Below are 288358 nucleotides of genomic sequence, written 5' to 3'. Positions count from 1 at the left end.
CACAGAGTGGGACAGAAATGACAGTGGGCCAGACTGAATTACCCTTGAGGTGAATGGCAGTTCCCATCTTTGCCCTTTGGAACTGCCACATGAGAAGTCTAATAACTCTGCTGGAGAGATCCACAAGAAGGGACCGTAAAAATATAGGTCCAGGGAGAGAAGCACAGCTGAGCACAGCCTCCGAGTGATCTCTACCAAGTCAGCATAGATGGGAGTGAGGCTGTTTGGCTCCTTGTCCACATCCTGTCTGTCCAGCTGCCAACTGAATACCAGGCGATCTTACTTAACATCACCTGTACTAGAAGAATCACTCATACAAGCCCTGTCTGTATTCCTCACTCACAAAATTGTGAGATATAATGGAATGGCTATTGTTTTTAGTCACTCAATTTTGAGGTGCTTTACTATAGAGTGATAACTAACCAGAAAATGTAAGCTCACAGAATTAAGACTATAGGCAATGATGGCAAGAGTATTCTAATATTGGTACTTATCCATCCTTTTGACAGTGCAATTTGCACATACATTTTAAAAAAGAGATTTGGCAAATTGTGAAGTTTTCTAAAGCCATGAAATTTCTCCTATGCTATGTCTAAAAACAAAACAATACAAAACAAAAAATATCATCTGAAGGATGTTACTTAAATAAATCATCCAAAATAAGCAAAAAATATATATAATTATAAAAAAATTTTATATAAAATTATGTTACATATAAAAATCACCTATGATATATGTGTCTAATTAAGTGAGAACTGGCAACTCTAATGTAAAAATGAGGTTATAATAAAAGAATTAGAGTATATTGATGAAGATAATATTATGTATTAAGTAAAATAGTAATTTTGAAGGCTAGAGATATGAAAAGTATTTATGCATATATTAGACAGTGGAAAGAGCAGACTATTTACTCGTATCTATTCTATTATTAACAGATATACAAGTTTCATATACTACTCTAGAAAAGAGCATGGACAAATCAAAACAATATACTTATAAAGAAATTCTGGAGAATTTTAAACTTAAATATTTTGTTATATTAGTTGTACTGTAAAGTAGATTTTAAAACATCATTGTGGAGTACCTAAATATATAAAGCAAGTATTAACAGACATAAGGAGAGAAATTGACAGTAACACAATAATAGTAGGGGACTTTAATATCCCTCTCACATCAATGAATAGGTCATCCAGACAGAAAATCAGTAAGGAAACAGTGGCTTTGAATGACACATTAGACCAGATGGACTTGACAGGTAAATATATATATAAAACATTCCATCCAAAACCAGCAGAATACACATTCTTTCCAGGTGCACATGGAATTTCTTTAAGATAGATTACATGTTAGGCCACAAAACAAGTCTCAATAAATTTAAGAATATTAAAATCATATCAAGTATCTTTTCTGACCATAATGGTATGAAACTAAAAATCAATACAAGATAAAAATTAGAAAATATACAAACACATGAAGCCAAACAACATGCTACTCAACAAGCAATGAGCCAACAAAGTAAAGTAGACATTTAAAAAAAAAAAAAAAAAAAAAACACCTGGAAACAAATGATAATGGAATTTCAACACTTCAAGGTCTTTGGGATGCAGCAAAAGCAGTTCTAAGAGGGAAGTTTATAAAATACAGGCCTATTTGAAGAAACAAGAAAACTCTCAAATAAACAATCTGACTGTATACCTAAAGAAACTAAAATAAAGAAGAATACACCAAACCCAAAGTTAGCTGAAGGAAGGAAATAATAAAGATCAAAATGAAAATAAATAAAATAAACACTAAAAAACAATAGAAAAGATCTATGAAACTAAGAGCTGGTTCTTGGAAAACATAAACAAATCTAATAATTAGCCAGACTTATCAAGGAAAAAATGAGCAGACCCAAATAAATAAAATCAGAAAGGAAACAGAAGTTACAACCAACAGCATAGTAATACAAAAGATTACAAGACTATTATGAAAAATTATATGCCAATAAATTGGACAACCTAAAAGAAATGGATAAATTCCTGGAAACATACAATCTTCCAGGACTAAATCAAGAAAAAAGTAGAAAATATGAACAGATCGATTACTAGTATTGAAAGTGAATTGGTAGCAAAAACAAACAAACAAACAACACCCAACAAAAAAAAGTCCAGGACCAGATGGTTTCACAGGTGAATTTCACAAAACATTTAAAGAGAAGCTAGTACCTATCCTTCTTAAACTGTTCCAAAAGTCGAAGAAGGAATACTTCCAAACTATAAGGCCCACATTAATCTGATCCCAAAAGCAAACAAAGACAAAAGAAAGAGAAGGAGAAGAAGAAAAAAAAGAAAAAAGAAAAAGAAATTACAGGCCAATATCCCTGATGAACACAGATGCTAAAGTCCTCTATAAAATATTAGCAAACTGAATTCAACAATACATTAAAATGATCATTTTCCATAATCAAGTGGGATTTATTCCACGTATGCAAGGATGGTTCAATATCTGTAAATCAACCAAGGTGACAGATCACATTAACAAAATAAAGGATAAGGGCACCTGGCTGGCTCAGCAGGTAAGGCATATGACTTGATTTCAGGGTCATGAGTCTGAGCCCCATGTGGGGTATGGAATTTACTTAATTAAAAACATATTTTTAAAAATGAAGGATAAAAATATGAACATCTCAATAGATGCAGAAAAGGCATTTAACAAATTCAGCATTGATTAATGATAAAAACACTCAACAAAGTGGGCTTAAAGGGAATATGTTTCAACATAATAAGGCTATAGGTGACAACATGACAATCAGACAAGAAAAAGAAATGACATCCAAATTGGTAAGGAAGAAGTAAGACTGTGATTATTGTGGTTGGTACTGTGATACCATATACAGAAAACCCTAAAAGTGAGCAAAAAACTTTTCGAATAAGTGAATTCAGTAAAGCTGAAGAATATAAAATAAATATACAGAAGTCCATCGTGTTTTTATACAGTAATAGTGAAGTAACAGAAAATTAATTAAGAAAACAATCCCATTTACAATTCCATCAAAAAGAATAAAATATGTAGGAATAATTTAACCAAGTAGGTGAAAAACCTATACCCTGATATATAAGACCCTGATGAAAAAAATTAAAGATGGCATAAATAAAAATGAAAAGGTATACCACATTCATGCATTGGAAGAATTAATATTGTTAATATGTCCATTTGCCCAAAACAAATTCAATGCTATCCCCAACAAATACCAATGGAATTTTTCACAGAACTAGAACAAATAATCCTGAAACTTATATGGAATCACAAATGATCCCAAATCACCAAGGCAATCTTGAGAAAAAAGAACAAAGCTAGAAGTATCACAGTCCCAGATTTCAAGATATACTACTACTACAAAGCTAGAGTAATCAAAACAGAATGATACTGGCACAAAAATGGACATGGATCAATGGAACAGAATAGAAAGCCCCAAAATAAACCCATGCTCATATGAACAATTAATCTATGATGAAGAAGGTAAGAATATACAATGGGGAAAAGACAGCCTCTTCAAAATAAATGGTGTTGGGAAAACTGGGCAGTTACATGCAAAATATGCAAAAAACTTCATAAATAGTACACAAAAATAAACTCAAAATGGGTTAAAGACCTAAATGTAAGACCCTGAAACCATAAAATTTCTAAAAGAAAACACAGGCAGTAATCTCTTGGATATCAGCCTTACCAATATTTTTCTGGATATGTCTCCTCAGACCGAGGAAAGAAGAGCAAAAATGAACTATTGGGGCTACATTAAACTAAAAAGTTTTGCACAGTGAAAGAAACCATAAACAAAATGAAAAGGCAACCTACTGAATGGGAGAAGGTATTTGCAAATGATATATGTAAAATATCCTACATTGATAGGAATGTAAACTGGTGCAGCCACTATGAAAAACAGTATGTAGTTCCCTCCACCCCCCACCCCCGCTAAAAATAGAAATAGAAATAGCTTATGATCCAGCAATTCCACTGCTGGCTATTTACCCAAAGAAAATGAAAACACTAATTTGAAAAGATATGTGCCTCTTTAGGGGGCGCCTGGGTAGCGCAGTCGTTAAAGCGTCTGCCTTCGGCTCAGGGCGTGATCCCGGCGTTCCGGGATCGAGTCCCACATCGGGCTCCTCTGCTGGGAGCCTGCTTCTTCCTCTCTCACTCGCCTGCTGTGTTCCCTCTCTCACTGGCTGTCTCTCTGTCACATAAATAAATAAAATCTTTAAAAAAAAAAAAAAAAAAAAAAAAAAAAAAAAAAAAAGATATGTGCCTCTTTATGGTTATTATAGCATTCTTATAATAGCCAAGATATGGAAGCAATCTAAGTGTCCACAGATAAATGAATGGATAAAGGAGATATGATATATGTGTGTGTGTGTGGGTATATACCCACACGCGCACACATAGACACACGCCCAGGAATATTACTCAGCCATAAAAAATGAAACCTCACATTTCACAACATGGATAAACCTAGAGTGTATGCTAGGTGAAATAAGTTAGAGAAGGACAAATACCATACGATTTCACATATATGTGGAATCTAAGCAAAGAACAAACAAATGAAAAAAAAACAGAAATAGGTATAAATATGGAGACATGGTGACTGTCAGAGGGAAGGGGGTAGAGGGATGGACAAAATAAGAGAAGGGGATTAAGAGATATAAACTCCCAGTTATAAAATTAATAAGTCACGGGAATGAAAAGTACAACATAGGGAATAAGGTCAATAATATTATAATGACTCTATGTGGTGACAGATGGTAGTACTGCATAATGTGCATAATTGTTTAATCACTATGCTATACACCTAAAACTAACATAATATTTTATATAAACTATAATTCAATTAAAATAAAATAAAATAAAATAAGAAAAAAAAGTCATTGCTTGAGGATATGGACTGACATATCCAATGGTCTATATGCATGGCTTTTAAACAGGTTGGTAATTTCAAATAGTTTGGTAGAATTACCAGACAATGAAGCAGCTTTGAAAAGAAAATAAAGATCCCCGTGAAACCACATAAGGAATACATAACTCTTCGAATGAAAGTTCTCTTCCATATAACTTTAGGAAATCTGACATACGCTTGGAGTTCAACTGAGTTTTTCAACAGGATTTATACTCTAATCATCCTGTATTTCTCGTATCTTCCAGTTAGCAGTCAAAGTTTTATGAATAAATGAATGAGTGAATGAATAAATGAAAATCTGCGGCATATCATGTTACCACTGAAATAGTTATCAATGTTAGAATTTGCATATATGGCATATGGTTTACATAGATGCACTATTCCTATACTTCAGAAATGATTTATGATTCATGTAATTTTTTTAAAGATATAGAATATTCTTTAAGTAATGTTATTTGACTTACATGTTATTTATTGTTAATCACAGAACCATTCTGAATGCTCCTTACATGTTGGCTTTTTTTTTCTATTGTCTATCTCCTGCCAAAATTGTTGCAATAATGTTCAGTAAAATAAATCATTTACTGAAGTGACAGGACTCCCTTTCCCTTTTAAAAAAAAAAAAAAAACTGTTAGTTAAAAGAGAGAGGAAAATAAATAATTTTTAAAATTCATTTCTTTCTCTGGTGAGCGATTTCCACGTGGCATGGCTTGAAGCCAACTTTAGATTGTAACTTTATTCCTGCATAGCTTAAGGAAGGATTTACTAACCAAAGCAAAACAAGACAAAACAAACAAAAAAGGAGTGAATAATCTTAAGGCCATATTTAATAATTGTTCTTATCAAATAAATCCTGAAATAATTGAGCTGATGTCTGTTTGAAAACACTTGTAATAGTGTCTTTTTAACAACAGTTTTACTCACAGATAATTCAGAAACCATACAAGTCACCTTTCTGAACCCTACAATTCAATGGCTTTTATTATAATATAGAGTGGTGCAACCACGGAATCATACAATATGTGGTCTTTTTGTGACTGGTTTCTTCCACTTCAGATGTTTTCAAGGTTCCTCCACGTTGCAGCATATGTCAGTCTTTCATTCTTTTCATTGTTCTTGCAAAATGTTGTATGGATATATAATATTTTACTTATCCCTTCATCAGTTGACGGACATTTGATTTTCCCCCCATTGTAACTACTATGAATAATGTTTTTATAAACATCTATGCACAAGTTTTTGTGGGCATGTATGCTTTCATTTCTCTTGCAATATACGTGGGAGTGGAATTTCTGAGTCATATGGCAACTCCATGTTTAACCTTTGAAGGAACTGCCAAAATGTTTTCCAAAGTGGACGAATTACTTTATATTTTCATCAGCACTGTATGACGGTTTCCATTTCTCCGTATCCTCCGTAATACTTGTTATTATCGGCATTTTTGATTACAGCCATCCTACTGAGTGTGAAATGGTATCTCATTTTAGTTTTGATTTGTAAATTCCTAGTGACTGACAATGTTACACATCTTTTCATGTGCTTATTGGCTGGTGTATTCTTCAGAGAAAAGTCTATACAGATCCTTTGCCCTTCTTAAACTGAGTTGTCTTTTATTACAGAGTTTTAAGCGTTCTTTACATTTTCTGCATACAAGTCTCTTATCAGTTATATGATTTGTAAATGTTTTCTCCCATAATGTATGTTGCCTTTTTACTTCGATAGTGTCCTTTGAAACAGAAAAATACATAGTTCTGATAAATTCCACTTAATCTATTTTTTCTTTTCTCACTTGTATGCTATGGCTTTTTGAAGAAAGAATTAGGATCAATACTTTGGGTGAACATTTTCACAGCAAGAGGCCATGATTTCTGTCTATAGAGCACAGTTGCCCTGTGTATGACTCTAATTCTCCAGCAACTTCTCTGGCCGTAATCACATACCAGAGTCTCTGGGCAGCTGTAGGTTTATGGTACCTCTATGGGATTAGAAAGCAAAGAAGAAACAAAGGCCCTAATCCTTAAAGAATGTGACATGTTTCTTGTAGCCCAGAAAGGAGAATCCTAAGGGCACTCCTGCTTAAACTTGAATTGCATTTTTAACAATATATACATGGAATACCTGTTGCATATGTTAACTTGCTGGACCAAGTAGTTTCCTTTCCTGTTCTACAACATAAAATTTTTGAATAAATAGTAGTATTTCATTCACTTTCTACGAAAAAACTGTAAGTTCTCATTAGCTATTCATATATGTAACAGTGATGATCATTATAAATAAATCAAAGAGTAATACTTATTAATATTCCATTTTAACAATGGGTCTCTTGGAATGCCAGATAGAGCTCTAAACTATCAGCATTCAGACTTATAAAATAAGATCCTTTCAAATGGGGCACCTGGGTGGCTCAGTTGGTTAAGTGTCTGCCTTCGCCTCAGGTCATGATGGCAGAGTCCTGGGATCTAGTCCTGAATGGGGCTCCCTGCTTAGCGGGGAGCCTGCTTCTCCCTCTCCCTCTGCCTGCAGCTCCCCTTGCTGGTGCTCTCTCTGTCAAATAAGTAAATAAAATCTTAAAAAAAAAATAGTAACAAATTGTTACTTCCATGTTGTTCTGCTTCAAACTTTAAAGTTGGTAACTTCTTGAATTCTTAAATAATATACTATTTTAATATCAAGTTAAGTATTTACTGGCATTGCCAGATACTGTACACTTATTTAGTCATTTGGGATTCACTTTCATCAATTCTTATGAAGTATTTTCATTTTTTATCAACAGTTTTCAAAGATGATAGTTCACCAGTTCCACTGTGATCCTGATTTTATACCGTTTCTAAAATATTTTTAAGTGATTCTGCTCAATGCAACCAGGAGGGTCTTTTGTTAAACAAATTTACATGACCAAATTCTCCAAAGTCATAAGAAAATATTTTTTTTTCATATGTCTAAATCTTATATGAGAAAAGAGTTAAAGTCCTGGATTATTTCTTGATGGAAGTCCCATTATTTATCATGCAAAAGTTATCTTTTTACTCTCCTATTAATTTTTGCTTAGGAAAATTACCAGCTTCTAAGAATCAGCCACAACAATGATAGTTAGGCTTCTCTTTCATTTTTCATCTGGTCATTTTTAAACAATCTTAACTCTAGGTAGCTTATACATGTGATAATGAATTGGTATTAGCATTGTCAATCTGCTTTGAAAGAAACCAGATCTGTGTCTAAATTTAAAAGGCTGAGATCCACCTCAAATCCTCTCCCTAAATTGCTATTTCTTTCTTTCTCTCTGACAAAAGACTGCCTTTGCTGCTGAAGGCAATGAACGTATATTTAACGAAGCCTCCCTCTACTCTTAAAAAACACACACTTTTACAATATAGATTTTCAAGGAATTCATACTGTAACTACTGACATTTAAAATAATCTATGGGGACGCCTGGGTGGCTCAGTTGGTTAAGCATCTGCTTTTGGCTCAGGTCATGATGGGGGCGGGGGGTGTGCTGGGATTGAGTCCTACGTCAGGCTCCCTGCTCAGTGGGGAGTCTGCTTTTCCCTCTGCCTGCTGCTCGCCCTACTTGTGCTCTCTCTCTCTTTGTCTCTGACAAATGAATAAAATCTTTAAAAATAAATAATAAAAAATAAATAAAATAATCTATAGCTTCTTTTAAAGAAAAAAGTTTTCAATGTGATTATACAAATACTCATATGCATCTTAGTTCAAAAACTAATATATCACTTCTATTTGCACGGGATTATCCTTTTCTCTTGTATTTCAGCTATAATTCTTCTTAAAAGACAAATAGCACTGACTCAAGCCTAATAAGAATGTCCCTTTAAATTCTAATGACAAAGAGATCAATATAGCTCATTTCACAAGTTTAATGGGCTAGCTTTATTTACAGAGCACAATGAAGCTCAATCTTTATTCTTCAAAAGGATTTCTATTAGATAATATATTAAATCTGTAGGCAAGAAGCCTGATGTTACCACACAATTAGTCGATTCAAGTGGATCTTCATGTGTCTTTTTTAATAGAGTAGGTATTAGAGTCATGAAGCATCTCAGACACCAGGCACTTAGGGGAAGCTGGTGGCGTGAAGGCCTTTATGGTATCTCTTAATGTTTGCCAGAAAAATGTGAATTCCCTCAGCAGTTTACTGATTAACTCAGATGAATAAATTATTACTATTTAAATTATTTTGGTATCAATATCTACCTTCAGAAAAGGGCATTAGAAATAGTGTATCTTCAGGAGTCAGACTATCTCAGGGTTGAGAATATATTCAGAGAAAGGTATTCAGAATGACTAAGAGGCTGAAAACTATGACATAATAAAAGGTTTAAAAGGATGGTATTCACTTCACCTTTAAGAAAAATGAATGGCTAATAAAAACAGTCAAATATTTTATTTGCTTGGCTCTTGGACAAAGCACATGGCCCTACTGGGACAAATGGGATAATTACTTGAAGAGGAATATTCATGTTTTGTGAAGAAGTTAGAGCTGCTCAGAAATGGGACGGACATCTTGGCAATAGCAGTCTCTGGAAGTATGCAACTAGATCCTAGGGAAGGGGTATTTGTAATGGATATTGACTTGAGACTCTCTATGAAACTATGATTCTAAGCCTTCATCTTTACTTTGGCACCATTGCAATCAACCAAAGGATTAGTTTTTAAATTTATTTGTTTATTTTAGAGAGAAAGAGAGAGGAGGGGCAGAGGAAGAGGGAGTAGGAGAGAAGCAGACTTCCCACGGAGCACCAAGCCCAATGCTGGGCTCTACCTCAGACCTCAGGACCCTGAGATCATGAACTGAGCTGAAATCAAGAGTCAGATGCTCAACTGACTGAACCACCCAGGCACCCCACAATCAACTAAAGGATTTACTGAATTCCTATCATTTACCTCCCACTGTGCTAAGTATTTTGGGGAGCAAAATCTGGACTCTATTTCTAGAAGTTTAAAACATTAAGAAGACAAGCCTAGAACTCATAAAACAAGTACATAATCAAAGAATTTGTTATACACTATGTACAATTGTTACATAGTAACACTTAAGTGGGATATTAAAAGTTTCATGAAAATAAGAACTCTACTGATTTTACTCACTGTTGTAGCCCCAGCACTGACAGTACCTGATGCTGAACAGGTTCTTTATATAACAAATATTTATATTGTGTCAGACTCTATTCTGAGCCTATTAGAAATCATAACTGCTCATTTGATCCTTTGCAATCTTATGAGGAATGTACTATAATTATCCATATTTCATACTTGAGGATATTAAGACACAAAGAGGTTAAGTGACTTTTCCAAATCCTATGACACAATGGGATTTGAACAGTCAGTTCAGAGACCATGCTTTCAACAACTATTTACTCGGCTTTTAAATTCATAAAAATTAAATATGTTAATTATAGAGGTAAATCATATGTAATTAAATTTAGGTGACAAGCTTGATAAAGGAAACAGAGCTTGAAATGGGGGAGAATTTAAACAAGCAAAGTCAAGCCAAAACATAAAGAGTATGAGGGGAAAAGAGCATTCCTTCATTTATTTATTGAAACCTAAAATAACCAAATACTGTATGAAGCACTGGGGAAATATGAGAAAGATTAGCAGGAGTTCTTGCCTGCAAGGAGGAGGTATGGTATAGGAAGAACCTGGAATGGGATTTGAACAGACCTTGATTAAACACATCTCAGTCTCAATGACTACGCCTAGGGAAGCTCTTGAACTTCCCCAATTTCAGACTGGGCCATTCTGAAGATTAAAGAAGATAATTTAACAAAGATCATCTAAAGTATAGGACTACAATAAATGTTAATTATCTTGACCTTTTCCTCTGCTTCATAGGAGTGCTGTGAACACCAAATGAGACTGTGCATGTAAATTTCATTAAAAGGTAACTGGCACTTGCCAAGTACTTAAAATCTACTTTAAAGCCTGCTTAAGGGACAAAATGGTAAGGCAAAAATCACTCAGTGCTAGCAGATGGGCCAAATTGGAGATCAATTTTGTTAACAGCAGAGGATTGGGGCTGGGAAACCATGGGGCATATGCTTAGGTAAGAGAAAAAGGAGAGTTCACAGAGAATTTAAAGAGTAAGTATGTAAGTTATCAAAGAATATTAATGGAAATTATAGAATAGGAAAATAAGTGGCAGAAAAAGTCAGAGTAATTTGGAAGCAGCACACAGAATAAACTGAATTTTATTGAATTTATTATTACAGAATAGTAAGAAGTAATTGGGATTTACTGCAGAAAACCAAGAGTGAATTGATTAAGTAAAAGGACAGAATGGTGGTGGGGCTACAGGAAAGAACAAAACAACCAAATAAAACCCAAACAAAACTCAAGAGGACAAATTGCTGTGGGTTTTCTTTAACTGCTGAATGACATCAGACACTTGATTTACAAAAATGAAGAAGAAAGGGGCACCTGGGTGGCTCAGTCCGTTGAGAGTTGAACTCTTCATTTCAGTTCAGGTCATGATCTCAGGGTCCTGAGATTGAGCCCCGTGTCAGGCTCCGAGCTGAGTGTGGAGTCCGCTTGTCCCTCTCCCTCTGCTCCTCCCCCCACTCTCTCTCGCTCTGTCTCTCTCTCAAATAAGTAATAAATAAATAAATAAATAAATAAATAAATAAATAAATAAAATCTTTTAAAAAATGAAGAAGAAAGGTAGATACAGCATACATGTACATTATAGGTTTAGAGTGAAAAGCTAAATTCAAATCTGGTTTGAATCTCAACTGTGCACACAATTGTGCTTGCCGGGCAGCATTCGTGATGGCTCTAAGTTTACTTTTCTTATTTATTAAATGAAGAAAATAATTTAGCAAAATTGTTATAAGAAGTAAATGACTAAAATGATATACACCCAACACCATTTAAGATAGTTAGCATTTAGTAAATGGTTTTTCTCTGGCAATTTTGATAGCTCTGTTGTTATAATGTTCTTAAGTTTATTTTCTGTACTGTTCTCTACAGATTTGGGAACTTTTCTGTTCCCTCTTCTGAGAGGCCATCCAGAAGTTAGGGTTGGGACAGTGCCTAATGCTTCCTCTGTGTGTGTGTGTGTGTGTGTGTGTGTGTGTGTGTGTTTTAAAAGATTTTATTTATTTATTTATTTGGCAGAGAGAGAGAGAGGGAGCGCTTGCGTCCACAAGCAGGGGGAGTGGGAGAGGGAGAAGCAGGCTTCCCACTGAGCAGGGAGCCCGACGCGGGACTTGATCCCAGAACCCTGGGATCATGACCTGAGCCAAAGGCAGACGCTTAACCAACTGAGCCACCCAGGTGCCCATCATATGGTTTTAAAAACTGTTCCTTTAAAATAAAGTGGCATGTAGCCCTTGTATATTCTCTTATGATGAGATGTCTATATATAATTTTTATTCAGAGGTGATTTTACAAATAAAACATACTGAATTGCTGTAGCTTAAAAAAAATGGGTCATTTGTACCAGCACTTCCTATATATACTGTATAGGATTGAATATACTGTGGGTGTGTGTCCAACCACATAACACACATCTTTTTGTGGCTCTGAGCAAGTTACTATATAAAGAAAGAAAAAATTCACTTATCTATATCTACATATTTCCTTTTATTGATCATTTAAAATTTGGTTATTTGGAATAGGACATCCAGAGAAAGTATCCAGAATGGGGAGCGATATGGCAACAATGAACTATGAGAAAGAGTTAAAAGATTTTTAAGATATTTATCAGGGAAAATACAAATTTGCTGAGGATAGCTGTCTTCAAGAACTTAATGGACAATTATAATAAAGAGGTATTAATTTACTCAGTATATAACTGGAGAATGTTCAGGACACTGGGTAGAAATGCTACAGAGATAACTTACATTTCTTTACTAATAAGATTATTAAATATCTTTCCATGTTTTCGTGTGTTGGTTATTCACACTTTTCATCCACATATCTGTGTCAGTCTTCATTTATTTAAAAATTATATAACATTGATTAGAAATCTAGTGTTAGTGTTTATAAGACACTAGTATTTATATTTGAACACATATTAATTTATATAAAATCAAGATATATAATGAATTATTAAACCAACAAGGATATTATAGATTTTTCACAAATTATGTTACTGTATTATCATATAGGGTTATATTGCTGGTGATGTGTTCATGGGGAAATGGGACATTTGTTGAATTCAGTCAATGACTGTTTAAAATGCTCTGCTGCTAGAAAAACTTACTTGAAAAAAATCATTTTTTTAAAATTAAGATTTTCTGAATTTAGACACCATTTGAGTCTTTTTTTATCATAGTTAAAAATTTCTTTAGAAAGAAACACTGAGAGGAAAGCTTGTTCCCAAATGAATACATGGAGATTGTTCTATAAAGAGAACACCCACTAACCAGAAATTACTTGATTAATAAATAGTTCCTCCCTCTAACCTCATAGGCAGTTTCCCCAAATCCTGAGCAATGTGACACTTTCTAGTTTTGAGGAAACGTGGAAATCCTGAAGGGTCTGAGAAGTGGACAATTTTAGAACAACCCAGAAGTCTGACATCTCTCTAGGTCCATTCAAAGATCTAAGTATAATCCTTGAGCTTATCCAATGATAAACGTAACATTTGGCTTATGTTAAGTGTGAATTATTTTTCTAACTGGAAATCACCTACTTAATACTGGGACATATAAATAGACATATTGTAAGTAGTAATCAAACCAGAATGAACGGCCTTATGTATTGGTGAGAGGAGTCTAATTTTTTTTTTTTTTTTAAGATTTATTTATTTGAGAGAGAGCAAGTGAGGGTAGAGGAGGGGCACGGGGAGAGGGAAAGAGAGTCCCAAGCAGCCTCCTCCCTCGCAGAGCGCAGACCCGACCCGGTGCTCTATCTCATGACCCTGGGATCACGACCTGGGATCACGACCTGAGCCGAAACCAAGAGTCCGAAGCTTAACCAACTGCGCCACTCAGGTGCCCTGAGAGGAATCTAATTTTTAAGACCTTTCAAACTATAGGAGTTAATGAGGTCCTTAACCCAAAGGAGGAGAGGAAAACTAAAATACAACCTTGTTATTCTCACTCCCAAACTCTAATTTTCAGTAAACTTGAAAAACAAATTAGTTGACTTTAATTAAATTACTCTTTACACAGTAATTAATTAAATTACTATTTGTCCTTGGCTTTTAATTACCACAAGAACTATAGATGTAAGATGTTTCCTGCTCAGTTTACAGTCTATCTCAGAAGATACCATTAAACAAGGAAATATAATGATCAGGATTAGTGGTGGAGGGTCACTTCGTCCACCTAGTCCAGGGGTTAGAGAAGGCCTCTTCGAAAAAGTAGCTTTTAAACTGAGATCTACAGGAAAAGTAGGAATTAGCAAGATTCCAGGAAGGTGTTGGGGAGTGGGCAGTGTTCAAGGTGCCGATAGTGTTTAAACTTTTATACTTCTCTGACATTGGACAAGACCTTTCACTTTGATATCCCTCCGTTCCCTCATTTCTCAAATGAAAATAGTATTAGTATCAATCTCAGATGGTCAGGTGGGGATAAAATGAAAACATAAACTCAAAGTTCTTAACGGCTTACACAGAAAGTGCTCAATTAATGTTCGTTTTGTCTAGTAAACTCTCTCCAAAGATAATGCCTTACTTTGAAGAGCAGCACATGAAGTTTTTCAACTGTTATGTTTGTTTTACGCTTGATAATAAACTACATTTACAAAATGTTTCTTGGAAAACAAAACAATCTGTGATGCAAATAAGTTTGTGGAAGGCTAACCACCTGTGGATTTAGATCACATAATAATGCTGAAAGACTCCCTAAATCCTATAGCAAAGGACTTGGCTTAACCTAGCATCTTCCGCATTGAACCACAAAACTCTTTTCCCATAAAAGATGTATTAGCATCTGGAGTGAAGACAAAGCACTAATCTAGGAAATCAGAAGACTGGATTGTTGTGCAGTTCTGCTCTTGAATCACTCGGTGATTTTGGACAAGTTCTCACCATAGGGGAAAATTGGGGAGTAATGATAACTGCAGATGTGTTGGCAAGGGTGGGGTAGAGCAGAGCTGATGCCCAAAGTGGATTATTTTTGACTCTTCGCTTCTCTACACAACAAAATTATTGTCAGGAACAATCATGAAATGAATAAATACTCCAAGGGAATGACAGAATTGAAGTGACTCAAATTCTTTTTCCATCTTTACCCCCACTAAGCGGCAGTTGTTTATATCAAATCATCTTGTAAATGCAGGAATGTTTAGGATCACAAGGGTCCGAATCATGAACTGTGCCCAAAGTGAACTTGGACATTTCTTGACTATTGACTATTAGATTCTTTATCTTGAAGTGAACACACGTAGCCTAATCTGCATGCAGCTGTGTTCTGGGGTTCTGACTCTGTCACTGGAGTTATTTTGTATTAATTTCCACGTTCAGTATGTTTATTAAAGGATAACATGAAAAAAGGATAACATAAAAATGTGCTGGTTTTTTACCTCTCACATATATTACATACCTCTCACATATATTATTTTTATCTCTCACATATATTTAATAATATTTGAAATTCAAATAACTGTAATGAAGGAAATTCCTGTTATTCACTAAACAACAGACAATAATAGAAGCAACTATAATCACCCAAGTTGATTAGAACTTTGCACAAAAAACAATTTTGAAAGGAGAGTATTTTAGAAGAATTTATTACTGTATTGTTTTAAATTGTCAAGCTATGATGATAATAGAATATAGGCCTTTTAGTAGGTTTTATTATTGCTTTTAAATTCTCTACAGAAAATGTCCTTCTTTATTGAATGTACCAGATGCTCATCGTTCCTGTGGCCCTTTCCACGAGTCTCACCAAAACATTTTAAGAACAAAGACACACAGTGTACATGAATAGTTGTTGTAAACTCTCAAGTACAACATAGCAGGAAGGCTGTTAAGGGTTTAAAAACCCCACAATTAGAGTTTACTAGAGGTCATGCTCCCTTAATAGAGGGTTCTTATATGTCTTTTGAACAAACAATCTCTTTGGCAGATTAGTGAAGCCTACAGATCCTCTTCTCAGATTATATTTATTGCATAAAATAAAAAATATAGGATTAAAGTGGTATTGAAATTTGCTAATGAAAATATTTTTTAAGAATCTGTGATATGGTAATTAACGTGCTTCTTTACATTATATAATATGATCTAGTGAGAGAAGATCAAGTTACCATAATTTTGAAGTAATTAGGAGTATAAATGATATTTTGAAACATCTAAAGCAATTATAATGGATGAAAAATAGCAAGTGATTTTTATTGGTGGCAAAGTCACTGGTATCACTAATATTACTGTGACTTCTTGTTATATTCAAAATTGTAAAAACACAGTATTTCAATAAATGTAAGTAGAAAAAAGAGACGTCTCATGTTTCCTATTCAAATTCACAAATTCCCTGAATTCAGTGACTTCTTGGGGATCTGCAATACCAGGTAACACTCTTTGAGTAGCTTACAATGAGCTTCAAAGCTTCTAACTGCTCAACTCAACCTGTGAATGTACTTTTTTATTTGGGAAGTTCTCACCAACAAACAAGCTTGTAAATCCCTCATTTTTGAAACAGTAAACTTAGGTACAATGAGGATTTATGAATGATAAGCAGTAAGTCCTGGAACATTATGTTTTCTTCTTAATTAGATGCAGGTAAGACACGCCTTATGATATGCAAGAGCATGATTTTAAAAAACATTTCCCCTAGAGAACTGGAAACAAAATAAAACCAAAACTCAATAAAGGGGAAAGCTTACAAGGATGAATATATTCTAGTTTACCAAGTTGGTATGGGAGAAGATAGGCTGTTTTAAGCAGATTTCAATACATGACTTGGTTATTTTCATTTTGAATTTGAAGTTTTATAGGTAAATGAAATATAGAATATTTTGATCTAAGTAAGAAGGTAGCTTTAAACAGGCATTCCTTAAACGATCCAGTGTAGGGGCATTGCATCCTTGCTATGCTCTATGAGACATAACTGTACATTTACGAGTTTAAGATCCTTGGATTGTTTCCTTACTGATTTAGAATTATCTGGCATTTTCTTGTCCAAAGGCCTATACACCATTTTAATATTAACTAATTAACTGATAAGTTCAATAATCAATCTATATTAATATATCAAAGCTACATGCAAATCTATCTTAACCTAATTAAATCTACATTGTTAAAACATTAATGAGTGTTTCTCTTCCTTCATTTTGTATATATTATAACCTTACTTCTTCTGTTATAGAGAATACATGTAATAAGTATGCTATAATCCAGTATACTGTGATCAGAAAATAAAAGCAAATGAAAGCACCAAATACAGCTCCAAGAGCCCTAGGATCCGTAAAAGAAAACAACTAAAGACTTGAAGCTAGAATCTCGATTAAGAAAGGTACAGTGCTGCATAATCAAGTCGGAGTATTAGGGACATGTCTTGTTGTTCCTGTGGGCACCAGCTCTGGTAAAGGTGCACTTGATTCTAGATGGAAAGTATTCTTCAATAACTGAGGGCCAAGCGAATATAGCTTAGCCAACTTGGAGCTGAGTCTGTAGAGACCAAAGAGAAACCAGACATATATATTAAGCTTGTCAACATAAGACAGTTACTGAACAACGTGCCTGTGCTATTTCAGCAGATGTGGTTTGAACTGCCTTCGCCCCCAGTTCCTCACACATCAATTGTGAGCAAACTACCTCTTCAATCCCACATGTTACTCAATTCCCAGAAACCCTCAGCTCCTCAGCAGGGTTATTTAACTTTCTCAGAATGTAATGCACACTTCAAGTTTCTATTCTTTTGTTTTACTATTTTTAATTCATTCTATCTCCATCTCGCCTTCCAACCATTTCAAATACTACGTGTCTTTGTGAAGCTTCCTCATTTTCCTCATTGCTCTCTCCTTCTTGCCAGGCAGAGCTTATCACTCCCCCTTCGAGCTCCCGGGAAGCTTTGCTTGGTGTTTTATTACAGCCTTCCCCTGATCCCTGCATCCATGCATAACTGTTTTCCCATCACAAATACTTGAGATTTTTAAGCACTTGGTATGCAATAGAGAAATCAATACAACTTGTTCCTTATTACTAATGCAACTAAAACATAGGAGGAGCTACAAAGAAATAACAACAAAAACAAAAGAGCATAATATTGGGTACTAAGGCGGAGAAAATATAGAATGTTCTAGAGGAATATCAGAAAGAATCTTAGACAATCATACCATGTTTAATCACATAATCCATTTTATTTCCTTTCTAACCTTGCCTAGAAGTGGAACTTAGTCAACAATTATTATACAAATCAAGAAATACATAATGATAGAAAATAAATCGCACTCATTAGTATCTATGATCTAGAGCAGGAAAAATACAAAGGGAAATGGGCCAAAGCTGGTGTCTGGAAGTCACTCTTGTAGAATTTACATATCCATCAAGTCCTTGGATAGTTACCTCACCACAATGGGTAATGAATATACGAAATCTACAGTATCAAAATAACCTTCATATTTTAATGGAACTCCAAATGACTCACTGATTAGTTCCCATTAAGTCAGTTAAATGGAATTGTTGTTCCTTGAAAATTAATCAAATACATTATTATATCAATTGAACTGATGGTTGGTCCTCTGGAATGAAATCTTTCATCAGGCACCTTAGGGTTATTTTAGACCCTAAGCATAAGTAGTATAAGACACTTTATAATGTTATCGTGCTTTATTCAGTTCAATGTGCCTTTACCTACTCAGGCCACCTAAACACTGAGGTTTGCATTTCCTAGTTTTTCTATTAAAAGCCCAATAGAAAATTTGCATTTATATTAGGCATTTTGACTCCTTTGACATTGAAATCTAAGCAAACTATGATGATAAAGGAAAAATGAATATAAAGACATTCACAATATCAAGTACCCAAAAGGCTTTTTGTGCACAAATTCCAATTTGTTTCCATAATCAGCAAAGTCTAATTTTAGCTGAAATTGTTTTTTGAAAACAATTTGAAAGCTGATTTTATTGTTGGGCTGCCAAACAGTCATTTATTAAGAAACAAAACAATTATTTAGAAGACAGTCATCCTTTCCAAAGCATTATGGCACTTTTGTAATTGGCATACTTTACATACACGTCTTGATTCTTTGATGCAGTAAACTGAGTCTTACGGAATAGGTTCGAATATATTATTCAAATGAATTCTAGCCCTTGCCTTAACCTTTACATTACAATTCCTCAAGTGTATCTATAGGGCCTTCAGTGAAATCAATATGGCCCTAAAGATCTTTTCTTTTTAGGTGGGCACAATTCATATGCAATTTTTCCCCTTGATTATAGTGAAGCTCTGGGGGTGGGCTAGGTAAATTTTTTCAGCTCACTTAATGCATTTTATTGTACACACTGGGATTATTATTTGTTCAATATTGCTGATATTCATTTCAGTAACTGGAGATTTCCAGGAAATATACAATGCAGTGTTTGGGTACATGTGCATGCGTGTGTTATTTGTTAAACAAATGTAAGTTATTAAGATTCTCAACATCATTTTTAAAACTTAAAACTTCAAAATCTTCCAGTGGAAATTGATGCACATTTAAAAAAATTGGTGCTTGGTTTAGTATGGCGGGGGAAGGATATTATCAGCTTTACTTTAACAAAAGAACCATTTACCTTCATGGGACCATGGGTTTTTTGTTCTTAGATCATTCTAAATCACTGCATTACATATGATTTTATTTTATTTCTAATAGACTATATACATGCATTTCCAGAACTATGCGTAATATAGCAATTTCTCTCCAGCACAGAGAGGACATATGAGATCAATTTTTTTTTCTCCATACATTTCCTATTTTAACACACAGTAACTAATTTTACTTGCCAGGTTTTATGGCCTTTTATTGGTTATGCAGTTTTATTTATATTCTTGCTTCCTACTAATTATCACATCCTGCATAATTTATAATGTATTCTACTGATGGTGAAGTCTGAATAATGAAATCCGTCTATAGAAGAAATCGACTGCCTCCCAACGAAAATGCCAAGGAGAGTACAAACTGAAACTGTGAAAGACTTAGGAATTCATACTTAAAGTGAACTCACTTCCTTTGTTCCACAAGAGAAAAAGAGAAACATTGGTAGAAGGAGCTCTGTTCCATTTTATCCAACACAATTTTACCTACTTTCTGTAAACAATGTGAGTTCTGTATTGATAGTCCTGGGTCTTTAACTCTTATACACAGCTACCTAGAAAAAAGATTTTTAAATAAAAAGTAAAAACCAGGTATAAGTGAACATTTTATCAGTTGAGTAGCCTAGGTGCACATTCATATGGCCATTATTTACATTATTGAAACACAGGCCCATTTCAAAAAGGAAGAAATAGCCTATTACTGCATTTCTTTCCTTTTCTTTTTTTGTTTTTGTTTTTTTGAGAGAGAGCGTACGGGTGTGCGCAGGGGTGGTGGGAGGGGCAGAGGGAGAGGGAGAGACTCTCAATCAGACTTCACACTAAGCCCGGAGTCTGATGAGAGGCTCAAACGCATCACCCTGAGATCATGACCTGAGCTGAAAAATCAAAAGTCAGAGGCTTAACTGACTAAGCCACCCTAGGCACCCTTTCTTTTCTTTTCTTTTTTCTTTTTTTTTTTTTTTAAGATTTTATTTTATTTATTTGAGAGGGAAAGAGAGAAAGCAAGCATGAGCAGGGGATGGGTAGAGGGAGAGGGACAAGCAGAGTCCCTGCTCAATGGGGAGCCCAGTGGGGGACAGGGGACAGAGATGGGGGGCAGCTGATGGGGGAGGACTTGATCCCAGGACCCTGAGATCATGGCCTGAGCCAAAGTTAGATGCTTAACCACTGGAGCCACCCAGGCACCTCCCTCCTTTTCTTTCCTATCAACTAGCTCAAGCCACTAACATAGGAATCTTTATTACAATGCTTCCCGTAAGCTCGGACGAAACATGACTGAGCCAGCTCATATCAGTATCCTTCGGTCAATAACATCATTCCAGGGATGATGGAGCAGTGGAAAGAAATCACATGGTTTCTAGAGAGTTCTTGTAGAATGGAGCAACCCTCCCACACTGCTCTGCCCACAGAACAGGGTTGCATCACGTGGAATACATGGGCTTTTCTCTTGTTGCAACCAATATTTTGTTTTGTGTTGTGTTTTTGCTGTTTGTTGTTTTTTGCCATAGTGTAGTTTTTGTTCTATTTAACCTAACTACCGGTGTGAATGATAAAGACCCCATTCAGAGGTGCGGCAACAAAGGACGGATGGCTGGGATGAAATGAAAAATGGAAGATGGATAGTTCACACACGATAAAGAGCAAGAAAAAGGAGGAGTGAAACACAAGCGTTAGAGATTAATAATCCCAGGTCCACTGAGCTGGTAAAAGAGGAGATTCAGAGAGGCTGGCTTTGGAAAAACAAAAGCTAAAAAGTTCAGTTTTTGATATGTTACCTCTGAAGCAATGAATCTACATTCAGATGAAAATACAAAATGAGCAATGATGGATCAGAGTTGAATGTCAAAGGGAAAAGCAGGTTGGGAATTTCAGACGTGGGACCTGTTCAGTCAGAAGCAATCGTGGTAACCAGAAGGACTGTTTTCTCAGCCAGATACATGGCTATCAAAAAGATATCTCAGAAAGAGAAGGTGGTCCTGGCTAAAGATCAAGCTTTGAGGGACGAGGTGCCTAGGTGTCAGGAGACTAATATACAGATTTCAAAGACATAACCAATAATCAATAACCTCCCAAATGCTATAGGAGGTCACTGCATGAAAGAATGGAGCTCTCTGACGGTAGAAACATTACTGACTTTGGTCAGCTGACCGGGGCTGAATGTTTGCTTTGCCTCAGAGAAGCATGGTGACTAAGTCACAAGTCTTTTTGTATCTCACAGTCCTTATTTGTAAAGTGATATACATTAAAGTGGCGATGAAATGCTGGGCTATTCCTTTCTGTCTTCTCTGACTGATAAAATTCTAGTCACAGTTCAAGAAAATTTTCAGATCAGCACCTCTGTGAAGCCTGAACCCTGAAGAAAAATTCACAGCTTTGATTCTACTGTATTTACAACTTAGTGTCTTTGGAGAGAAGATTTCATTTATTCTTGTGGATTTTAAGTTGTCCTGCTGGTTATGTGTTCACTATAATGAAGTTTAATTTTTCAATAGATGGCACATGTAAGAATTTTAGACATATACATGATAATATAATAAAACTATAATAGGCTGGGACTTAGAAAGAATGCTTTTATAGTTTAGAGGCAATAATTTGGTGCTGTCTAGTGAGAATTCAAAAACCTGAAACTGCATGTAATATTTCACATGCTCTACTATATTTGAAGACCATCTGATGGATTGGTCTTTATGTATACCATGACAAATCACATGAGCTGCATGTTACGCTCACTGCACTGACCATCCTTGCTCATATACTTGATTCTGAACTCTTGGTAAGGAGACATCGTCTTATCAGCACTGTACACAGTGTTGAGTTGGGTTAGTAGACACCAAATCAGTGTTTGTTGAAAAAAAGGCTGTTTGAGTGGGTGCTTTGGATAAAATCAGACAATAGAGTAATCCTTTTGTCAGTAAAGTTGGTATTAAAAGTATACTTTAATTCAAAAGAGCTGCATGACTTAAAAATAATATATATAATTTCATCCAGTTTCCTTCTGATTTAAGTTAGTGATATTTATTATAATTTTAAATTAATAAACATGACCACATATAATGAAAAATATTAGAATAATTAATAACACCATTACAGAAGATTAAACAGGAAAACCATAACTACTTCCTATACTAATAAAGGTTAAAATATTTCAATTCAAGTTAGAAAGTAGCCTTACTGAATATACAACTTAGTATTTACTTCTGGTCTACTCCAACACAGTTGAAGGTTTATATATGCAATTTATTTGTTTAAGCAGCACAAATAATAGATGCTATGAATCAGATGCTATTTTTAGCATTTAGCCTCATAACAATCTCATCCCCATTTTACAGATGCAGAAAATGTGGTACAGAGAGGTCTTATATTTTATCCAGTGTCAAACTGCTAAAAATGTAAACTGCAGATGCACGTTGGTAATAAACAAGCCCCAAATGTAGTGCATTCCCTTCTCTCTAATGCTTAGCCCGACTACTCTTTATTCTATCTCAGGCAAGGTGCTGCCTGAAACTCAGCCTTTGAAGACAGGAGCTTGGAAGTCAACCTCAAAACCTTTTTCTCATACACCACACCCACATTGTCGCCAGATTTCAGTGGTTTCCTATTATCTACAGAATAGAAGGAAAACATCTTAGCAAAGTTCTTTCCCACTTTGATTTCCCCACCTCCACAACGTCATGTAGAGGATAGCCTCTGGAACCACACAGCCTGGGATTGAATTCCGGAGTTGATGTTCGATAGCCACATGTTCTTAAAAAACCATTATTCTCGGGGCATCTGGGTGGCTCAGATGGTTAAAAGTCTGACTCAGGTCGTGGTCTCAGGGGCCTGGGATCAGATGGAGTCCTTTGTTGGAGTCTATGCTCAGCGGGGAGTCTACTCAAGGATTCTCTCTGCACCCCCCCCCCACTCTCTTTCTCACTCTTTCTCTCAAATAAATAAATAAATCTTTAAAAAATTATTATTCCTGCAATGTCTCAATCTCCTCATTTATAAAACAGTACCCAACATAAAAGATCCGGATGTGGTGAAGATTTAAAGGTCTCAGAAGAGTAACTAGCATTTAGTTAAGAGTTCACAAAACATTAGATATTCTTGGAGGAGGGAAGATGGCAGAAGAGTAGGGGACCCTCGTTTCATCTGGTCCCTTGAATTCAGCTAGATATCTATCTTATCATTCTGAATGCCTGCGAATTCAACCTGAGATATAAGAAAAGAATTACTGCAATTCTACAAATAGAAAATCGACCACTTTTTGCAAGGTAGGAGGTTCAGAGAAGTGAATCTGAGGGGATATATTAGAAGATAAACCAAGGTGGGGGGGAGCCTCTGGAAGCTGGCTACAGAAAAGTGATATAGCAGTGGAGTGCAAATGGGAACTATTAGAAGTCTGCTCCACGGAGGAATGTCCCTGCCTGAAAGGCACGTGGGCGGCGAAGCAGGGCAGAATCCTAGGTGGGACAGCAAACACTGGAGCAGGGAAGCTGGCTGCAATTGGCAAGCCCTGGAGTGGCCTCTCAGCTTGGTGTTACCATAAACCATGAACCACAATCGGGGGACTGCTCTCCAAGCAGGGACCCAGGAAGCAGTAAAACCTCTTCAAGACCCTGCTCCTTCCCCCGGGAGGAGTGGTGTGGGTGTGTGCCCTATCAGTCAACCACTCCTAGAGCAGGGGCCTAGAAAGCAGCAAGGCCATGGTGAGAACCGCCCCCTCCTCTGGGACCAGAAAGGAACAGAGACAATACACAGAAACAGTAATTTTACAGGTAATACAATGGCACTAAATTCCTATCTTTCAATAGTTACTAAATGCTCCAATCCAAAGACACAGTGTATCAGATTGGATAAAAAAGCAAGACCCATTGATATGCTGTCTACAAAAGACTCATTTTAAACCCAAAGACACCTCCAGACTGAAAGTGAGGGGGTGGAGAACCATTTATCATGCTAATGGACCTCAAAAGAAAGCTGGGGTAGCAATCCTCATATCAGACAAATTAGATTTTGAACCAAAGACTGTAGTAAGGGATGAAGAGGGACACTATATAAAAAGGCCTATATAACAAGAAGATCTAACAATTATAAATATTTATGCTCCTAACTTGGGAGCAGCCAATTATATAAACCAATTAATAACAAAATTAAAGAAACACATTGATAAGAATACAATAATAGTAGGGGAATTTAACACCCCCCCCCACACACACACAGCAATAGACAGATCATCTAAGCAGAATATCCACAAGGAAACAAAGGCTTTGAATGACACACTGGACCAGATGGACTTCATAGATATATGCAGAGCATTCCATCCTAAAGCAACAGAATACACATTCTTCCTGAGTGCACATGGGACATTCTCCAGAATAGATCATATATTGGGTCACAAATCAGGTCTCAACTGGTACCAAAAGACTGGGATTATTCCCTATATATTTTCAGACCACAGTGCTTTGAAACTTGAACTCAGTCACAAGAGGAAATTTGGAAGAATGCAAATATTTGGAGGTTAAAGAGCATCCTACTAAAGAATGAATGGGTCAACTAGGAAATGAAAGAGGAAATAAAAATATTCAGGGAAATAAATGAAAAGGAAAACACAACTGTTCAAAACCTTTGGTGGTCCTGAGAGGGAAGTACAGACCAATATAAGCCTTTCTCAAGAAACTAGAAAAGTCTCAAATACATAAGCTAACCTTACACCCAAAAGAGCTAGAGAAAGACCATCAAATAAAGCTTAAACCCAGCAGAAGAGAATAAAGATTTGAGCAGAAATCAATGAAATAGAAGCCAAAGGAACAGAACAGATCAACAAAACTAGAAGCTGGTTCTTTGAAAGAATTATTAAGATTGATAAACCCTTAGCCAGATGTATCAAAAAGAAAAGAGAAAGGACCCAAATTGATAAAATCATGAATGAAAATGAAGAGATCACAACCAACACCCAAGGAAATACAAACAATTTTAAGAACATATTATGAGGGGGCACCTGGGTGGCTCAGTCAGTTAAGTATATGCCTTCAGCCCAGGTCATGATCCTGGGGTCCTGGGATCGAGTCCCGCATTGGGCTTCCTGCTTAGTGGGGAGTCTGCTTCTCCCTCTCCCTGTGATACTTTCTCTCTGCCCTCTCTCTGTCTCTCTGTCAAATAAATATTTTTTTTAAAAAAGGAACATATTATTAGCAACTACATGCCAACAAATCAGGCAATCTGGAAGAAATAGATGCATTCCTAGAGATGTATAAACTACCAAAACTGAAACAGGAAGAAATAGAAAACCTGAACAGACCCATAACCAGCAAGAAAATTGAAGCAGTAATAAAAAATCTCCCAACAAACAAGAGTCGAGGATTCCCAGGGGAATTCTACCAAATATTTAAAGAAGAATTAATACCTATTCTTCTGAAGTGGTTTCAAAAAATAGAAAATGGAAGGAAAACTTCCAAACCCTTTCTATGAGGCCTACATAGAAAGATCTCAAAACCAGACAAAGACCCCAACAAAAAGGAGAATTATGGACTAATATCCCTGAGGAAAATGGATGCAAAAATTCTCACCAAGACACTAACCAATAGGAACCAAGAGTACATTGAAAGGATTATTCACCATGACCAAGTGGGATTCATTCCTGGGCTGCAAGGTTTTTCGATATCCACAAATCAATCAGTGTGATACATCACATTAATAAAAGAAAGGACAAAAACCATATGATCCTCTCAATCGTTGCAGACAAAATACAGCATCCTTTCTTGATTTAAACTATTCACAGTGTAGGGAAAGAGGGAACATAACTCAATATCATAAAAGCCATACACAAAAAGCCCACAGCGAATATTATTCTTAATGGGGAAAAACAGAGCTTTTCCCCTGAGGTCAGAAACACGACAGGGATGCCCACTCTCACCACTGTTGTCCAACATAGTACTAGAAGTCCTAGCCTCAATAATCAGACGACAAAAAGAAATAAAAGGCATTCAAATGGGAAAAGAAAAAAAGTTAAACTCTCACTCTTCACAGATGACATGATACTTTATGTGAAAAACCCAAAAAACTCCACCCCAAAATTGCTAGAACTCAAACAAGAATTCAGCAACGTGGCAGGATATAAAATCAATGCACAGAAATCAGTTGCATTCCTACACACTAACAATGAAACAGAAGAAACAGAAATTAAGGAATCGATCCCATTTACAACTGCACCAAAAACCGTAAGATACCTAAGAATAATCCTACCAAAAGAGGTAAAGGATCCGTAATCTAAAAATTACAGAACACTTATCAAAGAAATTGAGGAAGACACAAAGAAATGGAAAAACATTCCATGTTCACGGATTGGAAGAATAAATATTGCTAAAATGTCTATCCTGCCCAGAACAATCTATACATTCAATGCAATCCCTATAAAAATACCATAGACATTTTTCACAGAGCTGGAACAAATAAGATTTGTTGGAATGAGAAAAGACCTCAAATACACAGAGAAATGTTGAAAAAGAGTACCAAAGTTGGTGGCATCACAATTGTGGGTTTCAAACTCTATTACAAAGCTGTAGTCATTAACACAGTATGGTACTGGCACAAAAACAGACACATAGATCAATGGAACAGAATAGAGAACCCAGAAATGGACCCTCAATTTTATGGTCAACTAATCTTTGACAAAGCAGGAAAGAATATCCAATGGAAAAAAGACAATCTCTTCAACAAACGGTATTCAGAAAATTGGACAGCCACATGTAGAAGAATGAAACTGGACCATTTTCTTATGCTCTACACAAAGATAAACTCAAAATGGATGAAAGACCTAAATGTGAGACGGGAATCCATCTAAATCCTAGAGGAGAGCAAAGGCAGCAACCTCTTTGACTTCGGCCACAGCAACTTCTTGCTAGATATTTCTCCAAGGGCAAGGGACACAAAATTAAAGATGAACTATTGGGACTTCATAAAGATAACAAGCTTCTGCAGAGCAAAGGAAACAGTCAACAAAACTAAAAGGCAAACTACAGAATGGAAGAAAATATTTGCAAATGACGCATCAGATAAAGGGTTAGCATCCAAGATCTATAAAGAACTTATCAAACTTAACACCCAAAAACAAATAATCCAGTCAAGAAATGGGCAGAAGACATGAACAGACATTTCTCCAAAGAAGATATACAAATGGCCAACAGGACATGAAAAATGCTCCACATCATTTAGCATCAGGGAAATACAAATCAAAACCACAATGAGATGCCACCTCACACCAGTCAGAAGGGCTAACATTAACAAGACAGGAAACAACAAATGTTGGCGAGGATGTGGAGAAAGGGGTATCCTCTTACACTACTGGTGGGAATGCAAGCTGGTACAGCCACTCTGGAAAAGAGTACGGAGGTTCCTCAAGAAGTTGAAAATAGAGCTACTCTATGACCCAGCAATTGCACTCCTAGGTATTTACCCCAAAGATACAAATGTAGGGATCTAAAGGGGCACCTGCACCTCAATGTTTACAGCAGCAATGTCCGCAGTAGCCAAACTACGGAAAGAGCCCAGATGTCCATCGACAGATGAATGGATAAAGAAGATGTGGTTCATATATACAATGGAATATCATTCAGCCATCAGAAAGGATGAATGCTTACCATTTACATTGATGTGGACGGAACTGGAGGGTATTACGCTGAGCAAAATAAGTCAATCAGAGAAAGACAATTATCATATAGTTTCACTCATATGTGGAATATAAGAAACAGTGCAGAGGATCATAGGGAAAGGGAAGGAAAACTGAAGGGGTAGTCATCAGAGAGGGAGACAAACCATGAGAGACTCTTAACTGTAGCAAACTGAGGGTTGTTGGAAGGAAGGTGGATGGGGGGATGGGGTAATTGGGTGATGGGCATTAAGGAGGGCACATGATGTGATAAGCACTGGATGTTATATACAACTGATGAATTACTGAACTCTACATCTGAAACTAAAGATGTACTATACGTTGGCTAATTGAATTTAAATTAAAAAAATTAGATATTCTTGTAATTTTATTGTTACATTATTATAGCTCTTTGTGCATCGGGCTCTCATATGCAAACAGTTCTGAATTCCCTGTGGTTCACTAAGTGTATATCTCCTTTAATGTACAAAAGTAAATATAAGGAAATGCCTTTATATGCAGCGTTTCCTTTGCCTGGTAAACTCTTATTCTTCCCACAGTACCTTTCCTGGCCACCCCAGATAGTGTTAGGCTTGTGTCTTCTGCTTTCCCAGAACAAGTGCCTTTATTGTAGTATCTATCATAATGTATTGCAATTACTTCTTTTTTACTGTCTGACTGTGCTTTCATTTCATCTTTCTATCTCCAGGAAAATGCCTAATTTTCCAATAGTGCTCGATGGGACAAAGGTTAAATGAGCAAATGGACAGTGGACTACCCTTTATTTTTCATAAAGCGATTTCACGAGTAAGTACTAACTTTTGGGTTGCACAGCAAACATTTTAGGTAGGGTGTCAGGGGCACACCTATATTAACGACAGTTCCCAAATATGTTTTTACCAGTATGTACAAACACTTGGCGTTGAATGGATAATAGAGATGACAATCTCAGTCTGACTTTCTGTTCCCTAGAGCCCCTTTGTTCTATTTCCCCCCACCAGTAAAGGGTACAGACCGAGAGTATAGCTGAGGTTTGAGCTGACACCTTAATCTTCTGCATTTCCCTAATACCAGGTTTCGAAGTCTATGTTATTAAGAGAGCTTTAACTCTCAGCCTTCACCTCAGCCTTCTGGTGTTACCTGGCCTAAGGGCTTAATAGCTTTCCTAAGCCCTTAAGTAAATAATTTTAGGAATTTACCATTACTCTATTGAATGAACTTTGGAGGCCCATGTATAGGGGATCTCACTGTAACATACATGATTCATTTCTCAAGATTAAGCATTGACAAATTTATTGATGTGAAATGAGCATTATATATATTTTCCTTAGGTGAAAAAAAAAAAGGAAAAGCAGAACAACAACTCCCCAGTTGTTTTAAGGATAGTACTAGTTAAAATTGCAGAAAAATTATGAAGATATTAAAAAGTTAGCCAATAAAAACACAAGGTGGTTAAGGGGTTAAAATGAGTCATCTAATAGGCATTATTACCTTCTATGGGACAGAAAGATTTATATTTAGAATATGTTAGCCCTTACTGACTACAAAATAATTGATCTTCTGTTTTTTTAACCAAAGAAAAATATAAATAACAGCATATTAAGATAAAGCTAAAGAAAATTTAAAAACTTGAGAATTATCTAAATCTGAATAATAAAACCAAAATGAATCTTTGAGTGCCAAATTAAAATAATCTCAATTTTGCGATAATCTTAATACAATTAGCATGGAAGAAATAAATTTATGTCCAATATTCTTTGTTTCCCATGGCCTCACAAATAGAGAGGGATTTTGTTTTCCCTTAAAATATCATCATATTGCTAGAATATTTGTAGAGCACTTTAACAGGTTATAAAAAACTGGACTGGCTTGTTGCTCATGCTACATTTGACCCATCCTGCATAAGAGAAAATGTACATACAAAGATAGAGACCTTAAATGACGTTGAGAACAAATGTCTTCTTAAGGTTTCCATTGTTTCATAAAACAACCATATTCTCCAAGATAAAAACCAAAGAAATCATAACAACCAAACAAAATAACATTTTCCATGAAATTACTTTTTTTAAATATGCATTGCTCTCTCAAAATTACACCATACAATATTTTGCATTTATTATTGGAGAAATAAAAATCTTTGTTTGGAAACGCTGTGCTGAATTACTATCGTTGAATTGTTTTATAGATGTCTAACTAACTACCAAAGGCAATAAATTCTATTCTATGAATCTAATGTACATACACTGCAAATTAAGAAAAAACAAACATGCACTTCAGACAAAATATATTTCTTAGTTTAGACCAAGATCTATATACACATGTAAAGTGACAAGCAAATCAGACCTGATTTGTTATAGGTCAACTTCTACCTTTGGATGCTTTATGCGTAACTTTCGTTGAAGTCAGTAAGAGTTACCCCTGATCCCCAAGATCCTAATTGGATCTTCCTCTCCCTCTTTCCACAATAAACAATAATAAAGAACAAATGACAATAGCCCTAAACATTTAGGCTTAATATTCAATATAGATAGGTAAGTTTAAGTGATTTTACATACAGAATTAGTAAATAAAAATTAAATCTGATAATATCCACACACAAGCAAGTGCTAACATACATCTCTATGGGTGAAACTACAGTCAAAAAATTTTTGTAAAAGGACTTCAGACTTATGATTCAAGAGAAATAACCGGCAATTCCAATTGTGAAGTTCAAAAATGATGGATTTAGCTCTTCCTTAACATGAGTTTGCATATATAGTATAAACATTTAAAAAACAGAATGGCATTAAGGACAGGTCGAGAATATAAAAAATTATAACTATCAGAAATAGAGTTGTCTAATGTCAAGAAAATAGATAATAAATACTTCTTCGTTGTTATTTTGTTTTAAAGATAAAGTTCTACTCTACAAACAGCTTATCAAGATATTGATACCAAATGGACTTTGTGTCATCATAGATTTCTTCTGGTTACATAGAGGTTGTCTTCCCCCCCACCTTTGCCCCGTCCCCATGTGAGCAGCACATTTTCCTCACCCACTGCTTTCCCCAAGTTAGCATTCCTAGTGCATGGCGTTGCAATACAGTACTCATAAGTATATTTCTATAGATGGAGATTCTACACAGTATGTATTTCAAAGGAAGCATTCACATGCTAAGGAAGAATGTGGCAAGTCTTATAACAACTCATTTTTGATCTTTGAAATGATCTCCCTTAGGGATAGATCCAAATAATCAATTTTGCATTGGTACAAAGGAACTTTGAACCCTACTTAAAAACTGAGATGCCTCATTATTTGTTTTCATATTAATTACTAGTTCATGCACTAGCCTGGACTTGGACATTTTCTTAAAATGTAAGTGTGATTATATTATTCACTATTAAAAGTTTTCAACACTTTCCTATGTTTACCGGGGAAACAACTGAAATTTTAGTATGGAAAATGTGCTCCTTCATATTTTGGCTTCCTCAAGGTATCTTTTGCCTGTCCTTTCCTAACAGTGTGTGCTCTGGTCAAACCTAAGTCATTATAGTCCCCCCACTGGATCAACGCCTTTGTATACGCTATTCCTGGAATACACTCCTTTCCCTCACCTTGGGTGGGGGGGTTCCCCCTCATCTAATAAACTCACTTCACCTTTTGACCCTAAATCTTCTCTGAATGATTTCAGTTGTTTTGACCACTATCCTTAGGTACATATATGTTTAAAAAAGAAAAACCAGGGGTGCCTCGTTGGTTTAGTTAGAGGAGTATGCGACTCTTTATCTCGGAAATGTGGGTTTGAACCCCGTGTTGGGTGTAGAGATTACTTAAAAACAAAACAAAACCTAAAAAGAAGAAGAACAACAACCACCACCACCACCACCACCACCACCAAAACCATATACCTGTGAAATGAAAAGGGAGGAGATGGAAAGACTAGAGTAAAGGATGGAGTGAGGAGTCCTGTTACTAGTGAAAAACCTATCTAGGATTATTCAGTCCTGAACTGAATTGCAATTAAAAAGGCTATGACAAGATGTCTTTACCTGGCAGCCTGCAAAGGGGAAAGCTGCCTTCCTTACACCAGACTTAGCACACAGCTAATGCACAGCATTGCCTATGGTCAAGTGTTCAGACCCTCTGGGTGGCTTTGTGCTCCTGCATATTTGCATTCCTAGGCCAGGCTCCTTCATTCAGAGACCTCTTTATGTGGGGTCTTCAGCTGAGGCCTTCTTCAGTGTCTCTCCCACAGCCTCCTAACTGGGAAGCCTGGAGTCTGGAGAGAAGAGGGAGAATTCTTGAAGATACTTCCCCCTCTTAGTACCCAATAATTTTCCACTCCCTATCACTCTCTACTCAGCCCCTCTGCTTCTCTCTGGACCCCAGGTCATAGAACTACCTGAGCCTTTTGTTCAGTGCTCCCTTAATGGTAAGATGACCCCCAAGTCTATGCTGATCCATACCATTCAATGGGGGGAAATGAAAGAGGAGGAGAGGGAGAGACACTTTCTCTGGTTTCGGCCTCTTGCTTATACTACCTCAGTAAGTGATCAAAGACTTGACTGTGAACTTCCACTTTTGGCTTGTTGCTTAAATTCACTACTCCGACACCTAGCAGTTCACCTAGCTCCCTCCAGCTCAGCTGAGCTCTTGACAGTAGGATGGTAAGATGGTAATGGATTCCAGCGAGCTTCTGTACAATTTGAAGAGGCTAATAGATGGCGGAGCAGAAGTAGAACTATCTATGAAATTTTACACTGGCTCTCAATGTCATGGATCGCTGTTGCCAATAACCAGTTTGTTAAATTCATGACACCCTACAGTCTTTAGCATATACATAAAAACTGAAGAGCAAATTTGAGGAATGGCAAAAAATTGATGGAAATTGTTTATTTTTTTACTTTAACCAGTTAAAGAGGTAACCCCTACATTTACTTTGACCATCTTTAGAGAAATGAATCAGTTTAGAGTTCTGATGGTATCTTTCTTCTACAGGGGAAGTGAGGGTGAGATGGGGAAAAATACAATGGCAAATTTTCTTGGAAAATAATTAAATCTTATAGATTTAATATTTTATAACTATATATAATATTGTATATATGCATTGTATATTTTGAAAGCCTGAGAAGAGAAGTAACCAGATTCCTGGTAAAATAAAGAAGGAGATATAGTGATCCAAACCCTGAGTGGACAGTTAAGCCTGCACTGGCCTAGTGTTTCAATGATGGTTTGTACCTTGACAATGGCTATTCATGTGAACAGGGGAATGGGCACTTGCTATAAGACAACTGCCAATACCTACAGCAGTAGTCAGAATAGAGACCATTAAATTCTAGCCCAAATACTCTAGGCCAGCTGTTATTTTTCATCTGTCACTCATATTTGAGGTTTCTCCAAGATATAGGGTATACCAGATATCCTACATGTCAAAAAGACTACAGCTCGGAGACCTCTGAAGTTGAACTGGGATATGTTTTGCCCCACAAAAGAGGCAGTAGGGTGCAATCTAGAGTTACAAACTTAAACTTCTATTAACCATTTATGAGTTATTTTTTCCACAAAGTTGGCAAAGATATTTATCTTAGCATTGCATGAATTAGCATGAGACCCACAATTTAGAATCTCCTTCATTCTACCTGGAATTAAAGTATATATTTGTGAAACTGACATAATATAATGGTTCCAAAATAATGTCTTAATGAAAAGGCACATGACTAAATCCTCAAGATGATGATGATGATGATGATTAAAATTCCGGTTACAGGTCCTTGACAGTCGTTTCAAATCAGAAATTTAGTGCTCAAGTCAATATTAATTTGAGTAACTGGATACAATCTAATTTCAGATTTTAAAGTACAAAAGGAAACCAATGTACTAATAATTAATAAGCAGATGCAAAAATTTTGGAAGACGACAGATGTCAGGTATTATTTAAATCAGAGCTTTAGTAAACAGATCTGGAACTGAATGACTGAAAAGGAAGAGAATTATTAAAGAGAGGAAGAAAATGTAGCATATTATGACAACAATTCAAAAGAACAGGCTTCTTGGCTTTAAAAGCCATTCATGCTTCCTCTTTTATTTCTTAAATTTCAAAAATATATCTCCTACAAAAACATGAAACATCATTTTGGATTTAGAATTTTATGTCCAAACAGAAAAACAGTACTTATGGTTACACTGCATAATTTGCAATATGTATTGAATCTCTACACTGAACATATTTAAAATGAATGTTGATAGATATTAATAAACTAAAATTTTAAAAATTGCTATGCTAGGACCTGATGATATCTATATCTATAGACATAGATATATATAAAATGTAAATTTTTGAAAGGATCAAATTAACTGGTGCTTTCTGGTTACTTGGTGTTTTCTTTTTAATTTAAAAATATCTGAAAATTTGTTGAAAAAAGGTTTTTTTCCCCCTCAATTCAATAGAGGATTCAAAATCAAAACCACAATGAATTTCACACCAAACATTGGTTTGAAGATCATGGCAGAAATTACGAAATTCTTAGTCTTGTGTACATGTGGTTTTTTGGGTTCATCACTCTAAAAGCCGTGCAAGAGCTACACTTTGATTTTAAAACCCATGAAAAATAGTGGCCAAATACTATGAAACATAAACTTTGGACTGCTCCAGAAAATCCTTCCCAAGCTTTTTTCCCCTCTACTCCTCACACTTTTTTTTTTCAACAGACAGACACATCAAAGGTGAGTTTTAAATATAAAGAAGTCAGCATGAGACTTACATAAAGACCTACAGAAACAATAATAATAAAATAGTGAAAAAAAGAAAAAGCCACATGAAGACTGTAAATCATCTAAAAATCACTAAAATCAGTCCTTTAGAGAAATAATTCTCTTCAGCTTCAATACAGTATTACAATTAAAAAAGAAAAGAAAAAGGGCCTTTAAGAAAAGATATATTTCAAAAGAAAGAAAGAAAGAAAGAAAGAAAGAAAGAAAGAAAGAAAGAAAGAAAGACAAATTTCAAGACAAAATAAAAGGATGAGAAGTGAGGCGACACAGTTGAAAGAAAAAATGGCTATATTCGAAGGGAAGAGAAGTTAACAGGAGAGAAATCAGGAGAAGATATACAACTTCACACCGAGTCAGCATCCTCAGGTGCAAGGACTTCACACAAAGCAAAATGAAAAGAACAAAATGTACAGTTATACAGAACAGTATAGAAGAGAACACACTTTCAACATTCACATGATTGGTTTTCATAAAGAATTGTACAAAATTATAAAGGACCAGAAAATAATTTAAAAATATAACAGGCAAGATATAAACTTTCATTAAATGAGGACCTGAATCTACAAATCAAAAGGAAACCGTTATTCCAGGAAAATTTTACATGAAATGACCACCCTCTGGGTCTTTGACCTGGAACCCCAGATACCCTCATGGCTAATTCATTCACATGACCCCAATAAGGCTTCACTAATGACCCTGCATCAAATTGCATCACCACCTACAACTGATCCATGATTCCAGTACCTTTTTACATTTTTCCCCCAAAGTACTGATCACTATCTGACATTAGATGATAGATAGATAGATAGATAGATAGACAGACAGACTTAAAGGCAGAGAAATAGATATTTGCTTATCATCTTTCTCCTCAATTAAAAAGCATGCTCTAAGAAGCTAGCCTTTTTTTCCCCTTACACTATTGTATTACCAGCAACTATGCTTGTACATCAAAGGTATTTAATAAGTATTTGTTGAACAAATAAAGTAAATTTAATACTTTTAGTAAATAAAGAACCATATAGTAATCTGGGCAGAAAAAGACGTATCACATTCAACAGGGAAATTTGTATTGATCTGAAATGTCCAGAGTAACATTTGATTAAAGACAGAGAAGCAAGGAAATACTCAAAGTGCATCCTAACAACTGGCTTCCAAGTGCATAGACAACAGACAGAAATTACAAGAATGCTTGGGGAATACACGAAGAAACTAAACATTTCAAAAATGAAATCCTGGTAAAAAAAAATTGGGGTAATCCATTTAAATACAAATCTAAGGTTAAGTAACAGTGTAAATTATGGTTACAGAATAAAATGGGAATGGTATAAAACTTGACACTATGAACATATTAATAAAATTAATGATAACTAAGATATTGGGGAGGAAAGGTTATGTGCAAAGGTCCTGACTTCTGTCATCCATTGGTGGGAACTGATACTATCTAAATTTGAAATATGAGGTTAAAATGATTGAATTTTTTGATGGGCAGTAAGGAGGGCACTTGATGTAATAAACATGTTTTGTATGTGACTGATAAATCACTAAACTCCACCTCTGAAACTAATAATACACTATATGTTAATTAATTGATTTTAAATAAAAAAGATTGAATTTTTAAAAGTTTTTCATAATCTCGTTTTCTTAATTTTAGAGGTATCATTGGGAACTAATATCATTTCTTTATTTCTGTATGTTTATGTATCGCAGTATATACATCTCTCTATTCTTTCAATTGTCTACATTGCAGACATAATGTCTCAGTTTTCTCAGCTATGAAATGGTGATAACAATATGCTTAATAATAAAAACATAATTATTATAACAATATAATTACTAATATAATAATAGCACTTATAGCATAGGGGAGTAGGGAGATTAAAGAATTGATACGTGTAAAGACTTAAAACTTGGTCCAGCTATCATCTATTTGTATAATATGCATGTTAAAGATGACAGTTTATTAAGGGGATGATTTTCTTGCTTAATTTTTTATATAATGAGTGTCTATTGTTTTGTGAATATGAAAATAGTCTGTAAAAGATGTTATTAACTAAACAATAAGGAGAAAAATTTCACTGTTTTACTGGAATAGGTGATAATTATATCTATTCCTGTATAATATCTGTTATAGAGAAAATACACTAACGTGTGTGTATGTTTTTTTATTTGTTTCTTTCTAAATGTAATTCTATTAACACCCATATAATGATTTCCACAGCTGGTCGTGTACCTCCTCCCCCACTTCCAATTTTTCTTTGCTCTCTCTTACAGAATATTTATTTGGAAACAAAAGCATTATACTCCCTATAATGCCAGTGTCTTAGGGACCACCACCTATTTTTAAAATATTTTTCTTTGGTCAATATTAATGGGTAAGTGGAGAGGTAGAAGACTGAAGAGGACAAGCTGTAAACAAAGCAGTGTTTGGGAAGACTTCTAAAACATGCTGACGGTGCCCCCTTTAAGCAGACCCCCTTTCTCAGCAAGGATAAAGCAATTCTAAGCTGACACACACCATTCAACCGGTCTTCCTACTCATGATTAAAATAATCCCCTAGGATGTATAACGAGCAAATTCTTTTATTGCTTCAAAATTGAATTTCAAATTCACTACCAAAATCTCCAATGGTTTTTATTTTATTTTTCTTTAACCTAGAACTACTTATACATATTTACAATGTAAAACATACATGACATTAAATACCTCACCACATGAACTTATCACTTACAAAAGAATGCTTTTTTTTTAACTTGCTGTTTATTCTGGTAATTATGGTAACTGAAGAGTGTTGATTAACTAATTAAAATCAGGAGTAACACCCATACTACTATCTTTTATAAATGAGATAGTATTCACTCAGACCACATGTGCATCATAAAGATAACAATTAATACTGAATGATGTTAAATATTAAATCAATGACATTTATTCATGATAGAGAATGAAACTGGCTATTTTTCCCCTGAAACTGCAAATGAACAAAAACCTTGGTATATGTTGCCCTCTAGTGGAGTTTTTCAAACAGACAGTTGAGTTGTATTTCAGGGCCCTTCCAATAAACTGCAATACAAAGTTTACCTAATACAAATGTTTTAAAAGCAAATTAACTTCATTCTTTTAAAACAACAAATACTATAAAATATTGTTAGTAATTTTTGTACTTCATGGGTTTTATTCTAAAAAATCAAGAATTGTAAAAGAAAAAAGTCTCTCCTAGCCATTTTAAACCAAAAAGGTGTGATTCATGTAAAATGTAAAGTAGAAATAGAAAACTCAGGTATATAATTTTATTTTCTTAGGAGTTTTGCCCAGAAAGTTATCCAAGCTGACTCTGTAAAACTATCATCAGAAACCCATCTCTCTACAACTAGGATGACTGAAAGTGTATTTTAGTTTCTTGGTGGAAAACCATAATTTGAAAAGCCTATAGTATCAACAAATAAAAAACAGTGTTCATAGAAACATGAAAGGAATAATTTTTCAGAAGCATTTTGTGTCACCTTTTGATTTGTTTTCAAAGAAAGTATTTTATTGTGCTCTATTTCCACCACATTATTTTTTCAGCTTATAACTTCAATACATATTGAGAGAGATACATTTTTCTAATTTACACTCTAGGATAGAAGAGGTGAATGCATGATGGCATACAAAATATATCCTATTTATGATGGGCATTTAAAAATGTTATCATTAGTTCACTACTTCCACGTCATTTTTTGATCCCTACCTCAACTTTACTGTTGCTTATCTCTTCTAATACCTAATTGAAGCATATATGTGGTTAGAATAGGAATAATCTTTATGAATTTATGCAGATTCCCTTCCCTAAAAAAATAGTTTTAAATACAGTAGCACAATTAATTATGCATTAAACGTTTGTGATTTCACTTACCCTATGAAAAATTATACAACAAATATTTAGTCAACTATATTTCTTACTCATAAACAAATGTTCCCATTCCAAAATCAAACTTTAAAAGCAATTTAAGCTAGTGAAAATATCAGACTATCAAGAAGTTATAAATTAACTGAACTGAGCCCTGAGCTATTTAATAATGACAAATATATCTATAATGCACATTGAAGTTAAAAGTGACCTAAAGTTGTACATAAGACAATCTATCCAATCATTTAATTCTTTAGTTTATTTCTTTCTTTCTTATAGTCATTTTCATTTCATATTCTAACATTATGGTATACTTACTATGGATTAAGTATTCACAACATTTCTCTTTATTCAACTTATATTTAAGAACAGTGACCACAAGCAAATAATTAAACATAAGTATGTTTAGTCATCTCTCTTAAAAGTAAAACATCAATAAAATAAGGAAATAAATATTGTGTTGTGGTAATGTGAGTTTTGCCACGGGACATGTCAAATACTTCCACTAGGTACTAAAGTACAAAGCTTTCGGAGGACCTGGCAAGTTTTATTTTATTTTTTTAAAGATTTTATTTATTTATTTGACAGAGAGAGACTGTGAGTACAGCAGAGAGAGAGGGAGAAGCAGACTCCCCGCTGAGCAGGCAGCCCAATATAGGACTTGATCCCAGGACCCTGGGAACATGACCTGAACCAAAGGTGGGTGCTTAACTGATTGAGCCACTTAGGCGCCCAGACTGGCAAGTTTTAATTTGCCTTCAGTGAGTAGCTGAACTTCATTTTGTTAGTACCTTTCTCATTTTCCACTTCCTTTGCTCCGATGACAGTCTGGCAAGACCTTTATAAACACTTTCCCCACCTCCTTGGTTGCTCCTGGCTCCATATCATCCTTTCCAGTGAAACCTGACATGATTTCCAAATTCTATTAAGATTTTTAAGTGGGAAGGGCAGAAAGGGATGTTAGTAAGGTCTATATTCAAATAAGCTTGAGAACCTCCAAGTGTTTGACCATAGCTTTCTACTTAGAACACTTCTAGGAAAGTCAAATATTAAAGGAGGATAATGGGCTAATATTTCATCGATTTCAAGGTCCTGTACATTACCAATGCATTTTGGTAAGGGGATTCTAGCAACACAACAGGCCTCTGAAGTGAAATTTCAAGGGACCATGTCCAACTAGCCATGCTCTACTGTTTACTTAGAATATAATCTGAGTGTCTCATCTCTGTCTCTCTCTCCTTCCTCATCTCTCACCACTCATCCACACGCCCCAAAACATGACATACGGTCGGCCGACTAATTTTTGGAGACAACATGCCTCCAGAGCAAGGTCTGGCAAGCCATGGCCTAGCCCTTCACCTCTTTCGGTAAATACGTTTTTACTGGCCCTGTCACGCTCTTGTTTATGATCGCCCGTGGCTGCGTTCCTGTTACAATGGCGGAGTGGAGAGGTTGTGACAGAGCCTACAAGATTTACAGAAAACACTTGCCCAACGCTGCTCTAAAGTAGTTTTGTTTTCTCAACCAGTACACGGGTTCTCCATCAACGACTTTTTCACTGACCCGACACACTTCTAGAAATCCTGGCTTTCAGGTGTCAGAACAGAGCAGAGAAGGCTAATTCCTGGCACTGATGTCCTCTGGGGAGATACAGTATGAAGTGCAAATCAGATACCATGACTCCTCCAGCTAATAATGCTGATGACCCTTAGAATGCAGTGTCTCCATGCCAATTGTCCGTTCTGTCAGTAGACAGAGCAGACATGCAGATCAAATGAGGTGAAAGAGAAGCAGTGAGCTGTGTTCTCTCCGTTCCTACCTGAACTTTTACAATCAAGTAGGACAAAATTTTCACACGCCAGTCAAACTCAGTCAAAGGGCTAGCTTTTTAGCTTATAGTCATTAAATTCTTTTTCATATTGTGTGCAGATTACTCAGGCAAGAAGTATTGTTAATGCCACCATGGCAGACATACATATATATGTATATACATATATCTATGTAATTTTTTTGTAAACCCATCCCTATTTTTCTTAAGTTTCTCAACATAAATGTTTACAAAGACCATGCAACTACCACTTACTAAGAATGATTATTACCAGTTTCAACTATATGCAACGATGTTCCTTTTTCCTTCAGTTGAGTCTAGGAAATATGTACAGTTGTTTTAGGTAACATGACACTATAGGAGTTGAAAAAGTAAGTCTGGACATACCTACTTGAGGCAGCTCGCTCTAACTGTAACACACATCTGTGTAGACACACATAGTCCTTTGCTTACCTTATACGGAATGAAGCTAGTAAAACTCAGGGGAATAGGGGCGCCTGGGTGGCACAGCGGTTAAGCGTCTGCCTTCGGCTCAGGGCGTGATCCCGGCGTTCTGGGATCGAGCCCCACATCAGGCTCCTCTGCTATGAGCCTGCTTCTTCCTCTCCCACTCCCCCTGCTTGTGTTCCCTCTCTCGCTGGCTGTCTCTATCTCTGTCGAATAAATAAATAAAATCTTTAAAAAAAAAACAAAACTTAAGTACTGAGAGCTCATGATTTCCTTTTAAAAAAAAAAAAAACTCAGGGGAATAAAGCATGCTGTTGTCCAGCGATAGAGAAGCTCTCAGAAAACACAGGTAAGCTGATGTTGCACACCCTCAACCAAGTGACTTCAACACATCTTCATTTATCCCTTCTCGATAAAGAACAGAATCATAAACCCCCCTGTGGTAAAGGATATGTGTGTAGAGGGAGTGACATGATACAGTAAGATGAAGAAATAAGTGAAAAAGCAGCAACCACCAAAGCATGTTTATAACTTCATAATTGTCTCAGGGAAATCTGTTTTCACTCTACTGTGTAAAATCATGATAAATGGAAGCATGTTTTTCACATCGTATTTGAAGACAATGGCCATTGTCTGGATTTGCCTATAAAAACTGAGAAATTGTAATCTATTCAACAAAGACTCCTTTCAACTGTGATAAACTTTAAGAGAATGTCCATCTTATGGTTGGTGAAGGAAGTTTTATGCTTTTTTTTAATCAAAATTTACCAGCTTTACTTTTACAAGGCACAAAAGGAATTTACTGGGTGACAGAACTTCCAAAGCCTGGGATCCTTGATATCTTGTAAAACTGTGTCATTACATAAGCCAACATGTGATGTTGCTCTAAAAATTCTGAACCCAAGTCACGTGTTTTTTTTTTTTTCAGATTTATTTATTTATTTGAGAGAGCAAGAGCATGCATGTGAGTGCGGGGAGGGGCAGAGGGAGAGAATTCAAGCAGATTTCCTGCTGCTGAGCATAGAGCCCGAGGTGGGGTTTGATCCCAGGACACATGAGATCATGACCTGAGCCAAAACCAAGAGTAGAATCCTTAACTGACTGAACCACCCAGGCACCCCCAGGTCATATTTTTAATATCAAATATGAAATAAAAACTATAATAATGACATGTAAAAATTTACAAGTTAAATTTGGACATAATATTATAATGGTATTGAATCGATTATATTAATTCTACTGAACATTATATATGAAAATAACTATCTATATATGTCTTTTTTTATCTATCCCTTGATTTTATGTGGTAAATTTTATTACCCTCAGGGCATACATTTTTGTGAAAATATTTTTGGCTTACTATCTGTTAATGAAATGAGAAAGTATTAGCAAATGTCCAGATTGTAATATAAATGTACAAACATATACTCATACTTTTGTTAAAAACAAAATTTAGATTGTAAAATGCTAAAGAAAGACCTATTTTCTGATAATTTTTCCTGTGAAAAATGCATTAAATATAGGACCTAAAGCCAAAGAAATCATAGACAAAAAAATTTCAAGATATCTTTTTCTAAACTTGAGAATTTGAAAGAAAACTGCCTGTAGAATAGTTGCATTCTCCCAATGAAAAGTTTGAGTGAATTAATTTAATGACTATTACTGATTGATTATTCCATGTTGTTTCAGGTAAAAATCAAAGGAATCCTTATATGAACTGATATTTATCTGTTAATTGTCTTACGCATACTGGAATGGATAATACAAATTCCACATTTCATGCTCTCTTTCCAGATTTCTGTTCAAAATTTTGGTCTTATTTCCTACTTCCCCAGACAGTCATTCACAACTGCAACAATTTTCCCAATGATACACAATCTTAAATGAGAACAGTAGCAGTTGTGTGTATTTGTATGCATCTCTCTCCCTCCACGTGTGTGTGTGTGTGTGTGTGTGTGTGTGTGTGTGTGTGTGTGCGCGCGCGCGCGCAGGCATGCGAATGTGTGCTCGAGATGCTTGACAAGGCATCTGAAATTCTGGTGTAACTTTCTATATTCAGTGACACAAATTGTTACATAATTGTAATAGAAGGCACTTCCTATTTTATAGCTCTTAAAATACTTTACAGGTGCTAACAGTATTTCCCTATAATAACTTTTTGAATATTCAGTCCCTGAAAATTATGTTCTTACTTATTTTGAAATGAACTCCTGTATAATCCATTATCGAGATGGAGTTAGTGTGAATTTGCTACATAAAAGGTCATCATTAACTGAAGAATTCACCTCTACATGAAGACATTCTGATTTATTAAACATCTTTCTATATATTTTCTTTTTCTTTTAATTGACTTTCTTGTTCTGTTCAGATTCTTTTCAGTCTTCTAGCAAAGAACAAGGAGAAACAGTGAAGGATGAGAAGGATAAGAATGAGAGAAGACAGAGCAGGTAGAAGAGAAGGAAGAAGAAAAAGAAAGGGAGAAAGAAAAGAGGCAGGGTTTTTATCTTAGTATCCAAATATTGGTTTGGAGAAAAAAAATGAAATGACTGCCTAATAACAAGGGGGCTCTTTTAATTCAGAATAGGGAGCAATATCATAGTCACCAACCTAACAGTCTCTCTAGTAGAGAACAAGCATGAAGAGGGAAATAGAGATGAAAAGGAGACACAGACTTTTGCCTTCTGTTTTTTTCTGCATAAACAAATGACAATAACACAAGAGGAAATGATGTAAGTAATGTACACAGTGGTGGGTTTACAGAACCATGCGATTGTTTGTAGTTATGATTTTAAGATACAGTTCAGGCAAGAGTTACCTTTGGTGGTGTGCCCTGAAGCATGGGTACCACAGGTGGGTATGGATAAAAGAAGGAATTCCAGGCCCTAAGAACAGTGTGCGTGTGCACAGACAGATGTTCATACCAGGGGCATCTGGGGAACAGTGACTGACTCAAGTAGAACAGTATTAAGACTGGAAATATATTTAGGGACGAGACTGAATGTCTGAGTAAATAGCCTGCATTTTGTTAAGAGAAAAACAAGGGTTACAGAGGTTGTGTTTTTATTAATAACATTATTATCATTCTGACTCTTTTTAACATGGCAAGTGTGTCAAGATTTCAAGATTAGAAATATAATTTACCAAACAAGTCTCATGGCAGTGAGGAAGAAATGAAATGAAGAAATGAGGCAGTGGTATTAATTAGAAGATTAAATACATGGATGAAAAATATTAAGACCCCTAACCATCATGGTAGCATGAGAAAAGAGGGTGAAACAGAGGTAAAAGTTACTAAAAAGTCCGAATACTTAGAATTTATCAATAGATTGAAAGTAGAAACTAGCAAAATGGGTTGAATGTAGCCCATGGGATATCAACACTAAGTTTCAAAGAAAAGTTTGAGAAAAATTATGAGATGAAGCAATTTTTATTTTACATATTTATTTTTATTTATTTATCTCTTTAAAACTAGGCTCTACACCCAGCGTGGAGCCCAGTGTGAGGGTTGAACTCACGACCCTGAGATTAAGACCTGTGCTAAAATCAAGAGCCAGACACTTAACCGACTGAGCTACGCAGGCACCCTGAGATAAAGCAATTTTGAAAAAGAAGTTGTGGAGATGCCTGGGTGGCTAAGTTGGTTGAGCATCTGCCTCTGGCTCAGGTCATGATCCCGGGATCCAGGGATCGAGTCCAGCATCGGGCTCCCTCCTCGGCAGGGAGTCAGCTTCTCCCTCTGCCCCTCACCCAGCTCGTGCTCTCTCTCTCTCAAATAAGTAAATAAAATCTTTTTTAAAAATTTAAAAAATACAAAGCAGCTGTGAGTTTGGTTTTGAATATGTTAAGTTTCAAGGGTAATGGACTCCTGTACTTCAGCGAAGAAAACATGAACCTGATGAATAAGAAAGAGCTTGAATTTGCTATCTATTATCCAAATATCTGAGCCCCACCCCTGAAAAGTTACAGAGCTCATAGAAGGCTGCTACAAGACAATTAGGTGTCAGGTGAATACACACTGCCAATACTTTCTGGGGGTGTCAGTCATCCAGTCAATCAACTGATCCTTGAAGAGCTTCTCTTGAGACCTGGTACTGTTTTTACATAATGGGCTAAAAGCACATGAGAGATCATGCCTCCAAATTATGCTCAGAGAGCATTAAGCAGTTTGTTAAAAATAAGTGAGGAATATGATGGTGTATAAAACGAGGACTATGTCACTTGTGATCTAATATGACAGCTTGGAAGGGGGCTCCTTGACAAAGATGTAGCTCAGAAGCAGCTGTCTCCTAAGGTCTGGATAGACCCTGGGCATGACCGTGCAGGAACTTCCGATGCATGTAAGTCAACTTGAGATGGTGAAGATAGTCGGTCGGGAGAAAACTTAGAAAAATTTTATCTGATCATTTTTCTTCTTTTTTTTCTTTTTTTCTTTTTTTAAAATTATGTTATGTTAATCACCATACAATACATCATTAGCTCTTGATGTACTGTGCCATGATTCATTGTTTGCGTATAACACCCAGTGCTCCATGCAACACATGCCCTACCGGACGTACCCAACCCATCACTGGACTAACACATCCCCCCACCCCCCTCCCCTCTGAAACCCTCAGTTTGTTTCCCGGAGTCCATGGTCTCTCATGGTTCGTCTCCCTGTCTGTTTTCCCCACCTTCATTTTTCCCTTCCTTCTCCTAATGATCTCCTTGCTATTCCTTATGTTCCACAAATCAGTGAGACCATATGATAATTGTCTTCTTAAATCTACCAACAGATTTTGAGTTAACCATTGCATAGTGAAACTTAAGTTATATTTTGAGGAATACTAGGTACATTTGGCCTTCAAATATTATAAATATTAACGAGGCTACTAGAAATGATACAAAAAGAGGGGGGTGTGAACCTGCTTAGCTCTCTACTCCAATAGCTGACTGGCACTGCTGCGACAACGGGTCAAAGCAAGAGGATATTTATTTGTGGGAAAGGTCCTCAGACCTTGCAGCAACTTTTCCAAACATCCATTCCTTGTGTTTTGAGAATTAGAAGTATAGAACAGTTTTGATGTTCTTTTTAAAAATTTTTTATTTATTTATTTTTGAGAGAGAGAGAGCATGGGGGGGGGGGGGCGCAGAGGGAGAGGAGAGAGAAAATCCCAAGCAGGCTCCATGCTCAGCACGGCACAGAGCACGAGGTGGGGCTCGATCTCCCAACAGTTGAGATCATGACCTGAGCTGAAACCAAGAATCAGACACGTAATCAACTGAGCTACCCAGGCACCCCTTGATGGTCCTTTTAAACACTTTATCAGTTTATTGTATTGCTTGTCCTAGAGAACAGTTGGTCTCAGTATTTTTAACATTACAAATCTGTGTACATCCACATTTTAGTTTCTCTCAAACAACACCGTTGTGCTTCTGTGACGTAGGCTGGTGGTGTTGTGGTCTTACGAATCTTTACTTTTTCTTTAAAAATACAATGTTTAGTAATACTCATGAAGGTACTTTTCCAAAATCCATGGTGTTAGGGGCTGAACTGTCCTCCCACAATTCAAATGCTGAAGCCCTAATCCAGTTCCTCAGAATGGGAATGTATTTGAAGCAGGGTCTTTAAAGAGGTAATTAAGTTAAAATGAGTCATTAGGGTGGGCCCTAAATCCATATGACTGGTGTCCTTGTAAGAAGAGGAAATTTGGGGAGAGACAGGCACAGGAGCATGTGAAGACTCAGAGAAGAGATAGCCATGTCAAAGTTAAGGAGACAGGTCTTAGAAGAAACCAACCCTGCTGACTCCTTGCTCTTGAACTTCAAGCCTTCAGGATTGTGGAAAATAAATTTCTCTTATTTTAGTCACCCAATTTGTGGTACTTCATATGGCAGCCCTAGCAAACTAATATGCATGGTTAACAAAGATACAAGCTCTGAACTGCCATTGCTCAACAGAATGTAAGCAATGTGACTGAGACCTTCATACTGTTGGAATAAATGCCATTTCCACAAAAAAAAAAAAAAAAAAAAAAAAAAAAACACGTAGTTTTCCATCATCCCAAAAGGGCATTTTAGAAATTGTGTTCTGGGGCGCCTGGGTGGCACAGCGGTTAAGTGTCTGCCTTCGGCTCAGGGCGTGATCCCGCGTTATGGGATCGAACCCCACAACAGGCTCCTCCGCTAGGAGCCTGCTTCTTCCTCTCCCACTCCCCCTGCTTGTGTTCCCTCTCTCGCTGGCTGTCTCTATCTCTGTCGAATAAATAAATGAAATCTTTAAAAAAAAAAAAAAAAGAAAGAAATTGTGTTCTGATTTAAACTTGTGGAGTATATAAAATGCAGTATCTGGTATCAGTTTTCTAATTATCTCTAAGGAAAAAAAATCAAGATTATAAATGAAGTCACTGGATTCTGGTCATCAAAATGAGTGAGCTTTCATGTAGCACAGTTTTGTTGTAGGCTGGTCAAGTGAATTCTACATCCTCTTACTCTGTAAATAGCCAGTGATTCATAATAAAGTGCTTTATTGGCATATAATAGTTTGTTTTACTCTTAGAATCCAAAGATTTCATTTAAGGAAGAAACTGATAAGGCAAAGTGTAAATCACCTAGAACATTGTTGGAAAAGATGCGTATTTAAAGAAAAGAGTATTCTTTCTCAAGATACAGAATGTGCATAAGCATATTCAATCATATATTAGTAAGTCCTTAGCAAAAGCAATTTCTGTAATATAGGGAACATAGCTAATGTATTATAAAAGGATAAAATATTATTTTGGGGGAGTTACTTCTATCATGGAATCAGATCTATCTGGAAGCTAAAGCAGTCACCTAGACTTGTCTTTCCTTTGAAAGAACTGGTCCAGCATACCCTGTGATTATGGCTGGTTCTATTTCACTTTTTTTTTTTCCAGGAAGGCAGCCAAATTTCAGTACTTAACAATATTTATGGCTGAATTAAATCTCACTTCCTGTAGTTTAAACACCTTTCTTTTTAATGTTCTTGTGTATGCTCATTTTTAAATGTGATCTCTTGTTTACTTCAAAGCTAGTCTACAGACTATATCCTGTGTGAAGAAGCAGCTGGGATTTGGGGATTGTCTATCCAGGGGAATTTAGGAAATTCAGAATTTCAATATTCTGAACGTTCATTTCCTATATAGTTGTATACGGTACAATTCTGAGAAGTTTTGAATTTCCCATGATTTCATCTTTTCCTCTTTATTGCATATGCGAATTTGTAATTCTATATTCAGTCATGTAATGATTTGATTACAGTTTGTCTCTCTTCTATACTAGACTATACAGGTTTTTGCTTAACATTGCCCAGTGCTTGGCACAAGCTGGACACAAAACAAGCACTCCAATATGTCTTGGTTTTTGTACAACGTTTTACAATTTTTTTTAATTTTGTTTTTAAAGTTAAGCTCTATGTCCACCGTGGGGCTTGAACTCAACCCGGAGAACTTGAACTCAACCTCTACCAACTGAGCCAGGCAGGCACCCGAAAAGTTCCACAAATTAATGAATAAAATTAAATAAACTCTTCCTTGGTCTTAACCTTCTTCCATGAAACATATGAATGTATTTCTGTGAAAAACAGATTTGAATTGTGGACAATATTTTGGTAATTCTGCTTATTATTCATCATGCATTATCTGATTTCCACTGTGGGATGTATACCTCAGGGTCATAATACTCTTCTCATCTATTAAATATTTACTGTGTAACAGGCATTGTGCAAGCATGTGTTGTGACACAAATCTTCTGAGGTCTGAAGTATTACAACCTCTAATAAAAACGAACGAACGAACGACGAACGCAAGAAAGAAAGAAAGAAAGAAAGAAAGAAAGAAAGAAAGAAAGAAAGAAAGAAAAAGAAAAGAGCCGATGCTCAGAATCTTTCAGGTAATCTTAAAGAACACACACGTAAGAAATGGGGACAATACGATGGGGAATTTGGTCTGACTAAATCTACATCCCTGGAATCGATAAGCAAATTTCCATGTGAGGGTATATGATAATTTTAAACATCTTTCCTCTTCTCTTATTTTTTAGGTGGGTAGGGGTAGATGTCACCTTATGGTGACCACATGAAGGGCTTCCTTCATGATTCCAGCCATCCACAGAAGACTTCAGTGGTTAGGTCATTCCATTCTAGGAAATATTACGTCCACTGATTTTCGATTCCCCTCAAACGGAATCAAATGAGCTGGGATAAAATAAAAATCTGTGTAAGAGCTGAAATGTCTGTGCAATAAGAGAAGTCACGGGAAGGAACGTAAAAATTAGACAAGCTGTTGTAGGCTTAATGCAAAGATTCTAAAATTTGGGTGATAACTGCATTCAGATGTTGTTGGATTCCAAGATCATTCTTCCTACAGTAACTGAAAAATAATGTCATATATTTATTTTAGAATTAAGGTGAAATAAATAATGTTTAAAAGTTTTAATGGTCTTCTTGAGTTACTGGAGTGTCTCAAAACCATATTTGGTAAGCATGTTTTCCTATTCACAGCATTAAAAAAAAAATCTATACACTTTCTAATCTTAAGTAGACTAGAAAATATTGTTGATTTTAGAATAAATTGCTGAAACTTTTCTTTTTACTCTAATTTAAATTTAGAGTAACTTAGAGGACTAGTTCCTGAATCTTTACATTAAAAGTTGGGGATACTTTTATATCAGATAAAAATTTTAGGGAGGATATACATAAAATTAAAAGCAAATATTAAAAAAAAATAAAATTGTGAAACATAGAAATAGTTCAATAGATACTATAAATAGGGGCGCCTGGCTGGCTTGATAGAAGTACTTGGCTCTCAATTTCGGCTCAGGTCATGATTGCACGGTAATTTTATATGCGCTCTGTGTGGAGTTGGCTTGAGATTCTCTCTCTCTCCCTCTCTTCCTGCCCCTCCCCCATTCATGTTCTCACTCTCTCTAAATAAAGTCTTTAAAAATGAATAAAAGAAATAAATACTAAAAATATAAATATTATTTTATCCAATCAACAAACATGTACTGTGTGCACATTTATGACAGGGACTCTTCAAGGCACTGGTTATGGCCATCAGCACAATACACCATCTCTATTGGGACTTTCACATTGTAAAGCAGGGGTAATGACAAAGAATAATCCAGAAAATACATAAGGAGTTAACTGCAGATAGCGATTTTTTGTATATAGTCACAAAAACCTAGGCTAGAATTCCAATTTCCCTATTGCTGGCTCAGTGATATTGGGCACTTAACTTCTTATCTCAGAACCTCACATTTTTCATCTTCATCTGTATAGTGGAAGCAATTCCAGCTACCATGGGACATTATTTTGCAGATTAAATGTGATAATCTATTCATCTAGAGGAGGAAAAACTTTCTCTTCCTTTGGGTGAATATATTGATTAACTGTTCTTCTCACTTCCTACTACTTTCTGAGGCTGTTGAACTTCAGACAACTGGTTGTCTACTTCAGTTTTCTTTGAAACTCTTACTGTTTCATTTCCTCCATTCATACATCATTCGGCATTTCCATAGGACAACTAGCTCCACAGGACCACCAGGGCAGCCTTTTTTTTTTTTTTTTTTTTTTTTGGTGACCAGAGAGAACATTTTATGAGCTTCAGTACTGGCAGCTGACAGACTCAAGACCAAAGAAGCATCAGAAGCACTAAAGAAATTGATAACGATGTTTACATATTATCTGGTGTAACTCACTTTTTCAGAGAAGATATTGAGACTGAGGCCCAGAGAAATTTTCTGTTTTTATCACATGAATGTGTGGGCAGACTTAACTTACGAAAAAGAGGTGACTTCAACTGATACTATTTTTTATGTGAACATAGCTAACATGAGCTGAAAAGTCCCACCAAGATTTTATAAACTGTAGAGGGAAAAAGACTCAAAAAGATATAAAGCTGTATTTAAGATTAATTATGATTCTTTTCCTATTTAGAATTCTTTTTTTATAATTAGGCATTAACTTTTAAAATTAGAATACCTTGCATCTTTATTTTAGTTTACATTTTTCAAGAGGACTTACATATATTAATTTGGTTCTTTCTAATTCGTAAGGTAGCTATATGCTGTAGGTCCCATTTTCCAAGATGAGAAAAAGAAGTCCTGAGAATCCTGGTGATTTGCCCAAGGTCATTCGTAATAAGTGCCAATTAAGGCTTCTGTTGCTAGATTCTTTATGCTCAATCTCAGTCTTTTTCCACAAATTTGAGTGTTACGTTAACTGACCTCATAAAAGGAAATCAACCAAACAAATGCTAACAATGATTTCCTTTTCCTAAACAGGAAATATTTTATCACATAAACTTGCATTACTATCATCACAATAGAATAATATATTCCAAAATAAAGGAAACTGGCCCCACACTGAAGAAAGAGAAACAAACAAAAGACTAAGAACTTACAGGGAAAGCCTGGTGTGAGACATTCAGAGATAAACAGTCCTAAACTGTAAGCAGTACCATAAAAACAAAATACACAGTGCAGAATTTTAACCCAAGCCTTTCAAAATTTTCCTTAGAAAAATGTAATACACCTTTCTTCAATAATGCAAAAAGCAGATCTTCTAAGCTGAAGTGCCCATTATGTATTAAAAGAGAAAAAAATAAAAAGGAAGAAGTCATGATTTAAAAGGGACTGAAAGCTGCTGTTTGTTATCAAGCACTATGAATCAACCCTAACCTGACCTTCACATGGAATCTTTAATATCTAGCAGAGGACTTGGGCTTTGAACATCAAAATCTCATTTCAGATTACTGATCTGTGAAATTCTAGGAGACATTAGAAAATCCCGTGGAAGATAACAAATAACCAAAAGGAAATACCAGCAAACAAACCAACAGTGTTATTTAATGGAGCGCAAGACACCGTTTTTTATGTTCTGACTGATCTGCGGTACTTTAAGTCTCAGATTTTATAACAAAGCATTAAAAATATAATAAAATATTATATATTCTACCACAGAAAACTAGCAGATGATTTAAGGTAACTAGAATATGTAAACATACGTCTATATATCTATAAACAAATATGAGCATTTCAATATATTTTCTTATGGAGATAGAATAATGCTCAACTGCAGTTGAAATAAAATAATCTTTAAGTTTCAAGGACCATCAATAGAGAAAAAAACATTACACTAGGATAATTATCATGAGCTAAAACCATACCTTCAGTTACAGGAAAAGTAATTAAATTACTGTTCTCATGCAAGTCCCCTCCCTACCCTCTAGTAAATTCACAAGGCTCACTACATAACTGAGAGGTAATTCAATTTATAATGACATCTTTATAGAATGATTAAGTCACTTTTTGACCTACATAAACCAAGGAGAATGTTGCCTTGTCAGAGTCAGCATTAACATCGAAGAGAACTGAGTAAGAATAATTTGAATTAGCCGTGGTAAGGAAGAAGAATCCCACTCTCTGGGCCCATTCATTGCTTATTGTTGGGTTTATCGATTTGTCAACTACAGTACTGATTTTTAGAGAGAGAGTTATTGCTTTATCTATGTGTAACTTAATGGCAAATTTGAATGCCTGTCTTGCAAAGTTATATTGCTAAAAGAGCCCAAAGAGATGATGGTTTGGGGGTTTTGTTTTTTGGGGGGGGTTTTTTGGGGTTTTTTTTGTTTTTTGTTTTTTTGCTAGTATTTCAGAAGTTTAAGGAGAAAATAATCTTATACAGCAAAATACTAGATGTAAGGCTCGCTGAGAATTTCTTTCCACTCTTTTCCCCAGTGAAAACCACTGAGATCAAAACCTTTTGTTTTCTAGGCCACAATCTTTTACCCATCACGTCTCATCGTGCTTCCATGCACCTGCCCTGTATGTTTGGAAACAGTGGAGCCCATAGGGAAGTGAGGCTAGCAGATGTAGGGGCCACAGAGAAAGGTGAGCTTTCTAGAATGGGAGAAGGGAAAGGCTGGGAGATGAAATGAGGAGGTCAAGGCTGAAGACTGTGTTCACAGAGAAGACCGACCTGCTCCTTTGGAGAAGAGAGTGAAAGAACAGAATTTAACACTTACATGTGGCCGTAGTTTCAAAAGGCACATTTACCTCCAGCATCTCTATGGGGTGTTATGTGGGTGGAAGAGTCAGATGAGTCCCTCTGATATTCTTACAGCATGGTTTATAGTCTGTTCCTTTCCAGGTATCTCCCGAAGAATTGAGGTAAAGCAGAAGTATGTTAAAACTGATGGCAAACTGGTGGACATGATGGACATGTTGTAAGCTCAGTTTGGCCAATACCATGGCTTACTTTTCTTTTTCTTTTCACATTTAATACTTCGGGGCCATGCCTTTGTTTGTTGGGGTCCAGAGCAGTCCCTACTGTCATATACTTAGTCCTCTTCAAAAGGGCTTGAAGGCACATGAATTGTCAGTCCTGTTTCCAAAGCACTAGACAAGAAGCCTAGTGTTAGAGGGAATTAACACCAGGAACACTATTACTCCTGGAAAACCTTTTAAACTTTTGGTGTGTGTGTGTGTGTGTGTGTGTGTGTGTGTGTGTGTGTGTGTGTTTATGAACACCTTTGGATGCTTTATCCCTAGAAAGAGATGACAGCATGAATGAATGAGGAATGAAAATTTTGGCTTAATCCATATATTCAGCAAATTCATAGAGACTAAAATGTACACATTTAAAATACACACTTAACATTTTGAACTACTCATTGAATTTTTATAGAATATAAAGAAACATACTTTTGTTCTTAAAGTTCCTTTCCTCTAAATCAAAAGACTTTCATCATGTAGCCAATTTTTAAAGCTATGTTATCACATTTTTAACTGCATTTTCTCATTTTAACACATTAGAGAAATGTTTCTGTGTAAGTCAAACAAATGCTTGGCCACAGTCTTACTATTCCTTCTTGAGTATATCTGGTTGCAGAAGAGGTTCACTCTGCTAAATATAAAATTCTCCAAGCCTTGTTTTCTAACGTCCCCTTCCAAACAGAGCCTGGAAATGGGAGACTTCGTGGCTCATGGCAGCATGCATGCAGTCAACACAAGAGGGTGAAAAATAGCCCAGACCAATCTTCCCCCCATGCCTCCTCATGTATTATTAAAGTCAGCAAAGCTTCCTGGATTGCTGAACAAAGCTGACCGTCCTCCACCAACAAATTCAATCCGCAGGCTTCTGAATGTTCGCCAAAGCTCTGTGTTGCCTGCACATGGCAGATATAATTGGCAAACTGAATGAAGAATTTCCTATTCTTATTAGGCAGCATTCCAGATAGAAGATAAGAATAGCCTGAAGAGCTGAGCCGGCATGTAAAAAGGGCTCTGCTTTTCATATAACACTTATTATGAAGATGCAAATTTCCTCTCCACTAGAAACGAGGTTTGTGGCTGCTCAGCAGACATTCCTTTAGCTGTTAGCAATTTGCCCTCCGTGTCTTAGTTTTCAACATTTTCCAACTCCATTTTGAGACAATATAATGTTATCTTCACAGAATTTTCCCTTAGCGTATATTTAACAAATATTCATAAATCATATCCCTAGTGTTGTATTATTAGTATGTACATATTCAAAATACCACATCCAAGGATTTGTCCTATTCAATGTTCATTTGACTAGCACATAGGTTAGTGAAACTGAATAGAATCATTGGATCAGACCCACATTTTCATCACGTAATATTCTACAAAAAGAAACACTAAATATCTATGCATTGTTCTAGCTATCCAATTGGTATGTAACCATTTTTAAAAGGTATTTGGCTGATGTGTTTACATGTGTTACTTTGTAATTTTGTCCTCATCAGTATATTGCATTTATTGAATGAGTCATATCTGTTGTGCATATATGCTCTAAAAAAATCACAAGGTTTTTATAAGGAAAAGAAAATATCTGTCTCACATTTGACTTTCAATCTCCAAGTTTCTTCCCTCAGTATTAGCAGAAATTTGGTTTTCCCTCTAGAAAAGGCCAATGTGTACAAAGAAAAAGAAAGTACGTAATTGTAGGTTACACAGTTTAGACACCTTAATTGTTTCACTGTTTTATTTTAACAACTTTGAACCATTAATAGTCAAGCTGACAACTAGATTTACTATTTCTATTGAATTGCTAAATTTTAGTTTATTATTAGATTAAAAGCGAACATACACCTAAGAATATAGTGGTTAAAAAATGCTCTTCACTTATTCCTGAGCTCATTGCTCATCAGAACACAGTATGTGTTGTGCAACAACTTTGCAAAACACTCTGCTGAGCCTGCAGATAATACTCTGTCTAAAGGGCAGCATTTGTCACCACAGACCTCAGAGCAAGGGAAGAGATGTCCAGCTTGCTATTTAGCGTACTAGGTTTCTTTTTAAGTCCTGTAATCTCCCTCTCTCCTTCTCCCCTTTTCCCCTTTGTCTCCCCACCTCTCTCCAGCCATGTGTCTGTGTTCCCTTTTGGTCTCCCTGAGCCTGCTCCCTTCTCAACCTCAGCATCCCTATACCCACAGGTAGACCTTTCCTCTCTCCTTTGTTTCCTACGTTCCTCAAGAGATTTTTTTTCTCACCCCCACCCAGCTCTCTGACCACCTTCAACTCCTTCTGTTCTCTTCTTCTCTGTCCTTTACTGTCCATCTTCAGAAACACACCATCTCACATCCTCTTCTCTCTATTCTCCTGTCTGTCCAGTTTTCCCTCTTCCCCCTCTCTGCTTGCCTCTCTCTTTTCTTTTTAAGTGAATACTCACTTGCTGGGCACTTTCTCACCCTTCCTTTCACTTGCTCCACTGCTACTTACATTTCAAGCTTTAGTATAAATGCTCCTTCCCAGAAAGCCATCTCCTTCAACTAGATGAAATCCTGTTTACATAAAATCCCGTATCCTACTCCACTTCTTCCTTTATAGCTCAACTACAAGTATGTCCTAAAAATCTATATTTCAAATTTTTTATAGGAAAAATACATAATTTCAAAACAGGAGAAAAAGTAATGCAGTGGAAAGTCTCCCAACCATCTCTGTTCCTGGTAGCCCAATCTCTACACAATCCTTCCTAGGACCAGCCTCCATACACACATCACCATTATTCACATTGACTCTTCAATCTTTCTTTCCTTAGTCCCTTTGTCCATCTATAAACAAAAATGAATTTATGTTCTCATTTTTTAAAATGATACACAATACATTAGCAGCTGATATTTTCATCATGCACTATTTTTTAACTGAATATATTCTGGATATCTCTCCACACAAGGAAGTAGACAGCTTAGTCATCTGTTTCTTAAAGCTGTATTCTGTTCTATTGTCTATAGATATCATAAGTTGATTAAATCAATACTATTATGGATATGACAGCTGTGTCTGGATAAAATAATCTTGCATATACATCAATTCATATATGTATGAGTTTAGAATATATTTCTAGAAGTGAAAATGCTTGATTAAAAGGTTATGTGCATTTTAAAAAAAGGTCATGTGTATTTTTAAAAAGAGAAATATTGAACACTTGCCTAAAATGGAAGCTATAACAAATGTACATTCCCATAAGCAATATATAAGAGTTGCTGTTTTCCCCAGTTTTGTCAAGAATGTGTAATAAAATTTAACTTTTTTGTTAGTCGAATGAAACACTGCATCATAGCACATGACCCCTGTAATATACCATATGACCTTCCCATTCTTTTTTTTTTTTTTTTTAAGATTTATTTATTTTAGAGAGAGAGAGTGTGGTGGGGAGGGGGAGAGGGAGAGAGAGAGAGAATCTCAAGCAGACCGCACTGAGTGGGGAGCTGGACGTGGGGCTGGATCCCAGGCCCCTGAGGTCACAACCTGAGCCAAAACCCGGGAGTCAGACGCTTTGTGGACTGTGCCACCCAGGTGCCCCAACTCTCCCACTCTTCTGATTTCTTTCTGTTAGTCTAAAAACATGCTCAGTCTTTCTTGATTTAAAAAACGAAGGAATGGGGCGCCTGGGTGGCACAGCGGTTTAGCGTCTGCCTTCGGCTCAGGGCGTGATCCCGGCGTTACGGGATCGAGCCCCACATCAGGCTCCTCCGCTAGGAGCCTGCTTCTTCCTCTCCCACTCCCCCTGCTTGTGTTCCCTCTCTCGCTGGCTGTCTCTATCTCTGTTGATTAAATAAATAAAATCTTAAAAAAAAAAAAAAGGAATTCTTTAAAAAAAATAAAATAAATAAAAATAAAAAACGAAGGAAAAATATTTTCCTAACCTCATTTCTCCCTTTAATTATCACTCTATTTCTCATTTACCTTCATGACTTCACACCCAGGCATTCTGGAACCCATTTCAATCTGACTAGTACACTATCGCTCTACTATTAATGCCCTTGTGAAGGTTATCAATAACCTTCTAAGTTCCAAATCCATTGAGCATTTTCCGTCCTTATCTGACTTCATTTTTCTGGAGCATTTGACACTGACCATCATGTTCTCCTTCCTCAAATCTTCTTGCCATTGGCTTTTGGGAAAAACTCTCTTCTGATTGTTCTAGAAATTCTGGTTGCTTTGCATTAATCTCTTTAGTAGGCTTTTAATTGCCCCATTGACCTTTAAATATCAGTAGGCCTTAGGATTTATTCTTTGTTCTTTTCTTATTTAAAAATTTCTCCTGGGGTGCCTGGGTGGCTCAGTTGTTAAGTGTCTGCCTTCAGCTCAGGGCACGATCCGGCATTCTGGGATCGAGCCCCGCATCGGGCTCCTCTGCTGGGAGCCTGCTTCTTCCTCTCCCAATCCCCCTGCTGTGTTCCTTCTCTCGCTGGCTTTCTCTCTCTCTCTCTCTCTCAAATAAATAAATAAAATCTTAAAAAAAAAAATTTCTCCTGACCCATCTCCTTTGTGCCCATGGCTTTTCATGCATTAATCTGATCGCGTTAATGGCCCCAAATCTTCATCTCCAGCCCATCTTTGCATCTGTTCACCCCCTGCTCTGGGTGTTTGTTTAATAGAGAGGGGCAAGAGATGGGAAATATTGTCATGATTTTCAATTATGAAGCTGGTAAGAAAAAACAGGGTGTATAAATGATTAATAATAGGTAGCACTCACTGAGTGCTTGGTATGTGGCAAGGACTAAAGTATGAGTTTATACCAAGAAATAAGTTCTATCACAAATCCTCATCAAGCCTTCAATGGTTGAGGAATGAATAAGAAAATAATGATTGAATGAGTATTTAGTATTCTAGGAAATGATTCTTAAACTCTTCTAGAATACTGAAAAGCTGATCTGAAAATATAGAGTATATTGAGAAGGTCTATTGTAGGATTCATTGAACAGGTTGGCTTGGAGGGCCACCTAGTGGTAAGGGAGTATGTGAGGAAAGGCGGAGCCTGCAAGGAGTCTACCTCAAATCACAGGTTGCCCTTCCACTTCACCTAGACTGACCTCCTAGGATCTGACTAGACCTGTACTCTTACAACGCTGCTGTCCCAGCCTCTTTGATTTTCCTTACACATTTTCAGATAAATATACTTATTTTCCTACAAGTTTCTTTAATTTACCAAGCTGGCCAGAGATACTCAGAATTGAGAAAAGAAATGCAGGAGAGTGAGGTATGTAAAAAAACAAAAAAACAAAAACAAAAACAAAACAACCCACAAAACTGATGATTGCGCTTATCCAGTCAGAGGGTTAGAGAGGGGGCCACTAATGGCACAGGCTGTGGCTACCAGCCTCTCTCCCTTCCTCCCTCCTTTCTGCTCTCCGACATATTCTCTGAGTTACTTTTACAAAACAAAACATGTGGCTTCTCAGTATATGCCAGAAACAAATTCAGAATTGTCCATGAAACTACAGTGAGTCAGAAGACCCAACAATGAATCTTTTTAGCATTTAAGAATAGAAGGCTAATAACAAAACAACCAACAAAACGAACAAACAAAGCTTTCGCTACATGATGTTAAAATAATTTTGTGAATCCCTCAATCTCACTGGTACTTAACGGCATACAGTTCTCATTCGTGTTCATGTAGACGGTGGCTGGTTAGTTGTGGCTTTCTTCTCTTCTAGAATGGAATGCTTCTCGATCCAGAACCTAGGCCGAAGGAACAGCTCTGATGTGAGGCCATGATCCTTGTGACTGAAGGAAAAGATCAAGAGATCTCAGAGAAACTCTCGGTGGCTCTTAGAGCTTCTGCTCAGAGGGAGCGCTGGTCCCTTTCCCTCATAGTTCATCGGACAAAGCAGGTCACGTGGCCAAGCCCCTGGCTGATGGAGATGGAAATATACTCTCACTATGAGAAGTGAGAAGTGGCATTTAGATGCTGAGGTATGCTCAGTGTAACATAATTTATTGTCCAAACCAGGACTATGTTGAGAGTGAAGGTATTTTTCGATGATTAAGTCAGGATAATAGATAAAAACTGAGATTGTCCTGGCAAACTGAGATATATTTGTCACCTTCTTCTAAGTTTCTTACAGGGTGAAAAGGAACAGATATTTGAGAATACTTGAGTTGCTCGCAAGCTTCGATGGAAAGACCTGGCTTGTTCACGTGGAGGCAGACGCACACGCTGAGGGAAGGAGGGAGAAACAGGCAGGAAGACTAGACCAGGTGCATCAGGAAGTTAGATATTAGCCTCCGGCTGTGAGATCGCTTCTGAAATACAGGTCAAGGCAAAGGATAATGGACTAAGAGGAGTTCCATTTAAATGATATCCTGCTGGAAGTAATGGTAGGTAATGGTAAGAAAAAGAGCATCTGAGGTGCCATTCCTCTCAGTAATTGAGCCACATACTTGGGGTCTCAGGGCATTCATGGAAATTCCAAGGACAAGAGGAAATAGAGGACCCAGTTTTGTTAGGGCCAGCCACATGTAAAAAAATTCTTAAATTATATTTCCAAATGAGGGCATCTGCAGTCATTTGCAGATAGAAAAATTAAAGAATTAAGATAAATTTAGGGAAAAAACGCCCACAAATCCTATGAGTCTATACCTTTTTTATTAGGAATTCAAAATATAACAAAGATTAATTACATGGATGATATGTAAATTGCTATGGAGTAGAACAGTGACTAAGAGCCAAGTGAGGGGAAAACAAGTAGCAAAGAAATGAACTGAAAGTTAAAATGTTTATATTGCTAACATTGGGTTTTAATGAAGCTAATGTTTCTTAGCTGAGGAATAGTTTTTTTTTTTAAGATTTTATTTATTTATTTGACAGAGAGAGAGGCAGCCAGCGAGAGAAGGAACACAAGCAGGGGGAGTGGGAGAGGAAGAAGCAGGCTCCCAGTGCAGGAGCCTGATGTGGGACTCAATCCCAGGACTCTGGGATCACGCCCTGAGCCAAAGGCAGATGCTTAATGACTGAGCCACCCAGGCACCCCTGAGAAATAGTTTTAAAGAGCTAACCTAAAAGCAATCCTGACTCACTTTAAAAAAAAGTATGGTTTGTGAGGAAAAAAAATACTTTTTTGAGGTTTTATTTATTTGAGTGAGAGAGGATGAGCAGGGGAGAGGGATGGAGAGAGGGAGAAGCAGCCTCCCCACTGAGCAGGGAGCCTGATGTGGGATTTGATCCCAGGACTCTGGGATCGTGACCTGAACCAAAGGCAAACACTTAACTGACTAAAACCGAGGCTCCCAAGAAAAAAATACTTTTGAGTGAGATTAAAATCATTTTTTTATTTATTTAAAGTGTGGGGTAAAAACAGTAGTTTAAAAAGAGACTATCAGCAACCAAGTGAAGTTCTCTAGGCCACAAGTCACAGTATTAAACAGAAAATGTGTATCAGATATTCTCTAGATATCAGCTGCTGTTACTGAATGAAATAAACTTTGTTCTTAATGCTACTGCATCTTGGTTTTGTTGTTGTTGTTGTCTTTGTTTTTTGTTTTTGTTTTTGTTTTTGTTTTTGACCTCACTCTAAGGGCAAGCCTACATGAGTGAAGGCTGGGGCACCCTGGGAAAGTATCGGCTTCTCTCCCCATGACTGCTCATTTACTAATTGCAGTATTTAATTATACCCGTTCTCTAACCTTAAATGTGTCCCAGGAAAATAAGATTTGTTTTCTGTCCCTTGCTTTTAACAAACATTAAGCAATTAAAGACAAGCACTATATTGCCTTAAATATCTTCATATTTATCCAGAAAATATATTTTCAAATATGTCCTTAGGGATTCCTATTTATGAAACGTTGGCAATTATTTCCCTGAAGTTGAGTACCTGTTAAATTATTGGTGTAATGAAAATTTGCTGTTTTAACCACAAGGTGGCAGAATAAGCTAGGAGCTCTATGGGCCTTTTCCAAATTGCTCAAGTAATTTCACACACCTAGTTTTACCAAATTAAGATGAAAGATACTTAAATAATTGTACTATGTGCCTTTGTGAACCTAAAGGCATGTGTAAGACAAGAGACTATATGAGTAACAAATTCTGAAAGAAGTTAAAATGACCGACAACTCTCATATCCTTAGGACAAACCCATTGAAAGGTTTTGTTTTTTTTTAAGATTTTATAATTTGAGAGAGAGAGAGAGAGAGCATACACGGGAAAGCATGAGGTGGGGGCAGAGGGAGAAGCAGACTCTCCACAGAGCAGGCGGCCAGAGGAGGAACTCCATCCCAGGATCCTGGTATCATGACCTGAGCTGACCGCAGATGTTTAACCGACTGAGCCAACAAGGTGCTCCTTGAAAAGGTATTCTAAAGTTGGTTTCTAATAACACTTAAACTGATTTCAAATAAACATTTTCTCTTAGCAATTTTTTCAAAGCACTGTGACCATAGTTGGCCCCCTGCATTGTGAACCCACTGTCTATACTCAAGATCACACAGAAAGTACCTGGGGAGCCACCACTAAAGAATGACACCTTCCCATAAAACAGACTGGTAACTGTAGAGAACAAACTGAGGGCTGCTGGAGGGGAGGTGGGCGGGTGGATGGGTTAAATGGGTGATGGGGATTAAGGAGGGCACTTGTGAGGAGCACTGGGTGTTGGATGTAAGTGAGGAATCACTAAATTCTACTTCTGAAACATTACACTGGGTGTTAATTAACTGGAATTTAAATAAAAACTTGAAATGAAAAAAAAAAGTTTCCCTAAACATGTCTTGAACATCCGTGCCAGTAAAGAGAGGCACTTATCTTTCATCCTCCTTCCCAACATTATACTGTTTGTGAGAACATAAAACATAGTTACCTTTGGAAACTAATCCAAAGGTAGTAACGCTATCCTATTAAGATAGTAAAAGAAACGCTCATTTGTCATTACCTTCAACACAAATATATAAGGTTAAGAACCACAACAATAAAACATTCCAGCTGTCACCTATCGGCGTGATATTTCAGCTCATCTGAGGCAATCGTACTCTGAAGAAATCATAACTGAATAATTGTTTTGGTATGATGAATGCTGGTTTCTGCATTTTAAAGCCTTGCAGGTAAATGTAGTGCTAAAACGAAATCCACACTTCTTCAAAGAGCATTCAAGACCCTTCCTTATCTGTTGTTCTTGTGTCATAGTTCTATTTATCCAAACAAACCATTGTCTTTCACACCACTACCTTTGCCAAGACTGCTACTTCTCAGAATGCCCTCTATCTCTGTTCTGCAAATGGCAAGTTGCCATTTCTCCTTCAAGAAATGACTCAAAAATCTCTCTCTGTCTCCTGAATTTACCTTGAAAGCAGAAATACATGATCATTTCCTTTTCTGAAATCTTAGAATCACTGTTCCTGTTTTCATCATATTGATCATTTAATTCGACTTGCTTTTGTACAGTTGTGAGAGGAGCCTCATTTCATCATCTTTGTGCCTCGGATGCCTACCGGGCAGATTTAAACAGAAGGGGCACTCAATAAGCCCTTTGGTGAAGGAATGAAGGGGTCAATAGCACCCGTAAATTTATGCAGTGCATAGGTTAATGTACCTTTACGTTATCATTTCTATTCGAAGGTGACATTTATATCCAAAGATGAGTATGCTTTTAAAGCTTACCTTTAGTTCATTTATTTTTACATTAAATTCAGAAAAACCTTCAAATTTCATTTAAATTGTAGAGCACAAACCATAAGGCCATTATTCTTCAACTTTTCAGTCTCCGGGAAATCACACATATAAAAGGATTCAGCATATTAAAATTATAATTTAAATAACATATCCTTTGGAAATGATTGCTCCTAAGTATAAAACTTCAATATTTCCTTAATATTTCAAATACATAAACACTTATTAAATGCATAAAATGTTAAAAGTACTATGTTAGGTGTATCTTACATCAAATAAATGACATTTTATACTTATCTCATGGACAGTAGACTTGACTTAGTTGTAAAAAAAATATTTAAGTTCTTAAAACAGTCTCAGCTTGACATTATGAGGGGTTTCATAAAAGGTAAGTACTACATTATACAGATGTACATATGTTATATGTATATATATATCTATTAGTGCGTATATTTCCTCCAACTAAATTAGTATACATTGATAGAATTCTCAATCTTTTAGTGAAAAAAAGTCACATTAGCGTTCGTTCTAAGATAATTGAAAATATAGGACTTTCATTCTTCACATAAAATACATCCAAGAGAAGAGATTCTACGAAGGAATGGTATAGAACACTGCCATTATATAATCAGAAAATCATTTAGGATTACTTCAGAATGATGGGGTAGACCCCACTGTGCAAAAATCTATGACTCATAAACTCCTACTGTATTTGCGGATATCTGGTTTAATATTTTGATTTTTGGGGGACAGGTTAACATTTCAACAAGGTAATTTACACCGTCAGTGGCATCAGTTTCTTACTGAAAAGAATTTTTGACGACAAGAAGAAAGAATTTCCTAAAGGCATAATGGAAAAGGAGATTGTGATCAATATAAAGCTTTGGTCAGAGTAGGCTCAAATACTCCCACTTACTCTCCTCCATTTGATATGTGTGTGTGTGTGTGTGTGTGTGTGTGTGTGCACGCGCGCGTGCGGATTTTATCAGCCACTTTTAGACTTTTTTCTATAATAAATGAAAATGTAATAATTAAATGTAAACTATCGAATTCTTATATAGAATTTTAAAATTCCATTTAGGGGGTGCCTAGGTGGCACAGTTGGTTGAGTGCAGGACCCTTGGTTTAGGCTCAAGTCTCGATTTCAGGGTCCTGGGATGGAGCCCAGCTTCAGGCTCCATGCTCAATGCGGGTCTGCTTGAGACTCTCTCCTCCTCCTTTTGCCCCTCCCCCAGGCACACTTTCTCGGTTTCTTGCTCTCTCAAATAAATAAATAAAATTCCATTTAGGAGGTATGCTTTATTTATAAAGTCTAACACTCTACATATACAAACAGCTAAAGCAGTGTAAATAAGCGCCTCTGTAATTTTTTAAAAAGCTTTTATTTATGTAATGACGGAGAGAGAGAGCACAAGCTGGGGGAGCAGCAGGCAGAGGGAGAGGGAGAAGCAGGCTCCCCTGGAAGCAGGGAGACTGATGCGGGGCTTGATCCCAAGACCCTGGGACCATTACCTGAGCTGGATTACCTGAGCAGATAATTAACTGACTGAGCCACCCAGGCGCCCCTGTCACAAAAATTCTTAAGCATTGAACAGAAGTATATTTCTCTACCTTATATGTTTCATTTTTTGCCAATACAATCACAATTTCTTCAATGAAAAAGGTCTGTTATTCATCCTATATTTATCATAAATATATGTCAGTATAATAGAAAAATTGGAGAGAGCAACAGAAAATGTAGAAATGTTTTATTAAAATGTTCACTAGAGGGGCGCCTGGGTGGCACAGTGGTTAAGCGTCTGCCTTCGGCTCAGGGCGTGATCCCGGCGTTATGGGATCCAGCCCCACATCAGGCTCCTTTGCTATGAGCCTGCCTCTTCCTCTCCCACTCCGCCTGCTTGTGTTCCCTCTCTCGCTGGCTGTCTCTATCTCTGTCAAATAAATAAAAAAAATCTTTAAAAAAAATAAAAATAAATAAAAAATGTTCACTAGAAGAAGGTGGTGTTTAAATATTTTAAGCCCCAATACATAAACTATAGTAAATGGTACTTACAAAAAATTATTTAAATAATTTTTAAAAACTTAATTGTACTGATTATTATTAAAGTTATTGTGAGTATTAAGAATTTCCAAATGCCACCGTGTCAACACAATATTTATACCTTAAAGTATGTATATTTTCTGACAATTTCCCACTTAGGTAATTTTATTTTACATACATATTTTATCAACAATTCTGACATTTATTTTTTATCAATTTACTTTCTTAATCATCAGAGATAATACTTTTACTGAAAAGCGAGTTTTTTGTGTGTTTAGTTTCTTTATAATTTCCTGTCTCGTTCAGGGCTTTTATTCTCTCAGTTAATTTTCTCTCTTAACGTATGTCACTACTAATAAATTGCCTCCAGATTTTTTGTATCCTCCCAATGAAATCTCAGACATAATTTAGAAAAGTACATGTACTAAAAGTCAGTTCCCCTAGATAATTGCAAATGCCAGAAACTTAAAAGGGTAGCTAGTTATATCTTCTAATTGGAAGAACTTACTAAGTGCAAAATGTTTTAAAGTATTCTGAATCTTATTGTTTCCTTAAATTAAAAAAATCATGAAATATTTAGAACTAACGTTAATGTTAGTGAATGTATTGCAAAAACAACCAAACAGGAAGGTTACGGAGTAAATATCGCTTAAGAGTTCCTATGCTACTGGGAAACAAGGCAGGAGAAAGTTTTACATGGGTTCAAAAAACTGGGTCTGTCACCAGTTCTGTGACCACCTGGGAGGTTCTTTATACAGTAACTGACACTCAACTATGTCAAGTATTAGGTGCAATGATACTTGCCTTGCAGGGAGGGTTGTTAGTTCAAAAAGAACATAAGTAAAGTTCATAGCACAGTGCTTACCGAGTAGTGGATATATTTTTTAAATGGTACCACATATCGTATGTTTTCTATTACTGCCGTATGTATATCATTTGATTTCCACAACAATTCTATGAAGAAACAAAAGTTCATAGATGGTAGTTTATTTATATCTCATCACAGCTAGACATAGACTGTGAATCAAAGCGTTTGTAATACAGAGCCCATGTCACTAACTCCTGCAATTCTCAAGAACGCAATTTTTGTCTAGCTATTTACTGATCTAGTGACTTAAGTAGTTTTTTCTACATTTAAGGAGTTCGATTAGCAAAGTAAGGGGGTTCAATTCCATAATCTTTTGCAATTATGATTCTAACAAACTGGGATAAATCTAGAAGATAAAAATACATCCAGGTGTTAAAAATGCATGAACCAACTTTCCCCCCCATATTGCATTCTAACAGGTTGTCTCCATTAGGACAGAAATTTTACCCTCTGGTAGTATGAACTGGGGTTTTTCACTGTTTCTACACAGTGAAATCAATTTTCTGCTAAATCCACAGGAGATTTCTATGCATAACTTATATGAAACCTAATGGCAATTATTTGAAAAAAATCAGCTTTATAGTTGCCTGGGAATATATTCCAAAACCGATTTGAATAGATATTACATTATTTAATTTTACTCAAACAAATCCATTCAAACAGGAAGCACATTTTTTCCAACAGAGATAAACTCAGGTCTATACAGCTCAATGTTTATTTCATCAGTTTAACATTTGATTAAATTTTCAACAAATTCTGAAGTCTTAACCCAAAATTAAAAACAACATTTTGCTTAAAGTACTGTGAAACCTGGTATTACAATATGAATCAGAGTTGTTACTAGGATGACCCAAAATAATGTAGCTGCTAACCAGTTTGCTAATATTACTGCTAAATCAAATCCTCCAAAAATTCTTAATAACTAATGCTATTTATAAAACAATGAGATTTACAACAGTATGTTAACACGTCTATATACAGAAAAGGAAATTTCTTCCTTTCTTATACTTTCAATTCATCTACTTTTCAAGGAGATATCGATTATTTCAATGACAAAAAGAGAGAATTAGTCTCTTTGAGATTATCGAGGTCCTTTTGGACAGCTAAACTCAGCAAAAGGATTAATGACATTTATAGAAACATTATCAACCGTCAAACTAAATGCTTCAAAAGGACAATTGGATTTGCTCATTTCAGTAAAACACGTACAAATTGCATTAAGCAGCTAAATGTTCCTATATATTCAGCGATGACTAATATGCTAACATGCAAGATTAAGTCATCTCTCCTGTTTTAAATCTGGCCTTTCATAAACTGCTGACGGAGTCCATGGAAGGATATTGTGCCAATTCGATGCAAATATCCATTTTCATTAAATTGCTTGTTCTAGTTCACAAATACTAGCACTAGATTGCAGTGGGTGCAGTAGAAAGAAGTCGTCCCTTTCCTACGCCTTGGAAACAGCCACCCCCGATCTACAAAACAATGCCAGACTTACTATCATAAAGCTCTGTCATAAAGGGGCTCAGTGTGGATGGATTTAGTGGTTTCTACCCAAATATCTTGCCCTGCGCTAAAAGAAAACAAGGGGAACAAACAAAATAGAAGACTATTGTATCATAGATAAGCGGGTTAAGGCTGTTTGATTTCTCCCACTCAGTTGTGCTTGCTGCAAATTCTTTCGTCCAAAATAGACCCATGAGACTTATCCTCCTGGAATAGGACAGAAGGGCTATTTTACCGCTCAACAAGAAAATAATCTTAAAAATAGTCTTTTTGGTGAGAGGACTTATTATATTTCTTTATCTTCTTCATCAGATCAGGAGATAATCCTGGAAAACTTTGTTTAGAATACTGTAGCTAATTCAAAGAAGATACTTCGCCACTCTTAGCTGGAGTCAAGAAGAAAGGAGAATGTAATGTAGGGGATGCAAACGAAAATTTAACCTTTTTGTAATCCTATTTTTTTTTTTTACAAGAGGGAAAATAGAGAGCAAAGTAAAATCCCTCACATGCACCAAATTTTTCTCATTTAGAGATGACACAAATGTATAATAATTACTAAGGGAAATATGGTTGTATGTTACAAAATTACAGGGCAGTTACTTCAAAGTAATGCCAAGGGGAGCCTTAATGTGAACTTTCCTAGGCTTCCTCAGTCTCTTATAACAAAGGCAGAGTTGAGAATGTAGGGGCTTCCTTGCCTGGAGCTGACAGGAAGGCCAGCGGTTGGCTGGAAGGTGTGGCAGACATACACACTTTCGAGCAAACATATTAATGGGGCGCTCCTATACATGGTCAGAAAATAAGTTATGTGTGAATGCTAAATTTCAACAATGAAACTGGAACGATATTTTACTGTGCAAAATATAACAATAATTGTCTGGATATGAAGAATCAGGTCCTGCTTCTCAGGTTTTTGGTTGATGACTGGGTGGAAGATAGATTATATGGTTCTATCAAAATATATGAATCTAGGTCCAATTATTTATATTCTACAGCAAGTTAATAAAACACCTAAAAAGGATTTTATCAATTATATTAAAATGAACGAATAGCAACAAATCAATTACGCAAAATTACAAAGCTCATTTGTTTACTATGTTGTAACAAGAGATCTTATTGACCTGCTATCTCCTTTTCTTTTCTTTTTTGCTTTGTTTTCATTATTTTGTGGAAAAGACTTTCTGGATAATCCTACAAGCTTTTGTTTTCACAACATTGTAATGAGATTTGTATTAAATAAATTCAAATGAAAATGTATTAATCCAAGTTCCTGGCAATATAAAACACTATTGTATTTGCTTCATACATTTTTCGCTATTTGGATCACCTTAGGTAGATAGCAAAATAAATATGCATACACAAATAGATGAGATTTTATCAAAATATTACACATTCAAACATTGAAACTGCTTTGGTTATTACAGCAAAACAGCGAAATCCTTGTCTCAGCCCTGAGAATCTTTCATGTTTTTAATGGGAATTTGAGACCTAAAGATTAGTATTTACTAGTCCCTATGCAATATTTGAATCATTGCAACCATTATCGTCTGTTGAAATAAAGAAGGCTCCTGCTCCTAGATAGCTTCTTAGACCAAATGACAAGGCTTAAAATCATGCTCATTTACAACCATGTAATTTAAAAATCAGTTAAAAGAAAAAAGCCTCACATTTTTCCCGATAGAGTTCAGTATCTTTTAGAAATATTGTGGGTAATACAGATGAATGGCCCAAGCATAGAAATGTGGGGAAATATTCTGATATCATAAAGAAGAAACAACTCGACCATCTTTCTGGAATATTCTGTTTAAAAAAACAGTTTATGATAAGCCTTCCTTACACCTAATGTATTTATAGACACATAATGCCTCCAAGATGCCTAATTAAATTCATGAAATAATTTCTGCAACATATATTTGAACTCTGACAGTAACGTCAATTTCATAGTGCTTTTTGTTTTTTTTAAAGACAATGCCTTGTAGCACTTTTATGAGTAGCTAATATTATGTAATCATTTATATTTCATATATAGCAACAAGTATGCTTCTTTGATATTAATAATGTCTAAAAATGGTTTGAGAAAGGTCATTTCTTATTAGAGATGTTATTTAAAAATAAAAAACTTAAAGATCTGGTAAGGATTTAAGGGAAACTGAGTACTGGATTACAGTGAGTTAACTGGTGCTTCAAAATTTCTATAAAAGTCAAGTCAAAATAGTAAAATTGCATTAACAGAAAAGCATAAGTAAATGGGATATAAAATATCCCAACAGTAAACTTTAATACATAGATCCCTGGCGCACCTGCACTGATTTAAGGTGGAAGAGATGAGGACATGGGATGGACACCTGGAGAACCCTTCCTTTCTTGCCGACTCAACGTAAGAGATATATTCGTTGATATAAGGTAAAGCTCTCACATTAAAATTTGCTTTAAAATAACAGGATTAAATAACATTACAACATAATAAAGTAGCTTTTAAATGATATAATATTTCTGATTCATAACTGCAAACTTTTTCTAAAACAGAACTATTTTAATATTGCATTTTATTACCACTGCAGCACCCAGAGCACTAATATTTTTTTTTCTAATTTTATACTCCCTCCCAGGTCCTACTGTAACAACAGGTATGAAATGAGGTTCTACTTACAAACAATGACCCTCAAATATATATCATCAGTAAAGAGTTCTGAGCTCCAAAGGGATATATTTCCCATTTTCCTGTTTGACATTGGTAATTGGATTTGACATTCTGAACTCAACATACCCAAAACTAATTTATGAACCTCTGTCAAAACATACATTGAAAGAATGGCATCTCTATCTATCTGTAACCCAGGGAGAAATCTTCAAGTCATCCTAACACTTCTTTCTTTGTCCTGTGTAATTACAACCAAGTCTGGTTAATTTTGCCTTCCAAGCACCTTTCAATTCATCCATTCTTAATGAACCCTGCCATGACTCCTCTGGTCAAACCTGGGCCTTCACTCTAGCTTCCTAGCTGACGAGTCCTCTACTCTACCTCCCTATCAAGGAGCCAGAATGATCTTTCATAATTGGAAAGGTTTAAGTCACCCACACTCACGTCCTTCAGCCACAAAAGCACATAAATCCATCCATGTATTCTCATTTTTCCTAGACTGAACACAGAAGTCCTTTCCATGACTTACAGATCTTGCATGGTATGTCTTTACTTTCTAGCAGAATATCTCGCAGGATATAGCCCCTCATGCCGTGCTCAGCCACACCAGCCAAAACTCACTTTCCTTTTTTTTTTTTTTTAAGTATTTTTATTTATTTTTGAGAGGAAAGAACAAGTGGGGAGGAGGGGCAGAGAAAGAAGCAGGCTCCACGATGTGGGACTTGATCCCAGGATGCTGGGATCATGACCTGAGTCAAAGGCAGATTCTTAACCAGCTGAGCCACCCAGGTGCCCACAATTTTCACTTTCTTAAATACATCATTGTTTATCCAGCTATATGTTATCAGTGTATGTTGCTTCCCTTGCCTGGAAACTCTTCCCCTAGCACTCATCCCAATTTTTTTCATTCATCAGCTAAGACTTTATTTCTTTAGAAAACCCTTCCTTAACCTCTCCAAGTTGGTTGGTGTATTTTGTTTTCTGCTTGCATGTCAGCAGACATGCTCTGCAATAGACCAATGTCTGTGTCTCTCCAAAATTCCCTGGTGAAATCCCAGCCTCCAGTGTGATAGCATTAGGAAGTGGGGCCTTTGAGAGGTGATTAGGTATTGAGGGTGAAACCCTAATGAATAGTATTAGCATCCTTATAAAAGAGATCCCAGAGATCTCTCCGGCTCTCCTTTTCCCATGTGAAGACACAGCAAGAAGATGACCATCTATGGACCAGGAATCGGACCCTTGCCAAACACCAAATCTTCTGGCAACTTGATCTTGGACTTCCCTGCCTTTAGAACTGTGAGAAAGAAATGTATGTTGTTTAGGTGACCTAGTCTATGATATTTTTTTGTAGCAGCCGGAATGGACTAAGCTACTCTTCCTCATAGTGTTTATTATACCTACATTTGACATCAATTTGTAGGATCGATTACCATTTGTAGGATTAATTACCATTTCCCCATAGATTCTAAACACCTTAAAAACAGGAACCGTTAGTTGTCATAGCAGGTACTCAATAGCTCAATCTAGCAGCTATGTAAATGTCTGCCACATAAAATTATAATTAAATTGAAATAATGTGAATTTTTTCCTGTGTCTTAATATTTAAATGTACACACAAAATATGAAAGTTAAGGTACTATACTGGAAATTCTAAGAAACATAACAAATTTATCCTTGACCACTTTTGTGTTTTCTATAGGAATTTGTAATCCCATTGCTGGGCTCAGTAGCATGGCAGAATTAGACACTAATGTATTCAATATGTGAACACACTATATTAAACATGGTCTTTGCCTTAAGGATGGCATATTGAACTGGGAGAATCAAACCCTACATATGAAATATTAATCACAGTATGAATTTCAAAGCATAAATCAAAAATTATCATTAGGAAAGACCTGAATTATCATCAGATGAATCATACAGACAACAGGACCAGCAAAAGTGAGAGAGAACAGGGATCATTAGAATTTGAGTATATGATATATGAGGACAGAATCTGAGCTATGTCCTGAAACTTCAAGAAGTCTCATTGACATTGGGGCGCCTGGGTGGCACAGCGGTTGAGCATCTGCCTTCGGCTCAGGGCGTGATCCTGGCGTTGTGGGATCGAGCCCCACATCAGGCTCCTCCACTATGAGCCTGCTTCTCCCTCTCCCACTCCCCCTGCTTGTGTTCCCTCTCTCGCTGGCTGTCTCTATCTCTGTCAAATAAATAAATAAAATCTTTAAAAAAAAAAAAAAAGTCTCATTGACATTGAAATTTAATTTTTTTTATTTACTTATTTTTAGAGAGAGAGAGCATGCACACACACATGCGGTGGGGAGGGGGGGAATGGGAGTGGCAGAGGGAGAGGGAGAAAGAGAATCTTAAGCAGCCCCCACACCCAGCATGGGGCCAACTCGGGGGCCCAATGCAAGTCTCCATCTCATGACCCTGAGATCATGACCTGAGCTGAAGTCTTGGAAGGGGGTTACCACAGGGAGTGGGCACTGTGATACTGCGAAGGGTACAGAAAAGGAAATGGAAGGAAATAAATTATGGACTCTACAATTTAAATCTTTGAGGTGACAATGATGATTTCTCCTTGTGAACACTTAAAATATTTTCTATGCCATTGCTTTGATCATTAATTATGTTGTACCTAGTGCTTTCTTTTCACTTGCTTTGTAAAACTACTTTTAAAAACTTATAATTATCGGGGTGCCTGGGTGGCTCAGTTGTTAAGCGTCAGCCTTCAGCTCAGGTCATAATCCTGGGGTCCTGAGGTTGAGCCCCGCATCAGGCTCCCTGCTGAGCAGGAAAGCCTGCTTCTCCCTTTCCCTCTGCCCTTGCTTGTGTTCCCTCTCTCGCTGTCTCTCTCTGTCAAATAAATAAAATCTTTAAAAACATCATAATTATTTAACTTCTCACACAATTCTTAATTGAATAAGATGACTTGATGGGATAAGATTATTTTTCTCACTTTAATGTTTTTCTTATAGCAAGTCAATAGTTGAAATTATATCAAAGTACTAGTAAATATTTAACTTTACTTATGGGATTAGTATTCTTACAATTGTTTTTGTATTGGACTTCTACAGATAACTGGAAATGTAAGATAGGTTTGTGGGCTCCAGAAAATGAGGATAAGGATGGGCTCAAATCTGAGCATCGTTTCTTCCTCTTAAGTGTATACCATGACTCCAGAGATATATTAGATGCTCACTATGTATTAGCTTAATATATTTTGCCTCTGAACATAACTGACATATTTTAAGGAATTTGTAAGCTCTTCTGAAAAATAAGAATGTGTTTTAAGTATTAGGACTCTGGCATATTTACTATCTTCTACTGACACTTTAAGACAATGTGTAATAGGGACTTTCATATTTTAGCAGTTTCCCCACTGTGGCCAGCAGAAAGACATTCAAATCCTATGTAAAAAAAAAAACAAAAAACAAAAAACAAAGACCTATAAGTATGTTATTGTCCATGGAAAATGGAAATTATGGTTGCTATTCAGCAGACCTCAAAACAGGGATACTATCCTAGGTTATCTGGGTGAGTTTGGTACACTCAATACATCCTTAAATGTGGAAGAGGGAGGAAGAAGAGTACAAGTCAGAGTAATATGACGTGAGAAGGACTCAAACACCCATCGTAGCTGGATTTGAAGGCACGTGGGCAGCCCCCATAGCTGCCCTTGATTTTAGCCCAGTGAGAGCTGTGTTGGACTCGGGTCTACGGAACTGTAAGATCATACATTTGTGTTGTCTAAAGCCAGTTAAGTTTTCGGCAACTTTTGACAGAATAGACACCTCAAGTACCACCACCTCTACGTCGAACACAAAGGAATTCTAGTACCTTCTATAGTTGTCACTGTCCACCTGGCCCTGCAGTAAGTTCCTAAATGTCCTTCCTAGCTTCTTCTCTGGTTTATTATTTTCATGGTTCTAGTGGCTCCATTTCTCAGCTGGTATCAGCAAAGCCAAGTCCTCATGAGTATATTATTACATCCTCCACGTAGCCAGAGCCTAAAAATCTCTGTAACTCTGCTTTGAAGAAAGGAAGAATATATTTTTATTTCTTGGTGCTTTCTCCCAACAAGGAAATCTTAAGCTTTCCTTTCACACAATTGCTTTTCTTTTGGATGGTTTTCAAAAGAGCTAAATGTATAGCAGATTCCGGGTTCAGTCCTCAGCCTTGGGGGCTGTTTTTCGGTCATCAAACAGCCCATCCATCTATTGACAGATTTATTAAGGCTATTCTAGAAATTAAGCCTCCTAGATTTCCTGTCTCCAAATAGAATTTGAATGTGACCCTGCAGGCACTCACCTGACCTCCCCTTGAACCGTTATCAGGGCTTTCTTATTCTCTCTGCATTTGACTCCCCTAGGATGCATAGTAATGACTGCAGCTTTACCTCTGACATACAGGTTTAGTCGGTTCTCCACTGGATTTATCTCTTGGTCCTTATGATCCCTTCAGTGTTGTTAATGCTTTCCTTAGTTTCATGTTAAAATAAATCATCTTTTACCCAATCTTTGAGAGCATACCCTTTGTAGGACTAACTCCCAAATCCCTTTACCCTAAGAAGTTCATGACTAGATTCCAGAATTAAGAAAGGTTTAGTGAAGATTTATCCAGAAGTCTTCAAGTCTCATTCAGAATATTTAGGGAAGTAGCCACCATCAACAACCAAACTCTCAGGTTTTAACTGATACCCACTTTAGGAATACTGGAATGTTTAAGCAAATCAATCAGATTTCTTATAATAGGCTGCAGATATTCCTCCTCTGAAAGTGTATGCACCGCTGTTATTTAGGACCCCATAATTCAAGATGAATTACTGAGTTCATATGGAGGAAATAAAAAACTGCGGTACTTCTTCCTGACAATGTGTATGTAAAAGTAATGAAAATGGAGCACACACTGCTGGTGGTCTAGGCAATAATTATTTCCCACTTCTTTGTTGGTGATAGAGCTTGTCTGTGATGACAACGGTTGAAATTCTCAATTATTTGCTTTCCTGCTCTCTCTTTTGCAGCAAAGTCACATGCATGATACAAATGCTAATCAATGAGATTTTAGGAAAATTGTGCTAAAGACTTCTCAAAAATAGATTATATACACACACACACACATGCAAAATATATATATATATATATATGTATATATAAAGCATACATAATAACATATATATTACATACAATATGACCAAACAAAATATATAGATAGATGGAGTTTTTTTTTTCTATAATAAAAGAGATTTAGTAGATTTACTTCCTGTCATTCCTTACAAGTATGTTGACATTTAAGGGTGTGATGACTGGAGCTGTAGCAATCATCTGTGACCATGAGGAAAATGCCTAAGACAGAGAAGCAGATACTCAGCCCTTAATTTTCTCTCTCAATCTCCCTCCTTTTACCAGTATGGAGGTGCTACAGACTGACTATGTCCCTCCAAAATTCATATGTTGAAATCCTAACCCTCAAAGTGGTAGTATTAGAATATGAGGACTTTGCAAAGTAATTAGGTCATGAGAGCAGAGCCCTCATGAATGGGATTAAAGCCTTTATGAAAATACCCCAGAGAATCACGGAGAGAAGACAACTGTCTATGAACAAGGAAGTGGGCTCTTACCAGACAACAAATCAAGACACAAAGCCTTGATCTTGGATTTACCAGCTTCCAGAACTGTGAGAAATAAATTTCTGTTGTTTATAAGTCACCCAGTCTATGGTATCCTGTTATAGCAGCCTGAGTGGTCTAAAACAAAGGATGTTTTTTCCATAGTTTTTTAAATCTACCTTTGTATGTATTTATTATACATGTACATATACTTTATAATATACTGAGATTAATTAACACCTATAATTACCTACTTCTCTCCCTCACTTTTCCCATTCACAATATATCCTGGAGACTTACCTATGAACACACACACACTTTTTACATTTTTTAAACAGCTCCATAATAGTTCAAAATAACTTTGTACAAAAGTATATATGCAACAAAATAACTTTTTTTATACAGGTGAGAAATCTCCATCAGGATTGTTCTTAAAGGCTCTTCACATTTCAGATGTAGATAGATAGATAGATAGATAGATAGATAGATAGATAGATAGATAGATAGATGATAGATAGATGATAGATAGATATCCCAGACGGCATTCTAAATTAATATGTGTGTATATACACACAAAAACACACACCCACATAGACACATACATAAACACATATAGATTTATATAGTACCCTCGTGTGTTCCAAGTCATGTTTGTCTGATTGTCTGTCCAGCGTCCATACCTTCTATAGCAGCTTTATGGAATGTTTCTGATAGAGCAAGTTCCATGAATACCATCACCCAAACAATGAAGAGAGATCAGAGATTACACCTGTCATTTAGTTTCTGACAACGTTCTTTCATCTGTGTTTGATTGGTTTGGGACTTTGGATACCTAACAATTGTGTTTGAAAGAGTTAATACAGATTTAATGTATCCGTCCAATTCATAAAATAGAAGCACAATAACCGAGAGTGCCTGGTTCACTTTCAAAAGGATTCCTATATTTTGAAGATGTTAAAGCTTAAGCCAATGAAAATGCATTTTACTAAAACATGACAAGGAGATTTAAAGAGACTATTTCATTTGCTAATGCTAAAAAATCTCAGATTTGTCTATATGAAAAAGGAGAGTACATTATAATTGATACTATCACATGCCCACATTCACCTGCCCCACTGTCACATGCCCCACTGTCACATGCCCCACATTATGCAGTCCTGTCAGTGTCCTCAACTTAGGTAGTTGCCTCCATGCTTCTAATATATTCACTGGTGGTCATCTGCAACCCAAAATACACATTACTGATCCTGACACATCAATGACAGCAAAGCTATACATAATGTTAGCCGATGTTTATCTGATAATTTTTTAGGATCTGCCCTTTCAAACTACTAACATTTCACATGACTGTGTCCCTTTCCCTGACATTTGCTGAAAGTACTTTATTGTTTTAGAAACTGCTGTTCCCAGTGATAATAATAAATACAAGTCTTGCATCTCTTCAATGCCTAAATCTTATTAATAATTTTTCCTTTTAGAGTTGTATGTAAATGCCATGTTAAATTTTATTTTTTGTAATCTCTTTAATCAGAAACAAGGGAATTAGCCAGCTGTTTGGAACTCATGTTAAGAAGTAATTAAACATCTGAATGAATATCTGTGCATATCAAATAGGAGAGGCTAGTATTTGTACACAAGACAGACTACACTGATTATAATTTAAAAAGGTCCTACCAGATGACAATGGTAGAGAGGTGGTGAAGGATTTGCTGCAATATTCTATGTCTATGATAATTTTTCCTCAAAAAAAAATCCCATAGTTTGGCACAGAGTTTAGCATAACATGTAAATCATGGGAACCAAATTTTTCATCAATTGAAACACATCTTCACAGCTGAATACCAAGACATATTTTTGTATCATGAAAAGCAATGGTGCACATTTTGCAAGTTTTACAAAATTAAATTATCAGATATTTTGTTCTAAAAACATTTCTTAGTACCTTTTGCATTTTAAGGCAGATAAATAGAAAATGGCAAAAGAATGATTTTTAAATTCATATATGTATTAGTTGTTTTAGGAAAGATATATGATGTGTTTTCTCTTAAGACTGTTGAGTATAGGATATATGCAGAATAACTGGAATAATTTTAATATCTCTTTAGGTCTTTTCCTATAAAATCATGCTGTGATAGTCCTTGCATTTTAAAGTATGTATTTTGGAAGATAAACATGAAAAAATGAAAATAAAATATGCATTTTAATATTCTATAGTATTAATACTAAGTCTTTGCTTAATTGATACGGTGCTTGGAAAAGTCAGGGCTGTTTATTTAAATCATTGACAGTTTGGAAAAATATAAAAATGTTGTACTTTGAGCTTTATATTAAGAGTTGCATAGTGGATCAGATTATTAATCTTTTTAGTCCAACATCACATAGTGGACAATTTTTCATGCTTAAGAAGATAAAATCCTCCATAACACATATGTCCAATCATGCAATGAAATTTTATTTCCTGGACTTCTTCAGAGTAAAAAGTGTCTATTCATCATTATGTTTCATTTTATGATGTAGACTATTGCCCAGAGGAATTCTGTAAAGATCCAAAGATTAATTTTACTTGTGGCACCAAGTTGGACTTGAATCTAGGCTTTGAAACTTGTAATATTTCTTTCACTAATATGATTATTTTTCATAATTCCCCAGAGGTTACTGTAACATGAGTCAACATCGTTTGATAAGTTGCAGAAATGATATATTTCAGGGCAATGAAATTTGGCACATTTCACCAAAGATTTTCAAAGCCTACTATGACAACGGTTGATAAAGTTCTAACACAGCAGTTCAAACATCGTTATCTTACATTTGTATTCCAAAAGATTGTGGAACCAAGAGTTCAACAGTGTTCTGCAATATTTTCATAAAGTATGGTTTATCTTATAGCCCAGAATTTAGAGGGTTATATATACTCACTGACTGTGAATTCAGAGTTGTCCAAAGAACATCAGAGAGGTTCAGTTGATAAAATACTCCTTAACCAAAATTACATTTATTATTTTTTTAAATTTTAGTACAATTGACATACCATGTTACATCAGCTTCAGGTATATACCATGGTGATTCAACATCTCTATATATTCAACATCGCTATGCTCACCACAAGTGTAGCTACCATCTGTCATTATCTAACCCTGTTACAATATCATTGAGTATGATCTGAAGTTTTCCTTTATTTTATAAACTACATTAAATCGTACTAAAGGTGAAGGTTTTCCTGGGTCTTTGATATCTTCTAACCTCTCTGATTGTGTAACTGAATGTAATTCTATATTTTCAATAACAACTCCAGGTCCAGAGAGTATATGCACATGTTAGTATGATTTCTAGAATGTCCACGTAAGATCATCACTTATTTCTTCCACTTCTTCCACAATAAGGTTAAGTAAGTTCCTAGAACCAGCTAGTTTGTCCTGGTCTTAGATCAAGGTGACCCAGGAAGGCTGTGGATCAACAATTAGGACCTTATTCTTGATCACCTGTACTCTACTGAACTCTCTGGTAATGCCGCATTTTAGATTCTACCAATATTGATAAGCTTCACCTGATGTAGGTTTTATGGAGGCCAGCATGCATCCAGACTTGCTTCCATAAGTCTGGGCTTGGAAGTAGGGGTTAGTTTAGCTTTCAGAAGGTCTGGTCTGCAATAATGTGCTGATACGACTTCTTGAACATACTTCTGTACTTTTTTTTATGTGTAAATGTAGTTTGATTCCCCAATGAGGTGTTCTTGTCTGATCTCTCAGTCTAAGCCTATTACCAGTATGTGTCACTAGCAATTGTGCACCAGCTAAACAAGGACAATACCTCTATCTAGTTCTCTGTCCCTCTGAATGTGTGTGTGTGTAATATTAAAATTTCAAAAAGTCAAGAGGACTACATAATAAATCCTCGTGCTCCATCACCCAACATCAACAATTTTCATCTAATCCAATGTACCCTCCACCTCCAAGAGACACCCATGCTCCAGTCATAACAATCTACTCTCCATTTGATACAACACATGCGTTTCAGCCTTTCCTTACACTAATTTCTCTGCCTAACGTGCTTATAACATCCCAGTTCTTTATTCTATAAGCTCAGCAGACTCCTTTGCTGTCTAGTTTCACTTTAATCTTCTTTGAGAAGTGTGACCTGAAAACCAAGCTCCCTCTTTAATCCGTCCCCGCAGCATTTTGAAGTCATTCCATCATCTTTTAAATTGTACTTTTTGCAGGCACCTCTATGATCATATTAGGGAACGGTTACTTACGGCCATGAAGATCATCTTTTTAGATATTTTTACATTATGTGTATAACTCTTAGGTCTGAGGCGTGTTTGAATGAGACTATAACAAATCCTTAATACTACAGTATTTATTATATCTTGCATAATAATGCAAATGAAATTTTCTCCTGCATTTCTCCTTTAGACTTAGTTGATAAAATACTTCCCTATTTGAGTAAATTTCCAGTAAATATGTTATTAATTTTCATCCCACCATCCTGGATAAAATAAAATTCTGAAACAGCACCAACTTCATATTGGTTATAAAATATGCATATTTGTTTCACTTTAAAGTTTATGCTTGGGAATCATATTAAGTCTAAAAACAGTATCAGCAATACCACCTACAATTCCCAGTGATGTTAATCCACGGACATTCACCCACATTTCGCTACCTGGTTCATAGGGTTATTGAACTGCTCGTTATAATTTAAGTGAAGTGACAGGTCAATTCAAGCAACTGATTTGATCTTGTTTCTGCTACTTGATTTTGATTGAAATTACCCACAACAACCAATCTGTTGACACTGTATTAACATGACTTCCTGCCCAGTGGTATCTCTTGCACAGAGCAGGGAGGAAATTCAAAGGGGTTTTTGGGGAAAGTGGGTAAGGATGAGGGCGTATGAATTATTTCACAGTTTCAGGACAGATACAGTACTCATTCAAGGAAAGTAAAATGGTGCAGTTGTATACATGCATATAAAAGATGCTTCTCTGAATAATGTGTCTTATCAAACTTTGAAAGTTTAATTTAAAAACCCACCAAAATACTTTGTTACAATCTGTTCACTTTCTGTTGCCCCCTCCCCATATTTAGGTATGCATTCTCTAGGGGAAATATATCTTTATATGTGTCTTATAAGATATGTATAGGATATATAAACTTTAATATTACTTCACTGTATATAAAATAATTTATATGTAGAAACATGTATATATATATGAATTTTCTAATTAAAATAATTTAACCAAGAGAATGATGATTTTTAGTAGTTGGATTCCTAAATTACATCTTACTCTAATAAAATTACTAGGCACATTAATGAACCAGGCCATCAACTCTGATTTTATAGGGTTTACTCTTCAGTTAAATTAGATCGTCCACTGGCAAGGAATAATATTTTTCCACAGCCATTGGACAAACCTGAAAATACAATGATTTTTCATCTCTAAAGGACTGTCAGTAGCAATTAACGGGATTTATTATTAACGTGTCTAAAATCACAGATTCTAATTTTCTGCTTCAGTGTATGAGTCTGTACTATTATATTTGCTCACAAATTTGCATAATTTAGAAGTTTAAAACATTCCCAAACTTCAAGTATTCATTCTCTGTCATGGCAAAGGTACTGTCCCATATTTCTAATCTGCTTTTGTAGATTACAAAATTGTGTCAAGAAAAAGTCTCACTGCAACTTTCCAAATAAAGGTAATCATCAGAAATGCAGTAAAAGACACCGAATTTTTTAAAAATTTTACTTTAAGCTAACTTTAGGTAACTAACATTAGCAGAAATTCTTTCAAAGTTCACCCACATCTTCAATACATAATATATATTCAGAGGTTTGTAGTGGATTCACATTTTAGAAATAAAGATTAGTTGTAATGCACTAACAAATTTAAATATCTGCTTCTCAGTTAAGTGAAATATTCATTTAATCCTCACAAAACTTTTATTATTTGCATTAATGATGAGGTTACTGAGACTGACAATGATTGAATTCCTAAGCACTCAGCTAAAGAACCGACAAGCCAAGATTCCAACACTGTTCTATTTCCATAGCTTGCTTCTTCCCCATTACTTCATTTTGCAGTAGTCAGGAAGGTACAGAGTTGTACTTTAGATAGTTCTACCCGCCAAATCACCAGTTACACTTTCTCCTTTAATATATCGATATACTTTAATTAAATAAAATACACTTAAGCATGATGGAATTTCACAGGAACACATCACATTATAGAACGTGACAATGCAAAATAGATTACATGTGAGAATAACGTAAAAAGATAATTTAAAATTTTTGATATTTGTTTCATTAAAATACCAACCCCTCAGTAGATTTATTTCATACAAGGAACTGAACAATGTGTCTAACTTTCTTGGAAAATATTTGTTCATTGCACAAGCAGGAGAGAGAGAAGCCATTCATTAGTTGTCATCTTCCCAAGTAATTATAAACTAGAGAATATGCTTGGAATCACTTTGGAGAATATATTTCTAGGGAAAAAATAGACAAATGTATATGTAACAGTTAAGCATTCCTAAAGGGTGAGATTCTCCAGGTTTACTTTTTTCAACGCTTTAAGTTTAGTCTTAGGAACTGTCATTTCTCTTGTTCTGCATAAAATATGGCATTAAACCAGCCATATTCTTCCTTTCAAGTTGATTTGTGTTCCCTGACACAGGGGCATCAAATCACTGTGGGGTACCCCCCTGCTCTTGATTGCTTGGGAGAATAAAATTGGTAAAGAGATAGTGCATCACTGGAAAACCCTAACTGAAAGAAAGCACTGAGCAAAACCATTGATTTGACCTGTTAAATGGATTATTCAAGGTGCATATAAAATTTTCTTATAGTTTTAAGTTGTCACTAAATTGATTTATGATTAATGCTGGGTGAAGAGTTCAGGATAATAAATCTGGACTTAATCCGTACAAAAGCATACATATATATTCTGTCTCCCAACAGAAGCAAGGGCTTTTTATTAGCTGTGTTCAGATCTGACTCGTGAAATCTTTCACTCTAAAAAACTCAGATTCAAAAAGAGAACTCATCTTGTCCTTATTCTATTCCTTTGAAGTCCTTGGGAGATTTTCTAAATGTGGTTGTGGAAATAGACTCTAGGATTCAAGGTATTCATGTGTACACAAATGTGTCGATGTATTTTAGAGTTTCATCACCTAGTCCCTCTGTATATTTGTCTTTATTTTAAGCCTGATAGAAGCAGAAATAAGCAAAAATATATAGACTAAAAGAAAAAAAATAAGAAATGATTCCAGAAAGCATGGGAACTGCACAGTATAAAGACCTTGGGGTACAGACTAAACTGAAGAATATTTAATATAGCATAACACAATATTCAACCAGGTTTTCATTAGGCTTACCCAGTTGAAGACTGAAAAATACAAGCAACATTAGTAAATCAAAGGAATGAAATAGATTTGCATATTTAACATAAAACTTGTTTTTTCTTTAGCCTAATGGCTACTTTTAGGTGGAGAAGAAGAATTTTTTTTTTTTTTTACCATATTCTCTTTCAGAACCCTTAATCTAGAAAAATGATATATTTTTTTTTCTAGGAGAAATATTTTATGTCTCATTGTGTTAAATGTTAATATGCAATAACATTTTTCTTTTTTTGTTTTTAGTCATTTTATATTTTAGTCTCCACAAAATTTGAATGTTTATAGAAATTATTTGAGTAGTCAATCCATCGATAAAAATTACTGAAATTCAAGCCATTTTAATCTACCTTTATAGATTAATTTGTCTTCAAAATTAATTTGAAGCTAATTAATCAGATAAAGTGTTTTCAGATAGCAAAGTGTTCTACCTGTGAATGGCATTGCAGATATTAATATAAATACAGAGATAGGCATCTTCACAAAACTTTTTTCCATGTCCTGGGAAATATTTGAAATACCACACATTGCTTATATTGGGTACGGATTATAGGCTGTATGCTTTCTAACTTTATCTTATTTTTTCCTGATAAAAAAGCAATATACATTCAAGTTTGCAGAAATAGTGACCTAAAAATATTCGTATCTTGAATACTGCAAATTACATTTTCTTGGTCAAAAGTATGCATCTAAATAACCATTCGTATTAGGGTACAGAATGACCATTAAGGTAGGAATCATGAGCTAATTACTTAGCTTTGGACTTTGCATAGTTAATTAGCATGACCTCCAAGTGTCTTTTATCTCTAAAATGATACAATATCTGTCCAGTTTACCTAACAGGCTTTTTCTGAAACAAAGGAAATGAGATAATATGTGTTAATGCATTTTCTAATCTCTGAAATGCTATCTGAAGATGATTTCTTAGAAATTTATGCTTATGATTTTCCTGCCTTACATATATACCTAAATAGCATTTCTGTAGAAATGTACAGGTTAAAGGAAATGTTATTCAATGAGTAGCATGTGAACAGAAATAAAATAAACTGCAAAGTTCCAAGGAAATCGCTTGTGGCCACTTAATGAACTCCTTGGTACCTCAGAAAATGCAATGATAACTGAAAAAAAGTGATGGATGGTGAGAAGCATGCACCAAATAAAAGTCATCGAGTCCTGAAAATTGTATGCATATCCTCTCCCAATCTGTAATTGCCTTCTCAATCACTAAAGCAGTCTGCATGGGAATGTCAGTTCCTATTTCTTCACAAGGGCATGGCCTGCACAGATTAGATAGTAACGAGACGTCATCTACCCCTTGCCCTGTTGTTACTATATTTTGACCAAATCTTTGCATTATGTAACTTTAACCTGATTTCATGAATAACAATATTTGGGATCAGACTAAATGAGGTGTTTGTCTGTCTCCTGAATACCTCAGGGATAGCCTAGTTTCGGGGGTGGGCATATGGAGGAGAAAACGAAGTAGAAAAGGATTCTGAATTATAAATTCTGAGAATGAGGAGGAATTGATGGGAACATCCGATGAACACGTCCCAGGTAGGAGAGATCTGGCTTCGGACTGGAAGGGAGAGAACTGACAAAGCTTAATCTATTACCTAATAAAAAGTTATACCTAATTATGGAAATTATAGTTAATGATCATTTGTTCATAGCACACAAGAACTTTAAAATAATTAATTTTCTTATTAGCAATCAAAACAACACACAGATATCTACCAATATAATTTTTCTGTCTCCAATAGAATAATGGTTCTACATTTCCATGGGATTGATGACAAAGGAACAGAACAGCTCATCTAACTTTTGAATGACATGTTTGATTTAGGAGGACTAAGGGAATAAAGCCAACTTTACAAAAGTGTTCAATTTTGTATTCTGCAGTTTTTTATCTTTTGGAACACTCATCTATTTGCAATGTAAATTAAGAACTAAACAATGTTTGCTTTAATTTAACAAATATGGAAGGACAAATTTTTTTAAGACTATTTATTATTTATTTGAAAGAGACAGAGATAGAGACAGAGAGCAGGAGCTGGGAGGAGAGGGAGGAGCAGGCTCCCCGTTGAGCATGGAGACCAACACAGGGGTCCATTCCAGGACCCTGGGATCATGATCTGAGTCTAAGACACACTTAACCACCCAGGAACCCCAGAAGAGCAAAATTTTTTTTTTTTTTTTTTTAAGATTTTATTTATTTATTTATTTGACAGAGATAGAGACAGCCAGCGAGAGACGGAACACAAGCAGGGGGAGTGGGAGAGGAAGAAGCAGGCTCCTAGCGGAGGAGCCTGTTGTGGGGCTCGATCACAGAACGCCTGGATCACGCCCTGAGCCGAAGGCAGACGCTTAACCGCTGTGCCACCCAGGCGCCCCAGAAGGGCAAATTTTTAATGAAAAAAACAGAGACACTTTTCCAGCAAGTATCTGAGCGATAATAATAATAATAAAACAGTAAGTGCTGCTGAATTTTTAATGAAAATTAAAAGAGATTCAATCATGTATTTGCTTATGTCTCAGTCTCTGCTGCCCGTTTGTTTAGAAGGGCTACAGTGTATAAGGGTACTAAACCAGAAGCCTATCATGGAGAATCTCTTCACTGCCTTTTTTGTCACTTATAACAAAATACAAATGACTTTAATGTGGTTTCTATGGCCCGTGTCTAACCACTCAGGCTGTTCTAACAAAATGCCAGAGTGGCTTAAATAACATATTTATTTCTCCCAGATCTGCAGGCTGGAGGTCTGAGCTGAGGAGGCCAGCACAGCACCCTCTTCCTGGCTGGCAGATGTCTTCCTCTCCTTGTGGCCTCACAGGGGCAGAGATAAGGCTCTGGTATCTATTCCCCTTCTTATAAGGCTACTAATTCCATCACAAGAGCTCCACTCTCATGACCTCATTTAAACTTAATTATACCCCCAAATTCCATCTCTATGTACCATCATTTACATACGAATTAAGGCCAGGGGAATACAGTGCAGCCAATCAACCCCAATTAGACCTCACACACTACTCTAATGTTTGCCTGGAGATGCAAGCCCCTCTGGCCTTCTATGGGGAGGTTCTAAAACACCAGTGTGTCTTTCTTGCATTGGCACCTCTGCAAGTGTTTTCCCTTTTCCTAAAACTCTTTCTTTGCCTATTCTTGTCTGATCTCTCCTCTTCATTTGGTTCTCTAGTGAAACAGCCTCCTCCGGAAGTCTTGCTGACTCCAATCTCCTCCAGCGTCTCTCAGACCGTGTTGTCCTGCTTTGGCTTCTTGCTAGCATTTATCAATATCTAGAACTAGCTCCTTTGTACATTCAGTTACTGATTCTTTTGTCTATTTCTCCCACAGAATATAAAATTCCCTGAAAGCAATCTACGTCAATCTGACTTGTCCTCTGCTTTTCCTCGAATGCCCAGCATACAGTAACCACTCAAGAAATATTTACTGAATGAGTTCATAAATGAAAATTTACTTATGAGGAAAAAACAACATTCTGGATCTTAGAATTTGAAATTGCCTCTTAATGTTTAAGTGACTTCTCTTCTACATCTCCTCAAAAAGGTAATAAATAAAGCAGCAGTTCCTAGGCTCTCAGCCACAACAAGCATGGCATTAAAAAAAAAAAGTTTTAAAACAACAAAATGACGTCAGTATACTGTGAAGGCTTGTCTACTAGACAAGAGGAAATGAACTTTCCTATTGGTAAATACTTTAAAATGAAACATTTTCTTGTGGAAGTGGGAGGGACAAAGGGAAGAGGCATGTGAAAAAATATAAAGAAAAAGCAGCAGAGTGGGGAGAAAAGGAGAGCTGCTCTCTTAGTGCTGCTAATGAGGAGAATGGATTGTTGTCGACTTTGAGGTTCCTATGCCTGAGAAGGGAGGGAGGGACAAAGAGAAGATTAAACCCTGAGACTGGGAGAGAGGCAGTAGAGCGCTTGGTCCCTGCACCTCAACACGGCCATTCCTGCGATTTTTGGCAGAAGACACCACGTGACAACAAGGAGAGACTATGGCTCCTGATTCAGACAGCACTGGGTTGAGTCCCAACTCAGCGACTGTGTCCCTTAATCTTCCTGAACAAATATCATTTGTGAAATGGACATTTTGTCTTGGGGGGGGACTCTCTTAATGAATTTTACATCCAATACTTTATAGTATTCAATAAGTGATTATCATGTCTCACAATATTTAGTCAATTCATGGATAAAAGACAGGAAGAGAGCTGGGGCGCCTGGGTGGCACAGTCGTTAAGCGTGTGCCTTCGGCTCAGGGCATGATCCCAGTGTTCTGGGATCGAGCCCCACATCAGGCTCCTCCACTAGGAGCCTGCTTCTTCCTCTCCCACTCCCCTGCTTGTGTTCCCTCTCTCGCTGGCTGTCTCTCTCTGTCAAATAAATAAATAAAATCTTTAAAAAAAAAAAAAAAAGACAGGAAGAGAGTCATGCTTTACAAGGTTACAAATTTTGAGATGATAGGTTTCTTTATAGCACTTATACTGCTGCTGTAGATATTAAAATAAGGTTGTTAAAAACCCCCACTAAAAACTCACTAAAAAACAAAACAAATGAACAAATAAACAGGCAAACAAACAAAAAAGCTAAGTCAGACTTGTAAGTACAGAGAACAAACTGGTGGTTCCCAGAGGGGCTGAGGGGTGAAAGACAGATAAAACAAATAAAGGGGAGTGAGAGGTACAGACTTCCAGTTAGGGAGTGAGTAAGTCACAGGAATAAAAGGCACGGCGTAGGGAATATAGTCAATGGTATCGTAGTCGTGCTGTATGGTGACAGATGTATGGTAGCCACGCTTGTGGAAAGCATAGAAGGTATCGACTTGTCCAATCACTATGTTGAACACCTGAAACTAAAGTAACATTGTGTGTCAACTATACTGCAATGAAAAGAAAAAAAAGACACATGCTTCAACCTTCAAGATCAATTATCCTTTCAAGTCTTAATGGTTGTAGGTAAAAATAAATAAATAAAATGGGGTTGTTTATGAGTTTATTTCCCGACGCTGAAAAAAGATCTGAATTCACTATACCCAAGCACAGTCCAATAATATAAGGCCTCCATCATGATTTGTGTAGATGCCCGGCAAAGTGAAAGCAAAGCATGTGATAGAACCATCCTGGGATTAGACACACTGAGGAAGACCAGTCCTCTATAGAAAGAAAAAGGACAACTGAGGGCTTCAGAGGGGAGTGGGGTGGGGGACTGGGATAGGCCGGTGATGGGTATTAAGGAGGCCACATACTGCATGGTGCACTGGGTGTTATACGCAAATAATGAATCATGGAACACTACGTAAAAAACTAATGGTGTACTGTATGGTGACTAACATAACATAATAAAAAATAATTATAAAAAAGAAAGGACAAGAGTTGGAGGGTAAAAAAAAAAATTGGTTTTTGTTTGTTTCTCAAAATGAATATTTATACATGATTTGTAAGAGTCCAAACCGGATAAGTATTTGGAAAGTCTGCTGTTTCATGTTAGGAGTGTTGTGGTTACGCAGGGCTCACTTCACTTTTCTCAGGAAGAGGAAAATGCCTGAAAATCTTGCTGATAATAGGGAACGTTTCTTGGGAAGCAAATTCCAGGACAACTGTTACAGACCACGTCCACTCAGCATCATGTGCCACTCCATCGACCGCAGATCACTCTACCAGGTTATTTAACGATGGCCGCCAGTCATAGAGAACAGGTTATGCTCAGTATGCTCTATTTAGAACAGCTATGTTTAGAAATACTTATCAAGGGCAATTACAATCGAAAAGCGCTGATTCCTGAAGTGAAATAATTGAATTAACTGTAATCTTAGCAAGATTTTATTATGCAGTGTGGAAAATACCAAATCGGTTGTGATTAAAACCAAAGCTGTTTAGCTTAGAATTTCAAGTAAGAAACACAAGCAGTTAACTAGGGCAGATACCAATGGAGGTTTCAAAAGCAGGGAACAATCAGTGAGGCTGGAACTTGAAATGGATTTGCAGGTGTTTGCAGTGTTTGTATAAACATGTGGAGGAAAATGGGAACTAAGTTCATTTTCATTGAGCACTGATCTAGGTCCTTCCACTGGTTCTCACATTTAATTTAATTCGGAAGTAGTTAATTTTAATTTTACCTTGCAAATGATGAAAGCATGATTACAAAGTTTTAAGAATTTTTCAAGTATATTTAACTTAGCCCGACTGTGAAGATCTTGTTTTATACTGTGCTATTTTTAAGCTCACAATACATAAAATGTTAAGAGGTGATGCTTAGGTGTGGGTGAAATTTATACAGACATGAGTATAAAGAACATGGTACATATTGGGGATATAGTATAATCCTTCGTGATTTTGGAGGATTCTGGGAATACCCCATAAACATGTTAAAATGTCCAGAAAAAAAAGTCCTTTCCAGGGCAGTGGAGGTCTAAGGAAATGGGAATTTGTCTTTTTATTCTCTTTCCCAAATTAATGCTTTTTAATTAAAATGGCATGCCTCACTGTGTCCTCCCAGGGCTCTCTCGGCGTTTTAACAGAGGTGAAATTCAGTGATGAGGACTAATACCTAAAAACTCAAGCAAAAACATGCCCCATGGTGTGACAATTTCTTCCCGTCTGCTTTTCCAGAGGGATGGAGGTTTCTAGAGGAAAAAGCATGCCAGTGTCCCTGATGTTGAGGACATATGGGTAACAGGTTTTGGGTGCACACAAAGCAATTCAAATACTCACTGTCACTTGTGGTTGAATCACTAGCAAAATGCCCAAAGGGTGTTCAGCAAATCATCTGAGAGAAAAGCACTCATTAGGAGACGGTAGCAGTTACCTTTCTCATTCAAGAAGAGAAAGACTGCCTACCTGCCCTGTCCGGATTCTTACTGTACAGGTCCATGGGCCCGATGCCAAGACTGAGACTCAGGCTTCAGGTACTACACTGATGTTGGTTCTTTTTTAAATGAAGTATAGTCGACACATAATGTTACAATAGTTTCAGGTGTACAACATGATGATTCTGCAAGTCAATGTATTACACTACGCTCACCGCAAGTGTAGCTACCATTTGTCACCATACAACACTATTACAATACCATTGACTATATTCCCTATGACGTACCTTTTATCCCCATGATCATTTTTTTTCTTCGCTGATCTACTTTCCTTTCATTAAAGCTCTTAAAGAATCGCTGGACTGAGTGGTCTTAAAAGAGAAGCACCATACTGTGCAGTGGGTTTCCCATGGCTCACGAAGTGTGAATACTCATCGTAGAGCATGTATTAAGGAGTTTCTCTGGGCATGAGAAGTCTGCCAACATGGTTTACATAAAATCAGATAACTGAAAGTGGAACCATGCTGTTAAAAGGCTGCACAGAGGAGGAACACGGCAGTGATCCGAATAGAACAAACACTTGTTTATTATCGGGTTATAGGCATAATCATCTAGTAAACAGTACATCAACATAGGTACCTTTTTCTCACTGCTAATTTTCAAGATGTAAAATAAGACAGCAGAGATAGTAAGGTAACATTTATGGGGGCAAGGCTCAAGATTCATTTGATGTGAACAGGACTCAGTCATAGATGCACCTATCAGCATGAGATTCCATGGAAAACAAGCAGCACACTCTCCAATCCCAATGTGCCGTTCCTGAGTATGAGTTTGTGCTACTCTCTGAGAGCAGCGACCAGAGTCAGGTGCCAATATTCTCTTGGCAACAGCAGGATTTTGAACTCCACCAGAGAGTGACAAGCAATCAGCACATTAAGAGTAGTGGCCAGTGCATGGGCAGGAGAAAAGGCCTGTCAAGGGCTTCGTGTGATGTTCTCCTCCTGCCTCATAGAAATCTGAGGTCATTACCTGTGGATGAAGGGACAGGATCTTGTCCTCAGTGTGAGTGACTGAACTGTTCTTTCAAGGGAAGGTTTTTGCTTGGCTTTCTCATTAGCTGAGAAATCTTTTTTTTTTTTTAAAGATTTTATTTATTAGCTGAGAAATCTTATAAAAACAAACAGGTTCTATCAACAATGAGTGTTTGAGGGGAAAAAAATCAAGACTTCAAGCAATTTTGAGCAGATAAATTTTACTTGTACGAAATTCATTAATTCATTGCACATTTACTGAGCACTGTTTCTACTTCAGACATGACAAGAATGGGAATGAGGACTGAAATAGAATATTGTTTTCAAAGCGCTTAGGATACACAATTTTTGATATCTGATATATTATATATGATGTTCATGTCCTGTGAAACATATAAATGAGGGCACCATATTATGAGAATAGTTAGAAAACATAATCAGTTAGTTCATACTATGGAGAATGGGAAAGTAGCTCCACGGGAAATGGAAATAGAAATTTTTTAAAAATAATAGTTTCCTTATTCTTTATCTTCAAAAATAAAGGCTACCAAAGCTAAGGATATGTAAGGAGTTCTCCTCCTCACCTCTTATATGTAAGAAGCACTACTCCTCAGTTCACACTAACATCTTTTTAATAGCGATCTAACTTCACTGAAAAGCTATTTGCTCTCCGAATCAGCAGGATTGATAAGTCAAAGTACCTCCCAAGCATGGCTTTCACAGAGCTCTCCCACAGTCTAAAGAGGATGAGAAGCACTTTAGTAAATGGCTTTCTACAAGTCACATGATACCATTTTCAATGTGATACATCTTAACTTTTATTCAATAGCCACATTTGAATCTATGTAATAAAAGCAAATTTGATTGTTCAAAGGGGACAGCAACCACCTTCTTCCTAAGATTTTGGCTTAGCTTCAACATATGCTTAGAACATTTGAGAAGTTTGTTGCACAATGCTGAAATATGGGGGGAAATAATTCCCAGGACAGGTAAAGACCAGAACAAAGAGTTGTCACTTTAAAACAAGGACTCTTGAAATACAAATCATTGGAACACACAAGAAAAACCTTCTAAAGGGGTTGACCGTATACGAATAACTTCTACTTGGGAAGTGGAATTTGGAGGTGGAGGGGGCAAAAAGTAGGTACCCTTAATAAGACATATATTTACTTTGCAGTTAAAGAGTGAAAATTCCTCTGGATTTATACACTTGTAAGTTTTATAAGGTAAAAATTAGTTGCCAGGTTTTCTTTATTCTCTACATTTAGCCAGTAATAGAAACAGGGCAGACCCTTTTGGCCATCAAAACAAACAAAGCTTGGGGTGCACTGGAGAAAAATACTGATCTTGGCAAAAAAAAAAAAAAGATCTTAACTATTCAAAATTTATGTCCCCATTCATGTGGCAGCTACGGGCAGTGTAGCCAGGTCCCAGTGACTAGGACAGCCCTAGAGTGGTACGTCAACAATCTGCCTTGTGACAAAATAAATGTAGTTTTATGTGAATCAAGAGTAAGAACTTTCAAAGGATGATTTCTCCCTTCATGCACATAATATAAAATTAGTCCATTCTATAGATGAGTAGACTGAGGGAACTCACGAATTTAAGTATTTTTTCCTATTTTGCACTCATAATACATCTCATGTACTATGATCCCTTTATAGACTAGGAGAGGGTCTGAGATTATTTTCCTAAAAGTGACAAAGAAGAATCTTCTGTCATCTTAAAACCGTACTACGACTTAAAAGTTTCCCTGCTGCAATGGAAAATTTATTAGACAGCATTACCCTAAATGTGTTGAGCCAAACAATAATCCCTTTAAATATGCACACACACACACACACACATAAAGCCCTCTGGTCCAATACACTTGGACATATATACTTACTATGCTTCACAAACATTCATTGTGAATATTAACATACGAAAGCTGCAAAATGACACACAAATTTCCTTATGGGATTCAAAGTATTTTCAGTTTCACATGTGACATGCATGTAACATTTACATAATTTAAGGTAGTGATTTTTCCTTTCTATGACTTGTGCAAGGAAAGCATCCATCTCTACATTCCCAGTTCAGTTCTTAATGCATTTTATCTTTTTTAAATTGAATGTAGACATAAAGAGAAGGCTGCCATGATACAGAATTTCATAGAAGTCACCTCTTTCTCTTCTGAAATGGTAAATTCACAAATTTAATAGATAGAAAAATATGCATGCATTTCCAATATATGAAGGATAGCCATGTGGAAACACTCTAATGTGCCTCCCAACTGAATTCTCTGAACCAATAAAAATTATTTTCCGATTTAATAGTTCAAGTTTCCCAATCATTAGCTTGGCATTGGCAGACAGTTGGCAGTTTATATAGGGAATAAGAAGCAGATTATTTCTGTTTGTTAGGCTTCAATTCCTGCCTGCCTGGATGTGTTAAATCCCAAGAAAATGCAGCAGCATTCAATACATGCATTTTGTAAACTTTCATACTGCAATTCCCTAGGGGCTCAGGTATTTATTACTGCTACAGTCAGTACTCAGTTATTGGAATATAACAACTGATTAAGGTATTAAATACATATATATTGCACATTCGCCAATGAGTAAGGCTATTAGGGTTCATATAAACAAATGCAAATACAACCTCTGCATTATTTTTCTAACCACCATAACTAAAGAAACAGACTACTCGTTCAGTAGGTGTGAAATTCCACTTTAGGTACAAGCTACTCTAATTTCACAGTTGAATCGCAGAGATGTCACAGAGCCCCATTGAGTAAATCTCACATTTGCATGCACTCAAGGTCATTACTGAATGTGATCGAAACAAGATTCGACACCTCCATTTATTTGTTGTCCAGGAGTAGGTTTTAAATTTGAACAAACTCTAATTGTGCTTTTGCCACAGCCAGCTAGCGTGATTTCAGCCCTGTCTTGACTTGTCATAACAAAATTTCCACTTCTAAAACACTATCTTTCAATAATTCTACTCTGATCATATTTCCAATGCAATATTCTAACAGATACTGAATTCATATCATGCCACATAAATACCTAGGATACAGGTTTATCATTTAATGTGATTTCACTCTGAGAAGGTAATAACATAAGCTTTTCCCATTAGACTACTATGCATAAAATTCTCATTCAAAAAATGAATCTTGATATCAAATTCCAAGAATGCAGAGAGAGGAAAGTCTTTCTTACTCTGTGGTCACAAAATCCTGGATATCAGATATTCACCAAATGTCATCTTTTGAACAGTACAATTGATGATATAAATAGGGTCTTCAACAAGAAAGTAATTACTATTCTAAATGCTATTAAACCCTAAACCATTACTAAATACCATTAAATTTAAAAGCATGATGTCTTTTTGAATGCTAAAAAAGAACTACAACTTCCTACAGTCAACCTAATTTTACATATTTAATATTAATCCCAATGAAGATCTTAAACAATGCAGAATGCATGTGTGACATAAGCATACTACTTGTTCTTTTCCCTGTGTTGAGAGGGGCCCGGGCTGTTGCTTTTTGGCTATTTCAATACAAATTAGTTCTTACTGCATGCAATTACAAAGCAAAAAAGGAAATATTGATCCCATCACTTGTTATAAAATTTTATGTTGAGCTAATAAATAAACAGTGAGCTGATGAGTGAGAAATCAATAAACTCAGTGTCTTTGAGCATTTGGGGTTTCATAGATAAATAATAATAATGATTATGTCATTCTACCAATAGATTTTAAGATCAGCTTCCCTCTAATCTCTACTTTGGGAAATTAAATAATCAGGATATCATTAGCTCAAAATGTCTCAGCACATACATTTAATTTCAGATAACACATTTTCTATCCCATATGCACTTATTAGTTCTCTGCAATTTCATGATATTAAGCTAGATATCATAGGACCTAGAAAGGGGGAATAAAACTGGTACTTAAATTGCTTACAGTTCAATGGGTAATAGCTTGCAACTATAAAAACTCTAATTCTTTCTAAATAATATAGTATGAAGTACCCTAAGCACTGCACAAATACAATGCTTTGGAAATTCAGAAAGAAATATTACTGTCTGGCTATGACCAAGCAAGAGGAATTGGGAGAGAAAGTGACCATTTAAGCAGTGTATTAAAGGGTGCATCATATGTAAATCTAAAAATACATGCAGAAGCTTATCTCAGGCAGTGGAAGTGGCACCGGCAAAATCATGGAAAAAGAAAGACACGATACATATGTGGGTAGTTATGCGTGTTCAAAACTTGATAAATTTGAAAAGATACGTTGAGCAAGTCTCTAGAAAAATGGAATGATGCTGCAAGAATTAATCATAAGGCCAAAGAGTCCAAAAAGGACAGATTTGGGTGGGCTGCTGGATGTGATGGAAGAGCACGGATGGCACTTGGAGCCAGAAGATCTGGACAAGCCCCTTAAACTTTTGAACTTCACAGTTCTGATCTGTAATGCTGAGCAATTGATATCTAACTCAGGACTTACTATGAGAAGTAACTGAGAGAATAAACACCAGAGGTTCTAACAATGAACACGGTACATCAAAGATACATATTGGTTCAAAAAGTATAAAAGCTTAGTCCTAGAACAGTCACACTGGCCTCATGCATGGGGTGTCTGAATTTGGGGTTAGTCCAATGCCGAGGTTAATTGGTCCTAAGTTTGGGAGTGACAAAGGAAAAAGAAAATTTAAAAAACTACCACTGTGTGTCTACAGAGACTGTTAGTCACTAGTTTCATGTTCAGTTTTAAGGGAGGTGATTTTTTTTATTAATTATATTTACTATTTTGTCATTTGCAATGTTTTACATATTCTAAGAATATAAATTTGAGTGCATTTGAGATTACCCCTCTTATTGCCTCTTATTATTTGGTCCAGTCTCAGAATGCTTGCCAAACGCAGAACCTCAGTTGGAACGAATACCAAGGTTGGCCATTCTTGGGGACCCTGGCCAAAGCTATTGGAACCAGGAAGACAACTGACTCCTGGGTCATCAAATTACAGAAAGAATAATGATTACTTAAACTGGTTAGGCAATTTCTATTAACTTCCAATTGAAATACGGAGTCTGTTACCTGATAGGGGGAAAATAGCAGAATGACAGAGAGGAAAAAACAGAGAAGAGAAAGCTGTGGATTTGCATTAATGGTGCAGGAGAACAGAGATTAATTAAATTCTGGCAGCAAGGCAACGTGTTGGACCCAAGCCAGACCGATCTCTGTTTCAGAGCTGCATTTTCATGAGTCTTGTGACCAATAAGAACTGAGATTCCTGCCTTGTTACAGGGCTTCTCCTAGTTTTCTGTCAGGTACGGTTACATGGTTAAAATTCCAGTCTTCTTCATTGCCTTTCTTTTTCCAGTAAAACCTTAAAGAGTTCACATAACCTGAAAACTGTCCTTAGCAGAAGAGCCTCACCAATAGCAAAATTATAAATCTTGAGATAAAATCCATTCTATTATGCTATCTCGAGTGACAGAATGGTGATGTAAAGTAATATACCAGGAATTGTGTATAACCTGCAATTTACCCAATCAATGGGCAGATCCATTGGAGTATGCCATGCATGCTAATGTGATTTGTCATGTGTGTCGAAGCAAATCAAAATATGTGGCTTCTTTGTTATATAATTCTCTAAGAATTAATCTGGTTGTTTAGTGGATTCATGCAAGATGATGTGTTCTACATTTGCTTTCATAAAATTGCGTATCACAGTGTCCTTTGGTATTGTAAGCCATACCTGTAAATCTTTATCTTTCATCCCTGGAATGTATAGAATCAGAGAACTTCAGTCTGTACGGGGTTTTTAAGTATCATGTTTCATCAAACCTAAGTTATCATCACTTGTAAGATATATTATTTATGTATGTCCTCCCCAAAATCAACACTGCCAAGTAGGATTATAAAAGTCATCTGATTTCAGAAACGTTAATATGTGAAAAAGTATGCCTCTTAGAACCGTTGAAAAAGTGTGTAAATAAATCATCTCATTGTTCAACATTTTTATTTTGATCATGATTAAAAAATAACTGTCATAGAGAACTGACTGGTTTTCTTGCTACTGACAATTAGGACTCAAATGGAATCTCCACTATTGGAGATTCCATTGTTAGATGATAACAAGGGATGATAATTTCCACCCACTATATTGCATAAAATTGTATGTAATCCACACAATCAAAAGAGAAGAAAAATTATTCTTATAACTTATTCCAATAAATTGTTTTAATCTACCTATCTACTCATCCAAGACTTTTATAAAATATTGTACTTCATACACACATACATATATACTATAAAAATACTCTACCTGTATATATATTATATAAAAAATAGTAAAACACTATTATTCCTATCACTAAGTGGAACGTTCCTTCCCACTTCTCTTGATAGCATTTATGTCAGATTATTCACATTCTAATATATTTGAAATTCCACTAAATTAAAAATCAACTTCTCCTTTGCTCCATACACAAAACATTTAAGCAACATTTTCTTCCACAACTATACTCAACACAATTTTAATTTTTAATTTTTTTAATTTTTTAAAAGATTTTATTTATTTCTTTGAGAGAGAGAGAGAGAGAGAGCGCGCACAGCGGAGGAAGAGGGGGCAGAGGGAGAGGGACAAGCAGACTCCCTGCTGAGCAGGAAGTCCAACGCAGGCTTGATTGCAGGACCCTGGGATCATGACCTGAGCCGAAGTCAGACACTTAACCAACTGAACCACTCAGGCCCCCCTGCAATTTTTATTTTTAAAGAGGAAACTGTTTATTTCACTTTTGCACCAACTGTAAATTTTAGTTGTCTTTGTCTTGTAGAGAAACTTAATCTTTTTCATACAAGAATTTTGTCATTTCTCCCATCCTACAATTCTTTGCTCACCGTCCATAATTTTGTTTTCAATGTTTTTTTGTTGTTTTTGTTTTGTTGTTGTTGTGGTTTTTTTGAGAGAGAGAGAAAGAGTGGGTGCAAGAGTGGGAGGGAGGAGAGAGAGAATCTTAAGCAAGCTCCCGACGCTGGACTCAATCTCACAACCGTGAGATCATGACCTGAGCCGAAATCAAGAATTGGGATGCTTAATGAACTGAGCCACCCAGCCCCCCCACTGTCCCTGACTTTTAATTCAAAGAATTCCAATGATATACTACTGCCCATGCATTTTTAGAGAATAAGTTTCCCATAATTGAATTGAAACTATTTTATTCTATACGAAGTAATTAAAAACTCTGTAGAGTTTTAGCCTGCCTTGACACCTGTTATTATAACTGTGTGATACCACAATTTTGGTCAAGGAATTTTAGATTCAACTCTGATTTTAAAAAAGTTTTAATTAATAAAAAAACACTAACTTCAATAGGAATTTTTTTATTCCAAAAAGAGATTACATATTTTTTATCCTAAAAATTTTAAATTCAAAAAAAAAATAGTCCTTAATGTCAAAAGATAAATGAAGCAACTAAATTTTCAAGGAGTATCTTTATGCTTACAATTATTAAACTATTTGACAATCTTTCCAACTAATGTTTGGTCTAATGTCTAACCCATTTATTTGTGTGTATATAGAGAAAATCAGGTAGATTTTAAAAACACATAAACCACTGTAGTCTTCTTTAACTTCAACTTTGGCTTTCTTACTTAGATATGAATTAAGGGCCATAAAATCTTAAGCTGCATAATTAAAAAGGGTAATTTTTCTTGCATCACTGTCTATATTTTCCTTTTAGATTTGGAAAGACAGCATAGTTTGTTTTTTGGGTTTTTTTCCTATAAAAAACTGCTTTCCAGAGTCCTCAAGCCAGTGACAGCATGACAAATGAGGGAAAGATACAGAGGTCTGTTAAATCTCATCTTTGATAAGTAGTCCATAGGGCTCATGCTTTGAATCTATAAAGATTAACAGACCTTGAGTGGTGCATTCAAGCATCCAATCAATGTTTGATGCATTGTTATTTAGTTATTGTGTAATAATGAGCGTGAATAGAAAAGACTGTCAAAATTATGAAATGTTTTGTGGATTGTAGCTAATGTATTCTAGTATTAGCTCTAAGTAAACTGGTGCTTGGGGATAAAGTTGGATGTTAAGAAATGAACTAAACTGGGTATGTAAAAATAATATTGTTTACAATTTTATAGCCATGCTTTTCTGTTACAAATATTGTCTTGAGTTAAGTTAAAACTCTGTAATATAGTTACTTGGATATAATTTTATTATTTTATTTTTTTTAAAGATTTTATTTACTTGACAGAGAGAAAGACAGCCAGTGAGAGGGAACACAAGCAAGGGGAGCGGGAGAGGAAGAGGCAGGCTCCCAGCAGAGGAGTCTGATGTGGGGCTCGATCCCAGGGATCCGGGATCATGCCCTGAACCAAAGGCAAATGCTTAACGACTGAGCCACCCAGGCGCCCCTCGATATTATTTTAAAATAAAATGTGATTACATTAGCATAGCAGGTGCTGAAGAAAAAAACACAGCAATTTCTTAGTATAACAAAGTAATAAATCTTTACAAATCCTTTTCCCCCTTGAGTGAAACATTTGACACACATAGGAACTTGATATCATAATAGATCAATACACCTGTTGATCAGAGTATGTGTTATAAATATTAGCATTCCAAAGAATTTTAATATACCTTCTGTGAAAACTCGCTATAAGGCAGAAAGAATATGAGGTGGAATGCTCTTGGATTAGGATCCGGAAGACTGAGGTTAATTCTTGCTGTACTACAGTTCTGTGATCTGTAATTTGGGGGTAGAAATCCTTGTTCATTCTATTCCAGATTTCTTGTGAAAATCAAAAGAGCAAGAGCTATGTCTTCACTATAGACATAGCTCCCAGTAGAGCAACTTGCCCACTGCAAGTTTTTAAAAAATATTTGCTGACAGAATTAACATGAAATCTCACATTAATAATTCAATAAGTCAAAAATGTACACCAATATTAATGTACTCTGAAATACGTAAGAATACACTTTCTTTACCTAATGTTAAATAGAATGCTACTAGTTTCTTTAGATAAAAGCACCTATTTCTTTAGATAAAAGCACCTATTCAGGTGATTAATTGAGGCTTTCTACAGCAGTAGGGAAGGAATGCCAGGACTCAGAGATGTTGCCACAGATACAGGGTTAAGTTGCGGCAGTGAATCAGCCATGCTGGGTTTAGAGGCCCACGTCATCTTCACACCATGACCTCACAGTTAGGGCGTAGAATTGTAAAATCACATTTAGTCTCTTACCATCAGCAAGAAATGCAGCAAAGAATAACACATGTCTCTCAAGTGTCTTTTATGAAGTGAAAAATTACGAAGAAAAGACAAATCCTTTGTTATCACATGAACTTTAACCAACAAATACTAGCCTTCATCTCAGTTGCAGGCAAGAAACAAATATTAACAATTACTATGAACTGTAGATATCATTCACTGTCTCTCCTTTGGGCTTCCAAACGCTTTCAAAGTATTTTAGTAATTATTTTTTACCTTGTTTTCCCCCCACTGATATTTGACTAATGACAGCCGTTTTGTGGTAGACCAGGACGTTTCAACTAGTCGATCTTATTTTTTTGAGGTGGGAGGTGATTGTTAGACTTTGCCCTGTGACTACAGTCCTCTTGTCAGAGTTTATAAGATTTTTTCACCAGGGAAGGAAACTATGTTCTCCTCATCCATTTCTTGACTTGGCCTCTTAACTTCTCCTGAGCCTTTCTTCTAAAGTACTATTCTTACTAGGAAGTAAAACATGACCCTTGCTCCCAAGAAGTTTTGAACATGATTATGGCTAACAATATTATATTATATACTTCAAAGTTGCTAAGAGACTAGATAAATGTTCTCACCACACACACAAAAAGATAATTATGTGACATGAGGGAGATGTTGGCTAATACTACGGTAGTAATCATACTTCAATGTATAGATGTATCACATCGACACGGTCACATCTCAAACTTACACATTGTTATATGTCAATTATATCTCAATAGGAAAAAAAAAAGGAAAGCGGGTTTTGAGCAGATAAACAGATTTCAAAATATTAAAGGGAAATACTTAGCAGTGTGGACCTCCAAAAGGAGGGGTAAAGTGGGGAGGCATCTGAGCTGAGTCCTGTGACACTGGAGGCCTGGGCAAGGTTTTCCGAGTATTAGAGTATTAGCACAGGTGAAGCCCTAGCAGTAAGAATCATAAACCGGGGTTTGAGGACTTTTTCTAATGTAGTGTGGTTGGCGCTTGGATTAAAGGAAAGTGTGAGAGGTGAGGATGTAGATTTAAACATGGATCAGATCATATAGGGGTTCTTAAACAGGGAAGTAACTTCGTCAGATTTATAGCTTTACAACACCACCCATGACATCGTTGGAGAATGGGCTGAAGTTAAACAAGACGGGTGGCAGGTTGCTGCAAATTCCAAATAAAAAATGATGAAAGAATAAAGCAGATGAATGTCACTGTGGACGAAGAGACGTGGATAGATAACCATTATGTTCCACAATCGTTAGAGGAAGACTGCAGTGAGACCACATAATACAAATGGCTGGGTTTAGAAGAATTCTCCTTGTCTATTAGACATAAACTGCCCGAGGTGAGAAGGAAGGGGGAGACGAGAGAGAGCACAGGGATGGTTCCTATCATCTTAGAGTTCTTGATCTCCTGAGGACAACTGTCATTCCTATATGATTAGAATTAATAACCCCTAGGTGACAACTGGCTTTCCTTCTTAACTTCCCAATCTAAAGCTTTATACATGTGGCCTCCATAGATAAACTCAGCAATTAATCTTTATCCTTTGACAAATGGCTACGTCTTGTCAGGAGGTTCAACAGCAAAGGTCAGGGGCCAAAATGTTCTATCTGAATATAGTCTACGAACTGTGTCATGCACTATTGTCATAAGATACCACTAACCACAAGTGAAACCTACTTTGGCCACTTTGTTTTTCCTAAAATCATTCCCATCTTGAGCCACGAGCATTGCCCACATACGCATATATGCACATACATGCACAAAAAGAAAAAGTAAAAAACCAAACCAAACCAAACAGAAATAGAAATAGAAATAGCATAGCAGAAAACAAAGATTTGAATATTGACTATTATTTCTTTTTATATAACATTTAAAAATCATCCAGCAGAGGCTATTATAACCTTCTCTACCCTGATGCTCAAGTGAAGTTGAAGTGGAAAACGTCCAAGACAACAAATTTAAGATGAGATGGATATTCTCCTGAGTTGAGAGATGCATATATTCAAAGAATGCTCAGTTTAAACAGTGATAAGATGCAACCAAAATAGTCATTCAATCAAAACAACAACATGCTGTTTCATTGAGCAAAGGGCTCAATATACAGCCTTATTATATTGTATAATGTACATAGTGCTACTAAAATGGTTTTTAACTTGCCACATGTATTTTTCATTGTTTTTTTAAAAAACTGGGATAAACACCTCCAGATTTTCACCAAAGTTTTCATACTAACACAAGGTTTCATTTCTAAAGGGAGACCAAACAAAAACTTAAAGCCTGCAGGAATTTTTCTCTTCTCATACTCCCCAAATGGTTTATTTTTATACAAATATTTGAAGCAGTTTGCTGACAAATAAAATGAAAAGGCTTTGACATATTTGAAGAAATTCAGTTTAAACATAACAAGGTTATGAAAGTGTTTGAGATTGCATTCCCAGTATCCGATTTATTTCATCAGAATGTGGTGTCCAGTGTTTCTGACACTTTCCCCTGGGAATGCATATCTGACTAGTGTGGACTGCGGTTAAGCATCCGCGTGTGATCACCTGTGAGCAAAATCACTGTGACTGGGCATCTCATGTTCTTTTCCTTTCGGTAGTGCTTGTTTTGTTCTACTGTAACTCCCTTCTACTTGCAGTACACACACCTGATCTGGACAATTATAAAGTAAGTTAAATAAAATTGGCACCCTAAAAATTCTGTACATGACTAGATGGTGGTTTCTAAAGAAAATGGACAGACTTCAACCATAAATGGTGCAATGTAATGAGAAATACCTCCCAAGAGCAAGTCCATTTATTTATGCCTATTTCTTTGCTTTGTCTTCAGTGTTTATTGCTTATATCTTTGTTACTAGTCATTTATTCTTTCGGCATTGAAAGGTCATTTTGGTGATAAGTGTGCTCATGCCACGTAGCTTTTTACTATCTTCATTCCAAAAAAGTAGCTATGCTTGGCAGAGACTCTAAATATAATGCAAATTAATGAACAGTAGAGAAAAAAGCAGTAGCCATCAGTAATAATCTGTTAAAATATCCAATAAGAAGAAAATTATTTGTTTACAGTTTGGAGCTTGATTATGAAACCTAAAAGATTCATCACAGAAAATAAAATCATTTTGTTCATCTTATAAAATCACTTAAATTTCATATATTGCACAGTAGATCCGGGATCCAGATTTGAACAATTTTATATAAACACTTCTCACATCAAAGTAAAACATGGGAAGTAAGCTTATGTTTAATTTTTTTATGAAAAACTAGAACTTAAACTGATTTAGTAATATTTATTGTTCTTTCCTGCTATAAATAGTTGAAATATTAAGATTTTGAGTCACGAAATGCATAACAAGTGAAATGAAGTTGATTTTGATGTGACACTTTTAAAATTAAGATTTACTTTATGTAAATTTATTCTATATTATAGATCTTAGGAAATTAATACTGAATTTTGAAATCAAAATCATATAGTAGTATGCCAATCTATAAACAGATGGTGAAATAGAAAACATAATGAAAGGTCGAGAAGAGTTTGCAGAGACTACAATTCCACAGTAGACATATCTGCTTGAATGGATACTGTTGTAATATATAACTAGAAATTTTAGGTAAAGAGGGATAAAGTAAATTGAAAATACTATATTTTTCCCCGTATTTATTCATGTATAAAAGAACACTTCTAGTAGAACTCGGTGGTTTTTGTGGTGAAATGGTTTTGCCAAATTTCCATTTACTACCAAACTGTGTAGGCTTTCCGTGGTGCAGCCCAGAGCACGTGGACTTTCAGTGTTCAGCATGGTTCACTGCACTGCATGATCCTGTACCTATTTCAGGAAACAGTAATCATATGTCATCCTGTGATCTACTGCTGTGTTCTGCTACTGGTTTCATAAATAAAGTTGAGAGGTCATTTCCACCATAAATTTCTGTTGGTCAGAAATTTTCAGTCAAAGGAAAGTATGTAATGGAGTATGGAAGGCCTAAGTCAAACATAAATTTATCACCAAGGTGATCTTCTATATATTTAATGCTGGCCAATTTAACTGCCAAGTGGCAAAGATTACATCAAAATTATTTCTGTTATAATTCTGTGAATTGATCATACATGCTTTTAGAGGACACACATTAAGGTGCCTTTGCAAGAAAGTTCTACATCTTTTTTTGGAAAGAAATGTGCAGCTTTGTATAAGAGAGGTAAGTCATTAAAAATACATTGTTGGAGATTTTGATGACACTGATAAATTAGTAAGCTATCTGAAAATTTCATGAGTTTAAACTTTACAATTAAAGAAACTTATCAAGTGATATTAGCTTTGGATATAGAAAAAGAATGTCTTGAGAATGTGTCCAACTGCAAGCAAAGCCTAAATTTTTAGTAACGGTGAAAAGACGTCAACTAAAATGTTAGCACACAAATTTCAATTCAAGTTGCTAAAAAGAAAAATCAGGTGCATATAAAGTTTTATTTAAGCTTTATAACATTTATTTTTGTATGAACAGCAATCAAAACTAATTCTAACAGATCATTGAACTTTAACCATGGAGATGGCATCAAATAGAAAAAAATTAATTGCATTCATTAGTTAAAAGATTACCATCTGCATTTTAGAGAGCCATAATAAAAATACGTAACTTAATGAGGTGAGTTCATGCAACTTAGGTCATAATGCTGTCCCACTCCAACTTATCTGATGAAGTATAAAATACTATGTACCTCATAGTAAACCTTAACAACTATACGTTGGAAAAACATTTTTAACAAAGAGGAAAGCAGAAGAAATTATAATTTGTATTAGTTTTTAAGTTTGTCTTTATCTGTTTTACTAATAAACCTAACCTAGTAAATATAGTTGTCAGATATGGATTTAATTGAATGTAATACAACAAAAATTATTTCATTTAAGCAGACTGGCAATGATCTTCAAAGTCTATACCACAAAACATCATCAAAAGGGGAATTATTTAATCTTTATGTAAACAATTATTTAGATGGCACAAAACCTGGAAGAGGATACTGCAGTTCTATTTGGGACATAGTTGTTTTATCATGGACATTTTAAAAGACAATGATACAAACTCGGTCATCCAGAAGTGTTTAAAAAAGACAATAAAACACTGATATGCACAATTTATTAGGACCCTGTAAAGTGACTCAGTGGAAACTGAAATATACTGTTTTTGGTGTCTATTCACAAATGACCAATATGCACATATCCTCTCTGGTATTAATTATTAAATTTGTCCATTATCCAAAATATCCCAGCCAATACTGTCACTTATATATGTTCTTTTCTTATCATTAATTTGTAAGGTCTGAATATTGAAAAGAAATTAACTGTGCCCATATGATATTTTCTGCAAACACAAGCGTCATTGAATGATATGACACCTGGCATTCTTGCCACTTTAAAATGTATTGACCATTGACAATGGTTATTTTGGTCCTGCCCTGATTTAAATTCTTTTCAGTAAGTCCATGAATTATTCTAACTTCTTGAGGAACTGGGGAAAAGTCCAATCTGTTCCATTCAGGATTTTCAAATTAAGAAATTGACGGAATATTTCTTCCTAGAACATTATGCTTTTTATCCATTTGCTCCATTTAAATATATTTTAAAAATTAAGCGGTCCATGACTTCTGTCACAGCTTATAAAAATACAATATTCTTTGGTAAATATAAAGTCTGGTGCAGTGAACGTAGACTCATTGCTCATTATGAAGACCAACAATCCCATTTCTCTTTATACACGCACTTTGGAAAGTAGACAGATCAACTCAGAAACTTTTATTACTGTTTTAAAAAGGAAAGCAGCAAAACTATAGTTAAACAAAAAATGAAATTTGTAAATAATTTTGCATTAAAAATCAATGCAAATATAAATCCTCTTCTGGGGAACACTGCTTGTCAATCACCAAAGTAGAGGCCAACTAGATAGTACACTTATGAAGGGGCAAAAGGAAAATTGATTTGAATGTCTTAACGGACCATGACCAAATCTTCTCTCTCCATGTTCAAGTATTCAAAAATTAGAAACTGAAAAGTTGAATTTGGTGATTGTTGAACCCTGAACTTCAATTTCAGCCTTGACTAATCCATAAAGTTTTTTCCCTTCTATTTTCTACATGAAAAAAAAAAAGCAGACCGATCGAATAATTTTTTCTAATCTTGAATCCTGTTTTCTCTCTCTCATCTATAGGGGGTCTATGAATCAACGTTAGGGCATCGCTCAACTTCCTAAAATCATATGCAAAATTTTATATGTTTATGCCTGCATGCCTTTTGTTCTGGGAGGAAAAAAACATAGTTTCTAGAATTTAAGCCAAGTCACCCTCTGCCCAAAAGCCAAAATCCTATTTGTTTAAAATTTCTTGCCATGCCAGAGTGCAAAAGTAAACTCTAATTAATGCCAAACAGGAAATTACTTTTTAAGTAAAATTGTTATGAATATAGTATATTACCATTATTTCATACTCTGAGTTTTAAAAACAGAAAATCCAGCTACATCTCATAAAAGGAGTTTACAATCTACTTCTACTTTTGTTACACTTTCATTTTAGGTAATATATTTAACTCAACTCTGTGGACAATATAACACACGAAGAGGAGCCAGATGGGCCACGTGCTTATCTATAAACTTTTGGAAGAATGTAGTACCACATTTTAAATTTGTACTCAATAGGTTTGTGTTTGGTGATTCAAACTCTTGTCTTCCTTATTAATTAGAGTATACCCTTCAACACTTCCCTAGACACCCACCCACCCCCCCCCCCACACACACACAAACACACAGTTATTTTGACAGAAGATGCATGTTGGGTCAGTTGGGCAACCTTTCAGTCATGAATTTTAATCATTATGTTTGGACTATTTGTTCAACCAAAGCCCCCAAAACCTTTAAACATATTGATTTCCTTTGCTGACAATTTATTTAAGGCTCATTTCCTCAAATGAATGAAACTAATGGTGAGCCAAAAGCATTTTTATTAAAACTAGGGACTAACATAAATTGAGAAAAGTTGAAACTCAAGCTAGAAAATACAAAAGCAATATTACTAGCTTTTTATATTTATGCTGACAAAGTGATTAAACCATTAAAATTCTCATAGGATAATAATTCAAACTATTGTCTTCAGCCATATTTTTCTTCTATTTAAAATTATCTTCATAATTATCCACAGTGAATTCACAGTTGTTGTATAAACTCTTAAGCCATTTAAATGTACATGTTTCAACGTTTACAGGTACAATATTTTGCCCCATGCTGAACACATTAATAAGCCCGGTCAGTTAAAAAGGGAATATGTCAATGCAATCAGTGAAAGAACTGGTAACTATTAATAGGACCAAACAAACTCACCTGAATGATCTTATGGGATAGACACTTCCTGAAGCTTTGGCTCACCAGATTTCTCAGAGGTAAGTTGGAAGCTAAGGAAGCAGGCAAAAATGATGGCAAACACACATCTCAACTGCGTAACCGCCTAAGTAGATTCAGTGTTTAAACAGATGAACAATTCCCTATTACCTCTAGGAAAGTGAATTACTGAAGTGCGTGTGTGAGCACACACACCAGTGGGAGTAAAACTGATTGAAAATTATGGATAATAGGATTAAGATCATCATAACCAAAACCATTTTCTATTGCAGTTATTTTTAAGTTCATACTTAGTTTCCCAAGAGAAAGAGTTTCCATTTTTTCGATCAGAATCATGATGTTAACAAACTGTGGATTACTAGAAGCACTCACTTTGTCAAATATTGATTGTCATAACATGCATCAAAAAAGCAAATGTTGAAACTGACTGCCAATTGAAGCATGGACAAGAAAATGTGACTAAGAGATCAGAGCATCTGTGTATAAAACTAAAGAAAAATAAGGGATGAAAATCTCACAAAAGTGAATTCATACAGGAAAATGATTTAAAAAAATGTGATAATAAGAAAACTAACATGCATAACGTTTGCATCACACATTGTTTTTGATTAGGGAAGTATGATTACATGGTAACAGTAAAATAATTATAGTCAGAATCAACATTTGCATTTTATATTAGTTTATGATATTACTTAATATAAATTATTAGAATTCGTTTATGCCCTGGATTCTGAAATTACACTAGTAATTAATTAATTCACATTGCCCTTTGAAAATAGAATAAAGAGATTCATCCTTAGAATAATTTGAATCAAAGGAAAATTCAGATCTGATTACTATCATGGAAAACCATGAGTTACTTCTCTGGCCTTGAAAGGAGTATCTGAGTGATAACTGTCAGTGGCATTTCTATCTATAAATTAAAGAGGGTTGTAACAGTGCTGAAATAAAATCATTCAAGCAGAGTCTTGTTTCACAAACAGTACCGCAAGTTGAGGAGTCATATCACATGTGTATTATTGTTATGTCTGCGGTGCTGGGCGATAACGATTTTGACTGTAATTCATGGTGTGTTTTAGGATGTAGAAGCAATAAAATATTGATCATCAGCATGTCCAGCCATTATTCAGAAGATTAGATCAATTTATGAGAAGCAATAACTTGTAAATGAGTGACCTTCCAAAGGCTAAAAGTAATTCCAGGGTAAAACCATCGCATATCTATGGCTCCAGATGAAACATAAGTTACTAAAAGTCAGATGTTAAAATAAAATATAGTTTTGAGTTCAAATCGTGTAATAAGTTTTGGGGGACATTACTCTACGAATATGATACTAAATATATTGCCAGTTTTTGTAGTACATAGAAAGTTAAAAATTAGAATTTTTTTGAAGATAAACACCTTTGTTAGGTTCAAAGGTGAAAACAGAAATAACAGAGTCAAAACTTAAATACACCATTTAGTGTGATTCAAATTCAACTAGTAAACTTATAAAGGAAAACAGTTTTCTAAAAACACAAAAATTAAGGAAACATGATTAAAAATATATTACGATTTCTTCACTTGTGAAAATAAAAAGGATGGCATTTAATTTTTGGAAAATAAAGTGATATAAATGCTCCCTATGTGTTTTGATTGAGTGTAAACTTCTGTTTCAATTGGGTCATTACACACTCAACTATCTTAAATTATAATTAATACACAGGTCTATGTGACATATGCTCAGGGGATTAACACTCAGGGGAAGGGATCTATTTAAACTAGGTCTATATGATATCTACAGACGGACAATTCATTGAATATTCTGAAAAATTACAGAGAGTATTTTTCTAGGCTTTCTAAGTGTAACATACTTTTCTGAGCCTTTGTATTACTACCAGAGATTAAATGTCTCAATACAAGTTTACAAATCAAAGAAAAAAAAATTCGGTGGAATTGAAGAAACACATTTTAACATGGAAGTAAAATTATAAAATAAAACATTCTACTCTCATTTTAAGGTCATTCTTAAAGAAAGAGAAAATAATTTACAAAAATTTAATACCACATATTAAACATTAAAAAGCTTTATTAAAAGAAAAAAGTAATACCTCAAAAAATACTAAGTATGCAATATTCAGTGAAAAAATCTTATTGTCTGTGAGTATGTGCATTTATAAATACAACACAACCCTTTTCTGATTAGATGAAACATCTTAATTTGATGAATATAATTATAAATAATGAAGTAAATATTCATGACATATAATTCTAGCAATGTTAAGTTATAGGTGTACGATACATGTCTCAACATTGCTATGGTTGAACTAAAAAGACTAAGAAAGTATATGATTAGGTAATGAAAATATATCTGATGAAAATGTATTACCCATGTATAAAGTTTAGTTAAAACTATGCTAATCTTATTTTCAAAGCTAAGTTATGACATGGCATCAAAAGTAAAATCATGGTATTCTGAAATGATAAAATGCAATTTAAATCTACCATAAGTATTTATAGCATGTGTATATGATATTCTCAATTATAATATCCACTGTCAAGCTAAAGAAGAAGTAGTAAAATAAAAGTGTAAAAGATAGAAACGCCAAGTAGATTTTTAAGCAAATAAAATACGGAATGGCCAAATCAAGAAAATTAGTTAAAACAAGAAATGTGATTTTTTTTTCTGGCAAGAAAGAGATGGGTTTGATTCAGGGAGTCTTTTTAGTCTTTCAACTTCTCTAATATACTGTGTAGACCATTTCCTATCCTGTCTGTAATTATATATATCAAACAAGATTTGGAAGATCTTGTATTACATATAGTGAGGTAGCAGAATGGACAGGCATGGTGTGGGCAATATTATCATGGGTTTTGGAGTCAGATAATTCAAAATGGGTTCAAATTCTGGCTCTGTTAAGATTAAATTGGAAATAATACTTCTTTTTTTCACAAAGATTTTCAAGGATTAAATGAGATCAGTGCAGCAAAAAACAGTGAGTGCTCAGTGAATGCTATCCATTGGTGGTAAATGTATTACTTCTTACCCAGAAATTACACAGAAATTACACAGTAATCTAGATATATTATAGTCTTTAATTATATTTATTATTAATTATTAAAATTGTTTATAAAATTGTCCTCAATTACTAATGGCTAAACATTATAACAGTGAAGATAGATTGTTCATGCAAATACTCTTATGCAAAAATTCCACAAAGTTGTCTTTTAAATTATAAATGTGAAATTATCACTAGTGAAAAGAACATGACAAATTACCAACACAATCAACATTAGCTTTCAGCTTCCATTTAAAATAGATCTTTTTATTTCTGCAGACCTCCCAAATAATCTGTCAGTTACCTTGGTAAAAGTAACTCAAATCATCATTAAATAATTGCCAAAATACTTTTTTTGATCCATCAAAAACCTAACATATAATAATTAAACAGATATCTTACAGCAAATTCTTCTGAATAAAGACCAGATGAAGCGCAACACATTGTCCAAATATGCTATGGAATTTGACTGTGTTTGCTTAAGTTAGTCGGGAAAAAAATACATATATGGTAATATACATATATGATAGATATGTAATGTAATAAATATATATAATATATAATTGTACGTTACAATTATAATATACTTACATATTATATCATATACTCTTATATATGTTTATGGTTTTATATATATACAATACACAGAAAGACTAAGCATGAAATGGGACTATCCAAGGAAACATGAGATGCATGAATGCTTGTTTCCACTGATTCCACAGATTTTATGGAAATCTTCCATAAAATCTTCCTTCCTTCCTTCCATCCTTCCTTCCTTCCTTCCTTTTTCTTTCGTTCGTTCGTTCGTTTGTTCTTTTTTGTGGAAGGTGGTTATGTTGAATCAGATCTCATAAATTTTGTTATTACATGACTTGACTTCTCATGTAATGTGGTACATTCACATAAAATAATGACATATTTCTGACAGTGTCAGACATTTCTAAGTCAATGTTTCATGATTTTAATACAGCATTTTCTATATTTTAACTGCATTGATCACACTGATTCTACTGATTCTAATTTTCCAGTTGATTCATGCATTTGGATACATTTTGTCTGTGTTATTGTTTTCATTTTTTTCACTAAACCTTTTTCTTCAGACTTTATTGACATCTGACAACTCTAGTAATTTTAACTAATTATTCTAATTCTTAATCATCCCTTTATTTTAAATTTCAGTTTTCTTCCTTTTCTTAGTGGTCATTCAATTAAACCATACTATGAATTTATTACCTAATTCTTATAACTAATAGTGTCATAAAAATTCAATTAAGTCAGTGGCAATTCTACTTATCAAATAATTATGTAGTCATCTTCACTTTTGCCTTTATTATTTACTCTAATCCATCAGACTGATTGGGATCCTCTAATACCATGTTTTGTTCTATTAATATTTTAGTTGAGATTGATGGATCTGTGACATTTACATCACGTCAGCCTACCCTGGTCTACCACATAATAAATTTAACCGAAAAAAATGCCACTCTTGAAAAATTATAGTTTATTTTCCATCTGTTGAAATAAAAGTCTATTACAATATACCACAACAGTGAATCAAATTTTATCTCAGTAATTGAACTCCTCCAAAAGTTACAATAGATTCAACACAAATATAGGCAGGTACATATGGATAGACACACAAGGTAAAACTGAAAACTTACTTCCTACCAGAGAGCAAATGACTAAATATTTCTAGTCAATATTTCGATGTCTCATATGCTTCTACAGCTTCTTCAGGCTAGTGATTTTCAAACATTTTCTATGATCAGCATATAATTTGTCTTTGTGTTTTTTCAAATAAAGAAATACAAACAAATAAAGAGTATATGCCTATAGCTTAATTGTTGCAAAGTACTTCACTGAAACAAACACAAAGATAAAACAAAAATATGAAAGCCCTTCTATCATCAAGATGCCTCAGAAAATAAATGTTAACTTGTGGGCATCCTTCTGTTTACTTTCACAAACTGAAATTCTAGGTGACATATTTGAGAGCTTTAAAATACTTATCAAGCTAAATAGTCTAGTAATCATTACAATGAAACCAACCACGGTAGTCTCAAAATATGTCACAGTGTCTATTAAAAGCATTCACAATGATCACGTTTCCCTTGTTTGCCCTGAAGCATTATGTCACTAAGTAGAACTGCCTAACAGTTGTGACTTAACATTCTTATATATTTAAAAGGCAAATTGTAATATATTCTGTTAAATTTGCATTCTTTTCTTTGACTGAGGTTGTAGTGATGTTGTGTCATGTCTGTTTTTCATATCAAATTAGAACTTCTCTACATTGCTTAATATTTTCTGTTCACTAAAAACTGTGACTTTACAAATCCAATAGTCTGTTAGGACTTGTGAAGGGGGTTCAAGGCACTGCATAAAATATACTCTTCTGAAGAAAAGTAACTAATTATTCTCACATCCATAAACTCCACAATAAAATCCACCTCTTTAATGTCATGGGGTTTTCTAACTCTTCCATTAATCTGGAGCAACTCCTCTGTCCAAATATTCTTGGTTTCAGTCACTGACATCATCATCAGCACTCAAAACTGCCAGATAATCTTTCACTCACCTACATACTTCTTGTTCCCTCCATATTTCCAAAAACTTACTAGCAATACCTATTTTTTTTAAAAAAATATTTTGTTTATTTATTTGAGAGAGAGAGAAAAAGAGAGCACGAGCGGGAGGGGGTGCAGAGAGAGAGAGGGAGAAGTAGACTCCCACTGAGGGCAAAGCCCAACACAGGGCTCGATTCCAGGACCCCTAAGATCATGAGATCATGACCTGAGTCAAAGTCACATGCTTAACCAACTGAGCCACCCAGCCAACCCTAGCAATACCTACTTTTCAAATAATAGTAGCTGATGTTTATTGAGTGCCTTGCATAAGTGAGGCATAGTACTAGATACTTTACAGTCTTTATGTAATGATCATAACCACAAGGTATGGTCTTCTTTAAACAAATTAACAAAGCAAACAAACCAAAAAACCTATTTGCAAGTTTCCCTAGTCCACACATTTCATATAGAACCAAGTAATCCTGACACTAAAGCCAGTGCTTTCATTTCTATCTTACAGCCTGTTTACTATAAATAAAGCAATCTGGTAAAATGGTTGATTCCTATACACACTTAACAAAAGCTTCATTCATAAAAAAATAAATATCAGAACAAGACAGCTCATCATTAAAGAGATAGCATGACACAAACAGAGAGAGAGAAGTGAAAGAACGATTAACTCTAAATCTTACGGTTAAAACTTGAACAAACCAATTACATTGTGATCATTAAAAATCAACTTCCAATCCTCCCCAGAGTGTGTGGAGCTGCTTCTGTGTGTCCCTAGAGCACATCAGACACTTGACCCACACGAACTTGTTGCACCCAAATAACACTTCTGAATTGGTCCTCTTATCCCCAACACAGTACTGGTTTCTTAAACAACTGGTGTTTCTTTTCATAGAAATTGTCTCGGATCTTTCTTTTCAATTTTATTTGTCCTGTTTTCAGCTATATTTAATATTTTCAGATGCCAAAAATTGGTTTTGTGATGAGACAATCATTTCCATATCATGCTAAGTAAACAATAAGTTTTATTGTTAATATTGACAAAAATGATATTATTATTATTACCCTTTTCACATTTGATTCTGATTTCATATATCAGTGCCATGGAATATGTTCTTTCCAATATCATTTCTTTACACTGAAGACTTACAAGGGGGCTATTATTCTACATATTTAAAGTGACTTACGTAAATGAGGATGATTTCACATCTTTAAAAGTTCTTAGGAGAAAATCATGGTGACCCTGGGTTCGGTAATGAGTTTTTAGATACACCATCAAAAATATGATACATCATTTTGGTGAAAGATTCTGTTCACCATACACTGCTACATCTAATACACTAAGTAATCACACAAACATAAAAGATGTTTCTAAATGTTAGTTTTTTGTATAAATAAGTCCACTGATATTTCAGTGAGAATATGTTCACACAACGGTGTTGCACTTAGTATACTTTAAAAAGTTGTATGTACAAAAGATATTTCTAAGAATGGTAATTTTATATGTGAATAATTAAAGTGTTATTCCAGGAATGACTGTGTTCACCACATTGTGCTGTATTTAAAAAATTCTGCAAAAGCACTTAAATAAAAGACATTTCTAAGAATGGAGGCTGTATATACGAACACAAAGTGTTATTGCAGTGGAAAACTGTGTCCAACACAATGTGGTGTATTCAAAGGTCACATGTATAAAAGATGTTTCCAAGAATGTTAAATGTGTATGTGAATTACTGCAGTGTTATTTTATAGAAAGAATCTATTCACCAATGTGTGATATATGGAATGCACTATGCAGGGTCACATGTATAAAAGATGTTTCTAAGGGTAATAAAATTGTGTTGCATCAAGAAAAATAAACATGATGCATGAACAAAAAAGATTAGATAAGTTGGATTTTATTAAAAACTTCCACTCTGCAAAAGACACTGTTAGAAAATGAACAGATAAGCTACAGACTAGGAGAAAGTATTTGAAAAATATGTATATGAGGAAGGATTTATATCCAACATATACAAAGAAGTCTTAAACTCAACAAAAATGCAGCAAACAACCCAATTAAAAAGTAAGTGAAAAATCTGAACAGACACCTCACCTGAGAAGAAATACAAAGATCAAATAAGCATATGAAAATGTGCTCAATATCATATGTTTCTAGGGAATTGCAAATTAAAACAACAACGAGGTATCATTACTCATCTGTTAGACGACTAAAATGCAAAATACTGACAGTAACAAACGCTAGCAAGAATGGGAAGCAACAGGAACTCTCATTCTTTGCTGGAAAGGGAGCAAAGTGGTACGTAAAAAGCTTGGCAGTTTTTTAAAAGGCTAAAACTTCATTTTACCACAGAAGGTCTTGGTTGGAAAAATCTAATGAAACTATAGTTTTGAGAGAATGATGCTAAAAATAAGATTCAATGAAATAAATTTCACTGCATTGACAAATTGATTAGAGGTTGGTTAAGGAGAACTATTACCTTCTAATCAGGACTAACCAATTTTTATTATATCCACCATTTAATTAGTAAATACTTAGCAACTACTCCTTTCTGTACATTATTAACTTTTAGTAAACTTTTGAAAGTAAAGTATTACAAAGTCTGTTTTTGTTATTGCATTGACATTATCTAGAATCTAGCAAACACATGGAAAAAGCACAGTATCTACTGAAGCTGCTTTTGTCTACCTAGGAACTTCTGTGAAAAAAAAAAAAAGAACTATGCAAAAGCTAAATTTAAAAAATGCATTATTAATTTCAGTACTGTGCATACTGGTTAGGAATTTCAGCTATCTTTTTTTTTTTTTTTTTTTTTTTTTTTTAAAGATTTTATTTATTTGACAGAGATAGAGACAGCCAGCGAGAGAGGAAACACAAGCAGGGGGAGTGGGAGAGGAAGAAGCAGGCTCATAGCGGAAGAGCCTGATGTGGGGCTCGATCCCAGAAAGCCGGGATCACGCCCTGAGCTGAAGGCAGACGCTTAACCGCTGTGCCACCCAGGCGCCCCGGAATTTCAGCTATCTTGATGATAGTAAGATCCCAAGTATATAAGCTGATTTTCCTGATCAAAGATTTCTAAACCTGAGAAAGGCACTTCTACCAGGAAGGGAAAAAATGAGCCTTTCAATGGGTATGTTTTAATTGTGTTTGTATTCTTACTGTATTTCTTTACATTGACCAAGTGTGTGGCTTTAAACAACAATCTATTAAGAAGAGTTGGTTGCCAGTGAATATTTGTGCCTTCACCTAAAATAGCTCTGAGGAACATGAGGAATGTGTTAGGCTCAATTTCCCTCCATGTATCATATTTCATTGATTCAAAGATACTTTTCCCCCCATATTCTGACTCTGAATTCTTACAGTTGATGACATCTCACAATCGTTATGAGCCAGACAGCAGTTTTGATGTGATTGTCATTGCCTGTGATGTGATTACTTGGTCATAACTGTTCATACTGCTGTCATTTCGGCTGAGTTATGTGCATTGTGGGGGAGACACAAGTTGAGTTTAATTACCATTTAAAATGTCTTCCACAAGCCACTATAATTGAGCATTGTCAGTAAATATAATTGTTATTTGAAGCTTAGAAACAAAATTTTAGAAACAGATTTGACATTATTGAAGGAAATATTTATTGTTGGAGGAATGGTCTCAGATCTATATTTTTTGTGAAGCAAAAATTAAGCTACTGAAGAAGATAGAATATGTCTAGATAGAATATGTCTACTTTCTGAGAAATTTCAAAAAGATTGCTATCTACCTACCAAATTAAATGCAAAAGAAACTGTTCCTCTAGGAGGGAATGAAAAAAAACTTCAAAGCATTAAGAGGCTGGTCTGATTAATGCATCACAGAAAACTATCCTTCAGACATTGCTCAAGGCTTACGCGGTAGTTATATTTTTTCTTAGCCATACATAATGGCACATCTTACAATCATTGTCACTTTACAGTTGGTGATATTCAGTTTCTTTGAAGAACATGAAATCAGCTATAAAACACTTCTTATTCTGCAACTATTTAAAAACCGCAATTTCTCATCATATTAGAAAATAAAAATCCAAGAAAAGAAAAAAATACATGTGCAATGGAAAAGTTAAGAATGTATTAGAGTCACAGGTTACAAGGAAAATCTACAATCCAGTAAGCAATGACGTATCATGAACAAGACTGGGCCCACAGGATTCTGGGCACCTACCCTCAGCTTAGAGTAAGAGTTATACCATGCTCATGCCTCTAATTCAATTCCATATCATGCTATGGGACTCCACAGAGTAAACATTCAAACAGAAGTGAAAGATCATGTCGACAGAAAAATGAGAAAGTATATATTTCTATAGAATTATTTTCATATACAAGGAATTCAGTCATTTGTATATCTACATTGCCCTATTAGTATCTAGTAAGTTGGCGAATGACTATTGATATTGATGGGAAAATATGATAATTCTTCTCTTTTATGAGGATTCAAAAATTAACCTCTATGTCAGCCTGTATGTATTCACCAGACATATATGAATAATTCAGAATAAACACAAATACTCTTGTATACACACACCTATATTTAAATACATGTTTAAATTTATGTATTTACACACAAGTGTTATACATGGTATATGTATGCACATAAAAATATGCATATTGTGACACAAATTCATGTCTATGCATATAATGTCATAGCTTCTTTCAAAATTTTTTGGGGAGTAGTTCAGGTTTTATACTTTCAAGGCTCTCACATGCATTCAACCTTTCATGTTGAAGTATTTATATATTCTTTGTATTTTAATAGTCTAAAATACCGATTTTACTGATTATTTAAACAAAAGAAATCATTTTCAAAGCCATTCTCCCATGTGAAAACATGGCAGAGGCTGGGTCTGTTTATACAACAAAGGATACAGGTGTGTGGACAGAAGAGATCCGCAAGTAAAGAGAAAAAATAAATGAATGCTCACTAGGAAATCTAGGGTAAAGAGTTGAATGAAGTAATGACAGCCTCTCAGGCAAGCAGAATTTTTTACAAAAGGCCCTCTCTACCCTCAGGCACAATTACAACAGCTGTACCATATAGCCTCTATCAGTCATAATCTAGAATAGTGCCTCTTTCTATTAACCAAGCAATAGAGGAGCAAAAATTACTTATACCAGCCCATATGAGGCACTCTGTTTGCTGCACTGCATTCTGATGGCTTAATTAGGTGGCTAGTGTGGCACATGAGGTTTTGCAAGCCAGGTTCATCACAAAGACGGAATCATCAAAGCAGAGGAGTCATGGGCTCTACAGCTAGATTACAGACACGAGTTTCTTCATCGAGGGTCTTGTCACTGACTGTCTGTTAGTTTGATTCCATCTACTTACACAATTAGGTAAAACCTCACCCTAGTAGACCAAGGCTAATAAAGAGCCATGAAATTGAGTACAGCTGGCAATTTCTCCAGTTATTAAGATCTCATCTTCAACTGAGTGACGGTCTCTAGAAAGTAAGTAATGTGTTTCATGTTTTTGAGTATTTGTTCTCTTTCAAGACCTGACACACCTAGCCATGGAATTTCCGATCTTATTTAAGAACCACAAACACACAAAAACTTAAAAAAAAAAAAAAAAAAAGAAAACAGGGTTCCATCAGAATGTCAACTGATTTAATAATCAAAGAATTTCAAAAATGTGTTTTTGTCTGTAAAGGAATATGAAGGAAAATCCTGAAAAACCCAATTACACTGAAAAAAATAAATCATATGTACCAGACATTTTAACAGCCATTTACTCCACAGTTTGGTTATATTATTCATATTATGAGTGCTAACTTTAACTTGGTTAATTCAGAAAAATTCTAGTAGTTTTAATATATATACAGGAGACAATAGCAAATAATAGATATACACATTCATTCATATATATGTATAAATGTGTATATATTCATAAATATGTATGTGTATACATACACACACATATATATGATGGGTGACTCTAAATAGCATTATAGGTAACCATTTTGAGCTTAAGTCCCAACAAAAATCATAAAGCAATTAGAAGTTTGAAGACCAAATGCAAGTATACTATTATGCTCATATATTTTTACTTGATCTTTTAAAATAATTATATATTGTAAATCATCTAACAATAAACACTCATTAATGCAAACATAGTGTAGCACTCTATGTCCACTTAATTTCATTAAGGACGCCACCATTCTCCCATCTTCCAACAATGAATCTTAGGGTCATCCTTGACTCATCTTCCTTCCTTTCACTTCCCATGATCCCTCAGTTTTTCTGACTCTGTATTCATATGTTTTGCAAATCTTCTTCCTTCTCTGTTGCCTGATCTATACTGAGGATTCTTGCATTTTTTTCTGTAATCTCTTCCTCTCATTACCTTATTCATTTACCAATAAACATTCAGTGAATAATTTCTATGTACTACTCACTCTTTTCGGTATTAATAATACTTTTGAAAACTACCAGGAGTGTTTTCCTGTATTCTATCATAATGATCATTTATTATAACTAGAAAATTAGATGGATAACTGATTTTCATTATTTTGTCTCCACCAGAAAGACTTTTTTTTTACATTTACATTTTTACATTTAAAGCTTCCTAGTGTAGTATAAAAGGCTCCTCAAGATTTGAACTTCAAATCTCTCTGGACTCATCTCCAAACATCCCTTAATAATGCACTTTTCCTTTCAACCAAACCACACCACAGTTCTTCTTATAGTCTTCATAACTCTGTAACCTGGCATGAGCTTGGGATTTTCTTTCCCACTCATCCCGCTCCAACCAGGTAGAACTTGTAAAACTAAAGTGCATAGCTCACAGTAAGTGCCTAATAAGTGATCACTTTCCAATAGATTCTTATTTTGTTTGCCTGCTCTGTGAAATGTTCTATGAGGTCCTCAAGCTGTCACTCTAGGCTCTGAAGGGCATTTGGCAAAGAACTTATCATAGGATCTCAACCTCGATTACACATCTGTTTTCCCTCAATGCCATCTGTAGTTCGTTACTGTCCTGCTACAACCATCTAATGCAGATTAGGCTAGTAATACACACACTATAGATAACAATAATGTTATTATCCAGGTTATTAAGGACAACTTCCATATATAGAATCCATTCAGGGTCCCGAATTCCTTGAATACTTTATCTTTAATTCAGACACAACACAAACTAATTCTAACTTTCTTTCTGAAGTGTAAACTGACATAGGGAGAGATTAACTTACTGACCAAGATAACGAAACTAATATATAGTAGAGATATTATTCAAAAACATAACTATCTGAACCAAAAATCATCTTTTCTCCGCTACGACATTCTGATGTTTTTAATGTTTCCTGAGTAGTCTTCCCTCCCCCTCCCTGACACTCCCCTCTCTTTCTCTTTCTTTCTTGGTATGGCTAGGTTCTTTATTGTTTTGGTTAAAACTAAATTATGAAAAGTAACATTCAGAGAATATGTAATTTCTCTTATATTCTGGCTTTCTAGCGTCCTATACAACTTACAGAAATCTGTGATACAAAATTTTATTATATTTCATTTGTAGTAAATATTTTTTTCTAGCTGTCACATTGAGGAATAAATCATAAATTCATACTTTGTCTTTTCATTGTTCGTAACAGAGCTGACTTGCCCACTAGCCACAGTGGCACAGCATGGGCCAACAATACAGTTAGGGACCCATGAAAATGTTTTAATTTATTTTAAAATCAGAAAAAGAAAATTTACTTTTACAGCCAAAGATTATACTCATGTTAATGCCAACACAAACATTAAAATATGTTTAATATTCTTTATGGTGGAAGGAACCCATGAAGGCAGAAGTATCTAGGGCTCCCATTAGTTATAACACAATACTGGGCTCTTAACCTCCTTTTACAGAAAATTTTCATAACTGATATATTATTTTAATTTGGATATAAATTCCTAGACAGTTAATGTCTGAATAAGCATTTCATTAAGGTGTGGTCAAAATTTAGGAGAAATTGTACCAAGTAGGCAAAACTAAGTATTTTATAAAGCAATTTTAAAATATATATATGTTAATCTTCACTGACCTATTAGTTTAATGCCTTTCCTCCAGTGTATTTCTGAATCTCTAAATATTACTATGAGATAAAAATAGCAAGAAACACAGGTAAACACAAAGCAAAATAAACCAACAATGGCCTCAAATCTGCTCCCCCAAATCCTTAAAATATCTAAAAGAATTATCTTCAAATACTTTTATCCCCCTCTCATGAGACCCCTTCCTTAGAAAAATATTTTTTAAAGTACTCAACTGTTTATCAACTTAAATTTTGTCAAAAGCAGTGTTTCTCAAATTTTTTGTGTATTAAAGTGATTTGGGGTGTTAATAAAACTTTGGGTTTTGGGGGCTTCAAACCAAGCTCTGCTTTGGCAATTGATTCTGCCATAGGCCCTAGAAAACTTTACTTTTAATCATCTGAAGTGTTTCTGAAAAAATAATCTATGGGAAATACAATAAGAGAAAATCCTAGAGTCATACAGATTTCGCGAGTAGCACATAAAATCGTATCACTTTTGTTCGCTTATTTATTTATATTTATTTGTTTTACTTTTGTTTATAGTAACATCTCTATCAGTGCATAATTGAAAGAGCTCAGTAACCTGTTAAAGTACTTTTAAGTTTAAATGTTATATTCTAACAGAAGAGACAATTAACTAAGTTTGTAAAATTAATTTCTGAATAGTCAATGCAGTTAAAAAAATCAAACCGCTTATGAACACGCAATCTCTATAGACTGCAAATAATACATATTTTCTTTATCACTGCCCATGGCTACTGTGCTATAGAAATTAATCACAACCATTGGAAAAATCATCTCTGTAGATAAAAACCTTTGTAGGATGTATATATGCAACATATTAGTTAAATAACATACTCCGAAAGAAATGTTTGAAGATTCTATCACATTTCAGTTTCAGAAATATACTTTCTATTTTATCTTTTTACATCATAAAGGAGATTTTTAAAATCTGAAACAATCTCTCAAATCTATTCAACAATCTGTTAGGCATGAGAAAAATAAAACACACAAAAATAGGTTTATATGGGAATTGTATGTATATGCGTCCTATCATTTCTAGAATTTTACATGAAGAATTCTTTAAGATTTATAATTTATCTATAGATGAGTCAAGCCCAGATAACACTTAGCTCCTTGCAATTACCGTCCTCTGGGTAAAACGACAAGGTAGTGAAGTGCTGGTGGATGGACAGGTGGGGAGGGTTAGCAGTAAATCATTTCAGACAATTTCACACTCAAGCCTTGTTGACATGAGGCAGGGCAAAGGAAATCACCCTGTCAGCACCTGCATCTTTAATGAAGGAAAACGCTGCTGCACATGCAGAGAAGAGAGAGGGAAAAATAAATCCCGTTTAACTTTAAAGTGGGCTGTCGGATTTATTCAAATAGAAATGCAACCTGGTGTGCTTCCCCCTCCCCATGTATTTCCATTTAAAACCTTACAATATACACCCAGAATTCAACATTGTTGTGGGTTTGTTTGTTTTTTTACCATAGATGGTGTTCAAATTTTCAATTCAACCCACTATACGCGAAATGTATACTTTTAAAACATATCATTTAACATTTGACTTTCATTGTCTTCCTGACGTCTGTTGCAATCAGAGGTGTATGTTTAAAATGTAAAGATGGGTATCTGTCAGATTCCTTTGTAGGAGAGATTAAATAAAGATGTGGCATGGCCCAGATACAGCATGCCTCAGGAGATAAGCACAGTTGGTTTAGGAGTACGTTTTATGTAAATAAGAGATCAGGTAAAGTGACAAGACAAACGTCTAGCAGTGGTTTCCATTCAGAGGCAGGTTTTCACAGGCTCTCTATGTAACGAAGGGCAATGACTGAATTGTGGGAGCAGCCTAACCATTCCCAGAATCCACCTTTTAATTACTCCTTTCTCTTAAAACTGACTTATAGTTTTAAACAACAGTATTTCTTGGTTTCAATGTGTAATTTCTAGGCCCCTCCCTGACACACCAATCACTTCCCATACAATATTGTAAATATACGAAAATGTAAATATGATAAAACATAAGCAGTTTTAAAAGGGCATTATATAGGGAAGCAAAAGAGAAAATCAAAAATCGAAACAAAACAAAACCATGAGCGGGTAATCCATCAAGCCAAGCGTTATATTCAAATAATATTGTTATATTCAAATAATATTTTAATATTTAATGACACCAAGTAACCAAGTCACAACTTTACTGAAAACTGCTTGATTATTGCGGTAATATAATAATCTGCAATATGATGGCTATTCACATTGTTTTTTTAATTTTGTGCCCTGAGGCATCTGGTGCCCATCCACACCTCTGCTAATGATAAGTCGAGTTAAGTTCTAGAGACCATATACTTCTTAGTTTTTCAGAAACTTGTGACTTTTTTTCATTTATCTGCCTTTTGCAATAAGTTTCTGATGAAGGAGAATATTTTTTTCTCAAGGTGAAGAGTGGAAGCAAATCAGGTGAATGAGAAACTGTTTTTTAAAAAGACATTGATATTGGTCTTCCTGTCACTGCTCCCTCAACACTCCACTCAGCTCACTCCAGGTACAGATCTCTACTGAACTTGAGAAAGCCAGAACTACAACAACAAAAGGACTCGGGGCCTCAGTTCATTCTAAGATTAACATGGAGAGGAGTATCTGAGGCCGATGACTCCTTTCAGTAGTTTTGTCATCTCCTTAGCCTGAAACCAATGCTCCTGAGGGAGGGGGGGGGCAGCATTTAGGAAAATGACTTCCCGTCCACGGGTGTTTCTTTGAAAAGCTAACAGTACATTTCTTTTGGCACGTAAATTACTCTGAAATAATTCTTGAACTCCGTGCTCCTGAACAAGACAGACAATTAACTTGATGCATCCCTTTTCAGTATTCATATTTCTTTTTAAGGTGTTGCCTCAAAATGGGCCCTGAGTTACTAATCTGTAGGACATCTTATTAACTGGTTGAGAACTGATTGATCACCTCTGAAACCAATCTACATATTGTATGAAGCAATAAATTCATTTATGTTATGCTCTCTTTAGTTATAAAAATGATTGCATATAGGAGAGTAATTGCAGAGGTTTGACAAATTTAGACCTAAATGTTCAAGTTGATTAGTCCTCTTTGAAATGATACAATATCTTGAATGAAAAGGTAACTTTTCATATATTTCATTTCATATATTTCATACATACCACCACACACATTAATGTATGCGTTCCTTCTTCCAGATATCTAGGTAAAGATGATCAACCCACATGTGATCATTTTGAGATTTGATTACTTGCTTGATAACTAGATCATGGATTAAATCTATTAACCTGTAATAGTTATTGGCTGGCCAGTTTAAGGATAATTATACCTAAGCTATAATTCATATCTGTATGTACCTATAGTCATGGTTTTCAATACATTTTCATACAAATCCCTTTCTTACCCTGACAATTTGAAAAATGATGAAATATTATATAATTTGCATTTTTCATATACTTTAAAAATGCACATTTTTCATATTGTCAATCTTTGATATTTGGTTCATTCACTAATTTTAATCCATACTCAACAGAGTTCTGGCAAGAGAAGGGAATATAGAAACAGGTTAAAAATAAAAACTTTTAGTAATTTCAATAGTGTGTAAGTACAGAGTAGCTAAATGTACTTTGCTACAACAGACTAAATTTTCTGTATACTTTCACCCTATGGAAATGTTTTTAACAGATATAATTCCATTTGTTTATTCACAACTCCCTTATCTGCCAGGTTAAAGTATCCATTTTAACCCAGCAAGGGAAAAAAAGTCAAGACCCTGGATTATTTGAGAATTCTGATTTGTGTGTGGATACAAATGATAAACTACATATAGTTGCCAAGTATTAAAATAAATAGAACAGTAAAATAAATAAAACTCAATCTTCAAGGTTTAATTTAATGAAACACCATCTGCCATTCTTTTATGAATAACTTGTCTAAATTAAGATGATAAATTAAACCTATTCAAATTAACTACAATTCATTCCCATAGTTTTATCTAAGAGAAAAGCTGACATTATATTTGGATTAGTGTATCAATATATTTTTCTCTTTTCCTGTACCATAGCATTGGGTTTAGTTAATTTCCTATAAAAGGGTTTAAGTAAAGCATTTTATAGCAATGTTATTCTAGCACCATTAATAAAATTATGACTTCAAGGAAACCAGTTTCTAACTTCACTGGAAACAATAGTAACTATGGCAGCATGTTGCATTTTTACTCTGACATTGTTCAGCCTGTTAATTAACACGTCACTCCTCTAAAGGAATTTCAGGTTTAAATACTTCACTTTTTTTGATGGCCCTTTTCTATGGTACTAACATGCACTGTAACTGCTTTTCTTTTCGTATTACACACTTCTTCCCTCCTCTAATTGTTCTTCTACCACTCTAATTCACTAAGTTAATCTAATAACTCTTTACATGTTTCAGTAGGAGTGAATATTTGTCAATTTTCTCACTTTCTTTAGGGAATTAATAAAGTGCTCTGTATTCGAGAATATATGATCCCTGAAACATATCGGCACACGTACTTAAGAAACCAGTCACACAGACTTACACATTTGAAAGCAAATGAACAAGTTTGATTTACAAGACACACAATGAAAAACGAATTTAAAGCAAAGAAAGTATACTGGTCATGATTTGATAAAACAGATGCTTGGCACTTACCTGGAATAAGCTGGGCCAGAAACAGGTGATCTTCGGAGAAGCTGAGGAGTGATATTATGACCAAAAAAGGAACATGTTTCCATTTCATCTTTGTCCCTTCCTTGCATTACACCCAGCCAGTGACAGATAGGTTTTATCTGGGAGAAAAAACAAATAGCAAATTATTTTTTAATGGTTAGCTATGTGGAGATGAAGATAATATTAAAAATACTTTGTGAAAAATTTTATTTCAAATGCATTTGAAATACCATTTTTCAAAGTGATAAAATATACAACTTACACTGAACATATTTTAAGATATACATTTTGAACAAATATACCATTTGTTAATCTTGAAAATGTATTTTCAATCAGATATAATTAGCAAATAATTCATTGGTTTTCTCTACTATTTAGGCAATGTCAGATACACGTTTTCATTTTCTCACCAATTTAGTTGGAACACTCTCATCAGGTCCAGAAAACTCTATGGTCCAGAAAACTTACTCATTCACTAAGCAAATATTTACAGACAGCTTATAGTGAGTCAATCACAATGCTACTTTGAAGATACAGCAGACAAAATTAAGTATTCTCTTTAATCAGGTATATAAACAATTTGAAGCCACCTTAATTACATCAATTTATAAACACATAAAAAAAACTTTTGCAGATGGTCTATTCTGAGCAAAGAACTCTGTTATCAGTCATGATGGACCCAAGAAATATAAAACAGTAACTCGTAGATGATGACTTTAACAGATGGCAGAATTAAACTACAGGAATTCAGGTGGAAGATGGATCAGTTTTGCTTGTGAGAACCGACCAAACATACACTAAAGACATGACATTTGAGATATGAGATAGTATTTGATAAAGAGAAAAGGAAATAGTATTCAAAGTGAGAGAACAAAATAACCAAATATTCAAAGGAAATGTGTGTGTGTGTGTGTGTGTGTGTGTGTGTGTTTGCGTATGTGTGTGTATTCCAATAAAACACTGCTATATTCAGGGAACTGTAAGAGGAGTTATTTGGCTGATGATAGAGTTTGCCAGAATATAATATGATAGAAAATTGAAAAGATAAGGACAGGTAATGAGGAATTGCTGTAGAGTTTAATAATAGATAATATGATTCAAATTATTGAGAAGATAACTCTGGTAGGACTGTGAAGAATATAAAGTAATTATGAAGAAAATTAGCATGGAGGCCATAACCACAGTACAGAAACTTATAATAAATGTTTACAAAGGACCCTGGGAAAGGAAATAAAACCAATGGCTGGTGTTGGGGTCAGGAGCCGGGTGACATCACACAAGAACACTCTGCAGGACTTAACATTAGATTTAGGAGCTCGGGCGTAGAAAGACATGTACTCACTCAGTCAAAAATACCTAAATAAATCTAGCACAATAAAAAAAAAAAATCTGTTTCCAAAGAAAAAGAAAGTTCTATCACACATTCTGTGACACTTGAGAAAAGGATGACCTACTTGATTCTGTAGGTTTCTCCACACAAAGCTATCATCAATTTGTCTAGGTGAGCTGAGCTGTCCTTACTTTCTTACTTATCACTGTACAGTTAATTGCCAAGTTTTCCTTTAGCAGTCTCCTAATCCTCCTGCCAGACACCTACGATCACTGAACTTACTTAAGGTATTTGGGGATTATTTCTTCTCTTGAAGAATCCTGCAAGCCCCTCCTGTCTGGGCTAGAACCTTGCCTGCAAAGACATATTCTTGGCTACTGTAGGTTCATACTTGTTATCCATTTTCCTTGTCTTGGAGCTAATGCCTTTGTACCTCTCCATACCCTGGTACCCTATCCTCATAAGCGACATCACATACCCACATTATCTTCCATGTCTTATCTGCTTTAAGTGTCAAATGAGAGTAGAAAGTAGACTAGATTTCAGATAATCACAAACCTAGATGAACAGTTCCACTCTTCAATCCATACTCTGCAGTTGTTAGTTTGTCCAGAGGCTTCTGCTCAGTTAGCCCTTGGTGCTTTGGCTTATAGTCACATTTCTCAGTGATGTATAGAGGATCCGTTCTTCCGGAGAAAATGTATAAATACACTGCATCCTAGTAATTTCTGCTTGACTGGGTTTTGATGTAACAGATACCCTGTCATCTTGGATTCTGCTTGCTTAGGGATATTCTCATCTTCCTCCTCTCTCTAACATTTGATTATTGTGTGCACTAGACATCAGAGTCCCTGTTTTGAGATAAACACTAGATCTCATATTCCTTATATGTACATAAGTAGTTTTGCCTCAGCTTTTGATGTAAATAAAAGCCTGTATGAATCTACAGGCTATTTACGATTTGCTTATTATTTGAAAAGTTAGAATTATTATATTAGTTAAATGATCCTTTAAAGTATATTTATTGAAACTGAGATTTTCATATCTGTGGTTGGTTATATTCTAACAATTTCATTAATAATTATATAACTTATTAGCTGCCAATAGCCATCGATAAAATAACAGCCCACATCAAACATGTGCATTCTTCTTTTAAAATCAATGCAACAGGGCACCTAAGTGGCTCAGTCAGTTAAGCCTCTGACTTGTGATTTTAGCTCAGGTCATGATGTCATGGGTTGGAAGATGGAGCCCGGCATCGAGCTCCGCAGTCAGTGGGGAATCTGCTTGAGATGCTCTCCTTCTGCCCCTCGCCCCACTCATGCGTGCGTGCACGCACACACGCACTCTCTCTCTCATAAATAAATAAATATTAAGAAAATATCCTTTAAAAAATAAAATAAAATAAATAATCATAAGAAAATAAACCTGGAAGTATAAATATGTATTATAACTGGTTGAACTACTGCCAGTTATGTTAATAGGCAGATACTATTTCAAACTTCAAGAATGTCTTAGTATATTCATAAAACCAAATTTTATTATCTAAGGACAATTCTGTGAATTTATATGGTAAGTGGCTAGTACCATAGCATGATTTTAAGGTAGAACTCACAAATCAGAAGTGGCAACTACCTCATTTGCTATGGACACGCAAGAAATAGCTTGAAATTCTGATTTTCAAGAGTCCTGTCTAAAAACAAAAGTACCCTAATACACTAATCCCTTACTTAAAATCACATATTTTGACATATTAAAAATAAGACAATTGATTTTAGTGAAGCATGTGATATAACTGCTTTTGGAGGCTCTGAGTATTACAATATAGTAAATTCTACAACCACAAACACAATCCCCTATGAACACATGAACACTTTTCTCTATAGATGTGTATATTGGGCCTATTATCAAAGTACTAAGAATGTATATCCATATGGTTTTGAATTAAAGAAACTAACGTGACATAAGAGCAAAAAATATACAATATGCTTTTCTGTTGTGAAATATTATGCTGAATATGAGATTACAGAATTATTTAATGTAATATAATGCTTTAAAGTATAATTTTGTTGGCTGGAGTGCCTGGATGGTGCAGTTTGTTAAGCATCTGTCTCTTGGTTTCAGCTCAAATCGTGATCTCAGGGTCATGAGATTGAGCCCCACATTGGGCTCTGTGCTCAGCATGGAGTCTGCTTGGGATTCTCTCACTCCCTCTCCCTCTGCCCCTCCTGCTTGCATTTTCTCTCTCTCTCAAATAGATAAATCTTTATATATATATATATATATATATATATATATATATATATATATATATATAATTTTATTGGGAATGATAAATCTATAGAAGTAACATAGTGTACTATTCTAGAAGCATAGATGGCAAGACTAAATTCTTGGGTATGAATCTCAGCTTCACCACTGAAACACTGCTTGACTTCAGGCAAAAAATATTTAAGCTCTCTTAGTCTCATCCTTCTCATATATTTAAAATGTGAATAATAATAATAATAGCTACATCATTGGGTGAGATAATATACATGGAGTGTCTAGAAGAGTGCCTGTTACATCACCTAGTATCTGTTACTATTAATATCACCATGACCCCCAACTTTAAATAGGATCCAATGAGGTTCTTCCTCCAGGGTGATGATGGAACCAATCTTTGATTTGTATTTACATGTTGCTTCACATTTGAATAGTGTCTATTTTAGGTTTAACTTGTAAGACATTAGGGGTTTTGATTTAGTTTAGTGAACTTTATTAAGTTAAATTTATATATGATAAAATGAACCCATTTATAGTGTAGGTTGAAATTTAACAAACATAAAGAGCTATGTAACGTCCTCCCCAATGATGATCTAGATACTTTCCACAGGGGCCTTGGTGTTAAAAGCTAATATGTTATATGCATATGTTGTGAAAGTATACATGTTGCTAATGTACATTTTCAATAAAAATAAATTCACTGCCTGTCTGCTTTTAGGAAGAGGATTGCCTTAAAAACAGTTTTAACTTGTTCTACTGATTACTAATGAAATTTCTTGGAAAGTAGAAAAGTTCCATAAGAAATTAATTTAGATAAATGCATGGTTCAAAAATATAAAAAATACTTCTTTGGGCACACATTTTGGATTACTTAAGAGAACACAAACATTCCCTAAGCATATCAGTGTATCATGATGAGTATAGTTCAGTCTCTTCTGAAACTCCTCAGCATAGGTAGCGCTCTCTCTCTCAGTCTCTCTCTCTCTCTCTCTTTCACTCTCTCTCATATTTAGGACAGAAACTATATTTACCAACGCTTTCCTTGTTACTAACCAAAAGTTGTTCTTTAAGTTACACTACTCTCTTAGTTTTCCTTTTCAGTGGAAAACAAAAATGTGCTCTGGGAAATCAAAATAGTTTTTGTTTGGAGTCTCGTCTTCTCAGTCTTTTCATCATAATCAGCTTCTGCTTAACTGATTATCACCCAATGAGTCAAAAGTTAGAACAGCTGGAAATGTTCCACAACACAACAAAACCAGCCACTGTTGATTTTCTCTGTCCTAGTCTTAGATAAAAGAAATAACAGTGGCCAGTGGGTAACAGGCGAGCCCCAACCTGGCTGTCTTGGTGAGATCAATGACCAGGAAAGGCCAGACTCCTGAATTCTGCATATAATAATAGAAGAATCAGTCAGCAATCTACACACAGTAAGGAGATACTCTCCCTCTTTACAAATGAGATAAACTGAAGTTTGGTCTACTCAAATAGGACTATCCTCCTAGAGCATGTAAAGGAAAATCAATCATGCAAATTAAATGCAAAACAGTCTTTGGAAAATTTTGGAACATTAAAAAAGAATTAAGAATCCCAAATTAGGTCTGATGAGCTAGCTCTAAATAAACAAATAATTAATAAATATTTTTGCAGTTACTATATGGAGAGCTCTGTGCCAGGCACCAGAGATTCATAGAGATATGACACAAATCTACACTCTCTATGTTAAAGCAGCAGATAATTTATTATGTTTTAGTGACAAAGGCACAAAGGATGAAGTTGGCCAAGGTGAAGGTGGGGAGAGGCCAACCAACGTGCAGATAAGTGTTGCTACGACAGAAGATATTCATAAAAAATAAAAATAAATAAGACATAATCTATATGCAGCACCTCACAGTTTACTTATTTTTTAGCCCATCGGACTTTTTAAATTATATCAGGAAAATAATACATAAATCGTTATCTTCCATATGACAATACGAGTTCAGAATCTTCACGAGACTTGTCTGCATGAATGTATGTAGTTAGCACATATAAGTGAATTAAAATCAACTCTACTATTTTTCTTTCCGCGAAATCAAAACCTCAAAGAATTGCAAGGTCCTGAATGCAAGGCTAATTCAAGGTTTTTTCTTATCAACAGTGTAATGGCATATGGGAAGATAAAACTAGGTTAACAATGATATAATTTGGAAATGAAAGTGAATCACGACAAAAGAACCATGTAGAGGATTGGTAGTATATTCTCGTATGTGTGCTGAACAGGATCCTCTATAAAAGTCTACTTGGTGAGATAAAAAGAAGGTATAAATATTAAGACACTGCAAAGGAAAGGCAATAGAATGTGGTGAAGCATATGGCACTAAAAGACAAAAAAGAAAAAAAAGGAAAAGGAAAGAAAAAGGAAATGTGTTCTGCTGTTTTCAAAATATCCACCTAGTAAATGGAAAGTTTAATAAAAAACGTGTGTGTGTGTGTGTGTATCTAATTTTTATAAATGACTGGCTAATTTACTCTTACTTTAGAGTTCTCTAGAATAATAATACATATGGAAGTCTGTAGGGCACTCTCTCAGGAATTTATTATGGCTTCTGAGTTGGGCGTGCTTTAAATTTGAAAAAATAATAAAAGGTATATAACACCTACTAAAAATGCTGATTTAATGTTTTTATATAGACAGGTTAAACTAGACATATTATTACCAAATTCTGAAGTTAATGCCACATCTCTTCTAAAAAGCGTCATCTGAAAATAGAATACTACAAATAGAATACTACATACACAAGCAGGGCACTTAAATGAGTGATGGGTATTAAGGAGGACACTTGTGATGAGCACTGCGTGTTATATGCAAGTGATGAATCACTAAATTCTGCTCCTGAAACCAATATTACCCTATATGTTAACCAACTAGAATTTAAATAAAAACTTGAAACAAACAAACAAAAAGCAGAGCACTTAAAGCACACATTTAGGGTTTAGGGCTAAATAGATTAAAATATTTATACACACACAGACACTTGCCTTATAACTCATTTATAATACTTTTGGCTTCTCATATACTTAGGGAACCCTTCCCTCTTAGAAAGATGTAGATACTATACATTTAGTCGAATGTTTACATTCTCCTAAACCCCAAATTATTAATATCCTAGGTTTAAAGTGTCATTATTAAGTTTCTGACTTTATTTATATATATGGATTTTGTAAAGAAAAAAGAGGAAAGAAAAGAAACTATAAACAAAAGACTGCTAGGAAAATAAGTTTGAAATCAATACTGAGAATAAAATACATGATTCGAAAATATAGGAATGAAGGCATGATAAAGACAAACCTGGAAAACGGGGTAGAGTTAATCAGGAATAGAGGAAGTAAGGGAATTAGCAAGATTTTCAGTGCTTTGTCACCTAATTTCTCGAAGCTCCTGGATATGTAGGCAGAGCTATATTACTATTCACACTTCAGTTTTATTTGGATGGATCACGGACCCTATATCCAATTATGCCTCCATTCATTTCACAAAGACTAATTAATTCTCATTATATTTCCAGGAAACACACCATTTTAAATATACTGTGAGAAAACTCAGGGCATGGTGATAAACCTCAGTCCGTATATAAAGAATGAGATGATTTGAGACACTCTATTTTGTATCCAAAATGAACTGAAATATATTATCAAGTCAGGGCAATGAGTCAAAGAAACCAACTTTTTAAAATTTTATTTAGTCAATTTACTTAACGTAGTCCATCTATTAGGATCATGCAGACAGATATGTTACCATGAATTTATAGTCAAAAGATAAAGTAATGGGAGACACACATCCTTTAGAATTCTTACTCTTCAACCTATACTAAATTCAAAAAATGCCATGGACGATGTTTGTCTGCTCAAAATGCGTATGTTAAAACTTAATCATCACATCCCCAATATGATGATTTAAGGGGGTGGGGCCTTTGGGAGGTGATTAGGTCACAAGGATGGAATCCTTATGAATGAGATTAGTTCCCCTATAAAAGAGCCCAGATAGTCACAGGGAGAAGGGAAGCCTGCTGTCTATGAACCAGGAATCGGCCCTCACCACACACACAATCTGCCAAGGCCTTGATGTTGAACTTCCCAACCTCTGTTGTTTACAATCCACTAGTCTGTTTTGTTATAACATCCCTACGACAGTAAGCAATTTGCCATAATGTAATGGATCTGCCATACTCCTAAAAACTTCCAAAATATTAAAGTTCTGGTTGTTTTATACATTTCACTGATTAGGGTGTAAGACATAGCAATGAAACTGAATATTATTTAAAAGAAAAACACTGGCCACCTGGGTGGCTCAGTCGGATAAGCAACTGCCTTCAGCTCAAGTCATGATCTCTGGGTCCTGGGATCAAGCCCTGAGACAGGCTCCCTACTCAGCTGGGAGTCTGCTTCTCTTTCTCTCTCTCTCTCCCTCTGCCCCTCCCCTCTGCTTGTTCTCTCACTCTCTCTCTCTCTCACTCAAATAAATAAAATGTTTTTAAAAATAAAAGAAAAACATCAAAAGAAATAATATCAACTAGCAGTAAAACTGAACTTCACCCTCCCTTGAGGTGTTCTAAGAATATTACAGTTTTAGGAGATTCATCACAAAGAAAGGACAAATAATTATTTTATTGCTACAAAATGAGAATCTGAAGCATTCAATAGTTCTTAAAACATTGCACATGGCATATTCAAAATACTGACTGATGTCTTCAAATAAAGTACTATGAGCAGCCTGAAGACAGTCAAATTAACAATCACTGTAAGTTCTACTTAATGTTTGGTCTCCTTTCAGCATGTTGAAGCTGGCACTTCATCACTGGTTTAAAGCAATCCTAGCACGACTTTTGAATTAGATATTTTAACACAGTGAATTGCAAGAATTCATATACGCATTTCAAGATTAAAATATAAAATCAATAAAAACAGTAAGATGGTTGTCAACCACTGGCTAGATTATCTTATCTAAATGATCGAAATGCAGTTATATATAAAAATAAACGTAATGTGCTCTCTACAGGGCATGATGAAGATAAACACCAGTCTCTCTACTACAGCTACCATAATCATTAAGGAATCAATGCCAAATTAAACTGCACAAATCCTTAGGGAGAGACGGAGAAAAAAAGCACAGCAGTAACTGCAGAAAGGTTCAAATCAATTTTTCACCCTAAACATAGTGAAGTTTGTTAGTATTGCTAACATAAAGGCAAAGGTAAAGACAGCAAAATGGAGATTTTTATCTTCTTTTCACTTTAATTACAGGGTTGCTTCAGGCAACCTAATTTTCAGACTTGTTTTAAAAAAGATTGTGTTCATATATTAGCAGAATTATGTTAAGAATAAGGAAATTTAAAAGATGATTTAACGTAAAGAAATGTTGCATGTAAAGACATAGACAGAACGTAAAGATTTAATATAAAGAAAATTCCACCAGATTTTTTTTCCTTTTTCTTATTTTGTAGCTAAAAGGAGAACTGTCTACATCAGGCACTCTTCAAAATCAATGTTCAAATTCACAAAGATGAGTCCTTAAAAGTATACTCATGTACACAAAGACAAAAAGAAAGCGATTTTCAAACAAAAGCAATTTTCAAAATGCTCTGCTCACACTAGCTCACATCAGATGAATTCTATGCCCACTTGACCTTCAATCATATTTTTCATTTCATCATTCTGATGAAAATTAGCAGGACACATGATGTTTGGTCACCCTAGCTAAAAGTGAATCCAGTTGCAGACGTATTTTTCTGGAAAATATCATCTTTCAAGTAACATAACGTGGAAATAAACATCAGTGGCCTCGCTGTTCTAAAAATAAGTGTTGCCTCCAATAAGTCAGATCTCTCTTAGCATGATAACAGAATTAGAGGAAATTGTCTGGGCATTGGATTGGTCAAAGAAAAGTTAGATATGAAGCTGGTCTGGCTTGACACTTATACTGAGAGGGAGAAATGCAGCGGGGTAGAGAGGAGAGAAAGGGAGAAGGCACAAGAATGAGAGAAAATAAGAGAAACGGAACAGTTAATTCAGCAAGCGTGTTCTGGTGGCAGTTCCTGGAAGTTACAACAAAACAATCGTACAGCAAGTGAAGTTAGTTATCTTCTGAACATCCTCACCTTTCAGAGAGTGCTGCCGTGATCATTCTCTTCTCTCTGTTTAATCTAATTGAAAAGGAATGCCTGGTGACTCATTTTTTTCCCTTTAGAGACCAAAACTTCAATTAAAGCCAGTCATTCCACGAGTTAAAGGTGAACACCCCAAGCTGGGCTCTATTCAACTTCAATAAATACAAATGTCTAATAAGGTTAAAAAAGTGTACTTCATGGAATATGATGTCATCATTAGATTACTTTTTCTAAAGACAAAACAAGAATATACCAAAAATCATATTAAAATGACCATGCCCATGTACCTATACTTCATTTATTTAATAATATTTCTTTGAGAACCTATTAGGTGCCATCGTAAGATTCCAAAATCAATACCACAGAGTCTTTGCCCAGAAAGAGCTTGTAGTATGGCGAGGGAAGCAGACCCAGATAAGTTACATGTGAGATGGTCATTTCTATCACAGAGTTTACTAGAGTACCATTCTATGAGATTGAAGCAATTAGGCTTGTGGCAAACTGGAAAATGTTCACCACAAAAGTAAACATTTCAGTGGATCCTGAAGGAATGGTAGTTGTTGATTGAGCCAAAAGAGTTTAAAGCTGGAGAGGAACAGAATTCAAAACAAAGGTACCAACTGTGCAGAGGCAGAGGAAGGAGTCTGTGTGTTTACCGAACAGTAAATGATTTTATTTGGGTGGGATTTCAGGTGACATTTCTGTGTAAGGCTGTGATTGGAGAGGAAGTTGAAAACATAGAACAAAGAATGTAAAGAGCTCTGTGTGCAAAAAGACATTTAAGCAGAAGCAAGAATCATACAAATGTGGTTTCTAGGATAAAAACTGTAAATCACTGGCATGGAGTGAGCAAGTCTGAAGATCATGAGGCTGTACAGGTCACCGTTGCGATGGTCTACGATTCTAGCGCCATGGCAAAGTCGGCCATTTAACAAACACTAAATATTCGTGGAATTAATGGATAGATGAATGAACACAGTGATAGGGACACAATGATATGCACCTAATGTACTTACAGAGAAGTTGGAAATACAAACACAAAAGCTATCGTATTCATGAAGTCCATCAGTCTACAAAGACTGCCATTATATTAGGCAAGAAATCATGGTGGCTAAAGACAGAAAACACTTATAGAAACATTATGCTTAACATAATAACCAGAGCAAAATGTACTCGTTTTTTGTTATTTGCTTTTATTTTCCTAAACAAATGAATTTGAAATGTGCTGCTTTGAATGTGTATGGAATCTTAAATTGGTTCAGTTCTATTGGGAGATGAGTCACAGCATCATTTTTAAATGGATGTGACATTTAAATTAAAATCTATTACTTCAGGTTTGACTTTTTAAGTGCCTAAATAACTGTTTTTTTTTTACAACTATTCATATTAAAGCTTGATATTAATTTCCAAGCTGGGAGTAGATTACACATTAATACTTAAATGAGTTGCAAATTTTTAGATTGCTTAAGAGCAAATAGCTCTAGAAATATCATTACCGCAAATGCAGATAGAGTCTAGTTAATCCGAGCAATTGTCTTCACTTGTGTTGGGTTCGTTTATGAAGATACAGCAGTGGAGAAGGGACAAAAGGAGCAAGCATTACATTTCAGACTGGCTATTAGTAATGCTATAGTAAGAAAGACGAAGTAGCAGAAGAGCAGGTCAAAGGTAATTTTAATATGTCAACACGCACAAAGACTTCTAACAAAAAGATTCACCCACAAAAGGCTATGCATGAAAGATGGGGGGAAACTCTGTGACTGGCAATTGTGTTGCATGCATTCTAGAAGGAAAGGGTTTTTGAAAGGCATTTAGCTTTCAACCACTCAGGGTTCCTGTGAATGTCCTCAGCAGGACCAGAAATGGAGGATTCAATTTTCAAAGATAATTGTGTCAGATAACTGTCTCATGCCTTTTCAGCAAGAATCTGATAAACACCTAATTACTAACCAAGTGATTTTAGAGCTATATAGCTGGGCTGGTGTGCAGGCTACCCAGAAAGACCTGGCCATTCAATGTGTCAGGAGGGAAATGCTGTTGGACTGTAAATTAATTTCATTTATTTGGCTAATGAAATCTTACCAACTCTCCTATTCTAAACAAATAATTTATTATTTTAACAAAAGAGCAGAAATCTCAATGTAAAATCAATTATAACCACACAAATAACTTCTCACCACAACCCATCCAAAACAATCTACTGGAAAAAAAAATAGCTGCAGTTGGAATTTGGATACTTAATTTTCTTTGCGCAAGCCTTGTACAATTACATTGACGCTAGCTTGTTATGCTGAAAAAGAACAATCTTAATATTTCCAGGGGTTAGAATTTGGTTCAACTGTTTTAATAATGATATAGCTATAACTGCACGACTATTCATCTTTAAACTTATATGGATGAATGCTCAGCTGTACTCCTGACTACTTCTGCTTGTGATTCCCTATTATATTCTTGGCCTTCACTTGCTATTCCATGTTGTCATGTGTACTATAAGGCATAGAATTAAGATCCAATATTATATGCTGTCTTGACACTTGTAAATTGGGACAGTCTTAAATGGCCTAATTTCAGGGTGCAGGGGTGGTGCAGTCAGTTGAACATCCGACTGTTGGTTTTGGCTTGGGTCATGGTCTCAGGGTCTGGTACTGAGCCCCATGTTAGGCTCTGCACTCAGTGTGGAAGTCTGCTCAGGTTTCTCTCCCTCTCTCTCTGCCCCTCCCCGCCCCCAAACACTTGCTCTTGCTCTCTCTAATAAATAAATGAATCTTTTTAAAAATATGGCCTATCTTCACTTACTGCTCCACTCCACTCTTATGGGTAAGATCCTCTAACAAAACAAACCTCTCACCAAAGTGACCCGGCACAGTTTTTGTTTATCCCTGAGTATAAACAAGCCAATTACCTTTTTTTTTTTTTTTTTTTTTTTTTTGCCAAGATGGTGGAGGAGTAGGAGACCTTAGTTTTATCTGGTCCCAGGAATTCAGCTAGAGAGAAATCCAGTCATTCTGAACACCTGCAAACTAAACCAGAGATCTAAGGAAAGAACCGCTGCAACTCTACAAATAGAAAAGTGATCACTTTCTGCAACGTAGGAGGTACTGAAAAGTGAATCCGAGTCAATATATGGGAAGATGAACCATGCAGGGAGGGAGCTGGCTACAGGAGAGCGATACAGCAGCTGAGCACAAAATCAGGACTTTTAGAAGTCTGCTCCGGGGAAGGATGTCCCTGCCTGAAAGGCACTCAGGTGGCGAAGCAGGGCAGAATCCCAGGTGGGACAGTGTAATCTCAGAATCTTCAGGGTCACAGAAGACCAGGGGTGCCTGAGTCCGGCAGAGTTGCGAGGCATCAGAGCAGGGAAGCCGGCTGCAATCAGCGAGCCCAGGAGGGGCCTCTCAGCTCAGGGCTGCCGTAAACCTCAAACCCCCGAGGCACTGTCGGGCGACTACTCTCCGAGCAGGGACCCAGCAAGCGGCAAAACAACCACAAGACCTCCCACCCCTTCCCAGGAGGAGAGGCACAGGTATGCACCTAAGGAGACTGCAGGGCTTGGAGACTTGAAACGGGGTCGCATGCCTGAAATAGAAACAGTCGGCCACAAGCTGGGTGAGCACGGAATGAGGCTGGAAACCAGGGAGACAGGAGTGATTGACTGCTTTCCTCTGAGGGCACACTGAACACTTGGGAGGTTAGAGCTTTCTGCTCTGGGGCTGGATACTGGGAGGCCACTGTTTCCATTCTCATTCTCTAAAGTGATGTGGAAAGCCTGCAGGGAACAAATGCCTCATAAAGCAATCCGGAGCCACATACTTAGCCTGGCCCCTGCCAAGGTGCAATTCCACCAGGGGCAAAAACACCTGAGAATCAGCACAACAGACCCCTCTCCCAGAAGATCAGCAAGAACATCCAGCTAAGACCAAGTTTACCAATCACACAGAACTACAAAATCCAGCGCTAGGGGAAAATAATATGTAGAATTCATGTTTTTTTCCCCTCAGGATTCTTTTGTCTTTCAATTATAATTTTTTTCTCTTTCCTTTTTCAACCAATTTCTTATTTTATCAAAATTTTTAATTTTTTTTAATTTTCATTTTTACACTTACATTCTAACTTTCATTGTATTTAATTATATATATCTTTACTATTTTGGGATGCAGTTTCTTCTAACAGACCAAAATACACTTAGAATCTACCATATTGCTCTGTTCTCTTCATCTGTTTGATCATATTCTCTTTTTTCTTTCGTCTTTTTTAATTTTTATCTTTACAGTTACATTCTATCCTTTCAATGTATTTAATTTTATTTTGGTATATATATATATGTGTGTGTGTGTGTGTGTATATATATATATATATATATATAAGTTTTTCTATCTTTAAAATTTTGGATCTAGTTTTCTAACAAACAGATCAATATACACAGAGGATCCAGTGTATTGCTCTGTTCTGTTCACCTGTCTGATTATATTCTCTCTCTCTCTTTTTTTAATTTTTATTTTTGTTTTAGTTTCGGGTCTCTTCTGATTTGTTACATGTATATTTCTCTGGGGTCGTTGTTGCCATTTTAGTATTTTGTTCTCTCATTAGTCTATTCTGATTCATCTATTCATCATTCTGGACAGAATGACAAGATTGAAAAACTCACCTCAAAAAAGAGAACAAGAGGAAGTGCTGACTGCCAGGGACCTATTCAGTATGGACATAAGTAAGAATATCAGAACTAGAATTCAGAATAACAATTATAAAGACACTAGGTGGGCTTAAGAAAAGCATAGAAGACACTAGAGAATCCCTACATGGAGAAATAAAAGAACTAAAATCTACTCAAGTCGAAATAAAAAAGGCTATTAATGAAATGCAATAAAAATGGAGGCTTTAACTGCTAGGATAAATGAGACAGAAGAGAGAACTAGTGATATAGAAAACAAAATGATGGAGAATAAAGAAGCTGAGAAAAAGAGAGATAAACAATTACTGGATCACAAGGGGAGAATTTGAGAGATAAGTGATACCATAAAGTGACACAAAATTAGAATACTTGGGATCCTAGAAGAAAAAGAAAGAGAGAGGGGGGCACAAGATATATTGGAGCAAATTATAGCAGAGAATTTCTCTATGCAGAGGAAGGAAACAGGCATTCAAGTTCAAGAGTTACAGAGAACCCACCCCCCCGAATCAATAAAAATAAGTTAACACCTCAACATTGAAACTTGCAAATCTCAGAGATAAAGAGAAAATCCTGACGGCAGCTCAGGACAAGGGGTTCATAACCTACAAGGGTAGAAACATAAAACTGGCAGCAGACATATCCACAGAGACCTGGCAGACCAGAAAGCCCTGGAATGATATATTCAGGGTCCTAAATGAGAAAAATATGGAGCCAAGAATGCTTTATTGAACTAAGCTGTCATTAAAAGTAGAAGGAGAGATTAAAACAAAAAAATCCAGAACAAATAGAAATTAAAAGAATTTGTGATCACTAAGCCATCCCTGCAAGAAATATTGAAGGGAATCCTTTAAGTGAGGAGAGAGCCCAAAAGTAACCTAGACCAGAAAGGAAGAGAGACAATATACAGAAACAGTGACTTTACAAGTAATACAATGGCATTAAAATCATATATTTCAATAGTTACTCTCAGTGTATATGAGCTAAATGTTCCAATCAAAAGACACAGGGTAAGAGATTGGATAAAAAACAAGATCCATAAATATGCTGTCTGCAAGAGACTCACTTTAGACCCAAAGACACCTCCAGATTGAAAGTGAGGGGGTGGAACACCATTTATAATGCTAATGGTCATCAGAAGAAAGCTGGGATGGCAATCCTTATGTCAAACAAATTAGATTTTAAACCAAAGACTGTAATAAGAAACGAGGAAGGACACTATATCATAATTAAAGGCTCTATCAAACAAGAAGATCAACAATTGTAAATATTTATGTCTCTAACTTGGGAGCAGCCAATTACATAAAACCAATTAATAACAAAATTAAAGAAACACATTGATAATAATACAATAATAATAGGGGACTTTACCACCCCACTCACTGCAATAGACGGATCATAAAGCAGAAGATTAACAAGGAAATAAGGGCTTAGAATGGCACACTGGACCAGATGGACTTCAGAGATATATTCAGAGCATCCCATCCTAAAGCAACAGAATAGATATTCTTCTCAAGTGCACATGGAACATTCTCCGAACAGATCACATACTGGGTCACAAATCAGGTCTCAACTGGTACCAAAAGATTAGGATCATTCCCTGCATATTTTCACACCACAATGTTTTGAAACTTGAACTCAATCACAAGAGGAAATTTGGAAAGAACTCAAATACTTGGAGGCTATAGAGCATCCTACTAAAGAATGGGTCAGAGAAATTAAAGAATTAAAAATTCATGGAAAAAAAGAAAATGAAAACACAACTGTTCAAAACCTTTGGGATGCAGCAAATGTGGTTCTAAGAAAGAAGTATATAGCAATACAAGCCTTTCTCAAGAAACGAGTAAGGTCTCAAATACACAAGCTAACCTTATACCTAAAGGAGATGGAAAAAGAACAGCGAATAGAGCTTAAACCCAGCAAGAGAAGAGAATTAATAAAGATTAGAGCAGAAATCAATGAAATAGAAACCAGAAGAACAGTAGAACAGATCAAGGAAACTAGGAGCTGGTTTTTTGAAAGAATTAATAAGATTGATAAATCTCCAGCCAGACTTATCCAAAAGAAAAGAGAAAGGACCCAAAAAGTAAAATCATGAATGAAAGAGGAAAGATCACAACCAACACCAAAGAAATACAAACAGCTTTCAGAACATATTATGAGCAACTATATGCCAAAAAAATTTGGCTATCTGGAAGAAATGGATGCATTCCTAAAGATGTATAAACTACCAAAACTGAAGCAGGAAAAAATAGAAAGCCTGAACAGACCCGTAACAAGCAAGGATATTGAAGTAGTAACTGAAAATCTCCCAACAAACAAGAGTCCAGGGACAGATGGCTTCCCAGGGGAATTCTACCAAACATTTAAAGAAGAATTAATACCTATTCTTCTGAAGCTGTTTCAAAAAATGAAATTGGAAGGAAAACTTCCAAACTCATTCTATGAGGCCAGTATTACCTTGATCCCAAAACCAGACAAAGACTCCACCAAAAAGGAGAATTACAGACCAATATCCCTGATGAACATGGATGCCAAAATTCTCACCGAGATACTAGCCAAAAGGATCGAACAGTATGTTAAAAGGATTATTCACCATGACCAAGTGGGATTTAATCCCTTGGCTGCAAGTTTGGTTCAATATTTGCAAATCAATCAGTGTGATACACTACATAGATAAAAGAGGACAAGAATCATATTGTCCTCTCAACAGATACAGAAAAAGCATTTGACAATGTACAGCATCCTTTCTTGATTAAAACTTTTCACAGTGTAGGGAAAGAGGGAACATACCTCAATATCATAAAAGCCATCTATGAAAAGCCCGCAGCAAATATTATTCTCAATGGGGAAATACTGAAAGCTTTTCCCCTCAGGTCAGAAACAGGATAGGGATGCCCACTCTCACCACTGTTGTGAGTTCTAGTACTAGAAGTCCTAGCTTCAGCAATCAGAAAACAAAAAGAAATAAAAAGCATCCAAATCAGCAAAGTAGTTAAATTCTCACTCTTCCCAGATGACATGATACTACATGTGGAAACCCAAAAGACTCCACCCCAAAATTTCTAGAACTCATACAGGAATTCAGCAAAATGGCAGTATATAAAATAAATGCACAGAAATCAGTTGCATTTCTATACACTAACAATGAGACAGAAGAAAAAGAAAATAAGGAGTCAACCCCATTTCCAAATGTACCAAAAACCATAAGATATCTGTTTAAACCTAACCAAAGAGGCAAAGGATCTGTACTCAGAAAACTACAGAACACTCATAAAAGAAATTGAGGAAGACACAAAGAAATGGAAAAATATTCCATGCTCATGGATTGGAAGAACAAATATTGTTAAAATGTCTATGATACCTAGAGCAATCTACACATTGAATGCAATCCTTATCAAAATGCCATCAACTTTTGGGGTACCTGGATGGCTCATTGGGTTAACTATCTGCCTGCAGCTCAGGTTGTGATCCCAGGATCCTGGGATCGAGCCCTGCATCGGGCTCCCTGCTCATCAGGGAGTCTGCTTCTTCATCTACATCTGCCTGCTGCTCCCCCTGCTTGTGCTCTCTCTCTCTCTCTCTCAAGTAAATAAATAAAATCTTCAAAAAAAAAAATACCACCAACTTTTTCACAGAGCTGGAACAAAGAATCCTGAAATTTATATGGAACCAGAAAAGGCCTGGAATAGCCAAAGGAATGCTGAAAAAGAAAACGAAAGCTGGTGGCATCACAATCCCAGACTTTAAGCTCTATTACAAAGCTGTAATCATCAAGACAGTATGGTACTGGCACAACAACAGACACACAGATCAATGGAAGAGAATAGAGAACCCAGAAATGGACCCTCAACTCTATTGTCAACTAATCTTCAACAAAGCAGGAAAGACCATCCAATGGAAAAAAGACAGTCTCTTCAACAAATGGTGTTGGGAAAATTGGACAGCCACATGCAGAAGAATGTAACTGGGGGGTGCCTGGGTGGCTCAGTTGGTTAAGTGTCTGTCTTTGGCTTAGGTCATGTTCCCTGGGTCCTGGGATCAAGCCCCACGTCCGGCTCTCTGCTCAGGGGGGGTGCGTGCTTCTCCCTCTCCCTGTGCCCCTCCCACCAGCTCATGCTCTCTCTCATTCTCTCTCTCAAATAAATAAATGAAATCTTAAAAAAAAAAAAAAAAGGAAAAATGAAACAACCATTTTCTTACACCATACATAAAAATAGACTCAAAATGGATGACAGTGCTAAACGTAAGACAGGAATCCATCAAAATCCTAGAAGAGAACAGCAACGTCTTCGACCTGGGCTACAGCAACTTCTTGCTAGACATGTCTCCAAAGGCAAGGGAAACAAAGGCAAAAATGAACTATTGGGACTTCTTCAAAATAAAAAGCTTTTGCACAGCAAAGGAAACAATCGACAAAACCAAAAGACAACGGACAAAATGGGAGAAGATACTTGCAAATGACATATCAAATAAAGAGCTGGTGTCCAAAATCTATAAAGAACTTATCAAACTCAACACCCAAAGAACAAATAATCCAATCAAGAAATGGGCAGACAGGGGCGCCTGGGTGGCACAGCGGTTAAGCGTCTGCCTTTGGCTCAGGGCGTGATCCCGGCGTTATGGGATCGAGCCCCACATCAGGCTCCTCTGCTGGGAGCCTGCTTCTTCCTCTCCCACTCCCCCTGCTTGTGTTCCCTCTCTTGCTGGCTGTCTCTATCTCATAAATAAATTTAAAAAATCTTTAAAAAAAATTTAAAAAATTAAAAAAAAAAAAAAAAAGAAATGGGCAGACAATATCAACAGACATTTTTCCAAAGAGGACATAAAAATGGCCAACAGACACATGAAAAAATGCTCAACATCACTTGGCATCTAGGAAACATGAATCAAAAGCACAATGAGATACCACCTTAAACCTGTCAGAATGGCTAAAATTAACAAATTAGGAAAAGACAGATATTGGCGGGGATGTGGAGAAAGGAGAACCCTCTTACACTGTTGGTGGGAATGCAAGCTGGTACAGCCACTCTGGAAAACAGTATGGAGGTTCCTCAAGATGTTAAAAATAGAGCTACCCTACAACCCAGCAATTGTACTACTAGGTATTTACCACAAAGATACAAATATATTGATCCAAAGGGGCACCTGCACCCCAATGTTTATAGCAGCAATGTCCACAATAGCCAAACTATGGAAATAGCCCAGATATCCATTCTACAGATGAATGGATAAAGAGGTGGTATACATATATATACAATGGAATAACTCAAACATCAAAAAGCATGAGATCTTGCCATTTGCAAGGATGTGCATGGAACTAGAGGGTATTATGCTAAGTGTAATAAGTCAATCAGAGAAAGACAATTATCATATGATCTCATTCATATGTGGAATTTAAGAAACAAAACAGGATCATAGGGGAAGGGAGGGAAATATAAAACAAGATGAAATCAGAGATAGAGACAAACCATAAGCAACTCTTAAACATAGGAAACAATCAGGGTTGCTGGAGGGGAGGGGGTTAGGGGATGGGATAACCGGGTGATGGACATTAAGGAGGACTCGTGATGTAAGGAGTACTGGATATTATATAAGACTGATGAATCACTGAACTCTGTGTCTGAAACTAATAATACATTTTATGTTAATTGAATTGAAATAAAAAAATAAGTTAAAAAAATAAACAAGCCAATTACATCCTTCCAAGGAAAGGAGGAACCCCATGCTCTTGATACTACAAAGCCCACCTTCCACAGCCTCTAGTCATTCCATTCTGTTCCTGAGTGCAACCCCCATGTGACCCTACATGGTATGTGGTGTCCTCCCAGAGGCTGCGAGTACATATGAGTAATACACTGCTGGTATCTCACCTGTCCAGTGTGGGATGCTGTGTGTTCAACCGTCCCTGAATCCCTCCTTCACCAATGAGGTGACTGTGAGGTGATGAAAACATGGTAGGACCAGTCAGAGTGGTCAAAAGTACAGATCTTCCCTTTCTTTAAATAAATAAGTCATTTGGTATATTGCCAGGGTGACTGCCGAATTGTGGAAATCTGGAAAGGCAAATAAAATGACTGGAGGCATGAGAAAAACGCTTTCCTATGTCAATGAGTAACATATTATTGGCCTGTATAGAACACTTCCCCCAATTCCCTCATACAGTTCCTATTCTACTGGCTCCTTGTGTAAAATGACAGGATAAAGTCAAAAGAGGAACATATTAGCACAAAACAAAAACAATGCACTCCATTACCGAAGGACGATCAGAGAAGGGATTCATCCACTGAAGAGAAAGATCAGTGCATTTCAGTAAGTCAAGCACAATAAGTTTCCTTATGTAGAAGTTGTTCTTTAACTATTTTCATCCTAAAGAGAAGATGATGATGATTTGGCAGAGGCAATTTTTTCCATCAATTTTACATTCTGCCACACGTTGTCTCAATTCCCATGATTTCTCTTTCTTTTCCTTTTTCTTTCTCTCTCTCTCTCTCTCTCTTTTTTTTTTTTTTTTTTTTTGTCCTCTAGTTACTCCTATTTTAGGTCAGTTTGAGGTCAGAGGCAAAAAGCTTGATGAGGGTAGAGGAGGGGGAAAAAAGTAGCTACAGGAAGTAGAGGGAAAGTACATATTATGTTTTCCTGTTAAAATTGGGATATGATAATTATTTGAAGGTAATTGCTGCATTCCTCCATATCTATGTATTAAATTAAAGCACTTGAAAGGTTCCTCAGCCTTTACATAGTGAAATATTACAAAGCAATCAAAGGTAATATAGTGAATTTTAGCAATTAGAAGATCATAGGAAAAGTAGGTATTTGGTTAATTACTATTCTATTTTAGTAGCTTTTTTTTTTTTAAGATTTTATTTATTTGACAGAGATAGAGACAGGCAATGAGAGAGGGAACACAAGCAGGGGGAGTGGGAGAGGAAGAAGCAGGCTCCCAGAGGAGGAGCCTGATGTGGGGCTCGATCCCAGAACGCCGGGATCATGCCCTGAGCCGAAGGCAGACGCTTAATGACTGAGCCACCCAGGCGCCCCTATTTTAGTAGCTTTTAAATCCATAAAATGATTTAAGGTTCAAGGTATAAAGAGTACTTTGTTGTTGTTGCAAAGAAGACACAGAGTTAAACAGAATTTGCAAAATTAAATTACCAATCCATTATCCTTTCCTGCTAATTGAATCAAAAATTAAAACTGATGCTGTAGGTGATACCCTATTCTTAGTACTAAAGAGAAGTTATTACTTTCCACATACTTTGTCTTTTGCATGGTAAGATAACATCTGGAAAAACAATATGACTTAACAGACATTTTTTTTTCTAGAAAATTCCACCCCAATACAACTATTTTTTTTTGTTTTGCTTTATTCAAGCCCATCATATCATCTCTGTCTTTTGTATCTTTTCTACTCAAGTCTATTATTTCCGCTAAAATTCAAACATGCTCTACTACCTTACAACTTCAAGCACAATACAAAAACAACAACAATGAAAAGTAATTGTTCCTTGACCCATTCCAGTTATGGCCTTGCCTAATCATGGCTCTGATGCTATTAAGTTCCTCTAGAGTTGGCCATGTTCACCCTCTCTATTGCCTTTATTGTCCTTCACCTTTCTTACCACTCCAATCTGACTTCTGCTCCCATCACAGCACTGAATGTTTCTGGTTTTTTGTTTTTTTTTTTTTTTTCAAAATTTTCTTAGTGAAGTAGTCAATGTTTTCCTTCACGTTAAATAAGAACTGTCAAAGATATTCAGCACAATTTACTGCTTGTTCTTTTGGAAACCCTCTCTTCTCTTGGCCTCTGTTTTGATACACATTCTTGGTTTTCCTCCTATCCTCTGGCTGGTACATTTTAAAGGACTTTTGGGGAACTTCCTCCTCTTACTCTTCCTCACTTTTAAATATTGAAGTTACTCGAAAGATAGCCCTAGACACTCTTCTCTCTCTAGGCCCTTTTCCTAGAAAATCTCATTGAAAAATACTTTCTATGTCTGGTATTTCTCCAGCCTAGCCCTCTATCATGAGGTCCAGGTCAATGTATCCAAATGTTTATTTGATATATTCACCTGCCTGCATCAGGGACACCTCGAATTTAACATGTTCAAAATTGAACTCTTAATCAAATCCCTCCATCTCTAGTCTAAATATATTTATTCTCCAGTATTTCCCAACTCATCCATCAGGGTACTCATGGCAGATCCTGAGAACTATCCCCTTGCCACATTTTCTATATCCCAACCACCACTATTCTCTATTGAATTTACCAGGGTAGTCATAGAAACTTGAGTTTCATCATCCTCCTTCATACCTTCCATATCTAAACCATCACTAAGTCCTATTGTTTCCATCTCTAAATTGTTTATCAAATCTTCCAATTTCCCTTCATTTTCAATATATCCACTGTTAACAAATATCACCTTCATCTCTTGTCTGGATGTGATAATGACTTCTTAGGTTAAACCTCTATTGCTATCTTAGCTTCCATCTATTCATTCTCTAAAAACAATGAGTTTTTTTTAAATGTTGAGTAAACCATATTCAATATGCATAAAGTACACTGATCTTCATTACACAGATCAATAAAATTTTACATATGTATATATCCATTTAGCCACTGCTGAGATCAAGACATAAAATATTTCCTACATTCAGAAGTTTCCCTCATGTTCCAGTCCAGTCAATTCTCACCTTCCCCATCTGAGGAAATCACTATTTTACCTTTCTCATAATCAATTAGTTTTACTTTGACTTTCATTCAAACTAAATCATATAAATCATATGTACTAATATATATATAATATCTGTGGGATTTCATCCAGGATGTTTTTCGGCAGTGGTAGTTTGGTATATTTTTATTACTAAATAATATCCCATTGTATGAATATACCACAATTAATTTATCCCTTTTTCTATTGATGAGCATGTGGATTTTTCCTATGTCATTGACTCGTATGAATACAGTTCATGCAGCTATTTTTTTATACATGACTTTTAGATGGGCTCCTTCATGGACTTAGCCTCATCAAAATATATCTGTCTTGTAAATTCAGGGGAATCTTAAAAGCTTGATTTCAGTAAGCGATTTCCTCTCCAAAAACTTCTTACATTGGCCTTTAAATGCTCATTCCATTAGGTCTAAACTTGGAGGCCCAGTCAAAGGTCTCCACAATCAAACCGTTCTACATGTTTACTTGCACTACCTCTCCATTTGGACCCTTCACTCATCAGACCAGTCTTTTACCCCTTCAATCTCCTCTTTTTTCCTTTTCCCAACAATATTTCTTTTCTCCAACTCTTTTTTTTCCTCAGGGATAACCAGTGCATCCCCTCTCTACCTATTCAAGTTATGCTATATTTCAACTCTCTTTGGTATGTTACTCAAGTAACATTTGCTTTGAGGAATTTCCTCTGGTCCAGCCTGGGCAAAACCACAATTTAACATTTTATTTCCTGCTCTTACTGTTTTCTATTTAATAATTAATCAACTAGAAAACCAAGGCAAGATCAAACCATATGAGTGCTTTTTCTAATGTGTGTGAATTCTCCCAATCAAGCCTGTCATTTCATCACACTTTGATAGGCATCTTAATTTTGAGATTACCGGTCAGCATAGCTTCAAGTAGTACTGAAAACTGCATCAATTAACATGGTATCACTTTGTGATTCAGCACATGTTTTCATCTTTGTATTTTTTAAAAGTAGGAATAGAAAGCAAGACCTTGTGGTGTCAGTTCTAGATCTTTACCATAATGATCGCTATGTCTGACAGAAAAATGATACATGAACAGAAGGTAACACGGTTACAAAGACAACTTGCAGAGGACTCTGTGGATACAGATCAGGATAATAAAATGTTAAAGCTATTCAGTCAGAAGTTGCCAAAAATCAGATGCTTACCCAAAAATCAGATGCTTACTGAAGGAGTACAGAAATTAAAAAGATATAAGACTGAAACTATCAGAAGGAAATTCAATTATCTGCCTTTTATTATGGAATTATTTAAGACTTTAGCAGAATATCAGCAGTGAATATCACAAGTAGAAAAGGCCAAATAAATATGCAAAGATAGCAACAGAAAGCAAAATTTAAGAGAATGCTTTGGGATGTGTATATAATTTTGCTTCTGCACTTCTTTTCAAGGAAACCATTAAGTATATAGAACTCTGAGCAACATTCCAGTTGAATTAGTGCATGATGGGTAATAGTGCCATTCTGTCTTGTCTTTAATGCATGGATTCATAAACATTTTCCCTACCTGTATCATATGCGTTTAGTACATATAAAATAAAAGTGATGTTAGGAAAAAAGTCATACCATAGAAAGAAGTGGCAAGCCCACTGAGCAGTGTGACTGGAAATGAGAACACTGTAACTGTTAGGGCTTGACTGCCCAAGCATACTTGGGGCAATCTGCTACTACAACCACTTGTCCTCTCAAGAGAATTTTGTAAACAGGATAGACATAGGTTCTTCTCCTAGAATTATGTGTGTCATCTACCATCACCTCTTCAGGAACATCACTACCACATACTCAACAACTGTCTCATGAGTTCATTAACCTGGAGACTTCCTCTACATAGTCTTACTGAAATATTAAGAATAGGTAAACTACTATCAGATTATTTTCTAATATTCTAAATAAACTTCAAATTTTGGGCCTTCTCTGGATAGCATTCATCCTTGACCTAAGCCACGGTTTTTTCCTCATGCTTCAGCTCCCTTCTGTGTTCTCATTCATAAAATAATCTCTTTTGAACACAGTGATTCATGAATCTAAGTCATTTTTGCATAGATCAATTATGAATTCCCCTTTCCTAATGTCAGCCCTCACACCATCTGTGAAATCCACCTGGTCTGCATTAATGGACTTCATTTTTTTTTCCTTTTTTCGCATTAATAGACTTCTTAACCTATGATCCTATCATACTGCTACTGACCTGTCAGCCCTATGACCCCCTAGACTGCCTTCTTCACCTCCTATCCACTGGGGACATATTATTAGACCAATGGTCACTTTTGATCTCATGCCTGCCAGATTTCTATTTTTTGGACCACTTAGAGCTCCTGTCTTTATTCATATCAGTATTATTATATTTCACGATGTAAACAACTACAACCCAACCCTTTCAAGGAAAAAATATTATTAAGGAAGGATAAAAAGACAATGTGTTTCTGAAATATATTGACTTTTTAAAATGAAGTTACTGTTTTACTAACTGTACTTTAGTATCTTCACTGTGATTCCAGATAGCAATTTCCTTAACATATAATTCAGAATATCTGCATAATTAATTTAATCATAATTTTTCTATTTTTTCAGTAATTATTATAAAAATACGCAGTGGAACTTAAAAATGACCTTACCTGCTAACATTGAAAATTGGTATGATTTTACTATATGGAAACAGAGATTCCCCTTTTACATTATTAAGATTAATACCTTTTAAATTTCTTAATACAAACTTTATTCCTATGAGTAAATTGTTCAAAAAATATCTATTTATAATACAACTATTATTAAGTATTCCAGTGAGCTGAAGAACCTACATTTGACAAACTGGTTGGTTGCAAGTTACCCGTTGAATATCAATGTTTTTTTTCATTTTTGTTTTTAATGTTTGCTTCATTTGATAGCCTGTTCATTTAAGTTAAAAAAATCAGAGGAAAAAGAAGGTAAATTTAAGGGTATGGTTGGCATATTTTAAAACATCTCAACATTAAAGAACTGCCTGCTCCGTCACAGAAAATTTCCAAGATATTTATTTTTCACTCATTGCATTATAAAATTATCTTCAATTGAAACCTTGACATTTGTGCTTTCCAAGATATTTTCATTTTCTTGCAGGGCAATCAGTTCAGCTGCATCTATTTCTTATTTTCCCTTAATTTCTTGAAATTAATTGTTTATTGACGAAGCTGAATTTAGATAAATGTGGCAATTTAAAAAGCTGTAAACCTGAAAACTAGTTTAAATAGCTTTTAATTTCTAAACTAAATTCTTCCTCACTCAGGCTATCTGTTCAAATGCATACTCACATGTCCTGCCTTCCCGGGAGAGGAGCCATCTAATTGAACATGATATTTTACAGCCCTAAGACATGTTTGTCATACCCAGGATGTTGAATATTTACAGTCATTATAGAAGCGGCTGTGTAATAAAACTCTCAGAGGATTTAAAAACTAAACAGATCTCGAAGTTAAATCACCTTTATGCTGTATGAGGCACCATATCGATCAATTAGTCTAATTTCACCAAATAACGATGCTAGCTGTATTCTTTACAAAATTCAAAAATAAATATACATGCTGTCAAGTACGAACTCTTCCTCATATATATCTAAAGTATGTTTCATGAACATGCTCACAAGTTGGTCATTTGGAAATTCGGGTTATATTTTTTTGCAGAAATTATGATTAGATTTACTATGCAGCCCACAAAAGCTTCTTTAACCCAAAATGTGGCTGTATTAACTACGAGCTCTTCACCCTTCTTTGATACTGTGTTTATTCGAATTCCTACAATGTCCAAGGCACTGAAATTTTCTGGCCCTAAAGTGCTTTAATGTTAAGCTTATTCCTTTCAAGATGTGATTATTTGGAGTTCCATCCTCTCTCTCTCTCTCTCTCTGTCTCTCATACTAAAAAAGAACCAGAAGTGAGGTGTGGAAGTGTTGCTATGGGTATGAGAAAAGACTCCTATTCCAGCAGTGAGTGACTTGGGAAAGGCTGGGTTGGGTTGGGTGTAAATGTATTGGCAGAGGCTATTTATATGTACAGGTTGTAATGAATAAGCAATTCTTATGATATTTCCCTAAATAGACGTCATTAGATTTTTTTCTCCATTTAATTAACCAGTATTTTTACTAAATAAAACAGCTTTACCTGCTGTTTTGGCAGCATGTCAATAGAACCAGAGTCAAATAAATGATTAAATTGGAAAACATAGCAATTTTCTTTATGATTCCAAATCTCTATGGGTTTAAAGCATTTCATTTGTTCCCTTATATACCACTGTTACCCTGTGATAGATTTCACCATTAAAGAAAAAAAAGGTTAACCTCACATTTCAGAATGTTCCCATTGTCTTCCTCAAATAGAATTGTTTTTCTTCCTAGCAACTTATATGGGGGAAAAAGTGAGAGAAAATGAAAAGACTACCATTTCACATCCATTAGAATGCTATTATCAAAGAAACAGAAAATAACAAGTTTCAGGGAGGATGGAGAGAAATTGGAATTCTCGTGTATTGCTGGAAGAAATATAAAATGGTAGAGCCACGATGGAAAACAGTATGGTTATTTCTAAATAAATAAATAAATAAAGATAGAATTACCATATAACCTAGTGATTCCACTTCTAGATATATACTTAAAAGAATTGCAAGCAGAGCCTTGAACAGATATCTATACACCCATGTTCACAGCAGCATAATTTAAAATAGCCAAAAGATGGAAGCAACCCAAGTATCTTATTGACAGATGAATAAGTGAACAAAATGTGGTACATACATAACGGAGTATTATTCAGACTTAAAAAGGAAGGAAATTCCAACATCTGATACAACATGGAAGAAGTGTGAGGACATTATACTAAGTGAAATAAGCCAGCCACAAAAGGACAAATATTGTATCATTCCACTTACATGAGGTACCTGGGATAATCAAATTCACAGAGACAGAAAGTAGAGGGGGGTTGTTAGGGGCTGGCAGGAGGAGAGAATGGGGAGTTATTATTTAATGGGTATAGATGAAAAAGTTGTGGAGATGAACGGTGGAAATGGTTGCACAAAGATATTAATGTACTTAATGTCTGTACACTTAATGCATTGTATACGTAAAGATGGTTAAAATGATTAATTTTATGTTAAGCATATGTTGCCATAATTTAAGATATATAAATCAATTGATTAATTAATGGCTAAAGTATAAATTAGGTTATTTTAATAATATGTTGCTAATTGATGTCATTATAAACTCCTGGTGATCAATACTTTAAAAAATTGGCCATTTTTCCCCCCACTGATAAAGGAGGCATTCGGATTAACTGACACCTATAGGGTATTGGACCACTCTAGAAAACAAATGACACATTCAAACACAAAAGTTTACACTTGAGTTCCAAAGGGCTTTGTGAAGCAAGGTCAGTTTCCAATTAATATAGAAGTTCATATTCTGTGGGAAAGCCTTGACATTCTTAATATTCAAAGTGGAGATATAAACCTTCACTAGTCAACACAGTTTTGGCTCCAAGTGACAGAAACCCAGCTCAACCTACTTTACACATAAAAAGGAATTAAGGAAAGGATACCAGGTTAGCTCTTGGAATCCAAAGAAATGTTAAATGATTATGATACAGGAAGGATGGAATTGTTAACACAGGTAACCACTGAGAACAGAAATCAAAAAACATTATGATTTTATCAAAAATATGTCTTTTCTGAATATTGCCTTCTCTCTCTCTCTCTCTCTCTCTCTCTCTCCTTTCCCTCTCTTTCTGAACTCCTTTCTCTGCATGGTATAAAATACAGCCACTAACAATGGCTGGCTTATGTAATATCTCCAGCATTTGAGAGACTGGTCAACTCCTCTTAGATCTTAGCTATGAAGTCCCAGAGAAGGAATTCATTGGTCTTGCCTGGGTCAGTTACCATCTATAGACCAATCTAATGTCAGGAGAATATGGGTTTGGTGGGAACCTCATATTTCCCACATGGGTATAACAGGTAAGGACACAATTTCTGGAAAAAAGTGATGGTTGATATAGACTGAGCTAAGCAGACAAAACTGTTGTCTGTGTTGTTTTTTTTTTTTTTTTTTTTTTTTTGCCTTTCGTTTCTTTTATCTATGCTAATAATTTTTCCTTGTTTGTTTTTGATTTCAGGGAAGCTACCAATTGATTGCTTTTCAACCTTGCCTGACATATGGCATCATTTAAAAGAAAAATTTTATTGTTCTCCAGTGTTAACATAAGGTATATTTATTATAACACCATTTAAATATGTACAAAAAATAAACAAGCTCATCATGCTTTTAAGCTCATAAAGTATAAAACAAAAATTATAATTAAACACAAATGCTAAAGTCAATATTATTGAAATTGGTGACATTTAATTTAAATTAACTAAATGAAATAGATGTTATTTTTCTGTAATGAAAATATTATTTGTAATTTGAATATAATTCTGACTATGATGAAGCAACGCTTTTCAGTTTTCATGGGTATAATGCCATATCCACTGTGATGGCAATTCTCTTATGAGTATTATCTTTTATAAACACTGCACAACTCATTGCTACAACGTGCTAAATTGTTATTTGGCCTTTACTTAATTCAAATGTCTAAATCAAGTCTGTCTCTATTGCTTTCACATTAGTGTATAATGATTGAAGCAGTACTCTTAAATAAAAATTGAAACATGGGAGTAACACAGTAGTACACACTTCTAAGGTTGGTTTTCAGATTATGCAGAATATAGATATGTAATTAGAAAATAACATAAATTCATACTATTAAGAAACAATGGTTATATTATAACATAAAATACATGAGTATTATAAAACATATGTCCTTAGCTAGAGAAACACTGAAATAAAACTATAGACAGAACAGATAGAGGAGCCTGAAAGATGGTCAAGTAGTAGTAGGAGAAGGAACAGAGTTTTCCTCATTTAGCCACACTATCTGATTTGAAAGGCAAAGCATTCTCAAAGCACATATTCTGATACCCCATGATTACTGTTCTATTTTCACTAAAGTTTGAACAAAGGACATATCAAGGACATCTGGATCATTTTCATGTAGGTTGTACACGTATAGTTTGATAAGCTGAAATGAGAGTGTGGGTGAATCCATTCTCCCTAAAGGTATATATAGACGTGCTGATGATCATCTACTTTTGCATATTTACAAAAAACCTAAAAAGGAAGCTGATAATTATTATTGAAAAAGGAAGAGATATTAACTAATTCTTCACATTAATTCAAAACATTACTCTTACTGAAAAGAATAATTTTGTATACTGTAATTTATCATAGACATAACATTACTAATAAGGTGACCTGAGAATCATTTATGATAGCTACTTAACAAAGAATGATACAGACTATTTGTGCTCTAATTCTTTTTTTTTAATTTTATGCTCCAATTCTTAAAAGCATCATATATTTTGGGGCTTAAAGGATTTTTAATATCAACACCATGTATGTGAATAAATATAATATTAAATAAAACTGTTAACAAGATGGTAGATTTAAATTCAGCCATATAATTAAGTGTAAATGATATAAACATGTCAATTAAAAGGCAGATATGGTCATATTGGATTAAAAAAAAAAGAACCATTTGGACTACATGTCTATAAGAAACATGAAAGTAACATAGTAGTACACACAATAAATATAATGATATAAATAGCTAAAAGTAAAAGGTTGGAGAAAGACATGTCATGCAAATACTAAACCAATGAGATGTGGAGTAGCTATATTAGTATCAGATCTAGTAAAATTCAGAATAAGTAATAATACCAGAGAGAAAGATCATGAAAAATGGCTCAATTCACTCAGAAGACAAAACTCCTAAGTGTGAACACCTAAAAAGAGAGTTTCAAAATGCATGAAGGAAAAAAAATGATAAGAAAAGGAGAAATTAATAAAACCACAATAATAATTATAGAATATTTTCTCACTGATGCATAGAAAAAGAGCAAATATCATTATGAACATAGACGACCTGAATTATACTATCAACCAACTCAACTTAATTGGTATTTATAGAGCACTACCAAACAGCAAGAATGGGCCAAAATAATAAACCTTGAATTGAAAAGAATGAAAATTATGCAGTGTTTTCTCCCATTAAGCAAAATGGAGCTTGAAGAGAAAACCCTAAGAGAATGATGCATGGAAATACACAAATATTTAGAAATTAAATATTGCATTTTAAATAACCCATATATCAAAGAGGAAGTCAGAAGGAAAACACAACATACAAAAATTCATAGAATGCATATTGGTAGTGCCTCGAGTGAAATTTAAAACATTAAAATAATAAACAGATTTAGCAATGCCCCACAATTAAAGACCAATGTATAAAAATCAATTGTTTTATATAGTCTAGTAATAAACACCTGGAAATTAAAATATAAAAAGATCTACTTTTTATTAAAGCACAAAAAATCATGAAATGCTTAAAGATACATCTAACAAAATACATGCAAAATTTGTAGGCTGCAAACTTTAAATTGTTGAAGAGAAAAATTAAAGGATATCACCACAAATGAAGAATTATACTAATTCCATAAATCAGAATACTCAATGTTATTATGTCAATTTTTTTCAAATTAACAATTTCAGTGCAATCCCAATTATTATCATACCTCTTTTTTAATAGAAACAAAGATAACTAGTTTGAAAAATTCACACTGAATGTTAAAGTTAAATACCTAGATTAATACAGTTCTAAAAAAGGACAAAATCAGAAGACTCATTCTAGCTGATTTCACCGTTCAAAAGTCAACAATTTGATAAACATGTAAATCAAAGAACTAGATTAGAGAGCCCTGAAGTAGACCAAATATATATAGACCCATAAATATACAATCAATAGGCATAAATGCCAAAGTAATTCAATGGGAAAAGAGTAGTATTAGCACAAAATGAATCTGACATTTACTATATAAAATATTAATCTGAAATGGATCATAGAAATAAAACTAAAACCTAAAACTATATATGTATACTAGCAGATATACAAGGTGGACTATATTTGTGACCATGAGTTAAGCCAATATTTTTATGAGACAAAAAAAAAACACTAATTAGAAAATAAAATTAAACTCCTCAAATTAAAATCTCTTGCTCTTCAAAAGACAACACTGAAAAAAATGAAAAGATAAGCCACAGATGTGAAGAAGATATTTGTAAAATAGATTATGATAAAGGACTTGGATCCTGAATATATAAAGAATTCTTCTGACTCAATAATAAGAAACCAAACAAAATCCCAAAAAGGTAAGATGGCAAAAAAATTAATGGAGGAAAAAAAGATCAACATTATGACCCAAAAGGGAAATATAGATTAAAACACAATACTGTGCTACCACAGACGGCCCCTGACTTAACAATGGTTTTACAATTTTTCAACTTTATGATGGTGCAAAAGTGATATACATTCAATGGAAATCATACTTTGAATTTTGAATTTTGCTCTCTTCCCGGGCTAGTAATATGTGGTCTGATCCTCTCTCGTGATGCTGGGCGATGGCAACCACAGGACCACAAGGACAAACAATGGATACACTTACAACCATTCTGTACTCATACAACCATTCTGTTTATCATTTTTGTTAGAGCAGTCGATAAATTAATAAGATATTCAACACTTCACTATAAAATAGGCTTTGTGTTAGACGATTTTGCCCAACTGTATGATAATGTAAGCGTTCTGAACACGTTTAAAATAGGCTAGGCTAGGCTAGGCTATGCTATAATGTTCAGTATGTGACAATTATCAAATACACTTTAGACTTAACCATATTTTCAACTTATGATGGGTTTATTGGAACATAACCCCATCATAAGTCAAGGAATCAAGAATCAAATAGATTTTTCTATAATTAGAAAGAAAAGGTTGAAGGAATTAATAACTTCTTTTGAGAATCTATTATTTATATCCTGTATTTATTTTTACAAAATATCGTCCACTTAGGTACATTTTTATTTTGGCTTAATATTTAAAACATCAATAGACACAGCATGGTTTTTACTGAACCCATTCAAATTCATCATGATAAATTAATTTAGAACTATAAACAGATTGAAAAAAGTGCAAAAGTCACTGAAGTTCCTATGCATTACATTACCTATTGGACTGAAAAAAAGAGTTATTTTTGTACTTTCAATATTTGCAATGCAGCTATAATTTAATCATGTTTTTCCATCTGGTAGGAGAACAGGAACATCAAAATAGAAACCATTTGTATGAAGCCTTCTAGCACAGTTCCAAAGAAAATGATGACAATTAAATGCTCTATGGCACTTAATATGTATCAGGCACTCTTCTAAATGCTTCACATGTATCCATCCTTTTATCTTTATAACAACACTATGATATAACAACAGATGAGGTTGTTTAAGCATAAAACAAAGTGTCAGACTTCCTGGATGGTCTGTTTCCACTTTCTCAAGTTTTAGTTGCAGATGCTTGAGTATGGACTTAAACACAACTGGCCACATTTTCATCTTGGTACATTTAACCGACCTATACTTTACAGGCCCTTTGTTATTAGTAATTTGTAGCTTGGTCTTTAGATTACATTCTGCGGCTACATTCATGTTGCTTACACAATGAGTGCAAATAGTAATAAAACAGTTTTTCAATTCCATAAATTTGAAAAAAAGTCAAAATTTTGATTTACAATATATCATATAAAGTTGTCTATAGAGAATTGTAATTTTCCGGGGCACCTGGGTGGCACAGTCGTTAAGCGTCTGCCTTCGGCTCAGGGCGTGATCCCAGAGTTCTAGGATCGAGCCCCACAACAGGCTCTTCCGCTAGGAGCCTGCTTCCTCCTCTCCCACTCCCCCTGCTTGTGTTCCCTCTCTTGCTGGCTGTCTCTGTCAAATAAATAAATAAAATCTTAAAAAAAAAAAAAAAAAAGAATTGTTATTTTCCCACTTTCAATAGCCCACAGGTTATTATTGCTAGTGAATATGGCTAACATCTTCTCTTTCTTACCAGAAATAGGTGAATGACAGCCTTTATTTTTTTTTTTTTAAAGATTTTATTTATTTATTTGACAGAGATAGAGACAGCCAGCGAGAGAGGGAACACAAGCAGGGGGAGTGGGAGAGGAAGAAGCAGGCTCATAGCGGAGGAGCCTGATGTGGGGCTCGATCCCAGAACGCCGGGATCACGCCCTGAGCCAAAGGCAGACGCTAAACCGCTGTGCCACCCAGGCGCCCCTGACAGCCTTTATTTTTAGATAGTAAGTTTTTTTTTTGTTTTGTTTTGTTTTTTTTTTTTTTTTTTTTAAGATTTAGACAGTGAGCGAGAGAGGGAACACAAGCAGGGGGAGTGGGAGAGGAAGAAGCAGGCTCCTAGTGGAGGAGCCTGATGTGGGGCTCGATCCCGGAACGTGGGGATCACGCCCTGAGCCGAAGACAGATGCTCAACGACTGCGCCACGCAGGTGCCCCTAGATGGTAAGTTTTGAACTCATATAGGGAGTAAGGATTATTGAACATGATCTTCCTGAACTACTTAAAGCAAATGTTCATTCTGAAAAGTGTAGAATATTCTTTGTTTGTTTAAAAATTTTATTTATTTATTTGACAGAGAGAGACACAGCCAGCAAGAGAGGGAACACAAGCAGGGGGAGCGGGAGAGGAAGAAGCAGGCTTCCAGCGGAGGAGCCCGATGCAGGGCTCGATCCCAGGACTCCAGGATCACACCCGGAACCAAAGGCAGATGCTTAACGACTGAGCCACCCAGGTGCCCCTGTAGAATATTCTTTGAATTCTATTTTTCTTTCAACTCCCCGGAATTACTCTCCTTCCTAATATTTTACAAGGTTATCATAACTCTGTTAATAAAGTTAATTGGAAATAAAAGTGATGAAATTAAAATGTGTACACAATCACACAGGCTAGATGTTAAACCTTAAGACAGACAGGTACACAAAAATAAGTGGAATGTCAAGGAGTATAAGAGGCAGAGATGAAAGTGGTATATACTGGATTCTTCATTACTGCCCTGATTCTTAGACATAGTTTCCTGTAACTAAGGGAAATTAGCAGCAAATAAATGTCAATTGAGATACATGCACATATCTTCCTTGATCATATTGTTTCCACAGATTTTTCCTTTCACTAACTTTTACTATTTCTATTATGTTCCTGAGGCCAGCAGTAACTCCCACCCCCATCATTTAATTTTTTATCTGGTTGAAATCTTAACTAATTTAAATATGGAGATCCTTTAGAGCAAATTATATACTATAACTCGGGTATTCCACTGTTAGGTGTTGGCAAGAACTGAAGCAGGATTTCCGTACAGAATAATTTCCACACTTCATTCTCTGGCTTCCTTTTACACCTGGAGATCTTGACATGAACACTGAAAGTGAAGTTAGGGGCTATCTAGATCAGCATCTCATCGACTACAAAAGTCCCACCTTTGAATGTATTCATAAGTGTATATGGACTAGAGAAATAACAACCAAAAACTGGGGCGAAATCTCTTGAATTTATGTTGAATCTGGAAAAAAACTGTGTTTATATGAATTTTAACAAGGCCCTTATTAGGTATTCATCTCAAAGTTCCTGAATAAATTGGCATGTTACAGGTTTTCTTCTCCCATATCTTTATAGTCCAATCCCCAAGGCAGTCACAATGCCCATCACAGTATCCTGTCAGAAAGGGATTCTTCTGAAGCTTCCTATGACAGCTTCTTGCTTTTTTCCTACTGCATTATTGGTGAGGTGTTCCTGGTTCCGGTCACTGACAGCACAAGGCTTCCTTCACATATACTTTGTATCCCATCCTGTAAAAGCCTATTTCGGGAAGAATTGAAAGCACACTGGATAACACAGGCAACAACAAATGGTTTGCTTCTGACATAAGTATTGTCGGTGCTCTCGAGGGCTTCAAAGGAGGATTTGAGGTGACAGCAAGGATGCAACTGAAAAAACTTTGCATGATGAGGATTTACAGGGACGACTGAAACATGTTAGCTATAGAATAAAAACCCAAATGATGAAGGCAGGATAGTTTAGTTTAATTACACATCCACACTGCTTCTTCACAAATATCAAACATTCTTAATCTGAAAAAAATACAGAAAAAAGTGCTCTCTCTTGAGAGCTAAGAAGAAGAGGTTTAGCTTTGTCGAACACGATTAAGGCTAACTCATGAAGGACCGTAATTAAATAAAATTAAAAACTCAGTCACACTAATTTCAGGAGCTCAAAATCCACATGTGGCTAGAGGCTGTGGTACTGAACACCACTGTGAACATTTCTATCATCACGGAAAGTTCTATTGGAGGGGCACTGGGTGGCTAGGTTGGTAAAGTGACAGACTCTTTCTCTTTTTCTTTTTTTAAAGATTTTTATTTATTGGGATTCCTAGGTGGCTCAGTCGGTTAAGCATCTGCCTTCAGCTCAGGTCATGATCCCAGGGTCCTGGGATGAGTTCCACATTGGGCTCCTTGCTCAGCAGGAGCCTGCTTCTTCCTCTCTGCTCTGCCTGCCACTCCCCTGCTTGTGTGTGCGCGCACTCGCTCTCTCTCTGACAAATTAATAAAATATTTTTTTAAAAAAATTTCAGTGACAGACTCTTGATTTTTGGCTCAGGTCCTGATCTCAGGATTGTGAGCTCAAGCCCTGTGTTGTCCAACTCCCTGTTCAGTGGGATGTCTGCTTGAGATTTTCTCTTCCTCTCCCTCTGCCCCTCCCCTCCAAGTTCTCTCTCTCTCAAATAAATAAATGAAAGAAAGAAAGAAAGAAAGAAAGAAAGAAAGAAAGAAAGAAAGAAAGAAAGAAAGAAAGTTGTCCTGGACCACCTTGGTAGAGAAAAACTAATAAGAAATGGCAATTTTCCAGTTTTTGTGTAGCCATCTTGCAAATATATGCACTTACTTATAAAACAATCTAAAAGGCCACAGGGAGAGTCAGTGATACTTAGTAATTGATTTCTATAGAATGAAAAGAAAATACTTTTTAAAATATTGCATTCTGATCAAACATTAATAAGATTTGAGGGAAGAAACACATAATTTTGAAACATTTATTCTAAACTTTTATGCTATGTTTCTCACCACTTCCAAATATTTTACACCTTCCTTGTATAAATAGCAAAAAACAAATCTTAAAACGCGACCGTTCTTCCAAAACTCCCAACCCCAAGCCCTTTTTAGAGAAGCAACTTATGTCTGATTGAGTTTTATACCAGGAAAAAAAAAAAAAAGGTCTCCGAGGACTCTTCCAACTTTTAATATGCACTGTTATAAAAAGTTTTAAAATATAGTATGTTGAATACAGCACAAGCAAGTAATACTGTAGGGTGCTTTAGTCTCATTTGCATTTACAACTTTAGAGCTAATGTACAATCTCATTTTCAGATACCTTTAGTTATGCTTGCTGGTTTATACTGTATAAAATCTGTATAAAGGGGATTGGACTGTGATCATGTGCATGGTTTAACACATATTACACTGCTTTATTATTACAGCATGACTTTACAATGACTCCATTTCTCACAGGTGATAGGGCTGTCTTTGAGTTATACTAGCAATTCCAAATGAGGCAATAAAAAGCACTCTGTTTATTCCATAAATAGTACAGCAGTCCTTTAGCCTTCTTTTTAAAACTGATTTTGACTTGAGTATATTTTCGTCTTTTTTCTTGATATATAACAGCTAAGATGAGAAAAATGTCGAATTTCCGATGAATTATTTCATTGTGACAAAAAATTAAAAGGAAGGAAATGATCACCAGCAAAACGGGATCGAATGCAAACAGATAAAGTATTTTCTAATTTTGACCTAAAGCTTCAGAAAGCTCAAAAGACTCAGGCTACTTTATTAAGAAAGGAAGATTAAAACACTGCAAGGGCAGCCACTGAAATCAGCATAGGCCATATAACAGAGTATTAGTGCTATTTAACACCGTTTAAAAGAAAAACAGCCATATTTAGTGCTGCAAAATATCCAATATCAGACGAGCCTCATCTGCCACATTACATTTGCAAAGGCAGGAAAAAGCAGTCTGATTTTCCCTACAGTAATTCTAATTTATTTAGCGTGAATCTCAGTTTCTAACTTGCCAGAATACAACCATACGTATCTTCTTAATTATATCATGGTCTGGGTTTTAGAGAACGTGGCAAGCAGATAATTTCTGTATAAAGAGCTAAGTCTCATTAGTTTTCCAAGAAAGAGTAAAAGAACAGAATTAAGGATTCTTTGAGAGAAAGGAGAAGCTTTTTCAGTTTTAGGGCTTAACTAATGCTGAAAAAAATACCGCCCCCCTTCCTCAACAGGCTGGAAAACCCAATCACTAGAAGAAAAAGGTGCCTTTTTTTTCCAATCTTCCTCCCAATCTGGTCCCACATCACACAATATTGGCAGCATGGAAATAACCATGTGCCTAAGACCCTAAGTTTCAAGAGAAACATTTCTTACTTTCAGAATATCACGAACCACCACTGTAACACATCTTGTGAATTTATCTTTGTTACATTTAAATTTAAAAAGCCCAGGGGCGCCTGGGTGGCTCAGTCGTTAAGCGTCTGCCTTCGGCTCAGGGCGTGATCCCGGCGTTCTGGGATCGAGCCCCACATCAGGCTCCTCCGCTGTGAGCCTGCTTCTTCCTCTCCCACTCCCCCCTGCTTGTGTTCCCTCTCTCACTGGCTATCTATCTCTCTGTCAAATAAATAAATAAAATCTTTAAAAAAAATAAATAAATAAATAAATAAATTTAAAAAGCCCAATAATATAAATGGAAGAAGATGTAGTGAATGAATAGGAAAAAATACATCAATTTTGTTCCCTGGCATCAAGTCAATGGTATCCAGTAGAGAGCATCTAAGGAAATTTTATCTGGCAATGATCAGCTCGATTTCAGATCACATTAATAACTGTACAGGTAACATTTATAAATATTTTAATAGAACACACAATCAAATGATATTCTTGAATTATGTCATAGTTTAAAGATAGCACAGCTATATCAAAGATTAGTTGCCCAGGATCCCTCCTACATTGTTGGTGGGAATGCAAGTTGGTACAGCCACTCTGGAAAACAGTGTGGAGGTCCCTTAAAAAGTTAAAAATCGAGCTACCCTATGATCCAGCCATTGCACTACTGGGTATCTACCCCAAAGACACAGACGTAGTGAAGAGAAGGGCCATATGCACCCCAATGTTCATAGCAGCATTGTCCACAATAGCTAAATCGTGGAAGGAGCTGAGATGCCCTTCAACAGATGACTGGATTAAGAAGATGTGGTCCATATATACGATGGAATATTACTCAGCTATCAGAAAGAACGATTTCTCAACATTTGCTGCAACATGGATGGCACTGGAGGAGATAAGGCTAAGCGAATAAGTCAAGCAGAGAAAGACAATTATCATATGGTTTCACTCATCTATGGAACATAAGAACTAAGAAGATCGGTAGGAGAAGAAAGGGATAAAGAAAGGGGGGTAATCAGAAGGGGGAATGAAGCATGAGAAACTATGGACTCTGAGAAACAAACTGAGGGCTTCAGAGGGGAGGGGGTCGGGGAATGGGATAGGCTGGTGATGGGTAGTAAGGAGGGCATGTATGCATGGTGCACTGGGTGTTATATGCAACTAATGAATCATTGAACTTTACATCAAAAACCAGGAATGTACTGTATGGTAGCGAACATAATACAATAAAAAAATATTATTATAAAAAAAATTAAAAAATAAAAAAAACTGTTTTCAGAAGGCCAAAAAAAAAATTTAAAAAATAAAGATATCACAGCTAAATTAAAATGTTTTATGCAAACAGTGCTCTTGGATATCTGTATGAAGGATGTACTTTTTTTGAAGATTTTATTTATTAGGGTGGCTGGGTGGCTCAGTCGATTAACTGTCTACCTTCAGCTCAGGTCATGATCCCAAAGTCTTGGAATCGAGTCCCACATCGGGCTCCCTGCTCCATGGGGAGCCTGCTTCTCGCTCTCCCTCTGCCTGCCACTCCCCCTGCTTGTGCACTCTCTCTCTGTCAAATAAATAAATACAATCTTAAAAAAAAAGATTTGATTGATTGATTGATTATTTAGAGAGAGTGCAAGTGGGGCAAGGGGCAGAGGAAGACGGAGAGAAAAAATTTCAAGCCAACTCTACTCTAAGCATGGAGCCCAAAGCGGGGCTCAATCTCACAACCCTGAGATCATGACCTGACCTGAAATCAAGATGCATAACCAAGTGAGCCTCCCAGGCACCCCAAGGAATGTATTTTCTAAATGTATCTTGATGCCTTCATTTCTGATTTTTTCCTCAAAGTGGAAAAAACTGTCCTTTCACAAGGACTCTGTAGTACATATCTGCTTTAAAGTTTTATGTTCACAGTAACTAGGCAGACTATAAGAAGAAGAAATATTTTCCAGTAAAGCATAAATTAGTAGCCTTTCATATTAGATAAAACTAGTTTGGAAACAAATATTCATAAGCAACTAGCAAGAATTTTCTCTATCTTTAATTCATACTACCATGGAAATGTCTAGTATTTACCTACACATGCTTCTAGTTAAAGGTGATGCAACAAGGCAAGTACCTTGTTTTATTACGTGAACATCATTTTATAAACATCAGAAAAGTGAATCCCACTGGATCTGATGTTGTCTGCTCTGCAGATTTAACTTTCATTTTAGGATATTTATCAATAAAGTAAATGTAAATTTTTCCGGAATGAAAAGCTAGTCTGGGTATTAAAATGGGACTGCTAGCTAGGGCTCTTATTACTAGGGCTCAGCTATTCGAGATCATTTCTAATTTCTCCTGAGTTACTGAATTAATACATTTTTATAGGATTATCATCCATGCTTCCAGAGGTTTCAATGATTCGATTCTTTAATATTTAGTGAGCATCTGCATCAGTAGCTTTTAAGAGTTAAAATGAATTTTCTTCCTTTAAGTATGTGCATAATAAAGTTCTCTTTGTTCCTTTACTGAGAGAAAGAGAGAGAGAAAAGAAGTGTAAAAAATGGGTATTCAGTCAGCAGTTTTAAAAACATTGCCATTTTAGGAATAACACAATTAAGTCTACCAATTTTCCTTTCCTCTCTTGTTTTCTTTCAGGTTATTTAGAAATCAAGAGAAAGTTAGGTTGTGAAGAAAAAAATGATTATTTGGGGAAATACATATTTCATATGCATCAGAGAAGTATCTCTTCATTTTTCAGTGTGATCAATGATAGCATTACCTTAAAAGTTATTAAATATTCATTTTCATTTGGTGTTATTCATAAGATTGTTTTCTTTAGAATTATCAGACATGATTGGTTTTACTTGAAGCATTTTCAATCAATATAAAGGTAAAGTAGGTGAGTTGTATTTTAAGAAGTATAAGATTAAGAGGAGAAATTTTCTTCTCTTGCTTTTTGTTCAAATGTAAAGTGCTGGTTAGCTTGAAAATGCCCTGCACACATAAGGATTTTTATATTTGTAAAAATATAAAATCAAAAATGTTTCAAGTCTATGAATGGGAAAGAGAAAAAATGGTCTCTTCTTATTAATCCAGAATATTTTCAGGTTCTGGGGCACCTGGGTGGCTGTTTGTTAAGCGTCTGACTCTTGATTTTGGCTCCGGGATCTCAGAGTGGTGAGATCAAGCTTCACATTGGGGTCCAGCCCAGGGTCAGCTTGAAATTCTCTCTCTCCCTCTGCCCCTCCCCCTCTTGTGCTCTCTCGTTCTCTAAATAAAATCTTTAAAAAAAAAAAAAATATTTTTAGATTCTTCATGGTTTCATTTTATTTTTTTCTTCATTTACTCTCCAATCTTTATTCTTATCACCTTTCACTTGGGAATTGAATAAAATGCAGACTAGGCACATGATATATATAAAAAATATTCTGCTCAACTTTTTCCTGCTATGGAGATAGCAAACTCCTCTAAATTGTACTTAACCCTGCCAAAGGTGTATAAGACAAGATCACCAAAGTACTCAGAACTTCTCAACAGAAAGATAATCAATAAAGCATTATTATAGTGGGTTCCAACATTTGCATTTAGAATCTTTTCTCTTGTAGAAAACTGTTCCTCACATAGAAGTGAGTGAATGCTTTAGGTTTGAATTTCCTAGGATTCTGAATCATTTACTCTGGATCTTATCTCAAATGAGATACCTTTTTAAATGGAGATATTCATCCCAAGCAATGTGATAAATCATTATGATGGCACTTAACACACATTGATAACTAGTTTAAAAATACTTCAGGGGCGCCTGGGTGGCACAGCGGTTAAGCGTCTGCCTTCGGCTCAGGGCGTGATCCTGGCGTTATGGGATCGAGCCCCACGTCAGGCTCCTCTGCTATGAGCCTACTTCTTCCTCTCCCACTCCCCCTGCTTGTGTTCCCTCTCTTGCTGGCCGTCTCTATCTCTGTCTAATAAATAAATAAAATCTTTAAAAAAAAAATACTTCAACTTTCTGCATCACCTGGAATGACACCACTCCTGTCTTATCTGATGATGCTTCTGGCTTTTATTATATCCCCTTTCCAGCCCATGACTTTTTGTTTTAGTTTGATTTCACATATAATCCAATTCAGTCTTGATACCAATGTTCACTCATTTCAAATACTAATCATTCTTCAAGGTCTAACTCATATACTTCAACTTCAAGGAGTTTTTTTCCTTCACTGTTCTATCTTTATTCAGCTCGCCTGCTACTTTGTAGTACTATTCTATCATTGATCATATGCTATTTTGTTTTCTGGTTATTTTTATTAATATTGCAATTCTCTACTGGGTTATAATCATGTTAAAACGGTCATGATAAACCCCACTGTGGAATCTCCCCCCTAGGAAACATCAATGCCAATAGTCAAGAAAGCTTACCACCAGGGCTCATTGTAATTTTGCAGGCTATACCTTCAACTGAACTTCCAGAGAATACAAAATTGAATTTTACTTCCATTGCTTTTGCACTCCTTATGCTTTCTTTACTGAGCTATCTAAGACTATTCTCAATGACTGAAACTAAGCCTGCCTTTGTGCTTGTCCAGCTTGAGTGGGTAAAGAGAAGGTGTACTTCTCCCATCTGTACCCCATCCACATGGGATTTTTAAGAGTAGCCTTATGCCACAGGAATAAAGGAAGTAGGTAGTGACAGTGGTGTGGTGGGTCTATTCATGGAAGAGCTGGAAACTGTCTCCTCAAACTTTCTCTGCCCAAGAATAAAGTGAAGGCATCTGATTAGATATTTTTCTCTTTGCAATGTGCTACTCAGAATGCCCTTTTCATTCTCCACTTTTACTAATCAAAACCTTATGCTATCTTTTTAATTCAGAGTTTGGTTGATATCACTTTTACTAAACCATTACTGATCAACCTCCCCTACTAATCTCTTTCTCCTTAAAACATTTAAAATACTTAGTTCAAATGTGTAACATCTTTCACATTTGCAAATATTTTCTATTTTTATTTTAAAAATATCTGCTTCATGGGGCACCTGGGTGGCTCAGTTGGTTAAGTGTCCACCTCTTGATTTCGGCTCAGGTTATGATCTCGGGGTTGTTGAGATGGAGCCCTGAGTCGGGCTCCAGGCTCAACAGGGAGTCTGCTTGGGATTCTCTCTTTCCCTCTCCCTCTGACTCTCCCCCCACTCATACATGCTCTCCCCCTCTGCCTCTCTCCCAAATAAATAAATAAATCTTTTTTAAAAATAGCTGCTTTAAAATATCCATTACAGCAAAACAGTAGGCACTGTTTTTTATATTTACATCAGATGGGAAACATTAAAAACATATAGTAAATGATTGAAAATATTTATATGAATGAAAGTTCATAATGTATCATAGCATGATAGCCATTTAGGGGAGATAAATCAACAACCAGTATGTATCTTATAGATATTATCAATTTAATATTCATAAATTGACAAAATTATGAGTCTGATTGGGGATACAGCAACCAAATTAGATAAGCAGGTAGTAGTAATTAGTAAACAAGAAACAAAATCATAGTGAGAAAGTAAAACTAGAAGAACTGAGCTATTTACTTGATTGTAGTCACAGAGCTAGCTGGAGGCAGAGCCAACATTCAGAAGCCAGATATCCAGCTCTCAGGCTGTGCCCTCCCCCATAGCAGATAGCATTTGCTGTACTGAAAATAGATGAACAAAGGTGTACTGTCTACTCATGCTTATCTAAATGCTACATCAGAATTACTTACATGACCAATTAACCTATGGTCAAATGTGTCTCCCTGTCATATTATTGCAGACTTAAAAAATAATTTAGAACTCCAGTTTTGGCAATAGAGAAAAATTAAGTACCTGAAAATTCTCTTGCTGTAAAAATTTTCCTCTACAAATATTAGACAGACTGTTAGTAGATCGCCTATCAAGTATGTAACTGAGCTCACAAGAAAGTAAAGGAAATTTCTAGGATCTATAAATAACAGGCAATAGACCATTAGGTACATGAGCTAATTTAATCATGAGATTGCTCTGAAGCCCTTGCTGATCTCAATAATCTAGGACAGTGGTTCTTAAGTGGGGGCAATTTTGCCCTCATGGGGACATTTGTAAATGGATAGAGACATTTTGGTTGTAACAACTGGGAAGGGGTATGTTCTACTGACATCTTGTGGGTAGACAGTAGGTTTACTAAGCTTCCTATAATGCACAGGATACAAGTGTTTCCCCGCGCCTCCCCCCAACCGCTGCCACCACTAAACAATTATCCATCACAAGATGTCAACAATGTTGACGTGGAGAAATCCTGCTCTTGGGTTTTAGATACTAAGTCCCAGTTGGAGATGTGAGAGCAGGTCTTCGGCTAGTAAGATTAGGGAGTTAAAACAGATACACCTTATGTTCCAAAATCAGGACCTCTCCAGGGCTCACACTAAGTGAAATGGAGAGTCCAGTATTCAGGCAAAAGGAAATTTACGTCTTTTGGCATGGGCCTAAGCATTTGTAGCCATGATCTGCCCTCAGGCATGTTTCCATTTCAGGCATCCTCTGTTATTAGATCTTGGATAACTCCCAGCCATTAAATTTACTTTGTTGTGGTAAAATACTTAGGATTCCAGCAGAAGCAAATGCAAAGAGTAGTGAAAAAAGGATTTTCACACATATATAAATAAGGGCTCACTAAAGATAAACTCATAATCTAAACTATAAAATACAACAGGATCAAGAGTTCACGGATAATACAACAGAAGGATTCAATCCTTGAGCACTTAAGAGAACAGATTTTTTATTTTTTATTTTTTTTGTCATCGTTCTTCAAATAGTTATGCTTAAAATAGTTAAAAATATAAACTAGGATTTGGAAATGAAAGAAGGTGACACTATTTTAAAAAGTTAACCTGGACAAAAATGGGTTGGGTGATACTCAGAGTATATGGATGAATTTTATTCAGTTTTGGTAAGATACACGAATCCTTAGATTTAAACACTATGCTAGTCTTCAGAAAGACAAATACAAATAACCATATATCAAGAGACACCGTAGTGAAATTGCAGAGGATTAAAAGCAGATAGAAAATATTAAAATCACCTAGGGAAGTAAAGAAAAATGCCTGGAAAAGAACAATTATCCCAACTGCAAATTTCTCAACCACAGTACTAGAAAGTAGAAGACAAAGCAGTATTTTCCAAGGGCAGTAAGAAAGTAACTGTCAACCTGGAATTCTGTATCTTGAGAGCCTAAAAAGATTTCTAAAGGAAATCTGAAAAAAACCTATAAAATTTTTTTGCTAAAAAGACTGCAAGAGCTTGGTTTTCAACTCTGGCTAACCACTAAAAACACTTGGAGGGGAGGCTTTTGAAATTTTCAGTATCAAGCCATAGCTCAGATTTATTAAATTAGGATCCCTGTGAGTGCGGCTGAGTCACCAGCTTGTTTGTTTTTAAAGTTCTGTAGATGATTTCAATATGCAACTTGGTTGATAACCACCAGTTAACAAGAAGGCAATTAAAACCAAAAGAAGATAGAAGCAAGAAATTGGCAAGTATATTGTCAAATACATAACAATAATAATATGAATAACAAAATAACTATATTATTTGTCTTCATATATGCAAGTGTGTATATATGTGTGTGTGTGTGTATGATATACAACATATATTTATGTCAGGAAATAAATATTAAAGGATAATTAAGACTGATCAGGTTTTCCAACTGTAATATAATAATTCAAGGTCTAAAAAAAAATTCAAAGTATAAACATGTTTTATAGAAAACACGTTTTCTAATTATATGTAATAATTTAAAGTCTAAACATTAGAACCAAATAGACATGCTTGAAAATTTCAGAAGCAAATATCTGAATACTAATAGATCAAGAAAATTAAAAGTAAAATATCTAAATTAGAATAATGGAAATATTATTTATCAAAAAATGTGGGATACACTTAAGTATTTAAAGAGAAATTTAGAATTTCATAAACTTCCATTTGAGAAGAATAGAGAATTACTGATAAAATTTCTATCCAAAGGTGTTATGAAAAAAGGAAAAAAAGTAAATTCAACCAATGAAACTAGTAGGAAATTAGCTTAAATGATTGTAAAAATTGAAAAAAAATAATAGAGCATCTAAAATTAAGTGTTGTTTCTTTGAAAAGATTAGGAAGAATGTTGAGAAAGTATCAATAGGTTCCCATAGGACTGAAAACCAGGAAATAGATAATAAAATGTAACTGTAGAATGTTAGTGCTGAGATCATTGGTTCTGCATAATGAAAAAAATAAATTACTTCCTCAAGCCATATAAAAAAGAAATTTTAGATGTAAAATTTTTTAAATTTTTACTTGAAAATATAGAAGGAGAAAACATGCTAAGTTTGCATACATTAAGAAAAACAATGAAAACAAAGTAAAAAGACAAACTTACTAAAGAAGAGAGAAGGATATAAAGAAATGTATAAACCTGTAAGCCAAAGACAAGCAAACTATGGGAAAGTAAGCAAAGCCTATAAATAAGAATATTGAGGAGAAAATATAAATGGCCAATGTAACATTAAAAATATGCTTAATTTCACTAGCAATCAAGAAAATGCAATTAAGCTATAAGCAGATACTATTTCTCATTCATCAATTTGTTAGAAATAATTATTGTCACAATAATAAATTTTGACAAGGATCTTGAATTGTGGAATCTTCCATAGACTGCTGATGAGAGCATAAATTTTCAACCAAATTTGGAAAGAATTTTAGCAATATTTAATACAGCAGAATATGGTAGAATATTTAATTTGGTAATTTCATACTTATACGCAATTTATATAATTATACATCTATAAACTCATATATACTCAGGATAAATGCATGATAAGGTTAATTGTAGCATTGCATTTTGTAGAGAAAAACTAGAACAAAACTTAAGTATGTAATAATAGGAGAATGAATAAATTTGGATAATGCTAATAATAGAATTATAAAGAATAGCAAAAATAAAGCTGCATGTACAAACATGCAGGGATCTCAAACAGTAATTGAGTAAAAGAGCATAAAGACAGATACACATACAATGATATTGTTTAGAAATTATTTGATAACACCAAAACTATACATATATTTTATATGTGTCCATTATTAATTAAATATATGTAACAGAAATAAGGTATTGCATATCACATCCAAACTTGGTATGATCATTATCTCTCAGAGGTTAGAAGGAGAAGGAAATTGTAGGGAGGGGTTTGTAGGTTTCTTCAACTGTATCCCTCATGATTTATTACTTCCAAAAATTTTTAAAATGATAAAATAATGGGAAAACATTAATTTTGACAGAGCTGGTTGGTAGTATATGAAGAGCTATTATTTTTTTTCTGTGCGCTTTCATAGCTTACAGTACTTCCCAATATTTTTTTTAAAAAAAGCACTTCTATTTTTTAAAAAAGCACCTATCACTAAAACTATGAGTAAGTAAGTTAATTTTAGAGAAGCATCTATATAAATATGGTTGTTCAAATTCACTTCACAAACCGGCAGGTCAAAAATCCTCTTCCTAAAACTGAAGTCAACTGATTTATTTGCAGAACTCAGCGGTGCATTGTGTAGTCAGCCACCTTTTAGCCCTTGCCTGCAACGTGAACGCCCCAGGAGACCAGCCACTGCATGGCTTCCCTCCACATTAGGTCTGGAGAGCCTGAAGCATTCATGGGTGAAATGGACACATCCAGAGGCTCTCTCCTTGGCATGGTTTAATGTTTCATTTGGTGCCAAAAAGTATTATACTTTCATTCCACTTACATTCTTCTTCTATTTGTGCATGACTGAAAAATCTATTAAATGTCAAAAAAGATCACTGAAAAGAAACTAATATTGCTCAAAATAAAATTTATTTTACCGTAATTCACCAACATTTTTTCCTCCTATTGCATTATGACTGAAATGTAGGTCATAGTACAGTTCAACTTATACTTCGCAATGCCAAATTTTTATAAACAGCAAAATGGTCAACTTGCTCTCCATAGATTAATTTCACATGTAAAGTTATACATGTCAGTGAAACAGAAGCCCTCGAGTGTCACATTCAGTATATGAATGATTTATTATTGTATTCTTTTATTCTCAAGCTGATTTTTCCTGTGATTTTTTTAATGTATGGCACTGGTTCTTAGAATCAAGCAGACAATTATCCTTGTTGTCCCAGTTAAATTGGTGGGATACTGTAGGGGGAATTCTAAGCAGAACTATTTAAATCCATTTTGAGGTGACTGAGCTCATATATGGTCACATGAATCACTGGGGCATATCATTTCATCTCCCTTGTCCCCCTTCTCTAAACACTCTTTCCATCCTCCTACCTCTTGCAGGCTTGTTAGCATTCTAATATTCGCTACAGGGAGTAGCTAACAGTGTAATCTTGGATATGTAACCTACATGCCAAATTATAATATTATGGTGCCTAAAATCATTCAGATGATTTGGACCCTGGGGATTTGGTTTGGTTTTGTACAATCGTAATTGCTTTAAGGATACGATTAATAGTACAGTCAACTACACAGGACTTCTACGAAGCCTCAATAAAGTAGTCCACAAGGGGCGCCTGAGTGGCTCAGTTGGATAAGCATCTGACTTCCGCTCAGGTTCATGATCCCAAGGTCCTGGGATCAAGCCCCGTGTTGGGCTCCCTGCTGAGCAGGGAGCCTGCTTCTTCCTCTCCCTCTGCTGCTCCCCCTGCTTGTGCTTTCTCTCTCTCTCTCTGTGTCAAATGAATAAATAAAACCTTTAAAAAATAAAAAAATAAAGTAGTCCACATAGGTGATTTAGCTTAAGGTTTGGCATGTATGTTCTCTGCAATAAATGTAGAAGCAGCTGTGGTGGTGATGGGGGGAATTCATGGTGGTAGCGATCATAATAGTGATGGTGGTCTAAGACATGTTTGTTACTGCTTTAACAGTAATGGAATGCTAAGAACAAAGGGCAAATTGTGAAACAAACTATCCCACAGGAAGATTTTTGTTGTTTTATTTTCCAAACTCGCAATTATTCTAAAAGTTCTCTGTCAAATACTCTATTTTAAAGTGGATAGCTATAAAGGAACAGATAGTCCTTATTAAAGAAAATAATAAAGCTTAGCCCTATCAACAAAGCATTTTATTTGTGCTGCCATAAGGAGGCTTGCATATCATCCTAATAAATACTAAGTATGTTTGCTCATTACTGAGCCAAAGAGACCTCTAAAAATGTCCCTGAGTAACTAGGAATTTTATTATTATTTAATTTCTGAAAAAAAAAATCAGTTCAACATCATACAATAACTTTCGGGATGATTATTCATATAAATCCTTATACATATGTCTCCATCTTACATATATATCCGTATTTAATTACTATTTTAGTATTATTTCAGGAAAAAAGAAATAAGAAATAAATCCACTAAATTATACTTTTTAATACAGAAAACTATCAAACATAACTCTTAACAAAGACACCCATATTTCAGAAGCTAACAACTCATATCTATTAGTTGGACACATTTTGCTTCTCTTGTTCACGTTCATTTCCCAGGAAGCTGAAACCCGTCTCATATTTCACTGCCATTTAAATTGAATAATAAAATGTTAATTTGTATTTTATGATTTTATGTCAAGGTCCCCCTCCCCCCAAAGGATTTGGCATTGATGTGAATGGTCATTGTAAAAGATCCTTCAAAGAACCACACAAAAGAAATATTTTTCAGGCTTTTGACTAAGATTTCAGGATAAAATTATTTGCATTCCCATTAGGGCATCTTTTCTAAAATGCATAGATCAGTGTCTCAGATTGTTCAAAAGGCATGAGAAGATCTTCTTTTGTGTAATGTGTCTGGAGAAGGCCCGGTAAGAGGCAATTCCTAGGGTAAGAGGTTGTTCAATGATGTCAGATGAATCCCTTGAGTCTGGCACTCTGTCATATTATTTTCTGCTAATGTTGACACAAATGAAATGAATCTTCTGTTCCTATTCATCTATACGGTATTATCAAAGGGGACAGCTGATAGCTATATCAACATGATAATTTAAGTCTGCATATTCTAAGTGGGAGCAGGAGTACATTTCCCTAAACTTCCACAAAGTGAAGGTTAGGAAAAATATATTTTGCTTTATAAAAACCACAAAGCTTCTCTGTTGAAAATTGAAGCTATGAATTTGTGAGTTTAAAAACATCATGACATATCAAAGACCGAATTTGAATTTTACCTAGTATGTCTGTTATTAAGTACAGACATGGGCGTACAGATAAGTGATAATCACAATGATAAAATATTTACTACAAGCATAGATATATTAGTCCATGTACTTATAAGCGGATATCTTGAGCTTGCGGACAATTTAAGATTTAAGGACAATTCACATGTATTAATCACCAGAAAAAGATGAGAAATCAAATACAGCTTCACAAACAAATGTTACTAAAAGTCCTGAAAACTTACAAAATAAAACTCTTAAAATGATCATAGTTGGGAAGGATGGAAAGGTATCTCACTCCAGTGGAAAACTGTTTTTCATGGAATCATGCAAATTTGAAACCAGAAGCAAATATGATGGGTATCTATGGCAATGCTGTCGTTTTACATAAGAGAAAATTGAATGTCAGAGAGAATAAGTGACTTGCTCTTTCAGTATAACATAAAATGATTTTTTTTTGTTTTACCCATAAAACAACCATAATGAAAAGTAGAAATTGCATTCCTTATCTTTAGGGAATATATGTTAAAATTTGTATTAAAAATAACTTTGTTATACCCCTTCGACTTCCTTTTAAAAGATGCACATAAAAATAAAATTCTTACATTTACACGATGCACACTATCTTTCTAATTTCTTAATATCATTAACATATGAATTCCATTCTGTCTAGGTCTTCCTTTATAACGTATTTTTTCTTCCACTGCTCATACGGGGCACATTTTCTTTTAGCCTCTCTATTATCATTTTGATTTAAATCCTTTGCTTTCTTGGATTGACTGGTTCTGATAAACTATTCCTATTTCATCTGCTTTCGTTTGACTCTGATGATCCACAGTAATTTTGTAGCCTTTGCTACACCACCACCTCTTAGGTCTGTGTAATGAGGTATGCAGTGCCATCATTTTTTCCCCTTTATGGTTCAATCCTGAAGTATAATGTGAGGAGTGAGATTGGTATTTTGTTAGTTAGGAAGCCCACAGAAGTCACATTAATAGCACACTGCTTTATAAACTGTCAACTGTCACAGGAAAATTTGAGCATAATTGTCCTTCTACATAATTAGTTCCTCCTATCCTTTAATAACAAACCAATTACTTAAAAATATGAATAATTATGCTTTAGACATTTTATCACCAAACCGGACAAAGTGAACCCCAGGACATTATTGAATATTCAAGACCAAAAATATAATTGCCATAAGTTTATGTGGTTTGACTATCATACCATCTTTTTCCCCCCTATTAAAGAGGTTAACCCAGATTTTATTCAGGACTACTGCAATGGGGGGAAAAGAAACCTCAGTAGAGAACTGGGCTCAATTCCAAACACAGCACAGGAAAGTAGGAATTCACAGCCAAGGGCAAGGGGGTGTCAGTGGATAGAAAGTTGCTATGAGGAAATATCAGGGGTGAGGGGTTCCTGGCTAAGTCGACCTAAGAGGATTCCTGGTGCAAACACCCAGGGTGATCAGACATCCCCTGGGGGAGAGTGGAGAATTAGGAATCTGATCAGATAACCACAGTGATCCCGTACTGAGTAAGCGGGTGGGGAAGGTTCTTGCTAAATTGACTTATCGGCATTCTTGGTAAAACTGGATTTTACCAGGAAGTATACAGATTAGCCTAGAAGTTTCAGGATCCTCACTAAAGTTCGGTCAAGCGAAGAATCTTTGTTATAACCTAATTTTAAAGTCACATACTATCACTTCTGCTAAATGTTATTGGTCGCACAGACTAACCCTGGTACAATGTGGAAGGGGATTACAAAAGAGTATAAATACCGGGAGGTGGGGATCATCGTGAGCCATCTTGAAGGCTGGCTACCATAATGCTCCTTACTTAACATCAGCCCAGTGAGGATACAATGATTTGGGGGAATGGGAATTGATTAAACAAATACTTTTGGTCTTGATGAAGTCCCACAAGTTCATTTTTTCTTTTGTTTCTCTTGCCTTTGGAGATGTGTCATGAAAAAAGTTGCTGTGGCTGATGTCAAAGAGGTTGCTGCCTATGTTCTCCTCTAGGATTTTGATGGATTCCTGTCTCACATCAAGGTCTTTCATCCATTTGGAGTTTATCTTTGTGTATGGTGTGAGAGAGCGGTCAAGTTTCATTCTTTTGCATGTAGCTGTCCAATTTTCCCAGCACCATTTATTGAAGAGACTTCATCAAGATAAAAAGCTTCTGCACAGCCAAGGAAACAGTCAAAAAAACTAAGAGGCAGCCCACGGAATGGGAGAAGATATTTGCAAATGACACTATAGATAAAAGACTGGTATCCAAGATCTGCAAAGAACTTCTTAAACTCGATACACAAGAAACAAATAAACAAATAAAAAAATGGGCAGAAGATATGAACAGACACTTTTCCAATGAAGACATACAAATGGCTAACAGACACATGAAAAAATGTCCAAAATCATTAGCCATCACGGAAATTCAAATCAAAACCACACTGAGATACCACCTTACTCCAGTTAGAATGGCAAAAATTGACAAGGCAGGAAACAACAAATGTTGGAGAGGAGGTGGAGAAAGGGGATCCCTCCTATATTGTTGGTGGGAATGCAAGTTGGTACAGCCACTCTGGAAAACAGTGTGGAGGTCCCTTAAAAAGTTAAAAATTGAGCTACCCTATGATCCAGCCATTGCACTACTGGGTATTTACCCCAAAGATACAGACATAGTGAAGAGAAGGGCCATATGCACCCCAATGTTCATAGCAGCATTGTCCACAATAGCTAAATTGTGGAAGGAACCAAGATGCCCTTCAAGAGATGACTGGATTAAGAAGATGTGGCCCATATATACAATGGAATATTACTCAGCCATCAAAAAGAACAATTTCTCAACATTTGCTGTAACATGGATGGCACTGGAGAAGATAAGGCTAAGCGAATAAGTCAAGCAGAGAAAGATAATTATCATATGGTTTCACTCATTTATGGAACATAAGAAGTAGGAAGATTGGTAGGAGAAGAAAGGGAAGAAGAAAGGGGGGGGTAAACAGAAGGGGGAATGAACCATGAGAGACTATGGACTCTGGGAAACAAACTGAAGGCTTCAGAGGGGAGGAGGGTGGGTGAATGGGATAAGCTGGTGATGGGTAGTAAGGAGGGCACGTATTACATGGTGCACTGGGTGTTATACGCAAGTTATGAATCATGGAACTTTACATCAAAAACTAGGGATGTACTGTATGGTGACTAACATAATAAAAAATATTATTAATAAAAAACATACATACTTTTGGAAACAAATTTAAAAATACATTATAAATTGCCTACCACCATTTCATCTTTTTAAAAAAAATTTAATTCAGTTGATACACATTATAGCTATCATACCATCGTAATCACAAAAGCTATATATTAAAATTTACTCAACACGGTCTCATCTTCTCTGACAATATCAACAGAAACTTGGCTAGTATAAACCACAGACCATGGTTAAGCATAAATACTTTTCCAACTGAACATTTTTCTCACACAAGGGAATATAGAAAACATCAATGTATCTTCAAAAAGAAAATTACAAAGCATCTACTGTCCTGACATGGAAAACTAGCAAAGTTCTTAGCCTAAGAAATGCATAATAGAGTATAAAAATCAATCAATTTTCAGAGCTCTGATGAAATGTTCAATTGAGTTCTGGACAACATTAAAGGCAGACACATTCCTTAATACCTCCTTTATCTTAAGATCACTTGTCTGGCAACATCAACTATCCAGAACACAGTTGAGAACAATGGAGAAGACAGGTAATACTTGAGTATTTAACATGTACCACAACTTTAAATATATATTAAATTTAAACTTCTCAGGAATCATTTGAGATAAACATAGTAGTAGAAAATAAATGACTGGGATTAAATAACTTATCCATGAACATAGCAACAAATTGTGTGGTTAAGACTCAAACTTAGGTATTCTGACTCCACAACCTACACTTAACCTAGATCCCTAACCTGGAACCTACCTAACCTCGATAACATAAGAAAAAAGAAAGAAAAAAAACCCACATCCATGCATACACATACATACCTCCATAAAGTAAATGCTGAGAAATGAGAACGAAAGTTGTAAATTCTTTATACTAAAATGTTGACTTTCCCACACAGGAACTTTAATTCTACCTAACTTTATTGGCTCATCCTCTATCACCCTCCACATTTAGACAAGTTTAACTTGAAAGTTCTTATGTGTAACATAAAACTGCTCCTAACTAATGCACAGGTTATTTTTTTGACCTTTGTCAAGACTTATCAGGGTGAAAAAGTGACTATGTCCACTGATCCAAAAATACACACCAAAAACAATCCATATAGATTACAATTCTAAGGGGTAAGCAAGGAGCTCTAAGAAATGACAGGTAAGGAAAGGAAATGCTGGAATCACCTGAGCTGCTTTTTCAAACTTAACATACAGCGAACACCCCACTTTCTCTTTTGCCCCAAGGTGATCTAATACTATCCACCCACTTAAATTAGCACTTTGTCTCAAACGTTCTTATATGGACGGAATGCTGGTGTCCCAACAAAATTCATGCATCGAAGCCCTACTATCCAGTCTGTTGGTACTTGAAGGGGGGGGAATCTTTGGGAGATGATTAGGCTTAGATTATGTCATGAGGGTGGAGCCCTTACGATGGAATTAGCGTCCTTATTAGAAAAGGAATTGAGACCAGAGCTCTCTTTCTCTCCTCCATGTGAACATACAGTGAAAAGGTGGCTGTGTGCAAACCAATAAGAAGAGTCTCACCAGGAATCAAAGAGGCTGGCACCTTAATCTTGGACTTCCCAGCCTCCAGAGCTGTGAGAAATAAATGTCTGTTGTTTAAGCCCCCAGTCTACGGTATTTGTTACAGCGGTCTGTACTGACAAAGACAGTCTCCTACCGCATTCCCAATTCCTAAATTTTAAAAGGTCAACAAAATTGGTTCTTTTGTAAAACATAACTGTTGTCAGTGCTTGTTTCCAGTTTCAGACAAATTCTAGATGTTCTGCAGATTAGCACTTGGATCGCCCTCTCCCCAAAACCACAGAATCCTGTTAGGCAGCCTCCTCTTGTGCATTCATTCAGCTATCAATGGGGTTCAGAGTTAACATTTGCTTTCTTTTTTCTTTTCAAAGCTTTTATTTATTTATTTATTTATTTATTTATTTATTTATTTACTTATTTATTTGAGAGGGAGAGAGAAAGACAGTGTGGAGAGGAGCAGAGGGAGAAGGACAAGCCGACTCCGCCATGAGCACAGAGCCTGACATGGGGCTCGATCGTACAACCCTGAGATCATGACCTGAGCTGAAATCAAGAGTCAGAGGCTTAACCAACTGAGCTACCCAGGCACCCCTGAGAGTTAACACTTGCTTTCAACGAAAGTACCCTGACCCACTTGATAAAAATTTTGCAGCCAGGAAAGTTGGATCCATGTTGTGGTCACTTATTAATGACTTTGTGTAATCCTTCACTTCTTTCTTTTTTTCAAAGCCTATAGTAACCTATGAGCAAATTTCGTAGATCTAACATTCAACGTATCTCTACATTCTAGCCATTTATCACCGACTCCACTTCGCCACTACTGTCCAAAGCACCATGATCTCTCACCTGGTTTATTGCAATAACTTTCTAACCGCTCTCCCTGTTCTTTTCTTGCACTGACCCCATCTGGGTTTTTGGTTTTTAATATAGCAGTAGCCAAGTGAATGTTCTTTTTTTCTCTTCTTGAGAGAGAGAGAGAGAGAGAGGGAAATTGCAGGGGAGGGGCAGAGGGAGAGAGAGAATCTCAAGAAGACTCCACACTCAGCACAAAGCCCAACATAGGCCTCGATCTCATGGGCCCTCGGATCATGACGTGAGCTAAACCAAGAGTCAGTCACTTATCTGACGGAGCCACCCAGGCACCCCTGAGTGTTCTTTTTAATATATAAATGAGAACATTATGTCCTCTGCTCAAAGCCCTCCAGTACTTCCTATTTTAAAGTAAAAGCTGAAGTCACTAAGGCTCTGTATGTCCAGAAGGCATGTTACTTCTATGACCTCTTAGTCTTCTCCTTCCATATTTGCTCTAGCCACTCTGGCTCCCTTTCTATTTCTTGAACACATTAACTAAGTTCTTTGCTTAGGGTTTTTAGTCTTGTTTGTCTCTCCTAAAAAGACCTTTTTGGGGGCACCTGGAGGGGATCAGGCGGTTAAGCATCGGACTCTAGGTTTTGGCTCAGGTCATGATCTCAGGGTCATGGGATCCTGCCCAAGTGGGGCTCCATGCTCAGCAGGGAATCTGCTTGATATTCTCTCCCTCTGCCCCTCCCCATCTCTCAAATAAATAAATCTAAAAAAATAAAAAGTCTTTCTGCAGATAGTTGTATGACTCCTTCCCTTACTCTTCAAATACTATTTTCTCAATGGAGCAGTTCTTCACTGCCTTATTCAAAATTATGTATGGCTTCCATACACAGACATACACACACGCATTCTTAGGTTTCTGTATCTGTCAGATCCACATTTGAATTCAATAGATCCACTGACTGCAACCTCATGTTAGTCCTGCATTTGCCCTGTGACTTGGTTAACATCACCCAATGCCTTCCTCAGTCTAATATGCCTCTGCCTACCTACACTCTCCACCCAAGTCTCCTAACCTTGTGCACAGATGGGTGAGGTCAAACAAATAGGTATGCATCCTTACATCGTATTTACATCCCTATTTCTGGATAGCTGGTATCTGTTCTTCCTGTTCTTCAATTTAGTTTTCATATTCATCATCCTAGTTTCCCTGATTTTTCATTCTTGTGTCTTTTCCTTTGTAGTCTGTTTTCATGCTCCATTCCCTGGGTAAAAACACTCTACCTTTGTCTTAATGTCTCACATAAGAAAGGGATATAACCCATCATATTCTCAAGACTAAACTTTCTCTATTTTAACTTAACTTGTTCTCTGATCTCCAGCCATCAGTCCAGGATGTTACTCTTCTTTTCTCCTGCACATTCCCTTTCCAACCTCCGCTGTTCCCTCTTTTCCTTGCACTCAGTGTACTTAAAGGTCCCAGCAGCTTTGGACCTTGTGTATGACCAGAAAACATAAAATATTCTTGTCAATAATGTTTAATTTTCTGTTATTTTTCAGTGTAAAATGTATTAAATGAAAAAGAAGTCCATGGTATTCAACTGTATAAGTGCTAAAAATTTCATCTTAATAATAAATTCATTTCCTATAACCCTTTTACTTTGAAGTTCACTCTAGACAGCTATATGTAGATTTCAGTTGCAATATTCTGCAATGGTTAGACAAAGGGGTATAAAAACATACACCCTTCATGATGAAGGCTTAGTGGTTGCAACAATTATCTTCTGCAATATGGCAGCTATACCCAAAAACTCTCAAGAATCTAATAAGGGTTTGAGATTGCCTAGAGAAGTCTTTTACTGAAGGTAATCAACCCATGAAAACCTAAAAACATCTAAGCTATTCCAATATTCCAGGAAGGCATTTGTATTTACAAAATAGCTGATTAACTGATAGTAATTATGGTAGGCAAAATGGTTTACCCCACCTACCCAAAGATGTTCACATCCTAATCCCTAAAATCTATGAATATGTTACCTGATTTGAAAAAGGTAACTGAAGATATGATTAAGATTAAGCACCTTTAGATGGGGAGATTATCCTGGATTATATCCTGTATATTATATCCTGGACTATCCTAGAATATAATTATGTACTTATAGCAGGAATTAACATAATTATTATATCAGAGTGAGTGCAACCTAATTACCTGAGTCCCTAGAAGGAGAAAACTTTTCTGAAATCTGAAATCTGAGATTGCTGAAGCATGGCAACCAGATGAGATGGCAGTATGACAAAGAAATTCAATGACTGGTTTGAAGATGGAGGGAGGAGGTCATGAGCAAAGAAATGCAAGATGGGCCTCTAGAAGCTCCAAAAGGTAAGGAAACATTTTCTCCTCTAGAGTCTCTAAAAAGAATCAGAGCTCTGCTGACAATTGATTTTAGCCCAATGAGACCCAAGTCAGATTTCTGTTCTATAGGACTGTAAAATAACTTGTATTATGGTAATTTGTTGCAGAACCAGCCAAAAAAAAAAAAAAGAACAGTATCGTTGTGATGCTTTAAAAACTACAATTTAAAAGTTAAACTAGGCTCATTATAGTTCATCTTTAGACTTTAGTATGAAAGCATAGAAATTTTCAAATAAATTCTTAAAATAGAAACAATAATGACACAAAACCCTTTTCTCTCGAATAATAAGTTTGAGAATCTAGTAAATTCACTCATGTGCATTGCCTTATTACCCTAGAATCTAGATTGATGAAGCCTTATTTTCATTTCTTTTTTTTCCAGCTGTATGGAGATATAATTGACATATAGCATTGTTAAGTGTAAGATAGACAACATATTACTTTCATATACTTATATATTGCAGAATAACTCCATCACCTCATATAATCACCATTTTTCTTTATGGTGAGAACATTTAAGATCAAGTGTATAACATCTTAACTTCTTAACATCTGTCAAGTATATAATACAGTATTATTAGCAATAATCACCATTTTGTATATTAACTCCATAAAATTTATTCATCTTATAACTGAAAGTTTTTACTCTTTGACTAACATATCCTTATTTCCCCCAAACTCCATCTGTTTTCATGATTCGGGGCTTTTTTCTTATTCTTCACATGAATGATATCATACAGTGTTTTTTTCTCTATCTTATTTCACCTGGCATAATGCCTTCAAGTTCCATCCATGTTGTTGCAAACGGCAGGATTTCCCCTTTTCTAATGGCTGAATAATACTCCACTGGGTATATATGCCACAAATTCTTTAGATATTCACCTATTGACAAGGACTTAGCTTGTTTCCATATCTTGGTTACTGTGAATAATGCTACAATGAATATGGAAGTTCAGGTACTTCTTCAAGACCCTGATGTCAAAAGATGTGGAATTACTGGATCATATGATAGCTACATACTTTTTTAATTTTTTGAAAACCTCCACACCATTTTCCATAATGGCTGTATCAATATACATTCCCACCAGCAATGCACAAGGGTTCCCTTTTCTCCATAACCTTGTCAACTCTATCTCGTCTTTTTGAAGATAGTCATTCTAACAGGTGTTAAGCAATAGTTCATTGTAGTTTTGATTTGCATTTATCTGATGGTTAGTGATGTTGAGCATCTTTTCATGTACCCAGGGGCCATCTGTATGTCTTCTTTGCAATTGATAACCACAAATAAATAAAATCACAAATGAGAAGGGAGAAATAGCAACCAATACCAGAGAAATACAAATAATTATAAGAGGATATTTTTTAGTATATGTGCTGCCGAAGCGAGCACTATAAGAGGATATTATTAAAAAATATTTGCCAACAAATTGGACAACCTGGAAGAAATGCATAAATTCTTGGAAACATACAAACTACCGAAACTGAAACAGGAAGAAATTGAAAACCTGAACAGACTGATATCCAGGAAAACACTGAATTAGTAATCAAAAAACTCCCAACAAACAAAAGTCAGAAGGCTTCACAGGCAAATTCTACCAAAAATTTAAAGAAGAGTTAATACCTATTCTTCTCAAACTGTTCCAAAAAATAGAAAAGGAAGAAAAACTTCCCAATTCGTTCTATGAGGCCAGCATTACCCTGATACTAAAACCAGACAAATTCTCCATTAAAAAAGAGAACTATACAGGCCAATATCCTGATGAACATGGATGTAAAAATTCTCAACAAAATAGTAGCAAACCAAATCCAACAATACATTAAAAAAACATTTCATCATGATCAAGTGGAATTTATTTCTGGGTTACAAGGGTGGTTCAATATTTGCAAAATATTAGTAGTAAAAGAAACAATCCTAAAATTCATATGGAACTATAAAAGACTCTGAAATAACCAAAGAAACCTTGAAAAAGAAAAGCAAAGCTAGAGGCATCACAATTCCAGACTTCAAGTTACATTACAAAGCCATAGCAATCAAAACAGTATGGTACTGGCACAAAAATAGACACATAGATCAATATAACAGAATAGAAAACCCAGAAATCAATCAACAAAACTAAAAGGAATCCTAAAGAATGAGAGAAGATATTTGCAAATGACATATCTGATAAAGGGTTAGTATCCAAAATATATAAAGAACTTATACAATTCAACACCCAAAAAACAAATAATCCAATAAAAAATGAGAAGACATCAGTAGACATTTTTCTAAAGAAGACATACAGATGGCCCACAGACACATAAAAAGATGCTCAACATCACTAATCATAAAGGAAATACAAATCAAACTATAATGAGATATCACCTCACACTTGTCAGAATACAAGAAACAATACAAGAAACAACAGGTGCTGGCAAGGATGTGGAGAAAGGGGAACCCTCCTGCACTATTGGTGGGAATGCAAACTGGTATTGCCACTGCGGAAAACAGTATGGCAGTGCCTCAAAAAGTTAAAAATAGAACTACCCTAGGATCCTAGGTATTTTACCAAAGAATACAAAAATACTAATTCAAAGGGATACATGTTTATGGCAGTATTAACCCAATGTTTATAGCAGCGTTATCTATAATAGCCAAATGATGGAAATAGCCCAAGTATCCATGGATAAAGAAGAGGTGGAACGTAGATACTTGGACTATCAGCTGTAAAAGAGAATGAAATCTTGCCATTTGCAATGACATGGATGGAACTAGAGTGTATTATGCTAATTGAAATAAGTCATAGAAAAACAAATACCATATGATTTCACTCATATGTGGAATTTAAGAAATAAAACGAGTAAAGGGGAAAAGAAGAGACAGGGAGGCAAACCAAGAAACAGACTCTTAACTATAGAGAACAACCTGATGGTTATCAGAAGGGGAGGTGGGTGAGGGGATGGTTTAAATAGGTGATGGGGATTAAGGAGTGCACTTGTTGGGTTTTTTGTTGTTGTTTTTAAAGATTTTATTTATTTATTTTAGAGAAAGAGAACGTGAACAGAGGAGGAGCACAGGGAGAGGGACAAGGAGCCTCCGGGCCGAGCAAGAGCCTCATATGGGGCTCCATCTCAGTACCCGGATATCATGACCTGAGCCAAAATCTAGAGTCAGACTTCCAGGTGTTGTATGGAAATGCTGAATCACTACATTGTATACCTGAAACTAGTATGTTAACTAACCGAAATTTAAATAAAAACTTTAAAAAAGAAAAATGTCTATTTAATTCCTCTATTGATTTTTTAATTGGATTGCTTGGTTTTTTTTTTTCTATTCAGTTATATGAGAGTTCTTTATATATTCTGAAAATTAATCATATCAAATATATGATTTGCCAGTATTTTCTCCAGTTCCATAGGTTGCCTTTTCATTTTATGATTGTATCTTTTGCTGTGCAGAAACTTTTTGTCTCTTTGTATGTCTCTGCTCAAAATATCCTGGTAAATTGGACTAAATAGAATACAATGTTTCCATTTCAAAACACCTAATTTCCTGGCTTTTCTCAGCTCTGTCCATGTGGGAGGGGGCAGAGAGGGACTGTGGGAAAGACAGACATATTGGATCCAGAGACCTACATGAGAATCTCATTCTGCCTGTGTTCTCTTATTAGCAGTGTGATCTTGGGAAAGTAACTTTAAGTATTTGGACCTTAGTTTTCTTTTTTTTTTTTATTCCAATTAGTTAACTTACAGCGTAATATTAGTTTCAGGTGTGCAATACAGTGATTCAACACCCATATCACATCCGGTAGGCATCACAAGTGCCCTTCTTAACCCCCATCACCTATGTAACCCATATCCCCACCTTCCCTCTCGTAACCATCAGTTTGTTCTCTATAATTAAGAGTTTCTTTTTTGGATTCCTAAGTCTACAAAATGGGTTAATTACTAAATAGGTCTATAATTATAGAATTAAATGGAAAATATAATCACAATCAAAATATACAAACACAGTACAAAAAAATATAGCAGCTAAATGTTATATCCTCCACTGTCCCTTCAGATTTTTATGTTATATCATGGCATATCCTCTTCTATTTTCACTTTAAAACTAGTGAAATCCTAAAGCACAAAATGAGTGTTAGTAGTACAAACATAACATGTAAGGTATAGAATTTATTATATATTTTTACAAAAATGTCAATAAGAGGGATTTTCATTTGGGGACTCTGGATTTTGTGCACTATTAAAACCATGAAGTTATACTGCTCCTTACTGGTATATATAAGAACAATTAGGGAAGGGTTTAATCTGTTCATTGTTTTTTCCTCAAAGCCTAGAACATCATCCGGCATAAAGTGTTTGTTAAATAAATATTTGTAGAAAAATCAATTTCAGTGGAGGGCATAAAAGACAGGTTTTTCACCCAGTTATAAATTAAAGCATGACAGAGTATCAAAAAGTTACATTTTAGGGGTGCCTGGTTGGCTCAGTTGGTTAGGGGTCTGCCTTGGGCTCAAGTCATGATCTTAGGGTCCTGGGATAGAGCCCTGCATCAGGCTCTGCTCAGAGGGGAGTCTGCTTCTCCCTCTTCCTCAGCCCGTCCCCACTGTTGGTGTTCTCTCTCGTTCTCTCTCTCAAATAAATAAATAAAATCTTTTTTAAAAGTTACATTTTATAATGTGGTAGGATTTTAGACAGATTAATATGAATTACAATACTATTTATATTCTAAGGCACAAATAGGGATTTTAACTTACAATAATGAAGTAAAAAGTCCTTAAAATGCAGTCATAGTTTCCTTTTTCTAATATAGAATTGCTAAATGATATACAATTTGAAAGTCATTCAAATAAACACAAACAAGTCAGTTACTGATACCCATCACATACGTCATATTGTAAAAAAACAATAGACATAGTTAATTCTAAATTTTATATGCAAAATGGATTTAAGTATGCTTTCCTACCCTCTTTCTTTGGAACAAGGAGAAATGTCGACAATTTTTAAATGCTACAAGAGATATGCACATAAAATGTTTGAGGCTTAATCTACAGGAGCCAGGGGACGACAAATATGAAAATCACAGAAAACAGTTTCTATCTGGTACCTGTGGGATGGCATTATATAAACACCTTGTATGTAATTATACATAGATGTATGTGTATATATATGTGGCAGTTAACAAAACAGTCCTTCCATTGATTGACAGATGGAAGGATGACTTTGCCCTGGCTAATATTAAAAGAGATACAATATCACATTTTACAAAATAAGGACCTAAGAATTCTACATTTATTTTTGATAAATTCTGTATGACAGAATGAATGCATATGTTGCTTATCCCATTACACTACTGACCTCAATTTAAAATTTTTTGCTTTCCTTGAAATTGGGAAGAGAGAAGAGAGGCAGAAAGATCAGGCCCATGAGTAGAAGTTGACCTCTGTTAAATAATCAAGAGTGTTTTCATTCTGCTTCCTGCGGCAACCTTACCATCACCATCTCTTCAAGTGTCATTTAGTTGAAACTAAGGGTATCTTCAGAAGAATAGTCAGTATTTATAGGATATGCCAGGAACCTACACAGGATCTCTAAGAAACACATGAATAGGTAGGATAGAAAGACTCTGTATGTTTCTTTTTGGGGAGTAAGGGCTTTTATTTCTAAATAATTAAGAAATAGAAGAATAGGAAAGTTGATTTGAAGCCTAAAGATTTTTTAGGTAAGACCTATATTTCACAAAGCAGGAATGTGAGTTAAGGGATGTGTCTCAAAATAAGAAACGTACTTGTGGGAACTATGTTTAGCAGTAGTATGTCCACTAGAGTATTCTTAATCCCGGATCCAGCTGTTCTAGCATTGGTCCTTTTAAGCTGTTAGGATTATATCATTTGATGTACCAATAAAATGAGAATACACATAAGGGTAGAATTTGGGGTTTTTGTTGAAGAGGGGAAGATCCCAGCTGAATCACTAACTTGTATGTTCATTAATGAATCAGTTAACTATTTTTAAACTTTATTTGTAAAGTGAAAATAGGAACAACTCCCAGCATGACAACTGCTAAGTTAGTACATAAAATATTATTTTCCATCTCTACAATGACTTTACATCCGTTTTTATCACACCTGGTTAAATATTGCAAAGGAAAAGTGATATTGTTTTGGTTTTTATTTTTTGTTCTCATAAGTACTATAAACAAATGTAAAGTTTGGTAAAAGAGGATTTGTTTTTTGAAATAATAATGGTGAAATTCCTCTCATTAAGATATACAAAACTGGAAAGAAACTCAGAAGTTTTAGGGTATTAGGAAATGCTTTAAAAATGTTAGGGGAGTTAACTGTTCTTTCTCATCTCCTCTATGAATAGAAAGCATAACTAGAAAACAAATTCCTACAACAAGAGTATACTTCATTTTTATAATTTGTTAACACTGAAGAAAACACAGATCATACTGCATGACTGGGAAAGGTAGAGTGAAACTGACCAATAAAAGGGTAGAATGGCATCATCTATGAATGTTTAAGATTTCTTGTACAGGACTTCTACACGAAAAAAATCCTTGAGTTTAAAATTAACTTGAAAATGTAATTTTCTGCCTATTTTTCTATCTAATTTATATTCTCAAAGATAAAGGGGATCATGTCTAGCTTCTGAATGGATCCAAATGCTGATGGAATTAATTTGGTATTTTGCGGCTTAGGACCTAGTTTGAAGCTTATATATTGAAACACTGCTCCAGGCAGCCATATGCCATTGATGGAATTAGTAAGTCCATCTACCCTCTATGACTTGAGGGAACCATAAAAGAAATCTATCAATGATGGCAGGCAATGACGGAAAAATTGTATGTAATGTCAGGTGGCTGAATACAGGAAAAAGATATATGGTAATGACAGTATAGGCCAACAATTGCAGGTAAGAAAAAGGATTACTTAAAATGATAGTCAAAGTAAAAATATATACATTCATCGCCATCACAATTTACTTTCTTTGATTGAAAAAGAGAAATCTTATGTCTTAAAGATAATGTTTAGGTCAAATCTGACAGCTTGAATAATGAGCACTTCATATAATAATTCTAGATGACTTGATGGAGTACCCATATGTCAATGATAGAATGACCGTACTTTAAGAGAATAATTCTTCAGACTACAATGTCCCTGATGTCACAGAAGGAATGGTTAATTACTCCTTGATAGTAATAGTGGGAGTATTTCTAATAATGAGGTTGCTGTAAAAATATAATCATGTAACTATTTTTCTAAGCTTCCCATAACTTCAAATATCTTTATTTTCTATGACAATAATATTACTAACCTCTACCTCTACATTTTTGCTTTCCAATACAGCATACCGTGATATCATTTAGACTTTACTTGTCATTAATGCATTCATTATATTTCTAGGGAACCTATTTTTTCAAATGTTGTCAATTAAAATAGCATTAACAAGTGTTCACTTGCATTTCTGCATATAATTTAAGAAAAGACATTTTGTAGAACTTGTTTATATTAACCACCAGATTACTCAAAGCATACTTACACGTTAAAATGTTAACATATGATATAAAATATGATGTTTAAAAGTATTACTGAGATTTCATGAGTATCAAGCTTTTATAACATAGGCACCATAAAAACCTGGTTTCAGATGTAGTAATTTAGCCATGTAACAATCAACGAAATTACAGAAGACTTTTAATAATTAAAATGGAATGCAATAAATTGATTCTTAGGACTTAGATGTAAAGACTTAAAAAATTCAAATTAAACCTGAACAAGGTTAGAGTTTAGTTGTGCTGGAACTGGTTTGTTTTCAAATCACTCACCCAAAATAATTACCTGATGATTTTCAGTAGACTTTTTCCTTAAATTTGATAGGGCGAATAGGCGCCCTTTTCGTATACAGTTAAACCTGAACTGCATCACAGAGCAGTCATCAAAAATTATAATGCGCAATAGACTTAGGGTTCAGAAAGAAGCAATGCTTTTTGATTTTATGGACCTCACAGAGAATAACTGGTCACTATTGTTGGATAACAGAATAAATAAGAGTAACAGTAGCTTGCATTTTGTGCTACTTATACGGCAAGTAAATTAAAATTAACAACACATCCAGTGGATAAACATGGGAGTGGGCATAAGGTGTGATGACCTCTGTTTCTCATGTTCATATCTACCATAAAGTACCCACCATAAAAGAAACACTAAACCACCAATAGAATGAGATGGCCAGGTGATCTCTAGCCTCTGTCATTGGCCATCTCAGTACTGGCACAATGCATATATGAGCAAAGGGACAGTGGTAGCAGGAACTAAGGTTATGCATAAGCCCAGCAACATAAGCACATCTATCAAATCTGATCTAGCAATTGCTGCCACCGGCCCAACCTGCCAGAAAAAGAGACCAATGTTCAGTTCCCAATATGGCACCATGCCTCAAAGAGATCACATGGCTACTTAGTGGGAAGTTGATTATATTGGGCAAGATTGCATTCTGGCAGGAGGAGATACTTCATCAGATGTGAGCTTCTCTTTTTGCCAACAGGCCTCAGCTAGCATCACCTTCCCAGAGCTTACCAAATGTTGTATACACCGCCACAGAATCCCACATCATGGTGCATCAGACAAGGCGCCAACTTCCTAACAAAGAGGTGTGAGAGTAGGTCCCAGAACACAGGATCATGTTCCACACCATCCAGAAGTTGTAGGCCTGAGAGAGCTTTAACTGTGTCTTTTGCAGGCTGTTCTAAAGTGCCAGACAGAAGACTACGCTTTTGAGGATGAGATACCATAGTCCCAGAAGTGGTATGCATTTGGAATCAGAGACTTACATAATGTTTGTCTCCAAAAGGTAAGACATATGAATCAGAGAACCAAGGAATGGAACCCAGGAGTGGAAGCACTATAATCACTCTCATGACCTCCTTGGGAAGTTTTGCTTCCTCTTCCACCAAATTTGGGCTCTGACAGTATAGATATCCTGATCCCTAAAGAGGGAACGATTTCACCAGGGGACAGAGCAAGTGTCTAATTCAGTTGTAAATTATCTGTGTCACCTGGGAACCTTAGAGTCCTTTTGCTAAGGTATTAGTTGGCAAGAAAATAAACCTCCATCTGGCAAGGATAATTGACTATAACCATCAGAATATCAAAAGTCTGCTCTAACACATGGGGCAGGGAGAAAGATGGTTAGCACCTAGGCGAAGCACTTGAGTGCCTCTTTGGTACTCTAATCTTAAGGAGACACATCAGCGATCTCACCCTCAGAAAAGCAAAATGAGTTGGGATTCAGGCCTCTCAGGCGTGAGGGCCTTTGTCATGCCACCAGGTAATCACCAAGACCATCTGAGGTGTTGGCTGAGCATGAAGGAAATCTAGAATAAAGAGTGAAATAGGAAAAAAAAATCTATCAGTTGTGGACAAAGACAAGCTTCAGCTGTAGGGGCTTATCCTTCCTTTTCTAATTTTCTTCAGGGAAGATGGCCCTTCAGATATCCTGAAAGATCTGCTGTAAGAATTTACATGAAGAAGCAGAGAGAATAGGGTTGGTGGACACACCGATGTTCTCACTATCCGTACGCCCCTTCCCTGAGAGACGTTTTGTCCTACCTTCTGACAGTGTCAACCCTCCATGATTTGCCTAACTTCAGAAATCCACTTCACTCAGCGTCATGCACTTTGCTGGGGGTGGCCCAAATCAAAGGACTGACCGCTACAGAGGTTGTAAAGTTCTTTCCTGTAATGGGGTCCTCTTTGTTCCTTGTTTCCACAAGAGTTTATCCGCAAAGCACACCTTAATGAACATCTCGCATGCCACAGTCCAACTGAGAGTCTGCCTACCAGGAAAAGCCATTTGCAATACTGCATGACTACCGTACTATGGATTATTTTAGTCTTATTAAAGTGTTTTCTTATGATTGTAATTCAAGAGTTCTACTCATTCAATCATTCAACTTAACAGTCTCTCCTGTTTTTTGTGCTTTTCTCTTTCCCCATCATTTGCCTCCTTTTTACCCCTTTCTTTCCTTCCCATCCTCCCTAGTGTTTTTCTTTGTTCATCCAATGACCAGTCTTCCTTTGTTCTTTATTCCATCCTCCCCTTCTTTTCTTTTTTCTTCTTATATCTCACAAGTTTACAGAAACAAGTCCACATTTAGATATTTTACAGTGCAACAACATATGCTACCATAAAATTGCCCAGACACCTATTTTGGCCTGCAAGAAAATTCCTTGTTCCAAAGCAATGTGTCTTCTATATCACATTTTACATATTGAAATTTCATGTCTTTGAAAATAACTTAGATGCTGTCAGCTGGTTAACAGCAGGGAGTGTAGCAAATACTCCAGTAAAGAGACAATGTGGAATGATTTTTACTGCATTTTTCATTGTACTTTGTTTATATTTTTTCTTTTTGTCTCTTTCAATGCCTAGCAGTAACAACCCTCTTCCCCTGAAAACTGCTAAAATCTGAGCAGTGCCTCTGAAGTTTAAAATGCAAAGAGCAGTCCTTTTTTACAGGTTTTCTATGATAATACTTAGAATGAGTCACTCATCCTGAAAGTGGCCTTCTAAATTACTGTGAAATAACCATGGATGCTATTACACACACTTACAGATGTGATTTAAATTCTCTGGAACTCCTCTGCACTTTGAATGAGAATTAGCAGCTTTGAAAGATTTAACTTCACATTGAAAAACCATCAAAGCAAGTGGCAAAATGAACTTGAGATTATTCTTCAGAATTGAGATCCCCAACGCTTTTCATGCCAAATTGCAACCTCCAAAATGATTCACTCTCTTGCAAATCTCCTACATTATAGGTAATTTGACTGTCTTAATCAATACCTGTTAATGAAGGTTTTTTTCTCCTTTCATATTATCATTAAACCATCATTTTTGACTATCAAAATTCTGTTTAAAAAAAAATCAAATCTCAGAAGGAGACCAAAAGTGCACATTCAGTCATATTTTAATTAGTGCTTGCCAGTTTCTCCTCCATGGAGTCTCACCCTTGCAAAGGGAGATGGTTTCTGCCAATACTCAGAAGGCGCCAGCCAGGTATAATCAGAATTATAAGATCAAAAACTTGCCATTTGAAAGAGACTTCATAAACAGCATTTTACGTATCTTCTTGCCTGGCCTTTCCCCTCAGCCACTTAGATTCCCAGTGGGCCCCCCACTATCATCATTTGCTCAGCTAGTAAGGTTGATTGGAACAAAGGCAAGGGATAGGAACAGAGGTACAAAACTGTGCCTTAGAGCTGCCATGCAGCTGTGGAAGGAATCTTTATAAGATTGTCACACAGAGCCCTGTGGGAGAATGTGAAAGGAAGTCTTGAGTCCAAGAAAATGACATAGTGTTTTGGCCGAACTGAAAAGTAAACCAAATTATATGAAATCATCAGGGCATATAAGATTATACTTACCACTGACCGCTAGAAACAAATGCATATATATATATATATATATATATATATATATATATATACACACACACACACACACACACACACACACACACACATAAATTTGATGTTAAAACTCAGAAGTTATAATTCTGACAAATGGGAACCAACCAATATAGCCGTTTTCTTTATAAAAAATTTCTGCTAACGTGGATGTAATTCTGTTTTATACTGTAGGGCATCACTTACTGAATTCCAGAGTTTCAACAATTTTACTTACTCCATAGCAACACTGATAATTCTTACATTACTTATTTGAAGAAGTTACACCACTATAGAATGATTACAGAAATATTCCATAAAATGCAATGATATAATAGAAAAAAAATTTATTTATTTGATTATATTCTTGTCAGAAAGCAGGTTTGCAATTCTGTATTGATACCTACACATATCGTGGTGCCTCCAATTTCCCATCTATACAATTTTTAAATTTTCTAACTAGTAATATCTCTCATCCTTTTTCCAGTCTTGCGTGTATATTAACTTACCGTCTGACCATTAACCAATTCTACTACATGCTCACCAAGTATTCTTGACACACAACCTTCCCTCTTTTATGCCTCCATAGCTCTTTCTTGTATTTCCAGAACACCTGCTATAATCTGTCTAGTTGTGTCACTTTATAGATGATGACCTTGTTGACTGTTCAGTCCCATGGTTCTCTTCCTACTTCTTTCTGTGCTGGCCCCTTAGATGTTGCTGTTTTCCAGAATCCTACTCTTGTATTCTATTCTCAATCAATAGCAAAGTTGTCTTTTACTAAAAACTTAAATACCCTAAGATAGGTTCCAAATCAGTACCTTCTCTACATACATGCTCCTTTCTTTGTTCTACTACCCACCAATCACTCAAGCTAAACATTTGAGATATAAATTTTTTTAAAGATCTTATTTATTTATTTATTTATTTATTTTAGAAAGAGACAGAGAGATGACGAGAATGTGCATGAGCCCGGAGGAGAGGGGGTGAGGGGCAGAAGGAGAGGGAGAGAGAATCCCAAGCATACTCCATGTTTAGTGGGGAGCCTGATGTGGAACTTGATCTCACAATCCTGAGATTATGACCTGAACCAGAATCAAGAGTCAGACGCTTAACCAACTAAATCACCCAGGCGCCCCTTTGATTATTTTCCTGGAGAAAACTGAAAGTTTTTATTGATTCATTCAATTTTTTTTAGCTCCTACTTGTTGTAGTTTTGGTATAGGTGCCTCTAGTATCATAATGAATTAAAACTATGTGTTTCTCTTTTCTCATTAGTCTGCAAATCTGTAAGGGGTGGTGATGATAACATTTTATTAGTTTCTATTTGTTTCGTTTTTAATTCCAATGACCTGAATCTCCTAAATTAGATTGTAGGCAATGGAGGACACAGATGCTTTTTATCTTTGCCTTGCAATTATTAGACAATCAGTACTAAACGAATTGTGTTGACTAAACGTACATGAACTCCTATTTTATTATTTTAACTCTACGTATTACATGCTCCATACATGCTACAGATTCCACAGGTCAAATGTATCACGTAAGTTTCTTTGGCAAGAGCGGTCACCCTTTTCACGTCTCCATGCATTCCATCGACAATTACGTGCCTTACGTGTGCCGGTCACATTCCTAGATACTCAGGATTAATGATGTACAATTCCAGATACAATCTCTACTTTTACAGAGATAACATTTAGCGAGTTGTTCAGAAAATGTCTTATGTTGAGAGCTGAAGTGTTTGGAGGGAAGCCGACCTGATATCCTAGAGCGCTGATGATGGTTCCTCCTGAATACAGCCCCCTGAAGAAGACAGTCTGGTTCCTACCTATGTCATCTGAGGAACCAGGTTTCACCTATCTTAGTTCCTGTAGGCAGCCTGGCTTGCTCTACATCTTCTCACTTAATGACACGTGCATGTTGTGGTGTTTCATTCTAGCTAACATTATTTTGCAGGATGGGGTTCAACTTTCCTTTTGTTTTTTCCTTTTGAAAATATACTCTCTGGCTCCATCAGGGCACATTCCTTTGATTATGCCATTGGTACTAAACAATACTGAGAAAATATGATGCTATTCATTCTTGGTGTTTAAGCATTATGATGTGTTATGGCCTGTAAGTACTATATTGGCCTGGTATGTTCCCTTTGCTCCTATCCTTAACTCCTCTGCTATAAATCTTCCATGGGCACAAAACTCAGACTTGAAAAAACTAACAAAAAATAAACATTCAACGCCTTCTAGTATTGTAGGCAGTTTTTCTAAAAATTAAAGGTGCCATAATGATAAGCAAGCTTGACCAATAGATTGTATGTCTATTCTTGAATGAAGAATATTACATGCTTTCTATGTTAAGTCATGTATGAAATAAGGAAAGTATAATAAATTTCTTAAGTATTGTCATTATTTTTACACATCTTAAGATTACTTGGACTTTCTAAAATAGCATATTAAATTAAGCTATAGAATGAAATGTGATGAATTTGAATATTTTGCTCTAATAAGTTTTGCTTTCATTACAGATATGGTTTAAAAATATTTGTGGGAAAATATTCTGGTTATGCTTAAAGTACAAGTACCAGCACATATCATATGGCTATTTATTTTACAGACATTTTATAAGATGTTGAAATATTGCATATGTCTAGAATAGCTTTGTATGTATTTATAAAATCAAAGACTTCATATAATAAATATATGATTCCATACACTGTTACAGACCCCATTTAATACTTGGCTTGCTATGGTATTTTATTTAAAACAGCCCCCTCAGTACCAATTCCCTTATTTCATTTCTATTCGTGGTCCCATTTTATTACTAGATATTAACTGTATACACATCAGTTTTATAAAAACATTTTCTCATGTATGTCTCTATAAACAATAATCATTCAGATATATTGTGGGAAAAATACTGGGAAGCTAAAATATTCTTGGGTTGACATCTCTTCTTTAAATATTAAATAACAATATTAAATTGTGTTAAATTTAAATCAGATACTCAAGAACAATTTTTGAGGTTATAAACATGATGGGGCAAGGGTAACCCTAACACTTAGAGAGATCACCAACTGAAAGTTTCAAGAAAAATTCTGGCTTAAGAGTGGATATGAAAGAAGAAGGATGGATGCTTACAAAATGAGAGAAGTGTTTCTAAAATCAAGCAAAAAGAAAAGAGATATTAAAGGAACAGTTGAAAAAAATGATATCATGGATAAAGGCAGAGGAAATTGTGAAGTCTTTGAAATTGCAGGAAAGGGTCTTTTTTTTTTTAATTTAAAGATTTCTTTTTATTTATTTGAGACAGAGAGAGACAGAGAGACGGAGAGCATGAGCAGAGGAGAGAGGCAGAGGGAGAGGGAGAAGCAGACTCCCCACTGAGAAGGGAGCCTGATGTAGATGCAGGCTTGAGGCCTGAGCCAAAGTCCTAACCATCTGAGCCACCCAGGCACCTGCAAGAAAGGATCTTAAAGTTTTTAAAAGACATTAGTCACTTAGCAACTCAGAGAAGTAAGCAGTCAGTAGGAAGCTTCACTGTTGGCACAATGAAAGATGATACTCCTCTTGGATTGTGGCTACCTGGAATGCTTTTTAAAAACCAGAAGAGGACGGGGCGCCTGGGTTGTTCAGCCGGTTGAGTGTCTGACTCTTAATTTCTGCTCAGGTCATGATCTTGGCATCTTGAGATCAAGCCCCAAGTCAGGCTCTGCACTCAGCAGAGAGTCTGCTTGAGATTTTTCTCCCTCCCTCTCCTTCTGCCCCTCCTCCTGTTCCCAAGCTCGCTCTCGTGCCTACTCTCTCTAAAATAAATAAATAAAAATCTTAAAAAAAAAAAAAAAAAAAGAGGACAAAAATCTTTTTCCAATAAGACTAATTTGGATTAGGTTTGGTAAAAGAATACAAACTTATAGTTATAAGACGACTGAAGTCTGAGGACCTAATGTATAAGGTGACCATAGTTGATAATACTGTACTGCCGAACTGAAATTTGCTTAGAACTTAAGTGTTCTCATAAACACACACACAAAAAGAGGTAAATATGAGGTGATAGACGTGTTAATTAAAGCAATCATGGAAATCCTTTCACAGTGTATCGGAATATCAAATCATCACATTGTACAATATATTACAATTTTGTCAATTATAATTCAATAAAGCTGTGAAAAGGAAGGGAGGAAGAAGAAGAGGAAGGAAGAAAGATTAAGAAAACAGATAAAAAATAAAAGCATTAAAATTTAAGTAAAGGAAAATGTGGCATGTTTATGAATAAAATGACCCAATCTCATAGAGATAACCTTCGAAATTGCCAAAAATCTATTTTACAATCCCTGCTATGATATTGCTGGGAATCCTCTCTGAGAATGGCTAATTCAAACATTAATTTATAAAATCTGGCTGGAAATAGAAAGCAAAATAAGAACTCATGTGTGCCAGTGGTCAATCTAGTGAACTTAGAGCAAAAGCACTTAAACATTTGCCTAACTTGTAGTCGACTACATTTTCCTGTGGTATGACTTGAATTCTCTTTCATTTATTTATTTCATTTATTATTACCAACTTACTAGCCATTCCTTTTCCTTCTCTCATCTGGCCTGTATGTCACCTTAATTTCTGTAATTCCACTATCTTTTATTTTAGAACTTTGATTAAAAATTCTCATTAAAAAAATCCCTTTAAACTTTCAGTTACTTATATTGACTTGGTGACAAGTGCATCACTGAGTAAGGCAGTGAATGAAAACTTTATGCCCTCAAATCTATTTTCTCCACACTTTAGATGATACAATTTCTTTAACTGCTCATTTTAAAAAAAAGATAAAAATAAAAATAAATGGCCATTTTTGACAATTCAAATAATAACATTATTAAATGTTTAACCAAACTTTTCCTAAAATGATATAAACCTATGAAATAACCCTGTTTATTATAAGTCCTTCGTATTCTGCCAGTTATTAGAAAATCTATTTTCTTTTAAAAGAGACAGAAACATTTTAGGAAGTTTAAAATGTTTTACTGTGTTTTTAGAAAATGCCCATGAAATATCGTTTCTGCAGAGATACTGTACACTACGTCTTCTCATTATCATAGCAAATTCAGAATAACGTACTGAGAATCCAGTGAATGTTGTTTTTATCTAATCTGGTCTGTTGCTAAAACAATTGCTTCCTGGGGATAAGACATATTACTGTGTATTATAACTAAATAATGTTCTTTGAGACTTTGGAATATTTGAGTAAAAAAGATTCACAAGGATTTGAGTTGTAAAAGGGTTGTCTGAAGGAACACTAACACAGCCTGAAGCATGAATTCTGAACACCATCATTTTGAAGAATCTGAAGACTATTTGAAAGACATGAAAACGTTTTACTTTTGGACACTTTTAGTGAAACAAGATAATACATTCTACTTATGTAGGGCTTACGTAGTTCCAGAGATAGATGGATATAATTAAGATGGCTGATCAAGTAAAGATAACAGAAATGTCATAAGGAAGCCATTAGGTCATGTTTCAAAACTTCTTCAGTTAGCTTGATCTGTATTTTCAGTCCTTATGTTTTTTCTTGAATTTTAAGTAAAAATTTTCAATTTCCTTAAAAATCATTGAATTTTATGTCTAAAAATTATATTCTTCCAAAGAAAAGGTTCTTATTTCGAAACAGAAAAGAACTTGTATTTCCTAACAAGGAGAAAAATGTGCATTAGGAATCATGGTATGTTGTCTTTTAGCTATTGGTGTTCTCAGTTATGATCAGGAGTTATTTCTTTTTGTTTGTTTAAGTTTTTAATCAAATTCTAGTTACTTAACATATAGTATAATATTGGTTTCAGGAGTAGCATTTGGTGATTCATCACTTACATATAACACCCAGTGCTCCTCACAAGTGCCCTCCTTAATACCCGTCACCCATTTAGCCCATGCCCCTACCTACCTCCCCTCCAGCAACCCTCAGTTTGTTCTCTATAGTTAAGAGTCTCTTATGGTTTGTTTTCCTGTCTTTTTCTTCCTTCCTCTATACCATATGATTTCACTCATACGCAGAATTCAAGAATCAAAACAGATAAACATAGGAGTTACTATTGTAGCACCTTCAGAATGAGCAAAGCCAATTTTTCCCCCAGTTTTATTTAAATACAATTGACATATAACATTGTGTTCATTTAAGGTGTATAACATATAATGATTTGATATATTTGCACATACAACAAAGCCAATTGTTCTAACTGATGGGAAACTGACGCTTATACAGCATAATGGATTGTGAATAAGTAGGTGATATTCACAAACTTTAAAAAAAAACTCATAAAAATCTTTAATACATAATATCTGCAAAGCCTTATTTTCTACATTAGTGTGAGTTTGAGTATGGAGACATTTTCAATTATTATCAATGCTGTAAGTAAGATACGGGATATTTTCATGAGATACATTTTACTTATAGCCAGGTAATTCAAAATAAGTCATAATTCACACCCAGTTGGTTTAGGAAATTTTCACAAATGTGTGCCTTTTATACCCCACCTAAGTACATAAAATAGATTTAAACCTGCCAGAAATACAGTGAAATAAGGAGAACTATGGTTAATAGTCCTTCACGTGAGGATGCGCAGCAGCATTTTAAGCAAAATATTCTCTTCATACAACAAAATAGTACCTCAAACTGTAATTCAGACAAGAATAACAGCTGATGATTAATGGTAATATCCAAAATGGTCTCTCAACCCATAGTCTAACCTTTACCTCTAACACACTGATTCCAGACAACTTTATGGACTTCATGGTAGGACCTGTCAAACATAGCTAAACTATCAAAGTGATCTGCTGTTCTTTATTTTCTGACAAAAGCAAAAAAACATGCATGGCACACATTCACTTAATAAGCCGACATTTTTCAAAGAAGACTTAAGAAGCACAGTACTTAGGGGCGGCTGGGTGGCACAGCGGTTAAGCGTCTGCCTTCGGCTCAGGGCGTGATCCCGGCATTATGGGATCGAGCCCCACGTCAGGCTCCTCTGCTGTGAGCCTGCTTCTTCCTCTCCCACTCCCCCTGCTTGTATTCCCTCTCTCACTGGCTGTCTCTATGTCTTTCAAATAAATAAATAAAATCTTTAAAAAAAAAAAAAAAAGAAGCACAGTACTTAAGAAATACAGGTCTTACCACTCAAACTGAAGTGGTTTGGATAGAATTAGGACAGAAAGCCACATATGGGCACTTAGTCTAGTCATACAAATATAAAGAATAGATTAAAACGCTACAGAAAATGTTAGAAAGTTATTTAGGACTCAAGTCCCTGGAATGGGTTTGGGCAGCAATTTACTGAAATATTTTCAACTATATTGATTCTATAATTCACAAGGAGGAAACCACAGGAAGAACTAATACGACTGCTTTAGTTAACTGGTTTGGTTTTGACAACCAACTCACTCGCTCAGATTAATTCGTTTTCTATTACCCATTTTATATCATGTGTGTATATACCATGAGAAGAGGTGATAGGGAGCTGACTGCTAACAAACAGGTATGTGGAATTAAAATAGTCAACACATGGACAGGTACAGAAATGAGATACTAATATACAGTGTTTAAGACTTGCCACCTATAACTCATTCTCATCTCGTGATAGGCAATTGATGGCATAAATTATTGATGTAAAAATTAATTGCATACATTATTTTAGAAGAAAAGGTTTAAATAAAATGTCTTTCAATTTGGTATGAATGTGATGGAATATTACAGTAGTGGAACCAAGGAAAATGTTGTAGGAATGGATTGTCCTTCACACAGAAATCTTCCTCATTGAAGAGAGGTACTCTAGTTGTGAGAGAGTAAAAAACAAAGATTTGCTGACAACAAACACCGATCCTGTAAGAAACTCTGACACAACTTACAAGGGAGTCTTTTTTTCTAAATTCTCCTATTGAGCATCTAAAAATTGGATAATCTATAAAAGCCTAAACTGATCCCAGAGTTTGACAAATTTACACAACTTATGCTTAGAAAGAGTTTACATGTGTACTCTCCAGTTTTTATTGAATTGGTCCATAAAACAATGGTGTTTATTTCTAACAGAAACTTTTGGTTAAGGTTCAAACAAAAAAAAATGTATATTTAGAACTAGAAAAAAAGTTGAATTTAAACGGAATTACAGCTTAAATATGGTTAAGTTTTTTAAATTGGTCATAATTTAAGAGTACAAAAAAAGTATACAAAGTACTGAAATTTATTGTATTGGGAATAGGTAAAATCCTCTGTGTGTTCTATATTTGTTCTTAATTTTCACAGATAAATATATACCGTAAACAATAGCAGATGCCAATTAGCATAATTGAGTGTTCAGAAAAATAAAATTAATGCCTTTATTACTTATAATGTATTCACCCAAATGTTTCATTAGCCTACTAATGTAATATTAATGAGGAAAATAACTAAATTGTGCTGGTACCCAAAACTGTGAACTGCAAGCTAATCACGAAATCCCCATTCCCCTCTCACTTGGTTTCTTCGGCCCAGGTTTTCTCTTAGATTCTCATTCATAGATCACAAAAGACAATTTGGGTTACTTCAAGAATTAATTAGACATTTGTATGAAAGCCACTAGAACAACTGTTCCCCCTGCGAGGTCATAAAGCTGCTTAATTTGCTCTTGTATTTTCATTCAGAGAAGCTGGCAACACCACAATGAGGCACGGCGTGCACAGACAGTACGCCAAATTTCAGACCCAATTGTTCACTTTCACTTACTATGCTCATTTAAAAGGCACACACGACAACACCTTTTAACCTTACCAGTGACACAGCTGGGGCATTCTACACTCATAATGGAAAAAGACTTCGGATAATGTCATCCCTGTCACCCTTTGAAGACTGTTACAGTTAAGTTACAGTCTTCCTTTGGAAAAGCAGTTTTAAGTATCTCCCTCTGCCTTTAGACAGAATCTTAACATACCCAATGCTTAACTCATCCAATAGGTTCATTTCTTAGATCTCATTTAACTCAAGAAAGATGTGCATGCTAATGAATCTTGAAACTAAAGCACACTGGATGAATTTCAGATTTGATTTAAACCCTTTTTAGTTTTTTTTTTTTTAACTGGAAGACTGACCTTGAGATAACTCCGTTCTACTCTCATACGTTCAATTTTCGGGAAAGAACAATACATCTTATGAGTAATTCTGTAGCTGTTGCCCATCCAATACTTCAATTCAGGTAAGAAATCCTGAATAATGCCTCCTATCGTTCTTCGGGAGGATGAAGTTACCTCACAAATTGCAATCTGACACTCAAGGAAAGACATCTAGTACCTAACACTTGAATGTAATGACGGTATTTTCTCTGTGTTCTGCCAACACCTGGGTCCATCTGTGAGAGGGGCGCTGTGCCATGCGGAAGGTAGAACGTCAATTGCAACAGCATGTAGATAGATGCCAATATGCGGAAGTCAAAGTGATAGCCTGTGGAACTCATCAAATAGCTGATCTTTTGTAAGAAAATCCTCTCAAGAGCGAGTGATGCCAAATGAGGGCCAAATGCTTCATTACTAGTCTTCACAGCTGCTAACGCTTGTGGGCATTCATAACATCAGAGAATATTTTCTCCTCTATTCCTGTTTCCAATCTGCCTGAAAGCTAGTCACTTTACATAAAGAAAAAAAAATGATAGGACTATTTTCAAAAACAAAGATATTATTTGTTGTGTTATGTAACAGTTTCTTTCAATTTCTTAGTTGATATTTTTTGCTGAATGGCAGGTTTAACGATTAGTGATAATGTTGTTTTAATTATGGAGTAATAATTTATGTAAGTTAATCGGAAATTCCCTTGAGAATAAAATATGAATATTTTATATGTGTGTGGGTGTGAAAGTATGTAAAAATTTTAGACTCTAATTAATACATAAAGCAATGTGAAAGATTTGATGTTCTAGAATGGGCTTACATAGGTCAGGTATTATGACCAAATAACAGATACAGACTCAATTCAAGTTAAAGGATAATGCATGTGGCTAGTGTCAATATAAGTTCCATTTGTTTGGGCTAAAGAACGAGCCAAGTTTCCTTTGACCCTGAGCTCCTGTTTTGGAGGCAAATTAGTTGAGTGGTTTAGAGAAAGGGATGAATAGGCTTTGTTTCTGGAAACTATATTAGGTCAAAAATCTGGTTATTTGTAAAGAGCACCAATCAATTTAAGGTTTCCTGGTCTGAGGCATTTTGGCTTTTTATTTCAACTATTTCTGAGCCAAGATGTCATGCTACAGCAATCTCATTTTTTGTACTGAAAGATATTCAGTTTTCCTGGTAAGTAAAGTCCCCTGTAGCAGCTGAAGACACACACTGATTCTATGCATTCAATGGGCTGCACATCAGTCACTGGATACTGTAAACTCAGTTGTAAAGAGAGACAGGTGTAAGACCCTCTTCTTATTTTCAACTTCCCTACAGGGGAAGCCTTTAACCAATCAAATTAAAATTTTCTTCAAAAGAAATTAGTAGTTAGAAATAAAAAGCCTCATAAAGCCCTTTCAGTCAGTAATAAAAATCACATGACAATAATCTACCTCTTAAGAAATGAGCGAGTGGCTAAAGTTTCTACTAAGAATTCAGAGTAACTAAGGACATGCGTTGAGACAGACGGCTCTGGGAACTCAGACAGGTCATTTAAGCCATTTTTAGGCCTCAGTTTCCTCATCTGAAAATGGCAATAACCTCACAGAATTGCAAAAAGAATGGAAATGGTGCAATGTTCGTAAAGTCCTTCACACTAAACCCAATACTTGACTGTCCTCGATATATGTAAGCAATTGATATTAAGCCACTTGGACCCTCATAGTGTCTTTTTAAAATAGTTTTTTTTGGCTTAGAAACTATATATGTTTATTGCAAAAACTCTGGAAAATAGAAAAATAGAAAAAGTGAAAAGGAAAATAATGCATAATTGTATGACGCTGAGATGAAAAAAATGATAATGTTTTTCCACGTGTTGCATAGCCTTTTGCTATCCTTCCCTGACCTCCTTCAATCTGAATATAACCTCTTATAATTGTAAAACTTAGAATTTTTGCACAGAGCAAAATGAAATTAGAACTCACTTTGTCTATACGTAGTTATTTCAGCTCCCAGACAGTGTTTTAAAGAATTCTGATTTCTTTTATTCATTGTACAAGGTAACACTTCTGCACTGCGTTCTGAAACTGTACCAGAGATATGCTTTATCTATCTTTGTGTTCATTTATATGTATTTACAGAAAAGAAGAAGCATTAATCAAAACAATGTTTTTAACTTCAAAAAACAAAACTAGTAATCCACACAGATACAGTAGTTATATAATTGGGGTGTGATAACATTCTTAATTGTATAACAAAATTACATAACAAAAAATGAAAATGGCATTTAAATTCTAATTATGTTTGCATGTAGCTGAGCATGGTGCCTCTGCTGATATTATTACAGCTATTTAATGATCTCAGGCCTGAGCCAAATTTTCAAGTGACTATGGAGAAGAACATTAAAAGTGCATTTGGTCGTTAGAATACTATGGTATGTGTGTATGAGCCTGCATATCCCACAGGAATTGGAATGAAACAAAAGAAAACAAGTATCCTCTTTAATTTATATGTTTGCTTTCGTTTTAAAATTTCACATACTTATGATTCAATTAGCTTCGTGTTAAGTGTTAAAGAATGCAAAAATATCTCGAAAATGCACTGAATCCAACTGTCAATTATTCAATTTAATGGGAGGTGGGAATCTTATAGATAATTGAAATTCACAGATGATAAAGATGTCAGACAATAGTTGCTCACTCTTCCCTCACAGCTGCATTGAGAAGAGCTGCTATTAAGATTGGTTTGAGTTTCCCCTCCTTTCCATGAACTTGGACAGCTTCCAAGGGAGAAGACAAATGACAAAATGGCAGGTAGCTGGAGGGTAAAGAGAAATACCAAGGTGATCTGAGCAATCTATATATGAATAATCAGCACTGCCAAACAGAAAAGGATCTGATGGAGAAAACAGAGGGATAACTTGTAATTAATATTCTAAAAATCATTCCTCTTGACCGCTGAGCAAATGAGGATAAAACATATTTAATCTTACAGAACTGAAGTCACAGGTGACTGATACCAATTAGTAGAACACATTAACTAAATCCTTGGGATATGTATGAAATTTAAAAATAAAGAACACCAACAACAAAAAAACAAAACCTTGTACGTGGTGTAATGGGGAAGAATGTAAACTCTGAAGATAGACTAAGTAGGTTGAAATCCCCATTTTGTCACAACTGCCTAGGTTACTCTGGGAAAGTTTCTTAATGTTTCCTGTACTTCTGTTATTGCAACTACAAAATAGGTATAATCATAGTTCTTACCTCTTGGGATTGTTGTGAGAATTAATGAAGCTAATTCATATTTGTATGTCATGCTACGTCACAAATCACAACTTTAGCAGCTTAAAACAAACATTTTATTATCTCCGAGTCCCTAGGACTCTGGAGTCCAGGCATGGCTGGGTTGGGTCCTCTGCCTAGGGTCTCACAAGGCTGAAATCTGGGTCTGATAGGCTGTATTCCAACCTGGGAGCTCAACTGAGAAAGAATTTGTTTTTAAGTTCACTCAGGTTGTTGGCAAAGTTTGTTTCCCTGAGGGCCCTAGATTCATGCTACCTATTGTCGGAAGGCTGCCCTCAGTTCGCTATTGTCTGTCTGCCCTCAGCAACTTGTCATAAAGATCTCTCAACATGGCCTCTTTCTTCAAATGCAGCTAGGGAGAAAACAGTCCACCAGCCAGATGGTCTTATATCATGTAAAACAATCTTGGTAAAACCATATCATTACCTTTGCCATATTTTATTGTTCAGAAGCATCCCACAGGTCCTACTCATACCTGGAGGCGGGGGTGAGTGGGTATTACACAACGGCATGAACACGAGGAGGCAGGGATGATGAAGGGTCAAGTTAGCTTCTGACCACCACAGATCAAGAGGAACCACACCTAAAGGACCTCATCCATATACCTTGACCTGATTTGATGTTAAGATTTTTGGACTTTGAGCAAATACTGTAAAGGGATGAGACTCTTAGGGACCTTGAGAAGGGGTGGATATAATTTGCATGTGAAAGATGTGAATCATTTTGATCCAGAAGGCAGACTGTGATGGACCCAATCCTAGGTGGTCCTTCCATGATTCCCAACTCCTAAAAGTCACATGTTTGTGTAGTCCCCTTTCCTCTGTGTATGAGCAGAATCTTGGACTTGATTCTAGCCAATACAATACAGCAAAGGTGAAGGGATGTCATTTCCATCATTGCATTACATTATATAAGATCTTTCTTCCTAGCTGACTTGTTTGAAAACTTCCCCTTGATGGCTTGATGAAGTAAGCAGTCTTGTTAAGAAATATACCTGGTCTTTACCTTTAGTACAGGTGCCCTCTAGAAACTGTGCCTGGCCTGTAGGATCTGGGAGTGACCAACAGCCAACAAAAAGCCAAACTCTCAATCCTACAACAAAAGAAATCAACCCTGACAATGAACTATATGAACTTCTGAGTAGATTCATCCCTAGTTAAGCCTTTGGATTAGAACATAACAAGGCCAACACCTTGACTGTTGCTTTGTGAGATCCTAAGACGAGGACCCCCCAGCAAAGCCACGGCTGGACTCCTGAATCACAGAAACATTGACAAAATGTATATGTATTGTTTTAAACAGTTAAGTTTGTAGTAGTTTGTTACATGGCAATCAATAAGCATTACAACTGAAATTTCATTACATGGTGACTTCTCATAGTAAGAATTCAATAAATATTAGCTCTTGGTATTTTTTTCACAGAGGCAGTATAATGTCAGGATTCCAAGAGATGATTCTAGAGCTAGATCCTGAGTTAAAAACCTGGCTTTACCATTTACTGGCCATTAAAGAATGAATTGATAACTTCTCTAAGCCTTGGTTTTCCACCTCTATAATGGGAATAAAAGCATTATGTATCACATAGAGTTAAATATGAGTATTTAGTGAGTTAATAATGTATATCACTAGAACAATCCCATTCACATACAAAGTCCCAATACATGTTAGAAATAACACTGCTCCATGGATATAGATTTATTAGAGCTGCCCAAGTAGGTCTTCCTTTCATCTTTTGCTTTCTTAATTTATCTTTTCTATTAAAGTATTAGATAAGACTGTTATTTGAAATACTGTGAAGATACTTCAAGGAATACTAGTAATACTTATTTAAAAAGTGTCAGGTAATTAAAAATCCCCAATGCCTGTTTCTGACAGGAGGAATCCCCTAAAATTTTTAGAATTTCTTAGGAACACAAATAAAAAAGCTTACATTTTCAGTGCCTTAATAGTTTTTTTTATTTCTCTGAAGTACTAGGTAATGTTACAAAAAGCACCTGATTCTAGTGCATGGGGTAATATTAATTAAATAATAAACTATAAATATGCTGTTTAATTCTAGAAATGTTTGTTTAAGAACACTCATGTTATGTATTCTCACAAAGCTTTGATATACATGGTATTGGTACTGTGTTGTAATCCACAATTTAGCAATGAGAGGAGCCAAAGATTAATCTCCATTCCCACTGTGATTAAAACTAATTAGCAAAGTTAAATTTTTACCTATTACAAATGGCTAATCTGTCTTTTGACAGTAACACAAAATTATGATTCTTGTCATCATGGTAAAAAAATATTAAAGAAGCAGTGTTTTATGTGGCATTGCTAACAAATCAAATTTCAAAGTATAAGAGATGACCATGGAAATTTTGCAGATATTCCTGACGTTGGAAACTTGGGAGAAAAAAATTATTAAGCCATAGAATATTTAGTGAAAGCACCATATTTAAGTGTATTCACTGTGCCTTGATAAACAACATTTTTTTATAAATTAAAGAGAGGTAATTACAGATTTGGGTGATGGTGGTAGGAGATATGAGGGGGAGAAAACAGTTAAAGAATGCTAAAACTTGTCATGTTAAGACATTTATTATAGATATTGATTAATTTGAATTGATACAATAGACACGAATATATATGCTTGTTAAATTTGTAAGTGCAACTTTATATAAACAGAAATAGTATTCAGGCTGTTCAAACAATTAGGACAAACACAACAAATATATTAAAACCAGATCAAGATGGCAAAAATAAGAAGAAGAGGATAGTGAAGAAGAAATAACATATCAAAAGGAAATATCCCCCCACCTTGAAAGGGACCTGAAGGAAAATTTTATTTTTCAAAATTAGTGTGAATGGAGAAAGAAACATCGTTCATGAGATTCCATAATCACAGTCTACAAAGGGAATATCATGTGCTTAACCCAAAAGAACATTACCAAAATAGTCAGCATCTAAATTGGTTTAAAGTCTTTCTGAGCTCTCAATTCCCATAGGTATGTGGCAGAAACAAACATTAATATTTTCTGAAATGAACACCTTCATTTCTGGCCTCAAAGAATTTCCACAGAAAAATTTAAATAAATTCAAGGAAACAGTTCTAAAACACACACACACACACACACACACACACACACACAGAAGGCACAACTGAGAATGAAGATCATGACTGAAAATGACCAGAAATGCCAGATACTGAAATTATCAAGTAAGATTTTATTATCTTTTAAGAAATGAAAATTATTAAAAATATGACTAAACAGTATTTAAAAATATATATAAGATTTATTTAAAACCTACCTGGAACTTCTAGAAATTACAAAATGCAAGGCCATTAAAATAAAAGCACATTTGAAAACATATAAAATGCATAACAAAAGATATAACTACCTAAGTGCATCATATATTATCCAAAGTGAAAAACAAGACAAAGATTTAGAAAACACAAATGTATGTCAACAGTCAGGGTAGTCAGAGTAAGGAAGTTTACAGTAAATCTACTTGAAGTTCCAAACCCAGAGGAAATAGAAATTTCGACTGAGGTATTATTTTAAAGCGGAAGGAGTTAAAATTTTCCAGAAATGATGAATGATGCCAAAAATACAACAAATTTCCAACTAATAAAAAAGTAATCCAAATGTAGCCATATTGTGGTCATACCTCAGCATACCAAGGTCAAATAATTCCTAGCAGATGCCAGAGACAAAACAGGTTACCTTCAGAGTGATAATCTGACTGTTGATATCAACAGTGGCAGGAAAGAAAGCCAGATGAAAGTGGAATCATATTTTCAATATGCTAAGAGAACACCAACAGTCAATCTAGAATTCTATACCCATTGGTGAGAATGAGAATAAAAAAACATTTTTCTAACATAAAATGCAGGTTTTATGGGAATAATCCATCAGTAAGGAAAGGTAAAAAGATAAGGCAGGATTATCAAGAGAGAACACTGCCAGTGTTCTTGAGGGTAACAGAATGGGATCTAAAACATATAGGGTGTCCCATTAGAAAAAATCATGGCATATCAGTTCAGCATAGGTTATACTTCAAACACCCCCAAAGTTCCAGTGGCTTAAAATAAAGAAAGTATATCTCTTGTTTATGCTATCTGTTCAATGCTAGTTGGCTAGATGTTCTGTCTTTTTGATGACTGTACTCCTAGAACAGCCATTACCAAGAATGTTACCTCTCTCCCAATCACAAGGACAGAGACCTCTAAGGGTTTCCATTGCCATTAAGTGGTCTGGTCTAGAAGTGACACATATCATTTTCATTCTTGGTTCATTGATCTGAATAAACTCATGAACCAACTCAACCCTAAGGGATCATGCAATGTCACCATGTGCTCAGAGTAAGAAATAACCTAAAGCCTGGGTAAACAGTATTAATGACTTCCATGCAGGGGTAGATCATCTCATCTATTTAACAGGAAGAATGTCAAAGAACAAAGAAACAGATCCTGCTACATATGTGAATAATGCTAATGAGTGTTAGCAGAAATTGTCTCCTGATGGCTTCATAAGAAACAAGATTCCCAGCTGAGATGGAAGAAAGGGCATGGAGCACTGGATAAGACAGGAAAACATGAAGTAGAACACAAAAAATGGGGTAAATGAACTCGAGAAATAATTATGATTTTTGGTCAGCATAAATTGCTTACTTGCTATTAATAACCATGAATTAAATGGGACACAATTCACTGGATTGTGTCTCTCCCAGTCACCTTCAACTAGACAAAGAGGGGACAACTGTATTTAACAAGAGCTATCATCTTGCCAGGGGACTGTGTAAGAGAGAACGAGGTAAAAGAGTTGAGAGTATAGGCATTATAATCACAGAAAATAACCTTGGCAGAGAGGGAAGAAACGCATGAAGACAAGAAGAGTGAACATTTTTAAGAGAAAGATTATGAGGTCCCTGGGGGTCAAAGAATTTATGGAGTTGAAATACCAGAGCAAGTGAGATGGAAATGGTAAAATTGGAGGTCAGAGAGGAGGATGCTTGAAGTAAAGGTTACTGAATTAGTTAATTGATAATAACTGGAAAAAAGTGGTTGGCTATAGCACGAGCAACATCTTTGGAGGAAATGAGTTCAAGAAATTGAGAGGACAGTGAATTAGAAGAGTCTCTTACTTATGTGGATCCCAAAATCACTAAGGTCAGAGATGAGACAGGACAAGAGAGACTGACAGTGAGAATGTGCCAAAATCTTCCAGAAAGAAGGATGGGTGGATAACTGATAAAGGACTGGTCGCTGGTATGAAAACATGTGATTCCAAGATGCCAACAGGAATGACTTTTAAAGTGCCAAAGAACAGCAAAGAGGACCCCTACACCTCCAAGCCCAGGGACAGGAGAGATAGAGGACTGAGCACAGACACAGCCTCTTTGAATGGCCTCAGAGAATAGCTAGATTTCAATCACAACTAAAAAGTAAAACGATCTTTCAGAGAAATGCTTGCATATATAAAAAATATTGTTGACAAGGGGAAATAAGTGCCAGAGGCCACTGGGAAAGGAATTCAGATGTTAGAAATGAGTGGGAGATAGGGGTAGAATGGGAAAATGTGAAGTCACAGGGCATTTAAGGAGTGAAAAATAAATAAGGACGTGGAATCTGGGTGTTAACTGGCATCAAAAAGGAAAAAAAGCTATTCTGCTATCTTGTGGCAGATAGTGATAGGAAGGTGGGGAGAAAGGAAAAGTGCATGTTTAGAGCCCAAATCCCTTTCAGAGGAGACATGGAGCCCTATTCCTTGGGCAATGGGCTTCCTCTAGACTCCTTCACATATAGGGAAACTTTTGGGAGGATAGTGTTTTTCACAGACGATAAAAGACAAAGAATATCATTAAAAATCATGAAAATAGATCTTCACTTTATCAAGAACAGTACGTTATATTATAAAGTATTTTTATTTAATTATATCTGCATGCCTGCTGGGAATAAAACATGAATAGTTTATGCTTCTATTATATTGTTACTACACATATAAATCACTTTTATCCTAACAGCATTTTAAAATTCAAACTTAAGGGCTTTAATATTCTAAGCATTTAGCAGAACATGGACCAATCAAAGAAAATATAATTTTCTTCTTTAAAAGTAAATCTCTGCTTCAGGCATTGAATATCCTGCTAGAGTTTCTATCCAATAAATAATAAACTAATACTATATCTTCAATTAAACAGGCAAATTCCTATAGGGCATCTCAAATAGATAACATTACTCTTCAGAAACTTATTTTCTATGGTGGGGAAACAAATCCAATGTACTAATTCCCATACCCTAATCATTAGCATTTTTAGCTCAAAAATTGACACAGCTCATATACTTTATGGAATTAAAAAAGTTAAAAAGCCCAACCTTTGAAAAATGGCAGTAGCTACCTAACGTGAAACATGAAAAACAGCATATGATTTTCATAAAAGCATAGGCGTTCTCCAATTTCTTCTCTTACTGATTTTGGCTCACAGGAAGCGAACATTAAGGGAGCCAGATCATGGACACAACGCTGCTTCATGGGTTTCTGGAGTCATGTATCAGATCCATCTATGAATAGCTAACACGGAAATAAATGGCTATTTCTTCATTTGTGCAGAAAATTCTGTTCTTATTCCTTCTAATGTCAACTGTCAACTTAAGAAAAGTACATGTCCCATAGATAGTCCACTTGGTCAGGTGTACACACACACACACACACACACACACACTACACAGGAAGATTATAGAAAGTAGCTCTGAGTAATGAAGACAAATAAGAGAACTAGCTTATTGCCCTTACATGGACACAACTGTATTTGTTACTGCATTGCTTTTTTTCCCCTTTTTTTCTTTTTTTAAAAATTTTTTAGAGATTTCTTAATTTATTTGACACAGAGAGAGCACAAGCTGGGAGGGGGCACAGTAGAGGGAGAGGGAGAAGCAGGCTCCCCGCTGAGCAGAGAACCCCAAATGGGGCTTGATCCCAGACCCTGGGATCATGACCTTAGCTGAAGGCAGAAGCTTAACCGACTGGGCCACCCAGGAGCCCCCCCTTTTTTTTCTTTTAGGCTTTTAAAAATATAGAGATACCTCAAACAGTTGTTGAAGTTAGCCAATAAAAGAAGTGTAAATAAAACCAAACCACATAATTCTAAGTTCAGAGTGGCTTCAAGTTGCTATAAGGTGACTATCTTGAAGAAAGTGAGTCAGGAAATTAAGAATCAGTCATGATCCTACTCAAAACGCATATATGTAAAATGCATTTATAGGATACACTAATGGTTTTAGAACTATTTTTTACCATACCAGCCATAGTTATGTTTTAAAATACCTTCTTTTTTAAAATCGAAAAAACAATCTGTGTAACAAGATTTTAATCCTAGCAATCAGATTATGCAAAAAAATGATATCGAGTACATACGAATCAAGCTGATAATCAGAATATTATTCATTATGAAGATATACCTAACACAATATGAATTCACCCTTTTAAGGTTTACAACTCATATTTAGTATATTCACAAAACTATGTAGCCAGCATCGTGATCTAATTCCAAAATATTTTTATCATCACAAAGGAAACACCATGCCCATTTGCAGTCATTCATTCCCCATACACTCCTAACTCCAGCTCCTAGAAATCACTAATCTATTTTCTGTCTCTATGGTTGTGCCTATTCTGGATATTTCATATAAATGGAATCATGAAATATGTGGCCTTATGTGTTGGCCCTCTTTCACTTAACATGATTTCAAAGTTTATCCACGTTGTATTATGTATCAATGTTCCATTACTTTTTATGGATGAATAATATTCCATCCTACGGCTATACCATAATTTGTGTATCCATTCATAAAATAATGCACATCTATGTTGTTCCAATTTTTGACCATTGTAAATAATGCTACTAATATCCATGTACAAGTTTCTGTGTGAACGTAAGCTTTCAGTTCTCTTGGGTATATTCCCAGGAGTAGAATTGCTTCATCATATAGTAACTCCATGTTTAACATATTGAGGAACTGCTGAATTGTTTTCCAAAGTGGCCTTAGCATTTTATATTCACACCAGCAATGTATAAGGGATCCAGTCACTCCACTCCTCACCAATATATATATATATCACCACTCCACTCCTCACCAATATAGCTATCGTCCATCTTTTTGATTATAGTCAAACTCATGCATGTGGAATTGCATCTCGTTTTGATTTAACCTCTCCTAATGACTATTGATGTTGAAAATCTTTTCATTTGTTTAGTGAGCACTGATATGTCTTCCTTGGATAAATACCTATTCAAATTATTTGCCCATCTTTTATCTGATTAAATTTCTTTTTATTGTTGAGTCATGGTGTTTTTATATGTTCTGGATGCAAATTCCTCATCAGATATTTAATTAGAAACTATTTTCTCACATTCCATGTATTGTCTTTTCAGTTTCTTGATGACGTCCCATTTTGGTTAAGTTTGGTTTATCTATTTTATCTTCTGTTGCTTGTGTTTTACATAGTCATATCTAAGAAATGTTTGTCTAATCCAAGGTCATACAAATTTATGCCAATATTTTAAGACTTTCACAGTATTAGCTATTACATTTCACTTTTGAATACATTTTTAGTTAATATGTATGCATGATAGGAGTCAGGGTTCGACTTAATTTTTTTTTTTTAATTTCAGCTTTATTGATCCAACAATCCTATTACTGGGTATATATCCAAAGGAAAGGAAAACAGGATATTGATGAGGTATTTGCATTCCCATGCTTACTGCAGCATTATTCCCAATATCCAAGATATGGAAGCAACCTAAGTTTCCATTAATGGATAAATGGATCAAGATGTGAGATATAAATATATATATATATACACACATACACACCACACACACATACATGCATATAAACACACACACACAGAGGAATATTATTTAACTTATTTTTTTGCATATGTTTATCCAGTTATCCTGACACCATTTACTGAAAAAAATTCATTCCCCATTGAATACAATGTCTTGGTATACCTGTGGAAAATCAATTGGCTGTAAATGTATGTGTGTATTTGTAGACTCTTAATTCTATTCCATTGATCTATATGTCTATTCTATGCCAATACCGCACTATTTTGATTACTATAGTTAACATTAATGAAGATCCTTATGTATGCTGAGTGGTTCTCTCTTGCTGCTTATTGGATTCTTCCTTTGGTTTTGGCTTTCGATAGTTTGATTATATATAGGGTATATATATCTTTCGTGTTGATAATTATATTTAATTCAGTGCTCTAACAGACCGTGTAAAGTTTGGCCTTAACTTTCATTTCCTGCTTGTAAATAACTGGTCTTTTTTTTTTTAAGATTTTATTTATTTATTTGACAGAGAGAGAGACAGCAAGAGAGGGAACACAAGCAAGGAGAGTGTGAGAGGGAGAAGCAGGCTTCCCACTGAGCAGGGAGCCCGATGCGGGGCTTGATCCCAGGACCCTGAGATCATGACCTGAGCTGAAGGCAGACGCTTAATGACTGAGCCACCCAGGCGCCCCCATTTCCTGCTTGTAAAGAGTTCAAGGCCAAGCAGAGGTGAGAGCTTAGGGCATTCTCAGGTCTTTCTGGACATGTGTACAACTCTGAATATAAGTGTGGCCCCCCAAATTCACAGGAATATGTTGGAGCTTTCCAAAGTTCCTAAAGGACAACTCCATACCTAACTTAAGTTTTTTTAGTCAACTTCTTGTCCCAACTACTATCACTGTCTCAAGCAATGGTACAGGGGTTAAAACTGTTGGCAGAGAGCAAGTTCTAAGGCAGGTCAAAAAAAGAAAAGTTGTCTGAATGCAGATTTCAAGAAAACTACCATATAGGTCAGATAATGACAGCTCTCTGGGGAAATGTCCTTAGTGAGCTGTGAGCCCATTCTGCCCACTTCAGTGGCTATGAGGCTGCTGGTCTTCACAGTGACTGTGATTTGTGTCAGATGGTTTTTAAGGTTACTGTGGAGCTTGGTGGGGGGCATGGAAATAGGGCTACTTAAGCTATTGCAAAAGTCCTTCTCTCTGAAATTCACCCATTTTTCTTGAATAAACACTATGGCTTTTTTCAATCTTGGATTAACATTCAGAGTTCTGAAAATTGGGAGTCTGATAATATTTGCCTGTGTTGTAATTGCTTTTATTGGAGGAGTGAATTTTTCAAATTCCTTACTTCACCACTTCTACTGACTTTATAGAGCCCTAGTTTTCAAAGCACCTGTTATAAGCAAAGTAACGTTGTGCTAAACATTTTAAATGTAATTCTTAAGCTTACACAGACACAAACTCTATTTTACAATTTATAAGAAATAGGTTTGCCTTTAATTCAGAATTATTAATGTGGTCAAAACTATACCGTCTTTGTTACTCATAGTATTTTTATGACTGAAAAATCTCCCAGAGTTCCAATATTTTCTTCTATTTAGGACTTTTTTTTTGCATTTAACTATGGTACATCTGGAAAGTTATTGCTGTGATTATTTATATATTTATATGTATGTTTATATATATTATGTATAATGTATTTCTTTGAAACATAAAAATGAAACATCATTCATCAATACAACATATTATTCTTAATTTCCCTATTATTTTGTAATACCTTCTTTGTTTTATAATTACTAGTTTCTCTTCTGAGCTATCTATTCTGTTATTCAACAACGTCAAGTTTCAATTTCCCCACTTTATCACCTTTGATTTAATGAAAATATATCTTTAAGTATGACCACCAAAAGATTGAATTAACTTGTATGAACTTAGAGAGCAGTAGATGAAACCTGCAAAACATTACTCAAACTTAATATAGGATCTCAAACCTTTGATTTTAGGAATCTTATGTATAATCACTTAAAAATTAATAAAGTTGCCAGAAAACCTGATTTGGCATCACGGACAATATTAAAAAGGGTTACGTTGTGAAATAGTGAAATGCTGTAATTTCTCGGGAAAGCCGAGGCTTCGGAACCTTGCAAACGGGAGCTGAACGCCCGCTACTGCACCTGCCTCTTCGGATACTGGGTGAACCCCTTTCCGTAAGTGTTGCTTCCGTTTTTAAAGAGGAACAAAAGCTTTACTACATGAGATTCCTGTAAGAATTAAGTGAGATATATGGCCCAATACAGGGACATAGTAAACATTAATCACCATTAAATTCTCCCCGCGGGGCCCATCAGACAAAGCCGGAAGAGAGCCAACTGCAACAACAGCTGCTAATCAACTCGGAGCGAAAAAGAAATGAAGCAAGAGAGACCACAATGAGTTCAAGAGTGATTCTAGGCAAATAGCTTGACTTTCCTTCCTATCACTGTACATCCAGTTTATTATAAGACAACATGTTAACATTTTTTTTTCCTCCAAAGGAGTATTATCCTTATATTTATGAAGTTATAAAGACTGGGTTCATGTATTTCTGGTTTAAAACGCAATTTGGTGACAAAGGACTAAATTGGAAAAACAAATTTTGAGAAAAAATATTTCAAAATAAAATACCAGGGGCTCCTGGGTGGCCCAGTTGTTACATCTGCCTCCCGCTCAGTTCATGATCCCAGGGTCCTGGGATCCAGCCCCGCTGTTGGACTCCCTGCTCAGCAGGGAGCCTGCTTGTCCCTCTCCCTCTGCCTTCCGCTCCCCCTACTTGTGTTCGCTCTCCCTCTGTCAAATACATAAAATCTTAAAAAAATAAAATAAAATTCCAAACTTAAGAGCTCATCAGTTCAGAACTGGGTAAAGGACAGTCTGTATTAATTAAAAATAACTCTGAATTGTAAAATAATGTTTCTTCAGTTGTAGAAAGAGCAGTGAAGTGATTGTTTCATGAGGCTCTCGACAAACCAAATTGATGTAAATCATAAACATCACCTATGGTTAATAGAGGTTTTATTTGGATTTCGGCAACATTTTAACACTGCCTGTTTGTTTTGATCATTCCCAAACACTTCCACAAAGTCCCTAGTGCCCTGCCCACATATGTCCACATCCTAATCCGTGGAACCTGTAAATATGCTACCTTATGTGGAAAAAGGGACCGTGGAGATGTGATTAAGGTTACAGACTTTGAAACGGGGAGTTTCCCGGATTATCTAGGTGGGCCTAATATAATCACACAAATCCTTAAAAGCAGGGAATTTTTCCCAGCTGAGGTCAGACTGAGAAATGTGCTGAGAGGAGAGAACCCCAGACATAGCAGGGTTGAGAAGGACTCAGCCTGCTGCTGCCAGCTTTCAAGATGGAGGAACAAGCCTGACAAGCAAGGAAAGGCAAGGAAGCAGCTTCTCGCCCTAGTTTCCAGGTAAGAACACAGCCCTACCCACACTTTGATCTTAGCCAGGTGAGACTGGGTCAGACTTCTGACCTGCAGAACTCTAAGATAATAAATTTGCATTGCTTTAGGCCACTTAAATTGTGGTAATTTGTCATAGCAGCAATAGAAAATGAATACAAATGGATCTTCCACTACTCATGTCCTAAATTGTAAGCCCACTGCTACCTGTACCACTGTACTGACTTTCAGCTCCATAGCACTTCATACCTCAACGTCTTCAGTCACTCACACATTTAACAAACATACTACAAATTAGACAGGTTGCAAATGCTAGATCTTTGACATACTTTTCCATTTATCTTATTGCATCCAAAATCTCCTAAGTACATACCCAGTTAGTTATCAGCTATAAGACAAATGAATGAAAAGGCAACACTTGATAGTAACATTTTTAAAATAGCTACTGTTTACAGAATGTCTACTATGTTCCAGGCACTTTCTATTAGCATTTCCTATTTTCAGAGTCAATTGCAAGACAGTTATTATTATAAACATCTTTGAGGTATAAAAATTGTGGCTTTGACAGATAAAATTTGCCCTTGTCCAGTAAGAGGATTTAAACCCAAGTCTGTAAATCCCCAACTCACTTGAGAAAAAATCTTGTGTTGTATGTAACATTTTTGTGTTAATGAGATGATCCCTAATGAAAGGAAATAGCTACCTCACTGTGAAATTTCTAAAGCCAGATTTTCACAGCCATAGAATAGAATTTCAGGGAAATCTGTATCATTACCTCTGCCCTTCACAAAGTCACTACATAATCTCAATGTTCCAGGTCCCAAAGGAGAAAAGGAAAAAGGCTAACTCTTCAAAATTTATGAAAGAAACAATAGTACGTGACAATAATAGATAAGGTAGGTTACATTCTCCATTATATAACAGAAAACACAGAATAGGCATATTTATACAGAATATATAGTTTTCTATAAAACAGTTACAGATAGAAAGATTCATTATCTGTTCTGCAATAGGGTATAATTTGAGCATAGAAAAATGTGTTACTACTATTTCAGATAAAAGTGTCAAGGTAGGAGTACAAATCAAACCATAAAATTAAGACTTGTTTTCTATTCTTAAAACCAACTGTGTAGCTAATGTGAATTCAAGTATTTGAATTTTTAAAATTACATTAACCAGTTTCACACTAATTTTTTCTACATGGTAAGTTTGTTTTTAAGTTTCCTTGTAATAACAAGCACAAAGTTGATCTAGCCAAGAACTTTTGGCATTATCATGACTTCAAAAGTTACAAGGGTCATAATAGGATATTCAACTACATATTTAAAGTAACTTTCTATGAACCTGATTTTTTTTTCAAAAAAAATCAACTTATGAATCATTTATCTGATTGCTCATTCATGAAAAATATTTTTGTGCCTAGTGTTGTATTAGCCACAGAATACTGGAAAGAGCAAAATCGTTTTGAATCTTGATTTCACGGAGGGTACCTCCTTGTGTGGGAAACAGGCATAATCACTTTTATATAGAATTACATATTGCTTTTCTAGAGTTAGAGAAAACATCCAGGAAGATAAGACTATAAAGCTTATACCTGAAGAAAAGTAGGAATTATCCAGAAAAAGACAAGGCTGGGAAGGGAAAGTATTATTGGCATAAAGAGCAACAAGAGCTCAGGACAGAGGTTGGAGATGCAGTGGCATGTTTAGGAGAAATAAAAGGGGCAGTGATTTGTTGAGTATAGAGTGCAGACAGTGCCCAGAGGCAAAGCTGAGAGTTGGTGGAGATCAAAATGCCCAGGCTCCATAAAACCACCTCAGAGAATGGAGACACCAAGCAGAAGAGAAAAAAAGGTATGAGTAAAATGACCAAACTCGTTTCTCTGCCCTGGCTTGAGGTAGACCATGGTTTTGATGAAACCACTGAGTTGAGATGCTGGGTGGACAATTAATTGTTTAGCAGTCTGATTGGTGGAGTAGTGTCCTGAGATGGGAGGAGGCATAGCCTTGAAAGCAATGGTCCATTTAAAGACACTACATGACCATTCCAGCAGCTCGATTCCAAAAGAAGGCCACAGGAAAGGTGGCCTTCCAAAAGCAGTTTCATGGAAGTGTGTAAATAGGTCATCTTCTTAATCCAATACACAGGGATCTGCTTTTTGAAAGAGTGAGAAATCTAAGGTACAAAATTTAACATAAATTACATTTTCTCAAAGACAACAAAAATGATTCAGTAAATTCTACCACCTTCAGATTGGGTTTCTCAAATACCGTGTGAATATAATCTCCAAAATTTTTTTAAGTAAGTGTCATGAGCAGTAGGTATTCAAATTCCATTATATTTTGTCAAATTCAGACCATGTCTTATTCCCAAAACTTTTGGACAAGGCCAAATCTGCAACTGAGTATCATCTTTAAAAAAGAGAAGCTCAGACAAGAAGTAGAGAGCCTAGTTTGGATTCTATAATGAGTATTTTAAACAAGTTCTATATAATCATTCAAAAACCAAAGAATAGATTTAAGATTCAAGTCTCTAGAAAAACAAAACTCTTCAGAAATTATAGATGGATATAGAAATACATTCTGGTTATTTAATTGTAATAAAAATTACTTAGTAGACATAGCATTTGTGCATTCAAAATGCACACATTAGCCACCAAATACAAAAATAACCTGTTTACTTCTCTTTGTTAAGTCTACATTTTTATAATGTTTTGACAAAACTTAAGGAATTTTAAAGCAGATTTATTAGTGACATAGCAATGTGTCCCATGAAAAGTTGATAATGTGGTTTACCACCAAACTTGGCCTATTTCGGTCCTGCTTTCATATTTTCCTTCTGTCTGAAACAAAATGCTTCAAACAAAATGCTCACATTTTCTCTATCAACTTAAAAAGAGAAATCGATGCTGCTTTCAAATGTTATCTTTAAAATCATGTTTGGAAGAATGTTAGTAAAGACTTTATACTCATGTATACTGTGGGTATGCAAAGTTCCAGAATCTTTTTGAAACTGTATTCATTTACCACAGGTAATGGGCTGTTAGCCCTGATATCTGTAAGAACAAACAGTACATATGAACAATTTCTACACTTTAACAAGTATTTTGCAACATAATCAGGAAGATTCTTTTTAGAGTATACAAAATAAAAGAATCCTTCATTAGAAATAGAACTTCATTTTTTTCTGAAAAGCAATTTGATAATAAATGTTAAGAACTTAAAACATTATATAAACTTTGACCATAAAATTTTGCTTCTAGGATTCTATCTTATGAAAATAATTATAATAAAAATATGCTTTTCCCTATTTTCCCCACTCCTTGGAAGAAAATGAACACGAAAGGAGACAAATGTAGTTTTTCAGACTGTAGGACCTTGTGTTCTGGTTATCTCCAGGGAGAAGAGGAGGGAGTTGGAATCTGAGGCATGTGAGCCATTTGTCATGTTTTGTTCAGAGATTTGAAGCAAGTGACATAAAATATGAACATCTGATAAATAGTGTATGTTGTCTTTTTTATTAAAAGTAAACAAATTTAAAATAAGACCAATAAAAGACTTCAGCTATATAGAGCACATCACAAATCAATACAGCATTAAGCAAACCCAGTGAATATGTAAGGCATTCAATAAACCAGCTTTGCCTTGCCTTGTTGGGTTCATAATTATAAGAACTTTCCTTTGAATTCCAATTTAATTATACTTAATCCAATGCGTATGACTGAATACCAATTTAAGATACCCCTCTGAAACAGGGGTGGCTTTCTAGCTTTCTTTTATTTTATTAACAATCACACACACAAAAGAAACCTATTAAAATCTAGAATAGAGTAAGAAATCTTGTGAATGGAGAGTGCAGAAAATTCCAGCAGCCTGGAAATGACTAGTGAACAACACTAAGTGATTTTAGAAATTACAAGAAATTACACAGTGAAACATCTCATTACTAAATGTAGGAAATGGAGTGAGGCACTTGGCATACAAAAACCGTGTAAGGCATTTTTCCATTGTCATGTTTACAATCTAAAACACTATTGGGTAAATAATTTTACTCTTTAGTCTCACTAAAATTTAAGTGTATATAGTTGTAGCTTTCCTCCCTCTATTTAAAAAAAAATAGCATCATTGTGTCATTTGAGGAGACATTTGTGTGTTAGAACAGATATTACCTACTTTCTTGAACATTAGAATGAAAATGAGAAATTGGCAGAGATTTAGTTTTTCTGGTCACTAAAATGTTAGTATGTGACTATATTTACGTATTTGTGATATAGTGATATTTTATATGCTAAAATGTTCAACTGTACATTTCTATAACCTTTGACTTTTCTCAGAAGATCAATTGGGGCAATCCCTGTAGCCAATTCCCAAGGCCTAGGATAAACAGAGGATAGAAGGGGGAAAAAAAAAGACATCCATGGCAATGAATCTGCATCCAACATTTGTACTGTTTTCTCATCAGTTCTAATTGAAATGAATAAAAGATGATATTCTGATATTGAAAACACTTTTAACTAAACTGATCTCCAAAAATGAAGCAGCAGCAGAAGAAAATGGCACCTAGATAAGTGTCTCTTTCCAAGTCACCCTCTTATACACTGCCATCACTTCAAGCCAACAGTGAAAAAGAGGCACCTGTTGGAGTCCCAGAGAGATCTTCAGATTGAGATTATATAGCCATCACTACTTTCTAGTGTTTTGAGTAAGGAAGTGATAAATAGTTTTATCCTTTCCAAAAATTATTCTGACCCTTCCTTGGAAAATGAAAAAAATCACAAATACATTATTTCAAAAAGGATAATGGATTCATTTCTTTGAGCAAAGAACCAAGGGGCTTATTAACAGAAGTACTGGAAGTAGGAGGAAGGCAGAGAGGTAAATATCTAGAAAGAGAAAAGCTTTCTTGAAAAGCTCTCAGCATGGCCCATGTAGATTTCCTTGATTCTGACCACCCAACTAGATGTAACTGGTGCTGGGCAGGCAGGTTGACTAGGGCTATTTCCACCTGTGTGATTAAGCATGATTCAAAATGACACAGAATTCACATTGTGTAAAAGAAAGTTTAGAGTCGTCATTCTAAAACATTTATTAAAAAAGAATGAATAGATAAGTGGATGGATAGATAGATAAATTGATTCATTATCTATTTTTCAGTTTAGCAATACTAATTAAAGAATTACGGATGTGAAGGAAGATCTACGTAGATACATACTTCACCCATATGTATGACAAAAGGTTAAGATATTTTAAGCATAATCAATTCAATCATTTTGAATCATCTGAAAAGGGAGAATAAATGCCAAAAGTATGGACTATAAGTAATGACAAAAAGGCCGGGGCGCCTGGGTGGCACAGTGGTTAAGCGCCTGCCTTCGGCTCAGGGCGTGATCCCAGCGTTATGGGATCGAGCCCCACATCAGGCTCTTCCGCTATGAGCCTGCTTCTTCCTCTCCCACTCCCCCTGCTTGTGTTCCCTCTCTTGCTGGCTGTCTCTATCTCTGTCGAATAAATTAATAAAAAAATCTTAAAAAAAAAAAAAGGATATAGATATGTTATTGCTTAAAACTACAGGACTTTCCTATGTTAAAACAAATACAAAAGAACAAAAAAAAAATGACCAAAATGTAGCATGACAAATACCTGTAAAAATTTTTGCCACAATAAGACTAATCAAGAGCTATAGATTAAAGATAAAACTCTTAAGAGTTTTGTGGATGGTGAAATGTAAAATCTATAAAAGGAAACTGACAGAAAATTTTAATTAGAAACAAAAAAATTATTTGCTTAACAACAGGCTAGCATTTTATTAATTTCTAAGCTTTGTAAATAATTATATCTGCTTTTGTGGAGGGAGGTCTCACTGTAAGCATTTTTGTAAGAACCAAACTGGGTAATAAAAAAAGAAGAATTAAATATATACTCATTCCCTAAAGTTGAAAAATCTCTATCTTAATAAAACAATCCAAACTTTTTTAAATGAACATGTTCACTACAGCATTATTTAAACATCAAAAATTAGGAGCCACTTGAATTTCTGTCAGTTAGGAAACAATTCAATTATAATCTTTTCTCTCCAGTGAATACTGTGCAGCTAATTAAATATGGGGACTTTGGAAACCAATGTGGCACAAGTATTGTTTGACACAAACTTAAAAGAAAACAGCATTCTAAAATACATAGGTTCTGACTACAACTACTTAAAACTATTAATATTAATGAACAATGGAGAAACACATCAAAATTATAACATGTGATTAAGTTATGATTAATTTTTTTCTTTCATATATTGTTTTATGTGCTTATTCTGCCTTTATTATTGGCTAAATAAACAATCATAAGCAAATAGATAGTTAAGACAGATGGATAGGTAAGATGGACATATTTACCTTCTTTTAATTTGGAGTTTTCTCACATATGTACACATATATGATAAAAGTTTAATTAAAATTGAATTATGGATTGTTCTTAATATGGTTTAGTTTTTCCAGAATTTGCTTTTATTGAAAAAATCCTAGAGGGTAATTGTTGATTTTGTCTGCATTTCCCTCCTGAATTATTTTCCATTTAATTAACAAATAGGTGGATTTATCGCTAAACCACTATTAAGAAGTTACTTAATTCAATCTGAAAGTATTCCTAAAGGGGACCAGTACTAACAGAGAGAAAGTATTGCTAGCCTGATCAAAATTTTTTTGAGGAATTGAAGTGTTTAGCCAGGCATTAAGAACATTAATAATTTATAAAGTAAGTCAGCACATAAAGCCGAAGGAGGTGATTCCCAACCACTACAGAATAAATCAAGAAACTTGCTAAGGAGATGTTGAGAATGCTGATAAGGTTCAAAATAATAGATTTTTTGACCTCTCTAAACAGTTGCCATATTCGATCACAAAATGAAAGTTTACGAAAGGCCTGTAAATTTAAAGCATATCTTTTTGTTCATAAAATAATCCATCAGTTATGGACTATGTACAAGCCTAATTATATTCTTTTTCAAAGAACATTAGATGGCACTTATTAATAAGATTACTTTTTATTACTAAGAAGATTATATACATATATATACATACATACATATATATATACATACACACACACACACACACATGCACACACATACACATATAATCTGTTTACAGGTAAGGCATGAGATGTAACAAAATCTAAACTAAAGGAATTTACTAAGTTCGAGTAAACAAATGCATTTTTAAAGGATGCCAGGGGCTCAAATTTGAAAGGTTTTAATAGAATGACTATTTCATGACTACTCATTTTTCCTGAAGCCTGAACATAATTTAATTAGAGTATGGAAATTCTCTGGGATTCCATGGTATGCCATATTACTAAACAGCACAGTGCAACCATAGAGAGTCCCTTACTCAGCAGTAGAGCATGATCCAGATTTAGCTGATTATCTCAAAATCTTGAATTACAATAAATACAATAATATTCCAAAACAAATGGAAACATTCATCCCTATTAAATATGAATTTTCTGGAGAAAGCAACATATTAAGTTGTTAAGACATCTTGAATTTTCTCACAGTCTCTTCCAAGGGCATATCTACCAGGGGTACAAATCCTGCAATTACCTGAGTCCATGGGTGGGACCTCAGACAAAGTCTAACATAGGGGCTGCTATTTATTCAAATATATGTCTTCCTTTCTTTCATAATTATAGCTGACCAACTGGCTGACTACAAAAAGACAGATTTTCTGAAACTAAGTGCTGGCCAGTGGAATATAATTGGAAAATGAAAAGCAGCAGCTTCTGTGAACATTCTTTGAAAGACGCTATTCGCCTTTGGCCCATTCTTATGCTTTCCTTTCTGTATCCTCCCACCCAGAACTTGGCTAACGCTGTTTTAAACAATGGTGCCAAAGGTCACACCATAGAGATGGAAGAACTGTGAGATCTAAGGGACCTGGGTCCCTGAGGAGTTTGTGGAACTGAGACAACTTACTAACACTTAACCTCATGTATCTAGGCATTTAAAAAGAGAGAAATAAGTTTCTGCCTTTCAACAATCACTGTTATTTTAGGTTGGTGAAACTTACTGCCAAACAGAATTCTATTATTCTACAGATGAGAAGACAAGTCTGCATAGACCAAGTGCCTCTACAGATACACTGCTCAATATGGTAGCCACCAGCCACACGTGACCACTGAGCAACTGAAATATGTGTAATTCCAACTAACACATAGTGTAAGTGTAAAATATACAACATAATATAACAAAACAATATAATAATATTTTGAATATATTATGTTACATATGCTACAAAAATCAAATTCAACTAATGTGTAGGGTTTTGTGTGTGTGTTTTATTTTTTAAATGTGATTACTAGAAAACTAATTTTTTGTAGGGTTTACTTTATATTTCTATTAAGCAGAGCTATTTTCAGCATTCCAAAGCAGACTAGATATCTCAACTCCTGCCTCTCGGTTATAGCCTATTTTGTCAGACCATACCACCTCTATTCTGCGGCAAAAGCTACAGTTGGCTTATGTTGGTGAATATCATCAGGATCGAAATGAGCAACGTAAAAAACATAACTTCAACCAATTAAAAAATGGTCCAAATTAAAAGGATGGGAATGAGTCTAAGGACATGTATATTTGTAGCATGAGATACAGCTGGAATGGTCAGAGAATAGAAGCTGAGAGGATAAGCTTTCTGAGTTGGTAAAATTTTATGTAATGACAATGTCTAGGAAGAATGGTTGTATATGGTTTGCCCAGGTGGGCAGAAGATACAGATGCTAAGAGATGACATGGTCAAAAGATTTTTATAAAGTTCTGGGTTAACCCATTTTTATGTAAGTCAATTCTGGCAAAAATTTATACTTCATTGCTTCTTTTCTTTTTTTAAAATTTATTTTATCATAGTAAGAAAACAACATGAGATCTACTCTCTTAAATTTAAGTGTATGATACAGTATTGTTGACTATAGGTACAAAGTTGTATAGCAGATCTCTAGAGCTTACTCATCTTGTTTAACTGAAACTTTACGCCCATTGATTAGTAATTCACCATTTCCTTCTTCCTCCAGCAACCACCATTCCAGTCCTTGACTTTATGAATTTGACTATTTTAGATGTCTCATGTATGTGAAACACGTAGTATTTGTCTTTCTGTGATTGGTTTATTTCACTTAGCATAATGTCCTCAAGTTTATCCATGGTGTTGCATATTGCAGAATTTCTTTCTTTTTTAGGGCTGAATACCATTCCATTGTTTGCATGTGTCTACATTTATACACACACATTTACATATATATATACACACACACTATGTTTTCACTAATTGCTTATTTTTCAAACTTAGAGCATATGCTATATCTTCTCTGACCTAGTAAGTGCACTGTTTCACTCAATTGTCCCCTGCACACCAGCTATAAGGGGTGAACATCCAAAACATAAAAGACTGATACAACTAAATACTACAAAAAACAAACAATCCGAAAAGCAGGCAGAGGACCTGAGTGGACATTTCTCCGCAGAAGCATACAGATGGCCAACAGACACATGAAAGGATGCTCAATATAACTAGTCATCAGGAAGATGCAAATCAAAACTACAATGAGAGGGGCACCTGGGTGGCCTAGTCAGTTAAGTGTCCGACTCTTGGTTTCAGCTCAGGTCATGCATGGTCTCAGGGTGATGAGATTGAGCCCCACATCAGGCTCCACACTGAGTACAGAGCCTGCTTAAGATTCTCTCTCCCTCTTCCTCTGACCTCCCCCCAAAAAACAAAATGAGATATCATCTTACACCTGTCAAAATGATTAAAATCAATAGACAAGAAATAACAAGTAATGGCAAGGAAGCAAAGAAAAAGGAACCCCTGTGCACTGTTGGTGGGAGTGTAAACCGGTACATTCACTGTGAAAAACAGTATGGAAGTTCCTCAAAAAATTAAAAATTGAACTACCATATGTTCCAATAATTCTACCACTGGCTATTTACCCAAAGAAATCAAAAACACTAATTCAAAAAGATATAAATACCCCTATGTTTATTGCAGCATTATTTATAATAGCCAAGATATAAAAGCAACTTAAGTGTTCATCCATGGACAGAGAAGTTGTGGTACTTATAGACAAGAGAATATTATGTAGCCATAAAAAAGATGAACTATGCCATTTGTGACAACATGGATGGACCTAGAGGGTATTATGCTAAGTGAAACAAGTCAGACTGAGAAAGACAAATACAATATGAATTTACTCATGTGTGAAATCTTAAAAAAAAGCCCAAATGAATAAGCAAAAAGCAGAATCAGATCTATAAATACAGAGAACAAACTGGTGGTTGCCAGAGAGAAGAGAGGTGGAAGGATGGACAAAATGGGTGAAGAGGAGTGGGACATACAGGCCTCCAGTTATGGAATGAGTTAAGTCATGGGAAGAAAAGGTACAGCATAGAGAATATAGTCAATGATACTGTAATAGAGTTGTATGGCTACAGATGGTAGCTACACTTGTAATGAACATAACTTAATATATAGATACACTGAATCACTATATTGTATACCTGGAACTCATGAAACATTGTGAATCAACTATACTCAAAATTTGTTTTTAATCTGTATGGTTTCTTAGATGATTCAACATGAAAATATTTTTCTTTTACTGACATGTTTTATGCCAATGCTTATATAAATGGAAAGGGCATCTTTGAATCATGAAACTATTTAAAGCCTTTTTTTTTTTTTTAAGATTTTATTTATTTATTTATTTATTTATTTATTTATTTGTCAGAGAGAGAGAGAGAGCACAAAGAGAGAGAGCTTCAGGCAGAGGGAGAAACAGACTCCCCACTGAGCAAGGAGCCTGATGAGGGACTCGATCCCAGGACCCTGGGATCATGACCTGAACTAAAGGCAGACGCTTAACCAACTGAGCCACCCAGGCATCCCTAAAACCTTTCTTTATGATAAAACTACATGGAAAATTTACCTAATTCTTCAATTTTTAAAGCTCATTTAAAGAGCTTCATTGGACCACTCTGAGATTTTCCTATATATCACTATACCAGTATGAAAATAATAGATTTGTATATTTTATTCATTGTTATAGTAGGAAGTTATTATGTACTTTATAGCTAGAAAGCAAACAGCTTTCTTATGTTACTGAAATTCTTGGTCCAGTGGGCGGTTTTGAGAAAGAGAAATGGACAGGTTTTCTCCCCCAGCAAATATTTTTATTTTGGACAGGTTTATTGTTCTGTATGCAATCATAATTTTCTTTAAGTCTTTTCCTGACCATAAGTGAAGAGGCTTTTCTCAAGCTTGAAGTCGTATCTCCTTTTTATCATGTTTATATTTTGAAAATAATATTTTAATGCTGAAATCCCACTGGGCCAGTCAAAACTCTAGTAATTTACATAAAAATCCACAGTTATATGAGGAAATTTATAAACCTTTACATTGAAACACACACGCACACATATACACACACAATCTTTTCTAATGCAAAAGAGTAAGAAGTCAATAATCTGCAAAACAGATAAATTTAGCCTTTTATATATAAAAATTAAACAGTGTGCAGTAGTCGATTAGTGTAAACCAATAGTTAATATAGGACTGATAAGTGAGAACCATTGTCTCATATCAATACGTATCCTATCTAAACTTTTTTCTATTTCCTGAGATCTTAATTTTTTCCCCATAATGGTCTAGCGCATTATATTATAGCTGCAAAAAAATGTAAACTTGTGAAGACTAATTTTTTGTAGTTTATGTAACTATAATCTAATATGTAAGCACTAACTTCCAAAAATATATTGGAATTTAGAACAGAGAAACCAGCAACAATATAATTATTTGAGCAAATATGTGGGTAAACAGTCTTCATTTGGTTATAAAAAATAATAAATAGGAGAGAATAAATTCTAAAAAAATTTTTTTCATAATTTAGATAACCATTAGTATTTCAGAAGCAAGATTATCCAATATATACTGACCTCCAAATGGCATTAATATAATAAGGACATATGTCTCAAGAAATGTAAACTATCAATGGGCCAGATAACTACTTTTACTAGATACTCTAATTCCATAACTAGATTTTATATAAAACACTTTTGTTGGCTTTGTTCACCCACAGGAGTAAGAGAAATATCTCATACAGCAGGGAGATCAAAGGAAAAAGTCAAGACCAGAACCTGGAGCTACTGATGAAAACACATGCAAAGGAGATGAGAGTAAGAAGTACATCCGGGAAAGGCATCAATAGACATATGGCAAAAAGATACACATTTGTAAAAGATGACAATACAATTTTAGAAATAAAAAAACAGGTGGTTTAAATACCAATTTAGAGCTGAAATGAGAGTTTATGAACCAAAGACAGAGCTGAAAAAATTACAGAGCAGCAGAGAGGTAGGAGATGAAAGATGGTAAAGGGAAAGGAACATAAACATTAGTTTGAGGAAACCCTAGCAAAGACCTAGTAGGAAGCCCAGGACATTATGGCTTAGAAATTTCCAAAACTGATACAAAGCATGAAGCCACAAGTACACTATCAAGTCATCATAAAAAGAAATCCACACTTAACACATCTCATAGTGAAATTGCAGGACACACAAACACATGCATACATACCATCTTAGAGCAGAAATTAAGGACACCTCACATACAAGTGTCAGCCATTGACTCAACGGCAAAAATGAAAGCCTAACAAAATCTCCAAACTGTATTTCTAGCAAAGTTCATTCAAGAATGAACTCAAAATAAAGATCACTGCAGATAAACAAAAGGTGAAAGCATCACCCACTCCAAGACAACCTAAAGGAACCTTTAAAGATATTGTTTGAAATGGAGACTATGACCCTGAAGAAAGGTTTTGGGTAAAATAATGACGTGCAAGGGAATCAGTTAAAATGTAAATAAAACTAAAGACATATTGTCTGCGTATACGACTTAACATAATGATACGGAACTGTTGAGTGTTCAAAGAGCACAGAATTAAAAACTATATAACATCACCATATAATTCAGGATGGACTGTTCTAAAATATATAGTAGAGAGTAGAGATTTGCTGTAGAAGTAAATGGACCTACTCTTCTGTATTTATATGTTTAATAATGTTTTTTGAGTGGATCTTCTAAACTTAGTACAAATATCATCTCTATAATTAGTCAACTTTTCCTTTTCTGGACTCTGAATTTGGTGAAGGCAGACCAGGCATAAATGAGATCTTTGAATATTTAACCCTGAATATAGTACCTGGTAACAGGTTGTACACAAGATTCACTGAATTAATGAGTGAATAAAATGAATGAATAGTGAGCCATTTCTGTACTATCACACAATTCAGTAATTTATTTATAAAAATCATAAAGAATAAGATTGTTTTATTCTCTTTATATAAAAAGTAAAGAATGTTTGTAATTTCCTTGTGAGTAGTAAAGTGGCACAGTGGATCTCGCACTCAGCTTGACCTCTCTAGATCTGGATTCATTTATAGTTCTGTTCTGGAAGTCATTTCACGTCTCTGTGTCTCAGTTTCCTCATATGTAATACAGGATAAGAGTTGACCTATAGTATTCATAGAGTTGTAGTTATGAAAATAAAAGGATATAAAAAAGTTCAGGAAGTTATAAAAATACTTAAGACATTAAGTGAAGCATTACTATACAGAGATTATGTGTAAGACTACTTTTATCTGAAAAGTCATTTTCTTTTAATCATATTTGAATATCTTCTGTTTGTGGTCTGATGAGAAAAAGTCATTACAGAAGAAAAATTTTAAACCAGGTAAGTAAAAAATGGGAAATTTAAAATGCACCTGACATCCAAATATACACTGATAACCGTTAGTAATACTGATAATATTGTGGTCGACTTACTTCCTTGTAGTCGTACTGCTGCTACTACCATACACAACACACAGTTTTATACCCAGTGTTGGAATTTATTATAATTATATACTTTATGCTATGTATCACATATTTGTGCTCTGTTTTCTTTTTTACTTATCATTCTATTATGAGAAATACAGCATGATCTTAAAATTTCTTGGCTCATGTTCTTTTTAAACGGTTAGACAATGCTGCATTAAAATGGAAGAGCCATAATGTATATAACTGCTCTTCTACTGGACATAGGTATTTTCCCAATTTCTCCTAATAAATTTAACACAAAAATAAGTATAGAATCTTGGTGTGAATCTACTATTTTTCTTTTAAATAAAAAAGAATAAATTTATTATTTTTTCAAAAGTATAAATAGAACCTCGAGATGTGATGAGTAAATTTCCTTCCAGAAAAAGTTATCAAGGTGGCAGGCTATCAACAGTGTATAGAAGTGTCAATATCAATAATTTTCTTCAATGGCCAACTTTGAGTTTCTCAAAAATTTAATCATGATTACATTACTATATGATTGGTTATTAATGCTAAGATAAATATGGCATTATTATATTATTCTATACAAGAAATAAGCATACGGACCTTTTAATTTAAAAGAGGTACCCTAAATTGTATGTACAATACCCAAACAGCTTAGATAAACATATGAATAATAGATGCATTATGGAATATTATGCAACATATCCAGGAATAACATGGGCATGTGATATAGATGTAATGAACAGTGAATTCTACAACTCTCGCAAATAGTGTTTTGGACTTCAGTCTCAGTACGGTAAAGCATCCGTATGTCATATTGTCATTTTTATCACTGAAGCTTTGCAACTAAATAAATATATTTTCCATTAGTGTGTTGTATAAACAAACAAACAAAAGCAGATTCTTCCAAACCTCCTGACCATAACCGAAGCCAGTTTTGGATACTGTTTTCACTGTGGAAGAGAAAATTAGAAAGAGTCAATCTGTCAGTGGCAAACATGAAGATGTAGCAAATATGAATTCAGTTGACCTGGTTCTCAGCCAATAACACCAGCTGCACAAGAACTGAAAAACAGCAGGTGAAACTGATAAACCACAAATAATTTAATAACACAGCATGCCAATATAAGGGTATTCAGGTCTAAATTGACTAGTTATTAAGAGACGTCTGAAGTCTCACAGAAATGTAAAGAAGACTCAATGATATTTTGAGGGAGGAAGAAGAATGAAGTAGGACAAAACTTCTAATTGCAAGTAATAAAAAATGTAAATACTATCAGCAAAACATAAGCTTAGAATTAAGGACAAAGAAGTGTGTGGATACCTCATTATAGAAATTTTGAGTTGGATTCAGCTTACAATTAATCAATTCATCATGCAGAGAGCCATTCATGAAAAGGGTGGCAGCTAATATCAATCAAGAAGATTGAGGAAAGCAAGCTATAAATTTTGATTCCTTCTTATCTTCAAAATAATAGTGTTAGAGTTCTCCCAAATATTTTCCTCTAGAAAGCATATATGGTTTCTATTTTAAATGTTAGCTATTTCATCAGAAACCTTCTGAATAAAACTTTTAACTGCAGGATTTAGAGCTAAGGGTGGTTGGAAATAATTTGCCTATTCTACTTTTGCTTTATCCTAAGAGTACACAACTTTATAGACAGCATCTCAATCTAGTTATGTTGGTATTCCGAGTCTTCTAAAAGGCACTGAGAAAATGCACAATCTGTTCCTGCTAGAAGGATTAAATGCCAGACAAATGCATTTTAAGTTGAAAATTTTTAAAACTATAGAATTTGAACAATCTTGATAAGAACACATACTGCAAAAAATAAACATTAACCAGGCATGTACGTTTGACTATGTCACTTCTGAACTCTCATTGCTTGAAATGAAAATGCATATATTTGAAAAAATAGTTATAAAATAAGTTGAGAAAACATTATTTCTTTCCTAAATGCTTTGAACGACTCTATATACTCCAATCGATGCTTGCATCTGCGGTAAAGTTATAATCCGTACTAAAAAATTTCCTGTCAACTGCTATTATGTGCTTATTTATTTATTTATTTATTTATTTTAGTAGGCTCCACACCCAGCAGGGCTTGCACTCAGGACCCTGAGATCCAGACCTGAGCCGAGATCAAGAGTCAGATACCTAAGAGACTGAGCCACCCTGGGGTCCCTATTGTGTATTTATTTGATGCACAGATGTTAGGGATGTGTGTTCAATTTTTTCTTACCTGATAGCCGTACTCTACAGCAAGTTTAATGAAAGAATAGCCACAAATAATTATACTATATCATGTGTTTTGCATGTGTGTGTTCATGTCTCTGTGTGTATTTCTGTATGTTTGTCTCTTATAGGTTAAATGGGAGGGAAATAAAAGGAGAATGGAAAGTCAATGCCTTTTGACTTTTGGGCACTTCTGCCAATTCTTAAAGGAGCTACAGGATAAAGTGAAACATCAAAAAGAGAAGAACAAAGAAAGGAATAAATTAGGAGTGTAAGTGGAGAGGTCAAGGAGAACCAGAAAATGGGAGAAGGCAGACGAAAGGGAGATGGAGAGCACCAACAAATTTGAACTGCTTGCAAAGGTCTGCTGATAACACCATCTTATTACTAATTTCAATGTATTGTATAAAAGGAAAATCTGATATACAAAAAACTGCCTTTGGGGTGCCTGGATGGCTCAGTCGGTTGAGCACCGTACTCTTGATCTCTTGGTTTTGGCTCAGGTCATGATCTCGGGGTCATGGGATTGAGCCCCCAACGTTTGCACTCCATGCTCAGTGGGGAGTCTGCTTCTCTCACTCTTCCCCTCCCCCCCAAAATTAATAAATCTTTTTAAAAACCTGCCTTCATTTCACATACATTAAATTTTCATTACCCATAATGACTGGAACCTATTTCAAGGCAATAAATACTGTAATTACTATTAAGTACAGATATCTTCCAAATTTCTGTCAACACTCAAACAATTTAAGCATTTAAATAGAATATTTTCCAACAGTGTATGCCCCTTCTAAAATGTATCCAGCTCTATGACATTTTAAACTCTGCTAAATGAGAGAATCGCCAGAGAAACCATGGAATTTTTCTTTCTCTCTGTGACCGGAGATAAACTAAACTATCAGCAGAAAATTTTTACAAAAGCATAAAAAATAATTTCCTGCACTTAGCTGTGACATGAGGGGTATTAAATTGTGCCAGGGAATAAATAACCATAAACTATGTGCAAGAAAGAATGTTCTAACAAGCTGTAATAGGATGTGTTCCCATTCTTTGATTTTTCTTTCCATTAATTATACTATTGTGGTGTTATAACCATCTATCGGTCACAGTGATAAACCATTGTGTGATTATTTATCTTTCTCCACACTGTGTCCAAAGCATAAAAGAAACAAATAAATTGTACACACTAAAGATACCCAGTAACCTGCCACTCCGACCAATATAAGGTAAGCACGTCAATAGAAAATTTATTTATTGAAAAAGGTCAAAAGTAAAATTTAGAGATACTCTTATTATTAAACAGTACAAAAAACAATGGCATTTCTCTTCAATAAATAATAATGTTGCATTTCAGGGAAGAGCTAATGAAATTTTATATTTATGGCTAAAACTCCAAGCTGCCGTTAACATTTCTCTAAAATTAATTTCAGGTAAAAGATTCTGTAAGCTGGCTACCCATTAATTTTGTATTGGTCACTTGTTGAACTAAAAGAAATGCTGAAACAGAAGGTAGCTGCACAAGGAAGAATATTGATAGCGAGCCCAGCAAGCATAAATAAGAGTGTCTTGCAGAATGTATGTGGAAAATAAAGACATTATTTATACTCAATGGCAGGTCCGGAATGGTTTTTGGCAAGAAAAGTCAAAAAGATGATTTACGGGCTTCTTTAAGAATTTAAGTAGAGTTCTAAGGAACTAGTGTAAAATGAATTAGTTGGGGCAACAAGATAAAACATAGGTAGAAAAATTGTACTTCCTTTTAATGAGAATGTCTGCACGTGCATAATTATGCCAAAGCAGCCTACGATCTCAATGACATCAATTTAGGTCCTTTTTATTAAATGTTTATATTCTATGAAAACTATTTTGGGAAAAGTTAAAACGTGTCCCACTGATATAACAAACTACAATGATTAACTCTCCCTGAATCAGGTAAATGTTTTCTGAAATACTTAGGACATGCAATAAATGTCAAAAGATAGTCTATTTCTAATAATGCAACCCTCCAACAATACAACTTTGAAGAAATAAGCTTTCTATAAAATATGTTAATACAATTGTCTTCGTATCATGCTAAAACAGAAGCACTATCCAAAGTGAACGGGGAAATGGTACCGCCGTCGACGACAACGTATGGTTCTAACCTTTCTGACAACCAAACTAGGGGAATATTAAGTTTGGAGGTTATGTAGCATTCATATCATATTACAAAAATGCATGAAATCATGTGGAGAGACCAAAAAAATGTACTAACTCTAAGGCTAAGAACCGTACATTTCTTTCAAAAGGGAGAACAATGAGCATAATAATAAACATTTGCCAAATGCCTTATACAAATCATGTTCTCAATAAGTTTATATTGAGTAAGATGTATACTTGTGTGGTCTATTAAACACTACTGAAATTATTTTGATATGAGACTTTCTAATGTGTACCTCAGAAAAAAAAACAAATTGTGGTATTAAAACATATTTCTGTTAAACCAGAGCTTCTTAATATTTGGGATAGAGGATAGATCCCTTTAGTAATTGGGTAGACTAGAGACCCCATCTCAGAATAAAATTTATACATGTGTAATCTTCAGAAGTAACATTGCAAAGAAAACTAGATCAAAATATGGTTTTCCAAATATTTTTAAAAATTGTGTTATACTAGGGGTGCCTGGGTAGCTCAGTCAGTTGGGTGTCTGACTCTTGGTTTCAGCTCAGGTCATGGACTCTGGGTCATGGGATCAAGCCCCACAGTGGGCTCCGCACCCAGCAGGGAGCCTCTGCTTTTCTCCCCCTCTCTCCCTCTCCTTCTGCCCCTTCCCCACCCTCCCTCTCTCTCTGAAACAAACAAATATTTTAAAATATGTGTTATAGTAATATGATCTGTCGTAGCTATTCTGCGAAGAAGGCCCTCAAAGAATCAGACTTCTTAGTATTCATAGCCTCATATACACACCTCCCATGCTGAATCTGGGCTTCTGGAAATAATGTTAGGTCATGTGGAGCTTTGTAGCTTCTGCCTTGGATCTTGTGAACCCAGGAACTTCTTGAACATTCCCTCTCAGAACTTAGTGACCACAGGGCAGAGAGAAGCCATATGTAGGTGCTCTGGTTGTCGGCCCCAGATGAGCTGCCTGCGGCCAACATTAACTGTCAGTCCTGTCAGTGAGGCATCTTGAACAACCAGTCCATACGAGCCTTCAGGTAACTGTGGTCCCAGTCACGACTGGGACCTCATGAGATACCCCCAGAACCACTCGGTTCAGTCAAACCACTGAACTAAGAGACATGATAAATTGTTTTAAGCTACTAGGTTCTTGGGTGATATATTAGACAGCCATTCATAACTGGAAAAACGTTTCTCTTTATGCTTTAAGTAACAAGATCGTGCAGTGTCAAATAACATCAGTGATTTCCAGTCAGTGGTGAGCATAGGGTATATTCCAGATTTTGGTTACATCTCCAGTATTCTTTAGAAATATCAGGGATTTCCATTAAAGCTTACGTCACAAATACTGTTATATAGTATTCTGGATTATTGCTCACATAAATAATTAAGGAAATGATAAATTTAGTTAGAACTTCGTAGAAATAAAGATGAACTTTTTTTTTCCTTATCCAGGTTCATGGATTCTCTTGAATTTGAAGCATGATTGTGGATTCTAAGTTAAGAATGCCTATGCTAAACCATTATTTTGTGATTGCCACAATTTGAAAAGAACTACTCTTATTAATAAGCATTGCTTTTTCAAATAAGGAAACAATTGCAATAGGATAACTGATCCAAATTTGAAGGAAACTATGAGATTACCACTTACGACTTTAAAGAAACCTAAAAACATAATCTCTTATGATGAATCCCTCCTCAAAAGCTTGGGAATATTTAATTGAATCAGCAATTCAAATATTAATTCTATAAATAGGCAAATATCAAAAGTTCTAGGTTGATGTATTACTGTCACCAAACTTAATAACAAAAATTCATATGGTTATCACACATTATGCTTTTTTCCAGGCTCACTTTCAAATTTTACTAACATATATCCCTGAAAATATTAAATGACACCGTATCTTCATCACTATCCCCCACAGGTTTAACCTTTTTTCCCCTACATAGTTGATGCACAATAACAAAGATGGTTCATTTTGAATGCTCAATCTGATTAGTGGTCTAAACCTGGAAACATATGTTAAGGATTTGAAGAGCAGATCAGGTTCCCAGGGAAAAATAACAAAAGGAACCATCAATAATTTCCATGTGTGTTGGAAGGGAGGGGGTGGAACCTTTCTCAGAAATCCCATTGTTTAAATATATGAAAATTAAAGCCGCCCTGCCAAGAAAATTTATCAAGGTAAAGCTAGCTTAAGATTGAATTGAAAATAGACTGTCAGTAAACAACAGTGATTCTAAGTTCTTTCTATAGCCTTTGATCAAACACCTACAAATTCATAATCTTTGCAGAAAAGAATATTTTTTCAAGATAAGGTTAAATCAGTGGGCAAGAAAGCAAACCTATTTCTCTATTGTTATTCATTAGGATAGTGGACTACAGGAAACTTTTTTTTTTTTAAGATTTTATTTATTTATACGACAGAGATAGAGACAGCCAGCGAGAGAGGGAACACAGGCAGGGGGAGTGGGAGAGGAAGAAGCAGGCTCATAGCGGAGGAGCCTGATGTGGGGCTCGATCCCAGAACGCCGGGATCACGCCCTGAGCCGAAGGCAGATGCTTAACCGCTCTGCCACCCAGGCGCCCCCAGGAAACTTTTTTTAAAAGCAATATTACAGAGTATTTCAAAGAACCTAGAGAACATGACATCTTTGGAAAACTAATTTAAATGTTAAAAGCTACAGATGAAAGATTCCGCTCATCTATTCACACGTATCAGAAGCTCAAGTATCTAAGGGAAAACTACAAAATAAATTGGCCTCCGTGCCTTTTCCAAAATCTAATTTTGCTGTCAAAGAATTCAATTCATTCTCTCCTATCTTCCCTCAATTTCCAAGTGTCTGAACTATCATTTTATTAAATGTTTCATTTCCGATTGACCACAATGTATAGCTAAAAGCAATGATGCCTTTTGCACAAAATGAGTTTACCAAATACATTTTGCTCGTGGTCCCCTTGAGTTCCACAAGCATTCATGGAAACATCATGGCTCAATTGCCAACCACTGCTTTCAGCCAACATTTTGCTTCTCTGAGTGGCTGGTCATTCAAGTTCATTATTACCATCTTCAGAAAAAGCCCCCGCGGTATACTGAAAGCCCTGACTTCTGCTCGGTCGGAGAGAATCTCCTACAGTTTTCATAAGCAATATTAGTAAAGATTTTGCGGTCATTTAATCAGCAGGTGACTTTTCTTTTTTATCTTTAAGTTTGTGTGGTCTCCCTTTCTACCCACCATTTTTATTTTTCCATTTCCACTGTCTTTGTCACACAGCATTTTGATGGTTCACGTAGTTATGGCAGTGCTTGAACAACAGCATCCACACAAGTGAGTAACACGCAGCACATTCGATGATCTGGATTACCATGGATGCCATGTAAAGGTCACCTACGCCCTGAGTCTAGAGAGCAAGCACCCGCAGCTCTGTTTTTCATCATCATGGGTACTGCGCACAATTCAGCATTTGACATGTAGTTAATTTATTTCTAAAAGACACTGATACTTAATGGATAATGTTTAATACTTTTAACCACCACCCATAGCTATTTGGGGGGAATATAATTACTATTATTAGTTTTCCTATTCGAAAGAAAGGCCACTCTACACCAATACCTGACCCCCACCATTCTCCTGGCAATGATGAGGCATACAGGGATTAAACAGATGGAATGTGTTATGAGATGCCCTTATTTATGACCTCAAGGCATCCTCCTTTCCCTTAAAGGCATCCTTCTTTCCCTTGGGATCAAAGGTGAAGTTATTTTCCATGCTAACTCTGTCCTGAGGCACAGTCTATGAACTCTGCCACATTTCTGCTGAATTATATGATGGTTTTGAAATGTGAGTTGATGTTCCCTTGAGACTGTGCTTTAATCAAATTCATTTCAATAATAATTTAAAAAAAGAATCCTGGAGTAGCAAAACAAAACGACAATATTTTATAGGCAATAGAAGACCAAATGCATGCGATAATACTTACCAGATCCTTAAGATAAATTTAGAGGTGAATGTAATTAGTTCCCCTCTGCTAAAAGTAGGTCTTTCCAACTTTCTTAAGAGAATTGGCCCTACTGTCCAGTACATATGCTTCACCACTCTATGGATTTCACATTTAGATAATATATTGGTCATACTGAGCTTCATTGTTTTAGATATTTTGATCCTTTGGCATCTATTAGTTAAGGCAACTATATTCCATCAAAATCACATAAAGAACAATTTTATTTTACTCACACAGCAAAAAGCAAAAGAAAACTGTGCTCAGTAATATGAAATTTAATTAAAACTTAAGGCTTTTTTCTATGAGGTTTATTTTTCATGATAGGTATTTAAAGTTTAACCTTTTGTAGTATAAACCATATTCAGTTAGGAAATCAATTATTATATAGGAAATATGATTTAAGATACTCGAATAGTAACAAATGTATAGAAGTAAAGCATTTAACTACCTTTCATAGATTAAAAATTAGTTTTTTATATGAGCTCTGTAATAATGCCTATGTTATTCTAATGAATTGTCCTCATAAAGGATCTTGGTTTAAAATATTCTAGATCTATGGTCATCTTTTACAATTCTCCATTTCTCACTGTTTGTTTGTTTGGTTTTTTTTTTATGTGTGTGTCACTAACACTTGATACTATTTCTGGAATCAGAGTCCAGAGTGCTCACCATTACACCATGGAACCGCCAGAACTTAATACTATTTCTAAAGCGTAATTCCAGAACTCCATGCTTGTTATAACAATATTTAAAAATTCTTCTTTTATTTCATCTCCTTGACTCTAGGTAGACAAAGAGCACCTTTAGAACTATTAAAAATCCCTTTCAAGTTTTTATTTTCACAGTTAATAGACTGAATCATAGACAATCAGTAGACCCCCAAACTCATTTTACCTTAAGTATATTTATTAGGTCTTCATATTTTTGCACTTCTGAACTATTATGTTTCTACCTACAGTAGGCAGTATCTGAAATGGCCCCCAGTAATCCCTGCCTCCTGGTGTTTGTGGGCTTGGCAATTCCTTCCCCTTGAATAACTTGCTTCCAATCAATGAAATATGGCAAAGGTTGAGGTGATGGCGTGTCTGTGACTAGGTTACAAAAGACTGGGACTTATTTCTAGCCAGCAGACTCTTTTTATTGTTTTTTTTTTTTTGCTTATATGCTTGGTGAGGCAATCAGCCATGTTAGGACTGCATACGTTAGGGCAGCCTCTAACCAACAGCCAAGAAGAAACTAAGGCCCAACATACCTGCCAATAACTATGTAACTTGGCTCAGAAATTGAGGTTTCAGATGATACCCTGGTCCCAGCAGACACCTTGATTGCAGCCTCATAGGAGACCAAGAAACAGAAGACCAGCTAAGTCCTGCCTGACTCCCTGACCCCCAAAGAATGTGAGGCAACTAAATGTGCTTTAAGCCACTAACATTGGGGATGCAACAGTATAAAAAATACACTCCACTAGACTTTATTTACCTTCACATTTCCTGACACTTTTCAAAAATCTGGAGTATTTCTACTATTCCACACTGAGTTGGTAGAACCCTTTCACTATCAATCTTTACCTCCTTCCTTGCTAACCCAGATTTCAATTTTGCTTTGGTTATCATTACCTCGTAAACTCTAGGAAGATGATTCCTTTTCCAGTACCCTAGGGTTGAATCACTATTAACCTAAAACAACACTGTAGACTGTTTTTCCTTGCCAGTGACAAATCATGGGTGTATGGCCCAATCCTTGCCAATGTAATCTGAGTGTAAGTCTACTAGAGAGGTTATAGGAATGGTTTGTCAAGACAATGAAAAAGATACATGGGAAGAAATACTTCTCTTCTTACTCATATCCACAGGTAATGCAGCTATCATGTAACCAGGAAGAGAACTACTGCCATTTTAGGAATGGTAAAAAATATTAGTGTCATACTTATGATGGGATGTTGTCATGTGCCTAAATTAATCATCCTAGATTTACCCTGCCTCCAGTCTTTTATTTTATATGGCACAATTAAGCTAATTTTGTATGGGACTTCTGTACACTGCAGTTAAGAGCATCCTTACTGACACCTGATAAAATGCAGGACATTTAACTGATAGTAAATATATGTACTTTGTGTTCATGTCTCAGGACAAAGAATCTCCTTTGCAGCATCGATCACTTAATACAATCAAGCTTACACACAGATACCTGTTTTATAAATTTTTTTTCTAAAAAAAAAAAAAAAAAATCATACCTAGCACCACTTGCAACTCTGGAACTTTAAGAGAATCTCATGCTATCAAATCAGGAATGGAAGGCTAACCTGAAACAAGAATCCAGCAGCCTTTCTCAACTGGCCTCCTCAAGTGAATTTCAGAGCACAATATGTGATGTGAACGACTGTTTTACCAATTCTTTTCTTTTTTTTTTAAGATTTTATTTATTTGATAGAGAGAGATACAGCGAGAGAGGGAACATAAGCAGGCGGAGTGGGAGAGGGAGAAGCAGGCTTCCCACTGAGCAGGGAGCCCGACGCGGGGCTCGATCCCAGCACCCTGGGATCATGACCTGAGCCGAAGGCAGACGCTTAACGACTGAGCCACCCAGGCGCCCCTGTTTTACCAGTTCTGCAGATGGTACATAAGCTTGCACAACTGCCATTCTAGGAGAGAAGTTAATTCATGATAGACAAGGGGTGCCTTCGGGCATTTGGACTTAAATCTCTCCTGGGACACCAGTTGTGAAAGGATGTTCTGGTTTCTAATCCCATATCTTCAGCTACACGTGCTCCCCTCCTCCCCAACCCTCCACTTTGTCTATCTATTTTTCTCCAACAAAACTTGTAACACTGGAACATTCTTGATCCCTCTGTCCTCAGGATCAGATGTAAATAATATATCATCCAACCATCTTTCCCAAAAGTATCTTTTTGTAATGACATCATATAGAGGTTCTAATGTATAGTATAATGCCTGACGTATGTTGGGGTTTTAATTAACGCTCAATGCTGAAAGATGAAAAAAACCCAGCTTGTACCTTAGTCTATTATGATTATGGCACAGTCTAAATTCTAAGCCTCTTCTAAATAAGAAATGATAAATTGATTTTATGATACACTAATCTAGTATCTTATTGTTCTTATGTATTTTACCTTTAAATTAGTTTGTTGATATTCTGTCTGAAAAAATGGCCTTTTACAATATTCCATTCTATTTGCCAACATCAAGGATTTGATGGTGTTTTTAATTAAGCCAGATATATCTGTGCTCATATTTCCTGCAAAGGAAAAGTATATTTTTCAATTGATATCCAATCCTATGAAAATGATATATACACAGTAAGTAAAAGTCAAACAGGGAATGTCTAAAATTAAAACTTCAGTACTTATGTTTATATGCAGGGGTGGGGGGAGACTAATAAGGACATTTCAAATGCAAATTCAGACAGCGCTTTGTGACACGGTGTACACTCCATCTCATAGTCTTAGGGTTGACTAATTGAATTGCCATTGATAAGATGTCACTTAAAGAGACATCTCTGCAGTGAAACATGAGTTTGCTGTAAATGACCTGTCATTAAAGCCACGGGTAATGTTCATGTCTAGACTGAATTAAAATGTACCTACTAGCAATGTGCTCAGGAGGAGTTAAACCAGCAAGGATGAGAAGAACGCACTATCCATGAGCCACTACAGAATTATGCCTCAGGTGCTATGTTAATTTACTTGCTGGCAAACATTAATTGAAGCCAATCAATAAACCAGGTAGAAAAGCTGGGAATTGCAGCTACATTAATTGCCAACTATATCCAGACATATTTTTACATAAAATATGTGGAATATGAGTTTTGAGTTTTGAGTTATATCAGTGAAGATAATACAACTAGTTCTTGTGTAATTTTCAAACAAAAAGTACTAATATTGAAATTGCAATTCAAAGACATGGTTTTTAAACAGGGTTTTCCCAAGTGTCTTATATTTAGCCAGGAACCACTTAGACAACTAAAATTCAAATTTAACCAGTATATAATAATAATTATTCATCAAAGCCCACATATTTATTAAGTACCTACTTTGTAAAATGATACCATGTGTTTCGACGTCTGTGCTGGATTTGAGCCATATTGCCATTAAAAAAAAAAAAATCAACTAACTACACAGACAGGTAAAAGAATTTTCTACAACCTACCTCAGTAGCAAGATATAAAAACCTTTTCCATAAAAGAAAATTTTATACATTTTAATCCTTCACACTGGGGATTAATTAATCCCTTAAACTGCCTGGCTCCCTTTTTTGCACATCTCAGTAGAGATAAAAAATATTGACCATGATTCTTCCTACTAACATGACTAACATGCAATACACAGGTCCTATTACAAAAAGAATAAACACATTTTCAAAACGGGTTTTAGAGACAACACATATTACCTACAAGAAATTAGTAATATATTTCTCTATAAAGCAAAAATCTATTTATTATAGCATGCTTTTAGTTGTAAACATATTTTACAATTGCTGAGTCACTGCTGGGCTAGTGTTTCTTTCACTAGCTTCAAAATTAAAAAGAATAATCACATCCCAAGTGCTTATCACACTTATACACAGCCACATTCAGGAGGATTCAGTGATGTCAGAAGCAGACGATATGCCAATACTGGGTTGTCAATTAATAAAGAATACATATATACCTAATGTCACAGCTTTGAAAATTCTAAATTATTTTCATCTATCTTCCTATCTATATTAATTTCATTATATCCTCTCTGGTCTTTATAACTAACTGAGGGGGGACTAAAAGGCACATTTAGTTCATTAAAAAGGTGAAAAATTTATAAACCAAACCTGACAAACTGATTATTTAAGAATAAGCCAAATTTTAATATTTTAAAACATACTCAAGTTATATTACCTCCAAAATATGACTGTATTTCCTCATTTTGGTGTAAAATATATATATATACACAAAATCTCTATGTATTTTATATAATCATTTCTCTTATCTAATTTCAATAGCATAGGCTCTTAAAAAAAACTTAATTTCAGTCACTTGAAATTGTTTCCGGTTAAAAATCATGATTTAACTGATTTTTTTTTCTAAATTCTATATTAAGCATTTGATGAAAATCTTTACAGAGTTTTGTTCCAATAAAGTACTGTAATTTGGCATGATTTCCTTTATTTCTGACTGAAAAGCTTCATAAATTATACGACTAATACAAAATAGTGTCATCTGTTATTTTTTTTAATTTACCAAACTGGGTAAAATGTAAAGTACATAAAGAATATATCATCAAATGATGGCCTTATGAAAATGAAAACGGTTTATGCAGTAGATAAAATTTCAATTTCCATCACATTTCTTACACAGTCCATCTTATTTGGGATGTTGAAATTTAATCCTTAATGAATAATCATATATTGCTCTTAGGTTTCAGTACTTGTGTTATGTTATTGTTACGTGTTATTTCTTTTTTTAACCAGTTCTTGGAGAAATATCAATATTTTTTTTTAAAGATTTTATTTATTTATTCGATAGAGATAGAGACAGCCAGCGAGAGAGGGAACACAAGCAGGGGGAGTGGGAGAGGAAGAAGCAGGCTCCCATTGGAGGAGCCTGATGTGGGGCTCGATCCCACAATGCTGGGATCATGCCCTGAGCCGAAGGCAGACGCTTAATCGCTGTGCCACCCAGGCACCCCAGAAATATCAGTGTTTTGCTTCTTTGTTACAACTTCCTTTGAACAGAGTCAGATCGCTCTCTCCATCCACTGTGCAATTCTAACAGCAGGGACTGGTCTAACTCTCGGGGATTAAGTCAACTTGTAGCTGAGGGAAAGGCAGAGGTTGTGAGTGGGGCCTGCCTCGAAGCCTACACTCTGAAATGCAATTTCCTGGCTGGAATGAGCTCTTCATGAGTTAGAGTGTATGGAAATTCCTATAAAGCTAATTAAAATTCCCATATGAGGTAAAAGGGCACAATGAAGACTTGTTAGTACATGCCTCTTTAATAAAAACAATCCTACTTAAAGAAAAATGCCTTATGAGTTTGATGTCAACCCCTTCTAATCCTTGGAAGAGCAATATTTCAGCAAATTAGAACAAATTCAGAAGGCTATTTTATACTTATACCCACAGCTAGTCTCAGTATATCTCTCGTTTCCAGGGGCCCAAAGTTTTTACTCGTACTTTGGTTTTCATCTTGTGTAGCATCCTTGTGGAAATTATGTCGAGTTTTATTCTATGAGAGAGACACCATGGGGAAGAAACTATGCGCTCAAACCGTCCGCCACGGAAAAGAAAGGCTGGCATTTGGCTGTCTGCTAACTAATTAAATGTCACTGAGTCCAGAGGCTAAATATGCATCAGTTGATGATTTGGTAGATTTTACTGCTGCATATGTAGATTTAATTATAGTGATTGAAATTAATAAAGTGGCAGCACCTCCCAGAAACATATTTTATGACCCATGATTTCTCTACGAAAGAGCCTGCTAACCATTGCCCTTTATATAATGTTATACTTTGCTAAATTCATTAGAGAGACAATTAGATAGCAAATTAACAAGCACTCACCTGTGTATTATCCACACAGATGATTCTCTAGTTGATCCAAAGTTAACATTTTTGTTCCTTCACCTAGTAGGTATCAAGTATCCTCTCCTATCATGATTCTGAAAAGTCTTCCTGATATGTATTAGATCTCTCTCTATATATATTATCATATATACCATAGTCCAGGAAATTTCACACTTCTTCCTCTAGGGTGTATATAAACACAGGTGTTTTCTTACAATCATATTACCTAAATGAGGGGAGGGGAGGTAGGATGTAAAGAGCATCTCCTTCTCAATTATCTTTGTTGTTTTAATCTTCTATTAGAAGTGATAACCAACAGTCAACAATAGAGGTCACTCATTTTGCCGAAATCACGGATATGTACTTCTTATGTAATTCTATTGTCACTCATTACTTATTCATTTTAATGCAAAAAAACAGTGATGTCTATAATCAAAATTAGTGATTACCCATAAACAATTTATATTTGAATTTGGTATTCATTTCATCTATTTTATGATATCTATTTTATGATATCTGGAAAGCAAGTTTTATTCCCCAGCTCCCCGTCACCGGCACCCGAATGATGGCCAATAGGGAAATTTAACCTGGAATGTATAGATGGGTCCAAAAAAGAGCCACTAAGTAGATATATTTGATCTGAGAATGCTTTTTTCAAAACACACTTAATTTCCTTAGAGTGAATAGAAATGAGCAAATCTCTAACATCTGGCAGAAGCATGTATCAAACGTTCTGTTCTTCCAAAGACCGGCAATTGAAACTATGATTTGTAATCACTGTGGAAATGTCTGTTTCCTATATTCAAAGTTAGGTCACTTCCTCTTCCACATTTTACAGTCAGAAAACACTCTATACTGGTGACTCTTAAAACAACAGTGATATCCTTTTTGCATATTTTTCCACCTTTAATATGTCTTTGTCTCTTGTGAGGTGAAACTGTGACGTCAGATATTAACGAAAGAAAGTAATATTTTTAAAAGTATGTCTGGGAGGAGCAATGAGCAATGTTTAAATGCCTATGATTTCTGCTAGTCTACAATCAGATGCTTAGAAAGACACAAGGCAATTAATGATCTATCATTTCAAGGGGCTCTTTCTCTTTTGCAACAAAAGGTATGCATCAGTATCATCTGTAAAGCATCAAAAATAGGTCCCTGGGCTCATTAGACCTACTAACTCAAATCCTCCAGGGCTCAGATAAGCTCTGGGTATTTAAATTTTAAAAAGCCTAACTAGGTGATCTGGATGCTGACCCCCAGTAAATGAAATCACCCAACACTTTCCATCCTGAAGCATCCTAGTTGGTGCAAAGTCTATAATCCCTACACTTTCAAAAACCAAAGCAAACAAAACCACTACACATCCTGTAGGCCTAATATCAGCCAGACCTATTCTACAAGCTAGACTGATGTACAAATTTTCCAAATTGTTATAGGAGAATACAATGTAGATAGAGCACCTAGCATACCCAAACGACACAGGAATTACAACTTCTGCCTACAGAGTTTCTAATGTGTATGTTGTGAATAAAATTCAGCCTTGATAATGTATAAAGTGTAACTGTTCAGCTGTTTAGAAAGCAAATACGCCGATGAAACAAAATATTTTTAATTTTAGGAAATCCCTTAGGAAACAGGAGTAACGAGAAATCCAACAAATATTTAAAATCTGAGACTACGTCAGCTGTTCAAATGTAAATACCATATATATTTAAAAATTACACAAAGTTACACTGACAAAAATAAAGATGTCGATGTTCCTTATTTAAAATATAAAGAAATGGTTATTTTGTGATAAGGAAGTAGAACTAGTCCTCAGACACAAAAAGAGGGGGCAAAGTAGGTCCCCACGCGTATGGGCATGCACACATTCATACACACATACCAGGAAAGGTTTTCATATAAATATTCTTCCAAAACTATACCTACCCTCCCAAACCTCAGCTCTCTCCCATTCTCACCTAAACATGTTAAAAAGGTTATCTCCTCTTATGGTCTACGAGTCACAGATTCGAACCCATCTCCATCTTCTCTGCTCCCTTGTTGCTTTGTGCAAATCTCCATCTATGGTCGAGAACTTTCCTTATTTGAAGTGCAATAGCCACTCTTGCTCCTTTGTCTTATTTCACAGTCCAGAAAGAGCTACGAACTGTCCTTGATGGTGGTGACACTTATCTGTGTTTTCCTCTCACCTTTCTCCACTCAATGTAAAAGTCTAGCCATCCCTGAAAAATTGACAATCCTAAAGATTTTCTCCGAGACCTCTTCTTGTTTTCTGTTTTTCAGTTTACATGGTCCTCCAGAGCTAGTGTTTCCATTTTCATGGCTTAACTGGCCACATCTATGCTGAGGACTCCCAACCTGTGCCTCTCTCCCATATTTCCATGCCCAGCTTCGGACCCACACAGGCCACTATCCACTGAACACCATTTTTTTTTTTTTAAGATTTTATTATTTATTCATTCGACAGAGAGAGAGACAGCCAGAGAGAGAAGGAACACAAACAGGGGGAGTGGGAGAGGAAGAAGCAGTCTCCCAGTGGAGGAGCCCGAGGTGGGGCTCGATCCCAGGACTCCAGAGTCACACCCTGAGCCAAAGGCAGACGCTTAACAACTGAGCCACCCAAGGGCCCCTCCACTGAACACCACTATCTCCAAAAACCAAACCATCATCTGCACCACCTGACCAGCACCCCTCCCCCCAAATAATTAAAAACAAATCAAAAGGTTTGTGTGCCCTATGCCGTGAATGACATCCTCCGTGGAGTTGCTTGATTCAGACACCGGAGCGTCATTCTTCCCCATCCCCAATCCAATCAGTCTACAAGAACTACAGTTTCTCTATCCTAAAACTCTGAAATGATTTCACCATCTCCCCATTCTTCCACCACCACCTCATTTCGACTACCATTATCTGCCCAAATTACTGCAAGAAAGCAATTCTCTCCTTATTGTCTACATTTAGACCATACCTTTAACCCTGCATTTAGAAAAACTTTCTCATATGCAAATAGGATCTTATTTCCACTACATTTAACCTTACATTTAGAAAAACCTTTAACCTCACATTTAGAAAAAACTTTCTCTTATGCAAACATAATCTTATTTCCACTACTGTTAAGACGTTCTTGTCAAGGGGGAAGCATTATAAAATGTGCCCTGAGGAGAAAGACCCAATACTTAGTCACCTTGAAGAATTCTCCATAAACTCACCTCTTTTCAACTTAATTTTTCACCACACCCACCTGGTTTCCCTTTTGCACCTACTTTCCCTCATGTACCCACCCACAGAAGCACTCACTCCCTGCTAAAGGCAGATTGAATTGGATTCAAATCCTGAAGGGTACTTTGTTCTTTCTCAACTACAGACCGTTTCCTTTTGTACTCCTCGAGCTGGATCCCTCCTTCCCGTCATCCTCTTCCCTTCAGGTGTAGTTTCAGATGTCAGTTCTTCCAGACACCCTCCTTAACCAACCCCAATCATGGTATAGGATTGTTTTTTCTATACCACCAAATTCTTTGTATTACCCTATTATGTTATTTATCACACTGCTTTGGGTTGCCTATTTACTTTCCTGTGTTTTCCATTATTGCATATTCCCCTTGAAAGCAGAAGCCATAACTATTCTTACCTGTGCCCGATTCCTAGGCACCCCCCCCCCGCCCCCATAGCCCTGTTCTACCTAATCACCTTAGGGTAAGATCCACTATCATCATCATCATTTAATCCTTCTTCTATTTTATTTTTAACGACTTTATTCTGAATCCTTCCACGTAGTTTATAAATATACACAACTCTCTCATTAAAAAACATACAAACAAAACAAAACACATACAACCCAGTGCCCCTCTCTATACCACCAACCTACTAAGCTTCATGAAATTTTTATTATACTGGTTATCTCTACATTTTTGTTTGTTTTACATTGAATATTTGTCTGGCTCTAATTTTACTTCCCCCTTCTTTCCAACACTGAATTTTGCAAAAAGTCACAAATTGCCATTGCCAGATGCAGTGACCATTTATATGCAGTTCTTCGGCTATCATCCCTGAACCTATTTCTTAGACAGTACTGAGAGGCTCCTCTGAACTCCCGCCTTCCTACTTATACCTGCAAAGAGAGCTTAGTTGAGGAAAGAAAGAAAGAAAGAAAAGAAAGAAAGAAAGAAAGAAAGAAAGAAAGAAAGAAAGAAAGGGAGAGAGAGGAAGGAAGGAAGAAAGAAAGAAGGAAAGAAAGAAAAAGAAAAAAGAAAAAAGAAAAAGGAAAGGAAGGGAAGGGAAGTGAAGGGAGGGAGGGAGGAAGGAAAGAAAGGAGGGAGGGAGGGAGGGAGGAAAGGGGGAAAAGAAACAAATCTCTTGCTCTAAATCAGCACTTTTCAAATTTTAAAGTGTACACATCACCTGGGGTCTTGTTGACACGCGACCATGACTTCAACAGGTCTGGAGGTCGGGGCTGGGGCCTGAGACTTCGCTTTTCTAACAAGCTCCCACGCCAGTGTTGCTGGTCCGTGGGCCACAGGAAGACTAGCAAGTCTCTGCAGTCACGTTGGAATAACTAGGTAGCTTTAAAAATAACAATCCGCACACCTGTGGAGACTCACGTAATTGGTCTGGGTGCAACCTGGTTACTGGGGGTTGTCGGTGCTTCCCAGGTGACTCTAATATGCAGCAAAGCTGGAAAACCACTGCTCTCAGTCACGACCTCCTCCACTGAAGTCTTCCTAATCGTACAGAATAGACTATATGTATTACGTGTAAACTAATGCCCAGATAGGCCTTATTTCTCAAAAAGCAGAGGTGGATGGTTCCACGCCATCTGTACTGCCTGGAAAAAATTGCGTTGTTCACAAGACCCTCAGGTGATTTGTGTGTATATTAAATTTGAGAAGCACTAGATTAAAGCACTATATTATTTCAAATAGACGTTTTTAATGAATTTTTTACTGAGATATAATTAACATATACCAACCATTGTATTAGTTTAAGGTATACAAAATAATGATTTGATATATGTATCAAATTCCAAAGTGTTTAGCACAGTAAGTTTAGTTAACATGCATTATCACACATAGTTACAACTTTTTCTTAGGTTGAAAACTTTTAAGATCTCTCTTAGCAACTTTAAAATATACAATACAGTATTGTTAACTATAGTCACCATGCTGCACATTATATCACCAAGATTTTTTTTATCTTATACCTGGAAGTATTTAGATGGGCATTTAAAATATCAAAGACCATGAGGCTAGAGGGCAGTAACTTCAGTAGGCTAATAAGGCATTTTTTTACTAGTTTTATCTAGTGTGTGTCTATTAGGCAGAAGTAAGACATGAGCAGTGGAAGGACCACCCAGAGGCGGAGTCCCAAGTCCTTGAGGGGGGGAAATGACAGAGACAGGAGCTGGAGGCAATGACAGTGATAAATAGGTTACATATTAGAAGCAGGGATGGGGGACACCTGGGTGGCTCAGCTGGTTAAGTGTCTGCCTTTGGCTCAGGTCATGATCTCAGGGCCCTGGGATCAAGTCCTGCATTGGGCTCCCTGCTCAGTGGGGAGCCTGCTTTTCGCTCTGCCTCAGCTCCTCCCCTTGCTTGTGCTCGCTCTCTGACAAATAAATAAAATCTTTAAATTAAAAAAAAAAAAAAAAAGCAGGGATGGGGTGGGTGGAGAGGTGGGGAGGTAGGTAGGGGTGGGTACAACATCCTGACCTTGTGGCTCCAAGACCTTGGGGCTGACGGGTCAGGAGCCCCAGGAGCAAAGCATGTGCTCTCCTCCTCCAACTCCACCCCACGGTAACCCCTAGACTCCTGATAACATATCTGCATTGCGGGTACGCCTGCACCCTGGAGGAAGGCTACTCTGATGGATCCAGTACAAACCTTGTAGGGTCAACTCCCTCCATGGGAGGAGGTCCCCAAATGATTGCAAGCAGCCTCCATTAGAGCCCACCCCAGTGTACCTCACAGCTCCCCCCAGCCCAGAGACACCCAATAATATCCAATCCCCAAAACAACCCAGGGCTGGTTCCACCTCATGGAACCTACCTGCTCTCCCACCTTGAGAGGATACTTTTGCTTTAATAAACTTTGTGCTTGCTACTTTCCTTCTGGCCGTCTTTATCGGAGCACAGATTCCCACATAAAATCTTCTGGTGGGGATTCCAAACACCAAGGCCTCTATTCACACAACTCAGACTCTCCCTCAAGGAGGAACCTCAAAAGGGCTCTGGCACTAAGTCCCCTTCATCACAGGACAGACTCTTTCAGAGATCAAAAAGGAAAAGGTTCTGGGGCGCCTGGGTGGTTCAGTCGGTAGGCATCTGCCTTCGGCTCAGGGCGTGATCCCGGCGTTCTGGGATCGAGCCCCACATCAGGCTCCTCCGCTATGAGCCTGCTTCTTCCTCTCCCACTCCCCCTGCTTGTGTTCCCTCTCTCGCTGGTTGTCTCTCTCTCCATCAAATAAATGAATAAATAAATAAAATCTTTAAAAAAAAAAGAAAAGAAGAAAAAAAAAGGAAAATGTTCTTAAAGAAGGCGGGCTGTACACTAATAGTCTTCACCTTTCTGATACCAAATACCCAATAGGAGAGCTGCTGTTCCTCTCATAGGTCTGGGATGGGATTATAATCAACCTTTAGAGTGATGGGAAGCCGACCACTGTCTCGTCTGTGTTAAGTCATGGCTTCAAAGCCAGCTGAAAGAAATCCATCAGCCCCTCTAAGGTGGCTGCAGTCTGCCGGGAGCCAAATGAGAACACAACTGCCTCTCTAGAAAGATCCAAAGACGCTGTGACTAAGTATACTAATCTTGATCTGCAGTCTTTTGAGGGACAGGTTATACTGAAAGACAAACTCCTCTCAGTCTGCTCCAGATGTCCTGTGGAAGCTGCAGAGGCTGGGAAGAGACCTGGGCACCACTCCTAAAGAACTTCCAGCAGCAACTGCTGTCTTTTATAACTGGGACCAGGAAGAAGAGGCCAAGGCTCAGGAGAGGGACAAAAGAAAAGAGGTAAGGCAGGCCCAATTGCTAGCGACCCTCTAGGGCTAAGCCCACTCCAAAAATGCCCAACTCTGTCCTGAAAAGGGGATCAGGAAAAGGCCTGAGATGCAGGAGGACTGGCCACTGGGTGTGAGGCTGTCCTAGTAAGGACAAGTGTCTGTCCTAAATGTCAGCAAATGGGACACTGGGTGGCTAACTGCCCCAGGTTCAGAACTGCTGAGCCACTGATGGTGATGGACTGAGGGGGCCCTCTGCTACAGTCAGCCCCCTGCAAGAGGTAACCAGCAACAGACTGGAGCAGGGGTAAAGATGGATGGACAACAAATTTCCTTTGGATACTGGGGCCCCCTACTCTGTCCTGACTTCCTTCTCCAGACGGTTCTCCCAAGACTCCTGCAAAGCGATGGGAGTATCAGGCAAACTAATAAGTAAACCTTTCACCTCTCTTATGTTGCCTGGGGGAAGGTTATGCCTTTTCCCACTCCTTCCTGGTTACTCCAGAGTGCCCTTGTTCCCTACTGGGAAGAGAGATATTAAATGAGAGATCTCGTCTATCGTCTGCATGGCAGGAGTGGCCATGGGAAACTGTGGCACCCATGCCTCTCACCAAATTTATTATAATCTATGTAAGTCCCTGGCCAAGATAAATGAGACCATTGCAACTGCTTTCTCTGACACCTAAGCACAAACTGATTCCTTGGTCGCTATGGTCTTACAGAACTGCCGGGTCCTTGATGTCCTTGCAGACAGAAGTCGGGGAACCTGTGCATTTCTAGGAAAAGAATGTTGTTTTCAGATGAATTGAAGAGGACAGGTACAACAGCACGTTAAAGCCTTCCTAGAAAATGCTAGGATACTTCATAATCAGGCTAACCAAGGATGGTCAAATTGGTAAAATACCTGGTCCTGACTATCATGGCTGCTTCCTTTTCTGGGGCTCCTAATTTCCATAATAACTCTCCTTCTTGCAGGACCACCCTTATTTAATTTACTTATTAAATCTGTGTTCTCCAGACTAGAAGCGATAAAACTCCAAATGGTACTACACTGAAGCTACCAGACCATGTCTACTTCAGACATCTCTATCTACATGGGACTGCGGATGGACATCACACTCGGGCATTCCTTCCACTTGACATACAGCAGGAAGAGTGGACCCAAACTCTCTGACTCCTTCCTTCTGCCTAAAGCAGCCAGAGTGGTCATTGCCCCCTTTCCCAATGATTTGGGTCCCCATTTTTTAGAGGGAATGTTAGGTAGAAGCTAGATATGAGCAGTGAAAGGAATGCCTTGAGGCAAAGTACCAAATCCTTGAGTGGGGAATGACAGAGGCATGAGCTGGAGGCAAAGACAGTGATAGTTACACATTAGGAGCCTGGGACACAACATCTGACTCCGTCTTCCAAGACCTTGGCGCTGACAGACCAAGAGCCACAAGTGCAGAGCATGCACTCTCCTCTTCTACCTCTGCTCCAGGGCAACCCCTAGACTCATTATAATGTATTTACATTGCGGATACAGCCCCCCGCACCCCATGGAGAAAGGCTGCCATGACGGTTCTGGTATAAAGCTTATAGGGTCAAAAACTCCCCCTCCCAACCTGCGGGAGGAGTTCCCCCAAATGATTGGAAGCAGCCTCCATTTGAGACCACCCCCCCGGTATGTCACAGCTCCTCCTACCCCAGAAAGGCTCAATAATATTCAATTCCAAAACAACCTAGGAGTAGCTTCCACCTGGAGGAACTTACCCTCTCCCACCTTGAGACTGGACTTTTGCTTTAATCAGCTGCTTTGTGCTTGCTACTTTCCTTCTGGCTGTCTCTATTCTGAGCATGGATCCTCACGTAAATCTTTTCATGGGGAATCCAAGAACCGAGACCACCATTCACACAACACAGACTCTCCTACCCTTAACATGTCCGATGTATTTATGCAAATTGCCCTTTTCCTTGTTTCAATGCATGCTGATTCCTACTGAAATGGTCTGGAGGCAGCCTGATAGAGAGGAAAGAGCATGAATGTTCACGTCAGACAGACCGGAGTTCAAATTAATTGCTCTGCTTTGTTATTCGGTGAAAATCACCCAACTCCTGTACATTACTTTCCCTTAAGTTTAAAGTTAATAGATCTCTCGGGGAAGTCACTGTTGTGAATTTAAATGACACTTTTCGTAAAAATGCCTGACATTTCCCCTAATTGAAGGCCCATAGAACCATTCAGGTATTTATTTACCCAACAAGTGTTTGTTGAGCACTTAATATTATAGCTAAAAAAATAGAGAAGTTAAAAAGAAAAACAAGATTCAGTTTTCTAAAGTTCCAATTCTAGTGTGTGTGTGTGTGTGTGTGTGTGTGTGTGTGTGTGTGTGTGTATCTAAAATAAAATAAGTAAATGGGGTAGGGAATGCCCAGCAGACTGATAGGCTACTTCACAAAGGGAAATCAGTAAAGCTCTCTTTGTGATCTAAATGGTGGGGAAAAAACACTCCTGTGAAAATCTGAGAGGTATTCCAGCTAGAGGTCAGAGCAACCACAGACTGAAGCATAAGTGACTGTGGTGTGTCCCAGGGACAGAGAGTAGGTTACCAAGGCTGACACACAGCAAATGAGAGGAAAACATGGTGGGAATGAGGCTGGAGGGTTAGCAAAGGCCCACGGCATTTGGGGTTTCAGTGAAAATGGCAAGGAGTTTACATTTTATCCTAATTGCAAAGGAGAGACATGGGAATTTTCAATTAAGATATGATCGTGTTTTCATTATTAAGAAATTGTTCTGGCTGCTGTGAGGAAAATTGACTATGGTGGGGAGAGGTGGAAATGGAAACACTAGGGCCGGTTACTAGGTTATGACTTACAGCAGCACAAGCCAGCGATGGTGATAATTTGGACAAACAAAAAAAATCGTACCTTTCGAATTCTGCCATTCATTCTGTGCTCCCTGGGCGCACCTCCCCGAAATGTCAAATGCCTCACTGTCCAACAGGTCAGTAGACAGTGTTAATGATGATCCATATCGCACTGCTCTCGGAGTCATCCCCGTTTCCATCCCATTATCTAGTTATGAGAAACTACCGTAAAGACAGACTTACAGAGGCACCTGGGTGGCTTAGTCGGTTAAGCAGCGGACTCTTGGTTTTGGCTCAGGATGCTGAGATCAAGCCCCAGCACAGGGCTCCACACTCAGCACAGAGTCTGCTCAAGATTCTCTCTCTCCCTCCCCCTCCCCCTCTGCTCCTCCCCCTGCTCACTGTGCATGTGCTTGCTCGAGGGCGTGCTCTCCCTCTCTCAAATAAATATACAAAATCTTAAAAAAAAAAGACTTCTAGATATTCATGTACTAATAACTGCCAGATGATTTAGAATTGAGCTCCAAAGTCTTCCTTAAATATGTAGTTCAGTCTTTGTGCCTCAGCACTAAGTCCGTGCCAGTATCCCTGAATTATTAATTAATTTCATTCACAAGTGATGTGGAGAGTTGTTTAAGTCAGTTGTCACTGTTGGCTGAGTATATTTCAATTGTTTTCTCTGCTTCCAGTCTCTAAAAGAAATTTCAGTTTTAAAAATATTGTGTGGACCACAGCTTCTTAATCCAGTCATCTGTTGAAGGGCATCTCGACTCCTTCCACAATTTAGCTATTGTGGACATTGCTGCTATGAACATTGGGGTACAAATGGCCCTTCTCTTTACTACATCTGTATCTTTGGGGTAAACACCCAGTAGTGCAATGGCTGGATCATAGGGTAGCTCAATTTTTAACTTTTTAAGGGACCTCCACACTGTTTTCCAGAGTGGCTGTACCAACTTGTATTCCCACCAACAATGTAGGAGGGATCCCCTTTCTCCACATCCTCTCCAACAACTGTTGTTTCTTGCCTCGTCTATTTTTGCCATTCTAACTGGCGTAAGGTGGTATCTCAGTGTGGTTTTGATTTGATTTGAATTTCCCTGATGGCTAATGATTTTGAACATTTTTCATGTGTCTGTTAGCCATTTGTATGTCATCATTGGAAAAGTGTCTGTTCATATCTTCTGCCCATTTTATATATACAATGGAATATTACTCAGCTATCAGAAAGAACGAGTTCTCAACATTTGCTGCAACACGGACGGCACTGGAGGAGATAATGCTAAGTGAAATAAGTCAAGCAGAGAAAGACAACTATCATATGATCTCTCTCATCTATGGAACATAAGAACTAGGATGATCAGTAGGGGAAGAAAGGGATAAAGAAAGGGGGGGTAATCGGAAGGGGGAATGAAACATGAGAGACTATGGACTATGAGAAACAAACTGAGGGCCTCAGAGGGGAGGGGGGTGGGGGAATGGGATAGACCGGTGATGGGTAGTAAGGAGGGCACGTATTGCATGGTGCACTGGGTGTTATATGCAACTAATGAATCATCGAGCTTTACATCGGAAACCGGGGATGTACTGTATGGTGACTAACATAATATAATAAAAAATCATAAAAAAAATAAAAAAATAAAAAATAAAAATATTGTGTGTACTGTTCATTCATTCAAAGCCATTTACTAATTTGGGGAACCTGGGCGGCTCAGTCTGTTAAGACACTAACTCTTGATTTTGGCTCAGGCCATGATCTCAGGATTGTGAGACAGAGCCCCGCACGGTGTCTGCACACTGAGGGTAGAGCCCACTTAAGATTCTCTCTCTCCCACTCCCTCTGCTCCCCCACCCACACTCGCTCTCTCTCTCTCAAAAAATAAATAAATAAAAATTAAACACTTTTTAATTTGCTATTATATCCAGGTACCAAACTAACTACTAGGGAAAACTCAGTGACCAAGATAACATGCATGATTATCTTCATAGATCTTACTGTTTACTAAGAGAAGACACCCAAAATATAGACAATCCCAAAAGAGGACAGTAAGGGGCACACACAGTGTTTTAGGAATATCACGTATGTTGGAATGTATCCAATATTTAGGAATATCATGTATTTAGGAATATCATGTAGGAATACATGTATGTAGCTTAGTGCCTATAGAAATAGAGGTCCTAACTGTGAGGTAAATAAGTTGGACAAAGGACGCCAAGAAGAAAATACTAGAACTGAAAGAGATTATGGCACCATCAATATTTTCTAAGTGTGGTTCTAAGAACTCTCAACTCGTCAAATGGCTAATACTTAATCTAAGCCTACCTATGTTGAGGCAAGAGGTCAAAGATGAATTAATTCATGTTAACTAATTGAACAAATGTTATTGAGCACCTACCACATACTAGAAATTGGCAACTGGAAATACAGAAATGAGCAAGTGGAAGAATTTCCTAGAGCTTAACTTCCCTAGGACATGGGAGGCAAGGAGACAGTCAATGGATAAACAAGTCATTTCCCCCCCAATTCATTGTTTAAAGTCAGAAATGTAAAAACATAACAGATGTTCTTTGTTCTATCAACAAATTCCACCTGTGGGATACTGTACAGTTTTTTGAACAGGTCTGTCAGAAAATAAGTGATTCATAAAATCACCTGACAGAGCTAAGCACACAAAAGACACATGACAACACTGTCAGGGCTTTCCAGCTCACCAAATGATGAATGGTATAAGGAGTAAACCTGCTTTAATTATTTCTCCCAGAGCCTTTCTTCAATCCTAAGGCTCTTCTCTGGCCCCCTCAACCCCACCCTTGGTTTGACTTGAATTAGTTCTTCCTTTTGCCACCTATCTGCATATCTTTTTCCCTCCAACTTCCACACTCCCAGTGGAAGCCTGCCTCTTCGCTATCTACTTCAAAGACTGACCTAGGATCCCTTTGAGGATTGATAATTTATTTCTTCAAATAAGCCAGAGGGTACTGTTCATCCTGCAGAATGCTCGAGATTCACAGGGCCAATTTTACTTTTTCAGCAGAGTCTCTAGAATAATTGAGTAAGTTTAACACAAATTAAATGATGAGGTGGTTTCTCCTTTCAATTCAGCAGTATACTATTTTAGAATCCCAGCATCTATAATAAATGCCTTTCCCTTGAAGAAAAAAAACATTTTACTGAGATTTAAAGACAACGTGAGGTAGGAGAGTCCCCAAAAAGGCATTAAACATTAACTAGTGGTTTAAAATCCAGAACTGAAATGACAAAATTAAATCTGAATTTTCTCAAATATAATGTTGACTTGATACAAATAACTCTTGCACATAAAGTCTTTAACAGTCCCACCACCTTAGCCTCCAGATCCAATTATCTGCCAACATTTTCTGCTCAACCATGCTGAGCTTATTCAGCAGCCCTCCAGTTAGAAAATAATAAAAGGTCTGCAGGTGTATTTACACTCAGAGGGAAACGTATAGGTGTGAGAACTGCAATCATTTCCTTCTGAGTTATGAACAAGAAGTTTGTGACTAGCAGGATATCCATTCACAACAAGTTTGACTAATTGTATTTCACTGTCTTGAGTAAAAATGAAGGGACGTTTTCAAAGGAAATGTGACCTGATATTTTGCCACAGTTTTTGTAATAAGATACTAGGGCTATTGTATTGTGTATGCATTTGGAATTTTCATTCATATCACTTACTCACCTGTAAACCATCCCAGGTAGAGTGCATCCTGAAGAATTAGTTCCCTGCCTACAAGTTACTCATGGTCTACTGGAAGAGACAAGACTCCCAAGACAGATGAGGCCAGTACATTGCCATTCAGATCATAAAATGATGTGTGCTGATTGCTGCTGGAGTACAGTGGAGAAAACTATTAATTCTGTCCCAGCTGACTTAGGATGTCTGTGCAAACATGTGGGACTAGATACATATGGTGGCTTAATGGGTAGCACACAAACTGCTTCTGATTTTCTCACAATTACCCAGAGTATAGGAAAAGAAATGCATCCAGATGGATTTATGTTTGTTAACAGGATGTGTTAGTGTCTGAAGTTTTATAGAATTGAGGCAGGAAAATATAAGGTTTTAAACAAAGGATAAGAGATATTCATCATTTCCTGAAGTTTTAAGTCATTCATCTTTATATCTGGCACTTGTGTGACATGATCAAGAGAATTTAAAGTCAAGAGCTGCTGAGACAGTCAATTTGTAGTGAGCCCGAATCTAGAGGGGCTAATCAGAGGGTTATTTAGAAAATATTTACGGGTTGATAGGGGAGACAGAGGGATGAAATAAAGTACAACATTTTTTTAACACGGTGACCCTGGAGCTCATTCTGCAAATACTCCTTCCATGTCAACTTGTCTTTTCATAGGGACTGAGTTTGGGTTGATTCCTTAAGAGGGAGTTTAGGGAACTCAAAGAAATTATATTCCAGTCAATAGATAAAATATGTAACGATGATAATATACTAAATTTCAATAAAATTCAAAATAAAATGTCAATTGGTAAACTAAGGTCTTTTCACATTTATTTTTTGGGGGCATCTGAGTGGCTCAGTTGGTTAAGCAGCTGACTTGTTTCGGCTCAGGTCATAATCTCAGGGTCCTAAAATCGAGGCCTGAGTTGGTGTCTGCACTCAGCAGGGAGTCTGCTTGAGATTCTCTCTCTACCTCTGGCCCTCCTCCCACTCATGTTGTTCTCTCTCTTTCTCTCTCTCTCTCTCTCTCTCCCTAATATAAATAAATAAAATAAAATATTTTTTAAAAAGACTTAAGTGATAAAAGAGAAAAAAACTGAGGAAAGTATTATTTTTTTGGAAGACGTTCAAGAAACCTTTCTGGAGTAATGTTCTTAGGGCCAGTCATTCTTCAAAGCACTGGAGACAGAGCACCTATAGTCCACTATTTTCACCGGCAGGAGGCTCTCAGCTTGTTATATGTGAGTAATTTTCCCAGGATACTCTGCTAAATCGAATCAGAAGTATTATCATAGACAATTGATTTTAATGATGTCAAGTTTTCAGAGTACTCACTCTCTGAGATGACTTATCTTCATGTATTGGGGGGAAAAATGATCCAGTTTAGAATGACAGCATCCACAACTCTAAGGCCTATTTCATGCTGACAATCTCAAATCATTTATATTATTTTTCCATTTTATGACAAACCATCTTTAAAATATATAAAAGTTCTAACCACTAACTTTGTCAGAAAAGTAGTGAATTTTACCAATTTTAAAACTGAACGCACTTCTGGAGATCCTACTACAACCATTTTTTTTAAAGATTTTATTTATTTATTTATTTATTTATTTATTTGACAGAGAGAGGAGAGACAGCGAGAGTGAGGGAACAAGCAGGGGGAGCAGCAGGCAGAGGGAGAGGGAGAAGCAGACTCCCCGACACGGGGCTCAATCCCAGGACCCTGGGATCAGGACCTGAGCTGAAGGCATATGCTTAACGACTGAACCACCCAGGCACTCCCTACTATAACCATTTAAGGCACTCTTTCAGACCTGGCAATCTCCCCTCTTTTTCACATCCTCTGTTTTATAAGAAGCATATATACTGAATTACGTACCCTGATGAATTTTCAAATTTTATATAATGTATACAAATATGCCTATAAACAAGTGGTATTGCATGCAGGAATCCATTAAATAAATGTCAGTGCATTTCATTTGTTAATTTTCTTAATTTTTAATTTTACTGGAAAACAGTGTTGAATATTTTGTATGGAGAAAACTTACTTTTTATGCACAAAAGTTAAAAATATGTTCACTCTACCAATTAACATTTTGTACATCGCAGTGGACTGACTATATCAATATCTAAAAAATTATAAAAATAATTGCTAGATAGATATGAAAGGACTATGGTAGAATATAAAAATGGTTGCAAATTACTCCCTTCCTTAAACCCACACCTTTCCAATGAGATAGTACAGATTCTCTAAGAAGTGGAGTCTGGGGGCACTGCGGTGGCTCAGTCGGTTAAGTGTCTGCCTTCCACTCAGGTCATGATCCCAGGATCCTGGGATCAAGCCCCACATCGGGCTCTCTGCTCAGTAGTGAACCTGCTTCTCCCTCTCTCTCTGTCTGCAGTTCCCCCTGCTTGTGCTCTCCCTCCCTCCCTTTCTCTCTCTCTCTCTCTGTCAAAAAATAAAACCTTAAAAAAAAAAAAAAAAGAAGTGCAGTCTGTTTCACCAAATTTTGAATCTGGGTTGCTATGTGACTTGGTTTGGCAAAGAAGACATTAGCAACCATTATATGTGAAGCTGGGACAGTTTGTGCTCAAGACAGCTTGCTGTCCTGCTGCCTTGGGAGCATGTGAAGAGTTTGGGCTACCTCCTGCATGATGAAAGATCCTCTGACGCACGGACAACTCATCTCAGCTAAGCCCTGTCTGCCAGCCACCCGTTAGCCATGTAGTAGTTCTGGTGTTAATGATCAGACCCATTTCACTACGGTAAATTGTAAAGACACTTAGTAGGGTACTGCTATGGCGGTGTGTTTCTCCTGGGACTGCTCTATCCAGATCTTCTGTTTAATCATATTTATTAAGTCTACTTAACTCTGTGTCTCTCATCAGAATTTTTTTTTAGCTCTGTCCCAAACCAGACTGACTGCTTCCTGTTAAATTCAGAAGATATTTCTGGATTCCTTTGCTATTTCCTTCTCTAATTATTATTACAACATTAGCAGTTGTATTTACAGGGGCTTCCTTCAAAAGCAAATGTACGTGATGAAATGATTTCTGCCCCAAACATTGGTGATGGAAAAAGCATTTAGACATTACTGGGGTTGGGGATTAGTGCTTAAGACTACCTTTTGTCAGGCAATGATATTCTGAGGGGCAAACAGAGCCCAGAAGACAGTTCCCAGTACTAAAAATCTCTTGTGTCTTTTTTGTTTCATGTTTTCAGCAAACATCTTGCCAAACAGTAACTTTCTCTTCCTGAGCTAGACTTTCGTTTCTTTGCTACGATCCAACAGCATTTGAATGGTATTTGTTTAACAAAATAATATACAAAATACTTATGGAGGAGGAGCTATCTGTGTGAGGTGCTGTGTCAAGGACTGATAAGAAATAAATCCCGTCATCAAGGAAAACTCTCCACTTCCATAATAAAATAAGTTACGTATGGTGAAAAATCAATATTAGCAAGGAGCCCTTTATTAAAAATTTATACAATTACTACGTTTTAAAACTCCTAACTTTTGAAATGATGAAAAAGGAAAAGAATCATATCATTCTTGACTCTATCTATCTATCTATCTATCTATCATCTATCTATCTATTTTTCTATCTTCTTGACTATACGTATATAAGCCCCTCTCCTGGATGAATGCCTTAAGCGCCCACATTTCTATAATCCAGGATATAAATTGTCCCCAATGATTATTCCTATTCAAACTTTCTGTTTCAGCCAGAAGTGTGCTAGTTAAGTGTCCTTATGGTTTGGAATGATAAAAGGTGGTGCTGCAAACATTCGGGATGCTTTTGCTCTAAGTAGAGCTCTCATCCATTATTGCAACCAGCCAGTCACAGAGATACGGCTTATTGCCCTATCATTGCTGGCTGCCCTGCTCTGCCCTGAAATAGTCTAGCTGAGAACAAATTGTTCAATCACAGCATTGGTACCTATGAGATAGAACACCAGAATCGAAGAATCCTTACAAGGTGTTTTCCAAAAAAGGGAAAGAACCTTGTCGAATTGTTAATGTACATTATTTGCAGTTACCAACTCTGGAACAAAATAAAATCTAGCTCTTGCTCTTATTTTTTTTTAACAGTCAATTAAATTAATGTAATTCCTTCATTCTTGTAACAATTTTCGCTGACTGCCAAATGTTTCAGAGCAGTCTATAAGGAGACTCATTCACATTCAATGTAAAGGAAACAATACAAGGCAACATGGCATAGAGAATTTGGGGCCAGACAGAAGGAGGGGCAAGGTCTACCTTGGCTTCTCACAGAATGTAACTTTAAGCCTTTCCTTTTTTATATTTCAAAATAAATGCTATAATACCAATTCTACAAGCTTGGGAAGAGATTAAACAAGGTAACCATGTAAAAATGCTTGCACAAGACAGATAGCAAAGGTTCCACAAATGTCATGTTTTCTCCTTTTCGGAACATAATATGAAAGTTTAGTTAATTAGAATAGCATTACTATTATAAGGAAATAAATTAGTCCATTAAGGACTAATTGGCTTAAGGTCAAGCCAGTTTATTCTTTTTTTCTTCATCCATGGCTTCCTTTTTTTCTTCTCAAAAATGCTCCCGACTGTGAATCTGCGTTTTCCTTCGTATAATTACATGTTCTCCACATAGCTCTATTTCACGTGAGGGGACAATAGTGCAAATTGCATCAGAGCTGCTGTGGTGCTACTTGACGGACGCCCTGGCAACAGCATACAAAATTATGGTTTGGAACTTCATAGCGAAGTAAAAAAGAAAGTAAATTATTAAATCAATCTATATACTTTCCCCCTATTTCTAAAGATAGTGGGATATTTAGAAGGAGTCATCCTTTTCAGAACTTATCATAAACTAAATTTACGGAAAAATTTTCAGATCTATTCTTTTCATACAGCCATCCAGAAAGAAAATGGTAGCTTTTTGTATAGCGTAGATATGATTCAAGTATTTTCCTTGATCCTTAAACAATTAGATCCTTAAACAAAATTAGAAACATCTACATTAAGTTTTGCAAAGAAATAGGCTGCTGAAAGACATGAATAACTAACGTGTGATACAAGCATTCTATTCATAAACGTCTTGCCACTTTACCGCGTTAGTACTTAAACTGTAAATTTTTACAATCTAGGTTCTAACTTGGAATTTTTCCAACATCTTGTTCTGAAACATGCTTATAGAAAGTATTTTCAAAGCAAGCATCACTTCAATCATCAATTTATAATACACATTTTTATTTATATTATCTCAATTTCTACCTCAATTTTCCTCCCTTGATGTCACTTTCCAGTTCTGGGCCTCTGGTTTCTTATCTAAAAAGTAATAGGATTAGGAATACACTCCAGATTCTCTACCACCTCTAATATTCTGAGATATTATACCTAATATTTTTTTAATTTGCATTCTTTATTCCACAAAACAACTCATAACCATCATTGAATCTACACTGGAGCTCGGCTTTTAAAAAGAGATATAACTCAAAGGAATAATGTCAATAAATATACATATGTATTGCAGTGATAACATATATTTGCATAAGATGTGGCTGATGAATATACTGAATCCTAGTTTAAATTGTGTAATTTCTAATGTATTACTTTAATATTATTTTCCATCCATCAGTTGTACTCTCCTAAATAAGGAGGCTGGACACAAATTGTTATTTAGTTTCTAAATTATATATTCAACATTATTTCCTTTATACAAAGGCATATTCCAGCCCCTAAATCATACAGTTCTAAGTAGGGAATATGAATTCACATCCTACAAATTGGATTTTCTTTTTTCAAAACACAAGTAGATTTCACTTGCAGATGTATTTCTAGATTTTAATGTTTAATTGGGGAGACTGTGACCTAGAAACACAATATGTGGGAATCTTGGAGCATTCAGTCCCTTATTTTCATTTATTTTGGAAATATGTTTGATTATCTGGACTTATATAGGTTACTGGGACTCCTACACAGACTTTAATCAGAAATCATAGTTCCTCTGAGTATGGTGTTCTACACAATCACAGATGGAACATTCTATTTATTTATGGCCACCTCACAACCCAAAAGATACCCAAGAAAAACTGAGAGTGATCAAAATGACTAAATGTCAATGGGACTAATATTTGAGAAGTGTGCAGGACAAATATGCAGCAGGCTTCAGGGAAAAAAAAAAGACCAGTTAGAGGAAATCCAAAATGGCAAATAATGGAACAAAAATTGAAGAGAATAAATGATCAAATACCATCTCTGTAAAGATAAATAATACAAAAAAATAATGTGAAGTTGTCAGTATAAATAAATATATGTATATGTAAAATTATCGATAATAGGGCTGGTAAAATTGTCCTCATATTTTCTCTCCTTTCATTACCTGGGTTTCTGGTCATAAAATACATAGCTGCTCAGTAACCATGAAAACTATACTACTGCAGATTTTGATAGATTCCAGCATATTGATACTTTCAATTTTGAAAATAATTTTATGAGTTTTACACATATATTTATATATAAATTATTTCAAATAACAAACACAAAGTGACAGAAATTCAAATAGATCTGCAGATTACATTAAAATGAACTCAAGAAACAATTAGTTGTCTGATAGTGAGTTATGCACGTAACAAAATGCGGGTTTGGGTATTCAGATCCAGAGTTTATGAGGCAGTAGTCAACAAAAGGGAAAATTGTGATACTGTTACAAATATTTGTAAAAATAAATCTCAATCGTATCATAAAAAGCACAATTCTATTATCTTTATAACAGATGGACGAGATTGATTATAGAACATTTATAGTCTTTACATGTGAAATTATATTATTCATATGGATCTGCACGCATGTTTAAACCATGTTGTTTAAATATAATTGGTTTTATTCCAATGTTTTAGCTGGAAATAATAGATATGGTGCCAAATGGCAAAGTCCTACATTCTTTTCTGTTTTCTTAAATTATCTTCATTTTTTTGGTGGCAGGGCTACTGTCATGTAGGCATTATGAAACTCTTTGTGTACCACATCAAAAATTCTATGACTAGGGGCGCCTGGGTGGCAGAGCGGTTAAGCGTCTGCCTTCGGCTCAGGGCATGATCCCTGCGTTATGGGATCGAGCCCCACATCAGGCTCTTCCGCTATGAGCCTGCTTCTTCCTCTCCCACTCCCCCTGCTTGTATGCCCTCTCTCGCTGGCTGTCTCTATCTCCGTCGAATAAATAAATAAAATCTTTAAAAAAAAAATTCTATGACTAAAACAAACTATTCATTTTTCAATATACTTCGTTATTCTAAAGTTTCCTGAGAAAAGAGTTTTTTTCATGAGTTCTCCCATGTTTTGTGGTCTAAATATGTTGAGCAGTAGCTTGGGAATGTATTGTTCTTTCTACTAGGAAACAATGACTGACAGCGAGGGTAAAGAACACAAGTTTAGGAATGATTTTGGTCTTCAAGCATAAAAGGAAGAGTCAATAAACTATGCTTAAGCCCAAAGTAGTATGCTGGTGTTACAATTTTGTGAATTATGTAAAAATTTCTCTTGCTATTAAATCTTGAGAATTTCATATTTTTCCTGAATTTATTCAGTATCCTATACCTCCTTACACAAGGGGAAACTGAGTTGGTTATTAATTCTTTACCATTAAAGGTAAATATTATAGACTGTTATTTACATTGCCTTCCATTTTCAAATAAATGGAAATTAAGTTATTATAGTATTGCAGTTCACTATTAAAGGCAAAGATGTCAGCACATTAACACTGCAATCTAAATGTAGGTTAATCAATGTATTACCTACGAGAAATATTAAAATTCAGTTTTTCAATATAACCCCATTGAAGTGAAGGAACGGTATTAGTAAAATTCAATAGTGAAAAGCCCTAACGTGTGTTTGGCAATTTAGCTAAGTGCTATTATGTAGACAAACTCTAAACTACATGCAGGAGAGCAACAGGCTGTGTGTATGAACTACGGTAGGATGGCAAATCTGAAGATATTCAGGTTGGGCCATTAAGCCAAATATATAGTCTGCAGAACCTGGAGCTCTGTAAATGGACTGTTACACGCTATTAAAGGTATAAATGAAGAATAAAAATCCTTTGTGTCTCACTAAGGAAGCCAGAGCCTTTTTAAAAAAATATTTAAGGATAGTGGTCACACTTCAACTATCTTGTGACTTTTGTCCATAATAATATGGGCAAGGGCTTACAAAGCAGTGAAAGTCTGATTATTCAGATAACAAGTTAAACAATTTTTTCTTACTCCTAGGATCATTAACGAATGGTGACAGAATGTTAGATACCACTATATTTTTCCATTTCTTTTTCCTAGGAGAAAGTTGCACAATCTAACCATTAAAACAGAGTGGCTGGAATACCACTGGCCAGAGTCCCTGAATACACTCAGTAATACATAAAACCAGCCATCCATTCATCAGAGATAAGAATTTAAGTATCACTGTGTGCAAGGCACTATCATATGTGCAGAAGGAACAAATAGAAACAATGTTTTCAATTCTTCAGTGTTCTTAATTTAGACAGGAAACAAGATGAGGCAGTGCTATTTGATATCACTCCTATTACAGTTGCAGGAACAACGCATTGTAAAGCCAAAGGGAGAAAGCTATTATTTCTGTTTGGTGAAGTCCAGAAATTTTCATATGTGCATGTCACATCAAAGATGAGTTTACCAGGTCAAAAAGAGAGAGAGAGAGAGAGAGAGAGAAAGAGTATATAGTGATTCCACTCAGAAAAACATGTGAAATGACAGAGATACGAGTTTCTGCACACAGCCCTTCACATATACCTTCAACAAATGTCTTTTGAAAAACTCCTCTATGCAAAGCACTCTCTTAGCAATTGGTGAAACACGGAAAAACAGACGGCCATCCTTCCCTCCTGGTGCTGACAATCTAATGAGGAAGACAGGTGTTTGGTAACTGTGATATGGTTCTTTTTAGGGGCACCTGGGTGGCTCAGTTGGTTTTAAGTGTCTGCCTTCAGCTAAGGTGATGATCCCAAGGTCCTGGGATTGAGCCCGGTGTCCAGCTCCCTGCTCAGCGGGGAATCTGCTTCTCCATCTTCTCCCCAGTCATGCTCTCTCTCGCTCTCTCTCTCAAATAAATAAAAATCTTAAAAAAAAAAAATAAGGCTCTTTTTAAAAAGGAAAATTAAAGATGCCATGAGAGCATGAGAAGAGCTTTAGAAGGCAGCGTATTTTGGTCAAGGGAAAGAAAATCAGGTAAGGGAGAGAGGTGTATTTAGATAAGAAAGGGCTTATAAGTTACATTAAGTTGGTCAGGCTGTACCATGTAGGCAATGGAGAGAAGTGTTTAATCAAAGAGTGGCACAACGAAGACTGGCATATTAGAATATTAGAAAGGTAAGACTGACAGTATTAAACAAGGAAAACTTAATCAAGGAGAGACAACATTATGGAAAACAAATAGGGAGTCCAATACAAAGTTCCATATGGGAGATAAGGATAGACTAAGTAACTTTACTTACAGAAGTAATGAAGACGAGGGGGGAAATTGGAAAGATTTTTCTGAGATACAATTTAAAAAATTAGTGATTCCCAAATATAAAGAGTGAGGGAAATCCCAAGTTGAGAGGCTGCTCCACAGATTTCACTCACAAGAGCTAAGGCAGTGTGGATGGGAAGAACTGAATAAGACTGAAGATCTAGAGGACAGTTACTTGGGTGGTGATCAAAGGATGGGGAGTTCACCTGGAACATGAGAAATCCCATGGTGACTTAAGAGTGAAGACAGACAAATGAAGAGATACAGTAAACCCTGGACAGTGTGAGTTTAAATCTGGGAAGAGAGAGCTGTGCTGGAGCAGCGTACTTGAATATCGTCAAAATATTTACTATAGAGCAGTGGTTCTCATTATTGCTGCCCATGCAAATCAGTTTTTTAAAAAAATCAATGCCTGTTTCACAAACCCCACGATTCTGATTTAAGTAATTTCAGGTACAGGACACAGGGATTTAAAAAAACTAAATAACAACACAAACAAAAATTAACAAAACAAAACAAAAAATCAAAACTTAACACAAACAAAAATAAACAAAAACAAAAATCAAATCAAAACTTCCCAGGTGATTCTAACACTTAGCCAAGCTGAGACCGTCTGCCATGGAGGGACCTAATTACATGAGGTCTTTTAATGGTAAGAGCCTGGACTCTGAAGCCAAACAGAACAACGCTTAAATTGAAGCTCCACCAACCAGTTACCCGTGAAACCTTGCACGTGAAAGCCACGAACTCCTCTGCAAGACCGTGGTGATACTGTGTCCTCAGTGATTTGTAAGATTACATGCAAGAAAAGTATAAAGGGGCTTCTTGGGATGCTCTATAAATATCATCATCTATACGTATCATCATCAATTATTGTTAGTCACACAGCATCATCTTATTCTCCATCATGTAAGTTTGAATTTGGGGAGTGAGGGAAATCACAGAGGGAGAATATGCAGAACACCAAGAGAAAAGTTCTGTGGGCAGAATCTGGGGGAGATGCAACACTGAAGAGACGGGTAGAGGAGAAGCAGGCAGCAGAGCAAGAAGTAGAAAAGTCAAATATATGGAGGAGATCTAGAAGAGAATGGCGTCCTGAAATTTATTCGATATATTTCAAATTTCACAAAAATCTGAAGTAGGATGAAGTCCGAAGCTTGGCCACGGATTTAGCAGATTCTGCATCTATAGGGTCTAACTGTGATCAGATGATTGCTGCACAGATCCACAGTGGGCTGAGGGTGAAGAGTTAGAGACAGCCAAGGGAAGGCAAGAGAAGGATATTATTGCTGGAAGTTTAATTTTTAAGAGGAGGGCAGAGGATACAGGAGGAAAACGGGAGGAGAAAGGATTCTGAGAACTCTGAAGGACTTTTTTTCCTGATGTGGAAATAATTATAAAAATAAGTAAAGAAGGCAGTTCAGCTAATGGAAAAGTTGAAGTGATTTGGAAGAGGAAAATTGAAGAGCTATGACCCCAATTTCTGTGCTGCTTTGGCACTAGCAACTAAGGCAAAATAAAGAATATATTCACTAATATGTTAGCTACAGCTACAGCTCTCAAAAAAAGGATAAATTCTTTCCTGATATTTTCCCCTACCTCTGTCCAAGCTCTCATTCTCTAATACCACTTTAATAATCGTTTTCATATCCCCAAATTATCTCACAATGCTCAGAATGAAACTGATTGATTAGCTTGTCTAGTTGGAATATCATTCTAATAAGCTAATAAAATCAGGATCTTCTCTCCATGCTCTCAAATTCACTAAGCTGAATTTAATTTGACGGAAAAACACCTGTAATCAACAGCATCAGGCAAAAGAACATGACAGATTCAGCCCAGTGCTTTACCCTCCTGGAAAAACAGTCCACAGCTCACGCCCCTTTGCATGATACATGAAAAGCCTCATTTTTGTGCACTGTACCAAGGGCAGTAAATTTCAGGGTGCTTTTTAAGTATGCCAGATCATCCTCCATGAAAAAGAGTAATCCATAAGATGTCAAATTGTACCTACCTAGAAGATTTCATGGTAATAGGAGGATGGATTAAAGCAACATTATATCAGAAGGTGAATCATTACACTAAGGAAAGAAAACATGAAAGGAGATGAGACTGTTGCTTCTCTATTTCCAGCACGAAGAGCAATCAGTGTTCTCACCATCCCAACAAAGACCCTTCCTTGTACGTTTCCTGCCCCCAAGGAGTCAGCAAAGGAACAGATGCTCCATAATCTGCAATTCACAATACCCGCATACATTTGTGTCACAGAGTAATCCCATTTGATCATATTACTCTTTCATCTAGCAGTTTGCTTGTGCAGGTGGCTAAGGCCCTGCCTTACTGGCCACTTTGTATCACCCCAACCCAAAGTCCTCCTGGGGGTTCAGGACTACCTCACTACATTCAGTTATGCAGTCATTTCATTCCAAAACCTCTAGCATACCTCACCAGCTGTTTTATCCAGAAGCACAAGACTCATTGTCAAGGTTCTTGGTGTTTTTTTTTTTTCTCTATTAAATGTGCTTGTTTAATATAGTACATCCCATAAAGCAGATAGATCCATTGTATTTATGTTCATTTTCCATGAAATCGCTCTTGGCACATTGCCTTTCTCTTAATATTAATAGGCAGAGAGACTATTTTATGGTGCTGTGTTGAATATTAACATTTTTTTAAAGATTGTATTTATTTATTTATTTATTTATTTGACAGAGAGAGAGAGCACACAAGCAGGGGGAGAGGCAGAGGCAGAGGGAGAAGCAGGCTCCCCACAGAGCGAGGGGCTCATGACCTGAGCCAAAAGAAGGCAGATGCTTAACCAACTGAGCCACCCAGGCGCCCCCAAAAATAACATTTAAAGAGCACTGAGAAGTCACATTGGAACGATAAGTCTTTTTCTAAGGGGTGAGGTTGCCCAACCACAAACGGGCTTAATAAATATTCATCAAAATAATTTTGATGTGGTAAACTATGTATAACATAAAATTTATGATTTTAACCTTTTTAAAGTATACAATTCAGTGACATTAAGTATATTCACATTGTTTTGTAACCATCACTACTATCAATTTCCAGAACTTTTACATCATCCTCAACTGAAAGTCTATACTCACTAAATAATAATCCCCGTTCCCTGCTCTCCTCAGCCCTGATAACCACTATTCTACTTATTAGCCCTATGATTTGACTATTCTAGGTATCGTGGAATCATAAAATATTTAAACTTTTCTGTCTGACTTCTGTCATGTGAGATAACTTTTTCAAGGTTGATCCATGCTGTAGCATGGATCAGAAATTCATTCCTTTTTAAGGCTGAATAATAATTAATTGCAGGTATAGACAACATTGTGCTTATCAATCTATCCACTGATGGACATTTTGGTTGTTTCTACCTTTGGCAGTTGTGAATAATGCTTTTATGCACATGGGAGCAAAAATATGTATTCCAGTCTCTGCTTTCAATTTTTTAGGACATACACCTAGAAGCAGAATTATTGGATCATATGATTAATTCTGTTTAACGTCTTGAGGAACCACTGTAGCAGTTTCCTTCGTGGCTACACCATGTTACATTTCCACAATCAGTGCACAAAAGTTCCAATTTTCCACATCCCTGCCAACACTTGGAATTTTCTATTTTTTTTTGTAATAGTCATCCTAATGGGTATTCATATAAAACTACATTTGATATTTGAGAAAGAGTGAGTGTGTTTATCTCCACACGTGAAGGAATCTACATCTGAAGAGATGGAATTGTTACCACAGGCTGAATCCTATTTCTCACATGCTTGTGTCTTAAAAGATGACATTTCTTGCACGGCCTTCTCAGGCAAACGGGCTTTGGGTAAATATGTAAGGAAACCATCAGAGAATAGCTTTAACTCTCCCTTGGTTTCTTCTGACTAAGCCACCCAGGCGCCCCTTCCTTTGGTTTCTTTGGTATTTCATGTTGTCATTATCTTCCTGGTTAGGCTGAGATCATGTGTTTCTTGCCAGGAAATGCTAAAATCTGTAAAGTTGCGAAATTATCCTCACCAACACGATCATGTTCTATAATCTGACTCAGTGGCAGCTGCCTATTGAAAATCAAAGGCTATTAGTATCTCTTTCATTCATTCATTCATTCATTTGTTCCAAATTTTACTGTGAGTTTATTCTTCCCAACACTGTTTAATTGAAGTTTCTGAGATGATGGAGTATTCTGAAATACCTGTTCGATCCAATATGTTAGCCAGAAGCCACGTGTGGCTATTGACTATGTAAAATGTAACTATTTAAACTGAATAAATCTTGAGATTAAAAGGCGCAGCATAGGGAATATACTTAATGAAACTGTAATAGCAGGTTTAGATGGATACACTGAGAAATTGTTCATCATCTTTGTCCCAGTTGGTCAGTCTGCTCATTAAAACTGACACATAAATACTGCTTGTAATAAAGAGGAGTATAGAAGCACCTGGGTGGTTCAGTCAGTTAAACGTCTGCCTTCAGCTCAGGTCATGATCCCAGGTTCCTCGGACAGAGCCCAGTGTCCGCAGGTCTGCTGCTCCCTCTCCCTCTGCACCCCTCCCCCAACATGTGTGTCCTCTCTCTATATAATAAATACATAAAATCTTTAAAAAGAAAAAGAGGAGTATAGGTAGGTGCTAACTTCTATTAAAACACAAATAGAAGAGAGATGAACTTCCCAGGGGAAAATTAGGAAATGCCTCAAAAGGGAGGTAACAAATAAGTTAGATCTTGAAGGATGGATATGACCTCACTGGATAGAGAAGGAGAAGGATATTTTAAGAAGATAAAGTCAAAGGCAATTAGCTGGAAACTAAGTGCTGTGTTGAGGGATGGTAAGTGTGTGTGTTGTACAGTGAAAGAGACACTACGCCTAGGGGAGAAGTGAGAGAAATGGAAAGAAGTTAGAATAGTAGTCCCAAATCTGAGTGTGAAAGGCAGTCTACTGAAGAATTCAGACTTTAAGTCAAGTAAAGTGGCAACAAAAGGAATGAACGAGAAAAGGTACACTCTGAGTTTGTTCTTTCCCTAACATAGTTCCTTTCTTTGAGCCAAGTTATGACAAAAGACATTAATTGGAAAGAATTGGAATTGATGGGCTGGGTGTAATTTGTATTTGGTGCAGCGGCTTGCTTTAAAGTTTTTACTTTTTTTCAGGGAAGCTTATAAGAGTTTTTCATTTGCCAAACCAGACTATTCTTAAACTCTTTTAAATTAATACCTAGTATTAAATAATCCAAGACTTAGCTTAGCACTAACCATGTTTGTTTGGTATTTTGAGTTCTTTATAGAATAAAAAGCAAATTCTTATAGAAACTATCACTATACAAAAGCAGGTGAAGTGGTTTTACAGTCCCCCTCATTCCTCATTCCAAGGTAAAATGTAATACAATATATATGGTGCACTGCAATACTTTCCTTTCTAAACTGTTGGTCATTGTATTAACGTTTTGGACTGCTTATTCAAAAGATATGCATTGATCAGAAGCTGTTGGCTGTTGTGCTGAAATGCTGTTTCTCCTCTGGGTTATGTAATTCACCTGGCGAATGGTCAGTCATGCTTCATTCCTGGAGTGAGTCATGATTCTGCCTCTGATCTACTTTGCTAGAGTCTTATAAACAAGTAAAGTGTGTCTTTGGGATAGTCATTAATATTCTCTGTAAAGAACTAAAACTGAAGTAAATTATGCTAGGCATAGCTACAGGACTCATTACGCATGAACAATTCACAAACCATTTTAAGAGATTATACAGTTTGTCATAAAAAGGACTGGTCTTTAATTCTAACTGAATAAAAACCTATTTGGGTTGAAATCTTAATTAATACTTTTACTCTGGTTCATTAACATTGCGATGGTTCAGTGAGATAATGGTTCACATACCAACCTGGCAGACAATGACCAGAAAAATGTGTCTCAAATGAGGACAGATGCCAAGTAGCCTTACAGGCAAAAAAGGACTCCAACCACATATGGAACATTTATATGTGACAACCACGTTTCTTAGCATGTGAAAACTAAAATCAATTCTAGATAGATCAAAGAGCTGAATGTAAAAAGCAAAATTTAAAAACTGAAAAAATATACATATATGAGAATATTTTATGACTTCACCATAAGGAATGGTTTCTAAAAACAAGACATAAAAAAGAGAAAACATAATGCAAAGGTTTTATTACTTTTAAAGCAACAAAATATACTTTGTTAAAAAAACAAGACACACACACACACAATCCAGAAAATATAAGATGCAGCATAGGGAAAAATATTTTCAATGCATATACCAAAAATGAGTTTGGATATAGGATATGTAAAGGACTTCTATAAACCTGTAAGAAGAAGATAAATGGCTCAGTAAAAAAAATAAGTAAAAAATATTTTAAGCAATTCGTAGTGGAGGAAACCTGAATTCTCAGTGAAAAGATGTTCACCACACAATCAGAAAAGAAAAATTAAAACTATTAAATTTATAAAATTAAGACATTGACAATATTAAACATTGAGAAGGGTAGACAGAACAGTAGCTCTCACAAATGTGCTTGGAAACTGTAAATGCTACAAGCATTGTGTGGGATTTGGGCAATAGTGAATAAAGGAAATTAATGAAATTCCACATAATCAAGCAATTTCACTCCTAGGCATATACCTAAAAAAGCAATGTATATGTTCCTAGTGATGCATGCACACACACACACACACACACACACACACAAATCATTGCTACACTGTTATAAAGAGAAACTGGAAATGCCTAATTGTGGTAGATTTCTAAAATGGAATACTATACAGCAACGAAAATGAATGAAGAGTCTTCTGGCATTGACTTAAATAAATCACAAAAATCAATATTCCTGAGAATGCACATAGTATGTTACAATTTATTTAAATAATATAGTTATTTAATACCATACTATATATTATTGAAGGGTGTATATATATATGGTAAAATTAAAAGTTAATGTGCGGGGATAAAAATAACAAATTTATGATACAAGTTACCTCTTGGAGGGAGACGTAATCCGGGCACAGAGGGCTTAAATTTTGCTTAATATGTTCTTAGGTAATTTACAGATATTTGCTTCACTATTTTCTCCATCTTTGCCAAATAAACACATCATAATATTACAATGATTTGACATACTACACTCTGTGATCGAATGTTTCTTTAAAGCACAGTAATCCAAGACATGCCCATAGTTCTCAGTGAGATCCAAAAAGCTATGCTAACGGCTCTTCATCCAAATTGCCAAGTTAAGCACCAAATTGACCTGGATAGGTTGGGGAACAACCGTTGTGATAAATTCCATGTGCCTAGTTACACCTGAAATGCTTATTAAAATGTGATTCCAGAGTCCCAGCCCCACATATTTTAATGTATTAAATCTGGTGGTGAGTCCAGGGAGTGGTATTTCAGTATTACTTTTCTTGATTAAGAGGTTTCCTTGGTTCAATGGCCAAAGGTTGGAAAATGCTGCTTAGAGGAATTCAGTCTCTTGATAATAATGAAAAAATAAATGCAACGGAATTTCAAAAATGTTATTAAGAAAAGATTAGAAAGAGACATATTTAAATCTATTTGCTTAACATGGTCTTCACAGAAGGGTAACACCTGTTTTGTGTTTCCAAAGATCCAAGGATCAAGAAAAGTGAGAACCATTATGAGCCAAAGTTCTAACAAACCAAAACAGAAAGCAATGATATCTCCTCAGAATTTGAGAAAATGGAAGTAGATTTTTATGGTAATTGATAAAGCTGAAGACTGAAGAGTAGAATTCTGAATCCAAATGACAGAGCACCTTGAATGACATGATAAGGAGTTTGGATTTCATCAGTTGTGCTCTAGAAAGATGACTCTTGCAGGTATGATGCACGTGGATTTCAGTGGGGCAAGAATGGAGGTGAGCAGTTAGCTTAAAAAGCTGATCCCAGGAGGTAAAAGTGGGAACTGGGGGCAAGGCTGTTTGTGGAGACACAGCTAGGTTCAAGAAAAATAAAAGCATCAACAAATATATATATATTTTTCATTACTCGAATGAGGTAGAGGGACAGTTCATAGGCGATTTTGCCTGGAAGCATGACTACTTATGACCTGGAAAACCAAGTAGAAGGGGAAGTATGGCAGGAGGAATGAAACCTGTAGCTTTGAATAATTTCCTTTACTACGTTTTCCTTACAAATTTTTGCAATACATCTCTAGGTGGAGATATCAAGTAGATTTTTGGAAGTACAAGTGTGGTGATCAGGAGCAATATATGGACTAGAGATATCCAATTTGGATTTCGTTACTGAAACTCTAGAAACACATCACACCATCTGGGGTGACTGAGGAGCATGAGTAGGCAATATAGTGAACAAGTAGAGAATTGAATCTGACAGACTATTTACATAAAAAGATATGCTGTAGAGTGAATGATCCAGAAATATTAGCTTACTCCTCCTAACTCCAAATAAAGACATAATTAAATGGCAGAAATTGTAATTTATTAGAAATTTCAGGTGTATAGAAACAATAAGGGTTGGAATAGTCAGAGATTACGTGTTGGAGGAGGAACATGAACCACCCTAAACAAATAACTAGCATTTGGTTCAGTAAAGGTAGGAAACCTACAGACCAGAGAATCCATGTGTGTGGAAACGTGAAGGTGGAGGTGTCCAACTTCTGTCTCAGAATGACAATGGACTCTTCCAGACTCCTTGGCCATATCTGTGCAAATTTCAAAGTAAATGATGAAGATCTGAATTTCTATGCTTCTTCTCTAACTTCCAAAGATGACGGTACAGTTGGGGCACTAGTTAGAGCTGGGCTTTCTTACTAAAGAAGTTTCTCTCTGGCTCTGACATCCATGGAAAGTCAGAGTTTATAGAAGATTGGTCTGAAGGAGGTGCCAAAAAAGGGTTTGGACTTTCATGAAAAGGATATTTAGGAGATTAAAAAATTATGAGTGCTGAAACAAAATTTTAAAAATAATAAAACTTCTTATTTAAATTTGAGGGGAAAATATAGTTCCACAGTTTACTGGAAAAGCGTGTACTCTCTCATGAGCAAGAACTTATTTTCAATTTTGGATCTTCCCCTATCTGATGAATGGCTGTGTCTATTTTGTTTAACTTCTCTGAGCTTCAGTTTCTTCATATATTAAAGAAATCTAATAAAAGTCTTACCTCAAAAGGGTGATGTAAAAATGTGAATGAAATATCTATATATGCCTCACACCGTGTCTACAATTTTCTCCTAGGTGGCCTTGGATAAGTCAGTTACTTTTCTAGCACCTCTATTTCCTATAGTATTAGAGACCTGAATGGTCCATATGCTACTAATACATTTTAGATATAACCATGAATGCATTACTAATAATACTGTTCACTCACTTCAACAGCAAGTTTAGAGAGAGAAATTCTATGTGACCAAGTTAGAAGTCTAGCCTCTTATATGTTACTATGGTTTTTAGTTTCTGATCTCAGAGATCAAAGAGAGAGTGAGGGAGAGATGGGGAGAGAGAGAGAGAGAGAGAAGGAGGGATAGAGAAAAAGGAAATCAATTGAGTTTTCTGGGCAATAAGGAGGAACTCATTCTCTAGTAGACTGGATGGAACCTCACCTCAAGTTACATTTCAAATGGTGCATTGCACCTGCTCATTCATCAATCTGCCAAGAGCTTGTTTTTCTGACCTGTTTATTTTATTTTTTTTCTTTTAAAATTCACATCCTAGCAGTGTCTTGAGTGGCTCAGTCTCATAATGAAAGTAACATAGTAAATCTTGCTTAAATAAAAATAGCTTCTAATATATCAAGTATGGATGGATGCCAAAAGGTGACATCTCACAGCTGAGTACATTAGTTTCCAAATATTGCAAGCAAGCGTGTAGCTTCCCTTTCATTTCTGACCAATGTTATTTTGTATCTGAATTGATTCCATTATGCAATAAAATAAGACAATTATACAGGCCAATATAATTCTCTTTGGAGAGATATTCAGATATTTTTCTTTATTCTGTGCAGTATAGAGGAAGAGAAAGTCAGCTTTAAACCCATGGGGCTCCCTGTGCAGCTGTTGAGTCTCGGCCCTCCTCCCACACTCGGCACAGTGCTATGCCACTGGAAATCACTAACCCTTTGCAGGATAGAGCCTAGGAGATGGTAACACTGGTTCAAGGACAGAGGAAAGGAAGGAAAGGGAAGTAAAAGGAAGTATGTGGAAAAATCCCCCAACCATGTGATTAACAGCTATTTGCCAAAGCAAGCCTTCATCAAGGATCTGCAGCTGTGTCACTGTGCCCCAGCTCTGTAGATCATACAGGGCTAAATTGGAAGACAGGTGCAGGAAGATATGTGGAGAAGGGTTAAAGGAAGTCCAAAATCCATGGTAACGATATGAGGTGAATGCCCTCGCTCCTTACCCTTACATACTCCTCAGCTTTATCCTCCCCTCCCGTGGGAAGAAGATAGATTTCTAAGACACACACAAAAAGTCCTCTTACCAACTGGATATTTGTTCTTAGTTGCTGCTGTTCATGTTTTTGACGTGTTGTTTTTGTTTTTGTTTTTTCCTTTTGGGGAGGAAAGGGAAGTCGTGATGGAACACCCACTAACCCTTTAGTAAACCTCATCAGTGAAATCAACACGCTGCATGCCTTTCAAAAAGCTTTCAAAAGATACAGAAGAGATGCAGGTTTTGTAGTAGCAAACCGAATCTCTTGAAATAATAAGTCTGAGGAGCATCCAAGTTTGGGCCTGAAAGCCTAGCTACCACACTTCTAGCTGGCCTCCTAATATACAGATGGATTCTCAAAATATTTTTTCTTTCTTTTTTTTTTTTTTTTTAGTATTACAGCCTAATTCCCAAACAATCATAATTAAGGGGACAAATGGAAAGCGGGAAAAGAATGCAATGATATTGTCTCCCCCCCCCCCCCGCTGCTCGAAGACGTATATTTCCTCTGAAAGCTCCCCTTCAAGCAACCAACACCCCAGGTGGGCCATTCTATAGAGTTCATCATCTCTGCCCCTTCCTCCAAATGCCCAGGGGGGTTGAGAATCCACCTCCAAATTAAACAACCTCCCACCACTACTTGAAATACACAAACCATCTCTTAACAGGCCTTTGTAACACACAGCCTGATAAAATCACTTAAAAAGAAACAGGGCAGATGACCCAGAGGAGTTTGCAAGGTCAGGGCACTCCCTGGTGAGGGCGTGAAAGGGTGGGAGGTGCTGAGGTCAGGGTTAAATGACACTGCGAAATGAAGCCCCTGCCCTGCAGTCTCCCTCCTTCATCTATAGAAGGAGTCTCCAGTGAGCTCCTGGGTTTGGAAGCCTTCCCCTTTGGAGCCACAGAGAGGCCACGGAAGCTTATTTCAAAGCCGCATCTAAAGCAGCCCACTTAAAAGCGCCAAGAAAAGCCTGGCTGATGACCAGAATTGCCCCAAATCACTTGCTGCCGTTCTCTTGCAGGCTCATCAACGTTCCCCCTTTTTCCTCTTCGTCTCCTTCCCCTTGGGAATGCAGGTTCTCTAGGACGTTTGGGGTGCACCCCAGGGATTTTCGGGTAGCGGTAGCAGCTCTGAACCAAAGACCGGAACGGGACGCCTCAGCCTGCCATCTCCCCACCCCACCTGTCTGCAGCCGGCACAGTGGCCCCTAAACAGGACCTCTGCGGTCCTTCCTGCGCGGAGCCCTCGGGATGTCGGGGCGCGTGGCCGCTGGGCGCAAGCCGCCACCGCAGCGCTGCAGCCCCCGCCGAGCGGCAGCAGCGGCTGCGGCAGCCGGACCGCCACGCCGAGCTCCCTGCTCCGCCCGCCCGCAGGGCTCTGCCTGCCTCTCCCCATTGTGTCCGCAGCGCTGCGGGGCTGAGCCGCGCGAGCCTCTGCACCCGCGCCAACCCCGAGCCCCAGGCAGGAGGAGCGCGGAAGGGAAGAGGAGGCAGGGAGAAGGAGCGAGAAGGGCCCCCAGAAGGGCACAGAGCTTCATCAATAATGCAGAGGCGCCTGGACCTCCCTGCAATACGTTTTCCAGCTAAACGCCACCAACTGGAGCGCTTCCTGGCACGTCCCACGCGTGTGGTTTTTGTGTGTGAAAAATGGGACGCACCTTGTTCATTCATCTATCTTCTCTCCCCCTTCCTCGCTCCCTCAAATAAAGTCCCCCCCCGTCTTAGCTTTAAACTCCCACCGTTCCACATCAGCACTACACGTCCAGGCAAAAGCTGCAGGTTGGAAACATAGGTCTTGGAAGACTTCACTGTCTGCACATCAGTAAGAGTTCATCAAAATTCATCTTTTCAAAGCACCCGTTCTCATCCTCCTTCCTAGAGAACGCTTTCAAAGTTTGGAAGATCAAATGGCCTCGGGGCAGCTGGTTTCTGCGCCTCCGTCCACATCATAACCAGGGTACGGTCAGAGACGCCGAGATTACGCGGGGAAGTTGCCCAGCACGAGCCCCGCAGGCCCCTGATGCGCCGAGCATCCTTAGAAGCAGTCCGCCCGTGTGTCCCCAAGAAGCCCAAATGCGGCATAGAATCTCTTCACACAAGGATTCACCCAGCCACACACAACAGATACAAATCCCGAAACTTCTTTGTGAAGCAGGGGCAGCCCACCCAGAACGGACACTCAGAACAACTTGCAAGGAAATAAAAAACAAAACACAAAACAACAACAACAACAAAACAAAACAAAAACCCCCATCGCATCCCTGCAGGGAAACTTGTTGAATCCCGCCCGAGCGTACGGCTGCAATTTCCGATTTAGCCTGAAGGTTTTTGATTCTACCCCCAAATACCCCAGTGCACCAGTCACAATTTCCAGACAAACTGCACAGTCCTGTCCGCACCCATTCTGCACTCCAGCAACCACCCGTGTAAAGCCAAGCGTGTCCCTGTTGACAGTTCTAAAGCCGGGTGTCACTTCCTTCTCAATCATTTGGGAGACTTACCCTTCGATAAGACCGTTTTCAGAAATCTAGCGGGTCTGTGGTGCAGGCGCAGCCCTCCAACTTTGCTGTGCACGGAGACCCTCCCGAGTTTAAAGCAAGCCAAAGCTGTCTGGGACTTTTCAACGTTGGAGTGGAGAAATTAGGGAGAGAGTAAAGTCGGGTTTCTTCTCAGTATCAGCACCCTGGAAAAATCCAATCCTTCTTCAGTAAAGAATTCTTTGAAACCCGTTATCTGTATTACTATTAATGCGCAGAGCAGACGGCATTGCATGCAAATAGGTCCAAGTGTGCGCTTCTATTGGCGGCTGCGGAGGCCCCTGGGTCCTACTGCTCCGGCTCTGAACTACGCGGCAACACCACGCACGCAGCTTTGGAGGCGCGGAGGGGAAAATGGATTTAATTGATTCGTTACCTCTGGTATTGTAATGCCTGCTGCGATGTTTAACCGAGGAAAAAAACCCTCACGTTTAAACTCCCGTCATGTGATCTATCATTTCATTTTTGCTTTTAATTGTCTCTGTAGAATGGCTTTGAAAATACAAAGGATTTTAAAAGAATATTTTCTGAAGAAAATTCACGGATACTTTTGGCAGAAAAAGCCTCTTTTCTGCTCTCTGTTATGCGTTATTTGGATATAAATCCAGGAAATGTTTATATAGTCAAATACTACTGCACTTCACTTATGTAAAATAACACTTAATTTTATTCTTGAAAATGCATGGCTACTCCAAATTAAATGAGTAGGTTAAAATGGTAGAAGCTAATATATGAATGTGCTGATTATAGAACATGAGACATATTTTAAAAGATACTGAAAATGCATCAAAGACAATGCCATGGACATAATTTTTATTTTGCAAAATAAATTCAGAAATATTTGTGAATACTGGTAACAAATATAAATCAACATAAAGATGTTTCTGTCACAAGATTTCAAGCATTTACTATTAATTGCCACATTTTCTTTTTACAGTTTCTCCTTTAGCAAACCCAATAGTAATGCAAATTGGCGCAAAAAAGGAGATTTAAAATGAGGCAGGCCTATGATGACTGGTGATTTGAAATATTGGAACACTGAGCAAAAACACTTCAGTACATCATCATTAAATGTATCTATCTTAAAAGTTAGAATATTACTCAATCTTTACATGTAAACTTAAAGCTCTTAAGCATGGTTTTCCCTTAACCTTTAATTTTGCGAAGGGAAAGAGAATCTCGTGTAAACTGAAATGGCACAGACTCTCCACCAAGTTCCATCGAAGGTATTTGCTCATATTACAGCTTAGGAAATAGCATGATTTTATTGTGTTTGAGATGTAAATAGTAATGTAAATTTAATTACAAAATTACTATGTCTATAATTTACAACTGAATGCAGTTAGAAAGTGATACACTGAATAAGGTCGGCAACAACCAACTAATAATTCACCATCCATGTGTAAACTAAATAAATGAAAACGCAAAAGGCAAAAATACAACAGAATTGAGATCCCATTCCAGATATATGTATAGCATTTGAATTTATGTAGTGCGCGCTACAATCCTTCTTCATTTCCATAACTCCTTCTCCTTCCAGCCCCTTCCCTTCCCCCATCAGTAACCCTTGACAACAGAAGTGTTACTTTGAGTCCAGGTTGCCTTTGCTGCTCTCCAGACCTAACTTAGAGATTATATCCCTGTAGGATACAGAATTAACTCTTACATGACTAAGGTGTAAAGGAGGAGAGTTGCCTTCAGGGTTAGAACACCGAGTATTCTTATGTATATTTCAAAATTTTTCACCAAATGTATATCCTTGAAACATCCATGACCACTAATTTAGAGTGAAAAGACGTGATCAATTGTCATTACATCAGAGTCAATTTGCTCCATTTCCCCACTGCTATTGTGTTTCTCGAACAGCCTTTTGGAATATCTTTTATTCAGGGCGATTACAATCACTTTAGGCTAGGTTCAGAATTTTTCAATTTACAATAAAGTTGACATGAAAGTATCAAGATATTATTATATTCAGTATAAGGCTGTGAAGGACTCATTGTCCGTAAAAGAAAAAAAAAAGTAGCTATTATTTGGTATAGTAAGAAAAGGATAATGACCACGCAAAGTTGAATGGAGAAGACTGATATTCAATTCCTTTTTAAAAACAAGTATATTATTGGTCTTTCAACTTCCTGCTACAAGTAGACTTGAAAAAATAATCAGTTCCAGTCTAAGTGCAAATTGAAAGTTGTGCATTTAATGAATATCTTTTAGAACTGAGAGATGTGTTTTATTCAGGCAGAGTTTGTACAAAATTAATACAATTTATCTATGACTATAATTTAATAGAGAATTTGAATAGTGGACACATATGATAGTGAACAAACAAGAATAAATAAATAAAAGGCAGCCCATTAACACATTTAGCATACACTTGTTTGATCAATTTCCCTCACTTTCTGCGTAAAAGGCCAAGGCAAACATATAGCAGCTAATCAGAATCATAATTCAACTTATTTATTTTTCAAGAAAAAAGATATTTGACATCTCTTCAATGAGTTGCTTGTGCTTATCCAAATTATGCTCATCTATTTTGAGATATATAATATATGGTATATAATATATGCATATTTATAAATATTTAAAATATATTACTTGGATACGTGGTAAGAAATATTTTAAACAAATAATATTAAAACTG

The 288358-nt window shown here is 36.0% G+C and overlaps 1 long non-coding RNA gene across 1 annotated transcript; it reads right to left on the bottom strand.

The window, feature by feature from the left end:
• Window positions 1-121154: 121154 nt before the first annotated feature.
• Window positions 121155-285952, bottom strand: LOC130542686 (uncharacterized). The gene is made up of 2 exons (XR_008957399.1): window positions 285679-285952; window positions 121155-126118 (listed from the first exon to the last, which is right to left on the bottom strand). It is a non-coding gene; the product is annotated as an uncharacterized LOC130542686 (long non-coding RNA).
• Window positions 285953-288358: the final 2406 nt, after the last annotated feature.

This window comes from Ursus arctos, unplaced genomic scaffold (genome assembly GCF_023065955.2).
Source record: "Ursus arctos isolate Adak ecotype North America unplaced genomic scaffold, UrsArc2.0 scaffold_4, whole genome shotgun sequence".
Classification (NCBI taxonomy): Eukaryota; Metazoa; Chordata; class Mammalia; order Carnivora; family Ursidae; genus Ursus; species Ursus arctos.
This window is presented reverse-complemented; position numbering and strand designations above follow the sequence as displayed.